The sequence below is a fragment of the Jaculus jaculus genome, chromosome X (genome assembly GCF_020740685.1).
Source record: "Jaculus jaculus isolate mJacJac1 chromosome X, mJacJac1.mat.Y.cur, whole genome shotgun sequence".
Lineage (NCBI taxonomy): Eukaryota > Metazoa > Chordata > Mammalia > Rodentia > Dipodidae > Jaculus > Jaculus jaculus.
The window spans coordinates 55563134-55836347 of NC_059125.1; the positions used below are offsets into that span (position 1 = coordinate 55563134).

At 41.1% G+C, this 273214-nt stretch overlaps 1 protein-coding gene, 1 non-coding gene and 4 pseudogenes across 14 annotated transcripts; 2 read left to right on the top strand and 4 right to left on the bottom strand.

Annotated features, from left to right (window-relative positions):
- Window positions 1-5396: 5396 nt before the first annotated feature.
- Window positions 5397-203708, top strand: Huwe1 (HECT, UBA and WWE domain containing E3 ubiquitin protein ligase 1). 13 transcript variants are annotated; one of them, XM_045140149.1, is made up of 87 exons: window positions 5761-5807; window positions 7367-7437; window positions 7696-8086; window positions 8562-8625; window positions 12246-12389; window positions 51611-51679; window positions 57346-57444; window positions 58279-58485; window positions 65262-65414; window positions 70168-70230; window positions 73246-73323; window positions 79005-79052; window positions 79133-79201; window positions 79736-79835; window positions 81470-81570; window positions 81822-81972; window positions 82089-82216; window positions 83274-83414; window positions 83609-83714; window positions 85698-85937; window positions 86415-86516; window positions 87048-87128; window positions 107301-107407; window positions 107857-108034; window positions 108926-109017; window positions 109825-110036; window positions 116293-116350; window positions 117336-117512; window positions 120357-120602; window positions 121441-121574; window positions 121978-122072; window positions 124275-124466; window positions 127775-127991; window positions 128954-129076; window positions 129518-129755; window positions 130123-130353; window positions 132779-132901; window positions 135230-135325; window positions 136212-136481; window positions 137234-137386; window positions 138911-139038; window positions 139241-139322; window positions 141740-141916; window positions 142329-142482; window positions 143027-143385; window positions 146471-146666; window positions 147888-148055; window positions 149304-149449; window positions 150029-150095; window positions 152381-152598; window positions 155344-155555; window positions 156183-156365; window positions 162054-162226; window positions 162577-162725; window positions 163470-163545; window positions 164424-164522; window positions 165109-165242; window positions 165430-165598; window positions 166923-167151; window positions 169685-169863; window positions 170147-170236; window positions 170366-170520; window positions 173431-173476; window positions 176168-176455; window positions 179341-179596; window positions 179809-179939; window positions 181960-182174; window positions 182250-182538; window positions 182666-182768; window positions 183458-184004; window positions 185516-186131; window positions 186709-186827; window positions 186932-187088; window positions 189202-189334; window positions 189905-190107; window positions 190709-190836; window positions 192079-192175; window positions 195631-195789; window positions 196183-196428; window positions 196777-196894; window positions 197939-198079; window positions 199384-199671; window positions 199785-199890; window positions 200722-200839; window positions 201313-201494; window positions 201722-201912; window positions 203095-203708. In XM_045140149.1, exons 6-87 carry the CDS (start codon window positions 51635-51637, stop codon window positions 203195-203197), a joined length of 13377 nt encoding a protein of 4458 aa, XP_044996084.1. In that variant the 5' UTR covers window positions 5761-5807; window positions 7367-7437; window positions 7696-8086; window positions 8562-8625; window positions 12246-12389; window positions 51611-51634; the 3' UTR covers window positions 203198-203708. The 13 variants fall into 13 exon arrangements, with proteins under 13 accessions (XP_044996083.1, XP_044996088.1, XP_044996087.1 ...); XM_045140147.1 differs by lacking the exon at window positions 8562-8625; XM_045140156.1 differs by lacking the exon at window positions 8562-8625 and having other exon boundaries at window positions 190709-190791.
- LOC123456917 lies at window positions 72858-72964 on the bottom strand. Its single transcript, XR_006634779.1, has one exon. It is a non-coding gene; the product is annotated as a U6 spliceosomal RNA (small nuclear RNA).
- LOC123456769 lies at window positions 141540-141651 on the top strand (annotated as a pseudogene).
- Window positions 203709-240588: 36880 nt separating the features above from the next.
- LOC101607024 lies at window positions 240589-241362 on the bottom strand (annotated as a pseudogene).
- An 11390-nt stretch (window positions 241363-252752) lies between these two features.
- On the bottom strand, window positions 252753-256495 carry LOC101606737 (annotated as a pseudogene).
- Window positions 256496-267030: 10535 nt separating this feature from the next.
- On the bottom strand, window positions 267031-267863 carry LOC101606438 (annotated as a pseudogene).
- Window positions 267864-273214: the final 5351 nt, after the last annotated feature.

Consider the following 273214-nt stretch of genomic DNA (forward strand, 5'->3'; position numbering starts at 1 on the left):
TGAATTTCCAGGTCAGCCTAGGCTAGAACTAGATCCTACCTTGAAAAACCAAAGCTAAATAAAATAAATAGCTTGCAGGCAGCTCAGTTGAGAGTGTCATCCCCCTCCCCAAGTTGTTTTCCCTTTATGTAGCCTTTAGGGAGGAATCTTGCAACTTTTTTCCAGACTTGTTGATTTCCTGAATCTTCTTTATTTCCTTGCTCCCCTCTCCCTAGGAGGGAATATTTGAATTTCTTAACCTCTAAGCCATTTCTCCAGCCCAGAATTCTTCAATTTCTAAGTTAACAGTGGTGAAAGTCTGCCCTTAATCATTCCTACCGCCTTGAGGAATTGTTGTGGGACCTTTTAAGCTTCAGGTCTCCCAGACTTTTTAAAGAATGTTGGTTTGGAGCAATCTGCTACCCAACACATGGCTGCCACACAATCATTGGCATAAATAAATAAAGGCATTTCTGTGGAAGGTTAAAAAGCAACTGGAAGGTTGGTCAAGGTGCTTGCCTGAGAAGCCTAAGGACACAGATTCGATTCCCCAGTATCCACGTAATACAGATGCACAAAGTGGCACATGCATCTGGAGTTCATTTGCAGTGCCTAGAGACACAGGTCTACCCATTCTCTCTCCACCTGCCTCTTTCCCTCTCAAATAAATAAAATATTTTTAAAAAGAAGAAAAAGCAACTAGAAAGTTTATAGACAAATATTCAATAATATGACAAATATTCACTCCTACTGTGTAATTTTTTTAATTGATGACTAAATAGTATACATATTGCATAGGCAAAAAGTTAAAAGCAGCCGTTGTGGTGGTGGTGGTACATGCCTTTAATCCCAGCACTTGGGAGGCAGAGCTAGTAAGACTGATGTGAGTTCAAGGCCACCCTGAGACTACACAGTGAATTCCAGGTCAGCCTGAGCTAGCGTGAGACCCTACCTTGAACCCCCCCCTCCAAAACAAAGCTAAAAGCACAAAATTGGAATTTTAATACTGGTCATTTCTGAGTGATGGGATTAAAAAATTTTTTTCTTTAGATATTTCTTTTATTCTTTCATATATTTTGTTAATATTCTCCAATAAGAAAAATTAAAATGTGTGTGTAGGGGATGGTATTGGTTGGAATTAGGACTGAAGGAATAGAGTAAGCAAATGACTTAGCAACTATTGAATATTTAAATGTAAACTAGAGCTGTGGGCATGTGGGATTTCAGAATTGGATGTGAGAAATTCAATTTAGAAGGTTAGGATTTAACATTAGAAATACAGAGTTGGTCTGGATAGATGGCTTAGCAGTTAAGGCACTTGCCTGCAAAGCCGAAGGACCTTGGTTCCCTAGGACCCATGTAAGCCAGATGCACAAGGTGGCATATGTATCTGGAGTTTGTTTGCAGTGGCTGGAGGCTATATATATATACATACATACATATAATAGGTTTTTGGGGTTTTTTGTGGTTTTTCAAGGTAGGGTCTCACTCTAGCTCAGGCTGACCTAGAATTCACTATGTAATCTCAGGGTGGCCTCGAACTCTGAGAGATCCTTCTACCTCTGCCTCCGGAGTTCTGGGATTAAAGGCGTGCACCACTACGTCTGGCTTATATTTACTTTTTTGAGGTAGGGTCTTCTTCTAGTCCAGGCTGACCTGGAATTCACTCAGGGTGGCCTCAGACTCACAGCGATCCTCCTACTCTTGCCTCCTAACCACTAGGATTAAAGGTGTGCACCACCATGCTTGCCTTAAAGATATTTTTATTATTTGCAAGGAGGGAGAGCAAGAGAGCACATACCAGGGTTTCTTGCCCCTGAAAATTAACTCCAAATGTATGCACCACTTTGTGCATCTGGCTTTATGTGGGTACTAGGGACTCAAACACAGGCAATCAGGTTTTGTAAGCAAGTGCCTTCACTGCGGAGCAATCTCTCCAGGCCCCCTTGTACCTCTTTTTGAGGGTATAGTGATCGATGGCACAGAATTATGGCTGCTGCTTTTCAGTGGCTGTTTGGCAAAAGCCATGTCTGTTTCTCATAATAAAAATGATCTTTAGGAGCCGGGTGTGATGGTGCAAGCCTTTAATCCCAGGACTCGGGAGGCAGAGGTAGGAGGATCTCCAAGAGTTTAAGGCCACCCTGAGATTACATAGTGAATTCCAGGTCAGCCTGGAGTAGAGTGTGACCCTACTTTGAAAAGTCAAAAAGAAAAAAGATCTTTGGGGGGGGTGGTGGAGAGATGGCTTAGAGGTTAAGATGTCTGCCTGCAAAGCCTAAGGACCCGGGTTCTATTCCACAGGACCCATGTAAGCCAGATGTACAAGATGACACATGCATCTGGAGTTCGTTTGCTGTGGCTAAATAGCCTGTGTGCCCATTCTCTCTCTCTATCTCTTTCTCTCAAATAAATTAAAAAACAAATGAACTTCAGGGCTGGGGAGATGTTGCCATGCAAGCTTCAGGACCTGAGTTCAAATTTCCAGCACCCATGGACAAGCCAGATGATGGTAAACACATATGATCCCAGAATTGGGTTTGCTGGCCAGCTAATTTAGCCAAACTATTGAGCTTCAGATTTAATGAAAGCTCCTGCCTCAAAAAATAAGGTGGTAGTCAGGTGTAATGGTGCACACCTTTAATACCAACACTCGGGAGGCAGAGGTAGGAGGATCACAGTGAGTTCAAGGGCACCCTGAGACTAGATAGTGAATTCCAGGTCAGCCTGGGCTACAGTGAGACCCTACCTCAAAAAAAAAAAAAAAAAAAAAAGAACCTGGCGAACTATTGAGGAAGATATTGACATGAACCTCTGGCTTACACACACACACACACACACACACACACACACACACACACTATAAAAAGACCTGAACATAGGTTTAGCTTAGAAATAACAATCAGCCCTTACACATAATATAGATAATATTTTAAAGGCCGGGCGTGGTGACACGTGCCTTTAATCCCAGCACTCAGGAGGCAGATGTAGGTAGGTAGAAGGCTCACCATAAATTCAAGGCCACCCTGAGACTACATAGTAAATTCTAGGTCATCCTGGGCTAGAGCGAGACCCTACCTCAAAAAACAAACAAAAAGAATTAAAGAATACAATGAAACAGTCTCAAAAAGTCCTCTGTAGGGCTGGAGAGATGGCTTAGCGGTTAAGCGCTTGCCTGTGAAGCCTAAGGACCCCGGTTCGAGGCTCGGTTCCCCAGGTCCCACGTTAGCCAGATGCACAAGGGGGCGCACGCGTCTGGAGTTCGTTTGCAGGGGCTGGAAGCCCTGGCGCGCCCATTCTCTCTCTCTCCCTCTCTCTGTCTTTCTCTCTGTGTCTATCACTCTTAAATAAATAAATTTAAAAAAAAAAAAGTCCTCTGTATTATCTTGTGAAATTTAATATAAAATTTACTATATATGGGAGAAGGGAGAGGATCTATTCATCAGATTCCCAATTCAAGACATGTATCACTGCTCTGTAATGTGGACACTGTCTCAAGAGTTTTTCCTAGTGCTTTTGCACATTTTTATTTTTTGGCTTTTCGAGGTAGGGTCTCACTCTAGCCCAGGCTGACCTGGAATTCACTATGGAGTCTCAGGGTGGCCTCGAACTCACAGGGATCCTTCTTCCTCTGCCTCCCGAGTGCTGGGATTAAAGGCGTGTGCCACCACGCCCGGCTGCTTTTGCACTTTTTGCTTTAAAAGTCAAATTAGGGCTGGAGAGATGGTTTAGCAATTAAGGTGCTTGTCTTTGAAGCCTAAGGATCCAGGTTTGATTCTCCAGGTCCCACATAAGCCAGATGCATAAGGTGGTACATGCATCTGGAGTTTGTTTGCAGTGTCTAGAGACCCTGGGCACCCATTCTCTCTCTGTGTCTCTAATAAATAAATAAAAATAAATATTAAAAAATCAAATTAATCCTTGTGTGGTGGTTAATGCCTTTAATTCCAGCACTCGGGAGGAAGAGGTAGGAGGGTTGCCAGGAGTTCAAGGCCAGTCTGGGACTACAGAGTAAATTACAAATCTGCCTGGTCTAGAGTGAGACTCTACCTTGAAAAATAACAACAACAACAAAAAAAACTTAAAAAAAAAACCAAACAATCAAATACATTTGTTAAAAATCAAACCAGGGGGCTGGAGAGATGGCTTAGCGGTTAAGCACTTGCCTGTGAAGCCTACGGACTCGGGTTTGAGGCTCGATTCCCCAGGACCCACGTTAGCCAGATGCACAAGGGGGCGCACGCGTCTGGAGTTGGTTAGCAGTGGCTGGAAGCTCTGGCGCGCCCATTCTCTCTCTCTCTCTCTCTCTCTTGCTCTCTCTCTCTCTCTCTCTCTCTGTCTCTTTCTCTCTCTGTCACACTCAAATAAATAAATAAAAATGAACAAAAAAAATTAGAAAAAAAATCAAACCAGGGCTGGAGAGATGGCTTAGCGGTTAAGCACTTGCCTGTGAAGCCTAATGACCCTGATTCGAGGCTAGATTCCCCAGGACCCACGTTAGCCAGATGCACAAGGGGGCGCATGCATCCGGAGTTCATTTGCAGTGGTTGGAGGCCCTGGCGTTCCCATTCTTTCTCTCTCTCTCTCTCTCTCTGCCTCTTTCTCTCTCTGTCGCTCTCAAATAAATAAGTAAAAATAAGCAAAAAAAATTTAAAAAAAAGAAGGAAAAAAAATCAAACCACATTGAAAAATCTAGAACTGTGAACCAGTACCCCTAATCCTCTCACCCCAATCTAATTCTGTACATCAAATGGATCAGCTAATAGTTCCTACCAGATTGTTTTTATTACTATGCTTTTACAAGTGCAGATTCTGTACACTATAGATTACTTGCCAATCGCATGGTCACCCTAGATAATAATACCAAGGAGAAAAAGTAGAAATGTTTGCATTTTAAGGGTTTGCTCTTAAACCCTGGTTCACCCCCCTATCTCAGGCCCTCCAAGATATGTCATCTTGCCCTCCTCCTCCTTGCCTCATTCTTCAAGTCAGCTGGAAAGGTCGTTTATTCTTTTATTTTTTAAAATATCTTTATTTATTCATTTGAGAGAAAGGGAGAGTATGGGCACGCTAGGACCTCCTAGCGCATGCTCCAATTTGTGCATCTGGTTTCACGTGGGCATTGGGGAATCGAACCTGGGTCATCAAGCTTTGCTAGCAAGCACTTAAACTGCTGAGCTGTCTCCCTAGTCCGGAGAGGTCGTTTATTTTAAAAATGTAAATCAAATAAAATATTGTCCTCATTAGAGGCTTCCACTATGCCCCAAATCCAATCCCACTTCCTTAGCGACCCTCTCTCCTCTATGGCTACCTTTATTGAGCTTTGAGTATCTCCCTTGAGGTCTCATATAGAGGACTAAGCTTCACCGGGTAGAAAGTGACTTCCCAAGGGGCGGAGGCGGGATTTCTTGTGAGGTGGGCGGAGCCTTCGACTGTGAGCAGAGACGCAGGGGGAGGCTTTAGACCACAGTCGAGCAAGGGGAGCAGGGCTGGAGCTACGCCGAGGACCTCGCACGCTCTTGCGGGCCCCGCGGAGCTACTGTGGCCGAGGTGAGCGTGTAACCCCTAGGCTGGGGGTGTGCTCTGTTCGCTCTGCAATCTTCGGCTCTTCAAGGTGGGGGCCGGTTCCCACGAGACCCTGCTCCTAGGCTAGGAGGTGGCGGCCTTGGGAAGCCTGCTGGAACGGCCTGCCCCAACCTTCCCTGATCCCCGCCTCCTCTCCCCTCCCCCAGGCCTCAGCCGCCTCCTGCAGCGAGCTAGCTGCATCTTTGGGCACAGCCGGGCAGCGGGCAACAGCGCGGCGAGAGAGCGGCCAACTGTGGGGATGCGAGGTACCGGCATTAGCCACGGTCAAGTGGCCCTAGAGGGGGAGTAGAGGCCGGGCCTTCAGCGATTCTCCTATATGTTAGAGGAAGGCGGCCTAAAGGAAAGGGAAGGTGAGGGGCGGGCGGGCGGGCAAGGCAGGCAGGCTTCGTGGTTAACTACTAGGCATAGATACGTTTTGTTATCTATGTGGTACTGTACACATATTCATTTTGTCTAATTGCTTTTTTAAAAACAATATGTCTTGTAGATCTTACTATATCAGGGAATCCAAGTTTACTCCATTTTAAACCACTGTATTGTATGATTGTACTACAGTTTATTCAACCATTTCCTGATTATTGTACATTAGCTTGTTTCCTTTTGCGGGATGGGGGCTGTTGCAAGTATTGCAGGAATGAATGGGGTTTGTGTATATAGTTCATGAACATGTACGAGTACATAGGGGAAATTCTTGATTAATTGTTGGATGCAATGTATGCATTTCGAAATTGGTAGATTTGTCTTAAATTCCCTTCCAAAAAGGCTATATTAATTTACACGCCCCAATGTTATGCCAACATGAATTGTTACAAATCTTTATAATGTTGCCATTTATAAAGGGTAAAGATCGAATGCCATTGTTTTCTTCGCATTTTCCTGAATAGTAAAATTGAGCTCATTTTTATTTTTTCTAATTACAGAAGTGAATAGGCACATATCAATAATCTTCCCATCTATAAGCAATAAGCTTTTTAAAAATTTTATACTAAAAGACCACCCACTCTCAATATCAAGAAAAACGATATAAAGATATCTGGAAGTAAACTATAAAACTTTATTGAGGAATACAATAGGAGAGCGTTTGCATAAATGAAGGGATATCATGCTTCTGCATAAGAGGACTCAGTTTTGTAGTGATGTTCATTTTCTTATATTGATTTATGCAGTTTATGCCATTTCAATAAATATACCAAGTTTTTGAAACTTAACGATTCTAAAGTTCATGATGGGGGATGGCTAAGAATAACCGAGAAAATCTTTTAAAGATAAGTAAAGATGGGGGTATTTCTACTACGGGCAATTAAACTGTACTCTAAAGGAATAGTGTTTAAATCAGAATGATCAGAACAATATATTAGAATGGAATAGCCCGCAAATAAGCCAGATTGGATTCCAAGATTTATTGGAGAAACATTGTTAGCTAAAGGTGGAAAAACTGCCATATTAAAAGCTTCAAGCACCTACTCCCCCACTCCAAGCTTGAATTTGCTTTTGAGGGAAGACTCCTTTGTTTGGAGAAAACCACTTTATTGGGTCTTTTGGGTTATGCCAAGGTAAAAGCTTCAGTACTTAAAATTGGTGGTTTTGGGGGTAGAACTAATGATATGAGTCTTTAGTTAAAGATGAATTCAGGTTATCCTGCAGTGCGACGAGAGGAGTCTGGATATTATAGGTCTTTAATTTTTTTTCCGATCTAATAGGCAAAAAATGTTATGTCATTGTTCTCATTTGCATTTGCGTGCTTATTGTAGATTGAATATCTTTTATGTATTAGTTAAGGATAGCATGTTATTCCTCGAGGCAGGTAACAATGGGGACCCATTGCTTAGCTTCCAGAATGGAGTTTGGCTAATTGGCACAGCCCTGCCGGGAAGCGTGAGTATAAACAGGTTGACTTTTTAAATTTTCCTCAAGCACTAGGCAGGCTCTAGACACCTAGATCGGGGGCGGAGGCAGTTTTCAAGACATGGCCGAGATTTGGCGCTGAGCTATGTCATCGCGAGGTTTGATACTCAGCTCCGCAGTGGGTCAGAAACCTCGTGGTAGGCGAGATCCCTGCAGGACGATAGCTTCCTCCCTTTCCCCGAAAAACTCCCAGTCATTTTCACGAAGCCCCGCCTTTCTCCTTTTTAGGAGCGTGCACCTGGTCTCGCGAGATCTCGTGTTTCCTAAAGGCGAGGCGCGGGCGGTATCCTGCGGTGAATTACGAAGGTCTCGCCGAAGCAAAACGTAATATCGCGATAATTTCTTCAGCGCATGCGGGAGCCGGCCGTGGCAGGTTGTCTCCGCCCCTTAGTGCTTCGCGAGGTTGTGCGTCATTTGCTTTTCGCTTCGCGTGGGGTGAGAGCGGAGCAGTAGCGATTTCGGCTTCGGTGCGCGGAGAGAGCTGGGAAGGGCTGGGCTTAGGCTTTCCCGGTCCGGTAGAGGTTCTCGCGGGATCACGCGGAGCAGCTGCGTTTCGGCTACCGACTGCAGGAGCCGCGGAGGCGCGGGTCGTGTCTTCTGGTGGTGCTGTTCTTAGCCGGTGAGTTCTCGCGGGAGCGGGTTTGCGTCCTCGTGGGATTCGCTGGCGGTAGCAGAGGTACCTTGGGGATGGGGGGGGGCAGTGACTAGGGTCGGTCCGCCTGCTGTTAAGATGGCGGCGGAGGATGATGTCTGTCCGGCTAGGACCCGAGAATAAGGGGTTAGCTATCCACGTTTGTGACGCCTCTGAAGTACCAGACGTTAAGGAGGTGACGAATGGCGAAACGCCGAGGTACTGGTAAATTGTACTCTGTCTCTTGGTTAAAAGCGACACCATTTCCCGGGCCTTAGCCGCGTGGGGACCTGCCTTGCCCGACCAATCGGTCTCCGCCTCTGTTGTAGTCGCAGTGGGCGGGTTGGCAAGTGTGGGAGGGGAGTCTGGAGTTCATTGGGTAGTGGGTTAGGGGTTACATTGAGTGGTGGGAGAGAGGGAACATGTCAACGACGATTGGTTCCTTCCCTACCATTTTTTGCAGACCTATCTCCGTTCTCAGCTCTTGTGACGGCCCACATGAATCCCCTAGTTTTTCTTGAGTTGAGGTGGGTTGTACCCCAACTCCCATGGTCGTTGTGCTAAGGTTGAAAGATCAAGTTGTACAAGACTCTGGAGTACTTCTTCCTAAATTCTATCACTCTGTCAAATCAAATCTCTCACTTAACGTGGATAGTTGGGGTTCATATTTAAGAAGGGAAGTAAAAGCTTTATCCTGTCAGTCTCTACCCCACCCGTAGTCTTTCTAATTTAGAGCTTAGCTCGAATCCTCTAACCTGTCCTGTCTTCTTCTTCTTTGATGCTCTTGGCGCAGGCGTTAATAGGGCCTATCTTCTCTATTCTCATTCCACCTTTGTGGATGGAGCCATAGTAACCTTCCATTATCTAGGGTCCTCCTTGTCTGGCTCTGATCCGGGGACAGGGTACTGATTTCTTCAACTTTGGAAGTTGATAGACCACTCTCCGCTGGAACAATGAATGGGTCGGTGGTGGGTAATTGTGGTCTTCGCTCCTTGTTTGTGGCTGTTTTCCTTCTCTTCCTCATAACTGCCCCCCCATACCACCACCAAAAATAGGTAGTACAAGATAAACCCTCCAGTAAGCTTTCTGTCCTTGGTCCCTTTCCCATCTACCATGCAGACCTTGGGAAACCTCCCCTTTTCCTGTCCTGCTTATTTGTATAGCATACAGTTGGTGGTCTTTTGATATATGTATTTTTTAATTGCTAACCATCTCTTAGATACTTCTTAGCTCTTCTACTTCCCTCAGATGCCTTTTTTTTTTTCCCCAGTAGCTGACTCCAGTGAAGGGTCAGGCTCCAGTGCATGCAGTTTTCTTCCCCCTGTATGTTAGACTATGCCTTGCGCTCTCAGCCATTGCCATGTTCTGCTTTATTTTTTCTCTTATGGCACCTGTATTAAAGGCGATTAATTCCTATCATGTGCTTCCTTTGTAGATGACATATTACACATCACTTTCTTTTAGACCCAATGTTTTCTTAGGTTGAGGAGCCACCAGTCTCTCATTCTGAGAGGAAACCTGGTATGGAAATATTGTTTGCTTTGGGTTCACATTGAACTTTGTGATCTTGAGCGAATTAATCTTAAGCTCAAATTTTTCATCTATATAGTGGAAGTAGTAGTGCTTACCTTAAAAGGTTGTCACTGAAACTAATGAGAAAATTTGTAAAGTGTTTGGCTCATGGGAACATAGTAAATTATGGTGACATTTTCTTGGTGTAAGAACAGATTGGTAAATGCACCTGTGTCATATTATGACCTGGAAAATATTTGAGTTTTTTTTTTTGTTGTTGTTGTTCCTTCAGTAAATTTTTGGTATATTTCTTACCATTTTTATAGTTATTTCCTCATGAGCCCACTGTATTGCCAGTGGTAATATTTGAGTAAAACTTTGGTGCAAAGTCACTGTCCTGCAATGACCAACACCCATGTTTCTTGTCAAAAATCACATTCAGGTGTTTGGGTGATCAGCCTCATCCCTTGCCTACACATTTCTGCCACTCCTTCAAAGGCAGTCTGTCCTGTCTTTCACCTCCCAGAAGTAATAAAAATTTAGATACTTTTCGTTTTCTCCCTACTCTTTTTTGGCCCCTCAGGTCAGTGTAGGGGCCTATGTTGCATATTCTTAGTTGAGCAAGAAAATTCTCTAAAATATTTTTTAAAAATTTTATTTGTTTGCACAGAGATAGAGAATAAGAATTGGCACACCAGGGCCTCTGGCCACTACAAATAAACTTGATATGCATGTGCCACTTGGTACATCAGAGCGGATAATTCTTATGTGTAAAACTTTAGGAAGGTTGATTGGAATACCAAACTTTTTTGAGGTAGGGTTTCACTCTATCTCAGGGTGTCTGAAGCTCATTCTGTATTCATAGTCTGGCCTCCACTCCAGCTCACATGTACCCTTCTATTTCCTCTGGATTAAAGGTGTGCGCCACCACATCCACCTCAGACTTCTTTTCCAAAGGTTCTTTGGTGCTCTGCTTTTTCTTATGCTGTTACTATTTTATGTTTTCTTCAGTTGTTTTCTTTTTTTTTTCCTCGAGGTAGGGTGTCACTCTAGCCCAGGTTGACCTGGAATTCACTGTCATTTCAGGGTGGCCTTGAACTCATGGGGATTCTCCTAACTCCAAAGTGCTGGGATTAAAGGCGCACCACCATGCCCTGCTGTTTCTTTAAAATTTTAAATAAAATAATAGTTTATTGATTTTTTTTGATTTTTTTTTTAATAAAAAGGTTGTACTGTTCAAAATTTTAAAAAGTTATTTGAGAGACAGGGATGGAGGGAGGAAGCAAGCAAGTAGTGTATGAGCATGTCAGGACTTCTTGCCTTACAGATGAACTCCAGATACATGTGCTACTTTGTGCATCTGGCCTTACATGGGTTCTGGGAAATTGAATCCAGGCTGGTAGACTTTGCAAGCAAGTACCTTTAATGGCTGAGCTATCTAGCTGGTTGTTTTCTAACACAGGTTTCTGACTTAGAGGTAGGTAGTAAAGAGAATGCTTTTTTCTAATTATGTTGGTTGGATGACTGGAATTCAAATAGTAATATGGTGTCAACGGTACATTACCTTTGGGCTGGAGAGATGGCTTAGCGGTTAAGGTGCTTGCCTTTGAAGTCTAAGGACCCAGATTTGATTCCCAAGTACCCATGTTAGTCAGAGGCACAAGGTGGCTTAGAGTTGTTTGCAGTGGCTAGAGGTTCTGGTGTACCCATTCTCTCTTTTTTTTCTCTCAAATTAATAAAAAAATTAAAAAAGTATACCACCTTTGAAAATTTTGCTGGGTGTGATGATGCACACTTTTAATCCCAGTACTTGGGAGGCAGAGGTAGAAGGATTGCTGTGAGGCCAGCCTGAGACTACCTGAGTAGTCCTGAGTTGCAGGTCAGCCTGTGCTAGAGTGAGACCCTACCTTGAAAAAAGCCTTAAAAAGACAATTTATAGTGAGTAAGTCTGATAACTTTGTAGATTTTACTTTGAGCTTCAGGGGTTTAGTTGAATGTACTTTGCAGGTAAATGGATTTTTCCATTGGGTCATTTTCTTTTGAACCTTTTTTTTTTTTTGCCTTGGTGCCTTTTACAAATGGGATACACAGTGGTCACCAATTATCTCACAATTTGACTTTTATTCTTCAGCATTATAATAGGCAAGATAAAAAGTTTAATTTATTCTAGGTAGATCTCTGAGAAGAGAGGAAGGAATGGCAATACCAAATAAAAACTTAAGTGACAAAGTTCAACTTGAATTTCCAGAATGTTTATTGTTTGTCTTCCAGTATGGCCAAAAAGCATATATAAAGGTGAAAAAGCATTTTTCTGTGCACAATTTTTTCCACAAATTTTTCCTTTTATCAGTTTATATGAAGGACATAACACTGTAAGATAAACAACTATGCTATAAGTTCATTTGAATTGAAAAGTTTTCAGGGAAGTTTTCTAAGTGTCATAGGAAATACTGAACAAATACTGGCTTCTGAATTTTTCGGTTACTGCTCAAGGCAGATCCTAAAGATGCAAATTGGTATGTAAGAGCTATTACTTTGGAAATAATGATTGTGATTATGTTTTAAAATTGATAGAATGGTTTACTCCCTCCCAATTCTAATAAATGTATTTCTTTCCCTCTGTCTTTTTCTTTAGGCCCTTTAATAACCTGACCTGAGTCGCTTGTTAGTGCTTCAGAAGAACCAACCAATAGACCCATTTGGTCAGGAAGGTTCACAAAGCTGTTGGAGCAGTGTTGGGATTTCCCACAAGGATGAGTATGATTGGCTGTGATTTTAGGTTCGTTTTTATAGATCTTTGTGATCTCCTGAAATGGAGATGGTGGGGGAATTTCCATTCTATGATTGGGCTACTTTAGCTTATTTCTTCTATTATGTGGATTAGATGTGGCACTGGTCCTTTTTTTCTTTACACTTTAGTGTGTGGAACGCATTACTGAATTAAGGGGAACAGCTTAAATGAATACAGTCTGTACATAATTTTAAAATTGTGATAAATTTGAAACATACAAAATTGAAAGGTATAAAGATCCTTATATACCTATTGCTACCTTCAACGCTTATCAGTTTAGCTATTCTAGTTCACCTGTACTTCTACCCACTGACCACCCCATGGGATTACTGTGAAATAAACCCTTGTTGTCACAATATTTTTATCTGTAAAATATTTGTTGGTATCTCTAAAGGAAAAAGGTTCTTTTGCATTTTTTTGGTTTTTGGAGCTTGGGTCTTGCTCTATCTGAGGCTGAGCTGGAATTCACTATGTAGTCTCAGGGTGGCTTTGAACTCATGGCGATCCTCCTACTTCTGTCTCCCAAGTTCCAGGATTAAAGGCATGAGCCACCAAGCCTGGCAGGACAAAGTTCTTGACAACATAAATTCAAAAATCTTGTCACAACTAAAAATTGAATTAAAATTTTTTTGTTCATTTTTATTTATTTATTTGAAAGCAAGAGAGAAAGAGGCAGATAGAGATAGATAGAGATAGAGAGTGGGTACGCCAGGGCCTCCAGCCACTGCAAATGAACTCCAAATGCATGCGCCCCCTTGTGCATCTGGCTAATCTGGGTCCTGGGGAATCGAGCCTCGAACTGGGTTCCTTAGGCTTCACAGGCAAGTGCTTAACTGCTAAGCCATCTCTCCAGCCCAAAAATTGAATTTTTAAAAGTAGAAAATAAACTAGTGTTTAAATTTTCCTAATACTCTTTGTTTTATTGACTCAGGATCCAGAGAAAATCCATTTATCAAAAGTTAGTATAGATCTTAATCTGTTTTAATCTGCAGGTTATGTCTCTTGTTTTTACCTTCCAATTTATTTGTTGAAATTGTCCTATAGAGTTTTCCCACATTTGAGAATTACAATCCATAATGGTGTCTAACCCATTCTTATTAAAGACCCTGTGGAAGACCTATTATAATGGAACAGTGGTAGTAATCTCTTATATCCTTGTTGGAGTTGATACTGCTGGCCTAGTCATTATACCAAAATAACTAGTCATGGATTCTTTTTTTGTGCAAAGTCTGATTTGATACCCGATTTCAGAACTGTATTTTGGCCCTGCTTACTAAAAATTCCACATGAAAGAAAAAAGCTAATGTATTTAAGATAATGACCTGATTGTGTCTGTGGGGTTCTTCATGTGTGATTGCAATATGCTTAGGTGAATTGGTTATTTTTTATACCATATTATGTTTCTTTTTATTCTTTTGATATCTGATTTGCTCTGCCCTAGAACTTCTAAGGTTCTAGTACATGAGTTCATACAGTTCTTGAAATTGGAACATTAAATAGTTTAAGAGCTTCTACTTAAATCCCTACTTTCAACTGTACTTTCCCTATTATTTAGGGTTTTAAAATTTATTACTTGTGTGAGAGTATGAATGAGTGTATGGGTGTGCTAAAGCTTCTTGCCGTGGCAAATGAACCGATGCTTGTGCCAGTTTGTGTGTCTGGCTTTATAAAGAATTGACCCATTAATAGGTTGGTATTGTATATATGTAAGTACAATGATTGTGATTGGGAGGTAATATGATGGGGAATGGAATTTCAAAGGGGAAAGTGTGTGGGGGGGAGGGAGGGAATTACCATGGGATATTTTTTGATAATCATGGAAAATGCTAATAAAAATTTAAAAAAATTAAAAAAAATATTAAGCACAAAAATAAAATAAAAAAAAAGAATTGGCCCAGACCAGAAGGCTTTGCAAGCAAGTGCCTTTAACTATTGCACCATCTTCCCTAGCCAAATGAATGCATACTGAACCCAGGCTGGTAGGCTATGCATGAAAGTTCGTTTAACCACTGAGCCATCTCCCCCAGCCCCAAGTTTTTTTTTTTTCCATCTGGAAATGATGCTTTCCCTAGCATAAAGTTCTTTAAATTGTTCGTTTCTTTTTTTGTATAACATGAGCCATTCTGGGATCTACCCTAGGTTCTTGCCAAGGTCAAAACCAGAGAATGGAAGTTGAAAACAGGCTCCAGCCAGCCTTTGACTTATTCACAAATATGGGCAGAGCAAGGCTTTCTTTTGCTTGTCTCTGAAGTAGGAGCAATTTAAGTTGAAGGAGCAGAAAGAAGAAAAGTCATTATGAATGAAATTTTTTGAAGTACTTAAATGAAATATGAATTACTAGTGCTGTGGTTCATGAGTTCAGGCCTCTTAATTCTATGTTCATTAATGGAGAAATAAGTTACTTTGAAAATTACCTATTAGGCCTGGTGTGGTGGCACACACCTTTAATCCCAGCACTCAGGAGACAGGGTTAGGAGGAACACCATGAGTGCAAGGCCACTCTTGAGACTACATAGTGAATTTCAGGTCAGCTTGGGCTAAAATGAGACCCTGCCTTGAGGAAAAATAAAAAGAGAGAGAGAGAAATTCTTTAGTTAGAAATTTTAAGCCAAATCACTTAAATTGAAACCTGAGTTAAGCTAAGTTAACTGTAAAGAATTGTACACAGGGGCTGGAGAGATGGCTTAGCGGTTAAGCGCTTGCCTGTGAAGCCTAAGGACCCCGGTTCGAGGCTCGGTTCCCCAGGTCCCACGTTAGCCAGATGCACAAGGGGGCGCACGTGTCTGGAGTTCGTTTGCAGAGGCTGGAAGCCCTGGCGCACCGATTCTCTCTCTCCCCCTCTATCTGTCTTTCTCTCTGTGTCTGTCACTCTCAAATAAATAAAAATTAAAATTAAAAAAAATTTAAAAAAAAAGAATTGTACACAGAGCAAGCATTCTAATATTTTTGAATTTTTCCCCAGTTCTTAACCCTACAGGTTTACAATGGAAGTGCTGTTGGTTTATTTTAAATTCCCTTTTTGTTTGTTTTCAACCACTAGTTCAAAGTATCATTGAAATACCAAACTTGCTTTGAAAATATTTGCCCTTCACATTCCATATTGCCTCCCCTGGATAAGATTAAGTTGTTGAAGTCTGTTGTGTAGCTATAACCATATTAGGCTGCTTTGCATTGACCTCACAAGTAGACACAAGGCAGTCACAAGCAATTGGGCTGTAAGGGCTTTCTTGTATTGTTTTTTCACTCCTTTACTCAGTGACTGGTTAGCAGATGTTTATATATGTTAATGTCAAGGATAATTCAGCTGTTAAGATTCTTTGGAAGCCTCTCATTTGATGTGTCATAGAGGTTGAGTTGGTAAAACTTGATGTACTTGTTAACTAGCTTGGTTTTCTGGTTATAGGAATACTTTCAGAGAGTGAAGGAGTGGTTCTCTATGAGTAAAACCAATGCATTTTTTTGATCTATTAAACTGATAATTTTCAATTTTTAAAGTTACAGTGGCAACAAAGATTGCCCCAGAATCTGATTTCACAGAGAGTTAGAATTTGATTTTGCTTTTATGAAGATACCATTAAATGGAAAATAGGTATCATAGATCTCATTCACTTTGTGTTGCTAATTGAACTATATAAATGTTAAAATTCTCTTCAAGCTGGAGATACTGGTTGTATAATCTTAGTGTTGGAACAAAGCATTTTTTCCTTTCCAGTAATGGTGAACAAAAGGGATTAAAGGTAGGGGAAGAGTCACTTTATAATTTAACATTAAAAATTGGTAAGTCCAGGTGACTGCTTTGAGTTTTTGTACCACCTTTAGCCCAACTTATCCTTATAATTAGATGCTGGAGATAATTGCTGTAGAGATGTTTTTTTTGCATTCAATGGATACTTGTGTTTTGGGACAATTTTCAGATTCCTTTGATTGTTATTTTTCTATTTGCTTGCCTTTTTTAGTGAGATGCATTCTGGTCTTTACTGATATTTTTTATTTCTCTCCCTCTCCCCCCTCCTCTTGAGAAAGGATGTCTTTATGTTGTCCCAAGCTGGCCTTGAACCCCCATGCTCAAGTGATCCTCCTGCTTTAGCTTCCCATATAGCTGACAGGCATGTGTCACTGCACATAACTCTTGCCACTATTATTTATTACTGTATTCTGCCAGTTGAGTTCTTAAGGGTGGAAAGATTTTGGCATAGTGATTAAGAAGATTCCCTGGGTTCAAGTTGACTCTGTTTCTTACCAGCTGTGTCATAGAAAATTAACTTCTTTATGCCCTAGTTATTCCACTATAAAGCAGTGCTTATTTATTTCACATAAGGTCTTGGATAAGTTGAGCTGAGTTAATACATGCAAGGTGCTTAGAATAGTGGTTCTCAGTAAACATCAGAATCACCTATAGGGCTTACATGGCTAGTCAGGCACCACCCTCAGTTTCTGAGTCCATAATTCTGAAAGGAGGCCCAGATTTTGCAATTGTAGGTTTTCCAGGTGGTGTTGATGTTCAGAAAACCACTAGCCTAGATGTTGGCACAAGTGTTAACTATTATTTCTTGACTCTTACTTTCTCAATCTGAAATGAAATACTTCATTCTTTAGCCTTCAGCTAAAGCAGTTTTGAAACCTTCTCTGTTGTGATTTTCTAGATGTAGTCCCCTGACCAGTGTTCTAGCTCCTCCACATTGACAGGTGGATCCAGAGGATTGATAAATTCAAGTTCATTCCCTTTGACATACATTGATAGGGGTGTGTTCATTCACAACATTATATTGTAATAGTGTTAATTTTCTTTGAATTCATTAAATCATTGGGGGATGTGCTTTCATGTAAACATCTGGGATAATTTCATATTGCCCCTCATCTTTTGTCATTGAATGGCATGGTTTATACAGAAGGGAGAGGATAAACAATAAAGTTTGTCTCTAGTCCAAGATGGCCTCAAACTCAAAGCAGTCCTCCTGCCTCAGCCTTCGGAATGCTGGAATTATAAGCTTGAGTCACCACACCAGACTTTTTTTTTTTCTTTCATGTTATTTTAAGTGTGTGTGTGTGTGTGTGTGTGTGTGTGTGTGTGTGTGTGTGTGTGTGTTGGGGCTCACATGCTTGCTTCAGGTGGTGTTCCTTGGGAATACTGTCCACCTTTTTTGAAACACGCTCTTTCATTGTAGCTTTCACTGTAGCTCACCAAATAGGTTACATTGGCTGGCCAGCAAGTCCCAGGGACTCATTTGTTTCCTCCCTGGCACTGGGATTATAAGCATGTGCCACCATTCCTGGCATTTTTGTATGGGTAGGTTCTGGGTATTGAACTTGGGTCCTTATGCTTGCTAAGTAAGCACTTTAGTGACTGAGCTATCTCCACACCTCTTTTTTTTTTCCTGTTTTTTTAAACATAGCTTTCAGTATAATGATTAGGTTCCCTGATATAACCTCAGGCTATCTAGATGTGTTTAACTATACAGTCATGGGTATAGACATTTGTGGATCTAATGCATTGAAGTTCAAAGAGTTCCCCTTCCCCCTAGGGGACTCTATAATTGGTTCCTGGCCCTTTTTTTTAAAAAAAAAATATTTACTTGACCTAGAGAAAGAAGGATAGGAAGGGAGGGAGAATGGATGTGCCAGGGTCTCCAGCCACTGCAAATGAACTTCAGACTGGAATCAGGTAATGAGATTAAGACAAAAGGTAAAGTTAGCATGCCTTTAATCGCAGCACTGGGAGGCCTAGAGAGGAGGAGGCAGAGATAGGATTGCTGTGAGTTCAAAGCCACCCTGAGACTACATAATGAATTAATTCTGTCAGCCTGGGCTTGAGAAGCAGAACCTTACCTGCAGAAACAACAAATAAAAGGTAAAGTTGAAGGAAATTCCCTCCTTGGTAGCTTTGAGCTTTCTGCCTCTTAACACCTCTCTAGGTTGATTGCTTTGTCATTGTCACTACCTCCCCCTTCCCCTATGTGAATAGGAAATTTTTTGTTGGAATTTAAATTGAAAAAGTTTGAAAATACTTGCTAGTAGTTGAAAGCATGGAGTCCAGGTGGTTCCAGATTTGGAGCTTGGTTACTTTGGTTAGGTTAACCTATTAGTTTTATATAGGGAAATACTTTTTTAATTAAAAAAAATTGAGATGGAGTGAGGGACTGAGAATGGATACACCAGGGCCTCTAGCTGCTACATATGAACTCCAGACACATGCACCACTTTGCATCCAACTTTACATGGGTGCTGGGGAATTGAACCTGGGCTAACAGGCTTTGGAAGCAAGTGCCTTTAACCACTGAGCAATGTAATATTTTAGTATCTAAAGAACAATGCGTGATCCATAGTAAGTGCTCAATAAATGGAGGCTTTTTTTTCTTTTGAAGATAGGGTATTACCATTCATGACAGGCTGGCTTAAGATTCTGCTTCATTCTCCTGAGTGCTGTATTTCTAGGCATGTACCACCACATCCAGCTGTACTACTCATTTTAAAGTTATAATTGTCATTCTCACACCCTACCTCTCCATTTAGTTAAATAAATACTGAGTGGCTGTTTCTAAGTACAGGAGTTAGGGACATTAAATGAATGAGACCTTGGTGTCTTTGGACTCATGTTCCAGTTAAGGATTATGAAGGAGATTATGTCTATAAAGTTCCTTAACCCCCTTTCATGATACATCTTTCCTCTGCTCTCTATGCATATTCCACCTTTTATTTGTCAAAAGGTTTCCTAATTCTGTGGCCTCTGAGCTATCAGGACATCTGATTTGTGAGTAAACATGCTTTTGTGTTCTGTGAGCATAGGGTAATATTAAGTCTTTCAGCCAAGATGAGACTTCAGAATGCCACATGCAGTTGATGCTACAGTACTAGTTTATAGGTTTTAGGTAGACCTAATCCTGGTATCCAGCCTCAGTTCTGTTTTACCTGCTTTCTTCTCCCTTCTACTCTTCCCTAAAAATGTTTGTACATACAGAGGCTCCTATACCAAATCAGTGATACTCAAGTATGTAAAGACACAGCTGTACTTCATAAGTTAGAATCTGAGTGTGCCTTTGATACTTCACTGTTTTTATATATAATTTAAACTTTCGTTGTTGTTTATTTATTTGAGTGTAACATAGAGAGAAAGAGGAGAGAGAGAATGGACACGCCAGGGCCTCCAGCCACTGCAAACAAACTCCAGATGCGTGTGCCCCTTGTGCATCTGGCTAACATGGGTCCTGGGGAATCGAGCCTTGAACCAGGGTTCTTAGGCTTTATAGGCAAGCGCTTAACCGCTAAGCCATCTCTCCAGCCATATATGTAATTATGTGTGTGTGTGTGTGTGTGTGTGTGTGTGTGTGTGTATTTTTTTTTTTTTGAAGTAGGGTCTTGCTCTGGTCCAGGCTGACCTGGAATTAACTATGTAGTCTCAGGGTGGCGTTGAACACATGGCAGTTCTCCTACCTCTGCCTCCCCTAGCACTGGCATTAAAGGTGTGAGCCACCATACCTGGGGGCTCACTGTTTATATTATCAACAAAATGATAGCCAAATGGACCATTTTACAGATTGTTTAGCATTTAGTACAATGTTATATTTTAAAATCCTGAAATTATAGAACACTGCAAAGAAAAGGCCATTATAATTTGTATAATGTAAATAGGTAATAGCTATGTCAGTTGGCGCAACATTAAGCCAATTCCCTCATCCTTTAAATGAAGGGAATAATCTTCATCCAGCATATATTTAATGATTAATGAGGATATACTCATTGTTGTCACAAATTAGAGATACAAAGATAACTTGGGAGTTATGGAAAACTGAGCAGTTTTCTAGGAAAGGAAGAGTTGTAAATCCCATGCAAAAGCAGTACATGAGCAGAATGTGCTATAGAAATTTACAGGAACACATTAGAGAATACCATACAGAATTTTGTTAGTATTAAGGAAGGCACATGAGAAAGATGATGAACTTAAAAAAGTTACTTTAGATGCATTTATTTCTTTCATCTAGATTTTACCACCTTAAGGATATTAGTATTTTATGTAAAATTGCCTGAATGTAATGCTTTTGTCTAATAGCAGTTTTTCTACTTCTGTAGTCATTTTCTAGGATTTATCACTGTGTCAACTTTGGAAGTCATAAAAATGTGTGAGAAAATCACAATACCTATACAATATTACTCATGACCATTTTGTTGTGTTCCCATCTTTCTTTCGGTTTTGTTTTTAACAGGTAAGGTCGGTAAGGTCTTTCTAGCCCAGACTGGCCTGGAATTCACTTTTTTTTTTTTTCCTGAGGTAGGGTCTCACTCTAGCTCAGGCTGACCTGGAATTCACTATGGAGTCTCAGGGTGGCCTCGAACTCGTGGCAATCCTCCTACCTCTGCCTCCCGAGTGCTGGGATTAAAGGCGTGCGCCAGCACGCCTGGCTGGAATTTACTTTTAAGTCTCAATTTGGCTTCAAACTCAACTTGATCCTCCTACCTCTGCTTCCCAAGTGCTGGATTAAAGGCATGCTATGTGTTCCCCTTTTGATGATAAGGTTTACAGTTAAATCATAAGAGAAATGGTACATTGCAAAATTAAAGATAGGGCCAGGTGTGGTGGCGCATGTCTTTAATCCCAGCACTCCGAAGGTAGAGGTGGGAGGATCACCATGAGTTTGAGGCCACCCTGAGACTCCATAGTGAATTCCAGGCCTGCCTGGGCTAGAGTGAAACCCTACCTTGAAAAACCAAAAAAAATTAAATGTAGGGCTTTTTTCAGAACTAGTAATGTCCATTAACAAGAAAAGATGATCAAAGTAAAAGAACCAGAATTGCCCATTACAGTTTTTAAAAATCATTAGGTTGACAAAATATTGATAATGTCAAGTCATAGAAAGAAATATAAAGAAGAGGGGCTGGAGAGGTAGCTTAGCTATTAAGACACTTGCCAGCAAAATAAAAGGATTCGATTCCCCAGTACCCATGCAAAGCTGGATGCACAAGGTGTCACATGCGTCTGGAGTTCCTTTGCAGTGGCTAGAGGCCCATTCTCTATCTGCCTCTTTCTCTCTCACCTTCAAATAAATAGAAGAAAAAAAGAAATATGGGCTGGAGAGATGGCTTAGCGGTTAGGCGCTTGCCTGTGAAGCCTAAGGACCCCGGTTTGAGGCTCGGTTCCCCAGGTCCCACGTTAGCCAGATGCATAAGGGGGCGCACTCGTCTGGAGTTCGTTTCCAGAGGCTGGAAGCCCTGGTGCGCCCATTCTCTCTCTCTCCTTCTATCTGTCTTTCTCTCTGTCTCTGTCGCTCTCAAATAAATAAATAAAAATTAAAAAAAAAGAAATATAAGGAAGAGTCTGATCTTAAAATACTGCCCACAAGTAGCATAAATTAGCACAACTGATTTGGAGGTAATTTTTGGCTAGTTGTAAGATGACATGCTGTAATTTTTTTTTTAAGTTACAGCTGGGATGTTTGGTGTTGCAGTATGGTAGGTGATAGAGGACTTGCAAAGTGCACGAGGGCCTTCATTTGATCCCAGCACACTGCCCCCCCCCAAGCAGTAAATTATACTTCAGGGACTGGTCAAGAGATGCTTTCCCTTTTTTTTTTTCGTAAAGTTTGTAATTTCACCACTAGGAAGTAAAAGTACAGGGCTAAAGAGATGGGTTAGTACTGAAGTTGCTTTCCTGCAAAGCCTAGGGACCTAGGTCTGACTCCCCAGAACCCACAACCCACGTAAGCCAGATGCACATGGTGGAGTATACGTCTGGAGCATTTGCAGTGGCTAGAGGCTCTGGCATGCTCATTCTCTCTCTGCCTCTTTGTATCTCCTTCTAAAATAAGAAAAAAGATAAATATATTTAAAATGGTCAGGTGTGGGCACATGCCTTAAACCCCAGCACTTGGGATGCAGAAATAGGATGTTCGCTCAGAGTTCGAGGTTACCCTGAGACGACATAGTGAATTCCAAGTCAGCCTGAGCTAGATTGAGACCCTACCTCAAAAAAACAACCAAACAACAACAAAAGAAGTAAAAGTACAGAAAGAGGGCTGGGGAAATGGCTTAGCATTTAAGGCATTGCGAAGCCTAACGACTCTGCTTTGATTCCCCAGGATCCACATAAGCCTGATGCACTAGGGGGCACATGCACCTGGAGTTCATTTGCAGTGGCTAGAGGCCCTGGCATGCCCATTCTTTCTATTTGCCTCTTTCCCTCACTCAAATAATTTTTTTTAAGTACAAAGAGCCAGGTGTGGTGGCACATACTTTTAATTCCAGCACTGGGGAGGCAGAGGTAGGAGAATCTGAGAATTCAAGGCCACCCTGAGACTACATAGTGAATTCCAGGTCAGCCTGGGCTAGAGCTGCCTTTAAAAAAAAAACACTACAGAGAGATAACAACAAAAGCTCATTGCCTCCTCCAGAAATTGATTCCCCGCCCCTCCCCCCCCAAGGTAGAGTATTACTTTAGCCCAGGCTGACCTGGAATTCACTATGTATTTTTAGGATGGCCTCCATCTCATGGCAGTCCTCCTACCTCTGTCTCCCTGGGATTAAAGGTGTGTGCCACCATGCCCTGCACAATTGATCACTGTAGCTCAGGCTGACCTGGAATTCAGTCTGTGGTTTCAGGGTGGCCTTGAACTCACAGCGATCCTCCTACCTCTGATTCCCTAGCGCTGGGATTAAAGGTGTGCAACACCATACCCAGCTGCAGAATTGAACATTTTTGGCATTTAATTTTGTCTGAAATCTTTGGGAGGAGAGAATATAGGTATATGGGGAATATTTTGTAATACCTACTATTCCCTTCTTAACCTGAATTCATTACCACGAATTGAAGTTTTATACTGTGAGAATGGTATAAATTATTTAAGTAACAAATGAAATCTGTGATATTCACACAAATCTATTATTAAATAATTATTAAATTCTATAGCACTTAGTGTTTCTAAAACCATTACTAAGAATGCTTTGTGATGAGCCTTTTTTAATTTTTATTTTATTTTTTTGAGGGAAGCCCTACAGGCTGGCCTATTTTTTTTGTTGTTGTTGTCTTTGGTTTTTCGAGGTAGGGTCTCACTGTAGCCCAGGCTGACCTGGAATTCACTATGAAGTCTCAGAGTAACCTTGAACTCACAGTGATCCTCCTACCTCTGCCTCCCAAATGCTGGAATTAAAGGTATGTCCCACCACGCCTGGCTAGGCTGGCCTATTTTTAATGCAAGTGGTGGGGGCAGAATTGGCCTAAGCCACTGCAATTGCACTCTAGACAAGTCTGCCCCCTTGTGTCCATGTGCAACATTGAATGATTGCATCACTATGCGTCTGGCTTACTTGCAACCTGGAGAGTCGAACATGAGTCCTTAGGCTAAGCCATCTCCCCAGCTCTGATGAGCCTTTTTTACACTTTTACTAGTATACAAAGAATTTAGGTTACTTTATGGCAGTTTTCCAAGAATATTTATTATTGTTATCCTTCCCTATGTCTTCTACCTTTCATCACCTGCTGTTACCTTCTCTTGGTCTCCTACCTAATTTTGTAGCCTATACCTATTCTCATATACCTTTATTCTCATACACACACACACACACACACACACACACACACACACACACTGCAAGTCAGGAGTTGCATGAGAGAACATGTTTATTTTCTCTCTCTGGGCCTGGGTTATTTTATTTAGTATAATTTTTTTTATTTTTGTTTTTGCAAATTTTATAACTTCAGTTTCATTATACTCAAATAAAATTACAATGTGTTTATGTACATTTTCATAACCTAGTCATCACTTTATTGACATAGATTGATTCAATTTCTTAGCTATTGTGAATAGAGTAGCAGCAGGCATGGACGTGCTACTATGTCTGTAATAGGGTATAGACGCCTAGATTTTAATGCTTAAGCATGTATATAGCTGGGTCATAGGATATTTATTTATATTTAATTATTTGCAAGCAGAAAGCGAGAAGTGAGACAGAGAATGGGCACCCCAAGACCTTTAGCCACTGCAAATAAATTCCAGATGTATGTACCACTCTTTGCATCTGAGCTTTATGTGGGTACTGGGGAATTGAATTCTGGTCTTTACGTTTTGCAAGAAAGCACATTAACTACTGAGCCATCTCTCCAGCCCTGTTTTTTTTTTTTTTTTTAAATGAGGTAGGATTTCGCTCTAGCTCAGGCTGATCTGCATTTACTATCACTATGTAGTCTCAGGGTGGCTGTGAACTCAGAGTGATCCTCCTATCTCTGCATCCTGAGTGCTGGGATTTAAGATGTGTGCCACCACGCCTGGCCAGCTCCTTTTTTAAAAAGAAATATATATTATTTATATTTTTTTGAGAGAGAAAGAGACAGAAAATGAGCATGCCAGGACCTCTAGACACTGCAAATGAACTCCAGATACCTTCACCACCTTGTGCATCTGGCTTACGTGGGTACTGGGGAATCAAACTTGGATTGTTAGACTTCATAAGCAAGTGCCTTAACTGCTAAACCATTTCTTCAGCCCCCTCCCTTTTTTCCTTAAAAAAAATCACATTTATTTCCATAGTGCCAGTTTACACTGCCTCCACTAGTGAATAATTTCTCTACATCCTCATTAACATTTGTTATATTAAAAAAAGTTGTGAGCAAAGAGAGAGAAGGAGAGAGGGTGAGGGAGGGGAGGGCACACCAAAGCCTCTTGCTACTGTAAACAAATTCCAGAAGCATTTGTCACTTTGTGTATCTGGCTTTACATGGGTACTGGGGAATTGAACCCAGGCCAGCAGGCTTTGCAAGCAAGCACATTTAGTTGCTGAGCCATTTCCCCAGCATAATAATAGCCATTCTGATTGAAGTGAAATGAAATCTCAAACTAGGTTTTATTTATTTATTTGTGAGCAACAGACGGCGGAGAGAAAAAGAGAATGGGCGCGCCAGGGTTTCCAGCCACTGCAAACATAACTCTGGATGTGAGCGCCCCCTTGTGCATCTGGCTAACGTGGGTCCTGGGGAATCAAGCCTCGAACTGGGCTCCTTAGACTTCATAGGCAAACGCTTAACCACTGAGCCATCTCTGCAGCCCAGGTTTTCTTTTAAAATTTATTATTTATTTATTTATTAGAGATAGGAGAGGAAGAGTTAGAGAGAATGGGTATGCCAGTACCTCTAGCCACTGCAAACTAACTCCAGATACAAGCGCCACCATGTGCATCGGGCTTATATGGGATCTGGAGAATGGAACCTGGGTCCTTATGATGGCTTTGCAGGCATGTGCCTTAACTGCTAAGCCATCTCTCCAGACTTCAAAGTAGGTTTTATATGCATTTCCTTGGTGGTTAAGGATGTTGAACATTTTAAATGTTGTTGTGTTTCGTCTTTTAAGAACCATTTATTTAGCCTATTTATATTGATTTACAAGTTGTTTTGTATGTTTAAATTTTTTTCTTTGTTTTTCTCCTTTTTTTTTTTTTTCAGTGTAGGCTGGGATTAAAGGCATGCCCCACCACACCTGGCTTTATTTTTAAATTTTTTTTTTTTTTCGAGGTAGGGTCTCACTCTGGCTCAGGCTGACCTGGAATTCACTATGTAGTCTCAGGGTGTCCTCGAACTCTCGGCGATCCTCCCACCTCTGCCTCCCGAGTGCTGGGATTAAAGGCATGCGCCACCACGCCCGGCTATTTTTAAATTTTTTATGTGCATGAGTGTGCCATGGCCTCTTGTCACTGAAAACAAACATCAGGAGCTTGTGCCATTTACTCTTTGTTTCCAGCATATGTTGGTAACTTGGGAATTATACCTGGACCTATAGATTTTACAAGCAAGCACCATTAACTGTTGAGCCATCTTCCCAAGCCACTGACTGATTTTAAAAGTTTTATTCATTTATTTGTGAGAGAGAGAGAGACAGACAGAATGGGTGTGCCAGGGCCTCCAGTCATAGCAAACAAACTCCAGATGTGTGTGCCCCTTGTGCATCTGGCTTACGTGGGTCCTGGGGAATAGAACCTAGGTCCTTTGGCTTTGCAGGCAAATGCCTTAACCACTAAGCCATCTTCGCCAGCCCAGCCACTGACTTTTGAAAGGTAATATTCTTCATGATTGTAAAAGTAAGCAGCTTATTGATGAAAAATACTGATAAGTACACAAATCTCCTAAAATCCCACCACTTATGCTGGAAGCTTTTAATATTATGGCATGCATTATATTTTTCCAGGGCTTTTCTTTGTGACTCTATAGCCTGCACATTTCATACATGTGCATTTTTAGAAATACATATATATAAATATATATATATTGTTTTTTGAGGTAGCGTCTTACTCTAGCCCAGACATTTACTATATATTCTCAGTCTGGCCTTGAACTCAAGGTAATCCTCCTACCTCTACGTCCCAAGTGCTGGGATTAAAAGTGTACACCACCACACCTGGCTTTTTGGTGTTTCTGAGGGTCTCTCTACAGTACAGCCTGACCTGGAATTTACTTTGTTGTCTCCATGATGCCCTTGAAGTGATGTTGATCCTCCTACTTCACCTTCCCAAATGCTTGGCTTAAAGCTGTGTGCCACAGTGCCGAGCTTGGTTTTACTTTTTTTTGAAGTAGGGTCTCTGGCCCAGGCTGGCCTGGAGTCTCAGGGTGGCCTCGAACTCACGGTGACCCTCCTACTTCTGCCTTCTGTGTGCTGGGGACGTGCGCCACCCCACCCGGCTTTGTTTTTACTTTTTAAGACAAGGTTGTTCTGTGTAGCCCCGGCTAGCCTCAAAGTCAAGGTTTTTCTTCTACCTCCTGAGAGTTTAAGATTACAAGTACACACCAGCAGATCTGGCTGACTCAAACACAGACTTTTTTTTTAAATTTTGAATATATGTTTTATTTATTTATTGTAGAGAAAGAGGAAGAGGAAGATGGGGAGGGAGAGAGAAAGAGAGTGCGAGAGCGAAAATGGGTTTGCCAGAGTCTCCAGCCGCTGGAAATTAACTCAAGAGGAATGTGCCCCTTCTGTTCTGGTCACAGATTTTAAAAATTATCTTAAAATTACTACATTTTATCTGTGTGTATACGTATACATGCGTTTCTGCACAGAAGTGTGCATGCCAGGGTTTCTTGCCACTAAACAATGCCAGATACCTGTGATTTGTGTCTGGGTCTACATAGGTGCTGGGGAAATGAACCTGCACTAGCATGCTTTGCACACTAGTACCTTTAACTACTGAGCCATCTCTCCAGTACAGTTTGATAAAAAAATCTTCTGCATCCATGGGTAATTTAATTCAAGAACGCTAAACCCAAAGATACAGAAGACTACATATGTTCAATTTTTCTGGGTCATGAAGTGAGGATGAATCTTCACTATTAAACCTCACTATTTCATCATGAAACTAACTCCTATAAACCCCCAGTATCATCACATCTGAGGCATGCGTTATATAGTAGCTTGTCCACATTCATATTTACTCAAGCATCATCTTAAGTATTTCTTTAGCTGCTTCCTCCAAATCAGTGTACAAATGAATTTTTTATATTTTTATTTATTTATTGGCAAGCAGAAGGGGAGAAAGAAGAGAGACTGAGAGAATGGACATTCCAGGGCCTCCAGCCACTGCAGATGAACTGCAGATGCATGCATCACTTTGTGCATTTGGCTTTATGTGGGTATTGGGGAATCGCACTAGAATCATCTGGTTTTGTAGACCGGCACCTCATTTGTTGAACCATGTTTCCAGCCCATACCTTGTAATTTTGGGGGGGGGGTGTTCAAGGTAGGGTCTCCCTCTGGCCCAGGCTGACCTGGAATTCACTATGGAGTCTCAGGGTGGCCTCGAACTCACGGCGATCCTCCTACTTCTGCCTCCTGTGTGCTGGGATTAAAGGCGTGTGCCACCACACAGAGTTTGAGGGTGCCCTCAAACTCATGGTGGTCCTCCTATCTCTGCATTCCAAGTGCTGGGATTAAAGGTGTGCGCCACCACACCCTGCTGCACATGGTATTTTTTGCTGCTTATTCCAACACTAGTCTCTTAATGACTTAGATCCTGTGTTCACTGGGACTTTATGATAACTCTTCAGATGGTGATCTGTATTAATTTCATTGCCAACTGTTTTTTTTATTTATTTTTATTTATTTATTTATTTGAGAGCGTCAGACACAGAGAGAAAGACAGATAGAGGGAGAGAGAGAAAATGGGCGCGCCAGGGCTTCCAGCCTCTGCAAACAAACTCCAGACGCGTGTGCCCCCTTGTGCATCTGGCTAACGTGGAACCTGGGGAACCAAGCCTCGAACTGGGGTTCTTAGGCTTCACAGGCAAGCGCTTAACCACTAAGCCATCTCTCCAGCCCAGCCAACTGTTTTTTTTTTTCCTAACTTTTTATTAACAATTTCCATGATTATAAAAAATATCCCATGGGGGCTGGAGAGATGGCTTAGTTAAGGTCCATGCTTGCAAAGCCTAAGGACCCAGGTTCAATTCTCCAGGCCCCACATAAGCCTGATGAACATGGTGCGTGCATCTGGAGTTCGTTTACAGTGGCTAGAGGCCCTGATGTGCCCATTTGCACCCTCTCTCTCCCTCTGTTTCTAATAAATGAATAAAATGCGTCTTTTAAAAAATGTCCCATGGTAATACCCCCCCACTTTCCCCTTTGAAATTCCATTCTCCATAATATCCCCTCCCCATCTCAATCAGTCTCTCTCTTATTTTAATGTCATGATCTATTCTTCCTCGTATGATGGTCTTGTGTAGGTAGTAGTGTCAAGCACTATGAGGTCATGGATGTCCAGGCCATTTTATGTCTGGAGGGAGCACGTTGTAAGGAGTCCTACCCTTCCTTTGGCTCTTAGATTCTCTCTGCCACCTCTTCTGCATTAGACCCTGAGCCTTGGAAGGTGTGATCGAGATGTTCTTCAGTACTCCAGTCACTTCTTTCCAGCACCATGATACCTTCTGAGTCATCCCAAGGTCACTGCCATCTGAAAAGAGAAGATTCTCTACCCAAAGTGAGAGTAGCATTAATATAAGGGTATGAATATTAAGAGAAGGGCTTACTGGGCACTTTGATAAGCATAGTATATACATTTTTCCAGACATCAGCAGATCTTACACCCCTAGGGCTCATGACTACCCCTTTTTAAAGTTTTCAGTATCAGGATGTGTTTCCCCCCATGAAGCTGGCCTCCAGTCCAGTTGGAGGGCAGTTGGTTTCCACCATGACAGATGTGCCACTATTGCACCTGTTGGCTCATTTGGGCTGGCTGGCCAATTATAAGGCTTGCAGTGTCCACTGTTGAGTATCTTCTGGTGGTATCTCTTTCTCCCATTGAACTACAGGTAGAATGGCTTCTTCCAGCTTTCTGTCAGCTGGTTTACATGGAGGAGGTTCTCAGCTCAGCTCCAGCAGGATTTCTCAGTGGCCTTCCAACTCAAGTATGTGGAGTCTTCAGCAATAGGATATTACCTTCTATTCTTGGTGGTAAGCCAAGGGCCTTGGCCATGGCCTATAATGTTTTGGGGACCTCCCTGGCTCCTTAGTTTTCCATTGTCCAGAACCTGAGGATTCCATATGAATTATTTGCATCCTCTTAGATTTTGATTCGCCTTCCCTCCACCTTTCCTTTACTCCATCTCTTCCCCTGACCTCACTTTGGGCCTTTTCACCCCCCCCCCCCCCCCCCCCCCCCCCCCCCCCGTTAATCTATTCTTCTACTTACATATATACAATACCTGCTGTTGTTTTTTCAAGGTAAGCTCTTATCCTAGTTCATGGTGACCTGGCATTCACTATGTAATCTCAGGCTGGCCTTGAACTTTCTGCAACCCTTCTACCTCTGCCTCCCAAGTGCTGGAATTAAAGGCGTGCGCCTCCACACCCAGCTTTCCTTTGGCTTTGCTATGGCATCTTACTAATTTAGACAAGTTCTTTCACTGAATCTGGAGTTCCTTTGTCTCCAGCAAGATTGGCTGACTGGTTAATTCCTGTAATTCTCTCTCATTCCTTCCTCCTCAGCATTAAGATTACAAGTATGACTAGCCATGCCCCACTTTTTACTTGGGTGCAGGAGATTGAACTCAGGTCCTCATGCTTACACTGTAATCACTCTTACCCATTGAGTCATCTTACTTAACCCCTTATGTAGTATTTGTTATTGTACAGGGCCTCCCACAGGTAAGGCAGGTCCTTGCCACTGAGTTATACCTTCAGGACAGAAAGTATTTTTTAAATTTACTTTTATTAGAGCCAGAGAGAGAAGGAGAGGGATAGTGAGAATGGGCACACCAGAGCTAGCTATTGCATATGAACTCCAGACTCATGCACTACCATGTGCATCTTGATTACATGGGACCTGGAGAATCAAACCTGGGTCCTTAGGCTTTGCAGGCATGCACCTTAAAAGCTTAGCCATCTCTCCACCCCCAGAAATAATTTTTTTTTTCCGAAGTAGGGTCTCACACTCTAGCCCAGGCTGACTTGGAATTCAATATGGAGCCTCAGGGTGGCCTCAAACTTACGGTGATCCTCCTACCTCTTCCTCCTGAAAACTGGGATTAAAGTGTGTACCACAGAAAGTTTGCAATGTCATAATAGCCTCTGTTTTAGGTTTGTGACATTATCTTTTTGTAGTATTTTGAAAAATATTTATTTGCAAGTAGAGGGGAGATAGGGAAAGAGGGAAGTCATGCCAGGGCCTCAAGATGTATAAGCCATGCCACTATGCAACTGACTTTGCCTGCATACTGGGAATCAAACCTGGGCCATCAGGCTCATCAGCTATCATCCTAGCCCTGTCTGTATCATTAAAAAAAATGTATTCATTTATTTTTTTTCTGGTTTTTGAGGTAGGATCTCACTGTATCTCAGGCTGACCTGGAGTTCACTATGTGGTCTCACGGTGGCCTTGAATTCACTAGGATCCTCCCACCTCTGCCTCCCAAGTGCTGGGATTGAAGGTGTGCACCACCACATCTGGCTACATTTCTATTTATTTTTAAAAAATAGTTTTAAAACATCTTATTTATTTATTTATGAGAGAAACCTAGAGAGAAAGAGAGAATTGGGCACACTAGGGCCTCTAGCCACTGCATACAAACTCCAGACACATGCGCCCCCTTGTGCATCTGGCTTACATGGGTCCTGGGGAATCAAACCTGGGTCCTTAGGCTTTGTAGGCAAATGCCATAACAGCTAAGCCAATTCCCTGGTCCCCTAATTTTTAATATATTTTAAAATTTATTTGAGAAAATGGGTACTCTAGGGCCTCCAGCCACTGCAAATGAACTCCAGATGCTTGTGCCACTGACTTACGTGAGCCTTGGGGAATCTAACCTAGGTCCTGTGGCTTCACAGACAAGCACCTTAAACACTGACCCATATTTGCATATTATTTTTTTATGAGAGAGAATATGAATAGACATGCCAGGCCCTCCAGCCACTGCAATTGATCTCCAGATGCTTGTGCATGTGCGAACTTGTGCATTTGTGTCACCTTGTGCGTCTGGCTTATGTGGGATCTGAAGAGTCGGAAATGGGCTTCACAGGCAAGCATCTTAACCACTATGCTCCACCTCTTTGTAGTATATTTAATGGCTACATTATATTCTGATGCTTTGGATGATTTCATAATTTTTTAAAATATGTTTTTATTTATTTGAGAGAGAGTGAGTGAGTTAGTATGGACACACCAGGACCTCCTGCCACTGCAAATGTACTCCAGATGCATGTGCCATTTTGTGCATATGGCCTTATGTGGGTACTGCAAGATCAAACTCAGGCTTTGAGACTCTGCAACAAGTTCTTTTAACTGCTGAGCCGTCCCTCCTTTCCTTGAGTCAAAATGTAACAGGTTTTTTACTTTCCTATATTCATATCTTTAAGTACTAGTTTTTTAAAAATCTTATGCTTCCTTGTACACAGTGGGCATTTGGTAAAATAATTGTTGATGAGGAAAAAAAAAGTAGAAACAACCTAATAAATAAATCATAGTGGCATTCATGTTTATTTTGGTAAACTTTCAGAACTGGGTTGAAAAAATTTAGGTGGTGTTACTTACTGGTTTATTGTCCTTTAGAAAGAAATTTTCTTCTGTAGTATGTTTAGTGTACGATCTGTGAAGATTTACAGTATTAAGGTACCTTGAAGTAAGCCTTGACAAACTAACTTTGAAGGAAAGCATAAGCCTGGATATAATTAGTATTTATATGGAAGGCGTTTCTTTCCATACTTTAACATTCTGCTATGTTTCTGTTTTTTTCATGAGAGAAAGTACACATGCATGAGCGAATTGGCACACCAGGGCCTCTAGCCACTGCAGTTGAACTCCAGACACGTCTGCCATCTTGTGCAGATGTGTCACCTTTTATATCTGCCTTACTTGAGTTTTGGGAAACCAAACCTGGGTCTTTAGGCTTCATAGGTCAGCGCTTTAACCACTAAGCAATCTCTCCAACCTTCTGCTATGTTTTATAAGAGCTAGCTTGACTTCTCCAGCGTGGAATTCCTTGTAACCTTTCACCAACCCTTGAGACCAGGTCTATGCTCCTCAAATTCTCTCATTAGAATTTTTAAATATTTACATTTATAAATATTTGAGAGAGAGAAAGTAAGTATGGGCATGTCAGGGCTTCCTACCACTGCAAATGAACTCTCTCTATATACATGGTGCCACTGTGCATCTGGTTTCAGGTGTGTACTGTGGAATTGAACGTAGCCCCTCAGGCTTTGCAGACAAGTGCCCTTAACTGCTGAGCCATATCTACAGCCCCCACCCTATTCTCTTAAATAGCTTTTGAAGCCTGCCTAAAAAGGAACAGTACAATCCAAATATGGTGGTACATGCCATTAATTCCAGCACTCAGTAGGCAAAGGTAAGAGAATTGCCGTGAGTTTAGTTGAATTTTATTGTGTTGCCTATCATGTAGTCTCAGGATTCTATTCCTGGCACTGTGTTAACAAAATAATTGTGCTGCCGGGTGTGGTGGTGCACGCCTTTAATTCCAGCACTCTGGAGGCAGAGGTAGGAGGATCACCATGAATTCGAGGTCACCCAGAGATTACATAGTAAATTACAGGTCACCCTGTGCTGGAGGGATACCCTACTTTGAAAAACCAAAAACAAAAAAAACAAAGTGCTGTTTGGAGAAATGCAGATACATTATGGACAAGAACCTTTTCATGTCAAGCATTTTACATTTTTTTGTTTTTAAAAAGTACAAGAAGGAAGGGTGGAGAGATGGTACTTGCCTGTGAAGCCTAGGGACCTCTATTAGGCTCTCCAGATCCTATGTAAGCCAGCTGCACAAAGGTGAGGAAGGCACAAGGTCACATATGCCCACTAGGTGGTGCAAGCATCTGGAGTTTGATTGCAGTGGCTGAGGCCCTGGCCTGTCAATTCTCTCTCTTTTGTTCTCTCTAAAATTAAAAAAAGTTACAAGGAGCCACCTTTAATCCCATCATATGGAATTCAGAGGTTGGTATTGGGTATCTTCCTCAATTGCGGTCCACTTTGCTGAGGCAGGGTCCCTCACTTGAACCCAGAGCTGGATGATTTGCCTAGTCTAGCCAACCAATTTGGCTTTGAGTGCTTGTCCCGTCTTGAGTTCTAAGTAACAGGTGGTCACCCCATCCACAGAGCATTTATATGAGTGTTGGGGACCCAGACCTCCCAGGTGTTTTATCCTCAACCTCTATTCTGATTCTTTGATGTAGGGTCTCATTGTAGCTCATGACTTGAACTCACTATGTAGTTGTACTTCTGATCTTCTACCTCCCAAGTGCTGGGATTATATGCATAAACCACCACAGGTATGCCCCAGCTTGCTTGACTGAAGCATATTTATATGGTATATGACTAATTCCTTTTTTTATAGGTAGAAATCAGTGATGGACTATATATACATAAGTGAAAAATCACATTGCCTGGTGAAAGTGAAAGATTGCTTACTGATCTAGCCATTTTAGTTTGTGTAAGTCTACTCTAGGATATTTGCACAAAACCAAAATCACCCTAATGTTGCATTTATTATATCCCTGTTTAGTGATGCTTGATTGTATGAGCAGCCTTAAAACTGTGTTCTCTGTGTCCAATAGAATAGTTCAATGAGATGGCTTGATACTGTCCTTACTTTATAGGCCCACATGTACAGGAAATAAATTGCCTAGGGTGTCTTGGCTGGATGGTGGTGGAGTTGGGCATTAAGCCCAGGTTATAGTCCAATATTGCTCCCACTGTGCTAGCTTTCTTTAGAACAAAACATAACAGTGCAGAATAAATGATACCATTCTTACAAGAAAAAAGTGGGGAAATTTGAATAGGAATAGAAACCCATGTAAGAAAAGCAAGAGTCCAAAGAAAGCTTAGCCTCTTCATGTCTTAGGTTCCAACATGGAAGTAATTGGAACTCTTATAGGGCAATTTGATTTGGCTATTTTTCAGGGTTTTTTTGATTGGCTGATTGATTTATTTTTATTTTGTTTTGAGACTGTCTCATTCTAGCCCAAACTAGCCTGGAATTCATGTACGTAGGCTAGCCTCAAACTTGGCAATCCTTGTACTTCAGGCTCTCACGTGTTGGGAATTATAAGTGGGAAGCCATGTCTAACTCTTGTCTGTTTTCATGCATATATGTGGTTGCTATGTATCAGTAGATGGGATTGAATTCCGTTTGTTGGGAATATAACTTATTAGTAGAGCACTTACCTCATGTCCAAGCCCTGAGTTTGATCTGAGCACTGGGGGGAAAAAGTGATAGTTTAAACCCTTTATTCCTCTTTCTTGTTTTTTTGAGGTAGGGTCTCACTCCAGCCCAGGTTGACCTGGAATTCATTATGTAGTCTCAGGCTGGCCTCGGATACAAGGTGATCTTCCTACCTTTGTCTCCTGGAGTGCTGGGATTAAAGGAGTGTGCCATCATGCCCATCTTAAATTCTTTTTAAAATTTTATCTATTTGAGAGGGAGAGAGAATGAGAATAGGAGCTTGGGCCCTCAGCCACTAATACAGATGCATGTGCCACCTTGTGCATCTGGTTTGTGTGGATCCTGGAGAATTGAACCTGGGTCCTTTGGCTTCACAGGCAAACACTAACCACTAAGCTATCTCTCCAGCCCAAGGAGAAAAAAAAATAAATTGAAGAATTTTTTTTGTTGTTTTGATTTTTCGAGGTAGGGTCATATTCTGGCTGACCTGGAATTAACTAACTATGTAGTCTCAGGGTGGCCTCAAACTCATGGCAATCCTCCTACCTCTGCCTCCCAAGTGCTGGGATTAAAGGTTTGCGTCACCAAGCCCACTTCAATTGAAGATCTTTTTTTATGTATGTTTTGACCATTGGCTTTCGTTTGAGAAACTTCTGTTCAGTTTGTTTGTCCCGTTTGTTGATTGGATTATTTCAGGTGCTGTTTAGTCCTTTCTATACTCTCTCAAATGAATAGCAAGCAAAGATTTTCTACCATTTTGTAGGTTTTTTTCTTTTTTTTAATATTTATATTTATTTATTTGACAGAGAAAGAGGGAGGGAGGGGGGGAGGGAATGAATGGGCGCACCAGGGTTTCCAGCTGCTGCAAATGAACTCCAGATGTGTGTGCTCCCTTGCACATCTGGCTAACGTGGGTCCTGGGGAATTGAACCTGGGTCCTTTTGCTTTGCAGGCAAATGCTGTAACTGTTAAGCCATCCCTCCAGCCCATGGTTTTTTCTTTATTCTGTTAATTGTTTCCTTTGCTGTACAGAAACTAATTTTATGAGTCTCATTTGTTAATTCTTAAAACTATGTTCTGACTTAGGATGGTTTTCTCTATCTTTTTTTTTTTTTTTCATGGTAGAATCTCACTCTAGCCCAGGCTGGCCTGAAAATTACAGTGATCCTCCTACCTTTACCTCCTGAGTGCTGGGATTAAAGGCGTATGCCACCACACCCAGCTGCATTTTTATGTTGACTGCATTACACTTCAAATTATTGAGCTACTATTATTTAGTCATTTCCTGTTGAGTCATATAAACAGTTGCTCTTGAGTCAGGGTAGTACCAGTTTAAATTTTTGACACATACTTGGAACACAGACACTTAAAAAAAGTTTTTGAATTGACATTTCCAGTAGCAATATTTGTATCTACTCTGTTCTTCACTTCTCCTTGGTAGGATATTTGGGATGGCAGGGCTGGGAGGTTGCAACTTCTAGGGATAGAACCATGCCTTGTGCATGCTAGGCAAATGCTCTCCCAATAAATTATATCACTGACCCTAGTCTTAACTTTAACCCACCTGCTGAATGAGATATTGCATATTTTGTTTGGATTAGCATTTATTTTATTTATTTATTTATTTTTGGTCTTTTGAGAGTTTCACTCTAGCCCAGGCTGACCTGGAATTCACTATGGAGTCTCAGAGTGGTCTCGAACTCACGGCGATCCTCCTACCTCTGCCTCCCGAGTGCTGGGATTAAAGGCATGAGCCACCACACCCAGCTAGGATTAGCATTTATATCTACAAATTGCAAACTCATGCCCTGTTTTTATTTGTTTTTTAGCCAAATTATTTGACTTGCTGAGTTTTGGGAATCATATATTAGAAGCATTCTTCTGTTGAAGTTATTTTTTGTTTATGATGGAGAATTTGTATAATTCTATTGTGGATTCATTGTTGTATGTTTTTTCTTGGAAATTTTTTGACTGTTTATGCTTAAGTACTGGGATGCACTAAGTGTGTAATTTTAGTTTTGTTCAAGTGGAATATGTTCTGCTTTAAAATGGAATTATGCAGTTACAACATTTGGGAGGTTGAAGCAGAAGGACAGAGTTCAAGTCAGGCCTGAGATGCATAGCAGGACCATGTCTAAAAAGTATATAATAAAGCTGAGTTATTTTTAACATTTGTAGGTCTTAAAATAAACGAGCATTGCTAGGCAGATACCCTAAAACTAAGCTGTATCACCAACCCCAGCTGTTTAGTTTGTGAGAAAATTTTAGATAGTGTGTAATATTTAAGAGTTGTTTTGGACTGAAGGCAAAGTATTTTCAGTGGTGCTTTAAGGGATTGTAGTTTACTGTATTTGTTTTTGCTTCAGGCCCAGATGATTCTAAAATCACAAAGCCAGTAGTGGCAGAGAACTAGACTAAGTTTGCATACTATAAGCATTTTTCCTTTATTAGCTAGAAAGGTTTTAGAGCTGCACATTTTTCACATTGTTTAGTTTATTGGGTAAACAGTGCCAGGCTATGTGTGGTGCTTTGAGATTTATTAGCAGTTTTGTTTCTACTGTATATATTAAGATGTATCTTTGGTTTTGCATCCCTTTAAGAAGCCAATGAAAGCTTTTGACTACCTTCTCAGTAAAATATTCATATGCACAAATATTTCCATAAAACTTCAGGAATTTGTGTTCCTACAGTCAAGAACAGTGGAATCTGAAGTTTTCTCTTTTTATTTAAATTTTTAAATCTATTTGAGAGAGAAAGAGAATGGGCATGCCAGGGCCCCCCAGCCACTGCAAATGAACTCCAGATGCTTGTGCCACCCTGTGAATCTAGCTTTCTTGGGTACTAGGGATTCAAAGGGTCCTTAGGCTTCCCAGCAAACACCTTAACTGGTAAGCCATCTCTCCAGGCCTGAAATATTTTTTATTAAGTATTTAATTTATTTGAAAGAGAATGAGGGAAGAAGGGAGGGAGAGAGTGTCAGTGCTGCTTGCCACCACAAATAATTCTAGACATGTGCCATATTGTACATTTTCATCCTGACCTGGAATTCACTCTGTAGCCTCAGGCTGGCTGAGAACTCATAGCAACCCATCTACTGTGGCCTCCCAAGTCCTAGGGTTAGAGGTGCGCCAACAAGCCTGGCTCTCTCCCTTTTTATTTTTTTTTAATTTGAGAGAGAAAGACATACACAGAGGAGGAAGGCTAGAGAATGAGCGTGCCAGGGCCCCTAGCCACTGCATATGAACTCCAGACACATGTGCCACCTTGTGCATCTGGCTAATATGGGTCCTGGGACCCTTGGCTTTGCAGGCAAGCACCTTAACAGCTAAGGCACCTTTCCAGCCCTCCTTTCCTTTTTTATAAAACATCTTTCTTCAACCCCTCCCTCCCTTCCATTTGTTTATTAAGAGAAAGAATGTACTAGAGGCATGTGCCACTTAGTGCATCTAGCTTTATATAGGTACTAGGGAACCAAACCTGCCAGGTATGCTTTTTGCAAGCAAATGCCTTTACCTGTCGAATGATTTCCTCAGTCTTCCCCTTTTGTTCTCTCTTGTCTACATTTTTGTACACCTAGTTATCTCATAGTACCCATCTCAGTGCCCTGCACAGAGTACTTTTGTAGCTATTTTGAGTGGAAAGATGAAAGTTAAATGAGTCTTAATCTTTCAGGTTACATTTCCCATGCTGGTGACAAGGATGCAAAGAGTTGTGACATAGAGGCCCACTCATGCAAATCTCAGTCTAGTGTAGAGTCTGGTAGAAGGTTGTAGATTGAAAGTATAAGTGGGGTACTATAAAAGAACCAGAGAGATGACTCAAACCCCATGGAGGAGGTAGCATTTAAGCTGAACTTTGGGGGGTGATATGTGGGGAGCAGCATTTTAAGATATTAGAAGTCTTGAGTGTTAGAGCATGAAAAGCTTGACATGGCTAAAGTATGAGGAGGTAAGGGGTTGTATACCAGAATATCATGTAGCTGGTAAGAGATGGGCATACCTTAGATACTCGGTGAGGAGTTTGTACTTGATGCAGTGTTCAATACTGAGTTTGCAGAAGGTTGCTCTTGTAACAGTGTCAAACATGGAATTGGAGTGATCTGACAGTATAAACTCACTCACTTTCTCTCTCTCTCTCTCTCTCTTTTTTTTTTTTTTTTGATTTTTTGAGGTAAGGTCTCACTGTAGCCCAGGCTGACCTGGAATTCACTAAGGAGTCTCAGGGTGGCCTCAAACTCACAGCAATCCTCCTACCTCTGCCTCCCGAGTGCTGGGATTAAAGTCCTGCGTCACCATGCCCGGCTTATAAACTCTTAATATAAGATATCTTTAATGTATGAGATTTCCAAACATATGAAAAGGAATAGTAGGGCTGTAGGGTTGCCTTAGTGATTAAGGCAAAGCCAAAGCCAAAGGACCCAGGTTTGATTCCCCAGGATCCACATTAGCCAGACGCACAAGGGTGCACAAGCGTCTGGAGTTCGTTGGCAGTGGATGAATGCCTTGGCATGCCCCTTCTCTCTCTCCCCCTTTCTCTGTCAAATAAATAAATAAAGGAAATACTATAATGAACACCCATATAAATTACATATATAGTATGTCTGTCATCCAGCAGTTACCTATTTCTTCTTTGCAATAATTTGGAGAAAATTCATAAGTAAGTCACAAATGAGCAAAGAAATATAATGGCTCTGAAGGCTCGACTTGTGCATCCAAGTCACTTACACAGCTTGAAAAAAAAAAGTCTCCACCTTAGAACTGAGTTATATATTTGTGTGACCAGGCGTTTTATTTGTTTGTTTATTCATTCATTAATTCCAGGATGACCTGGAATTCGCTATGTAATCTCAGGGTGGCCTTGAACTCATGGCAAGCCTCTACTTCTGCCTCCTGAGTGCTGGGATTAAAGATGTGTACCACCATGCCTAATGTGACTAAGTCTTAAGTAAAATAAATGAAGGTAGATTTAAAATGTCTTATGAGTGAAAGCTACTCATTGTTTCATCATTACATTTTATTGTCAATTCCTAATAATATTTAGGTTAGAAGTTCTCACAGTACGTGAAAATCATATTGTATATAGCTAAGGATAGAGCTACTGGTCTATTAGTGTCTGTGGGGATGGTAGGTTGGCCCTTTAAGTGGAGTTTATGTGCATTATCGAGTTGTGGCCACTTCTGACCTTGGTTACAGTCTTCATCTGTCAAGTTCTCATGAGGATAGAGATGAATGCAGAGGAAATGTTGGCTTGATACCTTAATTGGAAGCTAGATCAGATAGATTCTGCTTTTGACAGTGTTTTTTTTTTTTTCTTTTAAAGTTCAATCAGTGATACCTGTGCCTTTGTAATCTGATAGTGAATGCCAGGCTGGGTTCTAAGGTACAGCTTTTTGTTTCCTCACATGGCCAGGTCACCTCTCACCTGAGTTAACTAGTCAGAGACTGGCAAAGAGGCAAATGGAATTGCTGCAACGCCAAAAACTATCAAGTATTTTGCTTTGGGGTTCACTGGAGTTTAGTCTCTGTCGGGTTTTTTGTTTGTTTTGTTTTTGTTTTTTAACTGCTATAATGCTTTATCACAATTTCAGTAGGAATTTTTGGCTGATTTTGATTCAGCACCACTCACATACAAATGTATAGCACTTTTTACATACCAATAAAATGGAGTACTTTTTATGCAAAGGTATGAACATCATTTGTTTTAGTGATAATTGTCAATTTTGTGCATGTCATATGGCTAAAGGGTTACTGTTAAGGAAAATACTACAAATGAAAAATTTCTGATTATAAATGGATGCATGAGGGACTGGTGTGATGGTTCACAGATTAAAGCCACTTGCTTGTAAAGCCTGTCAGCCCAGGTTCAACTCCCAAGCACCCAGTTAAAGCCACATGCATGTCACATTTATTTGGGGCAGCTAAGAGGCCCTGTCACACCCATGCATGGCATGCATGCAAACAAATAATTTTTAAAAAATTAAATAATCCATTTAAGTGGATGGTTTCATGGCTTGTATAAAATTTGGAAGGATCTGAAAAATATGAAATATAAAGAATATATGCATATGGTATGTACATATCCATATATTATAGTATATTCTCTTCTCAGGGTTTTTCTTTGCCAACCCTTGGTGTGTATTATCTAATTAATAGTCATGGAAAGGGGTAGCTAGCTATAGGGCAATATGTAAGAATATAAGAAAAGATACCTAGTCAAGATTTAAGAGATTAGAGGAAAGAATGTCCTAATTCTGGATGGTATTTGTGGCATTCAAAGCCCACGTAAATACTCATTATGTTAGGGTAATATAGTGAAAAACTAAACTATTTTGTACTTTCATAGGGACTCTTTCAGTTATCTTTTTGTTTCTGTTTAGTTTTTTGGGATACTGGCCTTTGACATGTAGTGTAGATTTGCCTAAATTTGGGATCTTCCTGAATCTTGAGATTACAGTTGTGTGCATAACCTGGCAGTTATCTTATTAAAGATGTGTGCCACCACGCCCGGCTTTAGTTATCCCTTCTTTGTACGATAATTTACCTCCACTTAAGATGAAAGTGACAGAGAAAGAGGGAGAGAGAGAGAGAGAGAGAGAGAGAGAGAGAGAGAGAAAGAAAATATGAGAATGAGAATGAATGGGAGTGCCAGGGCTTCCAGCCACTGCAAATGAACTCCAGACACATGTGCCTCCTTGTGCATCTGGCTAACTTGGGTCCTGGGAAATCGAGCCTCGAACCTTAGTCCTTAGGCTTCACAGGCAAGCGCTTAACCTCGAAGCCATGTCTCCAGCCCAAGATTGCCCTTTAAAAGTGACGTCCTTTCTATTTTATTTTTACACACTCTTAGTTTTTCAAGGTAGGGTCTCGCTCTGGCCCAGACTGACCTGGAAATCACTATGTAGTCTCAGGCTGGCCTTGAACTCACAGAAGTCATCCTATCTCTGCCTCCCAAGTGCTAGGATTACAGGCGTGTGTCACCACACCTGACTTACATATTTATTCTTTTTAAAAAAATATTTTTATTTATTTATTTGAGAGAGAGATGCAGAAAGTAGAGAGTGAGAGAGTGGGTGTGCCAGGGCCTCTAATCACTGCAAATGAACTCCAGATGTGTGCACCCCCTTTTGCATCTGGCTTATGTGGGTCTTGGGGAATCAAACCTTGGTCCTTTGCCTTTGCAGGCACGTGCCTTAATTGCTAAGCCATCTCTCCAGCCCCACATTTACTCTTGATGTAAACTACAAAACTGAGATTCAGACCTCAAAACTAATTAAGGTTGGAAGAATAATGGAGTGCAAAAATACTTACATGATGTTAATAGTTTAAGCTGGGTGTGGTGGTGCACACCTTTAATCTTAGCACTCAAGAGGTAGAAGGATTGCTATGTGTTGGCTGTCAGCCTGAGACTACATAGTGATTTCCAGGTCAGCCTGGGCTAGAGTGAGACCCTACCTCAAAAAAAAAAACAAAGAAGAAAAGAAAATGGTTGAATTATCATTAATCTCACTACACATGACTCTTACCATTTTTTTTGTTTGTTTGTTTTTTCGAGGTAGGGTCTTACTGTAGCCAATGGTGACCTGAAGTTCACTATGTAGTTTCAGGGTGGCCTTGAACTCACAGTGATCCTCCTACCTCTGCATCCTTAGTGCTGTTATTACAGGTGTGTACCACCATGCCTAGCTCATCCAGTTTCATAGTAGTTTTTCTACCCTAAGTTTATAAATCTTTATTAAGGGCCAGGGATGTAGATAGTGGTAGAGTGTTCACCTATTAATTAATGTGAGTCTCCGGGTTCCCTCTCCAGCTGCACCACATAAATTAGGCATGGTAGTACTCAACTGTTATCCTAGAACTCTGGAGGATCATGGTCCTCCTCAGTTATTGGCTATATAGCCTAGACTGGGTTACATGAGACCCAATGCAACAACAAGCAATGCATTTATAGCTCATGGTAGAGCTTTTGACTACTTACATGCAATCCTTTAGGTTTACTTCCCATTGCTGGGTGAAAGAGGGCCTAAAGAGAAATATGTATTGTACATAGACATTACATTGTGCTTACAGTTTTGTTTTTGACTGAACTAAAACAGCAAGCCATTTCCATTTGTTTGAAAAACCTCTTTTTGTTAGAATTTTTGTGTACTGGGGATTTCATTTGTTTGACTTCTCAAAGTTAGGTAGAGTTCACTCTCCAGTTGTCTTACTTTTGCTGATGAGATTGACACCTTAGCTTTCCCCCTTGTGCCCCAACTTCTTCTCTTAGAATAATTTCTTTGTACAATATGATCCAACATTGTTCAAGGCAGATACAGATTTGTATTTTCTTCTATAAACATTGTCTTGGTATCAAGATAGTCTAATCAGGCAAGGTTCTAATTTTTTCCTCTGTATTTTAGTTTTCACCTTGTAAAATAGGTACAAATTTGGCTGAAAGGACATTATCGTGTGAAGTAATATACAATATCCCTGGGTAGCTTGACTCATTGTTTATTGTTTGGGATGCTTGAATTGATATAAATTTAGTAGATGCCGCTTGAAAACATATTCTGTGGCCTAATAATCCTTTTTACCCAATTTATTTATGTAGAGCGACAGACACAGAGACAGAGAGAATGGGTGCACCAGGGCCTCCAGCCACTGCAAAAGAACTTGAGATGCATGTGCCACCTTGTGCATCTGGCTTACATGGGTACTGGGGAATTCAGCCTCTAACTGGGGTCCTTAGACTTCACAGGCAAGCGCTTAACAGCTAAATCATCTCTCCAGCCCCCTTTATCCAATTAAAAAGTTTTTTTTTAAATTTATTTATTTAGAGCGACAGACACAGAAAGAGACAGAGAATGTGTGCACCAGGGCCTTCAGCCACTGCAAACGAACTCCAGATGCATGCACCCCTTTCTGCATCTGGCTAACGTGGGTCCTGGGAAATTGAGCCTCAAACCAGGGTCCTTAGGCTTCATAGGCAAGCGCTTAACTGCTAAGCCATCGCTCCAGCCCCCAATTTTTTAAAAGAATTTTTGTCAGCCAGGTGTTGGGGCACACACCTTTAATCCTAGCACTTGGGAGGCTGAGGTAGGAGGATCACTATGACTTTGAGGCCACCCTGCAACTACAGAGTTAGTTCCAGGTCAGCCTGAGCTAGAGTGAGACCCTACCTCAAGGGGAAAAAAAAGAAATATTAATGTCAGTCAACCTGGACATGAACTTCTACTTGTGACTTTTCTAAATATAGAGCAAGACGCTGAAGCTAGGGATATAATATGCTCAGTGGCACAGCATTTGCTCAGAACAAGGTGCTGTAACATTGGGTAAAACTAGTTTAATTCTTTTCTGGCTTGCAGTGGGTACTCAAAATATTGTCCCTACTGTAAATCTAACTAACTAGCTTAGAACCTGGGAATAGAACTTTAGAATTTTCAAATTGATGTCATATGGACACAGTTACCTGTTTGATCTGCAAATGTTACGTGCAATACAATTTTAAAAACTCAGCATTACACTGGTTATGGGGATTGTGTTTGTGTATGTATGTGTGTGTATGTATTTTGACATTTAAAAAAAATGGGTGCATATCATTCTCATGCTTGGGACTTAAGAGTGTAATGTCACATTCAACTACCTGAGATCATTTATAAACCATTCTGCCAACAGCAGTGCCTTCTATACTCCTTGGCAGCAGAATTATCCCCAACTAAGCTGCTTCTTTGAGAGGCCCTTGGCTGCTGTTCTAGTTCTACACTGTTAGAAAAAGCAGGAAGTGAGAGAAGACTTACAGCAGAGACAGGCTTTATTGAGGAAAGCCTGAGAAGGGCTTTGAGTAGGCATGCCAGAATATTCTGTCATTACAGATTAGGGAATACTTAGGGGAAAATGGGGTCATTGGAATTCTTTGGTTGTAAACTGACTTACTTCACACCAGGTCTTGGGCCACTTCAGGAAAATGATAGGTAGACAGGTGGTTTTGGGCCATTCTAGGAAACTGATAATGGGGATGAGTGGTTTGGGGTCTCTCTTGGGAAACAGTTAAAATAAAATGGCAATCAGAGTCCAAAATTAGAGACAAGTCTGGTTCTAACATGCTGACTGCCTTCCCTAATTCTTCCCAATTTTATGAATTTTTAAAATATTTTTTTCTGTTTCATAGGCTACCAGATATTTGTCGCATAATTATTTTTCTGAAATTAATCCGGGTTTCTGATATCTCAGACACTTAAGTGCTGCAGTATCTTTAGTCAAACAGCTTTAATTACAGCAAGATGCTTATTTGTGTGAGGCTTTACAAGTGACCTTGTGTGTGCATATGCGTGTGTGTGTTTTATTTATTTACTTGAGAGAGAAAATATGGGCATGCCAGGGCCTCTAGTCACTGCAAACAAATTGCAAATGAACTCCCATTGCATGTGCCACCTTGTGCATCTGACTTTACATGAGGGCTGAGGAATCAAACCTGAGTCTTTGTGTTTTGCTAGCCAATGCCTTAACCCCTAACCCCTAACCCATCTTTCCAGCCCATATATTTTATTTTTATTTTTACTTATTTATTTGAGAAAGAGAGAACAAGCGAGAGAGGGAGGGAGGGAGGGAGGGAGGTAGAGAATGGGTGTGCCAGGGCCTCCAGCCATTGAAAACGAACTCAAGTCACATGAACCACCTTATGCTTCTGGCTTAGGTGGGTCCTGGGGAGTTGAGTCAAGGTCCTTTGGCTTTGCAGGCAAAATATCTTATCACTCAAGTTCATAGTTGAGAGTTCATATTTTTCATTGAATTTTTAGGTACATTTGTAATATGTATTTAATACATACAGAATAATTTCACTGCCTTAAAAATCCTTCGTATTACATTTGCTAACTGGGCAACCATACCATTTATATATTATTTTTTCCCAAAATGACATGTAGTTAGTATTTATTTATTAGAGAGGGAATGAATGTGCCAGGGCCTTCAGCTGCTGTGAATGAACTCCAGACATGTATGCCCCCTTTGTGCACATGTGCAACATGGCACTCTGGTGTCACTGTGCGTCTGGCTTACATGGGACCTGAAAGATTCAAACATGAGTTCTTAGGTTTAGCAGGCAAGTGCCTTAATTGCTAAGCCAGCTCTCTAGCCCCGTTTTTAAAAATGTTTTGTTTATTCTTATTTATTTTTTTTTGAGAGCAACAGCTAGAGAGAGAGAGAGAGACAGACAGACAGAGAGAATGGGCATGCCAGGCCCTCAGCCACTGCAAACGAACTCCAGATGCATGCGCCCCCTTGTGTATCTGGCCAACGTGGGTCCTGGGGAATTTAGCCTCGAACCAGGGTCCTTAGACTTCACAGGCTTAACCACAGTACTAATCTGATTTACCAGTTTATTCACCTACCAGGGAATATCTCGTTTGCTTCTAATAGTTGTACGCAATAGTTCTTTTTAAAAATGGTTTTATTTATTTGCAAGCAGAGAGAGAGAGAGAGAGAGAGAGAGAGAGAGGAGAGAGAGAGAGAAGAGAGACAGGGAGAAATAGGTGTGCCCAGGCCTCCAGGCACTGCAAATGGACTCCAAATTCATGTGCCACTTTGTGCATCTGCTTTGTGTGGGTACTGGGTAATTAAACTCTGTTCATTAGGCTTTGAAGGCAAGTGACGTAACCCCTGAGCCATTTCTCCAGCCCATTAGTAGTTCTTAATGTCAATTTTATTGAAACACTGGGTGTTGAACCCAGGACCTTGTGTGTACTAGGCATCTGTGAGCTATGTCCCAGCCATCTTAACAACGCCCTTTTTTTTTAATTATTTATTTATTTATTTGAGAGCGACAGACACAGAGAGAAAGACAGATAGAGGGAGAGAGAGAGAGAATGGGCGCGCCAGGGCTTCCAGCCTCTGCAAACGAACTCCAGATGCGTGCGCCCTCTTGTGCATCTGGCTGACGTGGGACCTGGGGAACCGAGCCTCGAACCGGGGTCCTTAGGCTTCACAGACAAGCACTTAACCGCTAAGCCATCTCTCCAGCCCAATTTTATTGTTTTTTGAAGCTTTTAATCTCTGCTTTGGGGAGGCAGAGGTGGGAGGATCATGTACAGGCTAGCCTGAGTAAATTTAGTGAATTCCAGGTCAGCCTGGGCTAGAGTGAGACCCTAACTTGGGAGAGAGAGAAAAAAAAAAGATCCTTTCCTGTATATGTTACGTTGGCTACCCCCTGTTCTTTCTTCAGTATTACACACTCATTACTGCTCCTTTGTGATGTTTTGTTGTTGTTTGTCTTCCAGGTAAGGTCTCACTCTAGCCCAGGCTGACTGGGAATTCACTATGTAGTCTCTAGGTGGCCTTGAACTCATGGTGCTCCTTCTACCTCTGCCTACTGAGTGCTAGGATTAATGGCTATACCACCACGCAGGGCTGTGATAAGTTTTGAAGTTAGACAATGTCAGTCCTTCGACTGTTTTCCTTCTGTGTTGTGTTGGCTATTATGAATCTTCCCTTTCATAAAAACTTTTTAAAATCAGTTCATCAGTATGTATAAAATAACTTGTTGAGATTTTAGTTAGGGGTACATTGGAAAGAATTGACAGCTTGACAGTATTGACTCTTCCTACCCCTGGAAATGGAGACAGACATTTAATTAGTTTTTTTTTTTGTTTGTTTCTCATCAGTGATTCATAGTTTCCTTTACAGAATTTGAAATATTTTGATATGTTGATACCTGAGTACCAACCTGTTTTTTTGTTTGTTTTTTTTTTTTGTTTTTCTGGAGGCAGGGTCTGACTCTAGCTCAGGCTGACCCAGAATTCACTATATATTCTCAGGGTGGCCTTGAACATGCAGCAGTCCTCATACCTCTACCTCCTGAGTGCTGCCACCACGCTGGGTTTACAGCACTTTTTTAAGAAAGGGTTTTTTTCCCCCCTTAATCCATAATTTCATTCTCTATGTTTATGGTAGCATATATTGTGTCCTAGGAGATTATATCAGGGTTTAAAAAATACTTTGTTTGTTTGTTTGTTTATTTATTTATTTATTTGACAGAGAATGGAATTACAACTTGGCAAAAGGTAGGGAGCAACTGACAGTCTACCACCGGGCTCTAATGGCAGGTTTCCAGGGGGCTGCCCACCGCCCCACGTTGGGCACCACTTGCCCCGACCCGCGGGACCTAGTTATTCGTGAGGGCACCAGGAGGACCTTAGCCTGTGAAGAAAATGGGCGAGAGAGGGGAATGGACTCAGGCAAACCAATGCTTGTCGAGAGTCGTTTATTCAGCCAGAAGGCTCATCTTTTAAAGTCAGTTTTAGGTAGGGGAGGGGTAAGGGGAGTAGAGGGTGAGACAGTACAGAATGAACTCCAGATGCATGCGACCCCTTGTGTCTAACGTGGGTCCTGGGGAATAGAGCCTTGAACCAGGGTCCTTAGGCTTCACAGGCAAGCACTTAACTGCTAAGCCATCTCTCCAGCCCTTGTTCATTTCTTTTCTAAGTAAAAATATAAATACTACCCATTTTTTTTTAAACAGAACTCATTAGTAAAGGATACATGTAGCTGCAGTAATTATACATAATCCTTTTGGCTAATAATTAGCATTTTGGTGTATGTCCTTTCTAATCTATTTTCTTTATTTGTAGATCATATTTTATTACTGTTTGAATTTTTAGCCCTGGCTTGCCTTATATATATTTTTTAAATTTTTTAATTTTTATTAACATTTTCCATGATTATAAAAAAATATCCCATGGTAATTCCCCCCCCCAACACTTTCCCCTTTGAAACATTGTACTTTCATATATACAATATCAACCTATTAAGTACCCTCCTCCCTTCCTTCCTCTTCCCTTTATATCTCCTTTTTAACTTACTGGCCTCTGCTACTAAGTATTTTCCTTATCACACAGAAGCCCAGTCATCTGTAGCTAGGATCCACATGTGAGAGAACATGTTGCGCTTGGCTTTCTGGGCCTGGGTTACCTCACTTAGTATAATCCTTATATTTACTAGTGATCCTTCTGCCTTAGCCTACCCACCAAGGGCCACCATATTCAGCTTAATTGGGCATTCCGTGTTGTAACCTCCTTATTATAACTGTGTATAATGTTGCATAGTGCGTTTTAAAACAAATCCTATTTTGGACATTTGGGTTTAAAATTTTGTTTGTGAAAAAAGCTTTAAGAAGAGACTAGAAAGATGGCTCAGCAGTTAAGGCTCTTGCTTGAAAAGCCAAAGCCTGACAGCCCAGGTTTGATTCCCTAGGACCCATATAAAATCAGATGCACAAAGTGGCACATGCATCTGTTGTTCATTTGCACTGGCTGGAGACCCTAGTGTGCCCATTCCTTCCCCCTTCTCTCTCTCCCTCCCTCCCTCTCTCTCTCTCTCTCTCTCTCTCTCTCTCTCTCTCTCTCTCTCTCTCTCTCATTCTGTCTTTGCTTGCAAATAAATACATAAAATAGTTTTCTTTTAAAGAATATTATATTTATTTGAGAAAGGGGGAGAGTAAAAGGGAAAAGAGAGAGGGAGAGAGAATGGGTGTGCCAGGGTCTTTAGCCACTGCAAATAAAGTAGATGCATGTACCCTCTTGTACATCTGGGTTATGAGGATCCTGTCAAATTGAACATGGGTTCAATTTGGCTTCTCAGGCAAATGCCTTAACTGCTAAGTCATCTCTCCTGCCCCATAAAAATATTTTTAAAAAAGAGCTAAAAAAGACAGCCCTCTCTCCTCTAGCCAGTTGTGTGTTAATGGTGCCATGTTGAAAAACTATGCTACAGCGCCATAGTACCATAAAGAATATGAGCACACCAGGACCTCTTGCCGCTGCAAACAAAATCCAGATGAATGCACCATTTTGTGCATTTGGCTTTACAAAGGTTGTTAGTCTTTGCAAGCAAGTACCTTTAACCACTAAGCCATCTCTCTAGCCCTGCTTTTGTTGTTTTTTGAGACAGGGTCTTATGCAGCCAGGCATTGTGCAATAGTACCAGACACTGTTAGACACAAGTGAGATGCTGCATATTTTGTAAGCACAAGGAGCCTTCCATTGTTCTCTGAGTGCCATGTATACCATCTCTTGGTGTCTCCCACCCTTGGTCTTTGGCACCTCCATTTTCATCCTTTTGCCATTTTATAACTTTCTCCAGTAATCACTCCGTGTATCACCTTTCTTTGCCTTCTTCAGTAAGCATAATTCTCTGGAGACTTTCAGATGACTGTGAAATGGCTCTTCCATGTCAACAATGAGAGGCATTCCATGGTGTCAATGACCCAACTTTATTTAACCCTTCACGGGGGGGGGGGGTTAATTTCCAATTGTTAGCTATTACAAATAAAACTATTATTATTATTCATGTAAAAAAACTTTGTATGTGTTTGGGCATGTTTCCCATAGTGTTCTCAGAGGATAACTTTGTGCTCCACCTTTGAGACAGAATCTCTGGTGCTAAAAAATGAACTGCCAAACTGCAAAGAAACATCTGACTAGGTGTCTCCTCCCCCAAGTTTTAGATTCTCTTACTGTAACTCCAGTTTTATTGTAGGCATGATCACAGATGCTTGTGCCAGTTTGTCTCTGGCTTTGTTAGTGCTGAGCAATTGAACCTGTGGCAGTAGACTTTGCAAGCAAGTTGCCTTTAACACTAAGGCATATCCCTAGCCACATTTGGTTTTCTATGATTTCCCACTATTGTACACATTCATGCAATATGGATTGTTAAGGTTAAATACTTGTGTAACAAGAAATTTATGGAAGTAGAATTGTTAAATTTCCATGTAGAAATACAAGACTTTTGAGTCTTTTCATCCTGAGGTGCCACATTGCATATTACTACTTTCAATTAAAGGACCGAGAAGATAACTCATCAATTAAGAGTGATTGGCAAGGAAGCGTGTGAGGACCTGAGTTTGAGTTTCAGTACTCATGTCAAAAGCTGGCTTGGGTACTCATACCTGTATTCACAGTTCTGAAGGGGGGGGCAGAGAATCAATGGGGCTCACTGGTCAGCCAGATTGATTAAAAAAAAAAATTCGTGTCACCAGGTTCATTGGCCACTCTTTCTCAAGGAAATAAAGTGGAAGAGCAAGAGAATAGTGCACCTGATGGTCTACAGTGACTTCTACATGCATGCACCACACAAATGAATACAAAAATAAACATTTTTTTGGTCAGTTTAATTTGGTTTGAGCTTTATGTAACAGGGATCAGGGATAATGGGCCAGTTGTATCTGAAGACAGTCTTTATTAAAAAAAGAATTTTATTTATTTATTTGACAAAGAAAGAAGGGGGGAGAGAGAGAGAATGGACGCACCAGGCCCTCCAGCCACTGCCAGTGAACCCCAGATGTGTGCTCCCCCTTGTGCATCTGGCTTACGTGGGTCCTGGGGAATTGAACCTGGGTCTTTTGGCTTTGTAGGCAAACACCTGAACTGCTAAGCCATCCCTCCAGCCCAAGAATTTCTTTATTATTTCTGTGTCATAGCTGTGTCTTTGAGTTGGCATAACATCTCTGTTTTTATTTTAGGTTTTTTGCATTCTTCTATTTTCAGTGCTTCAGCATGCAGAGGTTATGATTAAGTTTTAAGTTCTTATAACTTTGGGGGTTTTCTTTTCAGATCTTGAAGCAGAAAATCGAAAACATGAAAGTAGACAGGACTAAACTGAAAAAGACACCTACTGAGGCCGTAAGTAACACAAGTTTGCTTTATTTCCTTCACCTTTAGGTCATTCTGATTTTCCAAACATCTCCAGTTTCTTTAAAGTATAGTTACATAGGGGGCTGGGGTGCATTCTAGTTGTAGAGCACTTGCGTAGCATACTTACACAGGACAGGGTTCAGTACTACCACAAAAGAACTGAAAAAAATACTAACTTGGTTTGAAATAGGTTTCGTTTTTAAACTTGATTTTAAAAAGCAGGTAGGGGCTGGAGAGATGGCTTAGGGGTTAAGACACTGTGAAGCCTGAGGACCCATGTTTTACTCTCCAGTTCCTATGTAAGCCATTGCAGAGGTAGTACACATGTCTGGAGTTTGAATACAGTAGCTGAAGGCCCTGGCATGCTAACCCCCCCCTTCTACCTCTACCTCTTATGAAAAGAAAAGTGAGGCATTCTGTTTGGCTTGCTTCAAAGAAAAAATTAAAAAGAGCAGGTGGGTAGCCAAGGCCTGTAGAAAAGGAAGTCTGAACAATACTTCAGCTATGGATACATGAAATGTGTTCTCAGGCTGCTATATTTTAATTTTTTATCAACAACTTCCATAATTGTAAACAATATCCCATGGTAATTTCCTCCTTCCTCCCACTCCACTCTCCATCATATCCCTTCCCCTTCTCAATGTCTCTTCTTTTGTTTTGATGTCATTGTCTTTTCTTCTTATTATGCTGGTCTTGTGTAGGTAATGTCAGGCACTGTGAGATCATTGATGGCCATTTGGTGTCTGCAGGAGCATGTTGTAAGGAATCCTACCCTCCCTTCTACTTTTACATTCTTTCTGCCACCTCCTCTGCATTAGACCCTGAACCTTGGAAGATGTGTAGAGATATTTCAGTGCTGAGCATTCCTCTGTCACTTCTTTTCAGCGCTATGGTACCTTCTTAGTCATCCCAAGGTCACTGCCATCTGAAAAGAAAAGGGTCTCTAACCAAAAGTGAGAGTAGCAATAATATATGGGTATGAACATTAAGAGAAATGCTTACTGGGCAGTTTGGTGAGCATAGCATACACACACACACACACACACACACACACACACATATATATATATATATATATATATATATATATATATATATATATATATATATATATACATACTATATACATTTGACCAGACAGCAGCAGATATTACACCCCTAGGGCTCCTGACTACCCCTGTGGTAGGTTTTCAGTATCAGGGATGTATTCCCTCTCATGAGGTGGGCCTCTAGTCGAAGCATGTGGAGTCTTCCACAGTTGGGTCTTACAATCTATTCCTAGTGGGAAACCAAGAGCCTCAGCAATGGCCTGTAATGTTTTGGGGGTATGATGGACTTTCCTGCCCAACAACTCACTGGAAGGTATCCCATCCCTGGCACTGAAAATTTTCTAGTAACAATGTATGTCTTCTGAGTGTTCCATTATCCAAAAAAGTAGATTTCCCTAGGACTTATTTATATCCTCTTAGATTTTGATTAGCCCTCCTTTCACCTTTCCTTTACTCAATCTCTTCGCTTGAACTTACTTAGGTCAGGCTGCTATTTTTAAGCATTAAAATGTAGTTTGGTGTTGCATTCAGGTTCACCTTGCTGGTAGAAATCATCTAACCAAGAGGAGCTTGTGGGGAAAAAACAAGGTTTATTTTGGCTTACAGGCTCAGGGGGAAGCTCCACAATGGTAGGGAAAACGACAGCTTGAGGAGAGGGTGTGTATCACCACCTGGCCAACATAAGGTGGATAATAGCAACAGGAGAGTGTGCCAAACACTGGCAAAGGGAAACTGACTATAACACCCATAAGCCCACTCCCAACAATTCACTCCCTCCAGAAGGCGTTAATTTGGAAATCTCCATCAGCTCGGAAGCTAGCATTCAGAACACCTATTTTTTTTTGTTTATTTTTAATTTATTTGTTTGAGAGCAACAGAGAGAGAAAGAGGCGATAGAGAGAGAGAATGGGCGCGCCAGGGCCTCCAGCCACTGCACACATACTCCAGACACATGTGCCCCCTTGTGCATCTGGCTAACGTGGGTCCTGGGGAATTGAGCCTTGAACCGAGGTCCTCAGGCTTCATAGGCAAGAGCTTAACCGCTAAGCCATCTCTCCAGCCCCCCAGAACACCTATGTTTATGGGGGCCACCTGAATCAAACCACCACATTGTGCCCTGGCCCCCATAAACTGATAAACATTCACGATTTCAAATGCAATGCATTCATTCAGTCCAACTTTTAAAAAGTCCCCATAGTTTTTATCAACCCCAATGATGTTCAAATGTCCCCATAGTCAAGGTCTTTTAACTTAGTCATAATACCAAAAAAAAAAAAAAAAACACCCCAAAACACATAATGGCACAGAATAAACATTCACAGTGCAAGAGATGGCATTGGGCATAGCAATAAAATATTCAAGCAATACATGATGTAAACAGGGAAAACACCAACCTCTGTAGCTCCAAGTCCAACAACTCTAGCCAGTGACAAATCTCCAAGTCTGATAATTCTAACCAGCAGCAAGTCTCTGGAATTCCAATTCTGCCCCTCCAGCTAGGCTACTCACAGTTCTGTAAAACATCTTTTTGGCCAGCAGCTTTCCTTAGCAGCCATCTCTTGTTCCTGTCATCTCCACTGGGTCTCCACTGCAGTCCACGGTTCAAATCCTCATGGCTTCATTGGGTCTCTATGCAGGCATCCAGCAGACCTGCTTCACGTTGCACATGGCCATTTCCAAAATACAAGACCTATTGCAAACACAATGACCCTCTCTTTCCTGCATTTCTTACACTCCACAATACCAGGTAGGGTGCCAATTTGTTAATTATGGGGGACACCTGAATCAAGCCACCATATTTTGCAATGGAAAACAAACAAACAAACAGGTGTAGTTTCCTTATTCTGACTATAGTTGTTGGATGTCAATATTTTTTGTCTTCTACTTTACATTTTGCATTTAATAATGGAATTTTAGCATGCTTATTACTAAATGCTATATATACTGAGTACATTATTAGTTGATCTTTTGTTTTTTATTTAATACTTATTAGATATAATTAGAGTGTGTGAGCATGCCAGGGATTCTTGCTGCTCTGCAATCAAACTCCAAGTGCATGTACCACCTTGTGCATATGGCTTCATGTTGGTACTGAACGAGGAATCAAACCTAGGACAGTAAGCTTTGCAATCAAGCACTTTGAACCAGAGTCATCTCCTCAATTCTTAAATTTTTTTTGATGTTTTGGCATCTTGTAATTTTTTTAATGCACTGTAAAATAATATAATGTCTTTGGCAAATGAAGAAAGAGACAATTTACCTTAAGAAATTACATTAAGACAGTGGCCTCAGCCTTAATCTGATAATTTTAGAGAACTGAAAATCAGGAAAACAATTCTAATGTCTCTAAGTATATTCCTGTAATAATAGAGGGATTGAGTATTGATTAGAACAGTATCAATAAAATATGCCAGGACATCTTATTTATTTATTTATTTATTTTTGACTTTGGGAAATGAGGACTGTTTTACTGAAGTAAACTGTAGATAAATCAAGTCAGTTATTGGGCTTGAGGGATGGCTTAGTGGTTAAGGCCTTTGCCTGCAAAGCCAAAGATTAGATTTCCCCAGGATTCATGTTACCCAGATGTATGGGGGGCCACATGCATCTGGAGTTCATTTGCAGTGGCTGGAGACCTTGGCTTGCCCATTCTCTGTCTCTCCCTCCCTCTTTCTCTGTAAAATGAGTAAATAAATAAATAGAAATAAAATTTTGAAATAGTTATTTATAAATTTTTTGTTTATTTATATTTTTATTTTGAAAGTGACAGAGAGAGAACAAGGCAGATAGAGAGATAATGGGCCCACCAGGGCCTCTAGCCACTGCACATGAACTCCAGTCGCTTGTGCCCCCTTGTGCATCTGGCTAACATGGATTCTGGGGAATCAAGCCTCAAACTGGGTCCTTAGGCTTCACGGGCAAGTGCTGTAACCACTAAGCCATCTCTCTAGCCCCCAAATCAGTTATTTTTAAAAGAAATACAGAGGTAGAATATATACTTCACCTTGTCTTACGTGGGGATTGCCCTCCAAGCATTAAAGCAGAGGATCAAAAACCAAAATGGAAATGTAAAATACTGTATCCAAAATAAAAGGATACATGACAATATCTATTCTAAAAGGTATGAAGTAATATCTCATTATGATTTTCATTTGCATTTCCCTGATGATTATTAATGTTGACCACCTGTACTTGTGCCCTTTTGGTCATTTACATATCTTTGAAGAAATGTCTATTCATCTTTGTCCACTTTCAAATTGTGTTAATTTTTTCATTGTTGGATTTGTAAGTTTCTAATATATTTTTTGAAATTTACCTATTCTAAGAAGAAGACATGAAAAGTGAAATAAGTCAGTCTCAGAGGGATAAATACTATATGATTCCTCTCATCTGGGGTATCTAAAATAGTCATATATTTGTAAGACAGTAATCCAATCTTTAACAGGGGAGAGACAAAAGGGGATTCGTTCTATTGGTATGTTTAGCTACAGTTACAAGAAGAATAAAAACTGCATGTGGCCGGGTGTGGTGGTGCACGCCTTTAATCCCAGCACTTGGGAGGCAGAGGTAGGAGGATCGCTGTGAGTTCGAGGCCACCCTGAGACTCCATAGTGAATTCCAGGTCAGCCTGGGCTAGAGTGAAACCCTACCTTGAAAAAAAAAAAACTGCATGTGGTGGCTCATCCCTATAAACCACTGCTGGTCTTTTTGACTGAAATCCCTAGGGGTTGTCTTTATTTTTTTTTTTTAACTTTATTTGCAAGTAGAGAGAAAGAGAGAGAGACAGACAGACAGGCAGGCTGGATGAGAGAATGGATGTGCCAAGGCCTCAAGACTCTGCAAATGAACTCCAAATTCATATGCTACTTTGTGCATGTGGCTTTATGTGTGTACTGGGAAATTGAACCCGTGTCATGAGGCTTTGTAGGCGAGCACCTTAACCACCATGCCTCCAATTTTTAATTGAACATAACCTTTCTAGACATCCTGGTTATCTGTCAGACCATGGCCCAGATTGTTTAATTCTGATTATATAGATGCTTTCTTTATGTCCTTAGTGTTTGTTGTCTGTATACTTCCAAGTAGTTTTATGCATCTTTAGGTTTAAATAAATGAAGTTGAATTGTTGGGAATAAAAAAGTATTGCCTGAGTTCGGGGACATTTCTCAGTAAGTAAATTCTTGCTATGCAAGAATGAGGACCTACGTTCTAATTCCCAGTACCCACGAAAAATGCCAGTAATAGTACTACAAGTATGGAAACCCAGGGTTGCTGGTTAGCTTATCCTGGCAAATTGGTAAGCTCAGTTCAGTGGGAGACTATGCTTCAAAATAAGTTGAAATAAGGTGGTGAGTGATAAATGACACCCCAATAGTGAGCTCTGGCATGCACATTTCCCAACACATGAAGAAACATGTGTATCCACATCATACATGCAAAAAAGTATTTACTCATGAGATTTCTATTTTAATGCCATGTCATAGTTTTACAAATATACGTTTATATAGGCAAAATTACTGTGAGTTTAAGAATCATGCTTATCATTCTTTTTTGTTGCTATCTTATTTCAAAACACTTTTGTGAATACTTGCTTGTTTTTATTAGCCTGCAGACTGCAGAGCCTTAATAGACAAACTAAAGGTTTGTAATGATGAGCAACTCCTCTTGGAACTGCAGCAAATCAAAACCTGGAACATTGGAAAGGTATGTGAATCTATGATCACAAAAGGCAGATACTATATTAGTGCATCATTTTGCATGCTGTGGTAGGACCAAAGAAGCCAACATGGAATACCCTGATTCAGCACTTACTTAATAAGAATTACATAAGCATATGTCTGGCACAGCTTTACACCTGTGGAATTTAGCCTGAAAGACTGCTGAGAAAATTCTGAAAGAAAAAATAAATGTAATAAAAAGTTTTAGCTGAGAATTAGGACAGTTCACACATGTTATGTTAAGTTTGAGATAAAATAGTCTCTGGAGTTTTAAATAATTTTTTTCCTCATTAGACAATTCAAAAGTGAACTAATATAATGGGATCTGGTGAGGACATTTCTTTATCACTTTAGAATGACAATATAGCCAGAATTCTAACACTGAAAACCTAGTTTTAGGAATTGTGTGGTGTCTCCTAGTAGCATAGCATAACACCTTTGTATAACAATGAGCTCAGGCCTCTTTATCCCAGAGTGTTATCTTTCTTATGGACAGAGGCAGGAAGTAAATTTGTCATGCCATGCAGCTTCTTATAATCAAGCTCAACTGCTGTGGAATTTGGCTGTGTATGATGCAATTCCAACCCTCTAGAGGCTGAGGCAGATGGATCAGAAGTTCAAGTCCAGTCTGGGTTACATTGCAAGGCCTCAATTTTAAACCAAATTAAAACAAAATTCAATAACTAAGTACTCATTCAGTGTTGTTACTACCTTGTCATGTATCTCAGGCTATCCCTCTAGTAATGTCGATATTATTTACAAGTATATGCTCCCATGCCCAACTGCTTTTATCATCCGTTTACATTTTACTTCTCTCTAGTGTGAGTTATATCACTGGGTGGACCTGTTGGATCGTTTTGATGGAATTCTTGCTGATGCTGGACAAACTGTGGAAAATATGTCATGGATGCTTGTATGTGATAGGCCAGAAAGAGAGCAGCTGAAAATGCTTCTTTTGGCTGTGTTGAACTTCACAGCCTTGCTCATTGAGTACAGCTTTTCTCGGCATCTGTACAGCTCCATTGAGGTAAGAGAAGTACAAAACCGATTCTTTTTTTTTTTTTTTTTTTGTTATTTTTTTTTCCCCGAGGTAGGGTCTCACTGTGGTTCAGGCTGACCTGGAATTCACTATGTAGTCTCAGGGTGGCCTCCAACTCACGGTGATCCTCCTACCTCTGCCTCCCGAGTGCTGGGATTAAAGGCGTGCGCCACCACGCCCGGCTCCGATTCTTAACTATAATTGTGCATATTTATAAATAAGGGAATTAATATTTCTTTCTTTCTGATGGTTGCTTTCTTCCTTTACATTGTGGAGTGTTGGGTTTTTCAGCACCAATGATAATAGAAAAGGCTGTGGTAGAGGCTTGTCTCACATGTGCAAGGAAGGCCTTAGGTTAAATTTTCATAACCATAAAGGGTAACAAAGGTAGCTGTTTCTTAGGCATATATATTACCTTTCTTAGCTTCATGTAAAGGTTCTCTATTTTACTTTTTCTGTTTTTTCAAAATGTACAAAATACAGTACTTGCATTGAAGTGTTTTAGCAGTCAGGAATTGATTCTTATTTATTACATCTGCCCTAAATTTTTATTGATTTCCATTACACATTAATGCATTTCATCACCTTTAGGGTTTAATTTTTTTTGGAGATGGGGGAGTTTAAGGTAGGGGCTCACTCTAACCTTGGCTGAACTATGTGCTCTCAAGGTGGCCTCAAATTTATGGTGATCCTCTTCACCTTCCAAGTGCTGAGATTAAAAGCATGTGTCACCACACCCAGCTTGGGTTTAATTGTTTTGGTAATTTCTGGTTTACATTGAGCATATTCACACTATATTCCTTTGCTCTTTTCTCTTTTTAAATTTTTTTTTGTTTATTTTTATTTATTTATTTGAAAGTGACAGAGAGAGAAGGAGGCAGATAGAAACAGAGAGAGAATGGGTGCGCCAGGGCTTCCAGCCACTGCAAACCAACTCCAGACACGTGTGTCCCCTTGTACATCTGGCTAATGTGGGTCTTGGGGAATCGAGCCTCAAACCGGGCTTCATAGGCAAGTGCTTAACTGCTAAGCCATCTCTCCAGCACTGCTCTTAGAAGAGGCACATAGAGAGGATGGTTGTGCCAGGGCCTCCAGTCTGTGTAAACGAGCTCCAGACACATGTGCCACCTTGTGCATCTGGCTTATATGTGTTCTGGAGAATTGAACCTGGGTCCTTTAGCTTTGCAAGCAAGTGTCTTAACCATTAAGTCATTTCTCCAGCCCTGCCTTCTTGTCTTGCTCCCTCCACATTGTCACTTTTGTTTCTCTATACAGTTTCACTTCTACATTGTTTGTTTATACATACATGATTTTATGTGACTATATATGCATCTAGGAACCACAAATAGAGAAAACAAGATAGTTGTCCTTTTGAGACAGAGTAATTCACTTAATTTGATTATCTCCAATTGTATCCTTGTTCTTTTTTTTTTTTTTCTTGTTGGTTTTTCGCGGTAGGGTCTCACTCTAGCCCAGGCTGACCTGGAATTCACTATGGAGTCTCAGGGTGGCCTTGAACTCACAGCAATCCTCCTACCTCTGCCTCCCGAGTGCTGGGATTAAAGGCGTGCTCCACCACGCCCGGCTCTGTATCCTTGTTCTTGAAGACAGCATAACTTCATTCTTTGTGGCTGAACAAATTCTATTGTGTGTTTTTCCTTTTTCATTCTTCTTGAATACCTAGGTTGGTTCTGTAACTTAGCTATTATGAATAGTGATATTATAATAAACACTGATGTGCAAGCTTTGAGTAAATAACCAGGTGCTAGTTCATATAATAGTCCTATTTTTAGATTGTTGAGGAATCTGTTTTTCATGTACACTAAATGAGTTTACATTCCCACCAACAGTGTATAATAGTTCCCCTTTATCCATATCCCTACCACCGTTTGTTGTGTGTTTTCTTTTTGTGTTTGTGGATGTATGTGTGTGCATGCATATGGAGGCCAGAGGTGTTCCTTGCAAATGCTAGTCACCTTTTTGTTTTTCCTTAGACAGGGTGTCTTAATGGCCTGTAGCTTGCCAAGTAGGCTACACTAGCTGGCCGGTGAGCCTTACACATCCACTTGTCTCTGTTTTCCTAGCATTGGGAATACAAGATTACATAACTACACTTGGCTCTTTTGTTGTTGTTTATTTTTATTTATTTATTTGAGAGCCACAAAGAGAGAAAGAGGCAGACCAGGGCCTACAGCCACTGCAAACAAACTCCAAATGCATGTGCCGCCTTGTGCATCTTGTGCATTGTTACATTATTTTTATTTTATTTGAACCCTCTGACTTTTTTTATTTTTATTTTTCAGAGAGAGAGTGAGACAGAGAGGACAGATAATTGGGCCTCAGATGCTTGCACCACCTAGTGGGCATGTGTGACCTTGTGCTTGCTTCACTTTTGTGCATCTGGTTAACATAGGATTTGGAGAATAGAACATGGGGGGCCTTAGGCTTTGCAAGCAAGCACCTTAACTGCTGAGCCATTGCTCCAGCCAAGCTCTTATGATCTTGTTTATCCTATCCTTTAGGTTTTGGTTATGTTATACTTTCATTTTCATTCAACTCTAGAGTTTTCTTTTTTCAAGGTAGGGTCTCACTCTAGCTTGGGTCGACCTGGAATTCACTGTAGTCTCAGGGTGGCCTGGAACTCACTGTGATCCTCCTATCTCTGTCTCCCAAGTACTGGGATTAATGGTGTGTGTCATCACATCATTAAGTTTTTAACCCTTTTTTAAAAAATCAATCTTTATTTTAAAAACTTAATTTTATTCAGTTTAGTTTATTTATTTGAGAGAGAGAGAGAAAGAAAGAAAATGAATGGGGTTCTAGAGACATAAAGATGTGTGTGTCACTGGAGTTTTTAGCAGTAGGTGGAGGCATTGGCAAGCCCAATTGACCTGTCTCTCTCCTCTTTATCTAGATTAGGGCTATACAAATGTCTTACTGGTTTAGGCACTGCAGACTGAATTCCCCAGGATCCATTTAAGCTAGATGTACAAAGTGATGTATGTGTCTGGACTATGTTTTCAGGGGCTGAAGGCCCTGGCCTTGTCCTCGCCCTCTCTCATTAGGCTTTGCAGGCAAATACACCTTAACCACTGAGACATCTCTCTAGCCCTGGAGTTTATTTATATATTTATTTTGAGGTAGGGTTTTTGCTATAATCCAGCCTAACCTGGAACTCACTTTGTAGTCCAAACTGACTTCAATGTCACAGCAGCAGTTCTCATACCTCAGCCTCATCAGTGCTGTGATTAAAGGCATGAGCCATCACATCCTGCTCAATCTTGGAATTTTTAATTTTCTTTTTGATTTCTTCTGTAAACTATTTGTTCAGTAGTATATAATCTCAGTAAGTTTGTGTAAGTTGTATTTTTCATGCTGTATTGTAGTTTTTACTTCACTGTGATCAAATATAGAAAAATTATTTCAACTTTTCTATAATTATTAAGATTTGTTTTGTGTCCTAGAATATGATCTATTTTAGATGAATTCCATGGGCTGCTTATAGGATTGAATTTTAGGCTGGGCATGTTTTTTGTCTGTTATTCTTGTTTGCCTGTCTTCATAGAGATCTCATATTCTCTTGTATCTTTTATTCCATTTAATACTTAAGTAGAACTATGATATTGATGTTTCCAGCCTTTCAAAAAAAAAAAAGATAAAATTTAGAATTGGAAAGATGTCTTAGCGGTTAAGGCTGCTACTGGCAAAGCCAAAGGACTCAGGTTCAGTTCACTAGGACCCATGTAAGCTAGATGTATAAGGTGGTGCATGTGTCTGGAGTTCGCAGTGGCTGGAGGCCCTGCCATGCTGCCACACTCTTTCTCTCTGCCTGTTTCATTATGTCTCTCTCCCTCTCTCAAATAAATGAAAATAATAAAAATAAATATTAAAAAAATAAGGTTTATTGGACTTGGTGACCCACACTATTAGTCCCAGAATTCAGGAAGCAGACATAGGAGGATCACTGAGTTTGAGGTCAGCCTTGGCTAAAGTGAGACCCTACCTCAAAAAGAACAAAGAAGAAGAAGGAAAATGGAAGAAGAAAGAAAGAAAAAGCAGAGGAAGAAAAGGGTGAATTGTGCTGCAGTTGTATGGGGTTTTCTGTAGTTAGATCCATTTGATTTATGATGTCTTTAATTCATGTGCATCTTTATTTACTTTTGGCTAGGATGACTTTGTTAGGTGGTGAGATTGGGATATTGAAGCTACTCTGCTTTTGTGTTTAGAAGTTGATCTGTGACTTTAGAAGCATTTGTTTCATGAAGTTGAGTGTATCTATTTGGTGTGTATGTGTTTACCTGATGGATTACTCCTCTAAGTAGTAAAAAATGGCTTTTTTTTTGTTTGGTCTTTTCTGCCTAAGTTCATTTGGTTTTTCGAGGTAGGGTCTCACTCTACCTCAGGCTGACCTGGAATTCACTGTAGGCTCAGGGTGGCCTTGAACTTTACAGCCATCATCCTACCTCTGCCTTCCAAGTGCTGGGATTAGAAGTGTGTGGCACCATGCCCAGCTTCTTCTGACTAGTTTTGAAGTCTGTTTTGTCACTTGTTAGAACAGTAGACTTTCTCTTCAGTTTAGTCTAAAATATCTTCTATAGAGCTTACTTAGTCAAGAATTACATTAGCCTGTTTTTGTCATGGGAAAGTTGTCTTTGTCCTTTTATGAAAGGTACCTTGCTGGATGTAGTATTCTGGGTTTTAACCTTTCAGAACTTGAAATACATAATTTAAAGTCATCCTGTTTTTAAGGTTTCTACTGTGATATTTGCTGTTACTTTGATGGGTATATAAAGCTTTGTATGTAACAGTATTTCTTTCTCTTGCCACTTGTAATTTTTTTTTTTATTCTGTATGTTTTCTCTTTCAGTTACAATGTGATATAGGTATTTTCTTTTCTGGGCTTAGTCCATTAGGTCTTTGGTGTTCCTTCATGTATCTCAATATCTTCTCTTAATTTTTGAAAATTTTCTGCCATGATTCTATTGAAAAAGATTTTATGAAAATGAATATTTTTTCCTCAATTTTTATTAGCATTTTCCATGATTATAAAAAATATCGCATGGTAATACCCTCTCTCCCCCCACTTTCCCCTTTGAAATTCCATTCTCCATCATATCCCCTCCCCACCTCAATCAGTCTCTCTTTTATTTTGATGTCATGATCTTTTCCTCCTCTTATGATGGTCTTTTGTAGGTAGTATCAGGCACTGTGAGGTCATTGATATCCAGGTCATTTTATGTGTGCAAGGAGCACGTTGTAAGGAGTCCTACCCTTCCTTTGGCTCTTATATTCTTTCCACCACTTCTTCCGCATTAGACCCTGAGCCTTGGAAGGAGTGATAGAAATGTTACTCAGTACTTCAGTCACTTCTTTCCAGAACTATGATACCTTCTGAGTAGTCCCAAGGTCACTTTCATCTGAAAAGAGAAGATTCTCTACCCAAAGTGAGAGTAGTGTTAATATAAGGGTATAAATATTAAGAGAAGTGCTTACTGGGCAGTTTGATAAGCATAGTATATACATTTATCCAGACATCAGCAGATGTTACACCCCTAGGGCTCATGACTACCCCTGTTTGAAGTTTTGAGTATCAGGGATGTATTCCCTCCCTTGGAGCGGGCCTCCAGTCCAGTTGGAGGGCAGCTGGCTTCCACCATGACAGACATGCCACTATTGTACCCATTGGCTCATTTGGCCTGGCTGGCCAAATATAAGGCTTGCTGGGCATGGTAGCTGAGGTAGGAGTATAACTGAGTTCAAGGCTACCATGAGAATACAGAGTGAATTCTGGTCAGCCTGGACTAGAGTGAAACCCTGCCTTTAAAAACCAAAAATAGAATGAAATAGAAATATTTAGTGTCAGCCACCTTTTATCCCACTTTCTCTAGTTTATACCGTGAAAATTTTGGCAGACTGTACTTAAGCATCTTCTGTCATCTTCCACAAGCCTCTGATAGATGTTGATGTAGTCATTTTCAGTTGCTAATTCACTGTCCTACCTGCTGATTAAAAATATAAGCCATTCTCTCCTGGTACCTACCTGTAGGGAGATTAGTTTTCAAGGACCTACTCACAGTACGAAGTTCTCGGTAGATAGAACCTTATCTTCCTTATACAAAATGGTATGGTATTTACATATAACTTACGTGTACTTTACAATTACTTCACATTCACTTGTCATACCTAAGACAAGAAGTTTCTTACTTAGTTTTCTTGTTACTATATCTAAGTACCTGAAGGGATAGGAGAAGTTTAGTTTGGGTCATGGTTTGTGGGGATATACTTTATCATAGGGAGAGAGATATAGTGAGTTGCTCTAAGGTTAGTTACTCTTGAGTTGAGGCTACATTGTAACAATTTTACTTTATGTATATGACATTAGCTGCTGTTGGTATCTTTAAATTTGTTATGAAGGATATAGGAATGCAGAATTATTTTGGTCCTAATATATTTGAATTTTAGTTGGAAATTATATGTTCTGGAGTTGTCCATACATATGAGATACTACATATATCTCTTGTAATTCGTCCTTCATGTTGGAAAGAGATGCAGTTTTGAATATTGCATTGTGAGCTGCTTGATTAAAAGCTTTTTGGACAAGGTTATATATTGTAGGATCTTGAATATTTATAGAATGTTTTTGTATTGAGGCTAAACAAGTTAATAGTTTTATGAATGTTGACAAATACACTATTATCTTGGCATTTTAGCTTTTTCGTGCCAAATAGCAATAACTAGAATGTGGTCTTTTTTTGTCCCTGTAGCATTTGACTACTTTATTGGCTTCCTCTGATATGCAAGTGGTGCTGGCAGTCCTTAACCTTCTATATGTATTTAGCAAAAGATCAAACTACATAACACGTCTTGGATCTGACAAGAGAACCCCACTGCTAACACGGCTACAGCATTTGGCAGAGGTAAGTCTTGGGCGAAGACTGAAAGAAGTTAAAAAATAAAATGAAAGAATCTATTGTTCATTTCCTGAGATGTTCTCATTTTCTCAAAGTGAATTAGAATCCCTGAGTTAACTTTATTGACTCAAATGCAAGCAATTGGAGCACTAAAGTAACTTCCAAAAATCCCTAAGCATTTTAGGGTTTTTTTTGTTTTGTTTTGGTTTTGGTTTTTCAAGGTAGGGTTTCAGTCTTAGCCCATGCTGACCTGGAATTCACTATGTAGTCTCAGGGTGGCTTCGAATTCACAGCCATCCTCCTACCTCTGCCTCTCCTACCTCTGCCTCCTGAGTGCTGGGATTCAAGGCATGCACCACCACACCCAACTCATTTTAGTTTTTAAAAAGGAATTTTAGGCCAGGCATAGTATGTAATCCCAGCACTGAAACAACAGGATCATTATGGCTATCCTGGTCTACAATGTGAGTTCTAGATCAGCCTGGCCTAAAGTGAGATCCTGCCTCAAAAAATAAAAGAAATTTCAAGCATTTCATGAATCTCTGCTTACAAAGCAGAATTTCCTTTGTTCAAAACTGGTAGCTTCCATTCTGGAAAGTTGAATCATAGATTCTGTGTTACAAGGTACCATAGGGCAATAAAAAGTTCTAAGTTTGAATCTGAGCTCTGGTGTCAGTTTTCTGAGTGGTAGTCTTCATATTTCTGTTAAACAATTAAATCCGTTAGAATGTAAAAATATCATAAGTTGAAACATTGTAACCATTTGCAATTTCATAAAAGTAGATACTGAGGATCCCTTATACTTGACAAGTTACTTTTCTGTACTGCTTTGAAGATTCCCTTACTGATTTTGGCTACCGACAGCTTTCTTTTTTTTTTTTTTTAAAAGATATATTATTTATTTATTTGAGAGAAAGAAGCAGAGGGAGAGAGAGAAAATGGGCACTCCAGCCACTGCAAACGAACACCAGATGCATGTGACCCCTTTGTCATCTAGCTTACGTGGGTCCTGGAGAATCAAACTAGGATCCTTTGGGTCTGCAGGCAAATGCTTTAACCACTAAGCCATCTCTCCAGCCCTACCGATAACTTTGTGACTGTAATGCATCTTTTTTTTTTTAAAAAAAATTTATTTATTTGAGAGCGACAGACACAGAGAGAAAGACAGATAGAGGGAGAGAGAGAGAATGGGTGCGCCAGGGCTTCCAGCCTGTGCAAACGAACTCCAGACGCGTGCGCCCCCTTGTGCATCTAGCTAACGTGGGACCTGGGGAACCGAGCCTCGAACCGGGGTCCTTAGGCTTCACAGGCAAGCGCTTAACCGCTAAGCCATCTCTCCAGCCCTGTAATGCATCTTGATCATGAATCTTCTTGTAGTTGTATACTGGCAGTATTAGGTTATTTTTCTATCTGTTTTAAGGTAGTGTCTCATATTCTTTATTGAAAAGTGCACATTTTAAATATTAAATGCGGCACTTCTGGAAATCAGATTCTCATTTTTTTCTTAGAATTTATTTTTTATTTTATTTTACTTTATTTATTATTATTTTTTGTGTTTTGTTTTTTAAGGTAGGGTCTCACTGTAGCATAGGCTAACCTGGAGTTTGTTGGGTAGTCTCAGAGTGGCCTCGAACTCATGACAGTCTACCTACCTCTGCCTGTCAAGTGCTGGAATTAAAGGCATGTGGTACCACACCTGGCTTTTTTTTTTAAGCATTTTATTTATTTATTATTTGTTTGTGTGAGTGAGAGTGAAGGGGCACACCAGGGCTCTAGCCACTTCACACAAACGCTAGGTGTATGTGGGACCTTGTGTATGTGGCTTTATGTGGGTACTGTGGAATGAAACCTAGGTCATTTGGCATTGCTAGTAAGCACCTTAATCACTAAGCCCTCTTTCCTAGAATTTATTGTTATTACTTTGAGTTAATTTTCTGAACTAAATGCAAAACAAATCAGAAAGTTAAAAGATCATAATTGAACCAGTGTGTCTATTCTTAACATCATAAAGGTAAATGTTAGGTGTGGCCATAGAATTTTGTCATTATAAAGTGATGAGCTAATAATTCCCCTGAAACACATTGAAATAAAAACAGAATTTCCCAGTCTTGACCGATGTGCTCTGTATGTTGGAGATAAATTCATCCAGAAAAAAAAGTTTATCCCTATTCTTTAGCTTTCACTTCTTTCTGATGCAGAGACTAATATTACAGGTGACTGCTTAGGACCTTCTCAGGTCCTAAGTATATGCTTGCATTGGCAATGTGTGTGGTCCCTTTAAATGTCCAGAATTATGAGAAATGCCCTATATCCCAAATTATTCATGTTGTAGCCCTTTTTCCCACAGTCTTTCTGTGTTTTGTTGCAAGTGTTACATGCCATGTTGCAAGAAATAATGCATTTACCATTTTATTAAGTTCCTGCCTATTTCCCTGTTTCTGATTGTTTCAAATTAAGCAAAAGTAAGTCCTTTCACTTCAGGAACCAAAATAACTAATGACAGTTATTTGACAGTAAAGTTTAATCACTTTTATCCTGGGATATGGATTGTTGTCTACAGTCCTTGCTGAATTGGGGAATAATAGGGGATAATAAAGGGTGGAGAATTCAAAATTTTAAAACTCCCTTATCAAAGCTTGACATGGCCAAGCTGGGTGTGGTAGCAAATGCCTTTAGTCCCAGCACCTGGGAGGCACAGGTAGGAGCATTGCCATGAGTTCAAGGCCACCCTGACACTACATAATGGATTCCAGGCCAGCCTGCGCTAAGAGCAAGACCCTACTTCCAAAAACAAACAAAAAAAACCAACAACAACAAAAAAAAACAAACACGGTTTTCCTCAATTATTTTCTTACTGCTATAAAGTTTTGATTTTTTTTTTTTTTTTTTAGAATTCTGATGAATTTGATTCTGAGCTGACATTTTTCCAGTATATTCACCACTTTTGTAATAGGATGGACTTTAGCGTTTCCTACTTTTCCATTTTACTGGTATCACTCCAAGTAAAATAGTTCATTGTTTGCCAATTCCAAGGTGGAGATTATACATGTTTGCAGATGCCCTTTCTTACTAGAAGTAGGCCTTTAAAGTATTCATTGTGAATAACAAATTTCTTCTATTTCACCTTTGGTACAAGTTATATACTATTATTTGGATAATTAATAAAGCAGTCCCCATTTTTCAGTGTTCGTTGTTTCATATATGATATCCTGATTTTGAAAGGCTATCAGATGCTAGCCATGGTAGCACATACCTTAAATGACAGGAATTGGCCTAGGCCTATAGAATGAGTTTTAGGTCAGCCTTGGCTAGAGTGAGACCCTGCCTTAAAAAAGGGTTGTGGTTGGAGAGATAACCTAGCTGTTAAGGCACTTGCCTGCAATGCCAGAGGACCCAGGATTGACTCCCGAGGACCCACATAAGCTGGATGCACAAGGAGGCACACACATCTGGAGTTTGTTTCTAGTGGCTGGAGTACCTGATGCAACCATTCTCTCTACCTCCCTATTTCTGTACCTCTCTCTCTACGAAATAAATGAATATTAAAATAAAAAGCCTACTAGGTACTGTGAGAAGGCTTACTTCTCAAGGACTAGGCAGAGCTGTTTTTTTTTTTTTTTAAAACCACTTGTATTCCAGGTTCATTAGTATCATTATATAATGGAGTTCTCTGTGAATGGCAACATCAATGATTATCACTGTTTAAAGTAAATATTTCGGGCTGGAGAGATGGCTTAGCGGTTAAGCGCTTGCCTGTGAAGCCTAAGGATCCCGGTTTGAGGCTCGGTTCCCCAGGTCCCACGTTAGCCAGATGCACAAGGGGGTGCACGCGTCTGGAGTTCATTTGCAGAGGCTGGAATCCCTGGTGCGCCCATTCTCTCTCACTCCTTCTATCTGTCTTTCTCTCTGTGTCTATCACTCTCAAACAAACAAACAAACAAACAAATAAATAAATAAATAAATAAATAAAGTAAATATTTCATTAGGAGATGGTGTTATGATTTTAGCCTTTCTCAAGGAGAAAATACTGAAATTATACAGAGAAACCATGCTTGAGCCCTTCCAGATCCATGGTGATTGGGGCCCACATTGGATTCATGAGAATAAATGAATTCATGGATAAGTGGCATTTGTACTTGAACCATACAGGCATGAATTACCTACTAAATTTAGGGGAGAGGTATAATCAGTTTACTGAACTTAATGATTATACCAAGGATAACTCAGATTTTTAAATTTAAGGGTAATGGGTGATAAAGATGCAGATTGATTTATCATAAGCAAGATTATGTAGTTGGAAATCAGAGATTAGAAGCTCTGTTCTGCATTATGGCACATGTGCTTTTTTAAGTATCTAAGTGTAGTATTAAATATTGCAGAATCTTTTGCCCTGTAACTTGACTGGTGTTAAACAAAGATACAAATGCATTTCCACCCTGGTGCATAAAATGATCTGTTAGGATGTCAAGCAAGGCCAAATGTGATACTACCAACCTGTTAGTAAATATGAATGATGTCATGTAGATTGTAGTATCTCGTTGTTTGTTACTTATATGTTATTTGAACATCTTCAAACAACCATACATACATCTTGCTTGAATCTCAAGTTCTTGGTTTTATTCCCTCTTTGACTTGACTGGATACCTTCACAGCAGCGTGCGTCTACAAGTGGCTGCATACTCTTAAAAATATTTTTTTTGTATGTGAGCTCGTAAGACAGATAAGTATTGTCTTAACATTGTCTTTTTCTTATACCAAGAGCTGGGGTGGAAAGGAGAATGGCTTTGGACTTGCAGAATGTTGCAGAGATTTACATATGTTGGTAAGTATTTAGGATGTAGTATCTTTTGGGAAGTTTCTAAGCCATGTTTTACAGTGAGGAAAAATGAGACATAGTCTCTCCTAGGAATCAGCCAAGGAGTGCTTCATCTCTGTGCATGCTGATTCCCACAAATAGGGTTAGGGTTAGTAAATAAGAGATTGGGAAATAGATTTTGTTTAATTTATTTGAAAGTAGTTATTAAAAAAAAGACACCCAGAAAGTAAAGTCAGGCATACTTGAGAGGGGAAGGATCAGGAAATTAATGTCAGTCTTGTATGTTACACCTTCTCTTACGCCCTCCCCACAACAAAAGGTGTATTTGCTTGTGTTGTTATACTGAACTAAGTCTCATTTTCAATTAGAAAGTTAGTTTTAAAACAGCTACTTGGAAACAGAACTCAATACTTTTTAATATCCTTTTGTATTTAGTCCCTATCTATAACCCATGCTCATATTATGCATTATCTCATCCTTCCCATTGCTTTTTTGGAGTACTGAGATATAGCGCACATGGAGCCTGATTTGTCTTGTCAGATAGATGTGATGAAATTTAGCAGTTTATCTTAGCAAACTTCCCCCTCCTCACATAAGTTCTTTTTGTAGTCAAAGAAATCTACACATTAAGAGCAGTTCATGGGCTGGAGAGATGGCTTAGTGGTGAAGTGCTTGCTTTTGAAGCCTAAGGACCCCAGGTCAAAGCTCAATTCTCCAGGACCCACATTAGCTAGATGCACAAGGGGGTGCTTGTGTGTGGAGTTCATTTGCAGTGGCTGGAGGCCCTGACGTGCCCATTCACTCTCTGTTGCTCTCAAATAAAAATTAAAAAGCAGGTTATTTTTCCACCTTAGCTTGTATACTTAGTGATTACTTTTTGAATGGATGTTGGTAATATGGGAAATAAATGTCTGTTTAGTTATTATTCTTATAAAGCAATTTTTCATTTTAATGTTTAGTGGATTAATTCTGAACCTTGTTTTGCATGTTAAGATTACTCTTTGCCCTTTGGAAGAACTATGATGTACTATGCTCAACTTGAGTGATGTCTGTGGCCTACTTTAGTCCTTGTCTATGTTAATAAAAACACATCAAATTTTGAAAGCTTTGTAATTTTTTTAAATATTTATTTGTTTTGTGAGAGAGATTTAGAGAAAGAGAATATGCACTCCAGGGCTCCCAACTGCTACAAACAAACTCCAGGTGCATGTGCCACCTTGTGCATCTGATTTACATGTGTCCTAGGAAGTGAAGCTTTGCAGACAAGTATCTTAACTGCTAAGCCATTTCTCCAACCCCAGATTTTGTAATGTATAAATGGGCTGGCATGATGATACACACCTTTAATCCCAACACGTGTGAGGCAGAGGTAGGAGGATCTCCATGAGTTGGAGGCCAACCTGAGACTACATAGTGAATTCTAGGTCAGCCTGTGCTAGAGCAAGACCTTACCTCTAATGAAAAAAAAAAAAAGTGTGCCAGGCTTGGTAGTGCATGCCTTTAATCACTGGAAAGGCAGAGGTAGAAGGCTTGTTGTGAGTTCTAGGTTGTCCTGCACTAGAGTGAGACTCTACCTCAAAAGAAGCCCAAAAAGAATAGAACAGTAATGCATGCACATTAAAGTGTTACCACATAAAGTGATACTTCTTCATTATCAGAAGAAACCATAGCTACTGTTTTGTTCAAGGAGACATTTTAATGGATGTACTGTTTTGTTCTTAATTTCATCTGCCAAAGATTATGTAAAAGAAAATTATTGACTACTTCCATAATATTGCAGTAAACCATGACCCTCACTTCCTTTTGCAACTCCACTCTCCATCATACCCCTCCCCCCCAATTAGTCTCTTTTGATGTCATTATCTTTTCCTCCTGTTATGAGGGTCTTGTGTAGGTAGTGCCACACACTGTGAGGTTAAAAGTTTTTAAAATATTTGCCGGGTGTGGTGGCGCACGCCTTTAATCCCAGCACTCAGGAGGCAGAGGTAGGAGGATCTCCGTGAGTTCAAGGCCACCCTGAGACTCCATAGTGAATTCCAGGTCAGTCTGGGCCAGAGTGAGACCCTACCTTGAAAAACCAAAAAAAAAAAAAAAAAAAAAAAATATATATATATATATATATATAAATATATATATATATATATAATTTATTTGTTTATTTGAAAAAGAACGAGCGAGAGAAAGAGCCAGATAGAGAATGGGTGTGCAAGGGCTTCTAGCAACCGTGAACAAACTCCACATACATGAGCCACTTTGTGTATCTGGCTTTTGTGGATATTGGGAATCAAACATGGGTCCTTAGGCATTGCATACCTGCCAGCACCTTAACAGCTAACCCATCTCTTCAGCCCCTGCTATGTTGCTTTTCTAAAGAGGTTGTGTAGTTTCCTGGTTTAGTGTGTTTGTTTTATTTGTAAGAATAAGAAGATGTACATATGAGTCTAAGTTAAATAAGCTACTTCCAAAGCTGATAATAAGGTTTTCACAAGATTGTCATTTTCCATTCCTTAGCTGGTACCTAAACCTTGACTTTGGTATTTGTCCTCCAATGTTGGATTCTTTTTCATTATTTCTTGGCATACGATCCTTCTATGAGAACAGTTACAGTCAAAATTAGTTTTTTTTTTTTTTTTTAAATAATGGAATGCTCCACGAATTTGTGTGTAATTCTTCGGCAGGGACCATGGTAATCTTCATTTGTATTGTTCCCATTTAGTACATGTGGTGCCACAGCAAGCACAAAATTGATGTTTTGAAAGGTAACTTAGAAGCAAAATGAAATATGCAAGCTTTTGGAGCTCTGAAGTTTATCCATCCTTCTATTCTATTGTGAACAAGTGTTTATCAGAGCACTAGTCCAAAGCAAGGAGCAAACTAAAACCAGTATTTGACACCAAATGTCTTACTCATTCTGCTTCCATAATGCATTGGGAAATTGACTAGGCCTTTGATGAAAGTGTTAGAAGATGTCTTTGTTAGCTAAAGTTCAGTGTCTGATTATTTGATTGTTTTTATATGCAGAAATATCCACCCAGTGCAACCACACTACATTTTGAATTTTATGCAGACCCTGGGGCTGAAGTAAAAATTGAGAAACGGGTGAGTCATTCAAACTTAATGTGGTAAAATCTAGTCTATGATTGGAATTGACTTTTATAGAATCCCCTAGTTTTAAATGAGGGAGTATTTTCACCAAGGTTGTTTCTTCTTTTCCAGTCTGCCAAAGGATATAATTCTGTGTATGGCACACTACTATATCTTGTATATTTTTCTCATCATCTCACTTAGGAATGCTAGCATAAAGTAATCATTCAAGTTTATGTACTTAAGCCAGCCTGTAAGATTATATACGTTTTATGCAAGTTTATACTTTAATTATGTGGTTTTTTTCATATTCATAGATGTAGTGAGATTCATTTTGGTTTATAAGTAGCCAAATGAATGAAATTTTCAACATGTGTTGCAGAAAACCTTTTCCCTGGGGTGATAGAAGCACATCTTCTTCTCCTAATAGGGCACAGATTACAGACTAAAGGACGATTACACCAAAATCAGTTTGGATCGATGGGTTTATTAGGGTTACTTACAGAGCAGGGTAAAGGGTTGCTTACAGGAGCAGTAGATGACTCAACTGCAGCTACACCATCAGAAGTGTGATGACAATCTCCCTATAGCTGCTTTAACTCAAAGGAAGTTGATTCATGAGAAATCCCATCCTAACATAAGTGATGACTTCCAGAAGCTTTATCTCTGAAGCACACTACATCACTGGCAGGCTGCTCCATCTGAAAGATTTTTTTTTTTCCTGAGGTAGTGTCTCACACTAGTCCAGGCTGACCTGGAATTGACTCTGTCATCTCAGAGTGGCCTCGAACTCTCGGTGATCCTCCTACCTCTGCCTTCTGAGTGCTGGGATTAAAGGCATGTGACACCATGCCCGGTTGAAAGATTTTTTTAATAAATAGATTTACGGCCTGGAGAAATGGCTTAGTGGTTAAGGCATTTGGCCTGCAAAGCCAAAGGACCGCGATTCGATTCCCCAAAACCCATGTAAGCCAGTTGCACAAAGTGGCCCATACATCTGGAGTTTCATTTGCAGTGGCTGGAGGCCTTGACGTCCCCATATTCTCTCTCTCTCTCATAGAATAAGTAAATAAATATTTTAAAATACATTCACTTATTTGCAAGTATAGAGGTGAACAAGGAATTTGGGGCCCTGGGCCTCACCCCCCCCCTTTCTCAGTGTTCCCCAAGCCATGAAGGAGAAGAGATAGATGTCCACCTAAGCATATGGACACTAAGTCACAGCAACATTCACTCTCAGGAGCTTGTCCAGATGAATCTGCCATCAGCAAACCAATGTCAACTGTAAGAAATTCTCCAGAATAACCTCAGAGAGCAGCAGTAATAGTAGCAATAGTCTATGGACACAGACATAGGTGCTCAGTAAACAGTTTCATAGGACCATCACAGCCATCTAAGAAAATAATACTGGTGTCTTCCTCACTATGGCCTATGAGTTTTTCAGCCACAGGCTTTTGACCAGGTTAACAGTATCAAACATAAACTTCCTCCTGTGGGTAGTCCTTGAATCCAATCAGACGAGTTGTTGACTACTGTACCCACAACAGTCATGCCAGTAGCATGAGCAGGCAAATCTTGTGTGGCATGTTTGTATCGTATTACTCATGGTCCACACCCGAATAGGAGTGTTGATTACATTTTTTTTTAGTTTTTTTTTTAGTAACCTACATAGCACCTTCTAGCACTGTGGAAGCTAGCCAGCAGGGAGGATGTTTCAAGCTCAATAAGCCTGATTTCTCCATGTGGTCTAACAAAAACAATAGGGTTTTACCATTTTGTTCTGGAATGCAACCAACAACAGTGTCAATAACCTTTTGTTATTAAGGCCACCTCATGAGCCTCTCAGGCCAATACCTCTTAGGTTTACAAGGTAGCTCATGCCTGACACTGCTCCTTTAACAATCTCATGGCCTTTTCATTTATGTAGATTGTTTTCTTTTAAACTCCTTTCCTCTGGTCTTACTGTCTTTTTAGATAGCTTTCTCTCTCTCTCTCTCTCTCTTTTTTTTTCCCAAATAGGATTTTGCTTTAACCCAGGCTGACTTGAATTGTCTCAAGATGGCTTTGAACTCCCGGTGATCCTCCTCCCTCTGCCTCCTGAATACCGGGATGAAAGGCATGAGCTGCCATGCCTGGGTTTTGAGATACCTTTCTTAACATGTAAGACAACCAGAAGTCAGCACTATAACATATGTTAAAAGTTAATATTTTTTTAACAGAGGGTAGGCAGGATCTTTGAAGGCCCATCACCACATATTCCATCTAGGACTAGTTGGTGAGGCCTCATTTGGTCTCATGTGTCAGCAGCTAAATCAATAGAACAGGAAAACATTAGCAAAGTCCAAAACAGCATGAAAAGAGTCAATGGCTTGTTCTCACCTGCTTCCTTAAAAGGGCAATATTGAGAAGAGCACCATGGATAATCTCCAGACTTCTCTGGCCCAGCATGACCTGGAATTCATTATGTAGTCTCAGAATGGACTTGAGTTCCATTCTCCTACCTGTGCAATCTGAGTGCTGGGATTAAAGGCTTGTGCCACCATGCTCAAATTTCCAGACATTTTTAATGGGTCATTTCAATTCCTTACCTTGTGGTACTTCCATGAGGCTGTCTTGTATCTCTCTACCCCTGATGAGCTCAGTGGGCCCCAATCAAGCTGCCTGCCATAACACTGGGTGAAGGAAGAGAGTGAAGCTATTCTTTAGCTTCTTGTTGTATTTGCCCTTCGTGTTGGATTCCCCCACCCCCTTGAGCCAACCCTAAGGCTGCAGTCTTGGCTTATTTTTTCCCCACAGCTGTACCTCCTTGTTGTTACATCCTAAGGCTAAGTGAGCCATTTCCACCCAAAGCATACCTGTTTGTCCCCCAGGTAGGGTTTCACTCTTACCTCGGTTCTCCTGGAATTAACTATGTAGTCTCAGGGTGGCCTTGAACTCACTGTGATTCCTCTAAACTATCTCCCTAGTGCTTGGATTAAAGGTGTGTGCCACCATACCTGGCAAAGGATACCTTTTTATAGGGGAGAAAGTTACATGACTCACTCTGGGGGGCATACTTGTCCACCCCTGGGATGAGCTTAGTTCTATTCACCTGTACCCTATCATTTATTTGTTTTGAGAACTGTTGTATAGGCTTTAAAGCTTTCCAGGGCTTCTTTAGCACTGCATTAGGCTTTTTGTCAATTTTCTTCTTAGGCATACTAGCTGTACACAAATGTTTTCCTGTCTCTTTTAGTTACCCTACTAGACCTCTTAGTCTATTGGCCCTGTCTCTGATCTTTTAAAATTTGTTTTTAGCACATTATGAACTTTACTTTTCACCTTCATCTTGTTCCTTACTATTTGACTTCTACCTCAGGGTTGTAACTTTTTTGATCCCATGAAGGCCTTTAAAAATTATTTTTTATTGAGCCGGGCGTTTTGGCGCACACCTTTAATCCCAGCACTTGCGAGGCAGAGGTCGGAGGATCACGGTGAGTTCAAGGTCACCCTGAGACTACATAGTGAATTCTAGGTCAGCCTGGGTTAGAGTGAGACCCTACCTCAAATACCAAAAAAAAAAAAATTATTTTATTTATTACAGGGGGGAGGGGGCCAGTTAGATACAGAGAGAATGGGCGCACCAGGGCTTCCAGCCACTGCAAATGTCCTCCAGACACGTGTCACTTTGGTCATTTGGCTTACGTGGCTACTGGAGAATCGAACCTGGGTCCTCCTTAGGCTTCACAGGCAAGCATCTTAACTGCTAAGCCATCTCTCCAGCCCCATGAAGGGCTTTTTAACACCAGTCTAACTTGTGTTTTGTTCACTTTGTATCAGCATCTCTATCTCACCTTCTCTTAGCTAATTTATCTTCTAAATCAGAGGCTAACAACACAGTAGCTTTTAGTTGCATGTCCCTCTCCCTTTGTAATACCTTCTTTACACAATTAAGCTCTCTCTGCTCTACCATCTCTGCCTCAGCTGTATACATCGTAACCCACAACAGTGGCCATTTAACCTCTTCAGTAGCTTGTTGAAACTCTAGCTCCCTATGTGCTACACTTAAAGATTTCAACACATTTTCTAATCCTTCAAAATTTTCAATGTAGTCCTGTGGTGGACCTCACTCATCAAGAATACATGCCACATGCAGGAAGATGGCCACCCTGGGATTCCTCCCACAGACACATTTCTTCTTGATGGTGCAGATTTAGTTTCGTGTCTAACTACTTACAGCAAGATCCATGCAACGACCCCTGTTTTCAAAAGGCACATCACCACAAATCAAATAAGGAGGGATGGCCATGTCAGGATTTTTCCAGTGCTCTAACCTCAGCCTCAGTTGTATGCCTTGCTAACTATAGCCAGGAACATGTAATTGTTCCTCCCAAACTCATCTTTGGTATTCTCATGCCCTATGTTGGGTGCCAATTGTTGCAGGATACCTTTTCCCGGGGTTGATACAAACACACATCTTCTCTCTGTTAGGGCACAGATGACACACCAAGGACAATTACACCAAAATCAGTTTATTGAACCAATAGGTTTATTGGGATTACTTACACAGCAGGCAAGGTAAGAGGTTGCTTACAGAAGCACTAGATGACTCAACTCAACTGCCGCTACACCATCAGAAGTGTCATCCCATCCTTGATGACAATCTCCCTATACCTGCTTTAACTCAAAGGCACCTGATTCATGAGAAATCCCACCCCAACATAGGTGATGACTTCCAGAAGCTTTATCTCTGGAGCACACTGTATCATTGGCAGGCTGCTCCCCTGTAGAGTCTCCAGAACACTGTACCATTTGTAGACAGCTCCATCTGAGAGTTGACTTTGAGTCTGTGGAAGTCCCCTCTCCCCTTGCAAGGGATGTTTTATTTCTTCCTAACATAACCTTGGTGATTAGTTGTGTGACCTTTTAAGATTTAGGTCTTCCAGACTTGACTTTCTGAATCACCAGAGCCTCTGTTATTAAATAAAATAATGTTATTAAATAAATAATAATAATAATGTATAATAATAAAATAATATAATAAAAATAATAAAAAATAAATAAATAAAATGTTATTACATAAAATAATGTTATTAAATAAAATAATGTTTCTAGTTTAATATAGCCTTGAAAACAACTGTAAGGCATGTTGAAAATTAGAGCATTCTTGTTACATGGATCTTAAGGTTGTAGAGATTGTTAGTTTAGGGTTAAAAGGAGACAGAGCAGCTGGGCAGATAGCCTGCCTATTGGAGTTCACATTTCAGGTACCCATTGTAAAGCTGAATGTTAAGTGGTATTTGCATCTGTGATTCTAACCTGCCCATGGCAAAGGGAGATAGAGTTAGTAAACAATGAAGGAAACTATCTCAAGTTGGAAGCCCCCCCCCCCAACTTTGACTTCCACACATGTGCTGCAGCACATAGCACTTCCCTCCAACCCTACACAGAAATAATAATAAAGTAACAAAGAACATGGATTGAACCTGGCTTATTAGCATTATAGTTTAATACTTGTGGTTTTGAAGACATGTTCTTGTCTTATATGTGTAAAGTGGATGCTTTTAGAAGATTCTGAAGTTACCTTAATTTTTAAAAGCATTCAGTTTGGCTTCAGCCTCTGGTCTTTTTAGGTGACTCTTGTATCCTATAACTGGGGAAACAAAGGTATTCTGTGATTCCTAATAGCTCTCTTAACTTTTTTTTTTTAATTTCAGACAACTAGTAATACACTACATTATATTCACATAGAACAACTTGACAAGGTAAGAAGACTGTTTGACAGTTGCCTAGTTACCTAATTTTTACTTGAAGTTTTATTCCTAACATTTTTTTTTTCTCACAGATTTCAGAAAGCCCTTCTGAAATTATGGAATCTCTCACCAAAATGTACAGCATCCCTAAAGATAAGCAGGTACAGTTTTTCTGAAAAATATCAAGTATGGTGGTTTTCCAAGTAAATGAGTGATACATGCTAGGCACAGGAGAATGTATAGCAAAAAACATGTCTTACCATTTTTGTAGTCAGACTATAAGAAAATTGTTTTCCCTATCCATTTGTTGCCTCATCGTTTTGTAAGGAAAATCCTTTATAAATTTCTAGGTCCTTACATGAATTTAGGAAACATAATCTGAATGACTTGCTGTTACTGTTTAATCAGATAGCATTTCTGTCAACATCGTGGGTACATTTAGGAGAAATTCTTTAACTGTGTTAAGTTTTCTTGGTTCATTTGTATTTATAAAGTATTTAGGATATTAGCATTCTGGGTGTCTGTTTTATAACTAATTTTTTTCAACTAATCTCGGTAAGTAACATTAGTTTATCTTAATACTCAAGCAAATAGCAACAGCAAATTATTTTAACATTTAAACTGATTGGTAAAGTAAGGGCTCCAGAAAAAGTCACCTTTTGTAATGATTTCATAATGCAAATCTTACCCTACAGATGCTGTTATTTACACACATACGGCTGGCCCATGGCTTTTCTAATCACAGGAAGCGATTACAGGCTGTTCAGGCCAGACTGCATGCAATATCTATATTAGGTAAGAACACAGATTAATTGGTAATAATGAGGTGGTTTGGGCCTCATTTCTTTTGAACTTTGTCTGTTTTTGTTGCTTTTTGGTAACAACCTAAATATTTCCAGTTTCACTATGTTTTCCTTGTTCTTAGTACATTAATTATCCCGAAAGAATATGATCTTTATTGTCATATGCTTACCATCACCTCCTACTGGACCCTATCCTTCCTCCTATTCTTTTTTTTTTTTTTTTTTTCCTTTTCTTTTTGGTGGTGTTTTTGAGTTAGGATCTCACTCTTATCTCAGGCTGACTTGAAATTCACTATGAAGTCTCAGGGTGGTCTCAAACTCCTACTTCTGCCTCCAGAGTGCTGGGATTAAAGGTATGCAGCACCACACCCAGCTTATTCTTATATCCTCTTTCAGTTATCCCATCTGGTGTATAATTCAAGTCTGAGAATATTAAATAGTTAATAATAATGGGAATTAGATTGACAAGCACATAGTTTAAGAAACCATTCTAGAATTTTTAAATTTTTATTTATTTATTTGGGAATGACAGAGAATGAGGCAGACAGATAGAGAGAAAATGGTTCACCAGAGCCTGCAGCCACTGCAAATGAACTCCAGATGTATGTACCACCTTGTGTATCTGGCTTACATGGGTACTGGGGAATTGAACCTGGGTCCTTAGGCATCACAGGGAAGTGCTTTAACTACTAAGCCATCTCTCCAGCCTCTAAATTTTCTTTATTGAGGCAATGTTTATAGGCTGTTCTAAGGATTGAATTGAATTAAAACCTTGAAACAAGCTAGGTGGTATACGCCTTTAATCTCTGCCCTTGGGAGTCAGAGGTGGGAGGATTGCCGTGAATTTCAGATCATCCTGGGCTAGAGTGACACCCTACCTCAAAAAAACAAAACAACAACAACCCCCCCCTCCAAAAAAAATCCTGGAAAGCAACCTGTTTTAGGCCAGGCACACTATAAGGTATACATAAAATAACTGTCTTTTATTAGCTTCCTTCATTATGTTAGTGTTTGTTGAGCTGCTTGCCATGAAATTCTTCCTCTGTGTTCTAACTTCTGGCATGCTAATGAGTACTTAGGAAACAATGAAGTTTCTCAAAACTTAGTCTTATTTATTTTAGAGTCATAGGTTCAGTATTAACCTCAATGTGGAATTCATTGAAAGTGGCATTAAATGCATTCTCCAATTTTACTATTGTAATACAAGTATCTGACTGAGTAAGCATTAGTCCATAAACTTTCTTTATAGTTTGTTATTAAAGTGCTTATAGTGAAAACATATAGGAACATGCTAATTTCAGTTTTTATCTAAGGCACAATATAGTTCTATCAAGTAGTATGATATTAATGAAACCTTAATTATTTTTTTTCTTCTCTTTTCCTAATGCTATCCCAGAAATCCTTGATTAAGTTCACTTATTTATTTTATTATAGGGGAATCTGAGAATTGCTTTGTATGTAGAACTTGTCACAATATTGGATCCAGTCCACTAGAATTAAGTGATTTCACCCCTTGATACTGATTTTAACAAACAGTCTTTTCCCAGAATGTATAAATGCTGAAAAGTTTATGGTACTGGCTTAACCACTGCCCTTTTGCCAAAGCCTTTCTTACTCCTTTTGCAGTGTATTCCAATGCCTTGCAGGAGTCAGCAAACAGTATCTTATATAATGGCTTGATAGAGGAGTTGGTAGATGTCCTTCAGATAACAGACAAGCAACTTATGGTAAGTACTAATACTTTATACCTATCTGTCCCCCCCCCCATAGAGTTAGGAAAGGTTCAAAAGAGAAGTTTACAGTTTTACTTCTTTTTTTGTGCATAAAGGTATAAGATTAATAAATGCCTAATTTTTAGCATCAACTTTCAGCAGACTTCCATGTTTTTAAGCCAATAAAAATTAAAGTCTAATTGGGATTATTAGCACCTTGTTTCTGCTATGGATAAGTGATATTCATTCATTTGATATTCTTACAGGAGATAAAAGCTGCTTCTTTACGGACCTTAACATCGATTGTCCATTTGGAGAGAACTCCCAAACTTAGCAGTATTATTGACTGCACTGGAACTGCCTCCTACCATGGTTTTTTGCCTGTACTCGTGCGGAATTGTATCCAGGCCATGATTGGTAAGTTTTGGTCATGATTATCCTAGACAAGAAGAGTATTCTGGCCTTAAGTGTTCGTTGCCATATTAGTACAAACTCAAGAGCTTTTTCTTTCCTTTTCCTGACTTTCTTTTTAGATCCTTCAATGGACCCATACCCTCACCAATTTGCTACTGCTCTTTTCTCCTTTTTATACCATTTGGCCAGCTATGATGCTGGTGGTGAAGCCTTGGTCTCCTGTGGAATGATGGAAGCCTTACTGAAGGTACTCTACATTAATTTTCTAATACATTTGTGAGGAAATCAAATGATTGTACAGTGTGTAAGTTTAGAATGTTTCACAGTGCTTATGGCATAGAACACTTATCCCAAAACAGTTACATTTAATTTTCAAGTTTGGCTTTCTAGTTACTACATTAACAACAATAAAAACCACTAGGTACCAATATTTAAAAATTTCTTGCCAGGCATGGTGGTTCTTGCTTTTAAACCCAGCACCTAATAGGAGGCTTGTTGTAAGTTTGAGGCCAGTTTGAAACTATATAGTGACTTAGAGGTCAGCCTTGGCTAGCCAAAAATAATTTCTTGTACTCGACACATGATATGAGGCCCTGTGAAGTCAAGGCATTGCCTCATGTAGCATGACATTAGGTAGTACGTTGAGGAAAGTATATGTAAATACAGTATAATATTTTTGCTGTGTTATAATGTTGGTTTTTCTTCAACCTTGCAGCAGTTCTCAGTCTCCTGAGTGCTGGAATTGCAGGCATGTACCATCATCTCAGCTAGTCATTATGTGTTGAGTACTGAGTACCAGCTTTTTACATCTTGAATATTTTACTTAATCCTGTGAGTTTATTGCTACTGATTTGGTTGAGCTGGTTGAAATTATGGAACCATTACATGGCAAGCAGAAAACATCACGGAGTTCTTTCTGTTCTGCCCCATTTGGGATCCATGCCTACATGTTTATAAAAGGATACAATTTTTGAGCTGGGTGTGTTGGATCACCAATTAAATCTCAGCACTAGGAGTCAGAGGTAGAGGATCACTATGAATTCAAGGTCAGCATGGGTGAGAGTCTACCTCAAAAAAAAAATTAATTTTTTTTGTTTTTCGAGGTAGGGTTTCACTCTAGCCCAGGTTGACCTGGAATTCACTATGGAGTTTCAGGGTGGCCTCGAACTCACAGCGATCCTCCTACCTCTGCCTCCCAAGTGCTGGGATTAAAGGCATGTGCCACCATGGCCGGCTTAAAAATGAAATTTTTATAAATGCTTTGTATCATTTTAGTAATTGCTTTTGCTGTCTTTCCCTGATAGGTCATAAAGTTTCTTGGTGATGAACAGGACCAGATAACATTTGTCACCCGAGCTGTCAGAGTGGTTGACCTCATCACTAACTTGGACATGGCAGCTTTTCAGTCCCATAGTGGTCTTTCTATATTCATCTATAGACTTGAGGTATTATCCATGAATTAATTTTTATAGGCTTTATATAAACCCAATGAAAACTATGCCTAGGAATGGTCCTAATTAACAAACATCTTGGGTTTCTAGAAACTGATGTTATAATTTAGCTTGCCTTCCATTATATTTGTTTTCAGTTCTTGATATATATATATAGTAGTTTCATACTGTTTTTCCCTTGATTGTAGCATGAAGTAGATTTGTGCCGGAAAGAATGTCCATTTGTGATCAAGCCAAAGATCCAGCGACCAAATACCACTCAAGAAGGAGAAGAAATGGAAACCGATATGGATGGTAATTAACAAGTTATCCTCTTCCTCCCTCTACCCCCTCTATATATAGTTTTTTTCAAAGTAGGGTCTCACTCTAGCCCAGGCTGACCTGGAATTCACTCTGTATACTTGAGTTGGCCTCAAACTCACAGGGATCCTCCTACCTCTGCCTCCCCAGTGCTGGGATTAAAGGTGTGCACCACCACAGCAGCTTTTATTTTTTATAGAGAGAAGAGAGATAGGCACAGATGGAGTGGGCATGTCAGGGCTTCCAGCCACTGCAAACAAACTCCAGACACGTGCCATTTGTTTATCTGGTTTATGTGGGTTCTGCGGAACCGAACCTTGGTCCTTTGACTTCATAGGCAAATGCCTTAACCACTAAGCATGAAAGCTTACTGTTTTCCCCACCCTGGTTTTATTTCTTGAGTGTCATAAATTATTAATTACAAGCTTAATTTTTAAGAATGCATATTTTCAGTAAGATTTTTTTTTTTTCATATGATTGATAGGAAAAATGTTTGATGGAGTGCTGAGAGGTGAAGCAGAGGGGGAGCCTTAGTAGACTCTGCAAATTTCTTTTATCTCATCACTTAGTAAATTATCTTTCCAAATGTATTGGTTTATTATCTGATTTCCTCTAAAACACAAGTTCTGTGGAATCAGGATATTTTCTCACTGATGCTGCTTCTGATAATTCTAGTCATTAAATATGCACTTCATAAATGCAGTGAGGTTATCAGCTCTTAAGTGAGTCCTTTATAAACTTGAAGAGAACAGGTGAAGATGTAACTGGGAGGGGACCTACTTTTACATCATAAAATCAAAAATTTAGCTCTGGAGTGATGGCTTAGTGGTTAAGGCAGTTGCCTGCAAAGGCTAATGACCCCCACTGATTCCCCAATGCCCACATCTTGCCAGATGCACAAAGTAGTGCATGCATCTGGAGTTTGTTTGCAGCAGCTAGAGGTCATGGCAGACCCTCTCTCCTCCCCTCCCCTCCCCTCCTCTCTATGCAAACAAATTAAATAAATACCTTGTATATCTAAATCAAAAAGTTAGACTCATTTTAACTCTTCTAATCCTTTCCTTATATATACTTCATAGACAAATTGTTCCTCAAAATAATTGTCTGAGAATTTGAAGTAGCTTTGTTTTAGTAATCCAGATTATTATTGCATCTGTCATGCCCATGATAAAAGTATTAGACATTATAATGCATTCTTTTGACAGTGCATATCAGTGTGTTGCTGTTCTTTTTTCTCATTTTATCTTTGGACACATCTGTACATTTTGCTGTCTCTAGAACTCCCTTTTCTCATTCTCTGCTTGTAGCTTATTGGAAACAAGCTTACATTTGAATTCACAGGTGAGATCCCAGGGTGTCCAGTGAAATTTGTTAGTCTCAGACTACTGGTATACAGCAGACCACTATAAATCAGTGGCTCAAAATTTAGTAAGTGCAATAATAAGTACTTGGAAAAATCCAGAACCTGTATATTATGCTTGATTCATTAAATGTTTCAACTTGAACTCAGGAAATCTGGATATTAAACTAATGCAAATATTTCTTTTGTAATGCTAATTGATGCAAAGTAGGTCTTTATGTACTTAGGTATATGTGTGTATATTTGTACATATAAAAGTATGGGAAGAAATTGTTACAAAACAAAACCAGTGGCTATAATCAATGTGGGTTTTATTATGACTTTTTATTATTATGTTGAGAATGAGTATGTAGTTTTTACTCTAGTAAATTTATTTTATCACAGTATGTAAAAGAAATGTTAATGCTGAATCTACTTAATAACATTGACTGTGACATTTTTACTGCTTTTTGTATTTGCTTATTAATATTTAAAAAGCTCTGTGTACTAGCTTCTTCCTGTCAGTAATCTATGAATGTGCATGTTTAACATCATTCATCTCACCTCAGTGGAAGAAATTTTCTCAGAAATTGAGTACTTTTTATTCTAATTAGTTTCTTTTATAACTTGTACTTTAGTTGCAGATGTAACTATGGAAAGCAGTCCAGGCTCATCCATATCTATGGAGCACCGGCTGGATATTGAATTAAGGGCATCAAGTTCCAACAGCAGCACTAGCATCTCTGGCACTGGCACTGGCACTGGCCCGGGCCCAGGCCCTGGCCCTGGCCCTGGCCCTGGTCCAGGCCCTGGTCCTGGTCCTGGCCCTGGCCCTGGCCCTGACCCTGGCCTTGGCCCTGGCCCTGGACCCCGTCCTGGTGCGTAGACACATAAATACATGGTCTTTCCCAGTGACTGACTTAATAAACCAGTGAATATGAGACCTTAGGTAGAAGTTAGTGATACATTTGAGGTTAAATTACATTAACTTAGCTTGTATAAGCCTTATATATTGGACTTTTAGGAGTTGTCACATTGATTATCAAAGCAGTCATTTTGGAGGGATATTATAGCTAAAACAGGAACTAAGTGAGGTTCACAGTTGATTCTGTTTACTGTATAACTTTTCCATTTTTACTTTAGGTGTCTAATTTTAGAACTTGTGCTATTCGTGGTGATTTATTTTTTTCCACTTTAAAAGTATTCTTCCCAATGTCCAGAAATCTCAATCTTAAATGTCTGGTAGTATTAATGATGTAGATACAGATGGTATTCTTAAAGCATACTTCGTATGCATTCTCATTGTGGTTTAATGTTGAATGTAGGATAATTCTATGGCCTTTCTCCCATGCTAGGAGTCCAGTGTATTCCACAAAGAGCAGCACTTCTCAAATCAATGTTGAATTTCCTGAAGAAGGCCATCCAAGACCCTGCTTTCTCAGATGGCATACGGCATGGTATTTGATTCTAGATACTTTTTTATGAGACTGGCTCAAAAAGTTTATTTTTCTAGACCTTACGTTGCCACTTTTCCCTATTTCTTTTTTTCAAAATTTTTAAATAAATTATTTGAGAGGTAGGTAGATAGTGAGAAGAATGGGTGCACCAGGGCTTCTGTAGCTGGAATTGCATTCCAGATGCATGCACCACTTTGTGCATCTGGCTTTATGTGAGTACTCGGGAATTGTACCTATTTCGTTTGGCTCTGCAGGCAACTTAACTGTTGAGCCATGTCTTAAGCCCACTTTTCTAGCTTTGTGACTTTATTCACTTCCTTCCAACTAGCCATCTCTCATGCTTTGTGTGTCTGTACTTATTTTGATATAATGTAAAAGCTTAATGGACAAAGAATAACAAAATAGGAAACAAATACAGACCTTTAGATGGAAGTCAAAACAGGCTTGCTTACTACTTTGTTACATACTGCTACCAATTATCCCTGCTCCTTACATTGATGTCATTCTGATCAGATTTCATTTTCTTCTTAGTGATGGATGGTTCTCTGCCTACCTCTTTGAAACACATCATTAGCAATGCAGAATACTATGGCCCATCACTCTTCCTCCTAGGTAAGTAGAACTGAATGTTTGTTCTACCAAAACAGATGACTTGGCAGAAATGTTTTCTATAATTGTGGGATTTTACACTTAACATTTCTTCACTAATTGGTATTCTACCTTTTATTCCCCACTTTTTGTCAATTTCATACATTAGATAATTTTTAGTCTTATCCCCATTGCGCTCTCTCTCTCTCTCTCTCTCTCTCATATCATCCTCCAACTCCTTCTAAACTCTTTTTTTCACAGTTAACACCCTGCCTTCTTTTATGCCTTTTTTTGTGTGTGACTCATTGAGTTAAATTATGGTTGCTTACACATAAGCATCATTGGGAAGTTATTTACTAGAATGTGGGCAATTTATTAGTGGTGAAAACCACAGAAAAACAAGACTATCTCCACCTAGCAACCACTAGCTATCAATAATTTCTCTGGTATGTGTGGTGTCTCATGAGCTCCTCTCTCATCCATGTGCAGGAAAATCTGCCATGAGTTCATGAGTCTAAGGGCCCTGTCTTGTCCAGGAGGCAACTAACTATCCACAACACACTTCCCTAACTACTAGCTATCACATTTTTCCCATGCCTTATTCTGCAATGTTTACTGAGCCTTTGGCTGATACAGATATTCTTTTTAGGGCTGAGTACATAATAGTAACAGTCTTACCAGCTATGCATCTGTGTATCACTGCAAGATGAAACTACTGTGATCAAGGCGCACAGCAGCACACAATAGTAGGTTTCTCCTAAGGCCTATAACGTAGCAGACTATTCATGGGCTTTTGTCACTTTTATTGTACTAGATATAAATTACTTCCTGTGTTTTAGATTTCAATCAGAAAGTGTTTCACTTAACCCTTATGATTACTAGTGCACCAATGGTCATACCTTCCCCTGGAAGGTCAGCTGGATAAGAGTATTGATGACTTTTCTCCTCCAGGAGCCTAAACAGCATCTTCTGGCATTATTAAAAGTATCTTGTAGAAATGAAGTCTTGCAAATGAAGTGTTTAGTCTCTTCTGGGAGACTTATCATCAAATATTGGTCAGCAAATTAACCTGTATTGTTTTAGTTACGTCTGGCCTTCTTGACCAATGTCTCACTGGGTGTTAGCCCCATCCATGACACTGATATTTTCCTATAATAACATGGCTTGTGAAAGTAGCTTTATCCATTTATATAGGTTATCTTTATTCAAGTTTTTGTTTGTTTGTTTTTTTGAGGTAGTATCTAACTCTAGCCCAGGCTGACATAGAATTCACTATGTAGTCTCAGGGTGGCCTAGAATGCATACCTTTGCCTCCTAAGTGCTGGGATTAAAGGCGTGTGCCACCACACCCAGCTTTGTTTTAAATTTTAATTAGTGTACAGGAAGTACATTTCTTTTTTTTTATTTTTGTTCATTTATTTAAGAGCTACAGACAGAAAGAGGCAGAGAGAGAGAGAATGGGCGCGCCAGGGCTTCAAGCCACTGCAAATGAACTCCAGGTGTGTGCGCCCCCTTGTGCATCTGGCTAACGCGTGTCCTGGGGAATCGAGCCTTGAACCAGGGTCCTTAAGCTTCACAGGCAAGCGCTTAACTGCTAAGCCATTTCTCCAGCCCACGAAGTACATTTCTTGATGGCCTTTTCATATACATACAGTTTTACTTAACACCTCCCTCCCCCCCATGTTCTTCTCTATGCCATCTATTCTATCACTGCTTAAACATTCTCCCACTACTTTCATATCACATGTGTTCTACTATGGCCTGCAAAACCTCTCCTGATGCCCCTTTCTAGCTTTCTGCCCTTTATAGGTACTCAAATTTAAGTACACCAGTTTTTCTTTAGCAGATTTAGAGTTTGTCTTACGTCCAGTTTAGGTCCTTAACTGATTGGCAAATAAACTGTTCTCTAGTGTTTATATCCAGAATCTTTGTGAAAAATCAGGTGGCTGTAGTTTCTCACTGATAATCTGGATACCCTATTCTGTTCCATTGATCTGCCCGTTTTCATATCAGTGCCAGGCTACTTGAAGCACTGTGACTCTGTAACATGCAGTGAAATCAGATATGCAAAACCTAGTTCTATAAATAGTGCTGCTAAAAAAAATTTGATTGGGATCATATTGAACGTATAGATTACTTGTGGTAGGATGATTTTTCACAGTATTATCATCTGATCTCATGGTGTCTTCCTGAATTTATTTTTAATAGTGTTATTTCCCTGATTTCTTTCTCAGTATGTTTGTCATTGTAATATAAAAAGTATACTGATATATATGCTGGGCATGGTGGCGCATGCCTTTAATCCCAGCACTTGGGAGGCCCGAGATAGGAGGATTGCCATGAGTTTGAGACCACCCTGAGACTACTTAGTGAATTCCAGGTCAGCCTAAGATAGAGATAGACCCTACCTCAAAAAAAAAAATAATATTGATACATGTATCCTCAACTTTGCTGAAAGTGTTTATCAGCTTCAACAGTTTCTTGTGTCTCTGGGGTCTTATACATAGAATTAGAACATCTGCAAATAAGGATAATTTGACTAAATCATTTTCTATTTGTATCCCATTTTTTTTTATTGCCATAGATAAAATACCAAAGCACTATGTTGAATAGAACTAGAGAGGGTGGGCACCCTTATCTTGTTCGTGATATTGGGATTGCTTCAGGTGATTTTCATTTATTATGGTATAGCTGAAGCTTTTATGTACACTTATTTTCCATGGTGAGTTATATTTCTTCCACCTGTAGTTGCCTCAGGACTTTTTTATCATAAAAGAATTGTTTTTGGAGTTTTTTCCAATGAATTTTCATATATTCAAATAATCATGTGGTTTCTCTCCTTGGGATTATTACTGCATTTGTCATACAACATTATTGATTGCATTTATTGAGGTACAAATGTTGAACTCTTCCTGTGTCTCTGGAAAACAACTCTCTCAATTAACTTGAATTATCTTTTTCTCTAGAATTTGGTCTGTAAATATTTTTTGTTTTGTTTTGTTTTGTTTTTCAAGAGGTAGGATCTTGCTAGCCTAAGTGGACCTTAAATTCACTATCTCGGGTGACCTCAAACTCATTGCAATCATCCTATCTCTGCCTCCCAAGTCCTGGGATTAAAGGCAGGCTTGGCTTATTTTGTTGAGTTTTTTTTTTTTTTGGCCCCAGTGTTCATCATGGAGTGATACATAACTTTTCTCTGTCACTGATTTATGTATCAGAGTCTTCCCATTGTGTCTTTAAAAAATAATCTGAGGGCTGGAGACATGTCTTAGTGTTTAAAGCACTCACCTACAAAGCCAAAGGACCCAGGTTCCATTTCTCAGAACCCACACAAAGCCACACAAGGTGGCAAAGTTTTTCATGGTCTGCTACAGTTCTGCAATGAATATATGGGCCTGAGGTTTTTACTTTTTTGAGGTAGTATTTCACTCTAGCCTAGGCTGACCTGGAAATCACTGTGGAGTCTCAGGGTGATCTCCATCTCATGGCAGTCGTCTTCTGCCTCCCGAGTGCTGGGACTAGCGGCATGTGCGACCATGCCTGGTTGGACCTGAGCTTTTTGTTGTTGTTGTTATTTTTATTTATTTATTTGAGAGTGACAGGCATAGAGAGAAAGAGAGAGAGATAATGGGCGCACCCAGGGCCTCTAGCCACTGCAAATGAACTCCAGATGTGTGTGCCCCTTTCTGCATCTGGCTAACATGGGTCCTGGGGAATTGAGCCTCAAACTGATGTCCTTAGACTTCACTTAAGCACTAAGCCATCTCTCCAGCCCTGGACCTGAACTTTTATTTTTTTAATTTTTTTGTTTACTTTTATTTATTTGAGAGCAACAGACAGAAAAATATGCAGAGAGAGAGAGAGAGCGCGCACCAGGGCTTCCAGCCACTGCAAATGAACTCTATACTCTTGGTCCCCCTTGTGCATCTGGCTAACGTGGGTCCTGGGAAATTGAGCCTGGAACCGGGGTCTTTAGGCTTTACAGCAAGCGCTTAACTGCTAAGCCATCTTTCAGCCCGACCTGACCTTTTTAATGGGGAGATTTTTTTTTATTACTGCAACAATATTGGAGTCATTACTCATAGTTTAAAGTAATTATCTAATTTTGATTTAATCTAATCAGTTATATATTATATATACTCCTAGAAATTCACCCAGTTCTTTCAGAGTCTCCATTTTAGTAGAATATCCTTTAAAAAAAAAAATCTTGTTGTTTTCTGAGGTAGGGTCTCACTGTAGCTCAGGCTGTTCTGGAATTCACTGTGTAGTCTCAGGGTAACCTCAACCCACAGTGATCCTCCTACTTCTGTCTCCCGAGTGCTGGGTTTAAAAGCATGCGCTGCCACCATGCCCAGCTGGAATACATGTTTTTATGGTACATTCTTACTAGCCTTTGCTACTGCATTTTCTTCCTCCTCACACAGAATTCCAATCATCTATACCTAGGATCCACATATGAGAGAGAACATATGATGCTTGGCTTTCTGGGCCTCACTTAGTATAATCCTTTCCAGATCGATCCATCTTCCTGCAAAATTCATAACTTCATTTTTCTTTACTGCTGAGTAGAACTCCATTTTATAAATGTGCCATATCTTCATTATTCACTCATCAGTTAAAGGACATCTAGGCTTGTTCCATTTCCCAGTATTGTGAATTGAGCGGCAATAAACATGGTTTAGCAAGAATCTCTAAGGTAATGAGATGAGTCCTTAGGAAAAATGTTTACACGTGCTATAGGTGGTTCAAATGGTAAATCTGTTTTTAGCTGTCTGAGGAACCTCCACACTGATCTCCACAATGGCTGGACCAGATTGCATTCCCACCAACAGTATAGAAAAGTTCCTCTTTTTCCACATCCTTGCCAGTATTTATGGTCATTTGTTTTTATGATGGTAGCCAATGGGACAGGAGTGAGATGGAATCTCAAAGTAGTTGTAATTTGCATTTTCCTGGTGACTAGGGATATAGAGCTTTTTTTTAGATGTTTATATACCATTCGTATTTTTTCTTTTAATAACTCTTATTTTGTTCCCTAGTGCCCCCCCCCTTTTTCTTCTTTTTCAAGGTAGGGTCTCACTCTAGCCCAGACTGACCTGGAATTTACTCTGTCATCTCAGGGTGGCCTTGAACTCATGGCGATCCTCCTACCTCTGCCTCCCGAGTGCTGGGATTAAAGGGGTGCGCCACCACGTCCGGCCCATAGCCCATTTTTTAATTGGCTTGTTTGATTTTTTTATTAGTTAATTTTTTGCGTTCTCTGTATATCCTAGATATAAATCCTCTATCAGATGTATAGCTGGCAAAGATTTTTTTCCCATTCAACAGGTTGCCTCTTTGCCTTATTCACAGTGCCTTTGCTGTACAAAATCTTTGTAATTTAATTTCATGAGGTCCCAGCAGTTAATCTGTGGTTTTATTGCCTGAGCAATTGGGGTTATATTCAGAAAGTTATTTTTCCCACGATTTAAAAAAATTTTTATTTATTTATTTTTAGTTTTAAATTTATTTTTATTTATTTAAGAGCTACAAACAGAGAGACAATGGGCACAACAGGGCCTCCAGCCACTGTAAATGAACTCCAGATGCTTACAACACCTTGTGTTTCTTGCTTACGTGGGTCCTGGGGAATGGACCCTTGAACTGGGGTCCTTAGGATTCACAGGCCAGCTTAAACTGCTAAGCCATCTCTCCAGCCCAAAAATACTTATTTATTTGAGAGAAGGAGAGAAAGAGGCAATGGAGAGAGAGAATGTGTGAGCACTCCACAGTTTCTAGCCAATGTAAATGATCTCCAGCTGCATGCACTACCTTGTGCATCTGGCTTAAGTGGGTCCTAGGGAATTGAACCTGGGTCCTTTGGCTTTGCAGCCATCTCTACAGCCCAAGGCCAGCATTTTCCCCCCCATGTCGGGTCTCAGGCTGACCTGGAGTTCACTATGTAATCTCAGGGTGATCTCCTGGCTCTGCCTACCAAGTGCTTGGATTAAAGGTGTGCATCACTTTGGCAAGATGGAATATACATTTTTAAGGTCCATTCTTTTGATATTGTGAATTTTCATTGTCTTGGTTTTTGTTGTTGTTGTTGTTGGTTTGGTTTTTTGAGGTAGGGTCTCACTCATACTGACCTTGAATTCACTATGGAGTCTCAGGGTGGACTCAAACTCAGTGATCCTCCTACCTCTACCTCCCGAGTGTGGGGATTAAAGGCATGCGCCACCATGCCTGGCTTCCTTTGGTATCTATTTTAATGTTTCCTTTTTCATCTCTAATAATTGAGTCTTCTTCTTTCATGTGTTTGATGTAGCCAAGAGTTTGTCAATCTTCTTTATTTTCAAATGACTGACTCTTTCTTCACTTTAATGATTCATTGATTTTTTTTTTTTTTGTTGCTTCACCATTCATTTCAGTTCTAATCTTAATTATTTCATTCCATCTACTATCTTGGCACATGATTTCTTTTTATTTTTCCAAGGCCTTAAAATAAATAACTGATTTAATTTTTGAGCTCTCTTTATTTGGGAAGGTGGGTTTGAGGTAAAGTCTTATTCCAGCCCAGGCTGACCTGGAATTTAGTCTCAGGCATTGAACGCACAGTGGCTCCTCCTAACTCAGTCTCCAGAGTGCTGGGATTAAAGGTATAACTATGGTTCCATTGTTACACTGCTGTGCATATCTTGCCTGTTTGGCCAGTTGTGTAGCTGACGGGGTCCACTACTGGTTAAAACTGTTAGGTTTTTCACATCCTGCATAGAAGTTTTCAGAATTGAAATAGTTATCCAACAGAGAGGAGACTTACAACTCAGTTTCAGCTTGATTTTCTTGGATGCCCTATATCCAACCCATGTGTTATCTTCAGCAGTAGGGTCTTACTGTCTATTGCTAGTGAGTAAGAATATTGGCATATGGCTATATTGCTTTTGGAGTCTCATTGCCCTTTGTGACCAACAACACACACTGTAAGGTATCCCATTTCTGGCACTTGGATTTTTCTGTAATAATCCATGGATTCTGGGCACGGTGTTCCCCACTTCCACGGGATATAATCTCTGGTTTTTTTTTTTTTGGTTTTTTTTTTTGTTTTTTTTTTGCTTTTTCGAGGTAGGGTCTCACTCTGGTCCAGGCTGACCTGGAATTAACTCTGTAGTCTCAGGGTGGCCTTGAACTCAAGGCGATCCTCCTACCTCTGCCTCCCGAGTGCTGGGATTAAAGGCGTGCGCCACCACGCCCGGCTAATCTCTTTATTTCTAAATTTGTAATTGGCTAACAGTAAACGAGAATTCTTCTTTGCCTACACCCTTACCACATTTTCTTGTTACTTGAATTTTTTTTGATGACCACCACTCTTACTCAATTTTAAAGTACTTTTAATTTGTATTTTCCTGATGGCTAAAGATGTCGACCTTTCTTAAAGATACTGGCTATTTCTGTTTCTTGTTTTGAGAACGCTCTTCAGGTCCATGTTGAATGGCTTGTTTGAGTCTGTGTTGCTTAATTTTTTGACTAGTACATATTCTAGATGATAATACTGTGTAGCTGCCAGAAATTTTCTCACATTCTAGACAGTTTCTTTAGCTGCACAATAAATTGCTTTTAAGTTTCCTATGTTCTCACTTACTGTTTGCCTTATTTCCTGTGCACCCTATTCTGAACGTTCTTCTGCATGCCTACATCTTGAAGTATTTTTTTCCTACTTTTTCCACTAATTGCTTCAGGGTTATGGGTCTAAATTGAGGTGCTTGAGCAATTCAGAGTTCTTTTTTGCGTTGTCAGGGATATATGGGTCTAGATTCATTCTTAAGCATATGGTATCCAGTGTTCCCAGTACCATTTGTTTTAAATGTGATCTTTCCTCCAATGTGTGTTTTTGTGCTCTGTCAAAATCAGGTGGTTCTAGTTACTTTCAATTTCACCTGGATCTTCTAATCCATTGATCTACATGCCTCGTTTTGTACCATTGTCCTCCTGCTTACACTTCTGTTGGTGATACCGCTGACTTTATTTTTGCTATGAATAGTTTATGTCTCCACAAACAACTTTGATATTTCCTCTGGTTTCAGAACTTTTATTGTCATATCAAAACTAATTTCTATGCTTTTGACATGGAACTCTTCTCTTTTTTTAAAATATACAAAATTTGTTCATTGGATCTTTTCACAGTTTTCCAAGGATCAATTTATATATGCAGTGTTTTTTAAGGTATGGTCTCCTCATTCTAGCCTAGGTTGACCTCAACCTCCTGTCTTAGCTGGGATTAATGTTGTATGCCACCATGCCAATTTTTGCTTGACGTTCATCATCGTGTCCCTCCCCCCCTCCCGAGGTAGAGTCTCAGGCCAACCTGGAATTCATTATGTAGTCTTAGGGTGGCCTCAATCTCACGAAGACCACCTCTCGAGTGCTTGGATTAAAGGTGCGTACCACTATGCCCGGCAAGTTCATCATTTTTAATTTTTTTTTATTTTTTGGTTTTTCGAGTTAGGGTCTCACTCTAGTTCAGGCTGACCTGGAATTGACTCTGCATTCACAGGGTGGCCTTGAACTCCAGGCAATTCTCATACCTCTGCCTCCTGAGTGCTGGGATTAAAGATGTGTGACACCAAGCCCAGCAGTTCATCATTCTTTTTTTTTTTTTGGTTTTTTGAGGTAGGGTCTCACTCTGGTCCAGGCTGACCTGGAATTAACTCTGTAGTCTCAGGGTAGCCTTGAACTCATGGCGATCCTCCTACCTCTGCCTCCCAAGTGCTAGGATTAAAGGCGTGCGCCACCACGCCCGGCCCGTTCATCATTCTTAAGTGAACCTTAACAAGTATTCCTGGGGTTCTGTTCTTCTTATAATCCATAATATTATGAGGCTTTCCACTTAGCTTCCGATTTTCTCCATTATTTCTTTGTACATTTTCTTAACCTTCATTGGCTTTCTTACTTGATTCAGCTGATTATCTATGTTCTTTTTGAATTCTTTTATTTATTTAAACTTATTAGTAATTGTTCCTTTTTATTGAGGCAGGCTCTCACTTTAGCCAAACTGACATGGATTTCCCTAGCTTCAGACTGGCCTTGAACTCATAGCAATCCTTCTACCTGTACCTCTCACGTGCTGACTTCCTAATGGTCCTTTTAATGCTTTGGAATTTCAGCTATGTCTCTTATCTGGGATAGGTAGATTTCGTAGGAGACATGTACTTTTGGGTTTTCATGTTATTTGTGATTTTGCACTTGTTCCTACACATCAGAAATTAGATTCTTGATTGAATGTTGGTGTTTTAATCATTCTTATATTTTGGTCACCTTCTTTTGGTGTTAATGTTTTCAACATTTGGGAGAGGCCAGATTGTTGCTCCCCCCCCCCCCCCAGCTCTGTTCAGACTGGTGTTCCGAAGACCAGGCAGTATCTCCACCCAGCCTTCCCCTTTAGGTAGAATAGTGTATTTAACAACAGCTACTTGCTAGGGATAGGCTCTCTAAGAAAAAAAGTAATGATCTACTGTTAAACAATCACTACTTGTACTAATCATTTTACGGAGGACAGTTATGCTATTGCCTGTACTGATACATTAAATATTTTAGGTATGAATTGAAAGGAAAATACAGTAAGACTAGTATGGTTAGCACAGGACTGATAGAGAGAAAAGTAGAGGAAGAAAATAAATCCAAGAGGGCCAGTGGAAGGGCTTAAGGGAGACTGAAGAGAGAAGGAAAGGTACACTATCACATAATTAAGAATAGCCTCAGCCCTCAGGGATCCTTCAAAAAAAACCAGACCATGTTTTGGAGAACCAAAAGAAAACTTTCGCTCACTCTCACTCAGTCTCTCTCTCTCTGTAGCTTGGTGAAATTATGTTATAGACAGAGTAAATGGAGAGATGACTACCAAGATGGCACTAGCTTTAGACAGGCTAGAAACACTACCAAAAATGTGAAGAGTAAGGCAGATGATGGAATAGGAAGCCAAGGAGGTTAATGGAGATACAGTAAGGGGGATAAGTGCAGACATAAAAGTGGAGAATAATAATTTGGAATTATATGCAAGGTATAATGTTAATAAACTTATTTGGTGGAGGTCAACTTGAAATTATTAAAGGTATTGTGACCTCACAATGTGCTGAATAAATTTACACTTTATGGACCCTATGCCTTTTCCAGTCACCCCAAGATCTGTAGGAGGCCAACAATCATATCCTGTATTTCCACAGAGCTAGGTATCTGTCATCTCTCCATTTGTTCTGTAAACCAGGCTGGAGAGATGACTCAGCTGTTAATGCACTTGCCTGCTAAAACCTAATGACCTAGTTTCGATTGCTTAGTACCTACACAGAGCCATATGCACAAAGTAGTGTGTGCATGTGAGAGTTTGTTTATCCTGGCTAGAGCCCCACCATGCTCGTTCTCCCCCATTCTTTCTCCTTGTAAAGAAATAAAATATTTAAATATTGTAAACCTCCAAGGCTACTAAACTTGTTTAAGTGGTTGTTTAATGTGGGGGACCTGTTTCCATTATTGATAGCTCATCACTTGGGGTGACATTCTTTGTTTCTATTCCATAGACACTGTATGTCAGGTTGAAAAAAGAAGATACGAGCTTTTTTGCGCCCCCCCCCCCCCCCCCCCCCCCCCGTCCCTGAGGTACAGTCTCACTCTAGCCCAGGCTTACCTGGAATTCACTACATAGTCTCAGGGTGGCCTCAAACTCACAGCCATCCTTCTTCTCCTGCCTCCCAAGTGTTGGGAATAAAGGCATGTACCACCAGGCCTGTTCTTATGCATAGTTATTATTAAGTAATTCAGAGTAATGTGTGGATTGGTTATCAAAGAAGGGGAAATCAGAACTGATGGGACTAGAATTATGGTGCATGCTTATGCACACTACGTATCTGAAGGTGTCAGCATATAGGTTGTGCAACCCTGATTTAGGCAGTACTAATGAATTTGTCTGTTGGGTTGATAGGCAACCTGAGCTAGTCCCAATATTTAATTTTTAAAGTGTTTTTGAAGAATTTTAAAGTAACAGAAGATCAGTATCCTTTTCCCCACAAGCGATGTAGAATAATTTTATTTTTTGAAACAAGGACTACTTCTGATCCTCCTCTATCCACCTCCCAATATTGGTATTACATGTATACGCCACCATGCCCAGTTTGTGTGGTGCTTGTAGTAAAGGCTTCACACATACTCGACTCTACCAACTAAACTACATCTCTAGCTCCTAAAATAACTTTTGTTTAATTTTATTTATTTGAGAGAGGGAGAGTGGGAGGGAAAAAGGCAGATAAAGAATGGGAGCGCCAAGGCCTTCTGCCTCTGTAAACAAACTCCAGACGCATGTACCACTTTGTGCATCTGGCTTATGTGAGTCCTGGGGAACTGAACCTGTGTCCTTTGGCTTCCCAGGCAAGTGCCTTAACTGCTAAGCCAGCTCTCTAGCCCCTTCTAGAATAATTTTTGTGTGTGTGTGTGGGGAAAGAATCTAAACAAATAAAGGTTACAGCTATGGTAAAACGGGATCCACTAATATTAGAATTCAGTATTAGAATCTCAGACCCTGGCCAGGAGCCAAATGATGCATAGCCTGGCCTCCCAAATCCAAAATACTGCATGGTAATATTTTCAGACTTGGGCTTCCTGGAAGTATGTACGTGTTGTATATATTATGAGTGTCAGCCACCTTACATACTGTTGTGACCCTTCAATAGTTCAGGAATATATATATGTAGAATGAGCATCATATATATTCAAGATTGCTCATTCTGGGGCATTTTTCTGTTTCTTTCTTAAACTGGCAATAACATTTTTCCAGTCTTCTGACAGTAAAATATCTCTCTCCCACTATGACTTCCATAAAAAGAGGCATTTTTATCTTTTATTACTGTCTTCACTTTTAATCTTTTTGGAAGTGAATATTTAAAAAATCCCTTTCTATGTTGTTTTTCTTTTTTCCCCCTGTAAAGTCCTTGTTCATTTATGTGGACTCATGGTCCGCTCATGGCAAACATAGGCTCGTGGAATCCACATGGTATATCTCTATTCTCTCTATTTTTTTAAAAATTATTTATTTATTTATTTATTTGAGAGCAACAGACACAGAGAGAAAGACAGATAGAGGGAGAGAGAGGGAATGGGCGCGCCAGGGCTTCCAGCCTCTGCAAACGAACTCCAGATGCGTGCGCCCCCTTGTGCATCTGGCTAACGTGGGACCTGGGGAACCGAGCCTCGAACCGGAGTCCTTAGGCTTCACAGGCAAGCGCTTAACCGCTAAGCCATCTCTCCAGCCCGTCTATTCTCTCTATTTTATCTTTCTTTACCTCCCAGCTTTCTCCCATTCCCACATGTTTGTAAGATCTGAATAAAATATATTAATAAAAAATAAACGAGTTTGATGCCTCCCTGAGACTACATAGTGAATTCCAGGTCAGCCTGAGCTAGAGTGAGACCCTACCCTTAAAAACAAAAACAAACAAACAAAAAGAATAGGCTTAATTGGGCTGGAGAGATGACTTAGTGGTTAAGCGCTTGCCTGTGAAGGACCACGGTTCCGGGCTTGATTGCCCTCAGACCCATGTTAGCCAGATGCACAAGTTGGCGCTTGCATCTGGAGTTCGTTTGCAGTGGCTGGAGGCCCTGGTGTGCCCATTCTCTCCCCGCTCTCTGTCAAATAAATAGTAAATAAAAGTAAAATATATTTAAAAGTTTTTTTTTTAAAGATAAAAAGAATAAGCTTAATGTATAGCTTCCAGGCATCTTTGAAGGCACTGCGATTTTTTTCAGCATGTTATAGTATTGACCATATATAATTCAAGTTCCCAATGTAAAGTGGATGCTTACTCTTTGGGAGATTGCTTTTGGCAGTTATACCAGTAATAAGAGACGGCACAAGGTTTCCATTTGAAAACTACAGTGTGGATAGGACCCATGACATACAGAAGCCAGTGGCATTTAACCCAGATATTAATGGCTCAAAACCTGATGACCAGAGATTTAAGTGTATGAATAGTGGTCATATAAGCTACAGCCTCTTAAGCTAAAAGTCTCATCCTTATGGGGTTACACAAGTAAATATGGGGATTACCCTAAACTTGCAATGAAAGGTTTCTGAATACATAACAACCAAAACTTCAAAATAAATTAGTAATGAATCCATGTTGTTTATGGCACCATATGCCTGTGTTGTATCACATAACTTTGGTTCTAAACACAACATGCATAGCTATTCACTATGGGTTCCATTACTCTACAGAACCCCAATAAACACTGCCCTACACATGTTGACTCCACTTCAAAACTGTTCTGTTATGAATTGCAGTTGTTCTTGTATGTGTTTAGATTGTATTGTTTTGGAATAATTTTTGTTTTAAAAATTGCTGTTTGAGGGCTGGAGAGATGGCTTAGCAGTTAAGGCACCTGCTTACAAAGCAAAGGACCCATGATTCCCTAGGACACATGCATCTTGAGTTCATGTGTTGTGGCTATATGCCCTGTCACCACCATTCCTCCCCCCTTCTATGCTTCTCTCTCTCATAAATAAATAAATATATTTTTTAAATTGCTGTTTGATAATGGCAAGATACCTCCATCAATAAAGTGCTTCCTCTGCAAGCATTAGGGGCTTGACCTTAATCCCCAGAACCCACAAAAAAAGAAAGAAGAAAGAAAGAAAAAATTCGACAGCATGGTACCCATACTTATAATTTCAGTGCTGGAGAGACAGAAATAGGTGAATCCCTGGGGCTTACTCACCAGCACAACAATGAAAGATTTCTCTCAAAATGTGGACAGAACCTGGAAAAAATGGCTCAGTAGCTAAAGGTCTTTCATTGCAAAGCCTTCCAGCCCAGGTTCAATTCAAATCACCCATATAAGCTGGATGCAAAAGAGGTACAGGTGTCTGGCCTTCAAGTGTGAAGAGCTGCCTAGACTCACAAACACAATACACACACAAATATTTTTTTAAAGAAGCCTGAGATGAACAACACTCAATTTTCTTCTTACTTCCATATACATACACACTAATTACTCTGGGCATGCTCTTTTATGCCTCTCAGTCCCAGTGCTTTGAATGCGAAGGCAAGGATGGAATTCAAAGAGATCCTTTGCCTATATAATGAATGGCAGACCAGTGTAGGCTACATGAGATCTTTTGTGTGAAAACAAACAAAATAGCTGTTTGAATTGCTGGCTTGAGTTAATCATTAAGTGACTTATGGCTTGGCAAAAATGATGCTTAACATTCCTTTGCCATTTTGTATTTATAAAAAGTGACATTATCAGTACCACTTATAAAATCCAAATACTGATCAATTCTGAAAAAGGTGGAAGATGTTTGTACGTCCTGTGGTATCAATTTTACAACCAAAATTTAATTTGTTATAAAAAATATTTATCAGTCGGGTGTGGTGGTGCACGCCTTTAATCCCAGCCCATGGGAGATAGGTGAATTGCTGTGAGCTTGAGGCCACCCTGAAAATACAGAGTGAATTCCAGGTCAGCCTGAGGTAGAGTGAGACCCTACCTCGAAAAATAATTTATATTATTATTATCTCTTTGATTAGTATGCAAATTTGGTCTTTTTAAATATGTGTTCTAGATAGTTACAGGTGTTGTAAAGAATTGGTTTTAATTGAAATTTGTTTATGATTTATTATCATAAATGTTTGATTTTTAAAATTTTTTTGTTATCTATTTGACAGTGACAGGGGGAAAGAGAGGGGGAGAGAGAGAGAGAGAGACAGACAGAATGGGCGCGCCAGGATCTCCAGCCACTGCAAATAAACTAGACGGGTGTGCCCCCTTGTGCATCTGGCTTACATGGGTCCTGGGGAATCGAGCCTTCAACTGGAGTCCTTAGGCTTAACAGGCAAAGGCTTAACCCCTAAGCCATCTCTCCAGCCCATATTTGAATTTTGTATATGTATTTTTGTATACTTGAAGAGCACACATAGAAAAATCATTAGAATGAACTTCCTCTGTATCAGTCTCAGGACATAGACTTGAATTGAGATACGTGATAACTGAGCAGCATTACAGTTTGAGCATGCAAGACCCCAATAAATATTGCTGAAAACAATAACTACTTTGAGATGACTGACAAGAAGGAATTAAAAATAGTGATGCCAAGCTGGGAGTGGTGGTGCACACCTTTAATCCCAATACTTAGGAGGCAGAGGCAGGAGGATTGCCATGAGTTCCAGACCATTTCATTTTTTTCTCTTATTAGTTTTTAAATCTATTGTTTTCTTTTTCTTTGTTATGATCAACCATAATGGACATTTAAACATTTTAACTGCTTTCTATTTGTTCTTCTGCCAAACAGGACAAAATAACACCTTTGGCCTGCTTTGAGTTTCACTCCTTTCTCAAGCCTTTTTGTTTGTTTGCTTGCTTGCTTAATAGCTTTTGACTTTCTTTGACTCATTTTTAATATTTTTGGATGTATTTATTTACAATAGTGAGCGTCTGAATTTGGGTGTACCAGGGCATCTAGCCACTCCAGTGGACACCAGATGCATGCCCCACCTTTTACGTGGGTTCTGGATAATAGAACTTTGGTCCTTAGACTTTGCAGACAAGCACCTTAACCAGTAAGCTATTGTCCAGCCCCTTTATTTTTATTTATTTAGGTTTTCAAGGTAGGGTCTCTCTCTAGCCTAGGCTAGCCTCAAACTCACACTGATCCTTCTACCTATGCCTCCTAAGGAGTGCTGGGATTAAAGGCATGAGCCACCACACCTGACTTTTTAAAAATTTGTTGAATTACATTCTCAGAGAATATTTCTATTTTTTTTTTCATTTTTTATTTATGTATTTTAGTGACTGGTGGGGGGGATAGAGAAAGAGAGAATGGGCGTGCCAGGGCTTCCAGCCACTGCAAACGAAATGCAGACGCGTGTGCCCTCTTGTGTATCTGGCTCACGTTGGTCCTTGAATCGGGGTCCTTTTGCTTTACAGGCAAGCACTTAACTACTAAGCCATCTCTCCAGCCCTCAGACAATTTTTAATTAGAAAATGAATTTTTTTGTTTTTAGTCAATGTTTCTCCATTGATTTCTGTTGCTACATAAGTAGGTAGCCATGTTATTGGACTGCTTCTTTTGGTTTGTATGGAACAATTTTCTCTGGAAAATTTATTATGTTTTCTCTTTGCACTTAGAACACAAAACTTTTCCAAAATATATGGTACTTTTTATTCATTGTTTTCATATAGTACTTGTTTTGGACCTTTGAAAAATCTGACTTTTCTATTTCTCAGATTTTTTTTCTTAATTTTCTTTGATTCCTTCTAACTTTACATCTTTTCTTCTAGAAACTGTAATGTGGGGCTAGAAAGATGACGGAGTAATGTGCTGGCCACGCATGCAGTAGAACCTGAATTCAGACCCCTAACACATATGTAAAAGTCAGTCCATTATTCCAGTGCTAGGGAAGTGGAGAGAGAGGAGTCTGGACCTTACTGAATAGTTTATATATCTGAATCTGAGTACCAGTTTTAATGAGAAACTCTGTATTAAAAACAAAAAATGTTGAGCTGTGTTTGGTGGCACACACCTTTAATCCCACCACTCGGGAGGCTGAGGTTAGGAGGATTGCTGAGTTTGTGGACTATATAGTGAATTCCAGGTCAGCCTTGGCTACCTCGGGGAGAAAAAATAGGTGTTAAGCTATTGAGGGAAACACCAGACATTGACCATGGGCCACCGTACATGTGCACATGTATACATGTTCACACAAACATAGGTTGAGGGAGAAAAGAGAGAGAAAAAGTATAATGCATACCTATTGTTGCCTTTTTTTGTGATAGATAGGGTCTCAACTCTAGCCTAAGCTGACTTCGTACTCCATAGTCTGACCTCAAATTTATAGTGATCCTCCTCCTGTCTCTCCCTGTGCTGGGATTAAAGGAACCACTATGCCTGGTATTTTTACCTCTTTCTTCCTGACATTTTTCCTTGTTTTCCCAGAGTTGATTATGGTGTATGTATGCTCATTCTGTTTTTCATCTTAATTTTCATATATTAATTTTTTTTTCTTGGTTTTTTGAGGTAGAGTCTCACTCTAGCCGAGGCTGACTTGGAATTCACTATGAAGTCTCAAGGTGGCCTCAATATCATGGCGATCCTCCTAATGCTGGGATTAAAGGCGTGCGTCACCATGCCTGGCGATTCATTTGTTAAATTTTTATAGTGCTTGAGGGTCACCCCCAGGGTCTTGTACATACCCAGTCTCTGCTAATGTTTTTTTAATTTTTTTTATTTATTTGTTTTCAGGTAGAGAAAGACAGAGAATGGGCACGCCAGGGCCTCCAGCCACTGCAAATGGGGTTCCAGACACATGCAACACTTTGTCCATCCGGCTCCTTGTGGGTACCGGGGAATCAAATTTGGGGTGCTAGGCTCTGTAGGCATGCCCCATAACCACTCAGCCATCTCTCCAGCCCCCTGCTAATATTTTTTTAAAAGAGCTTAGGTACTCTGTGTCATGTGACATTAGTCTCTGTTAACTGATTTGCTTCCTTCAGGCCACCTATTCCCAGTAAGCCAATTAAAAAGACAAGTGTAGCAGACAGCCTCAGGTCCCTGAGATGAACCTCTAGACCTGACACAGATTATAGGAGGAAGAAGGGATTTATTTGAAACTTATAAACTCAGGGGAAGTTTTGTAATGGCAGAAGAGGTTGGCCCACTTTTACAGGCCAGAGCAAAGAAAGTGAACACTGTCACCAGCACAAGCAAGCACAGGATAGAAACTCCAAGCTGAGATCAACCACTCTGCATATCCTTAGACTGGAATTACAGATCCACCCCTACACACGTTAGGGCTAGACCCTAGGTTCTACCCACAGTGATAACCTCCTCTCACCAGATGGCTGCAGATCTAAACTGCAATTATAATAAAATTCCAAATATATCGGAGGACATCCATTAAAACTATAACATATAGTGAAAAGTGGAGAAAGCAGATTCATTCAATGTGGCCACACTTGGAAGAGGAACAAATAAAGATATCCAGTGACCCCCCTCCCCCCTTCAGTCCATCTTTAGGGTACTAACATGAGGGTAATAGATAAGTATAACTATGAAATCTCTGTCAAGGTGTGGTCCTGCTCATCACACACACTGGCTGTGGTCCAGTTTCTCCTGTAAGTTGCTCTGACAAATTGCAAAGCCATATGAAATCTCTTCCTGGCATAGAAGTTCCTCTGCCTGGCATCTGGTTTCAACTTTCACTTCTCCTAGCACAAGATTCCTGGGAAATTTCTAATTCTTTCGTTACCATTGTTTTAATAATCTGATAGCCAAAGGGTGGACACAAATGTCTCTTAAGAATTTCTTTTCAGGCTGGAGAGGTGCTCAGTGGTCAAGGCACTTGCCTGCAAAGCCTACCGACATGGATTTGATTCCCTGGTACCCACATAAAGTCAGATGCCCAAAGTGGCACATGCATTTGGAATTGTTTGTACTAGTTAGAGGCCTTGGCATGCCCATTCCTTCTGTCTCTCTGTTTGCAAATAAGTATAATTTTTGGAAAAAAAAAGGATATTATTACTACTGTCAGGACATTTACAGTTCCCTGCCATTTGTTTTTAGACCTCAGTCTTGAGGGACTTGGTGTGGAAATTCCTGACCTATACCTGTGTCTGAAACTAATAGAATACAAACAAGTAGTAGCCAAGGTTAGAAGACATTGATTTAGTTTCAGTTAACCGTGCATGAGGATGATTTCTCTAGCCTCTCTTTACTTACTTTTAGATAGGCTGGGACAAGTGATTCTTAACTGTTATTGGCCAGACGACAGCATCTTGAGTAATCCCTAGAACACTAACTTTAGTTTATAAATAATAACTTATTTGGGGACAATTTCTACACAATGTAAGTAATTGAGAATGCATGTCATTTACCAGCAAGAACATCAAAAAGGACTTAATATTTTTCAAGAACACTATCCAATCAATCTCAAATGCCATTGGCAAGTGTTGATTCCATCTCTTCACCATCTTGAATTGAAATCTTCTGGGTGTTTAGATGCCACTATAAGTGTGTTTGTTTTTACAGAGTTATAGATGTGTGGTAGCACATGTTTCCAAATATTATGGTGTCACACTGGTCAGATTAATATGTATTCTAAGGGTTTTTACACAACTATTGATAACTTTAACTACTGGATAACATTTTTTGTATATTTACTATTATTATTATTAATTATTATTTGTTTTTCGAGGTAGGGTCTCCCTCTAGCCCAGGGTAACCTGGAATTCATTGTGTAATCTCAGGGTGGCCTCGAACTCTCAGCGTTCCTCCTTCCTTGGCCTCCTGAGTGCTGGGATTAAAGGTGTGCACCACCATGCCCAGCTGTTATTTTATTTCTGAAGTAGGGTCTCATTCTAACCCAGGCTGACCTAGCATTCACTCTTTGGTCTCAGAGTGGCCTCAAACTCACAGCGATCCTCCTACCTCTGACTCCTTAGTACTGCAATTCAAGGTGCACACTACCACACATGGCTTGGATAACCTTTTGTTGTTGGTGTTTTTTCGATTTTCTTTTTGTTTTTGAGGTAGGGTCTCTAGTCTAGGCTGACCTGGGTATGTTGTTATTTTTTGGGTTTTGTTTTTGTTATTCGAGCTACTCTAGCCCAGGCTGACCTGACAGTGTAGTCTCAGGCTGACCTCAAACTCAAGGCAATCCTCTTCACCTCCTGAGTGGTGTACGCCACCACACCCAGCTTGGGTAACGTTTTATAAAAAATATTTTATCTATATTCATCAGTTAAGCTTACATTTACGTTAACAGGGCAAACCTGCATCTTAGATATTTCTTTCTGCCTAAACAGACAAGTTTTATATTAAAATTATCCATCTTCACAGAGAATGGTTTATATACATACTGGTACTTATATTTAATGGAATGCTATGTAGCCATTCAAAATGAATGGTGAATAGTGATGGGAGGAACTAATTTGGGGAAAATTATATAGTAGTATAATCTTGTTAATGTCAAGGTATGTTGATAAAATACCTTTACAGATAATCACTAAATTCCTCAATTAGCAACTAATCCCTGATGGAGTAGAATTACAAGCTTTCTCTTCACAATCAGCACAAGAGACTAGATTTTTATACATTGAGTATTTAATATCTCTGGTATTTTGCTTTTAATGCTGACAGAAATCTCAGTTTCCCGTATTTTCCCCTCTTTTTCTTTTTTTTAGCTACTGAAGTGGTAACTGTGTTTGTATTTCAAGAGCCATCACTATTGTCCTCACTCCAGGACAATGGGTTGACAGATGTCATGCTGCATGCACTGCTCATCAAAGATGTAAGTCCTTTCTCTTCTGTAAAGAATATGCCCCTTGCAGTTTGAGAGATGGCTAAGTAGTAGCAGTTGCCTGCAAACCTGAAGGACCTCAGTTCAATTACCCAATATCCATGTAATTCCAGATGCCAAAGATTTTGTTCAGAATTTGTTTGCAGTTTCTAGGAGACTCTGGTGTGTTCCTTCTCTCTGTCTCAATCTGCCTGTACCTACCTCTCTTCTCAAACAAATAAATGAACTCTCCCTAAAACATACGTGTTAATTTGCTTGAAAAACAAGCTATCATATTCAAATGAAATTTCTATCTTTTGTGTATATTGTTAATCTAATTGGGACTTGGTTGTCAAAATCCATACTATTCCTCAGTGTAATAATTGTACTGGGCATATTTTCTTGTACTTATACCTGAACTCTTTAGAGATGCATTCAAGTCCACTTAAACTTCTTTTTAGGTTCCTGCCACACGTGAAGTCCTTGGTTCTCTACCAAATGTATTCAGTGCACTTTGCTTGAATGCCCGAGGTCTTCAATCTTTTGTACAATGTCAGCCATTTGAACGTCTCTTCAAAGTTCTTCTGTCTCCAGATTACCTCCCAGCCATGCGGAGGAGGAGGAGTTCTGATCCACTTGGTGAGTTGATAGGATTTGTTTTATAATTGAAAACTGATTTCTTTTGGCAAGGAAAGTTCTCCTGGAATATACTTTTCCTTGGCTAGGCATATTCAGCTTAAAGGGAATTATTACCATATATATATTCTATTATTATTCTTTCATCCTTACCCACTCTTCTCCTAATATTTCCCTGCTTCTGTCTTGGTGTTGCTGAGAAACTGGAAATAGGAAGCAGGTGTGGGTTTTTGCTTCTGCTATCCATTTTGCAACACTATATATATAATGTACAATCCTCAGATTTTTGTCTTTGTGGTTTAACATTTTGCTATGTAGAGTACTTAAGATATTCATAAATAAATAGATCCTTTTATGTTATATTTTAGTATAGATCAGTGAGTTGTAAGGATTGTACCAAGTTTATCATTTTCAAAAATGTGCTTTCTTACTTGGGAGGAAGAACACCATTTGAGTCCAAGAGTTTGAAGCCATGTTGGGCAACATTGTAAGACTCTCACCCCCTCATTTCATAAAAATTAAATGTGCTTTGTACATTCTAATACCACTGTAGTTTCTGGCCATTATTATTCTTCACTGAGGCAGCCAGAGAGTTTTGCTTATGTTTCATGTCTTTCTGCCTTCTCATCTCTCTTTTCCTACAGTATTAATTGAGACCTTGACAGGAAAGATTGCCAGGGTAATGTGTAACAAATGTAGTTTTAAATAAATTCACTACATTGATTTCCTGCCCCCTTCCCAGTGATTTGGAGTGTGGAGGCTTGATTCGAATTTATTCAGCAAAGTAAGCCTTCAGAAATTCACAGTTAGCAGCTCAGTTTCCATCTTTAGTTGGCACAATGAAGTTAAGGGATTTTTTTTTCTTCCTAACCATTCACTTGTTTCTGTTTTAAGGGGATACTGCATCAAACCTAGGTAGTGCTGTTGATGAGCTCATGAGACATCAGCCCACTCTCAAAACAGATGCAACAACTGCCATAATCAAGGTAGGGGAGGATAATGACTTTGACCATGGTCTTGAATGAATGAATTTTTTTTTTTTTTAAGAGAAAGATCTTGCCTACTGGAGGTCAGTATGTCTTCCTCATTTTATTCATTTTCTTGGGTTGGTCCGTTGCAAACAAGTTTAAAAGGTAAACCATTTATTCAAATTTTACTGCAAAGAATTTTATGTTCATTTCACCTTTTTTATATTAAGAAACAGTTTCTGTATACAAACAATTTAATGGAAACTTGTGTATTGCTATTAATAAGTAGGTAAGGCTTAGGTTCTGTTTGTAAAAGCATATTATTTTTTCTAGCCAATTCTTTACTTTTTGCCTCCCACGTTAGCCTTGCCGTTTGCCCTCTAGCATTAGTTGTAACTGTAATATATGAATTACCAGCACTTAATGAATTACAGTAGAGATAGGTCAGTCAACTTACAAAGACATATGACCATAAAAATTTCATAGACCGCCGGGTGTGGTGGCACACGCTTTTGATCCAACACTCAGGAGGCAGAAGCCGGAGTATTACCATGAGTTTAAGACCACCCGAAGATTACATAGTGAATTCTTGGTCAGCCTTGGTTAGAGACACTAAAAAAAAATTTCATAGGCCTTCTGTTCCTTGTTTGCAAATTGGAGTAATGTTTCCATTCCAGCAATGGTGCATGTGCTAGGTATATTGCTTTGACATGTGTGTGTGGGTGTAAGTAAATACACATATCACATAGACAATGTTCACAAAATGTTTCTCATGTTCCATAATCCTTAATAACAAATATGTTTTTTTTTCTCTATGCTTTTCAGTTACTTGAAGAAATCTGTAATCTTGGAAGAGATCCAAAATATATCTGCCAGAAGCCATCAATACAGAAAGCAGATGGTACTGCCACAGCTCCTCCTCCAAGGTCTAACCATGCAGCAGAAGAAGCCTCTAGTGAAGATGAGGAGGAAGAGGAAGTACAGGCCATGCAGAGCTTTAATTCTACCCAGCAGAGTGAAACTGAGCCTAGTCAGCAGTGAGTGTTGATAAGACTGATTCTCTATTCCTCAGAATATATTAGATCATTTTAAAAATTGTTTCTCAGTAATGTGTATTATATAATGGCATTGGCTGCCCTAGGAAGCTCTCTCCATACCATTCATGATATTGAACAGAATTCAGTATATCAAGTAGGTGGGTTTTTACATAGAGATCTTAGTTTTCACTTTACTATCTCAGTATTCTACATTACTGAGTGCTTGATTTAAGCACATACATCATACATGGTTTTGAAACTTGTCTTCTAACCAATTCTTGGGTTTGAGAATACATTGTTGATTGGTTGTTTCTTGGTTTTGTTTATTTGATTTCTATCTGTTCATCCCAGATAAATAAGACTTTTAGCATGTATGTGTGTGTATCATTATAACCAGCCACATTCATTTTTGTTTCCACATTCCTGCTCACTTTAGGTTTATTCTAAATAAGATTTGATTACCTTGATACTAGTGGAGACTAGGGCTTTAAGGTACTTGCTAGTTCTTACCCGTTTGTCTTTGAAGCCAATATATTGCACACTATAGCTGGTACTTATCTTTAGGTCAGAAGTGGAAATGATTCTTCTGGACAGTCATGTTGTTATTTTGATGTGTAGATATATCATTCTGAGTAAGGCAAGAATATGAATAATTTTGTTCTGATAGTGAACTGGAGCATTGGAGCACTGGGCTTTAAAGGTTCTAGTAGAATAGTCAAAGGTAAAGTTCTTTTGGAATTCTAGATAGCACTGAGCCTGCTGTTGTCAGAAATTTTGGAGGGAGGCATTAGCTACTAAGTTTTTTGGTTTGTTGAGTAGGTAAGCACTTAACCTTTGTTCTAGTAATCTTCTGTTTATTTTACTGCTTTTTCTGTGTAGAAGAGGATGGCATCCTACAAGAAGGCATAGCTCTTTGCCCCCAATTTATTCTCAATGAGCCTCTTGAATTGAGTTCCCTTTCCTGTCTATAAATAAAGGACGACTCCTTGAATGTGAGGGTGTTGGTTGTGGGTTTAAGTCAAGCTATATATTTCCACCTGTATACCTGAATGTCTCACCTGCCCAAAATTCAAGATATTTTCACAGTAACTTGATATTTTCTCAACTGTACTCATATTTCTTTATTTCCTTGCCTAGGATACCATGTATTACTATGTTCTCTTCATATTTGCTCCCCATTCTTATAGTTGCTCATTTCTTTATATACTTACTGATAATTTTGTGCATGTATATAATATATTTTGATCATATTCACCACTCATTAGCTTTTCTGACTCCCTTCCCATCAAGTTTTTTCTTTCCATCTAGTCCCCCTTCTATTTTTATGCCCCTTTTTAGTAACTCACTGAGTTTAATTAAGTCTGTATATCAGTTGCAACTATACCACTGAAGAAAATGGCTTCCTTCTCCCCCAGCAACCAGTAATTGCTAATAGCTCCTTAGGGCATGGTTGGGGCCTAATTAGTTCCTACCCATCTTCCAGCTCTCAATTCTTTTTTTTTTTTTTTTTTTGTCAGGAAGGGTCTCACTTCAGCTGAGACTGACCTGGAATTTACTATGTGGTCTCAGGGTGGCCTCGAATCTCTGTGATCCTCCTACTTCTGCTGAGATTAAAGGCGTGTGCCACTGCACCCAGCTTTTTTTTTTTTTTTTTTTTTCTTTTAAGAGAGAGAGAACATGGCATGCCAGGGCCTTAGCCACTGAAATCAAACTCCAGCTGCCTGCACCACCTAGTGGGTGTATGCAACCTTACACTTGTTTTGGCTAATGTGTTATCTGGGAAATTGAACATGGATCCTTAGGCTTCGTAGACAAGCGCCATAACTGCTAGGCCATCTTGTAGCCCTTAATTCTTTATTTAAGTTAATTTTAATTTATTTGGGCAGGAGGAAAATAGGCATACCAGGGCCTCTAGCCACTGTAAATGAACTCCAAACACATGTGCGTCCATGTGCATCTGACTTATGTGGGTACTGGATAATCTATTCTGGGTCCTTAGGCATCGCAGGGAATCACTTTAACTGCTAAGCCCGCTCTCAATTCTTTCTGTCCCCCTATTCTGTAGTATTTCCTGAACCTTGGAAATAGCGATGTAGATGCGCTATTTATAGTTGATTACTCAACAGTCCTGTATTTACATATCTTTGATTAGTTGTCTAAAAAACTATCACCTATAGCTTCTCTGAACATGGCTGAGAGGGGCACTAATCTATGGACATAAACATAAATATGTGAAAGTCATTTAAAATATATTTTTGTTATTTGCTTATGAGAGAGAGGGGCAGATAAGGAGAATGGCACACCAGGGCCTCTACCACTGCAAACAAAGTCAAAATGCCTGAGCTGCCTGTACATCTGGCTGTGCATGGGTACTGGGGAATCGAACCTGAGTCCCTAGGCTTTGGAGCCAAGCACCTTAACATTTCAGCCAAATCTCTTAACTCTGGAAGGCATTTTAATGAGCACATCACATTTAGAAAAACAGTAGTAGTAGTTTCTTCCCAAGGGCCTATGAACTTGTCAGCCATAGGCTTTTGACGAAATTTTCAGTACTATACGATTTCCTTCTTCTTTCCTCACTTGTTTGTCATCTTGAAATACGTAGAGATATGGAATAAAGAAACTAGACACTGTAGTCTGTCCTAAACACTGGGTTGCTGTTCTATATCCAGGAACGTATACTAAAAGCAATTCTTTTTATTTTAGATAGGGACTTGTAAATGTAGCACAGTCCTCTCCTTCATCCATTCTACTGGTGAGATTTTTTTACAGAGTTTTTTTTTTTTTTAATTTCATTAACTATGTTCTTCATTGCTAGTAATTCTGACTGGTTTTTCTTTATTATTTCTATTGCCTCATTTATGTCTTATATTGACCTCTTTATTTCATTAAATTGGTGTCCCGTGTCTTCTTTGATTCCATCTTAACTAGAAGTCTAGCACAGTCTTGAACTCAGTATGCTTCTCACAGTGAACTCAAACTCAGTCTTTCTGCCTCTCAGCCTCCACAATGCTGATGATTACAGCTCTATTCATTCATTACCATGTTTTCACTACAAGTAGTTGAAGTAGATCTTAATTCTTTGTTTTTTTTTTTCTCACTCTTAAATTATCTGACCTCAGAAAATAAGAACTTGTAGAGATTAATATGCTTATCTGGAAGGCATCAAAGACTGTAGCTGTGATACCAGTTTTCCATCCAAATCTGAGTAATTTGAAAGAAATTCTCCACTTAAGTCTGTGTAACTCTAGCAATGGTGTTCGAAGTCTCCTCAAACTATGTAACAAACACCTGATTTAAACCTGATTTAATAACACACACACCTCCCACCCACCACCACCACCAGAGGGAGCATTTCACATTGAACAGAATATAGTTGTTATGGGCAACACATTACAAGGCAAGAAGTTTCTAATTTGGTAAATTGTTTTACTAATGTCTGTGGTTTTTTATTGTTCAAAGATACTGAGGATGATTGTTTCAAATAAAGAGTAGAATGATTTTTCTTGACTTACCAGCTCTGGTAAGTTGATTTCTTTTGGAGAGAATTGATCATCCTTAGTGTTCTTATATAGGGCTACTTGGTCTAAGAGACCCAAGGTTAGAGTTGGGATAGGGAGAAAAGTACATACCAAAGTTTATTCCTTGAGTTGTGTGAAGAACCAATTGCTTTTTCCCTAGTTCTTTCCTCCAACTTCCTTTTAGTAATGTGCATCTATATCTCATTTCATCTTTCCATCTAGTTAAATGCCAGCATATGTAACTTTTGCAAGGAGGCAAGAATCATGCTGGACTGGAACTCCTTCTGAACTGGTTACAAAAGTGAATTGTTTTTGCTGGGTGTGGTGGCACATGCCTTTAGTTCCAGCACTGGGGAAGCAGAGGTATGAGAATTGCCATGATCTCAAGGCTACCCTCAGACTACATAGTGAATTCCAGGCCAGCTTGAGCTAAAGTGAGACCCTGCCTTGAAAAATTAAAAAAAAAAAAAAAAAAAAAAAAAAAACACAACGTGATTCTTTTTTTTGTCCTTGGAGATAAAACCTTGCTTGAATGGATAATTGGAATGAGTAATGGAATGCTACAGTTTTCTGATGGAATAACATATAGTCATGATAAAGCTTGTTACCACATCCTACCCCAAACTTAGCCCAGGATTTTCATCTCTAAAGCCATTCATGTTGCCTTTCCATTTTATCTACCTATTACTACATTTTGTTGCCAAATGTTCTATTGCTTGGCAACTCTCATTTTTAAATATTTTTTTTTTATTTATTTATTTGAGAGAGAGAAGGTGGGGGGCAGAGAAGGTCATGCCAGGGCCTTCAGCCACTACAAACGAACTCCAGAGGCATACGCCTCCTTGTGCCGCTGGATTATGTGGGTCCTGGATAATCGAACCTGGGTCCTTTGGCTTTGCAGGCAAATGCCTTAACTGCTAAGCCATCTCTCCAGCCCATCTTTTTTTTTTTTTTTAATTTTTGTGGGCGTGAATCATGGTTTCGTTGCTGCAAATGAAGTTCATATGCAAGCACTATTTTGTGTTTGGTTTTATGCAGATGCTGTGGAATTGAACCTGCCCAGCAAGTCCCTGGCAAATCTTCATTCACATTTTTATTAGCTCATAGATGAGAGGTTTAAGTACATTATTTTGACAGCTGTTTTTTCTTCTGTTTTCTCCTACCTCTCCCTTCTGTGTGGGTCCCTTTTCATCTGTATCTTGCTCAAATATCTTCCAACAGCCCATTGCCAAAATAGCCTTACTGGGTTTTTTGAGGTAGGGTTGCGCTCTAGACTAGGCTGACCTGGAGTTCACTATGTAGTCTCAGGGTGACCGTGAGCTCACAGCAATCCTCCTACCTGTCTGCCTCCAAAATTCTGGGTTTAATTTTCCACTTTTTTTCTTTCCTGGGGATGAAGATACTCAATATACTGTCGTGTGATTATTTTTCTCTGTCACTTTGTTGCAAAAGGCAACAGAAAAGACCTGATCAACTGTTGGGTCATCTTGGAAATACAGATTATTAGAGAAGTAACCATTGGGCATTGACTTCATCTTTGACCTGCTTTTACTGGATACAATGATTTGTTAGTCTAAATGTTTATTTGCCAGAGAAAGTGGAAGGGAGGGAGGGAGAGCAAGAATGGATGTTCCAGGGCCTCCAGTCACTGCAGACATGTGTCCCTTTGAGCATCTGGCTAATATGGGTCGTGAATAATCAAATCTGGGCCCTTTGGCTTTGTAGGCAACAGCCCTTAACCACTAAGCCATCCCTCTAGCCCTGAACATGTTCTTTTCTTTTCTTTTTTTTTTTTAAACAAAACTAGAATCTGTTTCCTAGTTACTAATTTTAAACTTGACATAAGAACAGTAATGTGTTTATGTTTGCTTTATTCTTACTTTTTATTTTGTGTGTATGTGACCATTGTTCAATTTTTAATGTATTTTATTTATTTTGAGAGAGAAAGAAGGTGGGAGGGGGTTACACACCAGGGCCTCCAAGCACTGCAAACAAACTCCAGACACCTACGCCCCCTTGTGTATCTGGCTTATTTGGGGAGCCGAACCCATATCAGTTCCTTTGGCTTTGCAGGTAAGTGTCTTCACTGCTAACCCATCTCTCTAGACCTGTTTGCCTTTTTGCCTAGCCAATTTTCTCAATAAAATATTTTGTCTGCTAATAAAAGGTTGAATGTTATATGATATATATAAATGCTGAGTGTTTTTTTTTCCCCCCCCGAGGTAGGGTCTCAGTCTAGCACAGGCTGACCTGGAATTCGCTGTGGTGTCTCAGGATGGCCTTGAACTCACAGCGATCCTCCTACCTCTGCCTCCCAAGTGCTGGGATTAAAGGCGTGCGCCACCACGCCCAGCAATGCTGATTTTTTGATAGCTTGATTTTTATTTTTAACTTTATACTCTCAATTCTAGCTACAGGCTGGAGAGATGGCTTAGTGGTTAAGGCACTTCCCTAAAGCCAAAGGACCGAGGGTCCTTGTAAGCTAGATGCAAAAGGTGGTGCATGTGTCCGGAGTTGGTTTGCAGCATCTGGAGCTGATCAATCCCCTCTCCCATTTCTTTCTCTCTCCCTTTCTCTCTATCCCAAATAAATAATTAGAAGAAAGGTTTGGAGTCTAAGCTTGGAAAATTGAGTATAATTTTACTGTAGTTATACTTTGGAAAGTGGAATTTTATTTTCTAATTTTCATCTCATTTACATATTGTGAATATATGTAACTCTTTTCTTCTTAACAGGGTTGTTGGTACAGAGGAACGCATTCCTATTCCCCTCATGGATTACATCCTTAATGTGGTAAGATTTGCTGTAGGAAAAATAAGTAAATGTACATGTTCTGGAAAATGTGTGGTGATTTCATAGTCTGATAATTTCTTTTTACTGTTGCCTTTAACGTGTTCCGGGGGGGGGGGGGGTTCAAATTTGAAAATGTTTTGTTTTTGTCCTTTTTAAGACTGGTTTGAAAAAGTAAGCCAGTGCCTTCAACCTTTTTGCATTGTCAATTTTATGTTATTTGTTCACATTGGAATCCAAACAGGAAGAGAATAGCCCTTTTTAAGCCAAAGCAGTATTCTGTTTTCTGAATTTACCCAACAAACGTTTTCTTTTTTTGTAACTAACTTCTATGTGTGTGTCCACAAATAAAGGTGGCCTTTTAACTTCTTGACTCTCACAGAAAAATTTAAATTTTCTCAATAAGGGGAAATCCATACACCATTTGTGTTAGAGTATTAATTTCTTCCATAGATGGTTTCCCTTACACTATGCCTATGTATTTAAATGTTGCCACATTTTACTTGTATACTCAGAAAAAAATTTGCTTAGCCTTGTGTGGTAGCCCATGCCTTTTATCCCAGTACCCAGGATGTAGAGGTTGGAAGATTGTTGTGAGTTTTGCGACAGCCTGAGACCCTACCTCGGGGGAGGGTGGGAATGGTCCAGTGCAGTCTAAGGGAAAATTTCTTTCATGTTTTCTATAGAGTCAAAGGGAGTACTACCTGAACAAGTTTAGAAATCAGATGTATCTATCAATAATTCACAGTGTGGTTTTATGAAAATAACTTAATTTCTCTTTGCTTTCAACTTGTCTGACTCCAAGTTGAAATTCTTTTATTTCATGAATGTGTTAGTGTATGTTCCATACATCTGTTTTCTTTTTACTTGAAGTTTTAGTATTGTATAAAGTAGTGATTTTTATTGCTATAAGACATTCCATATCCACCATATTGGCCTCTTAGTTACAAGTGTTGGATTCTAACTTTAATTGTTTTTCATTATCTAGATGAAATTTGTAGAATCTATTCTGAGCAACAATACAACAGATGACCACTGCCAAGAATTTGTGAATCAGAAAGGACTCTTGCCTTTGGTTACCATTTTGGGTCTTCCCAATCTGCCCATTGACTTTCCCACATCTGCTGCTTGTCAGGCTGTTGCAGGAGTCTGCAAATCCATATTGGTAAGCATTTAGCCAAATACTTACTTTTTGGAAACTAGTTTTAAAATACATCAGTACATATGTTTTTCCAGTTATCGTTTATCTATTGCCATAAAATAATAATTTTGTGGTATTTGTGACATCTGTAGTATGTCTTTTTATTTCTCATTGAAATGTACTTTTCTTTTGTTTCTGATCTTAGTATGTAGTTGTAATGTCAGCTCATGAGAATGCCTGTCAGAAATGTGCAGCTTTATTAGTTACTAATTCATCTGTATTTCTTTTCATTGCTCAAATTTTTTAAAAATCAAAGGTCGTTTTTTTTTTTTGTTTTTCATAATGTCAAACTACATATAATAATAAATTTACCATCTTAGCTATGTTAAAGTATACAGTTCAGTAGTGTTTAGGTATATATTCACTTTGTTGTACAACCAATTTCTAAAACACTTCGCATCTTACAGACTATATGCAAGAAACAACTTCTTCCCTAATCTCTTAACTTGGATTTCATCACCCCTTCCCCTTTTTTTAACCTAAGATATTGTAGGTACTTAGAACATTATCTGAAATTGTTTTGGTGATCTCAAGTATTTTGCTTTGTTACATATATCATTATTTACCTTTTAGTAGGTCAGGCTGAGCTAGAGTGAGACCCTATCTCAAGAAAAAAAGTTTTTGATTTTTTGAGGAAAATCACTAGGCCAAATAAATGGTACTTGGTGTTTTGTGTGTGTGTGTGTGTGTGTGTGTGTGTGTGTGTAAGTAACCTCCATATTGCTTTTCTACAGAAATATTATATATTCCTACAAAAATTTGCAAAGTTTGTAATTCCTTTATTTGGTTTTTGATAATCACCATTCTAGTAAATATAGAATGTTAGAATTTAATATCTAGTAAATACAGTATTTTCATTTTGATTTGCATTTCTCCAGTAATTCATGGTATATTTTCTATCTTTTCAGTGCTTGATTTATTTCCCATGGGTATATGTGTATTTTGAGAAATGATTTGTCCTTTGCTCTCTTTTGGAATTAGGATTTTTGCTATTGAGTTGTAAAAGACCTGTGTGTATTTGATATTAATCATTCATCAGATGATTGTTTTGTAAATATTCTCCTCTTGTGGGTTGCCTTTTCACTGTAGACATTGTCCTTTGACATACAAAAAGTTTTTGGTTGACAAAATCCATTTTACTCTTTTCTGCTTTCATTGCTTGTACTCTTTCATATCCAGTAAATCATTGCATTTTACTCCTATGGCTTCCTCCTAGGAGTTTTTAAAGCTTTAGTCGTTAGATCATCTGTGTGTGTGTGTGTGTGTGTGTGTGTGTGTGTGTGTTTGGAGTATTTTATATAATTTAAAGTTGTTTGTTTTTTTTTAAAGGCATGCGCCACCACGCCCGGCTTACTTATTTATTTGAGAGCCACAGACAGAGAGAAAGAGGCAGATAGCGAGAGTGGGCACACCAGGGCATACAGCCACTGCTAGCGAGCTCCAGATTCATGCACCCCCTTGTGCATCTGGTTAACGCAGGTCCTGGGGAATCGAGCCTTGAACTGGGGTCTTTAGGCACCACAGGAAACCACTTAACTGACAAGCCACTTCTCCAGCCCAAGTTCTTCTTCATTCATGTCACTGTGTGTTTGTCCCTTCCCCCCCCCACATCATTTATTGACATGAAAGTTCTTTTCTTATACATGCTGTTAGAAGGATAGATTTGTCATACCATAATTTCTCACATTGCATAGGAGATGGTGATATTTCATTGCCACCTTTTTCTTTTTAGTCTAATAAAATAAAAAGTTGATACCTTAGTGCTAATCCCAAAGTCAACTCCCTTGTTAAGAAAATAGCATTATAACTGCGGGGCTGGAGAGATGGCTTAGCCGTTAAGCACTTGTCTGTAAAGTCTAAGGGCCCCGGTTTGAGGCTTGATTCCTCAGGACCCACATTAGCCAGATGCACAAGGAGGTGCATGCATCTGGAGTTCATTTGCAGTGGATAGAGGCCCTGGTATGCCCAATCTCCCCCCCCCCCCACTCTCACATAAATAAAGTGAGTTAAAAATTTTTGAAAAAAATAAATTAGCATTGTAACTGTGAAAGTGCATCTTAAATTGGAAATAGAATTCAAGTTTTATTAGTTTGGCGTCTGTAATACGTATTTCTCCTTTATTTCACTGTGTACCATTTCTACTGACAGATGTGAGTACAACTATTTAAATCATATAACATTTTTATATCCTTTGCGTGTTTGAAGTTTTTATATTAGCCTCAAATCTCCTTACTTGATGTTAAGTTCTATTTTATTGAAATCTCAACGTATTCTCTTCTAAGAAAAGAAGAAAAAAGCATTGTAAATTTGATTAGCTTCCATGCTTTGCAACCTTGCATAACACCACTCCTTTCAAAGAAAAATTTATAGCTAATATTACAGCATATTGACACAATTGTATTGCAGTTTGGCCATCATAAGCTTTAATTATGATTGGCACATCAATTTGGGGGGGAGGGGTTTCTGAGGTAGGGTCTCACTCTAGCTCAGGCTGACCTAGAATTTACTGTGTAGCCTCAGGGTAGTCTTGAACTTACTGCGATGCTCCTACCTCTGCCTCCCAAGTGCTGGGGTTAAAGGTGTGCGCTAACTATGCCTTGCAAGCCCATCAGTTTTAAAAGTAGTATGCTATTTTTGAAAGAGTTGATGAGGTATGTCATACTTGTATTCCTACTTAATGTTCCACCAAGGTAATAAACATGTCTGTCCAAAATTTGGGATTCTTCATGCAATAATCACTTTGATTGTGACTAATAAAGCATGCATATTTAATGCTTTTCTATTAATACATTGATCTTCTTGTTGCAGACACTGTCACATGAGCCCAAAGTCCTTCAGGAAGGTCTTCTTCAGTTGGACTCAATTCTTTCCTCCTTGGAGCCTTTACACCGGCCCATTGAATCCCCTGGGGGCTCAGTATTATTGCGAGAATTGGCATGTGCAGGCAATGTTGCTGATGCTACTCTCTCAGCTCAGGCTACACCTCTGCTGCATGCACTCACTGCTGCCCATGCCTACATCATGATGTTTGTTCATACATGCAGAGTTGGACAGGTGAGGATAATATTAGGAACAATTAAGTTAATTAAAAAGTTAATAAGATGCTTAGGGCATATCTCTGGCTGATTGCTATGCTTAGAAGCAGACTGCCATGAGCTTGTAGGTGAAACACCGTTCTGATCTAACATAAGACTTTTAACGTCTGTGGTGTGTGTTTTGGGTTTATATTTCAAGCTGTTGTATAATGTACTCTCCCTCCCCCCCCCCCCGTTTTTATTAGTAGTTTTTATTTGAACACATAACTTGCATGAGTAGGACCAACCTCCTTGAGACTGAAGAGAGGATATAATTACCAGACATTAATTGATCTGTACCATCTATAGAGGCTTTCTGGGATGTTTTTGAATCAGGCAAAACTAGCGTCTTACTACTTTATGGTCTTTCTGTCAGTGCATATATTAGACCTAACTGTGAGGTAACAAAGACCATTTCTACAAAACATTTAAATTAAAATTTAACATATTTCTGAAATGCAAAATATTATTTGTAAGAAACGCAGAATTAAAGGGAAATAAACCTTAACCACCACTAAAAAAAATTAGAAATGTATAGAAAACTTTTATTTGATTGTACAAAACAGTTGCCTACGATTTCCCCAATCTTTTATTTTACAAAAAGCAGTGAGGAAGTTTTTTAGGATAGTTTATAAACACTGTAAAAGTTGTCTTTTCTAGCCATGATCATAAGTTGACATTTTGTTGAAGTGGACAGTGTTGTAAGAACAGCAATGAAAATAACATTCTTGCTTTTTCTATGACATCTGAAGGTTGACTTCATCTATAATTGTTTAGAGTACATCTGTGAGGTGAAATTATTTTTCGTTTGGTTGCAGAGTGAAATTCGTTCAATTTCCGTAAACCAGTGGGGCTCTCAGTTGGGTTTGAGTGTTCTGAGCAAGCTGAGCCAGTTATACTGTTCTTTGGTGTGGGAAAGCACTGTCCTCCTCTCTTTGTGTACCCCAAACAGGTAAGAGAGTCATTACTTCCCTTAATATTTCCATTAACTTTTTCTGATAGACCAATACCAATAAGAGTACAAGATTGCTTTGTGGATGGGAGGGTTTATAGCAGAGTTCTTTGTCCTTCCCTTTAGGCTAGAGACTTTCTGACAAATGATAATCACCTAAATGTTTGATTTGATAACCTAGCTAGCATGTTTTTAGCATGATAGAAATCTTGTTTAGTGTTCACTCAGGAATTGTGGGTATTTTTACTTCATTTTTCATAAGTTGCCTGCTATAGGGCGGGGATAATATTTGCCAACGAATTTCTAATTTCTCTGGTGTGGATCATATACAGTATAAGAACTGAACTATCCAGAGTTGACTTGAAGTTTATTTTTGTTTTGTTTACTATTTCTCTTATTGTAGCCTACCATCTGGGTGTGAATTTGGCCAGGCAGACATGCAAAAACTGGTTCCAAAGGATGAGAAGGCAGGTACGGCCCAGTGTGGAAAAAAATCAGGTAACTCTAAGAAATTAAAATCTTAGTCATTATTTTTAAATGATGTCTTTGTGACTTTGTAGGCTTACCTGTTGAATTAGACTCGCTTTTATCACTTCGGCTATATAAAACATATATAATACAATAATAGAACTCATTTTTAAAATTTTTATTTATTTATTTATTTGAGAGCGACAGACACACAGAGGAAGACAGATAGAGGGAGAGAGAGGGAATGGGCGCGCCAGGGCTTCCAGCCTCTGCAAACGAACTCCAGACGTGCGCACCCCCTCGTTCATCTGGCTAACGTGGGACCTGGGGAACCGAGCCTCGAACCGGGGTCCTTAGGCTTCACAGGCAAGCGCTTAACTGCTAAGCCATCTCTCCAGCCCAGAACTCATTTTTTAATTTTCAAAATATTTAATTGCAAGCACAGCAAGAGAGACAGAGAGAAAGGGCAAACCAAGGCCTCTAGCCACTACAAATTAATTCCAGAAACATGCACCACTTTGTGCATTAGGCTTTTCGTGGGTATTAGGGAATTGAACCTGTTTACTTAGGTTTTATCGGCAAATGCCTTTAGCACTGACCTGTCTTTCCAGCCTTTAATGTTTTTGTTTGAAATTTTCCTACACACACACACACACACACACACACACACACGTGCTATGTTGTGTTTCTCGATTTATGTGGGCACAGGGGAATTGGACCCTGGTTGGCAAGTAAGCACTTATAACTGCTCAGCCCTTTCTCCATCAGTTCTCCCATATAGAAAATTTCTTTTATTGTATTTTCATATAAGTTTCTCTTTGTAATAAGCAGAGATTACATATTATTAAGGAAGGCAAATCTATGAAGAAAATACATCACACAGGCTGAAAAAGTACCTAAATTAAGAGAATGAAATGTCTTTATGAGATGGTTTAAATGGCCAAATACAAAAGGTTTTTTCCCCTCCTTGTTTTGCCAGTGAAGTTGCTGTTTATTTTTTGTTGTTGTTGTTGTTTGTTTGTTTGATGTATGTGTGAAACAATGTCCAGCAATAAACTGGAATTTTATTTTGCTGAGTTGTTCTACAAAAAAAAAGAAGACGAGTGCTGTGAGCAAGTTGCTTCTTCCAATTGCTTATAGCCATATTTTAAAAATATTTTAAAAAAAATAATTATTTGTGAAAAAGAGGGAGAGAAAAACAATGGATGTACCAGGGTCTCTCTAGAGTCATATGCATGTGCCACCTTGTACATCTAACTTACATGGGTCCTGGGTAATTGAACCTGGTTCCTTCAGCTTTACAGGCAGGTGCCTTATCTGCTAAGCCATCCCTCTAGCCCTAAATATTTCTTTATATTTTATTTATTTATTTACTTATTAGAGAGAGAAAAACAGTAAGAGAGAATGGATGCACAAGGTCCTCTAGCCATTGTAAGTGAACTCCCCATGAATGTGCTACCTTGTGTATCTGGCTTTTCATGGCAACTGGGAAAATGAACCTGGGTGTTTAGTCTTTGCAGACAAGCACCTTAACCTTTAAGCATTTTTTAATTTTATCTTTTTCAGTCTTCATATGCACTTCAACACCTTGGTTCTGGCTATTTAACAAACAAAACTACAGTTTCTAATAAATTTTATATACACTGAAACTAAAATTTAATGACTTGTATTATAAAATTTTCATAAAGTTAATTTTTAGACCTTAGAACACACAGAGCCAAGCATGGTTATTGCTGTTGAGTCCCTGCACTCAGCAGAAACATTATATATACATTAGGATAATCTGCTATATCACAGTGTTTGAGGTTAGGTTGTTCCCTAGGTAAAATGTACCTCAAAAAATGTAATAAGAATACAATATCCATTCGTACTAGAAATTCTTAAATATTGGGGAAAACAATTCTCCATTGGTATTCTCTGATGTCCAGTTTGAGTATGAACAAGCCATAAAATTGTATCAAGCACAAACTGTATGTAGTCTTTGTGAATGTAGAATTTAATTTGATGATAATCAACTAGTTATTACTTAACAGAACTTCAAACAGAAGATCAGATCAGCAGAGTTTTTTGTTGTTGTTTTTGCTAGCCTTTTTTTCCCTAACTTAGTAAGTTGTTGAAATTTAGATAGGAACAAGCATCATGGGAAGGGACTCTTTCTTAGGGTTTTCAAGACAAGGAACCAGGTAAGTATTGGCACTGCACACTCTTATTACTTCCCTCTCATGTGTGTAGATGGGGAACCTGATGGACCAGCTGGAAGTATGGATGCTTCTACCCAGGGATTGTTGGAAGGAATTGGGCTAGATGGTGACACATTGGCTCCCATGGAGACAGATGAACCTTCTGCTTCAGACTCTAAGGGCAAATCTAAAATCACGCCAGCCATGGCTGCCAGAATTAAGCAAATCAAGCCTTTGTTGTCAGGTTAGTGATTCTTCATACTTTTTTTCCCCTTGAGTTCAGTAGTAGAACATTTCTCAGAGAAACTGAATTGAAAAGAACATAGGAAAAACGTTTTGAATTTTTGTGACTCACCTTTACATGTGCTTTCTTGAATTCCTACTATATAACAGTCATTATACTAATTAAATAGAAATTCTGAAAGGAGAATATTCTTCTTGAGAGCCATATCTATCTACCCTTCCTTTATTTCCATCCTTTTCACTATTTTGCTTTTTTAAATTTTATTTATTACTTAATTATTTATTTTTGGTTTAGTCAAGGTATGGTCTTGCTCTAACCCAGGCTGACCTGGAGGAATTCACTATGTAGTCTCAGGGTGGCCTCAAACTCACAGCATTCCTCCTACCTCTGCCTCCCAGGCATTGGGATTAAAGGTGTGTCCTATCATGCTCTGCTCATTTATTTGATTTAGGCAGATAGAGAGAATGGGCATGCCAGAGTCTTCAGAGAATGGAAAGGAACTCCAGATGCATGCTCCACCTTGTGCCTCTAGCTTATGTGAGTACTGGGTAATGAAACCTGAGTCCTTTGTCTTTGCAGATAGGCAACCACTAAGCCATCCTTCCAGCCCTTCTTCCCATAATTTTTTTGTACCTAAACTTTTATGACTATGCATTTAGTTAATTCACCAGTCTTTCTTGTATGGCTTATTTATTTATTTGTTTGTTTTTTTGAGATAGGGTTTTTCTCTAGCCCAGGGTGACCTGGAATTTACTATGTAGCTTCAGGTTGACCTTGAACTCACAGTTGTACTTGGAATGATGTTATTAATGGCATGTACCTCCAAACCCAGCTTGTGTGATTTTTATTTATTTAGGGAGAGAGAGATAATTGGTATGCCAGAGCCTCAGCCACTGAAATTGCTTGCTAGGCGCCTGCCTCACATTTGTGCATCTTGCTTACATGGCACCTGGAGAGTTATCATGGGTCCTTAGGCTTCCCGGGCAAGCACCTTAACTACTAAGCCATCTCATCAGCCCGTGTTTCATTTATTTACATCACTCTGTTTGCCTATTGGAGAGTACATGGCAGGGTCCAGAACTATATTAAATATGTGAATTCTGTCTTTGCAGTCCTTTGCCACTTAACATAGTACCACTGTTTCTACCACTTATTGTGTATATTCCTCAATAGTTCCCTTTTTCTAACACCTTAATATAGAAGAAAGGTAAGATTCCCAGGAGTCTAGGGCTTTCACTAAAACCAAGTAGAAAATGACCTTTAGTGTTTTACTTTTAAACTGGGACATTCAAGAGGTTCATATTTCTTGCTCCTTGTTTTATTACTTTCTTGACTGAGCACTTGCGTACCTACTTCATTGTGGACCCAATCCATGTTTTCCATATTTTCCTGTGGTTAAGCCTTTTATTTTCTTTAAACTACCTTTGATATACTTTTCTGTCTATTTGAGAGCATTGTTGACTAAGTATAAACCTAGTATTTTATATGCATTTTCTTGTTGACTTAAATTTACCACATTTTCATCTGAATATATGCAACATGTAGCCTGGCAGTTCATATAACTTCAGCCTGTTACCTATTAAGAAAAGGACTGTTTTCTTTATTCCTATGTTGTACACCTTAGCATGCTAAGTTTTTTGTTTGTTTGTATTTTTTGTTTTCAAGGTAGGGTCTTACTCTAGCCAAGGCTGAATGTAAACTCATTCTGTAATTTCAGGCTGTCCTTGAACGCACAGCCATCCTCCTACCTCGGCCTCCCGAGTGCTGGGATTAAAGGTGTGTGCTGCCATGCGGGCCACAGGCTAAGTTTTGAGCATGATATATAACACAAACTTTAATAGAACCTGTGTTTACACATTGAGTTCATAGGTATATGTACATTCTTATAAGACTTGAGTTTTAGGCTTATCCCTTTCTATTTTCCGGGTCATAATGGAAAAAAAAGTTTATTTAAAAAATGCCTTGGTGGCGCACGCCTTTAATCCCAGCACTCGGGAGGCAGAGGTAGGAGGATCGCCACGAGTTCAAGGCTATCCTGAGACTACAGAGTTAATTCCAGGTCAGCCTGGACCAGAGTGAGACCCTACCTCAAAAAAAAAAAAAAAAAAAAGCCCTGGCAGAATTTTCATTTATGGTGTAAAGTGCAATACTCATTGTAGAAATAGAAAACTGTCTGAGACAACATTTTCTAGTATTTTCTTTTAATTGACGTTTTGATGAAAAGCATCTGCAAAGATGTGAATTGGTGTGGGGGGGTCATATGCACATGGGTATACAGAACATAGGGGTTCCTCCTCTATCACTCTTATGCTTTATCTCCTGTATCACTTACCAATAAGACCCCATGATTCTCCTTTTTCCATCCCCCTCCGCACTGAGGTTACAAATGAGCATGCCCATATCTCAAATTCAGATCCTTAACTATGCACAGCAAGCAGTCTTACCTACTGAACCCAATCTGTAGTTTGCAACAATGAGAATTTGAAATGCTTTAAATCTATATAGTCTTATAAGAATCTATTTGGGGGGGGGGATCTTTAGAAGTTCAAGCACTGTTCATTAGAGAAAGTGGAAACAAAGTCATACCCTTCACCTGCCAATCTTTTTTATTCTTTAGGACTATATATTTGATATTGTAATGATAATATATAGTATATATGATATTTATTTTCTGGCTAAACATTTTTGCCATTTTAAAGTTCTTTGAAGGCATTTTATGCCCCCATACATATTCCAACCATTGTATCGTTTACTTAATTATATTGTATCAGCAAACGTGGTCTCAATTTATACTTCCTGTAACAATGGAAGTGCTTACATTATTTTTCTTTCCCTTCTTGTATTTTTTTATTTTTTTAAATTATTCATTTATTTATTTATTTGAGAGCGACAGACACAGAGAGAAAGACAGATAGAGGGAGAGAGAGAGAATGGGCGCACCAGAGCTTCCAGCCTCTGCAAATGAACTCCAGACACGTGTGCCCCCTTGTGCATCTGGCTAACGTGGGACCTGGGGAACCGGGCCTCGAATCGGGGTCCTTAGGCTTCACAGGCAAGCGCTTAACCGCTAAGCCATCTCTCCAGCCCCCTTCTTGTATTTTTAATGCCAATCTATGTCTGTCTCATAACTTAAAAGGGGGTATTTGTTCCTTGGGGAACGTCCTGTTTGTTTCCCACATGGGGAGAAGACAAACCCAAGAATTTCTTAGGTGTTGTTCAGATGATGTGGTCAGTAATAAAAATATGTGTGTTGCAATAAAATCATTCTGTATGTACTGTACAGCCTTACACTGTATTTTGGGTTTCAGCTTCTTCAAGATTAGGCAGAGCACTTGCTGAATTATTTGGACTCCTTGTTAAACTTTGTGTGGGATCTCCTGTACGCCAAAGAAGAAGCCATCATGCTGCCAGTACCACTACAGCACCAACACCTGCCGCTCGATCAACAGCTTCAGCTCTCACTAAGCTTCTCACAAAGGGCTTATCTTGGCAGCCCCCACCATATACACCTACACCTCGTTTCAGGTGAGTCTCACTTTGAGATGCAAGGACACAAAAGGCAATAAAAATAATTTTACTTGTTCTGTAATACTGAGCGAAGTAGGCCTTGTCTTTTTTAGGGATGTACCACATTTAAAATATATGACATACATGTTTACCAAATAGAGACATAAAAAATTCAGCTAAGCTATGTTTCAATAGCCTTTTTTGAGGCAAGGTGTCACTCTAGCACAGGGTATCCTTGAAGACATAGTAATCCTACTACCTTAGTCTCTTGAGTACTGTGTTTAATGGCATGCACCATTATGCCTGAATTTCAGTATTTTCAGTAGCCTTTAAAAATAATGTTTTGGGCCGGGTGTGGTTGTGTACGCCTTTAATCCCAGCATTTGGGAGGCAGAGGTAGGAGGACAGCCGAGAGTTTGAGGCCACCCTGAGACTTCAGAGTGAATTCCAGGTCAGCCTGAGCTTTAGTGAGACCCTACCTCGAAAAACAAAAACAAAACAAAAAAAATAATATTTTAAATTTTTTAAATACTTTTTTGCTAGCAGAGAGGGGGGGGTAGGAAGAGAATAGGCGCATCAGAACCTCTAGCTCCTGCAAATCAACCACAGATGTATGTGCTGCTTTGTGTATCTATCTTTTAATGGTTAATGGGGAATCATCAAACCTGGGTCATTAGCCTTTTTAGGCAAGCACCTTAATTGCTGAGCCATTTCTCCAACTCTTCCCTCCTCCCCTCCGTTTTAAAGATTTTGTTTTTATTCATTTATTTATTAGAGACAGAGTGGGAGAGTGAGTGAAAATGGTTGTGCCTTCTTCAATTCTATATAGGATAATAAGTATCACTCAAGTATCTGTGATCAATCTCAGTAAGGTGCATTGTTAAATTTTACTTTGTGCTTTTCCATGAATATTTCATTGCTGTTGTGTCTGTCTCAGAAATGGTCAATTTATTTATATGTTGCTTTTTCACCTCTTTCAGGTTGACATTCTTCATCTGTTCAGTTGGTTTCACATCACCAATGTTGTTTGATGAGAGGAAGTACCCCTACCACCTTATGCTGCAGAAATTTTTGTGCTCTGGAGGTCACAATGCTCTGTTTGAGTAAGGATCATTTGCTTCATAGGGTTCTTTAAGCTCACAGCTGTCACTTATTCTGACAGGGGAATGTATAGAGATAGCAATTGGTTGTTTCCTTTCATAATATGGAAATCAGCCATGATGTATGCCTCCCATTTTCCTCAAGGCATTTTTACTTAGCCTCCCTAGTATATATTTTTCTAATAGATCTGTCTTTTTCTGTTTCTCTGAAAGCAGTATGTTTTGTTTGTTTTTGGTCAAAATTTTCAAACAGCTTTATCAGTTTGAGTGGGTATTTTCTAACTTCTTTATAAAGAAGAACTAAAAAATGTTGGCTATATTGGAAATAACACCAAGAGGGCGGGATGTACAGTGTTGATACAGAACTTGGGAACCCTTTTTATGTAAATCCTCCCTTACCTAAAATCCAAATTAATTAATGTTCTTTGTCTTACATCATTTTAGAACTTTCAATTGGGCTCTTTCCATGGGAGGAAAAGTTCCTGTTTCTGAGGGTTTGGAACATTCGGACTTACCAGATGGCACAGGGGAATTTCTAGATGCCTGGCTTATGCTTGTGGAAAAGATGGTGAATCCCACCACGGTGCTTGAATCTCCACACTCACTGCCTGCCAAATTGCCTGGGGGAGTCCAGAACTTCCCACAATTCAGTGCCCTCCGCTTCCTTGTAGTGACTCAAAAAGTGAGTATTCTACATTCTAAAACTATGACAGATAGACTTGTTAGGCTAACTGAATAGTTCCCTCTGTTTTCTTCTCCTTAATGAAATATGATTATTGAACAATTGAATCTGTTTCCAAGATAGGTTGCTTGCAGTAAGGAGAAGAGACCATAAGAGTTGTCTATGGTGTTAACTATAAACTTCAAATTAGTACATTTGGAACAAATGAAATGCCCCCCTCTCACTATGGTTTCCTAAGCTTCCTTAGTGATAACCTAGAATTTTATTGTTGACACTTATTTGGATAGACTTTCCCATAAGTCTTACTCCTTTCAGGGGTTTGAAGTGAGGCAAAACCATCTCAATACATTTTACATGTGTCTTACAGGCAGCCTTTACTTGTATCAAGAACCTGTGGAACCGGAAACCTCTGAAGGTATATGGCGGGCGAATGGCTGAGTCAATGTTGGCTATTCTGTGCCACATCCTCCGAGGAGAACCTGTGATTCGTGAAAGACTTAGCAAAGAGAAGGAAGGCTCTCGAGGAGAAGAGGATACAAGCCAAGAGGAAGGTGGCTCCCGTCGGGAACCACAAGTTAACCAGCAGCAATTGCAACAGGTAGGGTACTATCCAATCCATGAAACACAATACATACCTCACTGTTTGGTTAAGGCTACCCTGAAACTCAATCAATCCTCCTATCACCCAGTCATCTTGAAGTTTCTATCTTTACATACTACACTGGTTCTATCAGCCAGGAGATTCATTTATCTTTAGGCATTTATTTTTTTTCCACTATGGATAGATTCATATGGCATAGTCTCTGAGGCTCTTCTCAGGTAATATATGTGTTCTTTTAAGGTTGTTAATTACATTATTCGCAATATTTTCCTAAGAATATTCTTTGGAAGCAAACTATCCTCAACTACTTTACTCTGTATAACTAAAGAAATTGTGGTTCAGATTTATTTACCAACAAGAGTGTTTGTTAGATTTTAGCTATCTATAAAGTTATATTACTTTCAAATAAATGTTTAAGCCACATTTTAAAATTTTGAGACAAAAAAAGGATATATGTTCCTGCCACTTAGAGTCTGAAAGAGCAGTTTAAATTTGTCTTTCTTGAATTTTCATGTGTGCATATTTTCTTTATATCTAGAATATTATTCAAGTTTATCTTCTGCATGTATGTGTCTTAATTTTATCATTAAAATGGTAAGCACTTATTAGAAAGATTGGGAGATATGGAAACTTAAAAACCTTTCATAATTTCACTATTTAAAGATAGTAGTTCTTTGACTTGAGAGATTGCACAGCAGTTAGGAACACTTCCTTTGCAAGCATGAGAGTCTGCAAATCCCTGAGAGACTGCTTGAGTTTGATAACAGGACTCAGATAACACATGAACAGCTAGATCTGGCTTTTCATATCTGTATGCCTGTAACCTTATTCTCATTTTATAATAGAAAAGCATAGCTCCTTAAAAAAGAGGGCTGGAGAGATGGCTTAGCAGTTAAGCGCTTACCTGAGAAGCCTAAGGACCCCGGTTCGAGGCTCAATTCCCCAGGACCCACGTTAGCCAGATGCACAAGGGGGCGCACACATCTGGAGTTCATTTGCAGTGGCTGGAAGCCCTGGCACGCCCATTCTCTCTCTCTCCCTCTATCTGCCTCTTTCTCTCTCTCTCTGTCACTCTCAAATAAATAAAAATATTTTAAAAAGAAAAAAAAAAAGGATGCACCAGGATCAATAAGAGACTCTGCCTCAAATAAGAAAAGCAGAGCAGCAATGGAGCAGGACACCTGACATTCCTCTATGGCTGCTGCACAGGATTGCAATGGAATACCACATGAACACGTATACATGCACACACCAAACATACCACATTACACCCACAAAAGTTAAAAAAAAATAGTTACCTCCTTTTAGTTAGTTTTATGTCTACTTTTTATATTGTTAGCATCAAGTAATATTTATAATTACAATTTTCTCATCAAGAGGGTTTTTTAATTAAGATTTTTTCTTCCAGAAAATTGAGGAGTTTAAACTCATGAATATCAAGTCTTTTTTAAAATATTTATTTTATTTGGAGATAGTGAATTGGGCAAACCTGGGCCTCTTGCCTGCATAAAATGAACTCCAGATGCATTAGCAATTGTATTTTGCAAACAAGCAACTGTAACTGTTGGGGCATCTCTCTAGCCCTTCAAGTCATTTAATTATAATAACCATTTGCTCTGCTTCTCATTTTATTAGAGGATGAAATTGAGATATTATTTGGTTTCCATGCCTTAATATATTTATTTGTATGTATGTATGTATGTATGTATGTATGTATGTATGTTACATAAGCACCAAAAACAAAAGTATGTTCTGTAACTCCCTGGATTGTGAATACTCATTGATACAAACTTAGGAAGCTTAAGTTGTTCCTTTGTTTTTTTTTTGGTGGGGGGTTGGGTTGCTGTCCGTCTCCCCCCCCCCCCCCCAAGGTATAGTCTCACTCTGGCACGGGCTGACCTGGAATTCACTATGTAGTTTCAGGGTGGCCTTGAACTCACAGCCATTCTCCTACCTCTGCGTCCTGAGTGCTGGTATTAAAGGCATATGCCAGCACACCCGGCTTTCTTTCTGAAATTGAGTTTGATATTTCCCTCCCTATGCACTGTGTCTGTCTTTCAGCAGGGTTTTGCACCAGCCCCAGTGTGGCCTGGAATACACACTAGCCCAGGCTGGCCTCAAACTCATAGTGATACCCCTTCCTCAGCCTCCAGAGTGCTTGGATTATAGGCATGCTTCACCATTCCCGTATCACTTGATAAAATTTATTTTGTGTTGGGTGAGGATGAGATGCCAGTTCCATTGGCTGCTGAAAACAAACACTTTTTGCTACTTTCTGAGTCTGTCTTACATGGGTGGCTTGGGAAATTAACCCAGGTTAGCAGGCTTTGCCAGCAAGAACCATCAGTTGTTGAGCTATCAGCTTAGCCCTTGATTTCTCTTTTGATGTAGTACTTATTGAGCTCTTGTAATCTTTTTGTAGCTTATGGACATGGGTTTCACAAGAGAGCATGCCATGGAGGCCCTGATGAATACCAGCACAATGGAGCAGGCCACGGAATACCTTTTAACCCACCCTCCTCCAATCATGGGAGGGGTTGTTCGGGTGAGTTGGCTCAGGAGTTCTATTCTAGGACATTATTATAGCAGTTTATATATATATATATATATATATATATATATATATATATATATATATATATATATATTGTTTTTACTCTCATCTTTCCTTTACTGATCATTCTATAAATGGCTTCTTATTTTCATATTTCTTTATGTCCTGTGTAAGTACTTTCTTTAATTAAATTTTTAAATATTTTATTTATTTATTTGAGAGACAGAGACAATAGGCACACCAGGGCCTCTAGGCACTGCAAACAAACTCCAGATGTATGTGCCACCTTGTGCATCTGGCTTTATGTGGGTATTGGGAAATCGAACCTGGGTCCTTTGGCTTTGAAAGCCAGCACCTTAACCACTAAGCCATCTATCTAAACCTCTTTAATTAATTTTTACTATGCATTTGTTGTCTGTGCTTATGTGCACCAGAACCTGGTGTTGCTGTGTATGAACAGACGCATCACTTTTTGCATCCATCTTTCATAAATGGCCTGTTATTGCTCCTGGAATGGTGGGCTTTATAAGCAAGTATATTGAACGGTTGAGCCATGTTCACTGGTTCTGCCAGTGTTTTCTTTCTACAATAACTCTCAAAGCTTCAGAATTAAAATGCCAGAAGCTTCACATCTCCTAGCCATACAAATTAGACATTGCAGAACACCCCCACAGGCATAGAAAAATTATGCTTTTCAGACTTGCAAATGCAGAATAAGTAGGAGGTCACAATGAAGAACCCTTTATATGGTTAGTTTTACTTGTAATTTATCTTCATTTTTCATAAAATGGCCAACTAAGCATACTTTGGTTTGAGTGCAGAGAGTAGCATTTTGAATTCCTTTCCCTGAATTCTTTATTCTGATTCCTTGTGAGTTGGGGGTTGCCCATTTTGTTTTCTTTGTTTCAAGTGTGTGTGTGTGTATAAATAATTTTTTTTGGGGGGGGAGTTCAAGGTTGAGTCTCATTGTAGTCCAGGCTATCCTGGAATTCACTGTGTGGTCTCAGGGTGGCCTCAAACTCACAGCGATCCTCCTATCTCTGCCTCCCGATTGTGGGGACTAAAGGAGTGTGCCACCATGCTCAGCCTGTTTTATTTTTTTCTTTTAAAGTTTTGTGTCTGTTTGTGTATGGGTACACGTATGTGGAGTTGGTACAGAATAATCTCATAATGTTTCTCTTCTCCTTGGACTTTCTTTTGAGCCAGGGTCTTTCTGATTGTTTTGCTGGTGCTGTGGCTGCTTGTAAACTTTCAGATTCTTCTGGTTCTGCCTCCCATTACTGTAACACTCTTTGCCCAGCTTTTTCTAGGAAAAAATAATAATAAAACTATATTTCTACTTAAGTGAGAGTGAGAAAGAGGTAGATAGAATGGTCACACCAGGGCCTCTATCCACTGCAAACAATCTCTAGACACGTGCATTTCCCTTAGCATGCCTACTGGGGAATTGAACTCAGGTCCTTACGCTTTGCAGGCAGATTCTTTAATTTTTATTTTTTTATTTATTTGAGAGCAACAGACACAGAGAGAAAGACAGATAGAGGGAGAGAGAGAATGGGCGCGCCAGGGCTTCCAGCCTCTGCAAACGAACTCCAGACGCGTGCGCCCCCTTGTGCATCTGGCTAACGTGGGACCTGGGGAACCGAGCCTCGAACCGGGGTCCTTAGGCTTCACAGGCAAGCGCTTAACCACTAAGCCATCTCTCCAGCCCTGCAGGCAGATTCTTTAAACACTGAGACATCTCGCCCATTAGTGTCCAGTCTTCTTTTTAAAAATATTTTTTTAGGGCTGGAGAGATGGCTTAGCACATGGCTGTGAAGCCTAAGGACCCCACTTCGAGGCTCGATTTCCCAGAACCCACGTTAGCCAGATGCACGAGGGGGTGCACACGTCTGGAGTTCCTTTGCAGTGCCTGGAAGCCCTGTCACGCCCATTTCCTCTCTCTGCCTCTTTCACTCTCAATCTCTCTCATATAAATAAATAAAAATTATTTTTAAATTTTTTTAAAATATATATTTATTTCAGAGAGAGAGAATGAATATGAGCACACCAAGGTCTCTAGCCACCACAAACTCCAGATGCCTTTGCCACCTTGTGCTTCTAGCTTATGTGTGTACTGGTGAATCAAATGTGGGTCCTTAGGCTTTGCAGGCAAGCACCTTAGCCACTAATCCATACCTCCATCCGTGTGCCCAGCTTTTATGTGGGCACCAAGGAGTTTAAGGAATTGGGTCATCGGGCTTGAATGCTGCAAGTACCTTTAACCTCCGATTCATCTGCCCATCCCCAATTGTTATATTTTCTGTTGTCACTCTGTAGGATCTCAGCATGTCTGAAGAGGACCAGATGATAAGAGCAATTGCCATGTCTCTGGGACAGGATATTCCTATGGATCAAAGGGCAGAGTCACCTGAGGTAACTGGAGAAGTACATCCAAAAATCTTAGTGGTTGCTTTGTTTTGTTTTTCCAGGTAGGGTCTCACTCTAGCCCATGCTGACCTGGAATTCACTATGGAGTTTCAGGGCACCCTCGAACTCAACAGTGACCTTCCTACCTCTGCCTCCTGAGTACTGGGATTAAAGGTGTGCGTCACCACACCTGGCTAAATCTTAGCTTTTGTTTGTTTGTTTGTTTTTTGTTTTTTCGAGGTAGGGTCTCATTCTATCCCGTGCTGACCTGGAATCCACTATGTTGTCTCACGGTGGCCTTGAACTCAGGGTAATCCTCCTACCTGTGCCTCCAGAGTGCTGGGATTAAAAGCATGTGCCACCAAGCCCGGGAATCTTAGCATTTTTGTGAGCTCTCATGGTACTGCAAAGTGCTAGCTCTTAAGAATGATATGGGAGTACTCCTTCTCAACTTTCTGATCCATCATCGATCTATGTTATTGACACTGTTAGATGAGGCAGGTGACACAGTAGTCTACATTGTCAAGTAAGAAACCCAAAATATAATTGATAGTACCTGAGTACAGACATAGATACATGTTCTTTCTTGAATTTACCACATTGTCAGAAATTGTAAGACAGTAACTAACAATTATTTTTTGGAGATAGTGTAGGATATTGCATATAAGTGACAATGCTTTTAGGTATTGGAGTCCTCCTTCTCTTCTGTCTTCCCTATCTTGCCTTAACCCATGTGGCTGCTAGTATATTCATTACTATGTCCTTTTGAATGTTTTAGTTGTTTGAGAAGGTAGATTTTTTTTTTTTCATATTGTGAGGCAATACATTCTTATGATCTCTTTCATTCTATACCTGTGCTATATGTTGTTATTTTTTTCTTCCCTGCCTCCAGGAAGTTGCTTGCAGGAAGGAGGAAGAGGAAAGGAAAGCTCGGGAAAAACAAGAAGAGGAAGAAGCTAAATGTCTAGAGAAGTTCCAAGATGCTGACCCACTGGAGCAAGATGAGCTCCATACTTTCACTGATACAATGTTACCAGGCTGCTTCCACCTTCTTGATGAACTGCCAGATACCGTGTACCGTGTGTGTGATCTGATCATGACAGCCATCAAACGTAATGGAGCAGACTACCGTGATATGATTCTGAAGCAAGTTGTCAATCAGGTATATACACTCCAAGAGGAGTGTATATAAAGTTATGGTATATTTTTCTCATGAAAGTAGGATAAGAAAAAAAATTGTCCTAACTCTACATTCAAAGATAGCTGGGCAACATTTACTTTCACAATGCATGCAAAACTGAATACTAGGTCTTTTCACAGGAAGGTATAGTATCTTTATTTGTTTTTGAGCTCCTAAAAAAGATTCTATGAGGCCGGCTGTGGTAGCGCTCACCTTTAATCCCAGCACTTAGGAAGCAGAGGTAGGGGATCACTATGAGTTTGAGGTCACCCTGAGGCTTCATAGTGAATTCCATGTCAGCCTGAGCTAGAGAGAGACCCTACCTCAGGGGCAGGGGGAGATTTTAAGGAATTAAAACCATAATTGAGAATGGTGATATCAAATTAATTTTAATTTAGCATTTGCAAACCAAAATCAAACTAAGGTTTCTGACCTTCTAATATTTTGGTTTTGATTTTCTAATAATTTCAGGGAATATATGAGTAAATATTGTGATGTATAAGTTCATAGAACCTTTTTGCTATTGACTTTGTGCACCAAAAATTCCTATAATTACCCAAGAATAATTGTTAGTGAAGATACCTTTATTTGACTCAAACATTAAGTCCCTATGGTAAATTCACATTCCTACTGTATGTATTGTGGGTGGTGGAAGTATTTGTAAAGATAGAATATTTTCCAACCTTTATCTTACTCTGTAGTTTCTTGCCTTGGCTGCTTTTTTGCTTTTCTAGGTATGGGAAGCTGCTGATGTATTGATCAAAGCTGCTCTTCCTCTGACAACTAGTGATACAAAAACTGTTTCAGAATGGATCAGTCAGATGGCCACCCTCCCCCAGGCCTCCAATTTGGCTACTAGAATCTTACTTTTAACACTACTTTTTGAGGTAAGTTTTCGAACTTTTGGGCCTTGTAAATCCTTTGTCAAATTCATTTACACCTGTTACAAAGAATGTCAAAGAAAGCAAAGCAGGAGGCATGATTATTGTATTTTTCATGTGTGATTTGTAGTAGGCTAAAGTGTGCAAAATATAATACAAAATATAGTATTTTAGTTTACATGGATGCTATCCATAGTTTTATCTAAATTCAGGCTGGTCATATATAAGCATAGCTGCTGGGTAATGACCATAGGATGTCATATCAGAACAAATAGTCAGAAGATTATGGGGTAGCAATTTAATAGGATATCATATTGGTCATGAAATGCTATTTTCTCTCTGGGGAAACTAACTGGTAGATGGCATAGAGCCAGGCGTGGTGGTGATGCACACCTTTAATCCCTGCACTCAGGAGACAGAGGTAGGAGTTCGAGGCCATCCTGAGACTACTTACTGAATTCCAGGTCAACGAGGGCTACAGTATGACCCTACCTTGGAAAATGGTAGAGGGAAAAATCAGTTAGTACATGCATAATAGAGTAGCCTGTGGTAATTAGATGTGGTCATTGTTGAGATGACCAGATAAAATACTGCTACTCTCTACTTTCTCTACCTGATCTATTAGTAAACTGTTTTAGTCAAGAGGGTGGTTTGGACAAGACATGTTATTTCACTAACCAACATAAGAACTAAAATAGTGTTGACTTGAGAAGTGTTTCTTCATTTGTAGCTCATCCTGTTAAATAAATTTTATTAATTATTAGATTTTACAGTAATTCAGGAGGTGAATCCAATATACATGTGAGACTGTCATGGACCTTTCCTTTAGGATAGCAGTGATTACTGTTACATTTCTATTAGAACAGATACTTATTGGAAAGGGGTCAATGAATTGAATAGTTGAGGCCCTCAATAACATTATATAAAGAGAAGTCACTCAAAGACTGTCCTTTCTTCTGGTCCTTTTTGTTTCAATTCAAACACTGATTCATTTAAGATTGCAGTATGATTGTCTAAATAATCACCTATTGTTGAACATTCACACCTAATCCTTTTCTGTTAACATCAGCACTTACAGTACAGAATCATTAAGAACCATTACTATTTTAATTATCCCTCCTGCTTGAAATATTATAAAGCTCTGTAAAATGTAAGTTTTACTGTTTCAACATACTTAAGACTATACAAGTTTCATAATAGTCCCTAATGATATTAAAAGCCATTTGCCAGGCAAACTTTATTAATATGCCAGACAATGTATGGAAAATTTTATAAAATCCGTTTAATCATTACAATTAACACCTAAAAAATAATTTCCTATTACTCTATGAAACTGCAAAGTATAAAACTGAAATAACTTATTTCACAAAATTGAAATATCTAAGAGCCCATAGCTAATCCGTAGTAAAAAGTAGAATTTTCATTCAACCAATTCAGTAACATTAATGCCAATCTTCTCCTATATGAGGCTATTTCTTGTTACTGAGAAGAAACTTATGTCTCTCTTTTTGTTTACTTTGAATTAATCAGGAGTTGAAGCTACCTTGTGCTTGGGTAGTAGAATCAAGTGGCATTCTGAATGTCCTAATCAAGCTTTTAGAAGTGGTTCAGCCCTGCCTACAGGCTGCCAAGGAGCAAAAGGAGGTCCAGACCCCAAAGTGAGTGCTTCTGTATTTATACTGGTTTCTATTCTATTTTCCTTAAAGAGCCCTTTAGCTTACAACCTGAATCATACACATTTTTCTGGGGCATGTATTGAACAGACCTTGAATATTTTATGGTTAGATAACTGCTTAGTATCTGACATTTTCCAAATTTGTGCAAATTTTTGCTTACCCTAAATATATCATTTCATTTTAGGTGGATCACCCCAGTTTTGCTTCTTATTGACTTCTATGAAAAGACAGCTATCTCATCAAAAAGAAGATCCCAAATGACAAAGGTATATGAAGTATATTATCTGTGGTTTGTAGGATGATTTGATAAGATAAAATTTAAACCGGAAGACAACGTCTGACCAGAAAATAAATCTCTTGGGATTATTTTTTTCATGTGGTGTAATGTTTGCACATGTATGTAAATGTGTGTACTCCATATGCATATGGAGGCCAGAGGAGAATATCCAATGATCATCTATCACTCTTTTTGTCCTTGAGATAGAAGTCTCACTGAACCTTGAGCTGTCTTTATGGTCAGAGTAGGGTTATAAGCATATGTGGTCAAGCCCAGCTTTTCACATGGGTGCTTGGGATCAAACTTCTGACATCTCAAGCCCTTCAAGGGATCTTATTTGCTAGGTATCTCTTCTCAATGATAGATTCATATTATTATTATTATTGCTATTTTTATTTTTCAAGGTAGGGGTCACACTTTAGTCCAGGCTGATACAGAATTTACTCTGTAGTCTCAGGGTGCCCCTATATTCACAGTGATCCTCTTACTTAGGCCTTGAAAGTGCTGGGATTAAAAGCATGTGCCACCATGCCCAGCTCAAGTTATTATTTTCTTATTCTTTTTTTGGTGGTAGGATATCTGTCTAGTCTAGGCTGACCTGGGATTCACTATGTACTCTCAAGGCAGCTTCGAAATCAACATGATCTGCCTCTTATTCTCTCTCTGTCTTTTGCTTTCAGATAAATAAATAAATAAATAAATAAATGAATGAATGAATGAATGAATGAATGAATGAAATTTAAAAAATTATCGTCTTATGGAGCTACTTGCCAAAGGCCTCATGAATTTACCTTGGAAGTCAGTGTTATAGTATTATGCTCTTCTGCTACATGATTGACAAGAGTATGCATTAGCCTTTCTTAAAAAAAAAAAAAGTTTACCTTAGGCTCAGAAGATGGATCAGCCATTAAAAGTGCTTGCTTCAAAGCCTTCTGGCCCAGGATCAAGTCCCATTCTGAAGTCCCATGTAAAGTTAGATGGGCAATTGTTTGCAACAGCAAGATAACCTGGCACATGCATCCAAATACATCAGTAAAAGAAAAGTTCATAGAACTATTACCAATAAAATATTTATAAATATAAAAATAGAGACTGGAGAATTGTCTCAGTGGTTAAAGACATTTTCAATGTCCGATGGCCCAGGTTCAATTCCCAAGCACCCTTGTAAAGCCAGATATACATGCATGTTTCTCGAGTTCATTTGCTGCTTCAAGAGGCCCTGGGGCTGTACCTGTTCTCTCTCCTCTCTCCTTCCCTCTGTCCTCTTTCTCTCTCAAATAAATAAATTTTAAATAAAAATAAGCTTTCCAGTAAGTTTTTTTTTTCTTAATTTTTTTTTTATTTTTTGAGAGCGACAGACACAGAGAGAAAGACAGATAGAGGGAGAGAGAGAGAATGGGTGCGCCAGGGCCTCCAGCCACTGCAAACGAACTCCAGAAGTGTGCGCCCGCTTGTGCATCTGGCTAACGTGGGACCTGGGGAACCGAGCCTCGAACCGGGGTCCTTAGGCTTCACAGGCAAGCGCTTAACCGCTAAGCCATCTCTCCAGCCCGAGTTTTTTTTTTAATTATTATTATTTGGTTTTTCAAGGTAGGGTCTTGCTCTAGCTCAGGCTGACTAATCACTTCTCATACTTTTGGCTCAGATTAAATGTAGTATCAGCAACTTTATTGGGATTATTATTATTACCTTATTCATTTGCATGGGAGAGACATAGACTGACTTTTGGCACTTCAGTGCCCCTTGCCATGGCAAATTAAGTCTTTACATGGGTAATGGGGAAATCAAACATAAGCAAGCAAGTGCCTGCTGAGCCTTCCCCCAGCCCCTTAATAAGTTTTTTGTAATGTTTATTTGTTTAAGAGTGAGGATAGAACTGGAAGTGAACTTCAGACATATCGTCCCTGTTCTGCATGTGGCTTTTTACTGTGTACTGGAGAATTGAACCCTGAATCTGCAGGTTTTGCCAGCAAGCACCTTTTACCACTGAGCCATCTCCTTAGTTCCTCAGTATATTCTTAAAAGCAGACTTTTTATTTCAGTACATATTAAATGATCCAGCTTGTTTTGGACAAAAGGAAGCAAACAAACAAACAAAAAAACATTTGTGAACAGAACATGGAAGGACTAGGAAATTTAAAGTTGTGGGGTTTTTTTTTTTTTTGGCGTATAAAGATTCTGAGGAATAGATTATAAATAAGTATGAATCGCTTCTGGGCCTTTTGGCAAAGATCAAATGCAGTATCAGTTATTAATACTTTAATAAATGTAAATGAAAATCTTTCTGTGAAACGTATTAAATGTCCAGTATATTTATTTTTCCCAGATTAGATTTATCATGAATACTGATGGTTTCTATTTCTCAACCTTAATGGAAATATAAAGAAACTTTGCTTTTATATTTAGTACCTACAGTCCAACAGCAACAACTGGCGCTGGTTTGATGACCGTTCTGGCCGTTGGTGTAGTTACAGTGCTAGCAACAACAGCACTATTGATTCTGCTTGGAAGTCTGGAGAAACAAGTGTGCGATTCACTGCAGGTAGAAGAAGATACACTGTCCAGTTCACTACAATGGTGCAGGTACATGTTCAGCTAATACTGTAAACTTTGTTGAAAAAAATGGAATTGTATTAAATGTACCTTTGTCCTTTGTTCCTTTTTAAAATGTAATTTTGGCATGTTAAAAAGCAGAATTTGCACTTTTAAATTGGTTGGACCATTGGTCTGTGGTTATTTGATACTGTCCTTCCTTGACATATTTAAGTGTTCAGTCAAAGGTTAGAAACTGGTTAGAGATTATATCTGCTCTGTTGAAGAGTTTAGAATTCATTTTAAGAGTAGATAGTGCTATGCTCCCTCCAGATACCTTTGATTTTTCTTCCTGTAAATTTTACAAAATAAAATGTCGGAGTTCTTTCCTGTTAGAAGGCCTACCTTTATGAATTTATTTTTTTTTGGTGCGAATTTTATTTCTGTCTTTTCCAATTCCTAGGTTAATGAAGAAACAGGGAACCGACGTCCTGTGATGCTAACTCTTCTCAGGGTACCACGACTGAATAAAAATTCAAAAAGTAGCAATGGACAAGAACTAGAGAAAACACTGGAAGAAAGTAAAGAAATGGATATTAAACGTAAAGAAAATAAAGGCAATGATTAGTCATTTTCATTTTGTATCTTTTTTTTGCGATGGTTTGCTGTGTACTCCTGGCCAACTTTAAACTTAAAATTCTCCTCCCTTAGCCTCCTGAATAATTGGCATTAAAGTTGTGCACCACTGTGCTAAACTTTGATTTTTAATCTATTTTGGTTTCTGAGGTAGAGTCTTGGCTCTGTATGCCAGCTGACTTGTACTATGTAGTCTCAGGCTGGACTTGAACTCATTCTTAATTCTACTTCTGCCTCTCAAGTGCTGGGATTAAAGGCATGTGCCACCACACCCAGCTTTGTAAAAGTTTTACCTAAACCTATTGTGTGTTTATGGCTCAAAGTCTAGCTAATATATTTGCAAGTGACTTCCTTTCCTCCAACAAAAGTAAAAGACACATATAGTCCTACCTTATATATACCTTTCACCTGACCTTAGAAATGGTGTGTTTCTCATAACAGTGCTCAAGTTCTTGGCTAGTTACTTTGTAAGGAGAGGTATGGGAGGAAATGTCAAGCTGTTTAAACTATTTTTCCCTTTTGTAGATATCCCTTTGACCCTAGAGATTACAAACACTGAAAAGGAAACTAGCCTTGAAGAAACAAAAATTGGAGAGATCCTGATTCAAGGCCTGACGGAAGATATGGTGACTGTCCTAATCCGGGCTTGTGTGAGCATGCTAGGAGTCCCTGTGGACCCAGATACTTTGCATGCCACCCTTCGTCTCTGCCTGAGGCTCACCCGGGACCACAAATATGCCATGATGTTTGCAGAGCTAAAGAGTACCCGCATGATCTTGAATTTGACCCAGAGCTCAGGCTTCAATGGGTTTACTCCCCTGGTCACTCTTCTCTTAAGACACATCATTGAGGATCCCTGCACTCTTCGTCATACCATGGAAAAGGTCAGCATTTATGGGGTCACATTCTGGTTTTTACCCCATACCTTTGTTCTCCTAGGTCTCTATATTTTAGAGGGTATATAGCTGCATTAGTATACCGCATAATCTGTCCATCAAATTTGCCAACTTTATTCTGGAAAACTTTCTTGGGTATGGTAAATTATTCTATTGAGTGACTTTAAAAAAATAGGAATGGGCTAGAAAGATTCCTCAGTAGTGAAGGTGATTGCAAAGCCTAACAACACAGATCCCAATACCCATGCAAAGTCAAATGCACAGTGCACGAGAGTCTAAAGTGTGTCCTGGGGTCCTTAGACTTCACATGTAAGCTCTGAACTGCTAAGCCATCTCTCCAGCCCATATTTAAAACTTTAAAATGCTATGATTGGGCTGGAGAGATGGCTTAGCAGTTAAGGCGCTTGCCTGCAAAGCCAAAGGACCCAGATTTGACTCCCCAGGTCCCACGTAAGCCAGATGTACGAGGGGGCGCACACATCTGGAGTTCATTTGCAATGGCTGGAGGCCCTGGCACACCTATTTTCTCTTTCTCTCTACCTGCCTATTTCTGTATCTGTCTCTCTCAAGTAGATAAAAGAAATAAATATAGTTTCTTTTTAAATCCTATGATTATAAGCTGGAGAGATTGCTCAGTATATAAAGAAAGGCACTTGATGCAACTGATGGCTTGTGTTCAATTCTGCATTACACACCTACTGCCAGATGCACAAAGTGGCAGATGTATCTGGGGTTCATTTACAGTGGCAGAAGACCCTGTCACTCTATGTGTTGTTGTTTTTGAGGTAGGATCTCATTTGAGTTCAGGCTGACCTAGATTTTACTATGTAGTCTCAGGTTGGCCTCGAACTCATGGGGATCCTGTACTTTTGCCTTCCAAGTGCTAGAATTAAAGGTGTGCCCCACCATGCCTGGCTCTTTTCTTTCTGTCTCATAAAGATAGCTGGGCATAGTGATGCTTGCTGTTAATTTCAACACTTGGGAGCCAGTGGTAGGAGGAGCTCTGTGAATTTGACAACAGCTTGGCACTACATAGTGAATTCTACTCATCCTGGGTTAGAATGAGGTCCTGTCTCAAAAAAATAAAATAACCAGATTAGATATGGAGAGTTGGTTTTGCAGTTAAGCGTGTCTCCTCCTCAAGCAGGAGGGCCTTCCTGAAGGGGCCCAAGACTACCTGAATTTGAATCTCCCAGAGCACATGTAAATAGATGGGCACGGCCACACACATCTGTAAATCTAGTCCTACAGGGAGCAAAGACCAGAGAATATCTAGGAGTCTCAAACAGCAAGTTCCAGAATCAGTAAGAGATTTCATCACAAGGAAAAACACTTGAGTGATAGAAAAGGAATCCTGACGTTCTAAAGTGGCTGCTAATGAACACATGAGATGCCACATTGGCACATTCATGTTCATTCATTACACATAGGCCATACATGCCCCCCCCCCCAAAAGCTAAAGTTAACACAGACCTTCATTGGAGAAACTTTCAAGTACAAATTGGGAATGGTTTGTTTAGCAAAGGAAAATCAGTGGCAATTTTAGGTCATCATGTTTGCAAAGTGTAAGTGTTTACTAATAACCCCTGCAGGTATGCATATGGAAAACCCGGTGTAGTTCTTTGGGTTTTCGCATTAGGGTTTCACTGTAGCCCAGGTTGATCTGGGATTCACCTACCTGTCTTAGGGTGTCCTTGAACTCATGGCCATCCTCCTATCCCTGCCTCCCAAGTGCTGGGATTAAATGCAAGCACCACCACGCCCAGCTTAACTTTTTTTTTAATGTTTGGTAGAAGTGGAAATTTTTGTCTCCATAATACATTGTATGGCAATTTGGTACTATCAACTTAAGATAGCCTTTTACTTAGAAATTCTGTGCCAACATGCATAGACAGAATTTGGCAGCAGGCAAAGAATATTCTATAGCAAACGGCCATCTAGGGTGGTAAAGCATTGAACACCAAAAGGTATTAATCTTATTGAGTATTTTATTGATGAAGTCTGTGAATAGTTTATTTCATTGGGCCATCATTATGATGAACACTGGAACATAAAATGTTTAGCTGGGTATAGGGGTGCATGCCTTTAATCCCAGTACTCAGGAGGCAGCATGGGAGCATCAGCAAGAGTTCAAGGCCACCTTGGGACTACATGGTGAATTCCAGGTCAGCCTGAGCTAAAGTGAGACCCTACCTCCAAAAACAAACAATTTTCTTTTAATTTTTGGTCTTATACATTACTTGAATATTACTGTTAACATATTTTTATCATTATGGTTTTAAAATTACATTTAAGGAAGCTGGGCTTGTCATCAAAATGTGGTAGCCATGTGGTATCTATGATTTAGAGGTATATCTCAGTTTCTATAATTATCATACACAGTCTATGGTAAAAATTATTAGTTTTTCTGGGGCATGATGGCGCATGCCTTTTATCCCAGCACTTGGGAGGCTAAGGGAAGGGGACTGCTGTGAGTTGGATGCCAACCTACTACATAATGAATGCCAGGTCAGCCTGGGCTAGAGCATGACCTTATCTCAAAAGGTTCCCCCCCCAAAAAAAAAATAGTGGTATATTTATTTAAGAGAGATACAGAAGGGGGTGGGGGGAGAGAGAAAGAGAGAGAGAGAATGGCTATGCTAAGGCCTCCAGCCACTGCAAATAAACTGCAGATGTGTGCGCCCCCTTGTGCATCTGGCTTACGTGGGTCCTGGAGAATCAAACCGGGGTCCTTTGCCTTTGCAGGCAAGCGCCTTAACAACTAAGCAATCTCTCCAGCCCCACCCACTGTTTTAAAGCATAGTTTGCTTAGTATGATAATTCTAATAATCCTTTGTTTGTTTGCCTTGCTTTTTTGAGGTAGGTTCTCACTCTAGCCCAGGCTGACCTGAAATTCGCTATGTAGTCTCAGGGTGACATTGAGTTCACAGAGATGCTCCTACCTCTGCCTCCCAAGTTTTGGGATTAAAGGTGTGCACTACCACACCTGGATTGTGTTAATTCCTCTTTGACTGCATTTTTGATTTGGGGGCTTTTAGAAAGTATCGTTTAATCAGTAATGTTTTTTTACTAGGTTGTTCGCTCAGCAGCTACAAGTGGAGCTGGAAGCACTACCTCTGGTGTTGTATCTGGCAGCCTAGGCTCTCGGGAGATCAACTACATCCTTCGCGTCCTTGGGCCAGCTGCATGTCGCAATCCAGATATATTCACAGAAGTGGCCAACTGCTGTATCCGCATTGCCCTTCCAGCTCCTCGAGGCTCAGGAACTGGTAAATTTCTTTTGTTATTCTTTGGGACATTGATACCTGGTTTTTCTGAGATCTATAACTTGGAGAGCCTCATTAGACAAATGTTGAGACCTTGGTGGCTGACCATTTGAGTTATTCAGTTCCATAGGTACTTCTGTATCTAGGCTTCATCCTATTGAGATAGATTCCACAGTTTCCAAGGACTCATTCGGTCAATCTTTTTTTTTTAAATGTTCATGTTGATATGGCAGTAGGATAAATGGATACAAGAGTCATTAGGCATTTATAGTGTTATCTGTACTCTTGCCATATATTTAAGCAAAATAGTTAGATAAACTGGGAATATTTTTCAATTTGACTAATAGGCACGCATGCCCATGGTCTCTTGCCAATGTGAACAAACATTGGGAACATGCACCACATAAGCATTTACCTTGACATAGATGCTAGATGCTGAGAAACCATCACAGTACTCTAGAAAGTACATGTAGTATTTAACAGTAGTCAAATGCTAATTCTAAATCAAAGGTGTGGATTTTTATGCACCTTTCAGCTTTCTGTGGGTTTCTGAGATTGTCTTAAAGAGAAAGTTGAGAAGGGGGTGCAGTTTGGTGAGCCCCAGCTTTATACCTGGCTATCCATTGGGCATTTCTCATGTATGCTCCCTCATTTTTTTCTAAGAAAATAAGGAATGGGGAAAAAATGAGGTTGAAATCATAGAACTAGATATCAAAACAAAAATTTTCAGAAGGTATAAACCAGATTTACTAGCATAAGACTTGAACTTGGGCTAGAGAGATAACTTAGTGGTCAAGCGCTTGCCTACAAAGCCAAAGAACCCAGGTTTGATTCTCCAGGACCCACATAAGCCAGACCTACTAGGTGGTGCTTGCATCTGGAGTTTGTCTCCAATATTTGAAAGCCCTGGTTTTACCCCCCCATCAAATAAATAAAAATAAATTCATTATAAAATGTCTTTAAGGCCAGGCATGGTGGCATGCACCTTTAATCCCAGCACTCGAGAGACAGTGGTAGGATTGCCGTGAGTTTGAGGCCACCCTGAAACTACCAGGTCAGCCTGAGCTAGGGGGAAGAAAAAAAGTCTTGAACCTATTTTGAAAATTGCCTCATTTTCCAGCCTTTTATACTTTGCCAGCCCCTGTCTTGGTCTTTGGTGTTTGGTAACTAAGTTTAGGTACCAGATCACTATTAACTGATTTTTCTCTGTTTCATTTTACCCAGCTTCAGATGATGAATTTGAGAATCTTAGAATTAAAGGCCCTAATGCTGTGCAGCTGGTTAAGACGACTCCTGTGAAGCCTTCATCTCTGCCTGTAATTCCTGATACTATCAAAGAAGTGATCTATGATATGCTGAATGCTTTGGCTGCATACCATGCTCCAGAGGAAGGTATATGGAGAACTCATTTCATTTAGCTGCAGTTATTTTAACCAACATATGCTTTAGTAAGCATTATGCCCACATTCTTGACAAGGCACTTCTTTCGAGATCACATGTGCCAAGGTTATGGTGAGTCAGTCCTTAGGCAAGACATAAGTCTGTTCTGAAATGAATCTTGAACATTGTGAATGAAGAAATTGTGACACGAGTGCTTTATGAGCGTATATGCCAGGCAGAAGAATGAACAAAAAGGGGAATAATAACATGATGTGAGCAGATTGAAAGTAAAATACCCAAAATTTTCTGATACTTGTGTACTCAAAAGCAAAATTTTTTTTCTTGCCCAAAGAGCTAAGGGCATTATTATACATTGAGACATGACTTCCTCACTTAAGACCACCATCCCAATCCACTTTTATTCCTAGTTATGAGGTTGCCATTTGAATTGCTTAAAGCCCAATGTTCTATTCCAGTCAAGTCCTCCTGGATTTTATTCATAACATACTTACATGGTAAGTCTGCATAATTACAAAAATTAATGACTACTGATTTTTAAAAAAAAAAATGAGTCTTTGTTTTGGTGATTTTCATCCATATAACAATATGATCCATTTAGAGTTGCTTGCTTTTCTTACCACCACAGAATCTTTACCTAATTTCATATCTCCCCTTCCCAATGTGATATAACTATACTATTCAAACTTTTTCTTTCTTTTTGACCTCCCATTGCACATTCCTTAGTACTAGGTATGTTCATTTTAACTTAGTGGTGACAGCTTAGGCATAGCCTATGGTCACACAAATAGTTAGTGTTAGGATAAAGCTATCAATCACTATTGTAGTCCTAGGAGAGAGAAGGAGACAGAAAGTAAAAGAGAAGATTATGTGTATTTATGTATGTGTCAGGGACATTGTTAGGCAGCATAACTATTACATTAATGCCATTTCTAAATACATACCCAGTAATGTCAGTAAGTGATAACTTTAAGTGAAACTGAGCCAACTAAATTGGCATTAATATTGTACAGTTAAAGAATTGTGTATTTTGGCCAGGCGTGGCGGGCACATGCCTTTAATCTCAGCGCTTGGGAGGCAGAGGTAGAAGGATTTAATTTTTTTATTGTTTGTGTTCGAGGTAGAGATCCCAGTGGTATTTTATGAACTTGCATGGTTGGCTAGAGAATTGCAAGCAAGCACCTGTAATTGCTGAGCAATCTCCTTGACCCTATGTTTCTTTTTCGATGTTTCTTTTTCTAGCAGACAAATCTGATCCTAAACCTGGAGGTATGACCCAAGAGGTTGGCCAGCTCCTGCAAGACATGGGTGATGATGTGTACCAGCAATACCGATCACTTACTCGTCAAAGCAGTGATTTTGATTCACAGTCAAGTTTTTCCTTAAATGTAAGTTAATTCCAAAAGCATTCTATTTTCTTTTTCTCCTGTGTTCAGTATTTCGGGTTTTGCTGCAAGAATTTTGATACATATGTAAAGCAATTGTTGCCTAAAAGTAAAGACATATTTGAAGGATCCCTTCCATTTTTCTATCCCTTTGTTTGGTAGTGTTTCCCAAGTGATTTTCCTCTTTCCTTCCCCATTCTTTTTTTAATATTTATTTATTCATTCATTTATTTGAGAGATGGGGCAGATAGAGTGGGCTTGCTGAGGCCTCTAGTCACTGCAAACATGTGCATCTCGCTTTATGTGGGTGCTCGAAATTCGAACCTGTATCCTTTGGTTTTGCAGGCTAGAACAATTGCAGGCTAAGCCATCTATCCAGCTTCCCATTTTCTACTGTTTATAATAGTAACATCCCCACTGTTTATGAAAATTGATCACAAATGATAGTGTAAGAAGTAGAATGTGGTAAAAGTCCACCAAGGAGAACTGGAAATACTCCCATCCAGTACGCTCAGAAATAATTTTACCTACTTGGAACAGTTGTCTGAAATTCATCATTGCTCAGAAGTGTTCTTCTTCCAGAGTCAAGTCTTTGCTGCAGATGGTTCCTCTACTGAGACTTCCACTCCTGTAGCCTCCCAAGGAGAGGGTAATGATTTGCCTTTTTTCCTTCTAATTTTTTGGTTAGGAAAGTAGTTTGGAGAAACTGGTTTTCCTTGGCAGAGAAATTACAAGAATTAAGTTTCGCATTCATTTGTCTAAGTGCACTTTATGAAGGGTGAACAAAGTATTCTACAAATTCAGGGTCTCTCTACCCTGAAGTTAATAGAACTGTAATTTCCATTACCTTTTTAACGGTTGCTATAATAACCCTATGTTGTAATCTTTAACAAACCCGTACTTTTTATTGTGTCCTCCATAAGCTCTGGGTTACAGAGCTTTGGTGTCATTAGTACTATTCTAGTTATATGCTTTTTGTGGTATATTCCTGTCCCTGGCAATATCAACAGAGCCTGTTGGTTACTTGCCTTAAGTCAAAGTAATGTCATGTGGAAGCAAGTCAAATGGGATTTTTTAAGAGTTGCTTATCCTTGGATCATAAAAAGATTTGAATCTCTCTTTTAGGAGATCCTTGGTTTTAATGTCTTCCTAGTCCCTATAGATGAATTTTAAATTTGAAAGTAATTAGTAATTGACCTTACTGTCCAAATGAAATACGGGTGCTGGCAATAGTAGTCAAAGGAAACATAAATATACTCATATCTGGTAGACTACATTGGATTCCAAGTGAATTCCTACAGTTACAGAACCTTGTTTAGTGAAGGAGACTGCAACATTTCTAACACAATGTAACTAGGTGACACAGGAGAGCACATTACTAGGAGATCAGCACTTGTGCTAAGCAAGATAAAGTTTGTGCTAAGAAAGGTATGTGGGGAGGAAGAAGAGAAGGTGTAGACCTTGTTTACAAAATTATCATGCATCCAGTATTTCTGGAGTAAAAAGCTTACAGTTTTTTGGTGATACAGATAGTATCCATTTAGACAACAAAAATCAAGAGGTATAAATCTTAGTCTTAAGCCGGTCATGGCGCCTCATGACGCAGGAGGATCACTGTGTGTTTGCGGCCACCCTGAGACTACATACTGAATTTAGGTCAGCCTACCTCGACAAACAAGCAAACAAAAAAATCTTAGTCTTAACATTTGATATGCCTTATAGTTTTCTTATTTCATAATCTGCTTTCTTATTGCCATCCTTATTAGAACAGAGGCTTATGAGTCAAAAACCATTTAGTCTTAACATCCATACCTATTTGATATATCTCACCATAATCCTTTAGAGTTACTACCTTATTTATTTATTTATTTATTTATCTATTTATTTTGGTTTTTCGAGGTAGGGTCTCACTCTGGCTCAGGGTGGCCTCAAACTCTCAGCGATCCTCCTACCTCTGCCTCCCCCCAAGTGCTGGGATTAAAGGCGTGCGCCACCACGCCCGGCTCCTATTTTATTTTTAAGCTTGACTTAGACATCTGTATCTTAGTGTAGTCCAGGTGTTCATTAACAGAAGCATAATCTCCCAAATTAACAGGTGATCCTCTGCAGGGGACGGCGACACACACACACACACACACACACACACACACACACACACACACACACACACACGGAAAGTATCCTTTATACAGGAGAGAGAGCTAAGACCATTCCAAGGTTTTTATTTTTTTTTTTGTTTGTTTGTTTGTTTTGGGTTTTTCGAGGTAGGGTCTCACTCTGGCTTAGGCTGACCTGGAATTCACTATGTAGTCTCAGGGTGGCCTCGAACTCTTGGAGATCCTCCTACCTCTGCCTCCCGAGTGCTGGGATTAAAGGTGTGCGCCACCATGCCCGGCTTGGGTTTTACGTTTTTAATGGGCAGTTTTCTCATTTAACAGAGTCTCCATCTGTGCCACTGGTAGCTGCCATTTATTTGTTGTGGTTGTTTATAGTGATATACGTCCCATATTTTCTGTTTCCTGTATACAAAAGTGGATAACATTTCTGAGCATTTGTGTTAATTCTTGCTAATATTCAGATTGGCTTGGTTTATATAATTCTGGATGTTGAGTCTAAATCTTCCATTTAAATCTTAGTCTTTTTTCTAGTAAAATCTGTGTATTGTTTAATGAAGACTAAATAAAAATGGCATATAAAGGCAAAAAATGTATAACCCTAGGGAAATAGTGGGATGGGCAATTGAACATTTGGACTAAGTGTCCATGCTATGCCTTGATATATATACTATATCTGAGACTTGGGTCATACTTGTTCCTTGTCTTTTATTCACAGTAATGAGGAGAGTTATCTTTTTTATACATATGGCTTAAAGTGGAGAAAATAAACCAAGCCATTGTTCTAATGTGGGAATGAACCCCTCTTTGGCTTTCTCAGGAGCCTCAAGTCCAGAGGAGTCTCGAGATGGGAAGAAAGATAAAGAAGGAGACCGAGCCTCTGAGGAAGGCAAGCAGAAAGGCAAGGGCAGCAAACCTTTAATGCCTACCTCCACTATCCTTCGTCTTCTGGCAGAGTTGGTGAGGTCCTATGTTGGTATTGCTACCCTGATTGCCAACTACAGCTATACTGTGGGCCAGTCTGAGCTGATCAAAGAGGTAATATTTCCAGTTTTTGCTTAAGGTGTTATACTCTCATCATTTGGGTAACTACTATTTGTTAGACTCTTTGCTGGGAATCCATGAATGCCAGGTGCTCACTTAATGATGAGAGATATGAAAGGCCCTTTTGGATACATTAAAAAGCTAGGCCATAGCCAGATATGGTGGCTCCTGCCTATAATCAAAGCACTCAACAGGTGGAGGGTGGGATCTCTGTGAGTTCAAAGCTAGCAGTGAATTTCATTTCAGCTTGTGGTAGATTATAGTCTCACCTCTGAAAACAGGACAGGGGCAGTTCAAAGATTGATTGTTCATCAGTTTAAAGCACTTGCTTGCAATGCTTGCCAGCCTAAGTTTAATTCTCTAGCCACCGCCTGAAGCTGGGTGGGAAAAGTGATACAAGAATCTGATATTTAAATATATGCTTAATTTTTTTTTAAAAGAATAGACTAGGGTATTTCCTCATTGAACTGCAGCAGTTAGAAATCACTGCAGGAATGTGTTGATGCAATTTGTGACCCTGATCTGTTCTGTTGAAAATCTCACGGTCCTGCAATTGTGGCATTTGCAAAAGTCATTTCTAAAACCTGACCAGTTGGGAATCTGATATTAGCAATGTAGGCCAATAAATGATTTGAACGGAAAGTGTGAGTGGGTTGAAGAGAGGTTTTATAGGATGAAATAATCAACAGTTGAATTTGGAACACAAAGAAAGACATCAAGGATTCAGGATTTTTTCACGCATTCATCAACGTGAACATGTGCATGTGTGTTTCCTAAAAACAACTAGGCATCTAAGGAGCATCAAGGGAAAAGGTTTGAGGAGAAAATGTGGGATTTTCCTATAGAACATGTAAATAATATCTCTAAAGAATAACAAGATATGAGTGTTTGTCACACATGTGCAGACACCAGAAATGAGAGAGAGAGAGATTGGCACGATGGCTCACATCTATAATCCCAGCACTGGGGAAGGTGACAAAGGAAGATAAGTCATTTGTGACATACATGCATTAAATATATATACTAGCTTTTGCTCATTAATTACTGATTTCTGTTCGTAACTTAGCATCGTATTACTTGCAGTATAAGATTTTAACTACATTTATTAAGTACCTTGTCTGATGTATATTTGGCCCACCTTACTGGTGCTGGCTACTAGTTAACATACTTTACAAATACTCTTTGAGGGCTGGAGAAATGGCTTAGCGGTTAAGCGCTTGCCTGTGAAGCCTAAGGACCCTGGTTCGAGGCTTGGTTCCCCAGGTCCCACGTTAGCCAGATGCACAAGGGGGCGCACGCGTCTGGAGTTCGTTTGCAGTGGCTGGAAGCCCTGGCACGCCCATTCTCTCTCTCTCCCTCTATCTGTCTTTCTCTCTGTGTCTGTCGCTCTCAAATAAATAAATAAAAAATGAACAAATACTCTTTGATAACCCTTGCTTCCACACTGCAAGGTTATTGGTATTAGATCTTAAGCATTGAAGAAAATGCCTGTGGCCTTTGTAGTTGGTCACATTGCTTACCCAAATTGTAGATCTTTGCCCATTTTATGCTAATAATATGACATTTTGCCAATATATTATTTATTTTTAACCTAAAGTGTGAACTTGAGTGCCATTTAAGACATCTGCAGTATTGTGCAGCCATTACCACTGTATATTTTCAAAATCTTTCTGGATGACAACCAAAGCCAAGTTTTTCTAAAATTAGCAATTAATCAGGACAGAATTCATGGAGGGAAAAAAAAGAACAGAAACCATTACTTCCTTTGATGTTGAGCCTTTTTTTCTATTTTAAAAGAACCCTGCATTAAATATTTTTGTATATCTATGTCTGACTGTTTTCATTTAGTTGTAACCAGTTTCTAGCAAGGTATCCCAGTCATGTTACAGGTGTCAATAAATACTACAGTTTAATTGAATTCTTAAAGAATTGTAGCACACAAGAATAGATATTTGAAGAGCTGGGTGCATGGTGGTGAATGTCTTTAGTCCCAGCACTCAGAAGACAGAGGTAGGATCACCATTAGTTCAGGGCTACCCTGAGACTACATAGTGAGTTCCAGGTCAGCCTGGACTAGTGCAAAACCCTACCTCACAAGGGGGGAAAAAAAGAATAGATACTTGAGCCAGCCATAGTAGTGCGGGTCTTTAATCCCAGCACTCAGGAGGTAGAGGTAGGAGAAATCGCTGTGAGTTTGAGGTCAGCCTGGGCTAAACCAACAATACCCTACCTCAAAAAAAAAAAAAAAAGAAAGAAAGAAAGAAAGAAAGAAAGGAAGGAAGAAAAAGAAAAGAAAATAGATACTTGAATCATAGACCCATGAATAAATTCTTACAACCAACTACTTTTCTTTAGGCTACAGATCACCCTATCTTTCAGATTGGGAAAGTACTTGATTTGCCTCCATCTATTTCATTGGTTTTATGTGAATAGCTCCATTGAGTATCATTCAGAAGTATTTTAAGAAGCTGGTGTGGTAGCCCACACCTGTAATCTCAGCAGTCTCTGGAGATAGAGGTAGAAGGATCACATGTTCCAGCAGAACTTGTCTCGGAAAAGACATCTACATGACAATCTATGAACTGTGTAGCAGAAATAAATGAAAAAACAAATTCTTAGTTTGCTAGCTTGTTTGTGTGAGCCTTGTTTTCTTCATCTATAAAGTAAGCCTGATTACTCACTGGATGACTTCAAAGAAAAACTGCTTGTGAGCGAATGTCACAATTAATCTCTTTTCAGGACTGCAGTGTGCTAGCTTTTGTTCTGGACCATCTCCTCCCACACACCCAGAATGCAGAAGACAAGGATACACCTGCCCTGGCCCGTCTCTTCCTTGCCAGCCTAGCTGCTGCAGGGAGTGGCACAGATGCCCAAGTGGCCCTAGTGAATGAAGTAAAAGCAGCTCTGGGACGGGCACTTGCTATGGCTGAGAGTACAGAGAAACATGCCAGGTAAAACCTATGCCTCACCTAGTGCTAATAACTAAAGAGTATCCTCTTAATCCATTCTTGGTCCAAGGGTTCCCTTGTACTTGAACAAGACATAGTTTATGTACACTCAAGCCCTCAAAATTCTGGTTCCCAAATTTACCCAGAGAGCTGATTTCCTTTGGCTAGCCGTTAAAGGTACTTTATTGCAATGTCTGCCAGCCTGAGTTTAATTCTGTAGCCACCCACCTAAAGCTGGGCAGAAGAAGTGACACAAGCATCTGATATTCAAAAATATGCTTTTTTTAAAAAAAGAAAGTAAAGGCTAGGGTGTCTCCTCATTGATATATCGCAATCAGAAATCACTGCAGGAGGTGGGTTGATAGTTTGTGACTCTCATCTGTTCTGTTGACCAAAGGGATGTTTTCATTGGATTTTTGACATCTCCAAGCAAGAAGTTGAGCGAGTTATTTTTTGTTACTTTCTATAATATATATTCACATAAAATTTTAAAAATATGCCTAAGAAGTGAGTAATGTTATTTCCAGGATGAAATACAAAAGGCCTAAAAACATTACCTGAAACAAGTTAGTGGTGGCATTTTAAATGAGATTATGTTCACTTGACAGAGCTGTCAAACTTCCTTCCTAGGCTTCAGGCAGTGATGTGCATCATCAGTACTATCATGGAGTCCTGCCCCTCTACCTCCAGCTTCTACAGCAGCGCTACAGCTAAGACTCAACACAATGGCATGAACAACATTATTCGACTCTTCCTAAAGAAGGGACTGGTTAATGACCTGGCCAGAGTGCCTCACAGCCTAGACCTGTCCAGGTAAAATCATGCCCCAGCCCTAGGCTTTAGCCTGTTTTGTTTTTTTCCCCATCCTCATAGATTGATTAGTGAAGAAGTAGCTGCTACACTTGGAAAAGTTTGGATGTAGATGGGAGTTCTTTATATTTTGGTTTTAAGCAAGGTACTTGCCTGCCTTCCATTCTTAGTTTTCTCATTTGGTATAAACTCAAGAGTTGATATGCCAGTGCTTTTTTTTTTTAATCACCTCCACTTTAATTAAGAGTAACCTTGTAAAACTGGAGAGATTGCTTAGTGGTTAAGGTACCTGCCTATGAAACCTAAGGACCCAGGTTCAATTCTCCAGTACCCACTTAAGCCAGATGGACAATGTGGTGCATGCACCTGGAGTTCATTTGCAGTAGTTGGAGGCTCTGGCATGCCCATATTCATAATCTCTCTTCCTCTCTGTCTTTAATAAAAAGTAATAAAATATTTTAAAACAGTAACCTGTTATAAGAATATATATAAGAGTAGGAATACCATATTCCTACTACCCAGCTATCACTATTACTTTGTTGTTTTCCCTTGTTTTAATCTAAATTTTGTTGGTATTTCTGATACTTCCTTTTTAAAAACATTTTTATGTATTCGTTTCAGAGAGAGCATATAGTTATGCCAGGGCCTCTTGCTACTGCAAACAAACTCACAATACATGTGCCTGTTTGTGCATTTGGCTTTGCATGGGTAATGGGGAATCAAACCCAGGAGGTCAGGGTTTGCATGCAAGTGTCTTTAACCACCGCACAATTCCCCAGTCCTTTGGTAACTTCCCAAAGTGACAGGGCTTGCCATCCTCAAGATTTTGACTTCTAAATTTGGCCCATTTGTTTTTTTGCAGTATAGTTTTTGTATTTCTTAAAATAATTTTTTTTCAAGGCAGGATCTTATTTTTTTATTTTTTATTTATTTATTGAATTTATTTGAGAGAGAATGGGTGCACCAGGGCCTCTAGCCATTGCAAATGAACTCTAGGCATGTGCGCCACCTTGTGCTTCTGGTTTACATGGGACCTGGAAAATCAAACCTGGGTCCTTAGGCTTCACAAGCAAGTGCTTTAAACACTAAGCCATCTCTCCAGCCCTGTTCTTTTTTAACTTTACTATTTATTTATTTATTTATTTATTTATTTATTTATTTATTTATTTATTTGAGAGAGTGAAAGATGCAGGTAGAGAATGAGCACGACAGGGCCTCCAGCTGCTGCAATGGAACTCTAGATGCATGTGCCACCTTGTACATCTGGCTTACATGGGTCCTGGGGAATTGAACCTGAATCCTTTCACTTTTCAGGCAAGTGCCTTAACCACTTAGCCATCTCTCCAGTCCACAGTATAGTTTTACTTCTACCTTTACTCTCCTGTTCTTCTCTATAAACTTAAAATTATATCTAGAGGTTTATTGAAACTGTTTAAATATTTCTGCCTGGAATGTCTATATCAGGTGACATATATCTCATCCTATCACAGATCATCTCTTTGAACTTAACCATTAGTAGTCCTATTAAGATTGACCACCCAGCACTTGTGAGACAGAAGGAGGAGAATCACTGTGAGTTCAAGGCCACCTTGAATTCCTGGTCAGCCTGGGCTACAGAGTGAGACCTTACCTCCAAAATCCAAAAGAACAAACACATGCACACACACAAAAAAAGATTGACTACTGAAGGGCTGGAGGGGTTTGCCTTCGATCCATAAGTACTCAGGTTTGATTCTCCAGTACCCACATAAGCTAGATGTACAAGGTGGCACATGTGTCTGGAGTTCATTTGCAGTGACCAGGGTCATGACTTGTACCTGCATCTTTGTCTCTCTCAAATAAATAAAACATTTTTTAAAAGATTGACCACTGAATTTGAGTGATAATTATCATGCCGCTAAAAAGTTATTGGTGCTGGTATTATGGCACTAGACAAAGGTCTGCTTCCCTTTCAATTACGCATACTTAATAGTCTCATAATCAGTTGATGTAAGTATTTTGTTTGTGGATTATGGATGATAGCTTTCTCATTTCTCACTTTTATTTGTTCATTTGTCATATGCTGTGAACAAGCCCAAAAGGAAAGTCTGGTCAGCCTACAATACAGTTCATGCTGGAAAGGAAGAACAAAATACTATTTTTACGGCTGGAGAGATGGCTCAGCAGTCAAGGCACTTGACCTTTAAGTCTTATGACCTGAGTTTGATTCTCTAGTGCCCACATAAAGCCAGATACACAAAGAGGTACATGCATCTGGAGTTTCTTTGCAAAGGCTAAAAGCCCTGGTACACCCATTCTCCCTTCCTTTTTCTCCCTTTCTCCCCACCCCACTGGTCATGGTGTCATATGCATTTATTCTCAACACTCGGGAGGCCAAGGCAGGAGGATCACTGTGAGTTCAAGGCCACTTTGAACCCAGTAATTCTGAGTGAGCCTGCTCTTGGGCAACACCATACCTCAAAAGGGGGCGGGAGGTGTGGGGAGGCTTTGTTTGCCTCTTTAAAGTAAAAAAATGTACTGGGCTGGAGAGATGGCTTAGCGGTTAAGCGCTTGCCTGTGAAGCCTAAGGACCCCGGTTCGAGGCTCGGTTCCCCAGGTTCCACGTTAGCCAGATGCACAAGGGGGCGCACGCGTCTGGAGTTTGTTTGCAGAGGCTGGAAGCCCTGGCGCGCCCATTCTCTCTCTCTCCCTCTGTCTGTCTTTCTCTCTCTGTCTGTTGCTCTCAAATAAATAAATAAATAAATAAAAATTAAAAAAAAATGTACTTACTCCTCACATCAAATGTAAGGTTTTCTTTCTTGCTTTGGAATTCCTAAATAGAATTAAGAACTAACTTTCAAACCAGTGACTGAATTATTTGGATCAGTGCTATCACATTTTTATCTGTGACAGAAATGGATGGAGAGTGAGTATGGGCACACCATCATAACAACTGAATTCTAGACAACGACTCCACTTTGTGCATCTGGCTTTACACGCGTGCCTACTGGGTAGTTGAAACCAAACTGGCTTTGTAAGGAAGCTCCTGCAATCACCATGCCATCTTCCTAGCCTTCCATTACTATTTCACGTGCTTCAAAATTACTTATAAAGTAGGCTAGAGATGTTGCTCAGTGGTTAAGGTGCTTGCCTACAAAGCCTAATGACCCACACAAAGAAAGATGCACAGTGGCACGTGCATATGGAGTTCATTTGCAATGGCTGTAGGCCCCAGCGCAGCCATTATTTTTCCCTCTATCTCTGTTTGGAAATAATAAAAAAATTAAAATATATTTTAGAAAAATGTTTGCTTGGGTGGTGCATGCCTTCAATCTCAGCACTGGGGAGGCAGAGGTATCAGGTTCGCCCTGTCTTCTAGGTCAGCCTGAGACTACATACTGAATTCCAGACTAGCCTAGGCTAGAGTGAGACCATATATTAAAAAACAAAAATCTTTTTTTCTTTCAGACTCAGCTAGAGATGTAACTCAGTGATAATAGCACTTGCCCAACATACATGGGTAAGGCACTGGGTTCACTCTCAGTACTGCATAAAAAGAAAATCAAACTCAGTAGTGCTATGATATGCTCTGCATATCTCCTTATAATAAGAGCTCGTAAACATTTTGCTCTGGTTGCATGTTCTCCCTCTCCCTCCCGGATCCTTAATAGATGAAAATCATAAAAATCATGTTTCTTTCCTGGGTGGGTATATGCTTTTAAGCCCAACACTTGGGAGGCAGAGGTAAGAGGGTCTTCTTGAGTTCGAGGCTACCGTGAGACTGCTTAGTGAATTCCAGGTCAGCCTGAGCTAGAGCAAGACTCTGCCTCCAAAATAATAATAATACATGGTACTTAATATCCAAATATTTAAGAAAATGAAAGAGTCATACCCAATAAATTGATCACTAATATAATAGTCATTTTATATTCTATATATTTTTTAATTTCACATTTGTCCTCTTATATCCTGGGAGAGAATGTTTTAGTTTTTGTTTTCTTTGAGGCACGTCTCATTCTAGCCCAATCTGACCTAGAACTCATTCTTTATCTCCTGAGAATGTTTTGATCTAAGACTCAATGAAGGTTATAGATAACATTTGTTCATCAAAAGTATTTTGTTAGCTGGGCGTTGTAGTGCCTGCCTGTAATCAGAGGTAGGAGGTTCACTGTGAGTTCGAGTCCACCCTGAGACTACATAGTGACAGGTCAGCCCAAGCTAGAGTGAAAACCGTACCTCAAAAAACCAAAAAAAGTATTATCTTAGTTGGTGGGGGAGAATGGGAATGGAAGGAGGGAATTGTCATGGTTTTATTGTCTGTGTTTATGGAAGTTGTCAATAAAAAGCTTTCTAAAAATATTGCTGCAGGGTGGGGTGGCATACACATTTGATCCCAGAATTTGGGAGGCAGAGGTAGGATTGCTATGAATCCCAGGCCAACCTGGGACTGACTTCAGGAGTGAGTGAGTTCCAGGTCCACTTGGGCTAGAGTGAGACCCTACCTGGGGGGGGGGGGTCACTGGGGCTGGAGAGATGGATGGCACTTGACTGCAAAGCCTAAGGACCAATGTTCATCTCTCTAGATCACATGTAAACCAGACACAAAAAGGTGGTGCAAGCATCTGGAGTTCAGTTGCAATGGCTCAGACCCTGACATGCCAGTTCTCTGTCTCTCGCTTGGTCTTTCTAAAATGAAAAAAATAAAATCTGCTGAGCATTATGGCATGTCTTTAATCCCAGCACTCAGGAGGCAGAGGTCGGAAGATTGTTGTGAGTTCAAGGCCACCCTGAGATTACATAGTGAATTCTAGGTCAGCCTGGTTAAAGCGAGACTACCTCAAAAAAAAACAACAACAACAACAAAAAATTTATTGCTTTTCATGACTTTTGACTGCTGAAGAATCCATGCCAGAAGTATTACTGCATACCCCCTCGATTTGTTTCCTCTGTGTGGTTAGATTCCAGTTAAACTTTTGGCAAAAATACTATAAACAGGAGATGTACTGTCACATTTTATGCAGAGACATGTAATAGCACTTTTTTCCACTGTTGGTGTTGCTCAGTTTGATCACATACTTAAATGTTGTACTTGCTAGTGTTCTGCTTTGTATTTCAGTTGTATGTATATATAAATTTGAGGTAGGGTCTCACTCTGGCTCAGGCTGACGTGGAATTCACTATGTAGTCTCAGGGTGGGCCTCAGACTCATGGTGGAGATCCTCCTACTTCTGCCTCCCGAGTGCTGGGATTAAAATTATATGCCACCATGCCTGACTGACCCCTAAATATTTTTTTTTAGCTCCATGATTTTTCTGTATTGATAATGTGGATCATGATGGTATTCCTTGATCTATGTGAAACCCAGTCTCAAAAACATATTTATGGGCTAAATATTCTTAATTTTAGGGTGGTATGGGGCTTGTTTAATTACAGCCCAGTATGTCAGAGAAGTAATTTACTGTTTTCATATGGTCCTCCAGAATACATTCTGGCTTCTAGTGAAAATCTTACTCTTCTTCTTACCATCACTCCATGAAATATAGAATTGTTATTTAACCCTTGCTTTTGGGAGTGGGTTCTTTGAAAGTCTTTAAATGAAATACTGATATCTTCTAAATACCAAGTTGAATGTTAGCTCTGGATTTGGGACACCTTCTAATAACCTTAGCCACACTTAGAGGACTCAGTCCATCTCTATCTTCTATAACTCAGTCCCAACATGGCCAACACAGTCAATGCTGCTCTAAAGCCTTTGGAAACACTTTCCCGGATTGTCAACCAGCCTAGTAGCCTTTTTGGCAGCAAGAGTGCTTCTAGCAAGAGCAAGTCTGAGCAGGATGTCCAAGGAGCCTCTCAGGATTCCAATAACCACCAGCAAGATCCAGGTAGGGAATCAGCCAATAGACTGGAGAACTGTATGGGAGGGAGTAGTTTTTCTGCACGTGGGACTAAAACTGATCTGACTTGGTTTGGTTTCCCTGGGAACTTTCTGGCCTTCCAGAGGTTGTCACAGTGGTGTGGGAATCTGCCCCACAAATAATTCCTTCAAATTGCAGCCTTATTTGGCTATCCTCACACGTAGCCTTGTCTTTTCCTTTGTCGTCCATTCGTTCAAATTCTGAGAATGTGTAAACTTGCCCAAGAATGGGGCCTTATATTGTCTTCATGATTGCCTCTTGGTGCCTAGAACATAGGCACTCCTTTGATTATTTTGCTGGTTGGTTGATTGTTTCAGGCGAGCCTGGGGAAGCAGAAGTGCAGGAGGAGGATCATGATGTCACTCAGACAGAGGTGGCAGATGGGGATATCATGGATGGGGAGGCTGAAACCGACTCAGTGGTGATTGCTGGGCAGCCTGAGGTGCTCAGTTCACAAGAGATGCAGGTAGGGAGGCAGATCATCCAGTACTCCCCTGTTGCGATGCTGAACAAAATTCCCAGGTGGTGTGGGTGGGCGAGTATTTCAGGTCTTTGCCTCAATCCTGTTCACAAAGGAGCACAGATGATATGTTTAGCAGATGCTCAGCAAATGTGTTTGAATTGCTTTTAGAGGAGGGATGGGAACAGCTCCAAGGTGTAATATATTATGAAATGAAACAGATTCCAACTAGAAACTTTAGCATAGGTGAAATGTTGAAGTAGAAAGCTGTTATGGGGTCTTTGGGCCCAGGGCCTTTGATTTACTTGGCTCTGGTCATTAATGGAAGCTACTTAATACCACCTTATGCCATAGCATCAGCTCTCTCTGGGGCATATAAGCATAAATCTTCTAAAGACCCTCAAGTAAGCTTTGTAATTTCTGGAGCTGGTAGCAGTGGATAAGAAATTGGGCCTCTGGTCTTTAGCTGCTGACTCTAAGGAGATCTGCATGTATTCCGGGACAGTCTAAAGACTAACCTGGGAAGCTAACCAGGATGGACTCATTTGAATGACAGCCTGAGTGTGGATTTATTGGCATCATGTGGTAGTTTCTGTGCTATTAGCACCAAGTGTTTGGTTTTTATATAACATTCTCTGTCACATATCATCATAGAAATGTATGCTCCCTTGCTGGCTTTTTTTTAGGGTTTTAGTGCTAGCACAATGATAGACTTGTGTGCATCCATATGTATGTTCTATTTCTCTCCAGGTTGAGAATGAGCTGGAGGACCTGATAGATGAGTTGCTTGAGAGGGATGGCGGATCTGGGAACAGTACAATTATAGGTGAGAGCCCCAGAACTGAGTATAGCCTCTTCCTTTGCCTCAGTCTCTCTTGGGAAGACCCTGTTTTTTCATCATCTGCTTGCTCAGCTCTGCCTAAGGGCTCATAGCCGACCTTGATTGCTGCTTTTCTTGATGTTGATGGTCTTACAGAAGAGAAATTCACAAGCTGCCTATAGGCCTGTGGCAGGTCTGAAACATTGCTTGCATGGGGTGGTGGTGGGGAAATGCATCAAAAGAGTGTTTATTCATGGAGGAAGCTGTTGGGTGAGAAATTGCTTTCCTTTCAGTTCTTCAGTGAAGTCCAGGGGCTTTTGGCCTCTGTTTCTTAGCAGTGTAAAAAATTCCCTAAGGGGGGGGGCCCTTTTAAAATCTCATAGGGAAAGTGACAAAAGTACCCAACTATCACCTCTCTTTGAAGATTTACATGTTGCTTTTATGTTACTGATCAAGGAAATCAAAGGATAAATGGAAGTAAACATGTATTCTTAAAGTTTACAAATCTTTTCCACACCCACTTATACTCTGTGGTTTCACAATTAGTGGGATTGGCAAGACAGATGTGATCATTCCATTTTACAGATGAGGAAACTGAGACTCAGACAGGTAAAGTGACTGGCCAAGCTCACCTAGGTAGTTGACAGCAAAAAATCCGGGTCTTCTCATCAAAAAATAATAAATAAACAAATAAATAAATAAATAAAATAAAAAGAAATAAAATAAAAAATTAAAAAAGAAAGAAAGAAAAAAGAAAGAAAAAGAAAAGAAAGCAAAGAAAAAAGCCGTGGATATCTGTTAGGCATACATAGCTACTTAGACCACCCAATCTGGAAAGGGAAGTCCTCTGTTGTTCAGTGAAGGCTCTGCTCTGTAACCTTCAGTGAGTAGAAGTGGAGAGGATGAATCACAAGAGGACGTGCTGATGGATGAAGCTCCTTCCAACCTCAGCCAAGCTTCCACCTTGCAGGCCAACCGAGAAGGTGAGAGTGCCGAGGCCAGAAAGGCCTCCCTTCTTGCCCTGCACGTCTGACAGATACTAGACTAGGGTTTTCCTGGAGGCAGCTGCCCACATGTGCAGAATAAGGAAGCATCTGTCTGCATGCGCTGACATATACCATCCACTTTATCCTCAGCCAGTTTTTCAAATAACGTGTTACTACTGCTTGCCCAAAGTTTGTCACTTCTTACTTGGTTCGCTTTCTTCTCACCCACCTGCTGTCATCGCTGCAGATTCCCTCTTACCAACAGGATGCAGTCAATAGAAAACTAGGACTGGAAAGGCAAGGGGGCACCAACAGACTTGGCCAAGTCCTACACCATGGCTCCTCAAGCACCAACCCTGGAGCCAGCCTCCACATTCAGCTGCCCTGCTCAGCGTGTCAATGCATTGATTGGCACTCTTAGGAAATCAGGGCTGGCTACTAAGTCTATACCTCACCCTAGATCTGATTCTTCCTCTCCTAGAGTCAGATTCCCCATCGCCTTCCCACTCAGTCTGCCGGCCTGCACACTAGCCTGTTTTCTAGCTACTCAGTATAGTCCTCCAATGTGCTCCCTTTGTTTTAGATTCCATGAATATCCTGGACCCTGAGGATGAGGAGGAGCACACTCAGGAAGAGGACAGCAGTGGCAGTAACGAGGATGAGGATGATAGTCAGGATGAAGAGGAGGAGGAGGAGGAAGATGAGGAAGATGATCAGGTGAGGGGGGACTGTGTTTGGGTTGGTTCAGATGACTTCTTCCATGGGAACACAGAGCTGCAGAAAAACAACAGTCTGGGTTGCTAGCTTGCCTCAGCACCTCCCCTCATGTGCTCATGTGGCCATGACACCAGGCTTCAGAAAACTCTTACCTCCTGCAATTCTCCATCTCCTATTTTCCCTTAAGGAGGATGATGAAGGTGAAGAAGGAGATGAAGATGATGACGACGATGGCTCTGAGATGGAATTGGATGAGGATTACCCTGATATGAACGCTTCTCCCTTGGTCCGATTTGAGCGCTTTGACCGGGAGGATGATCTCATCATTGAGTTTGACAACATGTTCTCCAGTGCTAGTAAGATACAGGGGCTCAGCTGGGTTTTATTTCTTGATTCTTACACCCTTCTTTAGGGTAAGCTAATCAGTGAACCAAAGCAGCCATCCATCTGATACAGACAGCTCGTCTTTTACTGCCCTGACTTCTGAGGCAAGGGATGTCTGAATCCATCTCTCAATAGCATATTCTTAAAAGACGGAATCGGAAGAGGCTTACATTTGTTCTCCACCTCAGTAAACAGGCAGCTGTTTTAGAGCCTGGACAACTTGACGTGTTGTTTCATTGAAAAACGAAACCAAAGCTGACTACATCAGGCAACCAAGTGCACGTCATTGACAGGGCAATCAATAAACCCTATTTCTATAACGCTGGATCTTGAGGGTTTGGATGAGCACCTTTAAGCCTGGCAATAGGGAGTGGATTGGAATATATTCACAGTTCATCAAGGATGCACCTTTTCAGAGGAGAGAATGAATGTCTTCCCTCCTTCCCCATCAACATCAAAATCAAAGTTCCCTTGTAGCATTGGCGAGTCAAGTTCTTAGATTCAAGCTGTCTTCATAGGACAGGTCTTGACTTCAAATCACAACATGATACAGCCGAAATCACTTAACTATTCTGGTCTATTGCCTTGGCCAATAATCTCTTACCTCTGAGCCTCAGTTTATCACCTGTAAATGAAAAGTGTGAAAAAAATTTAATACATATAGTTGTAGATAATTTTCAAGATACCTTCTATGATTCTCTTTGTATTGTTGTGGTTTTCATCAGTCTTACATTTGGGCCTCTGTCCACTCAGCAAATTGGATGGTTATTTGAGATATGTCTACTGTATATCCTAGGTATGTGGGATAAGGTAGTAAAGAAGAATGTAGCTTTCATCCCTCATAAGAGATAATGGTGTATTAGGAATTGTAAGCAAGCAGGAGTCACATTGTAAGAAAGCATAGTGTAAGGTGGTATCTAACATAGTCTATCAAAGTTAGACTTTACTAAGGAAGTAGCATCGTGGACTAAGGAACAAAAGAATAGGTGAGGAAAGAGGGAAAGGAATCTTCGAGATGTATGGACCAACATGTGTCTAAGAGGCCTAGAAGCATCACTGGTGGCTGTACTGTTGAAACTGGAATGAGAGAAAGTACCATTTAAGAAGCAGTTGCAATATCTAGGATGAAAGATGGTGGCATAAGCTATTGGTAGATTAGGTGTGGGAATGAGGGAGAAAGGACAAAACTCAGGTTTCCGTGTGAGGAAGTAAGACCCAGGAGACATGGTTGTACTTGAAAGACCATGAAATAAATTTATTTTTAGCACTGACCCCCTTTGCATATTGTCCTTGCAGCAGACATCCCCCCATCCCCAGGAAATATCCCTACCACCCACCCATTGATGGTACGCCATGCAGATCACAGTTCCCTGACACTGGGCAGTGGCTCTTCTACAACTCGTCTTACCCAGGGCATTGGTCGCAGTCAGAGGACACTAAGACAGCTGACAGCCAATACTGGCCACACCATTCATGTTCACTACCCTGGAAATCGCCAGCCCAACCCTCCTCTTATACTTCAGAGGTGAGTTAGAAACAAAATCTGTTGGAGGCACTGGACCACTTAGAAGAATCTTCACTGAGCTTCAGTGTTGCCTTGACCATGAGGGGAAATAGTCCCTTACTTAATGCTATTGTCATACAAATGAGGTATGTGTCCTATTTCTTTGTATAAATGTGTAACCTTTAGGGTAGTACCAAATTACATGACTTTTTTTTAACTTGAAAGTCTCATGCAGCCTAGTGTGGTAGTACACAACAGCAATCCCAACACTCAGGGAGCTGAGGCAGGAAACAAGTTTCAGGCCATTCTGGGCTATTGCATAGTAAAACCTTGTTTCATAAAATTGTATGCATAATTATTAGGCATTTATTATTAGTAATTATTAAGCATCTCATTTGCCAAGCCCTGAATAGTTTCAGGTAATCAGTAAAAAGGTCCTTGCCCTTTGGTTAGAATTTAGTAGGAAAGATATCTTTTTTTTTTTTTTGTGGTTTTTCAAGGTGGGATCTCTGGTCCAGCCTGGCCTGGAATTCACTATGTAGTCTCAGGGTGGCCTCGAACTCATGGAGATCCTCCTATCTCTGCTTCCCAAGTGCTGGGATTAAAGGTGTGCACCACCATTCCTGGCAAATCTTTCCCATCTTAAAATTGCTTTTCCTCCAGCACCTGGGAGGCAGTGCTAGGTGGATCACTGTGAGTTCAAGGCCACCCTGAGACTACATAGTAAATTCCAGGTCAGCCTGAGCTAGGGTGAGACCCTGCCTTAAAAAATAAATAAATAAATAAATCTATTGTGATAGTCTGATAATTAAGCTTATGTAGTATGATAAGGTTGTTGATCATATTACAAGTTTAGTAGAGGATCCAGGTGGAGGATCTCTTGATAACATTGCTGTGGACTTAACAGTATCATGTTGGCTGGGGAGATGGCTTAAGCTTTTTAAAGGTATTTTAAGAATAACTTCATTTATTCATTTGCAAGCAGAGAGAGAGAGAGAAATGCCATACCAGGGCCTATATAAACACTGCAAATTAACTCCAGATGTTTGCTGTATTTATGCATCTGGTTTTACATGGGGTTCGTTAGGCTTTGCAGGCAAGTGCCTTAACTGCTGAGTCATCACTCAGGCTTTGATGACTCAGCTTTTAAAGGTGCTTGCTTGTAAAGCATGTGAGCTTGAACTCAATTTCCCAACAACCACATAAATCTACATATTAAAAAGAAAAAGAAAAAAAGGCACTCAAGCCAGTCGCGGTGGTGCATGCATTTAATCCCAGCACTTGGGAGGCAGAGGTAGGAGGATGGCACTGAATTTAAGGCTACTCTGAGGTGACATAGTGAATTCCAGCTTAGACTGGCCTTAGATAAGCAAGACCCTACCTCCAAAAAAAAAAAAAAGCAAAACATCCAACCATGGTAGCACCTGCCTGAAGTAGGAGGATCACCTGATTTCAAGACCTGCCTGGGACCTCAGAGTGAGTTCCAAGTCAGCCTGGGCTAGAGACCCTACCTTAAAACAAATAAATTATTTTTATATTTTATTTTTATTGACTTACGTGAGAGAAAAAAGGGGCATGCTAGGGCCTCCAGCCACTGTACGTGAACTCCAGGCGCATGCGTCACCTTGTGCATCTGGCTTACATGGTAATGGGGAATCGAACCTGGGTCCTTAGGCTTTGCAGGCAAGCGCCTTAACCGCACTAAGCCATTTTTCCAGCCTCCAAACATATTTGTAAAGTGACAAGCTGGGGAAATGGCTCAGCAGATACAGGATCTTGCTTGCAAAGCCTTTAGGCCCAAGTGCAAGTCCCAAAGCACCCACTTAAGCCAGATGTAAAAAGTTGTATGGAACACCCCTTGCCCCCGACACAAAATAGCCTGGATATCCATGACCTCACAGTGCCTGACACCACCTACACAAGACCATCATAAGAGGAGGTAAAAGATCATAACATCAAAATAAAAGAGAGACTGATTGAGAGGGTCAGGGGATATAATGGAAAGTGTAATTTCAAAGGGGCAAGTTGGGGGAGGGAGGGCATTACCATGGGATATTGTCTACAAACATGGAAGTTGTTAAAAAAATTAAATTATCAGCCGGGCATGGTGGCGCACGCCTTTAATCCCAGCACTCGGGAGGCAGAGGTAGGAGGATCGCCATGAGTTCAAGGCCACCCTGAGACTACAGAGTTAATTCCAGGTCAGCCTGGACCAGAGTGAGACCCTACCTCAAAAAACAAAAAAAAAAAAAATATATCGAGAGGCAGAGGTAGGATTGCCGTGAGTTCTAGGCCACCCTGAGACTCCATAATGAATTCCAGGTCAGCCTGGGCTAGAGTGAGACCCTACCTCGGAAAACCAAAAAAAAAAAAAAAAAATTAATTTAAAAAAATAGGTCAAAAGCTAAAAACAAAAGTTGTATGAGTGTGGTATTTGTTTGCAGCAGAAGAGGCCCTGGCATGTCCATATATTCATGTGCAAATAGGATTTTGTTTTTAATTTAAAGGATTTTTAAACTAAAAGTAACAATGGTACCTCACTATCACCCTACAGGTTGCTTGGTCCCTCAGCTGCTGCTGACATTCTTCAGTTGAGCAGCAGCCTTCCTTTACAAAGCCGGGGCCGGGCCCGCCTCCTAGTGGGAAATGATGATGTCCACATCATTGCTCGGTCTGATGATGAGCTGCTGGATGACTTTTTCCATGATCAGAGCACAGCTACTAGTCAAGCAGGCAAGTTTGTGTAGTAAGAGGGAGTGGGTAGAGCTGGTTGGGTTATTTTACCTTGCTGATGAAAAGCATAACAGCATGTTCCATGGAGAGACCCCATTTTATAGGAGTTAGACCACTTAGTGGTTTAGCTGAAGGCAACAAAAACTTAATTGCCTCTAGGTACCTGTTATGTGCCAGTCCTTGTGATAGACCATGAGTCCTGTTAGGAAAATACTGTGATTTTTTTTTTTTTCTTTTATACCAGTTTGAGAAAGTCAAGAATTTCACTTTTATTCTCCTACAGGAACCCTGTCCAGCATACCCACTGCTCTAACCCGCTGGACAGAGGAATGCAAAGTTCTTGATGCTGAGAGCATGCATGACTGTGTTTCAGGTGTGTGACTACTATCTGGGAAGGAGTATGCCCTCCAGGGCTGGGATGAGTGCAGACAATTGTTTAATTGTTCTCTAACCACAATCTCCTCTTGGACTTCCTCCTGTGATCTTTGCCTCTTTATTATAGTGGTTAAAGTGCCCATTGTCAATCACCTTGAATTCTTGAGGGATGAGGAATTGGAAGAAAGGAGGGAGAAACGAAGGAAACAGCTGGCTGAGGAAGAAACCAAGATAATGGACAAAGGCAAAGAAGATAAGGAAAACAGAGATCAGAGTGCACAGGTAATTTCCAAGGGCTGGCAAGACTGATCTTTGGTTTGACATTACTATGGTTTTGTCATATGCATAGTACTAGATTACTGATGTTTACATTAACCCTGAAAATTGCTCATTCCAAATTGATAATTTATCTAGTTTTTAGGGGTAAAAAACAAATTATCTCTCCGGTATCTTAAGCTGGCACCTGAGCCAGAATTGTTCCTCACTCAATAGTCATAGTCTCTGTCTCCAAGGGCTGCAGGTTGACAAGAAGGAGACTTAATTTTTCAGTGGATTTCCAGTGTGAACAAACCAGACGATCACATTCCACTATTTGAATTAAGCTTTGCTAGGTTTTACCTTGCTGATGAAAAGCATAACAGCATGTTCCATGGAGAGACCACATTTTATAGGAGTTAGACCACTTAGTGGTTTAGCTGAAGGCAACAAAACTTAATTGCCTCTAGGTACCTGTTATATGCCAGACCTTGTGATAGACCATGAGTCATGAAGTAAGGTACCATTGTTACTTTTAGTTTAAAAACCCTTTAAATTAAATTTGCAAGGTTTGCAGGTTAGAGAAAATGTTCATGCTTTGAAACCTGTCAACACATAACATTTTCTAGGGTTCAAATTTAGGAGTTGTCTGGTAGGATTACTTTTTCTGGATAGAGGGTTTGCTCTAGCCCAGGCTGACCTGAAACTGACTATGTACTCTCACAGTGCTCTTAAATGCTTAGTACCAGTCTTGCCTCAGCCACCTGAGTGCTAGGATTAAAGGCATGCACCACCACACCCAGCTGGTTTTAGGTTTGAAGGAAGTTATCTTTTTCTGAAGCTTCTGGGACCTTAGAAAGTATAGCTTTAGAGTATGAGTATAGCTAGTAGAATTAAAAAGAAATTAAGAATAGAGCAAAAGACTATGGTATTCTTCACTCAGCAGTAAAGTATATCAGTAAAAGTAAAGGCATTAATCACAGCACCTTTAATCACAGCAGAGATAGGAGGATCGCCACCCTGAGACTACATAGTGAATTCCAGGTCAGCCTATACTAGAGTGACCTACCTCAAAAAAAAATCCAAAAAAAAAATTAAGTGTTGCTTTAGAATAACAAACTTCAACAACTACATTTGTATATAACATTGCCTAATAAACAATTATATTGTATGTGTATGGAAAAGTTAGAATAGAACTGTTGGTGTCAACCAGTGGTAGAACACTTCCCTAGCAACCCTCAGGAGGTTGAGGTAGTTGGTAAATAGTTTATTTTGGAGCTGGGTGTGGTGGCACACACCTTTAATCCCAGCACTTGGGCTTAGGAGGATTGCCCTGAGCTCGAGGCCACCTTGAGACTCCATAGTGAATTCCAGGTTAGCCTGGGCTAGAGTGAGACCCTACTTTGAAAAACAAGTTTATTTTGTGGGCTAGAGAGATGGCTTGGTGGTTAAAGGTACTTTCAAAACATGAAAGCCCAGGTTTGATTCTCTAGTATCCACATAAATCCACATGCGTAGAGTGGCACACACATCTTGAGTTCATTTGCAGCAGCTAGAGGGTTTCCAGTGTAAGGAACCCATATTCTGCCCCCCCCCACCGCCATACACACATAAATATTTTTCCATTGGATGGAGATATATATTTGAAAAAGAAAGAGGCAGATAGAATATGGGCACACCAGGGCCTCCAGCTTCTGCAAATGAATTCCAGACACATGGGCCTTGTGCATCTGGCTTACATGGGCCCTGGGGAATCAAACCTGGGTCCTTTGGCTTTGAAGGCAAATGCCTTAACCACTAAGCCATCTCTCCAGCCCTGGGTTATGTATTTTTTAAATAAGTTAATACTTTTAAAGGTACCCAAGAAGCCGGGTGTGGTGGCGCATGCCTTTAATCCCAGCACTTGGGAGGCAGAGGTAGGAGGATTGCCATGAGTTCAAGGCCACCCTGAGATGACAGAGTTAATTCCAGGTCAGCCTGGACCAGAGTGAGACCCTACCTCGAAAAACCAAAAAAAAGGTACCCAAGGAGTCAGCTATGGTGTGGTACATGTCTTTAATCCCTGCACTCAGAATGCAGAGGTCGGAGGATCACAGTGAGTTCAAGGCCAGCCTGAGACTACATAGTAAATTACAGGTCTACCTGGGCTAGAGCAAGAGCCTGCCTGGGGGCGGGAGGGAATCCAAGCAAGGAAAGTAGAGAGACAGAAGTAAGAACTGTTTGCTAGTCTCAAAATTGTGGCCATACCTAATGGTGTTTTTTTGTTTTTTTGTTTTTTCTGTTTTGTTTATTTCTTTGAGAGGATCAGACAGAGAGAGAGAATGGGCGTGCCAGGGCCTCCAGCCACTGCAAACAAACTCCAGATGTGTGCATCTGGCTAACGTGGGTACTGGGTAATCGAGCCTGGAACGGGGGTCCTTAGGCTTCACAGGCAAGCACTTAACTGCTATGCCATCTCTCCAGCCCCTAATGAGGTTTTTAATTATCCTTTCCACTTGTTCATTTTACTGCCCCCAACCACTACATCTTCCCTTTTTTGTATGTTACTGGAGATTAAAACCAGACTGTCACAAATGCCAAACATGAACTTGTGCTGAGTTGCATCCTCAAGTACTTTCCAAACTATTCTTTTTGTTTGTTTGTTTGGTTTTGTTTTTTTGAGGTAGGGTCTCACTCTGGTCCAGGCTGACCTGGAGTTCACTATGTAGTCTCAGGGTGGCCTCGAACTCATAGCGATCCTCCTACCTCTGCCTCCTGAATGCTGGGATTAAAGGAGTGCACCACCACGCCCAGCTTTCCAAACTATTCTAGAACATGACTATGTATATTAAGAAACTTAGTTTATATGCTGGTCTAACTGAGGAATGGTGGCTCTCACAGTTGCTCTGTATTTCGTGCTTGTAAACGTCCCCATTTATCTGTCTCTTCTCTTGGCAGTGTATTGCATCCAAGACAAATGACTCCACTGAACATAACATCTCAGGTAACTCTCTTCCTTTCCCTTCTTGCTGATTGATCCGTACATTCTTTTTCCTCCTCTATCTAAATAGCTGGCCTGTATGAGCCGAAGATGAACACTGGTGCTCTGTGGGATGAGGTAGTAGATTGTATAGTTTTAGGGTCATAACCCATCTTGGAGATAACTATACAGTCTACTGTCTTTCTCACGGTGGTACACTTCCCCTCCAACTGGCTCTGTTCAGATTACTGTTAAGATTATGCTGCGATTATTCTGACCTGTGTATAGAAGTCATGTGTTTTGTTCCTTTTCCTCCAAAACTGGGTGTGTACATCTTTTGAGTTGATGGGTCCTATGGTGATCACCATTTATGGAACTTCATGAGAATACCTGATTACAGTGTTTCTCGATGCCAGTCCTCAGTGAAAACACAATCAGGGAAACTATTTTTTGCACTGCATATTTGGAAATTTTCTTGAGGCTGGAGAGATGCCTCAAGGGTGCTTGCCGCATAAGCATGAGGACCTGAGAATGCCTGCGTTCAATTCCCCAGCACCCAAATAAAAAGCTTGGTGTGGCCACACATGCATGTAAACCCAGTATTTATTGTATTGGGGCTCAGTCCACCAGTCTGACTGAAAATGGTAGCTCTGGGATCAGAGACACTCCATCTCAAGGAAACACACAGATGAGTGATGGAGGAAGACACCTATCTAGTGTTTTCCTCTGGCCTCCACACTTTCTCTGCTTGCCTGTATATCTGCATGCACATGTTTATACACCATACTACACACACAAACATAAGGAAAGAGACGAGCTGGGAAGATGGTTCAGCAATTAAAGGCACTTATCTGCAAAATTTGCCAGCCTAGATTCATTTCTAAAACCACCCACATAAGCCAGATGCAAAATACAGTGAAAGCATCTGTTCATTTGCAGAGGCCTTGGCACACCCATGCATGCACACACACGCACACACGCACGCACACACGCACACAGACACACACACACAAAAAACAATTTTATAAAGGAAGGAAAGAGAAATTATCTTCCTGATTCTTTGGTATTACAGTAATTGTTTTATTTTTTTGTTTTGTTTTCTTTTTTAATTTTCAATTTTTTTATTTTGTTTTTTAAAATTTTTATTAGCATTTTCCATGATTATAAAAGAAATCCCATGTTAATTCCATCCCTCCGTTTTTTATTCTTAATTTAACCTTAATGGTCCGTGGACTCTAAAAGTTGGACCTTGGTCAATGGATCAACAGTTAAAGGCACTTGCTTGGTAAACCTGCTGGCCCCAAGTTCAATTCCTCAGACACCCATGTAAATCTGGACCTTCCCTGCCCAAAATAAATAAATAAATAAAACAAGTGGCACAAGGCCTGGTGTTCAATTTGCAGTGGCAAGAGCCCCTGGCACTTCCATACATGCACAAAAGTGAATGGATGAAAGAAATCTAAATGTTTAAGAACATTGTCTTAATGTGCTTTGGGGAAAGGTAGCTTTTTTTTTTTTCTATTCCTTCTAATCTTTTTTTGGGTGGGGGGATCGAGGTAGTGTCTCACTCGAGCTCAGGCTGACCTGGAATTGACTATGTAGTCTCGGAATTCAACATGTAGTCGCAGGTGGCCTTGAACTCATGGTGATCCTCCTACTTCTGCCTCCCCAGTGCTAGGATTAAAGGTGTGCACCACCACGCCCACCACCTTCTAATCTTTTTCACAGTGCTCAAGTAGACATTTTTGTTATCTAGCAACTGGTCCTTGTGGTATCATGTTTCTCCATTCCTAATTCCTCTGAACTTTGTTTTTTGAGTAGTACCAAAACCTTGACTGTATTTTTTTTAAGCAATGGAAGATAGTAGGTATATGGGTGCCCCTTACTTGCAAAAATATAGCTGAAAGGATCTGCTACCAGGTTAAAATGGCGTTTTGCCTACTGCCCTTACTCAAGGATTCTGCCCATGCCAGGGTGAGGTAGTAAGTTGTATTGTTGTGGGGTTGCGATTTTAGGCCCCAATAAGAAGATAACTATACAACTTACTACTTTCCTTGGTGTGTGGCATATTCACATTGTCTTGGCAATGCTGCTTTCATCAGAGTAATGTTGTGGGTGTTCCTTGGATAATCAAGACTGTAAAGAAAGGGAAAATAACAGTATAAAATGGCTTGTCCTTCACAGATTGTAGTGGGTAGGTGTTTATTTTACCTTAGGGCATAAACTCAACACTTTACTACTCTGACTCTGATAATTTCATTTGCTCAGTTATAGAACAAGAATATGCAAAAGGGAAAGAAAATTATGCTTTGGAAAATTTTGGATGAAATTCTGACCCTTGCCTCAATTAGATTAGAAATGTGAGGATATGTAGGCTATTTGTAGACAGATTTCTTTGTAGATATAGAGACACATAGCATCACTGTATCTATATGGTATGAAGTCTTTCTAACTGGAGTGTTGAAACTATCTCATTCTTAAGATCCATGGAATCAGATCTCTACTTTTTGAGATAAGAGATAGCACTGTTAGAGTCTGGTTCCCCAGTGCTTCAGACTGGTTAAGAGATGTTTGTGGGAATGGATTGTTACAGAGGGGTTCCCAAGTCACTTGCTGGGTAGGGAACTTAACAATCTACATGTGCTAATTTGATTGGTTCTCCTGATCATTGGCAGCTTTTTCCCTTAACCGCCACTATCATTCTTTCCGAGAAAGATGGGACTCCTATGCCTGACAGCTACCCAACAACCCCTTCTTCAAGTGATGCAGCTACATCTGAGTCCAAGGAGACACTTGGCACTCTACAACCCTCCCAGCAGCAACCAGTGCTCCCAATTACACCAGCCTTAGGAGAGATTCCTCAGGAACTACAGTCCCCAGCTGAAGAAGGGGGGAGCTCTACACAGCTACTGATGCCTGTTGAGTCAGTGGAATTGGGTCCCACAAGACCAAGTGGAGAAGCAGAAACAACCCAAATGGAGTTATCGCCAGCTCCCACCATAAGTGAGTAGAATTTCAACCTTGAAGGGGAATAAAATGAAGAGTGGCTGTCTTTGGAGCTTTTCTTTGCTCTCTCACTTGAAAGTAAGTGGAAGTAGAATCCTTAGATCGCAAGATCTCAGCTTGCCAGGTTAGCTTTGCTGAGTGAAATTGAGATTTCTTCTTTGTCAAGTAATGTGATCATTGTTGACTATCTCATAATACTGATAAAAAACACCACCATTTATAGAGATAGTCTCTCTGTTTCTGGGCTGTCATGTGTGCCATGCTTATTTCTCCATAAAACCTGCTGGCTAGGTTCACTTTCCCAGTACTCATGTGGAGCCAGATGCACAAAGTGGTGCATGCATCAAAAGTAGGTGGATGATATTATCTCCATGAATAAATTGAAATTTAGGAGGTAAATAATTAGAGGTAGGTAGATAGCTCCAGGGATAAAGTGCTTGCCATGCAAGTTAATGCCTAAGTTGAGATCCCCAGAACCCACTTAAGATTGAGACATTTTTACTGGTGTCTGTTATTCTAGTGCATCTACAGTGATAAAAGGGGCAGAGACAGGGCAGTTTCCTAGAAGCTCACAGGCCAGCTACTCTTCACACAGTGTTAAAATACAGTGCCTCATACAGGGTGGACACTATTCTCTGATTACACACACACAAACACATCTATGAACACATGTACACATGTGTCGAAAAGAAAATGGTGAGCCAGGTGTGGTGGCACATGCCTTTAATCACAGCACTTGGGAGGCAGAGGTAGTAGGATTGCCCTGAGTTCAAGGCCACCCTGAGACTACATAGTGAATTCTAGGTTAGCCTGAGCTAAAGAGAAGCCCTACCTCAAAAGGAAAGAAAAACGCGGGGGCTAGAGAGATGTCTTATCAGTTAATGTGTTTGCCTGCGAATCCTAAGAACCCAGGTTCATTTCTACATATCCCATGTAAGCTAGATGCATATGGTGGCATATACATCTAGATTTCATTTGTAGTGCCTACAGGCCCTGGCATGCCCATTCCCCCCCCCCCGCTACCCTCTTTCTCTCTCTCCCCCTGTCTCCCTCCCTCTGACTCATTTGTTTTTAATAAAAAGGCGAAATAGCCCCAAACTACCTGGTTAGTTCTTGACCTAGGATTATATTTCATACATGTCTGGCTTCAATAATTCCGCAGATTGACAGGAGGGTATGTGACCTCATTCATTGTTCTCCCATGCTCCTGGCCAAAGCCATTATCTTTTGCACTATTTCCTACTTATTTAAAATAGGACCTTGGGGGTCTGGGGAGAAAGCTCAGTAGTTAAGGCGCTTGCCTGCAATGCCTAACAACCTGGATTCAATTCCCCAGTATGTCCAGGTGTGGTAGTACACACCTTTAATTCCAGCACTTAGTAGGCAGAGGTAGGAGGATTGCCATGAGTTCAAGGCCACCCTGAGACTTACATAGTGAATTCCAGGTCAGCCTATACTAGAGCAAGACTCAATGTGAAGGGGGAAAAGAAAATGCAGTTGCCCAGTACCCACGTAAAGCCAGATGCACAAATTCCTGCATGCATCTGGAGTTCATTTGCAGTGGCTAAAGGCCCTGGTGTACACTCCCTGTCTCACTTTCCTTTCTCTTTCCTTCTTTCCTCTTCTCTTTGCTTGGCAAATAAATGAATTTATAAAAATTAAAATAGGCTTTTAAAAGTCTAAGCACAATATTTAACAGTTTAAGTTGAAATTGTTGTCTGTACTATATACCATCCTGCCTGTGATAAACCCTGAAGAGTTTAAAGTGCTAGGGTTTTTTCCCCTATTTAGGAACTTGGTTTATTTAGATAATTGGAACCAATAATATGCATGTATAAATGGTGCCTGTAGGAAATCTAAGAGTGACAGGATTCCTTCCTCTGGAATGTGTAGGTATAATGTTTCACAGACATGCCTAGAACACACTAAATGTTCACAAAAAGATAGAAAAAGGTTCAAATAGGATATTTTTTGTTTTGTATTGTTCTTGGATTTTTGTTTTTTGTTTTGGTTTTTTGAGGTAGGGTTTCACTCTAGTCTAGCCTGGCCTTGAATTCACTCTGAATTCTCAGGGTGGCCTCAAGCTCACGGTCTTCCTACCTCTGCCTCCCAAGTGCTGGTATTAAAGGCGTGCACCACCAACCCAGCTTTTTCTTTTCTTTTCTTTTTTTTTTTTTTCTTTAGGTAGGGCCTTACTTTGGCCCAGGCTGACCAAAAAAAAAAAAAAAAAAAAAAAAAGAGAGAGCGAGAGAGAGAGAAGGAAAGAGAAGAAAGTACAGAGAATTCCTGCCCATGAGAAGGCAGGAGGGGGCAAAGCAGCAAGAGCGTATTTTTGGTATATAACAAAATTCTAGACTTAAGTTGCAGGTGCCATTTTTAGTGGACACCTTTTTTTTTTTTTTTTCTTGTTTTTTCAAGGTAGGGTCACTCTAGCCTAGGTTGACCTGGAATTCACTCAGTAGTGTCAGGGTAGTCTCAAACTCACAGTGATCCTCCTACCTCTGTCTCCCAAGTGCTGAGATTAAAGGCGTGAGCCACCACCCCCAGGTTTTGAGTAGGATATTAAAGGCAGATAAGATGAAGGTGAGCAAAATACCAGCAGGAGGAGAAACTCCACACTAATTGTTCCGAAGTAGATACCTTTACCAATAAGCTTTTCTTTTCTTTTGGTTTTTCAAGGTAGGGTTTGTCTCTAACTCGGGCTGACCTGGAATTCACTATGTAGTCTCTGGGTGGCCTCAGACTCCTGATGATCCTCCTACCTCTGCCTCCCTAGTGCTGAGATTAAAGGTATGCGCCACCATGCCCGGCTCCAGTAAGATTTTCTATCTGGGCTTTGATTTCAAGCAGATATCTAATGTCTCCCTCTGAATTCCTTCTAGCCTCTCTTTCCCCAGAACGAGCTGAAGATTCTGATGCCTTAACAGCTGTCAGCAGTCAACTGGAAGGCTCTCCCATGGACACAAGCAGCCTGGCTTCCTGTACACTAGAAGAGGCTGTGGGTGACACCTCAGCAGCTTGCAGTTCTGAGCAGCCCACAGCAGGCAGCTCCACACCTGGTGATGCCCCATCAGCTGTAACAGAAGCCCAGGGCAGGCCTGACGGGGCAGGAGAACCTACCCAACAACCTGAGGACAGGTAAGCAATTTATAGCCAAGAGGACAGTAGTAGTGTGTTGAAGGGTATTTTCAAGCTGCACTCATAATTGTAAACTAATGGGCATGTTTGTTGCATTGTTTGACCTGGTTTCCTTAGAAAGGGATATTGCTAGGAGTGTTCTGTTGTTGATGTTTTAATGGAAAAAAAAATACATTACAGAGAGCAATCTAAAAATTATATCTGATTGTCAGGTCTCCCCCTGCATCTTCTGAGAGTTCTTCCACCAGGGATTCTGCTGTAGCCATTTCTGGAGCAGACTCCCGAGGAATCCTAGAAGAGCCACTGCCTTCAACAAGCAGTGAAGAAGAAGATCCCCTTGCAGGTGAGTTCCATGTGTGTTCAGGCTATGCTGGGATTGTTTCTGCTTCCAGTAGCCCTTTGCATGGAAATAAATACCCATCAAACCCTTCCATCCACATAGGAAGGCATGTGTGAAAGAAGGATTGGCAATAAGGGGATGCTGATTTTTACATAGACAGGTTTGGAAGTCAAGTAGAACTCAAATTCACATTCTCCAGCTGTGCTGCTTCCTACCTTTACAACCATTTATTTATTTATTCTTCTTTCAAGTTAGGGTCTTTCTCTATCTCAGGCTAACCTGGAATTCACTATGTAGTCTCAGGGTGGCCTCAAACTCACAAAGATCCTCCTACCTCTACCTTCAGAATGCTGGGATTAAAGGTGTGTGCCACCATGCCTGGCACAGCCAATAATTTGATATCTCTGATCCTTACTACTAACCATTAAGCAAAATCCTTTGGATAATTAATTTTAAAAGAGGAAAGGTTTTATTTTGGATCATAGTTGTGGAGGTAATGGTCCATTCACAATTGGCTCCTGTTGCTTTTGGGCTTCAGTGATAATGGTAAGTACACACAGCAGAGCAAACTTCTCATCGTAAGGCAGCCTGAGAACAAAGAACAAAGAGGGACCATGGTTTCTGTATTCACTTCAGGAGCAAAGACTTCTAGCTAGGTCTTGCCTTTAAGAACTTCCACCAGGAGCTGAGGACCAAGCTTTTTTTTTTTAATTTTTTTATTGACAACTTTTATACTTACAGACAATAAAGCATAATATTTCCCTCCCCTATTTTCACCTTCACAACTCCGCTCTCCATCATATCCCTTCCCTCTCTGTTAGTCTCTTTTTTGATGTCATTGTCTTTTCCACCTATTATGAGGGTCCTGTGAAAGTATTGCTAGACACTGTGAGATCATGGCTATTTCTATCTGGACAGTTGCATTATAAGGCACCTCTTCCGCAATGGACCCTGAGCCTTGGAGGGTGTGATAGAGATGTTTCAGTGCTGAACACTCCTTTGTCACTTCTTCTTGGCACTATGTTGCCTTTTGGGTCAAGAACTAGGCTTTTTTTGTTGTTGTTTCTTTGTTTGAGGTAGATTCTCTAGCCCAGGCTGACCTGGAATTCTGTGTAATCTCAGTGTGGACTTGAAATCATGGTGATCCTCTTACCTCTGCCTTCTGAGTGCTGGGATTAAAGGCGTGCCCCACCACGCCCAGCAGCAGTCCAGGCCTTTTAAACAAAGGCCTTTCTTGTACACCCACACTGTAACAGCCATTAAGAGGTAATAATATCTGCACATATTTTTAAAATATTTATTGATTGATGGGCGTGGCACATGGGGCCCTACCTCCAAAAAGAAAGAAAATATTTTCAAGGAGGATTGGTGCAGGTGGGAGAGATCAAGGGTCATTTGTACTACAAATGAACTCCAGATGCATTACTACTTTGAGCATCTGGCTTTACATGGGTTCCTAGGAATTCAATCTAGGCCAGTAGGCTTTGCAAGCAAGTGTCTTTAACCACTGAGGTGTGTCCCCAGCCCCTACAAATCTTTGTAAAGGATAAATGGCAATGTACATACTGACATATAAGAACTATCTTGAACTTAGAACGTGGGTGAGTATAAGTTGAAAACGCAAAAGCCTGTGGGGGAGGTGTTTTGTTTTTGTTTTTGAGGCAGTCCACTCTACTCAGGCTGACCTGGAACTCACTCTTTAGCCTCAGGCTAGCCTCAGCCCAAGTGAAAATGCTAATTTTCACTTACTTGGTTTGTTTGTTCATTTGAGAAAGGGCCAGTATGGGCTTGCCAGGGCCTCCTTACCCTGCAAACAAACACCAAACACAAATACCATTTCATGTGTCTAGCTTTACATGGGTACTTGAAATTGAACCCAGCTTGTCAGGCTTTGCAAACATGCGCCTTTAGCCATTGAGCCCCCAAAAGACTTATTTCCTTAAGGCATGATAGGGGTTTGTTTTCTATTAAGAACAACTTTGAGTATCAGTGAAGAAGTAAATATCTTTATATCTCCCTTCAGGTATCAGTCTCCCTGAAGGTGTGGATCCTTCTTTTCTGGCTGCTCTGCCTGATGATATCCGTCGGGAAGTCCTACAGAATCAGTTGGGCATCCGTCCACCAACCCGAAGTACCCCTTCCACAAATAGCTCAGCTCCTGCAGTGGTGGGAAATCCTGGTGTGACTGAAGTGAGCCCTGAGTTCCTGGCCGCCCTGCCTCCAGCCATTCAGGAGGAAGTATGTGAGCGGGAAGATGGTGGGGCCAGGCTACCTGGCAAAAGCTATGCCCTATTAACTTCTTTTGCCCCATAGGTGCTAGCACAACAGAGAGCTGAGCAGCAGCGACGAGAACTGGCCCAGAATGCCAGTTCAGATACCCCCATGGACCCTGTGACCTTCATCCAGACTCTGCCCTCAGATTTACGCCGTAGTGTTCTAGAGGACATGGAAGACAGTGTGTTGGCTGTGATGCCACCTGATATAGCAGCTGAGGCTCAAGCCCTAAGACGAGAGCAAGAAGCTCGGCAACGGCAGCTTATGCACGAGCGTCTTTTTGGGCATAGCAGCACTTCAGCACTCTCAGCCATTCTCCGAAGCCCAGGTACAGTGGGAGGTCTTTGTAATGCCTTACATTTGTTCTACTGAGGCTTCTTTAAAAAAAAAATGTTAACCTGAACCCAGCTTGCTACCTCCTGCTTCACTGACCTCAGCTTCCTTCTTCTCTTCAGCTTTCACCAGTCGCCTGAGTGGCAACCGGGGGGTCCAGTATACTCGCCTTGCTGTGCAAAGAGGTGGTACCTTTCAGATGGGAAGTAGCAGCAGCCATAATAGGTACCTTGTTTCGTCTTTTTTTTGTAACCATGCCATACCACCTCCTATGGTCTTATTAGTCTGGGTCTCTTAATTTTATAGATGGAGAAGCTAAAATCCTGTGGAGCAGGCTTATGACCTTTCAGTTAGCCTAGCTACCAGGACTAGAACCACAAAGGCAGGATGACAACAAACACTAGCTATAGTTAAGAAAAAGGAAAGCTACCTGCCTCCCATGCATATAGGAAAGCATGGAACTGCTCGTCTTGAAACAGAGGTGAAGTAATTTGGACCTAACATGCCAAAATGTGAAAAGAGATATGTTCCTAAAAAGTGGTAGCTCTTTAATGGTTTAGAGAAAGCAAAGACTAGCATTGTCTCATAAACTTCAATGCAGTCACATTTTCTTCAATTAGTTGATAACAGATGTGGATCTTCTCTCAGCATCATGTGATGGGGAGCAAGTTATTTAATCTGTTTGAGCTATGGTCCATCATCTTAAAAAATGGATAACTCCATGCTGTATATCAGCCCTGTGGGGAAGACATTGTAAAAAGCCTGGTATACAGTAGGTTCACAAAAGGGCAGTTGTGAACACTCCCTTTTGTAACCCCTCCCCCCCAAGGTACCTGGCTCATTCTCCTTTCACAGGCATGTCTCTTTCCACAGCTTTAGTTTCAACATTACCTAGAAATCATGTTTTTTTCTAGGCCTTCTGGTAGTAATGTGGACACTCTCCTTCGCCTACGAGGACGACTCCTCCTAGACCACGAAGCCCTGTCTTGTCTCTTGGTCCTACTTTTCGTGGATGAGCCAAAACTGAATACTAGCCGTCTACATCGAGTACTAAGAAATCTCTGCTATCATTCCCAGACCCGCCACTGGGTCATCCGCAGCCTCCTGTCCATCTTGCAGCGCAGCAGTGAGAGTGAGTTATGCATTGAAACACCCAAGCTGTCTACAAGTGAGGAAAAGGGCAAAAAGTCAAGCAAGAGCTGTGGGTCCAGCAGCCATGAGAACCGTCCCCTGGACCTGCTCCACAAGATGGAGTCTAAAAATTCCAACCAGCTTTCCTGGCTTTCAGTATCCATGGATGCTGCTTTAGGCTGCAGGACTAACATATTCCAGATTCAGCGTTCAGGGGGGCGAAAACATACGGAGAAGCATGCCAACAGTGGCTCCACTGTCCACATCCATCCCCAGGCTGCTCCTGTTGTCTGCAGACACGTCTTGGACACACTCATTCAGTTGGCCAAGGTGAGGAACTAAAGGAAACCTTAACTCCCAGGAATGGATTATGGGTAGCAGCAACAGCCTAGGTGTGATCTGGACACTAAAGAAGCTAACAACTCTTTTTGTTATGTTAGAGCCTATGGTTTTTTTGTTGTTTGTTTTGGAGGTAGGTTCTCACTCTAGTCCAGGCTCACCTGGAATTCACTATATAGCCTCAGGATGGCCTTGAACTCATGGTGATCCACCTACCTCTGCCTCCCGAGTGCTGGTATTAAAGGCATGCATTATCACACCCAGCTCCTATGCTATTTTTTGAACATTATTCAATAAACAACTTTGAGGGGTTTTTTAAATATTTATTTATTTGATAGAATGGGCACGCCACGGCCTCCAGCCACTGCAAACCAACTCCAGATGCATGCGCCCCCTTGTGCATCTGGCTAACGTGGGTCCTGGGGAATCAAACCTAGGTTCTTTGGCTTTGCAGGCAAATGCCTTAACCACCAGACCATCCCTCCAGCCCTTTTTTTTTTTTTAATTATTTGTTTGTTTGATAGAGAAAGAGAGGGTTGTGGGTTTTTTGTTTTTTTTTTTGTTGTTTTTGGTTTTTGGTTTTTCGAGGTAGAGTCTCAGTCTGGTCCAGGCTGACCTGGAATTAACTCTGTCATCTCAGGGTGGCTTTGAACTCATGGCAATCCTCCTACCTCTGCCTCCCGAGTGCTGGGATTAAAGGCGTGCACCACCATGCCCAGCTCATGAGAGGGGTTTTTTATGTTCATAATTTTTAATGTTTCATCCAACTATCAGAATAACTGCACTCAATACAACATTCATTTTACAAATGAAGAAGCTAGGATTCAGAACATTTTAGTGTCTTTATCATGTGAGTAAAAAAGGAGAGAGCTGGACTTAGAAATTAGTGTCATTGTCCTGTGTATTCTTTGAATAATACACATTGCTTCTCTGTATTGTGGGCTGACTGTGTGCTACCCACTATGCACAATACATGATTTCATTTAATCCCAACAGCTTTGCAAGAGAATGTTGTCTGCTTTGTAAGTTCAGATACCAAGTAAGGCTCAAGAAAAGATAATCTTTTTTATATTTAATTTTTATTTATTTCAAAGAGAAAGAGGCAGGCAGAAAGAGAGTGAGTATGGGCACACCAGGGTCTCCTGACAGTACAAATGAACTCTAGACACATGTGCCACTTTGTGTAGCTGGCTTTCTGTGGGTACTGGGGAATCGAAACAAGGTTGTTGGGCTTTCTGGCTTGGCAAGCAAGCACCTTTAACCACTTAGCCATCTCTTGAGCCCTCAGAAATTATTTCTAATCACACTCTTACTACAAAGCTCTTGCTCATTCCTCTACATTTCTTCACCATCTGCTGGATAAAACTCCTGTGTGCAGTCTGCTCTATATTACCACAGCTGTCCAAAGAAGAGGATTGTTTGAAAATGAATTGTCTTCCTTGTCAGGAAGGTTTATCCTTGGGGGACCACTTAGATCAAGCCTGTCTTTCTTTTCCTGCCAGGTGTTTCCCAGCCACTTCACACAACAGCGGACCAAAGAAACAAACTGTGAGAGTGATCGGGAGAGGGGCAGTAAGCAGGCCTGTAGCCCATGTTCCTCACAGAGTTCTAGCAGTGGCATTTGCACAGACTTTTGGGACTTATTGGTAAAACTGGACAACATGAATGTCAGCCGGAAAGGCAAGAACTCCGTGAAGTCAGTGCCAGTGAGCGCTGGTAGTGAGGGAGAAACCTCCCTACACAGCCTTGAAGCCTCTCCTCTAGGGCAGCTCATGAACATGTTGTCACACCCAGTCATCCGCCGGAGCTCTCTCTTAACTGAGAAACTCCTCAGACTCCTTTCTCTCATCTCAATTGCTCTTCCCGAAAACAAAGTATCAGAAGCACAGACTAACTCTGGCAACAGTGCTTCTTCTACCACTGCTGCCACCTCAACCACATCTACCACCAGCACCACCACCACCACCACTACTGCAGCCCCCACATCTACACTTTCTGCTACAACCATCCCTGTCACTTCTGCTCCAGCTCTGGTTGCTGCCACAGCCATTTCCACCATTGCTGTAGCTGCTTCGACCACAGTGACTACCCCCACAACTGCTACTACTACTGTTTCAAGTAAGTGTTGATATAGACTGGGAGCTGTGGGGTATGTACAGTAGATTTCACCTCTCTCCCACTTCCCTATTCGGGCAGTCCTCCCTAAGTGATTGTGATCAGCTGGCTTGATTTGTGTTTATGAGAGCAGTTTATGTTCATTCTTACCCTAATCTACCAGTTTCCTCTTTCATCCACTTCCTTCCTCCATTCCCCTTCCCCTCTTGTCTGTGCATGCACACACCTGTGAAGACCAGGCTTTCACAAGATGTGTCTTTCCTAGGCTAGACATCAAAAGGAGAAAGTCCCACACTTCAAGAAATTCTCACCCTTTGAACATGTTTGAGGGGAGCTGGTTCTTGCAGTGTGAATTAGAATTACCGATCATTCCAAGAAGTAAAAGGAATAAAAACTATCTAGTAGAAGTAGATTTTAAAGAATAATGGGGGCTGTGGTAGCAGGGGAACAACTGGGGGAAATACGTGAGGTTCTCTGTCACTTTAGAATGAAGTCATGAGCCCTCATCCCAAGTCATTGAGATTTGACTCTGATGGATAGGTTGTCATTTAATTACTTTCCCATTTCCCCCCCCTCAAAGCTTCTACTACTAAGGGGAGCAAATCTCCAGCAAAGGTGGGTGAAGGAGGCAGCAACGGTACAGACTTCAAAATGGTATCCTCTGGCCTTACTGAAAACCAGCTACAGCTTTCTGTAGAGGTAAGTTCAAACTCTTCTGACCTGCCAGTTTGAAGAGAAGGGGTAGACATGGTGGACATGATTTTAGTTCTCAGCTTGGGCCTTATCTCTTGCCTTTTCCCTAGGTGTTGACATCCCACTCTTGTTCTGAAGAAGGCCTAGAAGATGCAGCCAATGTGTTATTACAGCTCTCTCGAGGGGACCCTGGGACCCGGGACACAGTTCTCAAGCTGCTACTGAATGGAGCCCGACATCTGGGTTATACCCTTTGTAAACAGATAGGTAGTAACATGAATAAAGTACTGTTGTCTTATTGAAAGCCTACCCTAAGCCCTCTAGATTCTATTATGCTCCTAGGATGCATAGCTCCTATTTTTCTCTCAGTTATTTGAGAGCAAGATTGGGCTTCTTGGACTTGAGGGATGGCTTAGTAGTTAAGGTGCTTGCCTGCAAAACCAAAGTATCCAGGTTCAATTCCTCAAGACCTGGGGTTTGTTTACAGCAGCTGGAGGCCCTGGCGTACCCATACTCTCCCTTCCTCCCTCCCTTTCTCAAATTAATTAATTAAATTAAAAACCCTAATCCTGTTGTGGCACCACATGTCTTTAATCCCAGCACTCAGGAGGCAGAGGTAGGTGGATCACTGTGAGTTCAAGGCCATCCTGAGGCTATATAGTGAATTCCAGGTCAGCCTGGATTAAAGCAAGACCCTGCCTCCAACAACAACAACAACAAAAAAAAAGGCTTATTCACATCTTTCTGACATACAGCTAAGGCACCCATGCTTAATGAAGGGATAAAAGAATGCCTAGTAACAAGGCCTCTGTTTTCTCTGATAAGCACCTGCAAGTGCCTCATGCAGTTTTACCAACTTAGAAGATGTACCTATACTGTGTTCAGACTCAATAATTGAGTCAAAATGATATTCTGCTATTGTGTAGTTTTGAGGATACAAAAGGTTAGAACAACAACAAAAAAAAAAAAGCCAGGTGTGGTGGCACACACTTTAATCCCAGCACTTGAGAGTCAGAGGTAGGAGGATTGTCATGAGTTCAAGGCTACCCTGAGAAAACAGAGTGAATTCTAGGTCAACCTGGACTAGAGTGAGACCCTACCTGGGGGGGAGAAAAAAAACAGAACATTCTTAAGTAAGTTAGTTTCCTTTAAGTTTTTTTTTTCCCCTTCCTATTTTACCCTAGAAGAAAGCTAAAACACAGGGTAATGAGCTGATTGGACTAAGGAGTAGAACCACATTTTCTTTCAGTGTCAAGTGGCTGTGTTCTCTGTTCCCTACTTATCTGTTGTCTTCCCATAAATGTCCTTGAAGCTGAGAGTATAAGAATTGGTTGGCCTGTATAAATCAGCACTATTTTCTACATAAGAATTACAATGTTTAACCTTTCCAAAGGGAAAACTATAATCCTTTTATATAAAGGGTTAAAAATGTTGATGTCAGCATGGACATTATTGTATATTCCATTCAAGTTGACTACCCAAGAGAGAAGAGTAAGACAAGACAGGGGCTGGGGAGTTGGTTCAGTGATTAAAGGCACTTGCCTACAAAGCCTGCTGTCCTGGGTTTAATTTCCAAACCGTACATATAAAGCCAATAGGTATTTATTTGTAGCCGGAAGAGACCTTGGCACGTACATGTATATAAATATTATTTTTTAAGTACAGAGTTGAGCTGGCCGTGGTGGTGCACACCTTTAATCCCAGCACTTGTGAGACAAAGGTAGGAGGATTGCCATGAGTTTGAGACCACCCTGAGACTGCATAGTGAATTCTAGGTCAGCCTGGGCTAGAGTAACAGCCTGCCTCAAACCCCCCCCTCCCTCCCCCCAAAAAGTACAGCATAAGTGGAAGTAAATGGAGAATTGAAATTAGCAAGAAAATTGGGGTCCAGCATTTTGCTGAAAAAGGCTCAACTTTGGATGTGTACTTTCTGCTTCCTTAATCACTCAACTAAAACACTGTAGCCATGTTGCCTTAGACATTGGCCTGACACATTATAATGCCCATGGGCTGATCATTGAGCATTCTATTACATACTATCTCATTTCTCACAACAACCTTGGGAGATTAGACAATCTTTTTCTCATAGTTAAGATGTATAAACAGACTAGAAGTGAGGTCAAGAAACTTAACTGAGATCACCAAAATAATCTGAGTTTAAGAGATACACAGAATATAGATTATGGCCTGTCTGGCTACAGAAGAGATTCTTCTTGTCTACAATAGACTGTTTTGTATAAGGTAAACATATTGCTAAGGCCATTGATCACCAACTGATTGATCCATAATCACATAGGGCAAGTTTCCTGCTAGCATTTGACTTTCAGGTACTATAGGAGAACAGTTTCCTAAACACCTAATTATTATTATGCCCACCCAGGTACCCTATTGGCTGAATTACGGGAATACAATCTGGAACAGCAGCGACGAGCCCAGTGTGAGACACTGTCTCCTGATGGTCTACCTGAGGAGCAACCACAAACCACCAAGCTGAAAGGCAAAATGCAGAGCAGGTACGTGGTGGCTGTCCTGTTGGCTGTAGGCTAGAATCTGGGCTTTCTGAAATGTACCTCTTGCTGGTTTTCTTTCTTTTTCTGGGTGATTTTTCTTTTTTGTCAAATTCACAAGTGACCTGATTTTTTTCTAGTTTTCCCCACTCATAATATTACCCTGTACAGTTCCTTGGCTCTGCAGAAAATCCTGCATTTATACTTTGATGTTTTCTTTGGGGTGGGACAGAATATGTGGTACATTAACGTGCAGATTGTGTGCCCTGTGTACACATGTGCAGAGGCTCCATTTTATTTCTTTGAGACAGAGTCTCTCTCTGAACCCAGAACTGCCATTTTTCAGTCATACTGGCTGACAAGTGAGCCCTGGAAACTCCTGTCTTCCCCCATCAATACTGTAGTTACAGACATGCATGGTCACACCTGGCTTTTTATGTAGGTGGTGGGGATCAACCTCAGCTCCTCATGCTTATGCAGCAAGAGCTCTTAGTGCTGGACTTTGCCCAGCCCCTACTTTGATGATTTCCTGTTTTGATGTTTTCAATATATGCAAGCCACCTCTACATTACTCAGGTTTGACATGGCTGAGAATGTGGTAATTGTGGCATCTCAGAAGCGACCATTGGGTGGCCGGGAGCTCCAACTGCCTTCTATGTCCATGTTGACATCCAAGACATCTACCCAGAAGTTCTTCTTGAGGGTACTGCAGGTCATCATCCAGCTTCGGGACGACACACGCCGTGCTAACAAGAAAGCCAAGCAGACAGGCAGGCTAGGTATGGAACTAGAGTGTCCAATTGAGGGGTAGGGTTGGTAGTAGTGAACTCAAAAGTCCCTATAGGAGCAGGACTTAGTCTTGTTTGACCTTTCCAAAGGGAAAGCTATGATCCTTTTTTATAAGGTTCAAAATGTTGATGGCTTCATTGTATATCCCATTCAAGTTGTCCACCTAAGAGATTATATGGGGCAAGTGGCAGTTTAAGTGGGGAAGGGAATAGAAATCTAGCAAGAAGATTGGTGGGATGGCATTTTGCTGAAAAAGACTTAACTCTGGGTGTGCACTTTCTGTTTCCTCAATCACTCCTAGCTAAAATACTGTAGCCATGTTGCCTCAGACATTGGCCTGCAAAATCATTTTCCCTCCACTTTTCTCCTATCCATAGAACCCTTTCATGTGTCACCATCCATTTGCCTACCACCATACCCCTTGTCCTTAACTCAGTTCTGATTATGAGTACTCAGAAACTGCCTGAACTAAAGCTCGAAAGAACACAGCAAGATGCCCTGTGGCGACCCTGGAGATAGGCAAGAAAGTGTATTGGGCACTCCCTCTTCCTACTTTTATATTGTGCCTTCCTTTTTTCCTCTTTCTCCCAGGTTCCTCCGGTTTAGGCTCAGCTAGCAGCATCCAGGCAGCTGTTCGGCAGCTGGAGGCTGAGGCTGATGCCATTATACAAATGGTACGTGAGGGTCAAAGGGCGCGGAGACAGCAACAAGCAGCAACGGTTAGCATGATGCCTGTGGCCCCTCATTCATTTGTCTCTCCCCTCTTTCCTGCAACATGTCATCAGTGGGGTTTCATTGCCCTTACCTTGTATGCTTTTGCATTAAATTTGCTAAATGAATGCTTCTAGGCAGCAGGGTTACTTTCTGTTGGTGTCTTTCTTACTTACTTACTTACTTACTTACTTACTTAGTTTATTGGTTTGTATTGAAGATTGGTTTGGTTTAAAGCTTGGCCATCATACCCCCACTCCCAGCTATTCAGTCCGTTATGGCGCTTTTGCAAATTGCCTAATGCTATGTGTCCGGGTTCTGAAGGGGGTATGGGGTAAGATTTTTTTCATTGTCATGGGACAATACAGAGGCATCTCAGGAATCCTATACTTAAAGGTCCCCCGGGCTTGGTACACATCCCATGCAGCCCCTTCTCTCTGACCTCTGCCTCTTTCCTATAATCCCTTGGCACATTGGTAATCAGACATTGTAAGAAAAAGCTTTTAGGTACTTAAGTAGCCAGATCGATATTGGAGTCCTAATGTGGCTGCAACAAAAGCTGTGGCACTTACTGCCTTTTGGGTTTTTTTGTTTTTGTTGTTGTTGTTGCTTTTGTGTTTGGTCCTTGCAACATGCAGGTGACTTCCCCAAAATCCAGGAAATGGAGGTATCCTAAAGCCTGTTTTTTTATGTAAAAGTATTGCTACTTAAAGTATGGTTCCATACATTGTTCTTTTCAGACATAACCCAGAATTTGGGGAAAGTGACTCCAGGCAGATAGAAAGGGAAAATAGTAAGCTCTAGTAAATATTTTTTCTGCCTAGTCTCTTTCTGTAAGACAGGTGGCTTTTTGTAATTCATCTACGTAGGTTGCACTAATTTCCCTATTTGAACAAACAAACAGCCAACAAAGCCTTCCTTCTGCCCATCTAAGTTTACATGTACACACAAGCACCTGTTCAGAAGACTTTGAATTCTCTCTTCAGGAGGCATGTGTCTAACTGGGCATAGGGCTGGAATAGAATGTAGAGAATTCAGGCATCTAGGGAGCTCTGAAAAACTTGGAAGTTCTGAGTGTAAAGGAAGTAGGAAAGCTATTCTTTCGTCCTAGTAAGCTGTAGACTTGGCTAACCATATATAGAAGCATCTTTCTAAGCTCAATGTGTGAGAATGACAAGGACCAACCTCTAGCATGTCCCAGAGGAAAGCAGAGTTGCACCTTTTATGTGACTTTGTGCCTTTTTATCCAGTCGGAGTCTAGCCAGTCAGAAGCAACTGTCCGGAGGGAGGAGTCACCCATGGATGTGGACCAGCCATCTCCCAGTGCACAAGATACTCAGTCCATTGGTCAGTACTACTTTCTGTTTTTAGCCAGCAAGAGGATAAGCCAATCTTAAAAATACTGGCTGAGCCGGGCATGGTGGCGCACACCTTTAATCCTAGCACTCGGGAGGCAGAGGTAGGAGGATCAATGTGAATTCCAGGTCAGCCTAGGCTAGAGTGAGACCCTACCTTGAAAAACCGAAAAAAAGTTTGCTGAATCCCGTTACACACTTAGCTCCTATAAATCTTAACCCCATGACAGAGGTCAGAGAGAAGGGGCTGCATGGGATGTGTACCAAGCCCGGGGGACCTTTAAGTATATGATTCCTGTAGTACAGGAACACACATAGTACAGTAGCATGCACCTGTGATCTCAGTATTAAGAGGCTGAAACTAGTGGGTCATGAGTTTGAGGACAGCCCCGACTACAGAGACACTGGTTTTTGTTGTTGTTGTTTTTGTTAAAGAAAGAAAGAAAGCTGGGCGTGGTGGCGCACGCCTTTAATCCCAGCACTTGGGAGGCAGAGATAGGAGGATCACCGTAAGTTCGAGGCCACCCTGAGACTCTAGTGAATTCCAGGTCAGCCTGAGCTAGAGTGAGACCCTACCTCGAAAAACCAAAAAGAAAGAAACAGATTTTGAGCTAGGTGTGGTGGTTCATGCCTTTACTCCTAGCACTTGGGAGGCTGAAGTAGGAGGGTTTTTGTGAGTTTAAGGCTACAGAGAAAGTTCCAGGTCAGCTTGGGCTACAGTTAGACTCTGCCGTGGGGGGGAATCCCATTTTAGCCAGATGCTGTGGCTCTTGCCTATAATCTCAGCACTCTACAGGCTAAGGATTGCTCTCATGATCATTTTCAAGGCCAACCAGGGGTGTCAATTTGGGCTAGAGTAAGGCCTTGCCTCAAAAAGAGAGAGAGAGAGGGAGGGAGAGAAAAGAAAATAAACTAGTGCAAAGAAATGCAAGGAGAGTGTCACAAGTTCAGGGTTAGCCAGGGCTATATGATAGACCCTGTCTTGGGAGGTGGTAAAAAAAAAAAGAACAAAATAGGATATTACAAGTGGTTTCAAGAAGTAAAGGTAACATTTATTAGCTCTGCTACCTAAAACATTCTTCATTTAAAATAGGGGCATCCCTAATTATTAGGATTAAATAATTTACATGTATAAGGATAGCAGTGTGTATGGGCTGGAGAGATGGCTTAGTTAAATGCTCACCTGTGAAGCCTAAGGACCCTGGTTCAAGGCTTGATTCCAGGACCAAGGGGGCACATGGGTCTGGATTTTGTTTGCAGTGGCTGGAGGCCCTGGCGTGCCCATTCATATTCTCTCATTCTCCCTTCCCCCCCTTCTCTCTCAAGTCTCTTATATAGAATACTTTTTGGCATCCTTTAAACACGTTACTATAGAATAGTTCATTTTAAAAGTGCAGTACTCGGTCATTTGCTATTCATCTGACTTCTGAGGAGGTATGATGATATTCCCATGTTCTCTGTCCATCTTCTTTATCCCAGGGTCACAAGGTCTGTGCCATAGCCAAGATTCAAACCTAAGGCTGTTAGAGCCTTGAAAATAGTCAGGATTTAGGTAGAGGATAAAAGCAAAGGTCAGGAAGAAGTCCAAACAAGGCCAGGAGTGTGATGGGAGAGTATGGGGGTGGGGGGCAGGCTGGTAAAGAAACAGTTGCTGCTCTCCTGCCCTTAAGATGCAAATAGACTTGTTGCTTGGAAACTGCTATTTAAAGTAAGCTCCCAAAAGGATATCTATCAGTACCAACCATGGGGAGTGGCCATCTTTTGCACTGTGACTTCTTGGGGCATTATACTGTGCTAAGACAAGATGATTAATTTAAAAGGAATAAGACATAACAAGTCCCAAAGATCTGGTTTTTAGGGGCTGGAAAGATGGCTTAATTAGGAAAATGTTTGCTATACAAACACAAGACCCTGGGGCTTCTGGTAGCTAATCTAGCCAAATCAGTGAACTCTTGAGTTCAATGAGAGACCCTATCTCAAAAAGGTAGATACTAGCTGGAGAGGTAGCTTGGCAGGTGCTTGCCTATGAATCTTAAGGAACGAGGTTCAATTCCCCAGGACCCACATAAGCCAGATGCACAAGGTGGCACATGTGTCTGTAGTTCCTTTGTAGTGGCTTAAAAGCCCTAATAAGTTCATTCTCTCTCCTTCCCTCCTTTCCTCCCTCCCTCCCTTCTCTCTCAAATAAATATAAATATTTTAAAAACTAGGTGTATAGCAATCTTTAGTCCCTGCACTTGGAAGGCAGAGGTAGGAGGATCACCTTGAGTTCAAGGCCACCCTGAGAATATACAGTGAATTCTAGTGCATCCTGGGCTAAAGTGAGACCCTACCTAGAAAAAACTAAAACTAAAAATAAATAAGAGCTGGGGCTGGAGAGAAGAGATGCCTTAGCTGTTAAAGCACTTGCCTAGGAAGGTTAAGGACCCAAGTTTGATTCCCCAGTACCCATGTAGGCCAGATGTGCACAGGGTGATGCATGCCTCTGGAGCTTGTTCATAGTGGCAACAGGCCCTGGCATGCCCATTCAGTCTTTCTATCTGCCTCTTTCTCAAATAAATAAGAAAATATAAAAATAAATAAATGCCAGGACTAGATTATTGGCTTAGCAGTTAAGGCACTTGCCTGCCTAGTCTAAGGACCCAGGTTCAATTTCCTAGAGTCCACATAAGACCAATGCACATGGTGGCACATATATCTGGAGTTTGTTTGCAGTGGCTAGAGGCCTTGGCATACCCATTCTCTCTCTCATAAATAAATAAATGTGTAATATTTTCAAAATAAAATGAAAGCTGGTTTTATGTCCTGGCCTTGTCCTTTGGAAAAGAAAATAGTGTGAAAGGTACCTGATTCTAAGGGCTGCTGTCCATATTTCATAAGAAAAAAATAACCCTAAATCACTTATAAATTGGGAGGTAATTGTCCAAAGTTTCATCATTGATACATTGTCCTTAAGTAGTTTAATCCACAAAGTCTATGGAAGTTTCTGAGCCAATGACTAGACTGGCCTAGACTAGACAACATGTATGTGGCTTTTGAGCACTGAAAATGTGGCTAATGCAATTGAGAGAAACTAAATTTGTTACTGTGCCATTCAGTGTAATACTAGACCTCCTAGACTTTTTTTATTTTTTGGTAAAACTTTGTGGCCAGTAGATCACTGTATCTAGGGTCTTGTACTTTCTTTCTTTATTTTAATTTCAGAATGGGCAAGAGAATGGGTGTACTAGGGCCTCTAGAACCTGCAAAGGATGCATGCACCACCTTGTGCATTTGGCTTATGTGGGTCCTGGTGAATCAAACCTAACCTCCAGCTTTCACAGGACCATGCCTTAACCAATAATCTATTTCTCTAGCCCTGACTTGTGCTTTTGATCTGGGGGGGGATAACTATTTAAAGAGTGATAGATACTTTGAAGGTGTTGTGACTGTCTTCGGTGTACCCAGTTGCCTCAGGTGGAACGCCACAGGGGGAGAAGGAGAAAGAAGAAAGACCACCAGAGTTACCCCTGCTCAGTGAGCAGCTAAGCCTGGATGAGCTGTGGGACATGCTGGGAGAATGTTTGAAGGAACTAGAGGAATCCCATGACCAGCATGCAGTGTTAGGTGAGTTCTACTCTGATCTCCTTGGTCTGCTCTGGGGCTTTTTCTGCCAGTTTTTCTTCAGTCCAAGTTCTTTTCCTCTCTATATCTTTAACAAGAATTTTTTTGTCTCTGGCCACAGTATCATGAAAGATTTTTCTTAGTGGTTCTAATGTAGTTTACGTTTTACTTAGGCTAGGATTATCTTCATAACAGGTTGCTTATCCCACATTTCTAACCTTGAGGTAGTTTTGACTTACTCTCTAGCTTTGTCTACCATTTTATTATTTTATATTTTGATTTTGTAATTTAATTATTATTCCATGTTGTATTTTTGTGATTTGGTTATGAAGGGGTAATGATGTTTGTAGGTTAAAGTTTATAAATAACCATTTTCTTGTCATTGCTATCCATTAGTGCTACAGCCTGCTGTTGAGGCCTTCTTTCTGGTCCATGCCACAGAGCGAGAGAGCAAGCCTCCTGTCCGAGATACCCGTGAGAGCCAACTGGCACACATCAAGGATGAGCCTCCTCCACTCTCCCCTGCACCCTTAACCCCAGCCACTCCTTCCTCCCTTGACCCATTCTTCTCCAGGGAGCCCTCATCTATGCATATCTCCTCAAGCCTGCCTCCTGACACTCAGAAGTTCCTTCGTTTTGCAGGTACAGGGAACTCTTAGGAACACTCCCCAACATGAAGAAGGTTCATTTTATGCAGATTCATTTCACAAATATTATCCTTAGCTGATTCATCAGACTGAGAAAAAGTAAAAGTACATGCAAGATAGGCCTAGTAGAGGCCTGCTGTAGAAACCCTTATATGCCACTCCAAAGGATTTGGACTTTAGGCATGGGAAGCCAGGCAGGGGTAGAAAAGATTTCAAAGCTGGTCCTTGGCTTTAGCTGGCTCCTATTGTAGTCCTCTGAAGTAAGAGGGAGTTGGTAGCTAGTAGTCTTGCTGCTTTATAGGATCAGTGTTGTGCTAATTACTACTGTCATTTCTCCCCTCAGAGACTCACCGCACTGTGTTAAACCAGATACTAAGACAGTCTACGACGCATCTTGCTGATGGGCCTTTTGCTGTCCTGGTAGATTACATTCGTGTCCTCGACTTTGATGTCAAGCGCAAGTATGTGCCTTGGGTGTTGTAAGGGTTATTGGGGACAGTCAGGAACTTCCTAAATGGTATCTCCCCACCTGGCTCCAGTGTTTGCTCCTTCCTTGCTGGGGAGATAACATTGTTTTTTTAAATTTTTATTTATTTAGTTGAGAACAACAGAGAAAAAGAGAGAGGGAGGGAGGGAGATAATGGGCGCACTAGGGCCTTCAGCCACTGTAAACGAACTCCAGATGTGTGCCACCCCCCCTTGTGCATCTGGCTCACATGGGTCCTGGGGAATCAAGCCTCGACCCGGGGTCCTTATGCTTCACAGGCAAGCACTTAACCACTAAGCCATCTCTTCAGCCCGGGAGATATCATTTTTGATCCAAGGGTCTCTTGGTGGCAACACACAGAATGGTACTTGGTAGAAAGTGAGACTTATCTCTGCCACTTCATTGATAGTCATTGTCCCTAAATATTTGCTGGCCTTCTTTCCCTCCCCTCAAACTCTGCATCAGCTAAGTGAGCATCACATGATTTTTTAATGAGAGAGAGAGAGAATTAGCATTCCAGGGTCTCCAGCCACTATAATTGTATTCCAGATGTGTGCACCATCTGGTGTACATATGCAACCTTGTGTCACCTTTTGCATCTGGCTTACATGGGACCGGGAGAGTAGAACATGAGTCCTTAGGCTTCACAGGCAAGCAGCTTAACTGCTAAGCTTTTTTTTTTTTTTTTCCCCCCCTAAGGCTCACCTAAAATTGGAACTCACTATGTAGTCTCAGGGTAGCCTTAAACTCACAATGATCCTCCTACCTGCCTCCCAAGTGCTGGGAATAGAAGGCATGCACCACCATACCTGGCAAATTACATGGTTTTTTGTTTGTTTTTGTCATCTGTAAAGATCTCTCTCTCTCTCTCTCTCAACTCTGAGGCATTTCCCAAGTGGGTAGGGAAAGCAGAGATGAGTGTTCGGGAGATAAAGGAAGTATCATTATGAGTCTTCATCATAATCAGATAGGTGGAAATTGTGCCTCTGTAACTTTCCTTCCTTTACTACACCCCAAGATATTTTCGCCAAGAGTTGGAACGTTTGGATGAAGGCCTCCGGAAAGAAGATATGGCTGTGCATGTCCGCCGTGATCATGTGTTTGAAGACTCCTATCGTGAGCTACACCGCAAATCTCCTGAAGAAATGAAGAATCGATTGTAAGAACCCAGGACAGAGAATAGACAAGACAGACTAGGACAGATGGTTCTTTACTTGTGGTAGCAGTAGCTTAATCTGGTCCCAAATTTTAGGCAGTTGTTTTCTCTTCTGAATAACAATCTGATTAAGATGATCTCATTGAACTGTCCTTCCACTTTTGGACCTGTCCTGCTTGTTGGCCCTTTGGCTAGCTACCCAACCAATCCCAAACAGGAAAGTCCTTTTAGTATTTATGAAGATATACCTGGAAGCTTCATAGTGAGACCTTTCACCATTGTTACAGTAGGAACAAGAAACCTGTCTTAGAGGAGACTATATGTGCATGAATGCCCCTACCAAATGGTGACTGATGATTATGAAGCCATCTGGAGATTGGCATTTTACAACACCAAGTATCATAGGTGCTAATGAGACCTCTGGTAGTCATGTGATGATTTCTTTCCTCATGGGCCTATCCCTATAGTCACACAAAATGAATATCTTTTCAGAGCTGTTCAATATTTTTCACCTCATCTGACACTGCACCCTTCTTTTTAATTGACAGCTTCCATACGTACAATAAACCATCATAATTCCCTCCCCTACCTCACTTCCCATCATATCCCCTCCCTCTCTCCATTAGTCTCTTTTATTTTGAGGGTCTTGTGAAGGTAGTGCTAGGCACTGTGAGGTCATAGAAATTGAGGCCAATTTCTCTCTGGTCTGTTGCATTGTAAGCAGTCCTCCCTTTCCTTTGGCTTTTATGTCCTTTCTGCCACCTCTTCTGCAATGGACCCCGAGCCTTGGAAGGTGTGATAGAGATGTTTCAGTGCTAAACACTCCTGTCACATCTTCTCAGCACCATGGTACATTTGGGGTCATCCTACTGGTCACCACCATCTGAAAAGAAAAGCTTCTATAACCAAAAGTGAGAGTAGCATTAATACATGGGTATGAATGTTAAGTAAAGTGCTTACAGGGCAGTTTGGTGAGCATAATATATGCATTTAGTTAGGCTCAAGTAGGTGTTACCAACTCCTAAAGCTCATGACCTCCCCGACCATGTGCTTTTGATTAGGTTTTCAGTACCAGGCATGTATTCCCTCCCATGGAGCAGGCCTCCAGTCCAATTAGAGAGCAGTTGGTTTACCCCCTTAACAGACATGCCACTGTTGCACCCATTGGTTCATTTGGCCTGACTGGCCAAACTTGAGGCTTGCAGTGACACTTTCACAGACTCTTCTTTGCTCATATGATGCTATATGAATGGTCAGATATGTCCTAGACTTTCTACACAGCTCTCTTTGTTTCCTCTCTTGTGCAGGTATATAGTGTTTGAAGGAGAAGAAGGGCAAGATGCTGGAGGGCTCCTGCGGGAGTGGTATATGATCATCTCTCGAGAGATGTTTAACCCTATGTATGCCTTGTTCCGTACCTCACCTGGTGACCGAGTCACCTACACCATCAATCCATCCTCCCACTGTAACCCCAACCACCTTAGCTACTTCAAGTTTGTTGGACGCATTGTGGCCAAAGCTGTATATGATAACCGCCTCCTTGAGTGCTACTTTACTCGGTCCTTTTACAAACACATCTTGGGCAAGTCTGTCAGGTAAGGATGTGATAAGTTTTTTAGAGTGCCCTCAGTCTTGGGAGTCATGCCCTTCTATCCATACTGCCTGTCCCCCTACCAAGCCATGGCCCTGTCTACTTGTGTTTTTATAGATATACAGATATGGAGAGTGAAGATTATCACTTCTACCAGGGTCTAGTCTACCTGCTGGAAAATGATGTCTCCACATTAGGCTACGACCTCACATTCAGCACTGAGGTAGGTCAGGAAACACTGCGCCCCATATCATATCAACTAGCAATGAGTATTTTTATGAGAGGCGTCATGAACAGAATTCGTGAAAAATCCAAGCATTTTCTTAGCTAGCTTCTCATTTTAAAAATGTTCCAGGAAAGCCAGGCGTGGTGGCGCACGCCTTTAATCCCAGCACTCGGGAGGCAGAGGTAGGAGCATCACCGTGAGTTCGAGGCCACCCTGAGAATAGAGTGAGTTGCAGGTCAGCCTGGGCTAGAATGAGACCGTACCTCGGAAAAAAAAAATGTTCCAGATACTAGGGAGATGACTCAGCAGTTAAAGGTGCTTGCTTGCAAACCTGCCTATCAACCCATGGAAACCATGGATAGCCAGACAGGTGTTCCTTTGACAGTGGCAAGAGTGGTATAAACACACATGGAGGGCAAATAAATAATTTTTAAAACAAACAAAAACGTTCTAGTATATAATTTATTCCTGGAGGCAATTAATTGTAGAAAACTTGTGCAAATAGAGGTAGTGTAAAACATTTGAGGAGCCTTCCCCCAAATTGTTTTACTGTAAGATTGTGTTATATAAAGATTAGCCATGCTTTACTTCCTTTTATCGTTGACAGTTACTTCCTCTCTTTCCTTATGTTTTTTAGGTCCAACGATTAATTTCCTTCATTCCTTCCTTCAGCCTTTCTCCATCCAGGGGAGCTATGAGCTAATGAGCAGTAAAGAAAGTCACTGTTTATTATTGATTTACAAGGCACTTAGCATGTGTTCACAGATTTTCTGTTAGTTGCTGCCTCCTAGACCATATCGATGTATGGTTGTATTTTGGATGTTCTAGGTCCAAGAGTTTGGAGTTTGTGAAGTTCGTGACCTCAAACCCAATGGGGCCAACATCTTGGTCACAGAGGAGAATAAGAAGGAGTATGTGCACCTGGTGTGTCAAATGAGGATGACAGGTAAGAGAAATGTCCTTTAGACCTTTTTGCTCAATAGAGGTCACCCATCACTCATTTCACATTTGGGTTGGGGCACATGAGGAGGAGGTTCTCTGTCTAGCCCAGGCTGACCTTGAATTTAGGGCAATCTTCCTACTTCAACCTCCTGATTGCTGAGATTATAGGCATGATCTACCATGCAGGGTTCTTTTTTAATTTCACACATTTTGTTGTTGCTATTTCCTGTAACAAAGTCACATATGGCCTTGTACAAAAGGAATGAGAACATCTAACCAAAAATATTTAACTTAATTCCCTGCCTTATGGAGGGTCTACCAGAAATATGTTGCCACACCTAGGGACCCAGACATAGTAGTAGGTAAGGCAGGTAGTTTCATCAGCATCTGTGCCATATTGGGGCTCTCTGACCTCTAGCAATTTGGCAGATTCCAAAGCCATGTGATTTTTGGGTTTTGTTTGTTTTCATTAACCAGGAGCCATCCGCAAACAACTAGCAGCTTTTTTGGAAGGCTTCTATGAGATCATTCCAAAGCGCCTCATTTCCATCTTTACTGAGCAGGAATTAGAGCTGCTCATATCAGGGCTGCCCACCATTGACATTGATGATCTGAAGTCTAACACTGAGTACCACAAGTACCAATCCAACTCTATTCAGGTGAGCTACTGCTGTCATACTTCCTCATACACCTTTACAATAAGCAGTACTAATTTGTGGATGACAATATGCCTATGCCTGAGTCTTTGTTCTTCTGAACTATATTTTCAGCAGGTGTTCTTACCCATCCTATGAATGAAGGAACTGAAGCCTATCCCACATAAGAAGTTTCCTGCTCTTTTACAAGCTCTCTTCCTAACATTGGCTTTTTGTTTCTCTTCGTATAGATCCAGTGGTTCTGGAGAGCATTGCGTTCTTTTGACCAAGCTGACCGTGCCAAGTTCCTCCAGTTTGTAACGGGTACTTCCAAGGTACCTTTGCAAGGGTTTGCCGCTCTTGAAGGCATGAATGGCATCCAGAAGTTTCAGATCCATCGAGACGACAGGTCCACAGATCGCTTGCCTTCAGCTCACACATGGTAAATTAAAAAAAAAAAAGTTTATAATTTTCAATATGCATATTGAGCTTTAGACTTGATGCTTCTATATCTCTACCCAAACTTGGGAACATAGATCTGACCCCATCCTTGACCTTAGGAAACTCACAGTTAGATTCTATGGAGGAAGTTGATTGGAGTAGAGTCAGGTTCTTACAAGGCTGACCTGGAACTTACTCTGTAGCCCAGACTGGCCTCCAACTCAGTCATCCTCCTATCTCAGACTCCCACTCAGCTTAAAGGTAATAATTATCTTGATGTAAACAAATGGGCTAAACAAAGTGTGGTGGCTAATAAGGGGGAACGTCACAACAGAAAGTTACAGTGTATTCCAGAGCTCATCCTATCTAGAACAAAAAAGAATGTCAGGGAGCAGAAAATTATAAATCTCAGCAAAGAGTCAAATCACCTGTGACCCTGAATGCTACCTTTGAGGTATTCATTGTTTACAAAAATAAAATGTTAGCTAGGCGTAGTGGCACATGCCTTTAATCATAGCATTCAGGAGGTGGGAGGATCACCGTGTGTTTGAGGCCACCCTGAGACTACATAGTGAATTCCAGGTCAGCCAGGCTTGGTGGTACTAGGTCAGCATGGGCTAGAGTAAAACCCTACCTTGAAAAACCAGAAAGAAAAAAGAAAAGGAAAATGTTGGAGCTGGAAATGTAGCTCAGTTGGTAGAGTGCTTGCCTAGTGTGTGGAAAGCCCTGGATTTGATCCCTCTGCATAAACTAGAGGTAGTGGCACATAGCTGTAATCTTAGGGCTTGAGTGGTGAAGGACAGAGGATCAGAAGTTTTAGGCCAGCCTCTGGGTGTGGGGGGACATGAAACCCTTGCACATGAAAGGAAATTACATAGTTATCAAAACTAATAGTTGAATCTACCAACAGACTATGTATGTGTGTGCCAGCTGTCGATCTTCTCTAATGTATCCATACCGTATTCTATAGGTAAGGCCATGATGTAAAGTAAGTAACACAGTCAGATTTACATTCCTAGTGGCAGTAGCCAATAATGAAGCTAGGTTAGATTAGACTAAGCTGAAATAAAATAGAGTCAGCATAAAGCAAAGTGTAGTCTCCAGGCAAGATATGGCCAGTGGTACTATAGGAACACAGATTCAGTTACCACTCATCATGGACTATTTTTTCTTCGTTTTCTAGTTTTAATCAGCTGGACCTGCCTGCCTATGAGAGCTTTGAGAAACTCCGCCACATGCTACTATTGGCCATCCAGGAGTGCTCTGAAGGCTTTGGGCTGGCCTAAAAAGGCCCTGCTCACCTCTGTGGGGTTTTTCTACCATTGTTGGACATGGGGGGGATTTAAAAAGATCCAGAAAGAAAACTTCAAAAACCAATAAAAGAGATCCACCAACTCACCATGTGTGTTTCCCAGCTGCCCATCTTCCCTAGCGCATACCTCTTCCCTTCTGCTCATTCTCTTTCCCCATCTCCCTTTTCCTCACCACCTCTCCCTTTCCATGCCGTCCATGATTCCCACCCCATGTGTAAAAAAGGCAGTAGCCTTTGCAGGGACGTGTTTGTCCCAACTGTTTGAACAGTGTGCTCCTCAGATTCTGTGTTCAGAAGGATTTGCTGCATTGAGACTTGAAACCTTTGGATAGGGGAAAAATTATATATATATATATATTTTTTTGTTCTGTTTGCATTTCTTAATTTGTGCTTGGAATGTGTTGATGTGCCCAGCTAATGATTCAATGCGAGACAAGATTGGCGTCTGTGTTGTGGAGGTTTCAAATAAAGAGCACTCTTCATAACTCATTTTTCACAACGGGATTTTTTTTCAAAGTGGGGAGAGTACATACTAAAAATCTAAACAAAATATCCTAATGATCTCTACAGAAAGCCATCTCTGCCTGTCTACTCAACCACCACTGTTCAACTTCCTCCTTCAAAGTTATTTTCTTCATAGGAGACATTAGCAGCCACTAGGAATTAAGGGCAAGTTTGTTTTGAAAAAATTATGCCAGCAGTGGTGGTGCACTCCTTTAATCCTAATCCCAGCACTCAGGATGCAAAGGTAGAAGGATTGCTGTGAGTTCCAGGTTAGCCTGGGATAGAGACCCTACCTCAGTTTAAAAAAAAAAAAAATGAGATCTGTGCTTGGGGCCTCTGACCTTCATCAAGGGGGAACAGACTACAGCAGAAATTTCAGAGAGTTAATTTGACCCATGTAAGTATTTTTTTTTCCTCTGTCTTTTTTAGTGTTGGCAACTTACATAATTATAGACAATAAACCATAATAGTTCCCTCCTGCCCCCAATTTCCCCTTCACAACTCCACTCTCTGTTATATCCCCTCCCCCTCTCAATCAGTCTTTTATTTTGACATCATCATTGTTTCCTTCCATTATGATGGTCTTCTGTAGGTAGTGCCAGGCACTACAAGGTCATGGATTTTCAGGCCATTTTGTGTCTGGAAGAGTGCATTGTAAGCAATCCTACCCTTCCTTGGCTCTTACATTTTTTTTCCTCCACCTCTTCTACAATGGACCTTGAGCCTTGGAAGGTGTGATAGAGATATTTCAGTGCTGAGCACTCCTCTGTCACTTCTTCTCAGCACCACAGTGCCTTCTGAGTCATCCCAAGGTCACTGCCATCTGAAAAGAGAAGCTTCTCTAGCCAAAAGTGAGAGTAGCATTAATATATGGGTATGAATGTTAAGAGAAATGCTGCTTATCAGTCAGTTTCATGTCCATGATATATTCATTTAGCCCGACGCCAGCAGGCATTGCACCCCTAAAACTCATGACTTCCCCCGTCATAGGTTTTCAGTATCAGGCAAGTATTCCCTCCCATGGAACAGACCTCCAGTCCAATTAGAGAGTGGTTGGTTTCTACCATAAGAGATATACCACTGTTGCACCCATTAGTTCATTTGGCTTGACTGGTGGCCCAACTTAAGGCTTGCAGTGTCCACTGTTATTTATTTCCACTAATGACTTCTCTCTCTCCCATGAAGCTGCATGCAGTGTAGCTTTTTCCAGCCATCAGCTGGTCTACACAGAGGAGGTTTTCCACTCAGTTCCAGCAATATTTCTCAGTGACTTTACAGCCCAAGTGTGTGGAGTCTTCAGCAATAGGGTCTTACCGTCTATTCCTCATGGGAAACCAAGGGCCTTTACAATGGCTTGTAATGTTTTGGGGGCATTCAGGACCTCCCTAGCCAACAACTCACTGGAAGGTATCCCATCCCTGGCACTGAAAGTTGGCTAGTAATAATCTATGGCTTGTGGGTAGGTCGTTGTCCAAAAAAGTAGGTTTCCCTATGACTTATTCATACTCTCTTAGATTTTGATCCACCCTTCCTTTATGCAATCTCTTTGGCTGACCTCCCCTGACTTAGGCCTTTCCATCCCCAGTAATCTGTTCTTCTATTTACATACCTTTCCCTTATAGACCCTTTCTAGCTTACTGGCCTCTGGCACCAAGTTTTATTCCAACTCACAAATCCAAACATTTGTAGCTAGGGTCCACATATGAGAGAGAACATGCAGAGCTTGACTATCTGGGCCTGGGTCACCTTTCTTAGTATAATCCTTTCCAGGTCCATCCATTTCCCTGCAAATTCCATAATTCCATTTTTCTTTACCACTGACTAGAACTCCAATGTTTAGATACACCACGTCTTCATTCATCAGTTAAGGGACATCCAGACTCCCATTTCCTAGCTATTGTGACTAGATCAACAAGAAACATGGATGTGATGTGTAATTATCTCTTAAGGTAGTACAATGAGCCTTTACCACCTAAGTTTTTGGTTGGTGAATATTTATGGAAGTCTTAAGTTTAATTTCCTTTATTAATGTTTTAATTCATTTCTAGTAACTTATAATTAGCAAAGAATTTGTCTAGTTGTCCAGGAGACGATTCTTTTTTTCTTTTGTCTGTCTGCCTCTTTTTATAGACATTTAGAAGTCTCATCTCTTACTCCACTTAACATGTAAACAGAATTATGACATTGATGTTTACACCCCTCAAAAGAAAATAAGGTGTGCCGAGCATGGTGGCACACCTCTTCAATCCCAGCACTCAGGAGGCAGAGGTAAGAGTACTAGGAATATGAGACCAGCCTGGGACTGCAGAGTGTGTGCCAGGTCAGCCTGGGCTAGAGTGAGAAGACCCTACCCCGAAAAACCAAAAAAAAGAAAAAATTACTTGTGTCTATGTGTTTCTATTTATGTGGTCTCTGCGTAGGTGTGGTTTTCTATAGGTGGGTCTACATGCTTGCATGACAATCACTTTACGCTGGGAGTCATCTCAGCCCCCACATTGACTGATTTTTGAGTGTTGATATGTTCTGGAGTAAATTCTTCTTCATTATGAGCTATTATCCTTGATATATATTATGTGGGATTTGATTGGCTCACTTATCTGTATTTATGAGGAACTATACTTTTCTTGTCCCTGGTTTTGATATCAGAGTAATCTTAAACCAACAGAAGATGTTGGGGAACATTTCCTTCTTGTGATAAGCAGAATTCTAAGATGACTATCCAGATTCCTGGGCCCAGCTGAAAAGATGGGTCAGTGGTTCAAGTGCTTGCCTATAAAGGCTAACAACACAGGTTTGAATCCCTAGTGCCCATGTAAAGCCAGATGCACAGAATGGCACATGCATCTAGAGTTAATTTGCAGTGACTGGAGGCAGGCCCTGGTACATCCATTCTCCCCCAGCCTTGAAAATAAATATTTTTTTAGATAGGTATGGTAGTGCACACCTATAATTACAGTATTTAGGTGGCTGAGGAAGATCACAAGTTCAAGGCCAGTCTAGACTACATAGGGAGACCTTGCCTCCAAAAAGTGGGGAAAGCTGGACATGGTGGTGCATGCTGTTAGGCTGAGGTAGAAAGATAAGTGAATTCAAGGACAGCCTGGGCTACAGAGTGAGTTCCAGGTCAGTCTGGGCTAGATTGAGACCCTGTTTAAAACCAAAATATTTGTAGCTCCTGGTATACACACCAGCTGCTTTATTAAACACAAATCTTGGCCTGGAGAGTTTGCTCAATGGTTAATGGAGCTTGCTTGCAAAGCTGGAAATCCTTGGTTTGATTCCCCAGTACCCACATAAATCCAGATTCACAGGGTGGTGGTGCATGCGTGTGTAGCCCAGTTTGCAGTGGTAGGAGGTTCTAGTGCACCTAGTCTCTCAAAATGAAAAAATCTACAGAAGCAGGAGGATTATTTTGAGTTAGAGGCTAGCCTGGGCTACAAAGTGATACCCTATCTCAAAAATCCCACAAATTAGTTGGGCGTGGTGGTGCACGCCTTTAATCCCAGCACTCTGGAGGCAGAGGTAGGAGGCTTACCTTGAGTTCGAAGCCACCCTGATACTACAGAGTTAATTCTAGGTCAGCTTGGACCAGAGTGAGACCCTACCTCAAAAACAACAACAAAAAAAAAAAACCCACAAATTAACTTTCTATGATTGGTTTTGCAGGTGTAATCAAAGTCCCAAATCAGTTTGTCTTAAAATAGGGCGATTAGTCAAGTCGGTCTGACCTAATCTCATGAGACCTTTATTTCTCTGGAAATTAGAAAGAAAAATAAGATGTATTTGACATATTCTTGCTGGCTTGAAAGCAAAGGAGGCCACATTAACAAAGTGGGTGGGATCTAGGATGTGAGAGCAGACCTGGATAACATCCGGGAAGGAAATGGATTTCCCAGTGCTATAACTACAAAGAGCTGGACTGTGACAAGAATGAGTTTAGAAGCTTATTTTCTTCCAGAATGCAGACCAGAACACCTGGGGACTTCTGGGTAAGATAGTAAAAGCTCTTCCTCCTAAAACTGAGCTATAATGAAATCTTTCTGAACCTTATCCTCTGGACTGTGGGTTTCATTCCTTGAAATTCATGTTTCAACATGAATCCAGAGGCCACTGACTTGGTGAGAAATTTAGCTATTGAGTTATTGCCCACCTAAGAGCCAAAGGCTCCAATACTCTCAAAGACCTTCCAGTATCACCATGAGAAGAGTCTAGAAATTTACAAAGGTAGAACAGCTGAAGAAAGAAAAAATGCAGAGAAAAAAAGCAGTGACAGTCCAGCCAAGTGGCTTCCTTGTTAGTAGGGAGAGTACGCTAGAAGCCTCATTCTAAAGGTAAACCAATCAGCCCTGGTTAAAAGAGACTGGCATTAGCTGGGCGTGGTGGCACACACCTTTAATCCCAGTACTCGGAGGGAGGGGTAGGAGGATTGAGACTGGCAGTCCAATCCACAGGGCAAACAAGTCATGAAGCTTGAGTTTTAACCTGCCAAGCATATATATCCAATGGGCTTAATATCTACAATGTATTTTTTAAAAACTCCAGAAATCAGATACTGAAAAATCAGATGATAAAAAAATTTCAAATTATTCATTACAGTTCTCAAAGGAAATACAAATGTTCAATGTATATCTGAAAAAGTATTCCAAAAACTTAGCAAGTTAAATGCAAATTAAAACTGCTTGGGTTGAGCACTTGCCTGTGAATCCTAAAATCTCAAGTTCAAATCTCCAGATCCCACATAAGCCAGATGCCCCAAGGTGAGGCAAGTGCAAGGTTGCGCATGCCCAGTAGGTGGTACAAGTGTCTGGAGTTCAATTGTAGTGGCTGAGGCCCTAGCACAGCAATTTTCGCTCACTTGCTCTTAAAAAAAAAACTGCTTGGAGATTTCATCTCTAGTCAAAATTTAATCTCATCAAGAAAACACTATAATGCTGGGTGTGGTGGCACATGCCTTTAATCTGGCACTTGGGAAACAGAGGTAGGGGGATCACTGAGGTCAAGGCAACCTGGAGCTACAGAGTGAATTCCAAATTAGGCAGGGATACTGAAACTCTATCTCAAAAAATATATATATAATATATACTGTTGGAGTTGTACAAAAAACACATTTGTGCACTACTGACAAAGTATCATACTTACTGAGGTAACCCAGGCTCACAAAGTCAAATGTCACATGTTCTTATGAGGATCATAGCTTCAAATGATTGAACTTCTCTTTGAGTAGGATGAAAACTCAGTAGCAGAGGCCAGTAAACTAGAAAGGAGATAAAAGGGAATAGAAAAGAAGGGAGGGGGTACTTAATAGGATGGTATTGTATATATCTAAGTAGAAGAACAGATTAACTGGGGTGAAAAGGCCTAATTGAGGTCAGGGGAAGAGAATGAGTAAAGGAAAGGTGGAGGGAGGACTAATGAAAATCTGACAGGGTATAAATAAATCATATGGAAACCTACTTTTTTGGACAACGAAACACTCAGAAGCCATAGATTGTTACTAGAAAATTTTCAGTGCCAGGGATGGGATACCTTACAGTGAGTTGTTGGCCAGGGAGATCCCTGATACCCCTAAAACATTACAGGCCATTGCCAAGGATCTTGGTTTCCCACCAGGAATAGATGGTGAGACCCTATTGCTGAAGATTCCACATACTTGGGCTGTGAGGCCACTGAGAACTCCTGCTGGAACTGAGCCGATACCATCCTCCATGTAGACGAGCTGATAGAAAGCTGGAAGAAGCCATTCTGCATGCAGTTCAATGGGAGAGAGAAACCACCAGTGAAGATACTCAACAGTGGACACTGCAAGTCTTATATTTGGCCAGCCAGGCCAAATGAGCCAACGGGTGCAAAAGTGGAATGTGTGTTATGGGGGTTACCAACTGCTCTCTAATTTGACTGGAGGCCTGCTCCATGGGAGGGAATACATCCCTGATACTGAAAACCTAAAATGGGTAGTCATGAGCCCTAGGGGTATAATGTCTGCTGCTATCTGGCTAAATGTATATACTATGCTTATCAAACTGCCCAGTAAGTACTTCTCTTTATGTTCACACTCATATATTAATGCTACTCTCAGTTTTGGCTAGGGAACCTTTTCTCTTCAGATGGCAGTGACCTTGGGATGACTCAGAAGGCACCATGGTGCTGAGAAGAACTGACAGAGGAGTGCTCAGCACTGAAATATCTCACACCGTCCAAGGCTCAGGGTCCATTGTGGAAGAGGTGGCGGAAAGAATGTAAGAGCCAAAGGAAAGGTTGGACTCCTTATAACGTGCTCCTCCAGACACAAAATGGCCTGGCCTGGATATCCATGACCTCACAGTTCCTGACACTACCTACACATGACCATCATAATAGGAGGAAAAGATGATTACATGAAAATAAAATTGAGAGGGAGTGGGAATCTGATGGAGAATGGAGTTTCAAAGGGGAAAGTGGAGGCAGAGAGGGAATTACCATGGGATATCGTTTACAATTATGGAATTTGAGTAAAAAAATAAAATTGAAAAGAAAATAATATATACTGATGGGGTTGTAGGGAAAACATTTATGCATTTGTTTTTGGTTTTTCAAGGTAGGGTTTCACTCTAGCCCAGGCTGACCTGGAATTCACTATGTATTCTCAGGCTGGCCTCAAACTCACAGTGATCTTCCTACCTCTGTCTCCCAAGTGCTGGGATTAATGACATGTGCTACCGCGTCCAGCATCATATCCATATTTATTTCTGTGAATCACAATAGCCAAGATAGAGAATCAGCCTATATGTCTATCAACAGATAAATGGATAATGAAAATGTTCATATACACACACAATATAATGTTATATAGCTATAAAAATAGAGCCGGGCATGGTGGTGCATGCCTTTTATTCCAGCACTTTGGGAGGCAGTGTGGTAGGAGGATTGCCATGATTTTGAGGCTACCCTGAGACTACATAGTTAATTCCAGGTCTGCCTGGGCTAAAGTGAGACCCTATCTCAATAAAACAAAAGAAAAAAACTGTAGTAAAGTGAATGGAATTGAAAATCACTATGTTAAAATGAACTTAGAGCTGGAAAGTTAAGGCACTTGCCTGCAAAGCCTAAAGACCCAGGTTTGATTTTCCAGTAACCATATAAGCCGATGCATGTGGTGGCACATGTGTCTGGAGTTTGTTGGCAGTGGCTGGAGGCCCTAGTATACTCATCCTCTCTCTCAAAGAATTTTTTTTAAATGAACTCAGAAAGACATTGGGTATTTTCTCTTATATGTGGAACCTAGATTTGTGTGTGTATGTGCGCACATACACACACATGCCCATCGTGAAACTAGAAAGAGGACCATGAGAGAGGAGGAAGAGATCTTAAGAGAGAAGGGGGTTAAGGCAAGATAATGGCCTCAAATTTACTAGGTAGCCAAACATAACCCTTGAAGCTTTGGGGGACAAACCACCACAGATCTCAAATAACTTAATGATATACCTTATGGCCTTAGAAAAGGAAGAAGAAGCCAAAGTCAGTTCACAGAAATAAAGAAATAGAGGATCTGTTCAAGGTTCTTTGTTTCTTTGTTTTTGTTTTTGTTTTTTAATATTACAGTTATTTGAGTCACAAACAGGCAGATAGAGGGCTTAGAGGTTAAGCGCTTGCCTATGGACCCCAGTTCGAGGCTCGATTCCCCAAGGACCCACGTTAGCCAGATGCACAAGGGGCTCACACGTCTGGAGTTCCTTTGCAGTGGCTAGAGGCCCTGGTGTGCCCATTCTCTATCTATCTGCCTCTTTTTCTTTCTGTCTGTCGCTCTCAAATAAATAAAATATGAAAATTAAAAGAGGCAGATAGAGAGACCCTACCTCGAAATCCAAACATATGTGCCACCTTGTGCATCTGGCTTACGTGGGTCCTGGGGAATCAAACCTGGGTACTTAGGGTTCACAGGCAAGCACCTTAATCACTAAGCCTTTCTCCAGCCCAAGGTCTTTATTCTTTAAAAATAAGGGACTTCTGGCCAAGATGGTGACCACCTAGCTGCACCACAGGTCCCCAGGAAAGAAAGGCAAGCCATTAGGGTTTCACTGGGTCTTTTTGGGGAGAGCAAGCTCCAATAGATTGCCAGTGGGAGGGCACAGAGGGGGATAAACAGGGAATCACTGATTCCCTTAAGGGAGCATAGCCCACCCCTCCCCCCAAGCAGCCACCATAGCCATACACCCAACTTCAGGAAACTCCCACACTTACTGTACGAAAAGGGTCCTGGGCCAACATAGTTCCACTTGCCTCACTGCACAAGGGCAATCGTCCTGCTACCTCTGCCCACGAGTTACCTTGGCCAGGCTACGCCTGCTGGTCCAGTGGAGCTCAGGCTCCTTTGATCAATTTGCCCGCCAAATGGCTACTGCTTGTGGAAACTTAGACTGCTCCGCCTACTCGCTTACTGCTCTCATATGACCTCAGGCCCATAGCAACTGCCACACAAACTCAGACTGTGTCAGTCACTTGTGCCAGCTCAGGTGCCATCTCCTACCTGTCTGTCTGTCACGCTGGCCAGCTGCCATTGTCCTGTTGCGGGGGAGTGCAGACTGCTTCCGGGCCCCAGTGTTCCCCAGCCAGAGTTTGGGCTGCTTCAGTGCTTGGTGCCTCAGTGTCCCTCCTAGCGCAAGTGCAGGCAGCTTTGGCACATTACCATGTGAGAGCCCAGGCAACTTTGGCGCCCCAGCCAGGCACGAGCTCAGGTGGCTTTGGCAATTGAAAGCCAAAGCCCAGGCTACTTGGCAACTGCCTCAGACTGCCTCAGATTCCCCTTGTGCTTGAGCCCAGGCTGGTCCACCCACCTATGTGCCCATACACTGTGATGGGCAGACCACAGTGCAAAAGAAATAACATGAAAAATCAAATGCAAGAGAATCCAGATAGATCACCCAATCCTACAATGAACATCCCTAATCAAAACATAGAAGAGTCATTAGGATCAGAACACCAAAATAAAGCTATGAGCAATGCAACCCTTACCAAGCTACTGGTAGAACTTGCAGAAAAGCAACAAAGGATCGATAATCGTGTGGATGCTGCCATCACTAGACTAGACCTAATAGATAAGAAAATGGAAAGAGTTCAAAGACAGTTAAGAGATTTGAAGAAGAGTGAAAAAAAAAAGACCTCAAAAACCAGCTGGCCATGCTAAATGAAGACATAAAGAAATGCAATGGTGAATTCCAAGAAGCTGCAAGAAAATCAGAAAATGATGTGAAAAGGGAGTTTGACAGAGGGATGGAAATTGTACATAGAAAAGTAGTAGAAAAAGCAAACCTAACTGAATAAGTCCAAAAGTCTCCAGTAGCTCTCAAGAATATAGTCAGCCATGTGGAAGATAGAAACTCTGATCTGGGGCTGGAGAGATGACTAAGCAGTTAAGCGCTTGCCTGTGAAGCCTAAGGACTCTGGTTCGAGGCTCAATTCCCCAGGACCCACATTCGCCAGATGCACAAGGGGGCATACACATCTGGAGTTCGTTTTCAGTGGCTGGAAGCCCTGGCGTGCCCATTCTCTCTCTCTCTCTGTCTCTCCCTCTCCCTGGGCTAGAGTGAGACCCTAACTTGAAAAACCAAAAAAAAAAAAAATTGTTAAGTTAAACAAAACAAAAAGGATATTATCAGAACTGGACTACAGGCAGTTCATGTAATATTCTGAGGTTAGCTATGTTCTTCCCACATCCTGAGAAATTGAGCCAAGTTGACTTTTTTTTTGTTTGTTTTGTTTTTTCGAGGTAGGGTCTCATTCTAGCCCAGGCTGACCTGGAATTCATTATGGAGTCTCAGGGTGGCCTCGAACTCACGGTGATCCTCCTACCTCTGCCTCCCAAGTGCTGGGATTAAAGGCGTGCGCCACCATACCTCGCCAAGTTGACTTTAAAAGTAATGGATTTATGGGCTGGAGAGATGGCTTAGCAGTTAAGGTGCTTGCCTGCAAAGCCTAAGGACCCAGGTTTGATTCCCTAGTACTCACATAAGCCAGATGCACAAGGTGACACCTGTGTCTGGAGTTTGTTTGCAGTGGCTAGAGGCCCCGGTGTGCTTGCTCTTTCTCTCTCTCTCTCTCTCTCCTCTCTCTTATCTGCCTCTTTCTCTCAAGTAAGTAAATGTATTTTTAAAGTAATGGATTGAGGCAGGTGTGGTGGTGCACACCTTTGGTCCCAGCACTCAGAAGGCTGCTGTGGGAAGATCTCTTGTGAGTTCAAAGCCAGCCTGGGACTACAGAATGACTTTCAGGTCAGCCTGGGCTAGAATGAGACCCTGCCTTGAAAATAAAATTTTGAAGTAATGGACTGTTGTGTTTGCTGAAGGAATATACAAAGCAGAGGGGTTTGAGAAAGGTATAATTTGGCACAGACAAAAATATGAACAAGTTTCAGGTCCCAGACCCAGAGATTGCAGCCACTTCAGCTGCAATTATTATTATTATTTTTTTAATATTTTTGTTTATTTTAATTTATTTAGTTGAGAGTGACAGATAGAGAGAGAAAAAGGCAGATAGAGAGTAAGAGAGAGAATGAGCGTGCCAGGGCCTCCAGCCACTGCGAACGAACTCCAGATGCGTGTGCCCCCTTGTGCATCTGGCTAACGTGGGTCCTGGGGAAATTGAGCCTCAAACCGGGTCCTTAGGCTTCACAGGCAAGCACTTAACCGCTAAGCCATTTCTCCAGCCCTTCAGCTGCAATTATTAAAGAAACTAGCACTATTGAGGTTGGGCCAGCAGTTCTTCACTGGGACAATAGGAAAGATCCCTGAGGGTGAGGCCCAACCCATTGGAGGCTCAGGATGGTAGGAATGTTAATTACTTTTGAAAAGAGGGAACCTGAAAGAAGACTGAACAGGTTCCTTGCTCCTCAAGGTCAGTCTTCATCCCATGTTGCAGAAAAATTTGGCCATGTTGCCTGCGTGGGACTTGTTTTGGAAGTATTAAAAATGCAGGAAAAAATCGCCGGGCGTGGTGGCACACGCCTTTAATCCCAGCACTTGGGAGGCAGAGGTAGGAGGATTGCCGTGAGTTCAAGGCCACCTGAGACTACAGGGTTAATTCCAGGTCATCCTGGACCAGAGTGAGACCCTACCTCAAAAAACCAAAAAAAAAAAAAAAAAAAAATGCAGGAAAATGATGCTCATGTATTGCATCACAGTTCAAGATAGCCACTGAGGCTGGGCAGTGTGAGGAGGTCCATGCAAGGAGACCCTCTGAGACCATTGTTGAAGCTGTGAAGATGGACCATGATTTGGGGTAGAGATCCCAGGATTTTGGAGATGCCAGAATTATGGCATGACTGTCTGAAAAGCTGCTGGCTCAGGGTGGATTCTTTCTGGTAGAGAGCCTCGAAACAGCACAGCTGGAGAGGTGGAGCTGCTTAAGCCTTTTGATTCCCAGATGATTTTATCACAAGTCCAAGGTGCTGACATGGAGTGGCAGGATTTGATGTTTGCCCTGTTGGTTTTTGATCTTTCATTGATCCAATCTTCCCTTGCTATGCCCTCATTCTTCTCTGTTGGAGTGGAAATGTTTACCCTGTGTCTATATTAGAGTTCTCTAGAGATACCAAACCAATAGATGGGCAGAATTGTATTAAAAAGAGGATTTGGTGGACATGGTGGCTCACGCCTTTACTCAAAGCACTTGGGGGACAGAGAGAGGAGGATCGCCATGAGTTCAAGGCCACCCTGAGATTACACAGTGAGATCTAGGTAAGCCTGAGCTAGAATGAGACCCTACCTCAAAAAATCAAAGATTTATTGGATTATTTTATGGCAGTCCAACAAGAACAATTTGCAGGCCAGAGAGTCAAAGAACCTGGTGGCTGATCAGCCCATGTGGCTGGAAGCCTCAGCAGTCTCAATCCAGCACTAAAGGCCTGAAGGCTTCCTGGAGAGATGCTGGTCCTCAGTCCACACTGAAAGGCTGAGGAAATTTGGTTCCAATACTGAAGGAGGAAAGGAGAAAACTAGTTTTAGGCTGTTTCAGTTAGGGATTGACGCTCATGGAGAACCTGGAGGTACCTACCACCTTGCCCTGGCACAAGAATGAAGCTCTTGGCAAAAATGGAAGTTGTGGGGCTGGAGAGATAGCTTAGCAGTTAAGTGCTTGCCTGTGAAGCTTAAGGACCCCGGTTCGAGGCTCGATTTCCCAGGACCCACATAAGCCATATGCACAAGGGGGTGCATGCATCTGGAGTTCGTTTGCAGCGGCTGGAGGCCCTGGCACACCCATTCTCTATCTATCTGCCTCTTTGTCGCTCTCAAATAAATATTTTTTTTTTGTTTTTTCGAGGTAGGGTCTCACTCTGGTCCAGGCTGACCTGGAATTAACTCTGTAGTCTCAGGGTGGCCTTAAACTCACGGCGATCCTCTTACCTCTGCCTCCCGAGTGCTGGGATTAAAGGCGTGCGCCACCACACCCGGCTTAATAAATTTTTTACAAAGGAAGTCGTTTCTGATTGAGACAGATCCGCATCACCCCCTGCTGCCCATTTGCAGTGGCTAGAGCCCTGGCACACCCATTCTATCTGCCTCTCCCCCCCCCAAATAAATAAAATATATTTTAAAATAATAAATAAATAAATAAAACGGTTCAGGTGGGCTAGCTCTGAAATCCACCAACCAAACTTACTAGCCAATCAGGTCTGCCCCTTACTTACCTGAATCTGATGCTATAAAGGCTGTGGCCTTCCAGCCCCTCCCTCTGTTCTCTTCTGACCTGACCTCAGGTGTGTATGGGTGTCTTTAGATCTTCCTCTGTTCTACTTGGACACACATGAGTCTGGCCTCTACTCCCTCTGGGGGTAGGAGAGCATTGCATTTTGTTTGTTTGTTTGTTTTTTGAGGTAGGGTCTTGGTCTAGCCCAGGCTGACCTGGAATTCACTATGTAGTCTCAGGCTGGCCTCGAACTCATGGTGATCCTCTTACCTCTGCCTCCCAAGTGCTGGGATTAAAGGTATGCACCATGCCCAGCTGCAATGTTTCTTGACCTAAACTTTTTCACTTGTCTCTGCTTTATAGTTTGGGGTAACTTCTCACTTTAATTACATGTATGATTTTTCTCTGATCTCCGAATCTACCACATGAGTCCTCTCAGGAACTCTAGACTTGCTATCAGTGTGCTTTAAACTCAGAGTAACCAGGAGTGTAACCCTTCTCATCTCTCATTTCTCCTCTGAATTTCAGATGCCATGTGTATGCTGAGTCTTACTCCATACACATCTAAGTTCCATCAACATACTTGTGGCTTTTACTCGTTTTTCCCTAAAACCTCTCAATTTCCCTTCTGCTTTGATACTTTCCTTCTTCAGGAAGGCATGTGGCAAATGTCATGTGTGTTCTTTCTAAGTCTCTTAGTTCTACTTTCCACATTCTTACAACTCTGTTCCAGGTTTGTTTGTTTTTTTTTTTACGGTTTCTTGGGGTAGGGTCTCACTGTAGTCCAGGCTGACCTAGAATTCACTATGTAGTCTCAGAGTGGCCATGAACTCATGGCGATCCTCCTACCTCTGGCTTCCAAATGCTGGCATTAAAGGTGTGTGCCACCACACCTGGCTGTCCCAGTATTTTTCTTAAGACCTCAATTTCTCTTTTTTTAAAATTTTTATTAGCATTTTCCATGATTATAAAAAAAATCCCATGGTAATTCCCTCCCCCCCCCACTTTCCCCTTTGAAATTCCATTCTCCATCATATTACCTCCCCATCTCAATCATTGTACTTACATATATACAATATCAACCTATTAAGTACCCTCCTCCCTTCCTCAATTTCTCTTAAATGACCCTTATAAGCTACACGGCATTTCCACATGAGAGCATGTTTCCTATTTCCCACGTGTTAAGCCTCCCTTCCTAGACCCCAATCTCCCTTAAATTAACACCACAATTTGTGGTCTCCCTAAATATACTCAATTATTCATAATTTACCCTTCTTGACTCTATCTTTATTAATTCTTTATTAAAGGTAGGACAGAACCCAAAACTTGGAGTCTGTAAATTTTGGAAGACCCCTCCTGAACCCCCAAATCCTGCATCAATACCAAGGAAGGACAGCTGAACAGGAAAGATGCACGTGCCCGGGAAGCACTCAGCAGCAAGCAGCACAGGCTGCCAGTTGGGATGAAGGGGCTGTTTTCCTATATAAAATCCCACGCCCTCTGAGGGAAGGGCTAACTCTGGAGGAAGGACTTCCTCCAACAGTTAATCCTTCCTGAAAGCAACCAGAGAGACCCAACCAAAAGGAATATCTGTAGATTCCTGATTTCACCAAGTTGACAACAGAATTTAACCATCACAGTGCCATTATGTGTTGAAATTATGTAACTTGTATTTTGATTTTATATGGCTCATAGTTAAGAGGTTGCATTAGGAATCAGATGATGCCTTAAACTTTTGAACAATGTTGGGACATGTAGTGGGGAATTTTGAGGTTGAACTGAATGCATTGTACATCATGTGATGGCCATAAATCTATAGAGGATAGGGGATGCCAACTTGATTAAAGTGAATAATCCTTTTGATATGTTCTTTTTAAAAATATTTTTAAAAATATTTTATTTCTCTTTATTTATTTCAAAGAGAGAGAAATAGGCAGGGAGAGAGAGAACAGGCATGCCAGAGCCTCCAGCCACTGCAAACGAACTCCAGATGCGTGTGCCCCCTTGTGTAGCTGGCTTTTATGGGTCCTGGGGAATTGAACCTGGGTCCTTTAGCTTTGCAGGCAAGTGCCTTAACCACTAACCATCTCTCCAGCTCTTGATATGTTCTTGAATTCACTTTGCAAGCATTTTATTGAAAATATTGGCATCTATGTACATTAGAGATAGTGGCCCATATTTTTCTTTTGTTATTATGTCTTTACATGTTTTCACTATTAATGTCATGTTGACTTTTTGTTTTGTTTCTTGTTTTATGAGGTAGGGTTGGTATTCTAGCCCAGGCTGACCTGGAAGTCACTCTGTAGTCTCAGGGCAGCCTTGAACTTGCATTGACTTGCCTATCTCTGCCTCCCAAGTGCTGGGATTAAAGGCATGCGCCACCACACCCAGCCTAATGCTGGCTTTTTGAAAGGAGTTAGGACACTGGGTGTGGTGGTGCACACCTTTAATAACAGCATGTAGGAGGCAGAGGTAGGAGGACTGCTATGGGTTTGAAGCCAGCCTGGGACTACAGAGTGAGTTCCAGGTCATCCTAGGCTGGAACAATACTCCACCTCAAAACAAACAAACAAACAAAAAAGGAGTTAGGGAAAAAATAAAAAAAAAGTTAGTGAATGGCATGTCCATTCTCTCTCCCCCTCTCTCTCTCAAATAAATACATATAATATATATATATATATATATATATATATATATATATATATATATATATATATATATATATATATTAGAGCTGGATGTGGTGACACACACCTTTAATCCCCATGCTTGGGAGGCAGAGGTAGAGGTAGGAGGACTGCTGAGAGTTCAAGGCCACCCTGAGACTGCATAGTAACTTCCAGATCAGCCTGGGGTAGGATGAGACCTTATCTCAAAAAAAACCAATGATAATAATAGTGGTAGTAGAAAAAATAACAATATTAGAAATCATGTGTGGTCTGTCATGCCTTCAATCCTAATACGCAGGAGGTAAGTGTATCACCATGAGTTCAAGGCCAACCTTTGCACTGCCTCAAAAACATAAATAGATAAATAAATAAATGAACCTGGGTCGGAGAGATGGCTTAGCAGTTAAGTTGCTTGCCTGCAAAATCTAAGGGCCCAGGCTTGATTTCTCAGAACCAATGTAAGCCAGATCCACAAGCTGGCACATGCATCTGGATTTCATTTGCAGTGGCTAGTGTGTGTCCATTCTCTCATTTTCTCTCTTTCTCTCTCTGTCTAATGAATAAATAAAAATAAAATATTTGAAAATAAACCAGTACAGAGAATTCATACTCTTGGAAGTGTGAAGTGTTGTATATTGGGAAGTAGAACCCCCAAAAGGTTCAGAATGGTCATTTTCTGGGACACAGATCAAAAATATGGTGGTCTTGGCAGGTGTGGTAGCGCAGCCTTTAATCCAAGCACTTGGTAGGCAGAGGTAGGAGGATTGCCATGAGTTCAAGGCCACCCTGAGACTACATATGAATTCCAGATCAGCCTGAGCTAGAGTGAGACCCTACTTCAAAAAGTAAACAAAAAACAAAAACAACAAAAAATATGGTGGTCTAAACTAGGTATCCTCCATAAACTCATGTGTTCTAAATGCTTAGTCCCCAGCTGGTAGCAATTTGGGAATTGGAGCCTTACTGGAAGAGACGTCTTGCTAGGGGCAGGTTTATGGATGTTATAGCCATCGCCCCCTTACCAGTGTTTATTACACTCTCTTACTGCTATTGTCCACTTGATGTTGGATAGGAAGTGATGTCCACCCTCCTCTTAAGCCACATTTTCCCTTGACATCATGGAATTTCCCCTGAAGTCTGTAAGCCAAAATAAACCCTTTCCTCCCTTAAGCTGCTTTGGTTGGGTGTTTTGTGTTAGCAATATGAAGGTAACTGCAATAGGAAATTGGTACCAGTGGATTGGGGTTGTTACTACTAGAAACCTGAGTGTGTGTCTTTTGGCCTTTAGGAACTAATTTGTGGGAGGAATGTGGAAGAATTTGAAATAATTTGCTGCAAGTACATCTTAATGAACTTTGGTTAGAGTAAAAAGACCTAAATGCAGTGAGAATTGTGGACTGTGGGGTGTGGGTTATGAGAAGAAGAAATAGCTTTGTCTGGACTGGGCTAAAGGGAGCTTGTGTGAGAGACTTGCTGTTTTGCCCATGGGAGCTTGTGCAGGGTTATATTGTGTAGCAATTGACTAGTGTGAGCAGATAGATGTGGCTGAAATAAAATGAAATCTAGGTCTAAAAAGATTGCTCAGTGGTTAAGGCACATGCCTGCAAAGTCTAAGGACCCGAGTTTGATTCCCCAGTACCCACATTACACCAGATGTACAAGGTGGCTCATGAATCTGGAGTTCATTTGCAGTGGTTAGAAACCCTTGTGCTCCCATTCTCTCTCTTTCTACCTACTCCTTTCTCTGTCTCTCTCAAATAAATAAATTAATTAAAATATTTTGGGGGCTAGAGAGATTTCTTAGTGGTTAAGGCACTTGCCTATGAGACCTAATGACCTGGGTTTGATTCCCCAGTACCCACATAAAGCCAGATACACAGGGTGGTATGTATGCATCTGGAGTTCATTAGCAGTGGCTGGAAGCCCTGGCACAATCTCTCTCTCTCTCTCTCTCTGTCTCTCTCTTTCTCTCTCTCTCTCAAATGAATAAATATTTTTTTAAAAAGAAAATGAAAGGCCGGGCGTGGTGGTGCACGCCTTTAATCCCAGCACTCGGGAGGCAGAGGTAGGAGGATCACTGTGAGTTCAAGGCCACCCTGAGACTAAAGAGTGAATTCCAGGTCAGCCTGGACCAGAGTGAGACCCTACCTCAAAAAACCAAAAAAAAAAAAAAAAGAAAGAAAGAAAGAAAGAAAGAAAGAAAGAAAGAAAGAAAGAAAGAAAGAAAGAAAGAAAGAAAGAAAGAAAGAAAGGGAGAAAGGAAGGAAGGAAGGAAGGAAGGAAGGAAGGAAGGAAGGAAGGAAGGAAGGAAGGAAGGAAGGAAGGAAGGAAGAAAAGCAAGCAAGCAAGCAAGCAGAAAAGGAGGAGGAGGAGTTGGAGGAGGAGAAGAAATGAAATCTTTGGGCTAAAACTGCTGCCTATTGAGTGGGTTGCAGTACAGACCCAGTGAGTATGTCAGGACTACGGGACAGCTGCCGAACAGAACTGTTGGATTGGAATGAAGTTTTCCCTGGGCTGTGATCAGCCCAGCTGAAGGGGTGGAATTGAAACTCCAGACTTCCTCACTAGCTAGAGATGCTGAACTTGATGTTTGTCCTGTTTGTCTTAAATCTTGTGCTGGTTCGGTCTTTCTTTGCTGGGCCTAATGTTACCTTTTGCAGTGTGAATGTTTATTCTGTGTCATTATTTATTTTAGGTTTAACAGTGAATAGTTAAGAGACCTTGTAGTATGGAGAAGTTTGAACATCATTGGGATTGATAAAAACTATGGGGACTTTTCTTTTCTTTCTTTTTTTTTTTTTTCAAGGTAAGGTCTCATTCTAGCTCAGGCTGACCTGGATTTCACTATGTATTCTCAGGGTGACCTCGAAGTCATGGTGATCCTCCTACCGCTGCCTCCGAAGTGCTAGGATAAAAGGTGAATGCCACCACGCCTGGCTATGGGGACTTTAAAGTTGGGCTAAATGGGGAAAAAAAGGTTGGGCTAAATGGATTACATTTTACATTATGGATGGTCATCAGTTTATGGGGGGCAGGGGTGGACTTTAGTGGTTTGAATTATGTGTCTCCATAAACTCATGTATTCTATATTCTTGGTCCTCCGCTGATGGCAATTTGGGAATTGGAGCATTGCTGGAGGACATATGTTGCTGGGGGTGGGCCTATGGATGTCATAGACAGTTTCCCCTTGCCAGTGTTTGGCACACTCTCCTGCCACTGTTGTCCACTTGATGTTGGCCAGGGAGTGATGTTCAACCTCTGTTCATGCCACTTTTTCCTCTGCCATCATGGAGTTTTCCCTTGAGTCTACAAGCCAAAATACACCCTTTCCGCCTATAAGTTGTTTTGGTTGGGTGCTTTGTGCCAGCAACATAAAGGTAACTGCAACACTCTGAAACTCAGAGGCCCCCAACACTCCAAGGAAATCATAGCCTGGGGCAGAAGAAAGCAAATCTTTTTTTTTTTTTTTTTTTTTGTTCAAGGCAGGGTCTCACTCTAGCCCAGGTTGACCTGGAATTCACTATGGAGTCTCAGGGTGTCCTTGAATTCTTGGCGATCCTCCTACCTCTGCCTCCACAGTGCTGGGACGAAAGGCGTGCGCCACTACACCTGGCCAGGAAAGCAAATCTTTTTTTTTTTTTTAATTTTTTTATTTATTTATTTTAGAGCGACAGACAGAGAAAGACATAGAGGGAGAGAGAGAGAATGGGCACGCCAGGGCTTCCAGCCTCTGCAAACGAACTCCAGAGGCATGCGTCCCCTTGTGCATCTGGCTAACGTGGGACCTGGGGAACCGAGCCTCGAACCAGGGTCCTTAGGCTTCACAGGCAAGCGCTTAACCGCTAAGCCATCTCTCCAGCCCGAAAGCAAATCTTAATGACCTCACATCCTCTGACAGTCTCCGAAACACCTCAGGACCTTATCCCATGGGTTAAAGACTCTCAAATAGCTCAGAGTTCATACCTGGGGAACATAAATCCAAAATGCTCAAGAGCCTTATACTACTAGGAGGCAAAATCCCAAAGTAATCACAGACCCTCAAGTCCTAGGACACATCTCATAGCTAGAACAGAGGCCCTACTAGGGAGGCAGAGGTAAGTAGGATGCCTTGAGCCAGGACTTCAAGCCCAGCCTGGGTAACAGCAAAAACCCGTCTCTTGACAACAATTACCATGGGATATTGTTTATAATCATGGAAGTTGTTAATAACAAAATAATAAAAAAAACTAGTGCTGTACCCAGAAGCCTTTCACTTCATCCTGCAGACCCAGTCTTTTGTTCTATAAAGTCTAGGTAGTCTGTGATTTAGCTGCCATTTCCCTCCTTCAGCCAGGGGGAGCTCTTTCTCCAGATTTCCTCTAGCCTCATGAGAGACTGGTGGAATTCATAGAATAAAAATCCTGCAAAACCGTAGGAACGTCGATGTGATAGCAGTCCCTCAAAGCACCCCTCCGTCCTAGCCTGAACTTACCCTCCAGCAATTTGTTAATAAGTCTTAGTTCCAAGGCTGGAGAGATGGCTTAGCGGTTAAGCGCTTGCCTGTGAAGCTTAAGGACCCAGGTTCAAGGCTCGATTCTCCAGGTCCCACATTAGCCAGATGCACAAGGGGGCGCATGCATCTGGAGTTCATTTGCAGTGGCTGGAAGCCCTGGTGCGCCCATTCTCTCTCTCCCCATCTATCTGCCTCTTTCTCTCTCTGTCACTCTCAAATAAATAAATAAAAATGAACAACAAAAAAAAGTCTTAGTTCCAGCCAGATGTGGTGGCACATGCCTTTAATCCCAGCACTCGGGAGGCAGAGGTAGGAGGATTGCTGTGAGTTCAAGGCCACCCTGAGACTTTATAGGGAATTCCAGGTCAGCATGGGCTAGAGCGAGACCCTACCTCAAAAAAAAAGTCTAGTTCCCAGACTGGAGAGATGGCTCAGCTGTTAAAGGTGCCTGCTTGCAAAGTTTGATGGCCTGTGTTAGATTCCCCAGTACCCATATGCATCTGGAGTTTCTCTGCAGTGGCAAGAAGCCTTGGTGTGCCCATTCTCTCTCTCTCTCCCAAATAATAAATAAATAAATAAAATTTAGTTCTCGCGATATGGCTCAACAGTTAAGGTGCTTGCCCTCAGAGCCTAATAACCTGAGTTCAATTCTCCAGTACCCAAGGAGTTGTTGAATAAGGAGGCCCGTAGCCCCCCCACAAACAATCACAGACAACACAGGCTATTGCCAAGTGTCTTGGTTGCCCACAAGAACTCAATAATAGGACCCTAGTGCTGAAGACACCTTATGAGTCAGTTGCTAGACCTTCAGAAATCAAGCTAGTACAGTGCTGTAAAATGTTGTATAAACTGTTGGGGGAGAAAATGTATCAGTGTTCACCAGTGCAGAATCCTGTGAATCATATAACCAGCCACTCAGGCAAGATGAGCCCACTGATGCAAGTGTCAAGACTGTGAGGGAAATCATGGAAAATGCTAATAAAAATTTTAAAAAAAAGAAAAAAAAAGACTGTGAGGGGAGTAACCAATTGTTCTCTGGATTTGAGGCCTGCTCTATGGGAGGGAATTCATATCTTGTAATGAAAACCTAGTCTATGGTTTGGAAGGTCAAAGGCACTAGAGAGACTACTACTACTGTGTTTGGCTAGATGGATCTGTTGTGCCCAGCAACATGCCCTCTAAATACTCATGTTTATGCTCATATAGCAGTACTGCTCTCACTTTTGATCAGAGAAGCTTCTATTCACAGATGGCAGTGACTAAGAGAGACTCAGACTCATCAAACTGCTGAAAAGAAGCACCAGTTTTCTGGACATGGTGGCGCAAGCATCACTTGGGAGGCAGAGGTAGGAGGATCACCATGAGTTTGAAGCCACCCTGAGGCTACATAGTGAATTTCAGGTCAGTGTGGGTTAGAGTGAGACCCTACCATGTACCCCTCCCCCCACCAAAAAAAGGAGAAGCTCAGCATTAAGTGAGACCACTCTATCAGATTTGCCAAGGCTTAGAAAATATTGCCGAAAAGGCAGCAGAAAGAATGTAAGGGGGCCAGGCATGGTGGCACACACTTTTAATTTGAACACTTGGGAAGTAGAAGTAGGAGGCTCTCCGTGAGTTCAAGGCCATGCTAAGACTACATAGTGAGTTCCAAATCAGCATGCACTAGTGTGAAACCCTACCTTGAAAAAAATAAAAAAGATGTAAGAGGGGGCTGGAGAGATGGCTTAGTAGTTAAGGCACTTGCCTGTGAAGCCTAAGGACACATGCTTGACTCTCCAGATCCCATGTAAGCCAGACACACAAAGGTAAGGCAAGTGCAAAGTCACTCATGCCCACTAGGTGGCGCAAGTGTCTGGAGTTTGATTGCAATGGCTGAGGCCCTGGTGTGCCAATTCTCTTTTTCTCTCTCTTTAAAATAAAAAAAAAAAATTTAAAAGAATATAAGAGGGACCAGAGCGATGGTTCAGTTGTTAAAGGCACTTGTTTGCAAGGTCTGACAGCCTGGGTTTGATTCCCCAGTAACCAGGTAAAGCCAGATGCATAAAGTGGCACATGCATCTGGAGTTGGCTTGCAGTGGTAAGAGACCCAAGCACAGCCATAATCTCTCTTCTCTGAATCCTTGCAGATATATAAATAAAAATATATTTAAAAAAGAAAGTAGGGCTTGGAGAGATTGCCTAGTGGTTAAGGTGCTTGCCTGCAAAGCCAAAAGACCCGGGCTTGATTTCCCAGTACCCATGCAAGCCAGATACACAAGTGGCACATGCACCTGGAGTTTACAGTGGTTAAAGGCCCTGGTGCATCCATTTTCTCTCTCTCCTGTTCTCTAATAAATAAATAAATAAATAAATAAATATATTTTTATTTTTCAAGGTAGGGTCTCATGCTAGCCCAAGCTGACCTGGAATTCACTAGGTAGTCTCAGGGTGGCCTTGAACTCACAGTGATCCTCCTACCTCTACCTCCCAAGTGCTGGTATTTAAGGTGTGTGCCACCAAGACTGGCACAAATAAAACATTTAAAAAATAATAAAGTATGTTTAAAAATAAAAATTAAAGTAAAATAAAAAAGTATGTAATTGGAGAGATGGTTTAGTGGTGAAGGCGCTTGCCTGTGAAGCCTAAAGACCTAGGTTCAATTCCCCTGAAGCTTGGTGGTGCATGTGTCTGGAGTTTTTTTGCAGTGACTAGAGACCCTGGCATACCCATTCCCTCTCCCTCCCTCTCTCTAATAAATAAATAAATAAGGAAAGGAAGAGAAAAAGGCAGGTGTGGGGAGGAACTTTTTACTCTGGACACATGATACCTGTTACATTCATAACCTCACAGCAGCTATTATTACCTGCATAATACTGAGTCCATCAACATGCCATCATGAATGATGAAGGTGGCAAAAATAATATGAAGATGCTGGAACTAATGTCCCCAGAGACTAGCAATCTTTAAATCCACCAATCCCCTTAGGGTCCTTTTCCCACCCTCAGATGTTGTAAATCCATTTTCCCTGACAATAAGCCAAGAATTGTTCACCGAAAAAAAAAAATAATATGAAGAAAGGCAGCAAATAGTAGAGGAGGGCTGGATGTGGTGGTGCACGCCTTTAATCCCAGCACTCAGGAGGCTGAGGTAGGAGGATCACCTTGAGTTCAAGGCCAACCTCAGACTACATAGTGAATTCAGGTCAGACTGGGCTATAGAAAGACCCTACCTTGAAAAATAAACAAAAAGAAAGAAGAGAAAACCGAAAAGAAAAAAAAATAGTAGAGGGACTGGTTGGAGAAAGGAAGGGGTTCAGTGGAAGGGGGGTGGGAGAGCTAAATAAAAATGTTTTTACAGCTGGACGTGGTGGCACACGCCTTTAATTCCAGCACTCAGGATGCAGAGGTAGGAGGGTCTCCATGAGTTCAAGGCCACCCTGTGATTACATAGTAAATTCCAGGTCAGCCTGAGCTAGAGTGAGACCCTACCTCGAAAAACCAAAAAAAAAAAAAAAAAAAAAAAAAAAAAACTAGTTCTAGGGCTGGAGAGATTGCTTAGTGATTAAGACACTTGCCTGCAAAGCCTTAAGGACCCAGATTCAATTTCCCAGTACCCACATAAAGAAGTAAAAAAAATAAAATAAATAAAATAAGGCAGGTATGGTGGCACAGGCCTTTAATCCCAGCAGTGGTAGGAGGATCACTGTGAGTTCAAGTCCAGCCTGGGCTAGAGTGAGACACTACCTCAAAAATACCAAATAATAAAATAAAATGACATACTAGTTCTGAGTTGGAGAGATGGTTCAGTGGTTAAGGAGCTTGCCTGAAAAGCCTAACAACTCAGGTTCAATTCCCCAGTACACAGATACACAAAGTGGCGCATGCATCTGAAGTTTGTTTGCAGTGCCTGGAGGCCCTGGTGCACCTATCCTCCCCCATCCATCCCTCTCTCTCTCTCTCCTTGCAAATACATCAATAAAAATACTTTTAATATATTTATTTGAGAGGGAGAGAGAGAGAGAATGGACACACCAGGGCCTCCAGCCACTGCAAACTCCAGATGCATGTGCCCCCTTGTGCATCTGGCTTATGTGGGCATCCTTTGGCTTTGTAGGTAAACGTCTTAATTGCTAAGCCATCTCTCCAGCCCCTTAAAAAAAATATATATATATATATATAATCTTGTTTATTTTTATTTATTTATTTGAGAGTGACAGAGAAAGAGGCAGAGAGAGAGAGAGAGAGAGAGGAGAGTGGGCGCGCCAGGGCTTCCAGCCACTGCAAATAAACTCCAGATGCGTGTGCCCCTTGTGCATCTGGCTAACATGGGTCCTGGGGAATGGAGCCTAGAACCTGGGTCCTTAAGCTTCACAGGCAAGCGCTTAACCGTTAAGCCATCTCTTCAGCCCTATTTTTTTTTAATTATTAAAGAAAAACTAATCCTGGGCCAGGCTTGGTTGTCTTGGTTGTCTCCAGCCCTCTGGAGGTAGAGGTAGGAGAATCACTATGAGTTAGAGGTCAGCCCAGGACTATAGAGTGACACCCGAGGCTAGATTGAGACCTTACCTCAAAACAATAAAAACAAAAATAAATTCTAGTTCCTATGAGTTTGTGTAGCATCCAATAGCTTTGGCTTTCGTCCTGTGTCTCCCGTAGGCTTTTGTGTCTTGAAATTTCAGGATTACTATCTGTTCTATGAGCTCTTGATTATTTGGTCCTTACCAGCTTCTTTTTCTTATTGTGAATATGAAAGTTCTTTTAATTCTTTACATGTCCATTTAGAAACTAGAAGAGTTTTCATGTCTTTCTGATCTTAAAATACTATCCTCCTCTTTTTTCATCTTTTTCGTTTAAGAAAAATTTAAGCCGGGGGTGGTGGCGCACGCCTTTAATCCCAGCACTCGGGAGGCAGAAGTAGGAGGATCGCTGAGGTTCAAGGCCACCCTGAGACTACAGAGTGAATTTCAGGTCAGCCTGAGCCAGAGTGAGACCCTACCTTGAAAAACCAAAAAAAAAAAAAAGCTGGGCCTGGTGACACAAGCCTTTAATCCCAGCACTCAGGAGGCAGAGGTAGGAGGATCACTGAGTTTGAGGCCACCCTGAGACTATATAGTGAATTCCAGGTCAGCCTGGGCTACAGTAAGAGTTTTTTGAGTTCTTTATATATCCTGGGTATTAGTCCTCTATCAGATATATAGATGGCAAATACATCTGGATTTATAAAAAGAATTTTTGCTTTGTTTCTAGTTCTTTCTGGAATCCTACTGTCCAACTTCCTAGTTTTTCTCATTTAAGTTATGTTGTCCTTTCATACCTTGTATCATTTGCTTTAAATAAGATTCTTTTTAAAAATTATTAATTGAAAGAGAAAGAGGCAAATAGAGAGAGGGTGGGGGGGGGGAGAGAGAGACTGGATACACCAGGGCCTTCAGCCACTGCAAACAAATGCCAGATGCATGTGCCAACATGTGCATCTGGATTATGTGAGTACTGGGGAATCAAACTTGGGTACTTAACCATTAAGCCATCTCTCCAGCCCTCTTGTATCAATTCTTCTTTTTTTAAAAAAAAGTTTTTATTTTTATTTATTGAGAGCGACAGAGAGAAAAAGAGGCAGATGGAGAGAGAGAGAGAATGGGTGCGCCAGGGCCTCCAGCTCAATTGGAAATATTAGTATAGAGTTTTCATTTTATCTATAGGCATGCTTTTCTGTCATTTCCTCATTATCTGTAAGGATGTAACTATTTTTTAATTTTTTGTGGTAACGTTTATAGAATTTTTGGGGGTGGGGGTTAAGGTAAGGTCTCAGTGTAGTTATCATCTGTAATTCCAGTCTGGCCATGAACTCAGTGATCCTTCTGCCTCTGACTCCTTAATCACTGTTCTTGTAGAAAATTGTTTTTCTGGTATGTTCATAAAGGAAGAACTGCTCAGGGTAGATTTTCTGGCTTCATGGTTCCATAACTCCTTTTACTGTTTCTGTGAAACGCTCAAAACCATGGAGCTACTCTGGGCTCTGTTTCCTATTTATATCTGTGATGCTACAGAGGAACCCAGGGCCTCACCAAAGCTATGCACATGATCTACCTACTACTGAACTATACCTATAGCCCTAACACGGGACTCTATTCCACTTGCCCAGTGTGCCTCTTGATAGTTCACAAGACCCAGACTGTTGCAGCTCATCGGGCTGGTCTTGAGCTTGCTATGTGGTCATGGCTGTTCTGGAATTTGCAGTTTGCCAAACTCAACAGCCTCTTGAGCCTGTGGTGAAAGGGATGCACCACCATACCCAGCTTCCCAAGTATCCTTTATATCTTTTGGAAAAAGAAAAAACATTTTATTTTTATTTATTTATTTGAGAGCCATATATTTGAGAGACAGAGAAAGAGAATGGGCACGCCAGGGTCTCGAGCCACTGCAAAGAACTACAGATACATGTGCTCCCTTGTGCATCTGGCTTTATGTGGGTCCTGGGGAATTGAATCTGGGTCCTTTGGCTTTGCAGGGAAGCACCTTAACCACTAAGCCATCTCTCCAGCCCTCCTTTATATCTTTTTGTCTGTTTGCATTGAGACTGTCTCAAACCTAGCTGAAGCTGGCCTGAAACTTTATATCCTCCAGCCTTAGCATCCCAAGTGATAGGAATACGGGGTGTGCCGCTATGTTCTGCCAGCATATACATACATACATACATACATATATATATATGTGTGTGTGTGTGTGTGTATATATATATATGTGTGTGTGTGTGTATATATATATATATATATATTTACGTTTGTGTTTGAAAATACAAACTATTTGAAAATTCTGTTAATAATCTTTACAAAAAAGTTGATGCCATGCTTTGGTTGCAGGTTATTGAGAAATCAAGCTGGAACTGAGCTGGAAACCTCCTTCCTGTTGACTAGCTTTCAGAATACTGGGAAGAGTTATGTAGCCTGCTTTGTTTTGTTTTGTTTTTGTTTTCTTGAGGTAGGGTCTCACTCTAGGCCAGGCTGACCTGGAATCCACTATGTATTCTCAGGGTGGCCACAAACTCACAGTGATCCTCCTACCTCTGCTTCCTGAGTGCTGGGATTAAAGAAAGGCATGTGCCACCACGCCCGGCTCAGCAAGCAGCCTTTTGGGGGAGAGAGGTCATCAACAATGGTAAATATCATGGGAGGGAATATATGCCTGGTACTCAAAACCTAGTCAAAAGCCTATGGCAAGCCAGGCGTGATGGCACATGCCTTTAATCCCAGCACTCTGGGAGGCAGAGGTAGGAGGATCACTGTGGGTTCAAGGCCACCCTGAGACTACATAGTGAATTCCAGGTTAGCCTGGGCTAGAGTGAAACCCTACCTTGAAAAAACAAAAACAAACAAACAAAAAAGTGTTCTGGGGCTGGAAATGGCTTAGCGGTTAAGGCACTTGCCTGGGAAGGAAGCAAAAGGACCCAGGTTTGATTCCCGAGTTCCCACGTAAACCCAGATGCACAAGATGGCACATGTATCTGGAGTTTGTTTGCAGTGGCTGGAGGCCCTGGCATGCCTAGTTTCTCCCTCTCTGTATCTGCCTCTCTCTCTCTTGAAGGCATAAATAAGAAAGAAAAAGTGCCTGGCATGGTGGCACACACCTTTAATCCCAGCACTCAGGAGGCAGAGGCAGGAGGATCGCTGTGAGTTCAAGGCCACCCTGAGACTACATAGTGAATTCCAGGTCAGCCTGGGCTCGAGCAAGACCCTACCTAGAAAAACCAAAAATAAATAAATAAATACAAGAAAGAAAAAGTGTCCTGGATGACTGTGATCACTCCTACCAGATGATCAGGGACCTCACTGCACTCAATCCTCAGCCCGTTCCTACCTCCATACCTTTGCTAGCATCATTTTCATCCTCCTTTGCCTTCCCACATTACTGTTGAATTTCTATTCAACTTCCAAGCCCTAAGTTAGATGCCTTCCCCTACAAGGCTATTATTCTCTCTCAGTCTTCCCTTTGTGGACGTTTTGCTGCCTGCAGGGTTTAGCAGGACTCCTGGTCTTTTTTTTTTTTTTTCCCTGATATAGTGGGTAGTGGATCACACTATGTTGCCCAGACTCATCTTAAACTCTTTAGCTAAAACAATCTTGCTTTAGCCTCCTGAGTAGCTGGGACTACAGATATATGCCACTGATTATCCCCAGCCTTGCCACTTGCTTCTCCTCAACACGTATGTATTCCCTATGTTCTGCCACACCAAACAATTTGCTCTTGGCATCCACACTTAAGCTTGAGCCTTTGCACACGTGCCTCCTAGCCCCTAGCCACAATGAGACCCTTCACCAATGCTTAAGTAAGTTATCTTTAGAATTATTTGTGTGGGGCTGGAGAGATGGCTTAGCAGTTAAGGGGTTTGCCTTCGAAGCCTAAGTACCAAGGTTCGATTTCCCAGGACGCTTGTAAGCCAGATGCACAAGGTGACGCATACATCTGGAGCTGATTTGCAGTGGCTGGAGGGCCTGGTGCGCCCATTCTCTCAAATAAATCAATTTAAAAATATATTTGTGTGTGTGTGTGTGTGTGTGTGTGTGTGTGTGTGTGTGTGTGTGTAAGTGCAGGCGTGAGCATGCCACAGTGTGCATGTGTTGGTCAGAGGACAACTTTCAGGTCAGTCTTTACTTGACCACCTCATTTGAGGCAGGGTTTCTCACTTTAGATTCTCGCTCTGTTGTTCTTTGCTGGGCTTATCTTGAGCTTCTGGTGTCTTCTCCTGTCTCTGCCTCCCAACTCACCATCAGCATTCCGGGATCACAGAAGCTTGCCATGGCTTCCAGCCTTTACATGGGGTCTGGGGACCAACCTCAGGTGCTCTAGATTGAGTGGCCAGCACTTTATCTACTGACATATCTTTAATCACCCCTCATCTTTCAAGATTCTGTGGTTTGGGGCAGTGTTTCTCAGTGAGAGTACCTTCCTGACATGTGTGAGGCCCTGGGTTTGATCCTACATTAAAAAAAAAAAACAATAGGGCTGGAGAGATGGCTTAGCGGTTGAGCGCTTGCCTGTGAAGCCTAAGGACCCCGGTTCAAGGCTCGATTCCCCAGGACCCACGTTAGCCAGATGCACAAGGGGGTGCATGCGTCTGGAGTTCGTTTACAGTGGCTAGAAGCCCTGGCGTGCCCACTCTCCTCTCTCTCTGCCTCTTTCTCTCTCTGTCACTCTCAAATAAATAAATAAAAATTAAAAAAAAAAACACCTACTAGGGCAGGAAAGATGGTTTAGCAGTTAAGTGCTTGCCTGTGAAGCTTAAGGACCCTGATTCGAGGCTTGATTCCCTAGGACCCACGTTAGCCAGATGCACAAGGGGGTGCACGCATCTGGAGTTTGTTTGCAGTGGCTGGAGGCTTTGGTGTGCCCATTCTCTCTCCCTCTCTCTCTCTCTCTCTCTGTCTCTGTCTCTCTGTCTCTGTCTCTTTCTCTGTTTGTCGCTCTCAAATAAATAAATAAATGAAAAACACCTACTGGCTTATGTAGCCCCACTGCTAGTCTCCCTAATGTTCAGGTGGTGTTCTCTGCTCTCTGTTCTGTTTCCTTGTATCTTGGATTTAGCTTCTGGGTAGACTTCCTTTTTTTTAATTTTTAGGTTTGGATTTTCGAGGTAGGGGGCTCACTCTAGCTCAGGCTGACCTGTAATTCACTCTGTAGTCTAAAGGTGGCCTCAAACTCATGGCGATCCTCCTACCTCTGCCTCCCAAAAGCTGGGATTAGACTGCATATTTTCTATCTCTGTTTTCTTTCTCAGCTGCACAGGCCCTGGATAAAGGAAGTACTTAGAATGGTGGCCGAATTCTATTACTCTGTGGGGATTTACTGTCATTCATCATGAAAGCTGCTGGTCTCTGCTTCAAGTCACAGCCCTGATAACTGAAAACCAGAGCTCAAGACTAGTATGAACAGCTCTAAGGAAACTACATTATCACTTCCTTCATTTGAGTCCATTTCTATAGATAGAATCCAGGCCTAAGATCTTAATACCTTATTTATATCACGATATCAAGCCCGCCTTCAGGGACTAAGATCTTATTAATGTTAACAAGCCAACCTTTAAGTACTACCCCCTCAGCCAATTCACTACCTGACAAATTGCCTTGCTTACTCAATGCTTTGTAGCTCCGACTACGCATTCAACCCAGCTGGAAAGCTTTTAAACCACCTGCTGCTCCCGCCTCCCTACAGACCAATCACATGACAATTTCTGGGCTGAATGAGTCCCCAGGCATCAGTTGTTTTTGAAGTTTCCTTGGTGATCCCAAAGGCGGCTAGGGATGGGAATGAGAGCCACTGATAGATTTAAAACCACACAACGCCCTCAGCTGACTTTGTCCTTTTGGTTTCCCTTCTCTTGTTTACTCTTTGTACCATCATCTCCAGGCCCCATTCCTCTGCTTTGTCACTTGCTTGCCTTCTGAGTGACCATCCCTCCTGTCCCATAGCATGGACAATAAGTAAGCCTGGTGCTCGGCCACTTTCTGCACTCGGGGCATGTCACATCTTCCTCTGAATCTTGGTTTCTTCTTGAATCCAGTGAAAATATACATACATACATACATACACACATATAAAAAGACGTAAACAAAACTGTAGCCTATTTACAAAACACTAAAAACATTTCTGGTTGTATTCATACAAAGTCAAAGAACAAAACATCCACAGTGTTGATAAACTCGAGATTCAAGACTAGGGTAACTGTGGGAGGAAACTGGTGCATCTAGGATGGGAAACCAAGGGGAAAAGAGCTGTGGGTTGGTTTGTTTTTGTTTTTCAAGGTAGGGTCTCACTCTAGCCCAGGCTGACCTGGAATTCACTATGGAGTCTCAGGGTGGCCTCAAACTCACAGTGATCCTCCTATCTCTGCCTCCCAAGTGCTGGGATTAAAGTAGTTTGCCACGACGCCCGGCTAGAACTATGTTTTTTAATTCTTTTTTCTTTTAATTATTTGAGAGAGAGTGAGAAAGAGGCAGAGAGAGAGAGAGAGAGGGAACACAGCCATGCCAGGGCCTTCAGCCTCTGCTAATGATCTCCAGACAGGGGCGCCCCCTTATGCGCATGTGCAACATTGAGCACTTGCATCACTGTGTGTCTGACTTACCTGGGACCTGGAGATTCAAACATAAATTCGTAGGTTTTGCAGGCAAGCACCCTAACTACTAAGCCATCTCTCCAGCCCTTAATTCTTTTTTTTTTTTTTTTTTTTGAGGTAGGGTCTCACTCTGGCCCAGGCTGACCTGGAATTAACTATGGAGTCTCAGGGTGGCCTTAAACTTATGACAATCCCCCTACCTCTGCCTCCCAAGTGCTGGAATTAAAAGCGTGCGCCACCACGCCCTGCTCCAGCTCTTAATTCTTTAAAAATAGTTTTGGGGCCTGGCATGGTGGCGCACGCCTTTAATCCCAGCACTAGGGAGGCAGAGGTTGGAGGATCACTGTGAGCTCAAGGCCAGCCTGAGACTACAGGGTAAGTTCCAGGTCAGCCTATGTTAGAATGAGACCCTATCTCCAAAACAAATAATAAATAAAATAGTTTGGGGGACTGGAGAGATGGCTCTGCAGTTATGGTGCTTGCCTGTAAAGCCTAACCACCTGGGTTTGATTCCCCAGTACCCACATAAGCCAGATACACAAAGTAGTGCATGAATCTAGGGCCAGATACACAAAGTGGTGCATGAATCTAGAGGTCGTTTGGGTGGCTAGAGGTCCTGGTATGCCCATACTCACTCTCTCCCCTATCTCTCTGCATGCAAATAAATAAAATAAAATATTAAAAAGAAAATGGAGCCAGGCGAGATGGTGCATGCCTTTTAATCCCAGCACTTGGGAGACAGAGGTAGGAGGATCACCATGAGTTCGAGGCCACCCTGAGACTACATAGTGAATTCCAGGTCAACCTGGGCTAGAGTGAGAACCTACCTCAAAAAAAAAATAAAAAAAGAAAAGAAAAGAAGAAAAAGAAAAAGAAAATGATTTTTGGCTGGAGAGATGACTCAGCAGTTAAAGGCTCCTGTTTGCTTGCCAAGCATGAAAGTCCAGTGACATGGGTTTGATTCCCTAGTACCCACATAAAGCTAGGTGCACAAATTGGTACATGTGTCTGGAGTTCATTTGCAGAGGTATGAGGACCTGGTGTGCCCGTACTCACTCTCTTTCTGTTTGCCTCTTTATCTCTGTCTGTCTCCCTATCTTTCTTAAATAAATCAAATTAAATTAAAAACTGCAAAAATAAAGCTGGACGTGATGGCACACACCTTTAGTCCCAGCATTCAGGAGGCTGAGGTAGGAGGATCACCATGAATTTGAGGCTACCCTGGGAATACATAGTGAATTCCAGGTCAGCAAGACCCTACCTCAAAAAAAAAAAAACTAAAAAAATAATGTTGGAGAGATGGCTTAGTGGTTGAGCGCTTGCCTGTGAAGCCTAAGGACTCTGGTTTGAGACTTGATTCCTTGGTACCCACATAAGCCAGATGCACAAGGTGGTGCATGTGTCTGGAGTTCGTTTGCAGTGGCTGGAGGCCCGGGTGCACCCATTCTCTCTCTCTTTATCTGCCTCTTTCTCTGTCTCTCTTTTTCAAATAAATTAATTAATTAAAAAAAAAAAAACACCTATGAGCTGGAGAGATGTTTTAGCAGTTAAGGTGTTTGCTTGTGAAGCCTAAGGACCCAGGTTTTATTCCCCAATACCCACATAAGCCAGATACACATGGTGTCACATACATCTGGAGTTCATTTGCAGTGGCTGGAGGTGTGTCCATTCTCTCTCTCTCTCTCTCTCAAATAAATACTACAAAAATAGTTTTATTTATCTATTTGAGAGAGAGAGAGAGAGAGAGAGAGCAAGCACGTGTATATAGGTATGTCAGGTCCTCTTGCTGCAAACAAACTCCAGATGCATGTACCACTCTGTACATCTGGCTTTATGTGGTACTGGGAAAATGAACCTGAGCTAGCAGGGTTTGGAAGCAAATGCCTTTAGCCGCTGAGCCATTTCCCAAGTCCAACTATGTTTAATAAAAACAAAATGTTTTTTGAGATAGGTTCTCATTCTAGCCCAGGCTGACTTGGATTCACTCTGTAGCTCCAGGCTGGGTACAAACTCACAAAGATCCTCCTCTTACCTCTGCCTCCAGAGTGCTGAGATTAAAAGTGTGTACCACCATGTTTGGTTAAAAAAGTATTTAAAAAATTTTTTTGTTTATTCTTATTTATTTGAGAACAACAGAGAGAAAGAGGCATATAGAGAGAAAGAGAGAGAGAATGGGCACGCCAGGGCCTCCAGCCACTGAAAATGAACAAACTCCAGATGCGTGTGCCCCCCTGTACATCTGGCTAACGTGGGACCTGGGGAATCGAGCCTCGAACTGGGGTCCTTAGGCTTCACAGGCAAGCGCTTAACCAGTAAGCCATCTCTCCAGCCCTAAAAAAAAAAATATATATATATTCATCATTTTCATGCATGTACATAATGTATTTTGATTCTAATCCCCTCCCCAAACCTGTTTTTCTCCCCTCCCCCGACCCCTTTCACTAAAGTCCCCTCTTCTTTTCAACAAATCCCTCTTTGATTTTCTTTAAAGATGTTTATTTATTTATTTATTAGAGACAGAGGGAAACAGAGTGTGTGAGAATGGGCACACCAGGGCCTGTAGCCACTGCAAACAAATTCCAGATGCATGTGCCATCATAAACATCTAGCTTACATGGGACCTGGAGAATCAAACCTGGGTCCTTAGGCTTCACAGTCATGTGCCTTAACCACTAAGCCATCTCTCCAGACGCCCTCTTTGATTTTGATTTATTTTCTTTTTTGTTGTTGTTGTTCTAACATCATCCAAGACAGAGTGCTGATGAGAACAATATTGTGCACAGCTTGTGCAGGTAACAGCAGCTGCTGTGAGGTCATGAATGCAATGGGCATGCCATGTCCAGAAGACAGGACTCCACAACACTTCTCCCCATTCCCTGGCTCTTACATTTTTTTTCCATCCTCTTCCACAGTGTTCCCTGAGCTTTGGAGGGCATAATAGATATTTCTCATTTAGTTCTGATCACTCAACAGTCACTTATTCTTAGCATTTTGATGAGTCTTGAGTCTTCCCAGTAGTCCCCATTAACTGCAAAAACAAGCTTCTCTAATTGATGGTGACAGCAAGCAGTCTTCTATGGGCATAGACATAAACATCTAGGTGGTAACTGAAGCATGTGCTGTCTTTACCAAGATGGTTGTACTGTTGACTTCTAGTGGGTAACCAAGAGCATAGATTATATTATTTTGGGGACCCCTGGCACTGGGATTTTTGCACTATAGTTTAATTTATTTGCTTTCTTTTTTTTTTTTTTTCAAGGTAGGGTTTCACTCTAGTCCAGGCTGACCTGGAATGCACGATGCAGTCTCAGGGTAGCCTTAAACTCACGGTGATCCACCTATCTCTGCCTCCCAAGGGTTGGAATTAAAGATGTGTGACACCACGCCTGACTCTAGTTTAATTTTTGTTGTCCACATAGTATAATGTCAGGAAAAGAGAAATCTTAGAATTGATAACTACTTCAAATCATTTTGTAAGGGAGATGTATAAATCAATAACAATAAAAATGTTTAAAACTTGGGCTGGGTGTGGTGGCGCACACCTTTAGTCCCAGCACTCAGGAGGCAGATGTAGGAGGATCACTGTGAGTTTGAGGCCACCCTGAGACTACATAGTGAATTCCAGGTCAGCCTGAGCTAGAGTGGGACCCTACCTTGGAAAACAAAACACAAAACAAAACAAAAAAAGTTTAAAACTTGGGCTAAAGAGTTGGCTCAGCTGTTAAAGGGTACTTCCATACAAAGCTTGATGGCCCAGGTTTAATTCCCCAGTATCCACATAAAACCAGACACACAAAGTGGCACGTGTCTGGAGTTTGTTTGCAGCAGCTAGAGATGCTTGAGTGCCCAATTCTGTCTCTTTCAAATAAATAAATACATAAATAAAATAAATATTTAGAATTTGTTTCTTCTACCCAATTTTTAAAAATATTTATATTGGGCTGGAGAGATGGTTTAGCGATTAAGCACTTGCCTGTGAAGCCTAAGGACCCTGGTTAGAGGCTCGATTCCCCAGGGCCCACGTTAGTCAGATGCACAAGGGGGTGTACGCGTCTGGAGTTCGTTTGCAGTGGCTGGAGGCCCTGGCATGCCCATTCTCTCCCTCTCTCTCTCTCTCTCTCTCTCTCTCTCTCTCTCTCTGTTGCTCTCAAATAAATAAAAAAAAATTTAAAAATATTTATTTTTATTTATTTATTTGACAGAAGGAGAGAGAGAAAATGGGTGTGTCAGGGCCTCCAGCCACTGCAAACGAACTCCAGTCACGTGCGCCCCCTTGTGCATCTGGCTAACGTGGGTCCTGGAGAATCGAACCTGGTTGCTTTGGCTTTGCAGGCAAAAGTCTTAACTGCTGAGCCATTCCTCCAGCCCTTCTACCCGATTTTTGAAGCATTTTTGTTTTTTATATTTGTTTTGGTGTGTGTATAGTATGTTTGAACATGTGCATGGGGCATGCATGTGTGCATGTGTAAAGACCAGAGTAAGATGTTGAGTGACTTCCTATTGATCTACTTTTCTTCCCCCAAAAATCATATCTTCTCTCTCTCTCTCTCCCCCTCCCTCCCTGGACCTCCCTTTTGGTGCCTGGACACCTGATGTGGAGACTGGATTGACCAACCCAGACCCCACCCAGTAAGTTCTCATACAAGACCCCAGAGACACCAAGCAGGCTTTTCCATTTCTGGGCACTCCCTCCTGTGCAGATGTTCTGCCTTCTTTACTTTGCTTAAGCTTTATAATAAAATCTTTCTAAACTGCACCCTCTATGAATGAATTTGTTGAATTCGTAAGACAATAACCTGAAGGCCACTGGCTCTGTGGAAGTTGTGTGGGGTCATGAGTGTCTGGCACCCTAACTCCTTGGTTACAACCCAACCAAGAGCTGAGAAAAGCTCCATTGCTTTCAAAGACACCCCAAATTCCTGTATCATTGCCCTTCTTTTTATATTTTAGTTTTTAAAGATGTAATATGTATTTATTATACAGTATCACAGCATCATTACACTTTCATTACATAGCTGCTCCTTAAGGACACATGGGGAAGGCACATCAGTCATCTGGCCAGGCTGCCTTCAAACCTACTTCTAGAAAGCCTATTAAATGCCTTCGATGGAATTATCTTTGACCTTATCTTAACATTTCTTTCCCAGTATTACATCTATACCCATATCACTGAGGTCTGCAGCACTGTCCACTACACACAAAACTAGACGTGAGTTCTATTCCATGCCAGCATGTACCCTTTATATGGCAGATGCTTAAGTGTCAGGTAAAAAGCAAAGGAGCTTTTAAAATTGATTTTAAGTAAGTACACAAGCAACGGGTTTCATTATTGCATTTGGATAGTCATTACATTTTGTTCTAATTTGTCCCTCTCTCATTGCCCTCCCCCTTTTGGCTGGCTCCCAAACAATCCCCTCTTCTGTTTCCTGGCACATGTCCATTACCCTCTTTCCCTCCTTCCTTAAGACCTCTTCCCTCTTGAGGCTCTTTCTACTTCCACATACACACACACACACACACACACACACACACACACACACACACGTAACTTCAAATCTAGGCTCTGCATATGAGAAAATATGCAATATTTGTCTGTCTTATTTTGCTTAACATAATGGTTCCATTCCCATCTATTTTCCTAAAGGCCGTAAATTTTGAAAATGTATGTGCTTTATCCAAAAGAGGTTTTTTTAATTTTATTATTATTATTATTATTTTTTTTTTTTGGTTTTCTGACGTAGGGTCTCACTCTGGCTCAGGCTGACCTGGAATTCACTATGTAGTCTCAGGGTGGCCTTGAACTCTTGGAGATCCTCCTACCTCTGCCTCCCAAGTGCTGGGATTAAAGGTGTGCGCCACCACGCCCGGCCAAAAGAGGTTTTATTTCTATAAGAAACAAGACCAGGGAATTATATATAATAAATGATAAGACTAGCCTCTGCACACTATTTCCAGTCAGTTCCAATGCTCACAAAGGCCTCCTCCTTGGGCCTCTGACAACCTTCGGCAATGTCACAAAATATTCAGGATGACTTGAAACCTCTTGTCAACTGTCAAAGTCGTGAACTCCTTTATGTCAGCTTCCACTATGAAATAATGACCTTTAGTGCCCTTCGTTTCTTCATTAATAAATCTGTGGTCGAGATTTCTATTTACAGAATTCACAGATGTTTTTGGTTGGTGCATAATCTTGTATTTACTAGCTACTGCCTTGGTGATTTCTTTAATAACATCATTAATTTGACAATAGGTTAAATTAGATTTCATGTATGCAGGCAGACCATTGAACTCACCAGTAGTTACAAATGGCATTTCTTTAATAATTCTTTGCTGTTTTAAGGGTTTCTTTGCTGGTACAGGTTCCTCAACTTTGACTGGTTCTTGAAGGTTAAGTTCTGATCCATTAACCAAGCTCTGGGTTGCTGCTACTTGAGGCAAATGGGAAGGCATGTTGTCTTTGAGATGGTCCACATCTTTGAAATCTTCTTTAAGAGATTCACAGAGCTCCTTCAGTGAAGCGTTGGTTTGTTCTTGATACTGGATTTCCAATTCAAATTCATTTAAAAGTTCATTTACTATAATGATTTCAGCTCCTACTTTACTTAATATATTCTTCAAGGCAGATTTCTGGCCTGCTGAGTGATGCTCAGCTACACGAGGCCGCAAAACCAACACCAGACCCCTAAACTGCCAGACTGGGAGCAAAAATCCTATTTGCTCATATTTCATTTATTTATTTACTTGAGAGAAAGAGACAGACAGAGAAAAAGGGAGGGAGGGAGAGAATGGGTGCACTGGGGCCTCTAACCACTGCAAATAAACTCCAGATGCATACACTGCCTTGTGCTTATGCATCTGGCTTTACGTAGGTACTGGTGAATCAAACCTGGGTCCTTAGACTTAGGTAGCAAATGGTTGGCTAATCCATCTCTCCCTCCTTCCCTCCCTTCTTTCCTTCCCCCCTTCTCCCCTTCCCATCTTTGCCCCTTCCTTCCTTCCTCCCTTATTTCTTTGGCTTCACAGGCAAGTGCCTTAACCACTAAGCAACCTCTCCAGCCCAGTGAAAGGTAGTTTGTGAATGAAAGGTCTCCCATAGGCTTGTGTATTTTGAATACTTGGTCCCCAGCCGGTGGCCATTGGGAGATGGAGTCTTTTTGGATGAGGTGTGTTGCTGGGGGTAGACTTTGAGGTGTAATAGCCCAGCTACCCCTTGCCAAAATTCACTTGCTTTTGCTGCTACCTCCCAGCTGCTGTAATAAGATGTGATGCTCTGCTCTGGCATGCTTTCTACGCCATGATGAATCTTCCCCTCAAGACTGTAAGCTGGTTGTCATATTAATAATAATTATTATTATTATTTTGGTTCTTTGAAGCAGGGCATCACTCTAGTCTAGGCTGACCTGGGACTTACTATAGAGTATATACTGGCCTCATACTCACAGTGATCCTCCTAATTCACCCTTCCAACTGCTAGGATTAAAGGCATGCACCACCCCACTGGGCAAGACTGTAAACTGAAATAAACCCTTTCCTCCTAACAAAAAAACCAATATAGGGACTTCCGGTTAAGATGGCGGCTTAGGCACCACACCAAAGCAGCCTAGGGGGAAAAAAGACCAAAAAAACTCAGCAAAATACACACTTTTACTAAAAAGTGAGGTGTATAGGAAATTGAAGCAGCAGCAGAGAAGTAGGAGAGATCCAGAGCATCCAGAGCCCGCACAGGCCGGCAAAAGCGCCCCGGCAGCTCTGGCCAACCGCCGCGGCCGCGGCACACCAGAAAGCCGCCAGACTCGGCTCGAGCCGCAGGAAAAGCCAGGTGCAGGAGCTTCCCCTCACACCACGCTCTCCGCAACTCGGGAAACGTGAAGGGAGAGCGGCAGTGAGCAACGGAGGAGCAGACCGCGAGGTAGAAGAACATGTGGAGCAGCGAGACAACCAGAGCAGCTGCGGCTCCCTCCCCTCCCCCACTGCCTGAGCCCAGCTCCAGTGAACAGAGCAGCATCCCAGGACCCGGCCACGCCAACTTGAGCTGACAGCGGGACCCAAGCAGGAGCAGAGTCCAGCAGCAACATCAGCGGCTCCGGCACCAGCAGCAGTGGCCCCAGCAATGGCAGATCCAGCAGCAGCAGCTTCAGAGGCAGCAGTTGGAGATCCAACAGCAGCAGCGGAGGATCCAGCAGTGGCAGCTAAAGCAGCAGCAGCAGTGGCAGCAATGACAGTGGACCCAGCAGAGGTGACAGACCCAGCACCGGCAGCTTTAGCAGCAGCAGCAGCAGCTTCAGGAGCAGCAGTGGCGGTTCCAGCAGCGGGGGTGCTGATCTGCAGGGTCACAGTTGCCAGGCTCAGTTTGCCCCACAGGAAGCACCAGTGCCCAGCTCCAGAAATCAGAACAGCAGCCCAAGGACCCAGCCAGCAACTTGACTGAGACCAAAATCATCCAAAAAGGTAACTGGGATTGCACCAGGGAAGGTTCTTACTTGGTCACAAACTGACTTGAATTCTACAACAGACCAGAAATCTTAACCTCTTTGTTGATAGAGGATCTGGTTGTTATAATAACTACTCTTGCATAAATACTCAGTGCTGTTTTTGATTGAATGTGTACAGTGTTTAGTTAAATTTTAGAATCTACCTGTATTTTGTTCCACTCAGCCTACTTGAATACTCCTATAGCAGGGAAACTCAACCCCTAGGAACACCTTTGTAGATACTCTGAGAGTCTTAAGAGCCACACCTAACATCTTAAGCTCCTACCCTGAAGATATATAACATCAGATCAATTGATACAGCTAAGAATACCCAGTTAACTAGAAAATCCAAGCATTAACTTAATCCAAAATGCAAAAATATATACATTATAACACAAGAAACACTAAAAAGCAAGACAATATAAATCCACCTAAAAGTATTAATGCATCAGAAATGACCTCCAGTGAGAACGAGTTAGAGGAAATGCTGGAGAAAGATTTCAAAAGAATGATTGTAAACATGTTCAAAGAAGTCAAAGAACAAATCAAAGGAATCAAAGAAGAAATCAAAGAGGAAATCAAAGAAGATGCAGGACACCAATTTAATGAAATAAAGAAGGCAATACAAGACATAAATAAGGAAATAGAAATAATAAAGAAAAACAAGTCAGAATTACTAGCAATGAAGAACACAGTTAATGAAATAAAAAAACTCTGTAGAAAATCTCACCAGTAGAATGGATGAAGAGAGGACAGAATATCTAAGCTAGAAGACTAGGTGTCAGATCTAATACAGTCCAACAAAGAGAAAGACAAACTTATAGAAAAGTATGAGTAGGAATTTCAAGATATTCGGGACACTATGAAAAGATCCAATATAAGAATTCAGGGCATAGTAGAAGGAGAAGAATTCCACTTCAAAGGCATAGTAGGCGTCTTCAATAAAATCATAGTAGAAAATTTTCCCAATTTGGGAAAAAGGTGCCAATGCAGATACAGGAAGCCTTTAGAACCCCAGCCAGACAAAACGTGGAAAGAACCTCTCCTTATCATATTATAATCAAACTACCAAACACACAAACCAAAGAAAAAATATTCAAAGCACTTAGAGAGAAAAATCAAGTTACCTACAAAGGCAAGCCCATCAGGATTACAGCAGATTATTCAACACAAACTTTAAAAGCCAGAGGGCTTGGAGTGATGTATTCCAAGTTCTGAAAGATAACAACTGTCAACCAAGGTTACTTTGTCCTGCAAAGCTATCCATTCCAACAGACGGAGAAATAAGGACATTCCATGACAAAAGCAGGTTAAAGGAGTATTTGAAGACAAAACCAGCTCTACAGAAAATACTTGATAGGATCCTCCATGCTGAAGAAAAGGAAAAGCACACATATAAGGAACCTGGAAAAAACAAGCAATACTCAAATACTAGTTAACACAAGAAAGCAAAGGTAGAACCGGAACTACACACACAAAAAAATGGCAAACATAAATACACACCTTTCAATAATATCTCTTAATATTAATGGCCTCAATGCCCCAACCAAAAGACATAGGTTTGCAGACTGGGTTAAAAAGCAGGATCTATAATTTGTTGTCTCCAAGAAATCCACCTTTCCACAAAGGATAGACATTATCTTAGGGTGAAAGGTTAGAAAATGTTGTTTCAAGCAAATGGGCCTAGAAAACAAGCAAGGGTTGCTATCCTAATATCTGACAAGGTAGACTTCACAGTCCAACATTGGTAAAGAAAGATAAGGAAGGTCACTTTATATTGATTAAGGACACACTCCAACAGGAGGACATTACAATCCTAAACATATATGCACCTAACATGGGGGCTCTCAAATTCATCAAACAAACACTATTAGAACTAAGGTCACAGATAACACCAAACACAGTGGTGGTGGGTGACTTTAACACCCCATTCTCATCAATTGACAGGTCATCCCAGGAAAAATTAAAGAGAGGCATTTGAACTAAATGAGATCATAGAAGGAATGTACCTAACAGATATATATATATAGGACATTTCATCCAAATGCTGCAGAATATACATTCTCTTCAGCAGCACATGAAACATTCTCTAAAAAATAAATTATATATTAGGACACAAAGCAAATCCTAATAAACTCAGGAAAATTGAAATAATTCCTTGCATTCTATCTGACCACAATGGAATTAAACTACAAATCAGTCGCAAGAAAGGCTATAGAGCATACACAAAATCATGGAAACTAAACAATACACTACTAAATGATGAATGGATTAATAAAGAAATCAAGAAGGAAATCAAAAATTTTATAGAGTCAAATGATAATGAGAACACAGCATACCAAAATCTCTGGGACACAATGAAGGCAGTTCTAAGAGGTAAATTTATAGAATTTATAGCCATAAGTGCCTGTATTAAGAAATTAGAAAGAGCCGGGCGTGGTGGCGCACGCCTTTAATCCCAGCACTTGGGAGGCAGAGGTAGGAGGATTGCCATTAGTTCAAGGCCACCCTGAGATGACAGTTAATTCCAGGTCAGCCTGGACTACAGTGAGACCCTACCTCGAAAAACCAAAAAAATAAAAATAAATAAAAAAAATAAAAAAGAAAAGAAAAGAAATTAGAAAGGTTGCAGGTAAACGACCTAATGCTTCACCTTAAAGCCTTGGAAAAAGAAGAACAAGGCAAGCCAAAAATCAGTAGATGGGAAGAAATAATAAAGATTAGGGCAGAAATTAATGAAATAGAAACAAAAAAAGCAATCCAAAGAATTAATGAAACAAAGAGTTGGTTCTTTGAAAGGATAAACAAGATTGATAAACCCTTAGCAAATCTGACCAAAAGAAAGAGAGAAGAGACACAAATTAATAAAATCAGAGATGAAAAAGGTAACATCACAACAGATTCCAGAGAAATTAAAAAAATCATAGGGACATTACTATAAAAGCATATACTCCACAAAGTATGAAAATCTGAAAGAAATGGATGATTTTCCTTGATTTATATGACCTACCTAAATTAAATCAAAATGAGGTTAATCACTTAAATAGACCTATAACAAACATGGAGATCTGAACAGTTATCAATAATCTCCCAACTAAACAAAGCCCAGGCCCAGATGGATTCACTGCTGAATTTTACCAGACATTTAAGGAAGAGCTAACACCATTGCTTCTTAAGCTTTTCCAGGAAATAGAAAAAGAAGGGATTCTACCAAACTCCTTCTATGAGGCCAGCATCACCCTGATACCAAAATCAGGCAAAGATAGAACAAAAAAAGAAAATTACAGACCAATCTCCCTCATGAACATAGATGCAAAAATTCTCAACAAAATATTGGCAAACATGATACAAGAATATATCAAAAAGATCATTCACCCTGACCAAGTAGGCTTTATCCCAGAGATGCAGGGATGGTTCAATATATGCAAATCTATAAATCTAATACATTATATAAATGGGTGGAAGGACAACAATCACATGATTATCTCATTAGACGCAGAGAAAGCATTTGACAAAATCCAACATCCCTTCATGATAAAAGTCCTACAGAGACTGGGAATAGAAGGAACATATCTCAATATAATAAAACCTATTTATGACAAGTCTACAGCCAACATATTACTAAATGGGGAAAAACTGGAAGCTTTTCCACTAAAATCAGGAACAAGACAAGGGTGTCCACTGTCCCCACTTTTATTTAATATAGTTTTGGAAGTCTTAGCCATAGCAATAAGGCAAGAGACACACATAAAAGGGATACAAATTGGAAAGGAAGAAATCAAGTTATCATTATTTGCAGATGACATGATGCTATACATAAAGGACCCTAAAGACTCTACTAGCAAACTGTTATAGCTGATCAAAACCTACAGCCAGGTAGCAGGATACAAAATAAATACACAGAAATCAGTAACCTTCATATATGCTAACAACAAACACACAGAGGATGAAATCAGAGAATCACTCCCATTCACAATTGCATCAAATAAATAAATAAATAAATAAATAAAGTACCTTGGAATAAACCTAACCAAGGAAGTAAAGTATCTCTACAATGAGAACTTTTACAGAAGACACTAGAAAGTGGAGAAACATCCCTTGTTCCTGGATTGGAAGAATCAATATTGTGAAAATGGCAATCTTACCAAAAGCAATCTACACATTTAATGCAATCCCCATCAAAATTCCAAAGGCATTTTTTCATGGAAATAGAAAAAACAATCCAAAAATTCATTTGGATTCACAAAAAACCTCGAATATCTAAAATAATACTGAGCAACAAAAATAAGGCTGGTAGTATCACCATACCTGATTTTAACCTATACTACAGAGCCATAGTAACAAAAACAGCATGGTACTGGCACAAAAACAGACATGTAGATCAGTGGAACAGAATAGAGGACCCAGATGTAAGCCCAGGTAGCTATAGCTACCTGATATTCGATAAAAATGCCAAAAATACTCAATGGAGAAAAGACAGCCACTTCAGCAAATGGTGTTGGGAAAACTGGATATATATCTGCAGAAGAATGAAAATAGATTCTTCTCTCTCCCCATACACAAGAATTAAGTCCAAATGGATTAAAGACCTTAACATCAGACTTGAAACTCTGAAACTGCTAGAGGAAAAGTAGGGGAAACCCTTCAACATATTGGTCTTGGCAAAGACTTTCTGAATACAACCCCAATTGCTCGGGCAATAAAACCACAGATTAATCACTGGGACCTCATGAAATTACAGAGATTTTGCACTGCAAAGGACACAGTGAAAAAAGCAAAGAGGCAACCTACAGAATGGGAAAAAAAATCTTCGCCAACTATATATCTGATAGAGGATTAATATCTAGGATATACAAAGAACTCAAAAAGTTAAATAATAACAAATCAAACAAGCCAATCAAAAAATGGGCTATGGAGCTAAATAGAGCATTCTCAAAGAAAGAAATATGAATGGCATATAAGCATCTAAAAAATGTTCTACGTCACAAGTCATCAGGGAAATGCAGATTAAAACTACATTGAGATTCCATCTCACTCCTGTCAGTTTGGCCACAATTATGAAAACAAATGACCATAAATGTTGGCAGGGATGTGGAAAAAGTAGAACCCTTCTATACTGTTGGTGGTAATGCAATCTGGTCTAGCCATTGTGGAAAACAGTGTGGAGGTTCCTAAAACAGCTAGAGATTGATCTACCATATGACCCAGCTATAGCGCTCCTAGGCATATATCCAAAGGACTCATCTCATTTCCTTAGAAGTACATGCTCAACCATGCTTATTGCTGCTCAATTTATAATAGCTGGGAAATGGAACCAGCCTAGATGTCCCTCAACTGATGAGTGGATAATGAAGATGTGGCACATTTATACAATGGAGTTCTACTCAGCGGTAAAGAAAAATGAAGTTATGAAATTTGCAATAAAATGGATGGATCTAGAAAGGATTATACTAAGTGAGGTAACCCAGGCCCAGAAAGCCAAGCGCCACATGTTCTCCCTCATATGTGGATCCTAGCAACAGATGATTGGGCTTCTGTGTGAAAAGGAAAATACTTAGTAGCAGAGGCCAGTAAGTTAAAAAGGAGACATAAAGGGAAGAGAAATGAAGGGAGGAGAGTACTTAATAGGTTGGTATTGTATATATTTAAATACAATGATTGAGATGGGGAGGTAATATGATGGAGAATGGAATTTCAAAGGGGAAAGTGTGGGGGGGGAGGGAGGGTATTACCATGGGATTTTTTTTATAATCATGGAAAATGTTAATAAAAATTAAAAAAAATAAAAAATAAAAAATCTATCTATCTATCTATCTACCTATCTATCTATCTATCTATCTATAAAAATCAACTAGTTCTCCTTCTCCTTTCATGTCTTTTTATTTTGGGTGACCCAATGAGTTCCATTAAGTTTGTTTTTAGAAGCATGCAAGAGGGGTTATTTATAGGAGCATGGGCAATTTGCCAGTGACTATACCGCTAAAGAAAATGTTGCTGGGTATGGCCGCGCACACCTTTAATCTCAGCATTCTGGAGGCAGAGATAGGAGGATCACCATAGGTTCAAGGCCACCGTGAGACTACATAATGAATTCCAAGTCTGCCTGGGCCACAGCAAGACCCCACCTCGAAAAACTAAAAAGAAAAAGAAAACGAAAATGTTTCAGTAGGGAGATTGCTCAGTGGTTAAAAGCACTTCTTTGCAAAGCCTGCTCGCTCAGGTTCAATTTCCCAGCCACTCACTTAAAGCAAGACAGACATTTTTTTGCAGCAAGAGACCCTGGCATGCATATGCATATGTGCATGCATGAACACATACAAACACATGTGCAAATAAAAAAATTAAAAAGGGCTGGAGAGATAGCTTAGCAGTTAAGTTGCTTGCCTGCAAAGCCAAAGGACCCAGGTTCAATTCCCCAGGACCCACATAAGCCAGATGCACAAGGTGACGCATACATCTGGAGTTTGTTTGCAGCAGCTGGAGTCCCTAACACCCCCATTCTCTTTCTCTGTCTCTGTCAAATAAATAAATAATAGAAAATTAAATTTAATTAAAAAAGGGCTGGAGAGATTTCTCAAAGGCACTTGCTTGCAAAACTAAGGACCTAGGTTCGATTCTCCAGCCCTTCCATTCCTTCCATCCCATCTTCCATGCTGATGACTATTTTCTTAACAATACCTAACTTCTTTTTGTTTGGGTTTCCTCAGCTAGCGATTCCACCCTCACAGGACCACTGGCAAGACTGAAGTAGTGTGAAAGAAACAATGATCTGACAGCAACACTCAGGAAATGAAGTCTAATCTTGACCATTTTTTTTTTTAGTTACAAAATAGTTTTTATTGTAAAACCAGTCAAGAGAGGTTGACAAAGCAGTGTTCTGTGAGAACATTTTTCTTGGCTCCTGAATTTACTAGGATCCTATGTACCAGCAAGTTTCCATTAGTATTTCTCTCATTTTATGGTCCTTTTAGCTATGTTGACTGACTATATGTATCGATTGCTTATAAGCAAAAAAAAAAAAAAAAATCCACCTGATATAAAACATCAAACAAAACAACAGAATGAAACAAAACTCCAAACCCTAGTTCTCTTGTGCTTTTCTCTCACATTCCCTTCAGGGAGACATAAATATCTCAGCTACTTAAATCCTCAGTCCACACATCATGAACAAACCTCTTAGGGTATAGAGAATGTTATCTAGATTTAAAGAGTATTTTTAACTTAAAACTTGTAGACAGATGATTTAGTTCCTGTAGCATACAAGTAAGTGGCGAGACAGTACAAGCCCATCCGGGTGTATGTGGTAAACATACCGTCAAACTCATGCCTGTCCCCAACATCAGAGGAAAAACAACCACTTCTCAAAAACAATCTAGACTAGGCCCACTTAATCTTCACAATTTAGAAATATCAATGGCTACTCTATTTCCATGGATTCTAAAATGATTTCAGAAAGAGATAAGAGATTAAGCATGGGCTGGAGAGATGGCTTAGCGGTTAAGCGCTTGCCTGTGAAGCCTAAGGACCCCGGTTCGAGGCTCGGTTCCCCAGGTCCCACGTTAGCCAGATGCACAAGGGGGCGCACGCGTCTGGAGTTCGTTTGCAGAGGCTGGAAGCCCTGGCGCGCCCATTCTCTCTCTCTCTCTCTCCCTCTATCTGTCTTTCTCTCTGTGTCTGTCACTCTCAAATAAATAAATAAAAAAATAAAAAATTTTAAAAAAAGAGATTAAGCATATAATTGGTTTACAAAAATAGAAATTGTTTGCGGCTTTACAAAACTTTACAAAATATAACTCGTATAAATTCAAGGTCATTTCACAATGCAATAGACAATACTTCCACAGATATGCAAGCTAGTGAAACTTACAAGTGGCCTGCCTTGACCATTCTTTTTTTTTTTTTTTTTTTTTTTGAGGTAGGGTCTTGCTCTAGCCCAGGCTAACCTGGAATTCACCATGTAGTCTCAGGGTGGCCTCCAACTCACAGTGAACCTCGATCCTCCTATCTCTGCCTCCCCAGTGCTGGGCTTGAAGTCATGCACCACCACGCCTGGCTCTGCCTTGACCATTCTTTTTTGTTGTTGTTGTTCATTTTTTATTTATTTAATTGAGAGCAACAGACACAGAGAGAAAGGCAGAGAGAGAGAGAGGGAGGGAGGGAGGGAGGGAGGGAGGAAGAGAGAGAGAGAGAGAGAGAGAGAGAGAGAGAGAGAGAGAGAGAGAGAGAATGGGTGCACCAGGGCTTCCAGCTACTGCAGATGAACTCCAGACATGTGCTCTCCCTTGTGCATCTGGCTAATGTGGGTCCTGGGGAATCGAGCCTTGAACCGGGGTCCTTAGGCTTCACAGGCAAGTGCTTAACCGCTAAGCCATCTCTCCAGCCCTGCCTTGACCATTCTTACACACATATTTCTTTTTCCAAATCTTCAAGTTTTGGGAGATATTTGCTCCACTGTGGGATATTTTTTTATAAAGACTGTTTATTTCCAAAGGTTTTATAAGACATTTTCATTCTAAAATAATGTGAAAGCAGATGAATCTGCATCTAAAAAATGTCTTACTGAAAGTAAAATCTAATGCAATATGCCATTTTTAAACTAGTGATAAATAGCAAACCAAACTCTTCAAAATGGCAACCTATTAATTTAAACATATATGTGACCATTGTTATCTAGTGCCTGTAAGATGCAAAAATATAACCAGAGCTTTTTTTTTTTTTTTTTCCGAGGCAGGGTCTCGCTCTGGCCCAGGCTGACCTGGAATTCACTGTGTAGTTTCAGGGTGGCATTGAACTCACAACAATCCTCCTACCTCTGCCTCCCAAGTGCTGGGATTAAAGGTATGTGCCACCATGCCTGGCTAACCAGAACTATTTTAAGAAAAGTATGTATCCATATAGAATGGAGAGACATCTAAATTTAGTTCTTTGAATTACACTCATTCATAAACATTCATTTTATCATCACCAAGACCACCGGTGTCTTCTTTTTTTTTTTTTTGTTTGTTTGTTTTTGTTTTTCAAGGTAGGGTCTCACTCTAGCCCAGGCTGACCTGGAATTCACTATGGAGTCTCAGGGTGGCCTCGAACTCACGGCAATCCTCCTACCTCTGCCTCCCGAGTGCTGGGATTAAAGGCGTACGCCACCACGTCCGGCACCGGTGTCTTCTTTAACTCATTCAAAAACTGAGAAGGTCTGCGCTTGTTTCATATAACAGTGTTATTACCATAAGGCACCACTTGGTAGTTCCAAACCATATTGTCACTGGTGTCTTAACCATTACACAGAAGGGCAGAAATATGCTAACATTATTAACTAGTTACATTATACTCTTGTTCCCATTATTCTGTGCTTATATTTTTTCCATGTAACAGGAAAAAAAAATTGTACAAGATCTGTTAAATAAACATCTCTCCCCAGTTTTCCAGAAAATAATCTAGAAATAAGCAAGAAACCAAAACTTTATCCCAACAACAACAATGTATTCCTGTAGGGGCCTAGGAAGGAGCAGAAGGCAGGGAGCTTACTTTCTATTAGAGACAGAGGCACATAGGCTCAAAGTTTCTCGGGCAAATTTGCGGAAATTTGACATTTCCCCCACAGCTGATTTCTCAGATAGTCAGCCCAATTAAATATTTCAAAACATGTTCTTAGTTGCTGCTGTCATCATCATCATCATCATCAGATACATCATTTAAAGGAGACTTCAGGGCTGGAGAGATGGCTTAGTGGTTAAGGAGTTTGCCTGCAAAGCCGCAGGATCCCAGGACCCACATAAGCCAGATGCACAAGCAGGCGCATGCATCTTGGAGTTCGTTCACAGTGGCTGGAGGCCCTGGCGTGCTCATTCTCTCTCTCTCTCTCTCTTGCCTTTTTCTGTCTCTCAAATAAATAAATAAATAAAATATAAATATCTGCTGATTTTTATATAAAAAAGGGTTTAAAGGAGACTTCAGCGACTGACTGTAAGAGTCTGATCTAGTGGGCTGGCACGTGGCCATGTCCTGGATGGAAAGCAGGTCATAGCAGAAGTCACAAATCCGTACAGGCTTAGAAGACTGAAGGACAAGAAGAAATCTCCTTTCAGAGCAGGGCCCACAAACAACAAAACCACATTTTCAGCAATGGTGACAATGATTAACAGGTGTAAAGTTTGCTTTCTGACAGCGCATATATACAGTGGCTTCAGAGTCAGGAACCCAGACAGCAGCATGTTCATTACTGGGTGTCTTTCCACTTTTGGAGAATAAATCAGTGACACATTTATTTATGTGAGTCACCCATTCTAACTTCTCGGTGGCGGTGGTAGCATACACTGCAAACGATTTAGTGGGTGTCTTGATAGGCCACCCATTCCTTAATTCTCCTTCACCTTTGATGGGATCAATGGTGACATTCTCTAAGGGGATTTGTTGTACTTTTTCTTCTGCATGGCCATGTTGCCATATACAAGAATATCATTAACTAAGAAAAACGGCCTTGCCTTAGGCTTCTTTCTGCACAACTTAAGTCAATACTCCTCCAATTAGCACCCGTCCAGGTATAGTTAGGGGTTGACCAGCTGCTCCAAAGCGGGGGGAGGGCGGCTTGGCTAACCCCGCCCCTCCTCCCACAAAGACGGGCTGGCTTCCTTCCAGCACACCCTAATCTTGACCTTTTATTGGGTCTACCTTATCTGGTCTCTTACACGGGACAATGTAGCTCGTGGGCATAAGAGTATAAACTCTGAGGTCAGGTGCCTGAGTATGAAGTCTCTTTGTTCCTAACTAGTTAGGTGACCTTGGAAAGTGGCTTAACTTTTCAGTGCCCACTTTCTTCACTTGTAATGTCCATTTTACATGATTGCTCTCAGTCAGTGCATTCACATGAGAACCATGTATGTTAACTAGTATGGCTAGGTCTTGAGATCCTAGTTCATTAGAAGCACCAGGCTAGAGCCAGGGTAGCAGTGCTGTTACCAGAGACTGAGCCTTAACAACTCCCCCAAACCAGGCTCAAGCACTGATGCTCAGTAAGCCAATTAAAAGAGACACATTCAGGGGCTGGAGAGATGGCTTAGCCTTAACCACTAAGCAATCCCTCCAGGCCTTATTACTTTATTTTTGAGAAAGAGACAGAGAGAGAACGAGCACACCAGGGCCTTTCAACCACTGTGAATGAACTCCAGACGTGTGTGTCCCTTTGTGTGCATGTGTGACATTGCACGCTTGCATCACTTTGTATCTGGCTACATGGGACCTGGAGATTCAAACATGCGTTCTTAGGCTTCACAGGCAAGCACCTTAACCACTAAGCCATCTCTCCAGCCCTAATTTTTTTTTTAAAGAGCCACATTGGCTGGGCAATGGTGGCACACACCTTTAATCCCAGCACTTGGGAGGCAGAGGTAGGAGGATTGCCATGAGATCAAGGCCACCCTGAGACTACATAGTGAATTCCAGGTCAGCTTGGGCTAGAAAGAGACCTTACCTTGAAAAACCAAAAAAAAAAAAAAAATAATAATAATAATAATAATAATAAAAGAACCACATTAGCTGGGCATGGTGGTACATACATTTAATATTTGTGAGTTCGAGGTCAGCCTATGACTATATAGTGAATTCCAGGTCAGCCTGGGCTAGAGTGAGACTGTACCTCAGAAAAAAAAAAACAAGGGCTGGAGAGATGACTTAGTGATTAAGGTGCTTGCTTGCAAAGTCTGCTAGTCTGAGTTTGATTCCCAAATACCTGTGTGAAGTGATACTTATGAAGTGGCACATGCATCTGAAACTCTGGAATTTGTTTGCAGCAGCAAGATGCCCTGATGTACCCAGTCTCACTCTCTCTCTTTAAATGAAACATCATTCGGTTTCATGTTCCCTGAAGCATCTTGAGGCAGGAAACAGGGGTGGAAGGAAAGATCTGAAGAGCCTTTTAAAGGCTGCAAAATTAGTATACGTACAGAACAAGCTGGCAAAAAAGAAGGCTGGAAACAATTCCCTCCCCCAGAAAACAACTAAATATTGCTACTGGTCCAGACCCAGAGGCACTCCAGAGGGTCTGAAGGTGACCGATGGGTTCTCATAATATTAAAATACCCATCCCTAGGGTGTGCTTGAGCTACTAACGCTGTCTCCTTTCTTGTTCCAAAACACAAGAACTTGGAACCCCTCCAGAGGTGCCTATTGAATGCTGATATGTGCCAACTGCAGCAGAGATTGGCAGGTGGTTAATGAATTCACCCTTTAGACCAGAATAGAAAAAAAAAAAGTTTACTGAATGCACTGTAAGAGAGTGGCAAGCTGCACAGTACCTAGAGTACAGCCTACAACATCGGAAAGTGGGCTGCGTGAGGGGGCGGGCTCCATTTGGAGAAGTACTAGTTGGGGTGAGTTTCTTTGTGTGCCTTTTTCCTGCATGTAATTTGCACCATGTGAAGGAATACAATTCTAATTGGGCAGGGTGCATTTCTAGAAGGTTAGCACAAGCCACTGTGAACATAATTTCCAGTTGTGCAAATCTCTACCCATGCAGATCAAGGTCACGCAAATAAAAGCGGTCCCAGTCAAAAGGTTGGGTGCCAGGCTACAGCTTTTTGCAATTAGGTTATGGCATTCCAAGACTAGAACTTTGGGATTCCTGAGCCAAACTTGTAATGGGGTCTGGCTCTATTTTCTGGGCTCTTTATTAATAATTTTCATGCTATAGACTTCACACTTGCAACAGGATTAGGCCATAGCTCCTGTTAGGAAAAAGACAGGAATAAGGAGGATATGAAACAACAGGGAAGACTCAGCTCACTCAATAGCAGAAAAAATAATATGGCTAGGTATGGTGGCACATGCCTTTAATCCCAGCACTTGGGAGGCAGAGGTAGGAGAATTGCCATAAATTCGAGGCGATCCTGAGATGAGTACATAATGAATTACAGGTCAGCCTGGGCTAGAGTGAGACCCTTCCTCAAAAAAAAAAAAAATCCAAACAAAGGGATAGAAAGATGGCTTAGCCATTAAGGTCCTTGCCTGTGAAGCCTAAGGGCCTAGGTTCAACTACCCAGAATCCACGTAAACCAGATACACATGGTGGCACATGTGTCTGGAGCATTTGCAGTGGCTAGAGTTCCTGGCATGCCCATTCTCTCTCTCTCCTTCTCAAATAAATATTAAAACAAAACAAAAAGACACAGGTAATACAGGAATGCTGGGATTCCTTGTCAATGCACCAATATGATATATCAACACATTGATAATTCTGTGGTACTTCTGTATACTTGTCTTATGAATTCAAAGAATGAAATCCACAGGTCATAGGATAAGGTTCAGAAAGATTTTATTATAGTTTAGCGCTTTAGGGACGGAAAACTTTAAGAGAAGTGGAGCTTGAGGGAAGGAAGGAAGACATAGCCCTTACCCATGGACGTAAGGGGGAGGCTGAGAAGCCCACCTCAAGACTCAGGTTGAGGCTGAGCAAGGTGCTGCACACCTTTAATCCCAGCACTCGGGAGGCAGACTCCTCCAGGGCTCTATCCACTTGTAGGAAATTCGGTTCACGCAGATAAGAAGTTTCTTTTATTTATTTATTTGAGAGCGACAGACACAGAGAGAAAGACAGATAGAGGGAGAGGGAGAGAATGGGCGCGCCAGGGTCTCCAGCCTCTGCAAACGAACTCCAGACGCGTGCGCCCCCTTGTGCATCTGGCTAACGTGGGACCTGGGGAACCGAGCCTCGAACCGGGGTCCTTAGGCTTCACAGGCAAGCGCTTAACCGCTAAGCCATCTCTCCAGCCCTCTGCACAGTTCTTTAACAGTGCTCACGTGAATGATTCTATAATGAAGATGTTTCATGACCTGGAGCATGTATTCGTCAAGAAACTTCTTATGGGCTGGAGAGATGGCTTAGTGGTTAAGCACTTGCTTGTAAAGCCTAAGGACCCCAGTTAGAGGCTCGATTCCCCAGGACCCACATAAGCCAGATGCACAAGGGGGCGCACCTGTCTGGAGTTTGTTTGCAGTGGCTGGAAGCCCTGGAGCACCCATTCTTTCTCTCTCTCTGCCTCTTTCTCTCTCTGTCTGTCACTGTCAAAATAAGTAAATAAAAATAAACAGATTTAAAAAAGAAGAAAGAGCAAAACTCAAGGGGAAGGGAGCATGGATCTTTAGGGTTTCTATTTTTGTAGACTTTCAGGCCTTGGAGGGCAATGAAGGAACCTGGGGAGATGGAGTTAACTTGTCACAGGACCATCTGAGTGTGAACTAACGGCTGCAGGACTCTGTAAGTGTCCCGTCATCTCCTGGGCTTCTCTGACCTGGGGTATGCTCTTTTAGCCTTGATGTTCTCATTGGTTTGGGCTGCTAAGTCTGGTTGTTGAAGATCCAGAAGAAAAATGGGACTATAGAGAATATCTATACCTTCTGCCTTTAACAAAGTAGATCTAGTTAAAGGATTGTATAAAATCTTAACATTGGGCTGGAGAGATGGCTTAGCGGTTAAGCGCTTGCCTGTGAAGCCTAAGGACCCCGGTTCGAGGCTCGGTTCCCCAGGACCCACGTTAGCCAGATGCACAAGGGGGCGCACGCGTCTGGAGTTTGTTTGCAGAGGCTGGAAGCCTGGCGCACCCATTCTCTCTCTCTCCCTCTATCTGTCTTTCTCTCTGTGTCTGTCGCTCTCAAATAAATAAATAATTTTAAAATCTTAACATCAAGCCAGGTGTGGTGGTGCATGCCTTTAATCTCAGCACTTGGAAGGCAGAGGTTGGTATGAGTTCAAGGGCAGCCTGCAACTACAAAGGGAGTTCCAGGTCAGCCTGAGCTAGTGAAATCTTGCCTTAAAAACAAACAAAAAGAAAAAGAAAAATAAACCCATAATATCTAACTTCTCTTGTGACATGGTAAGCCATATCTACAAAATAAAAGACTTACTTAACAATTGAAAATATAGGCAAAACATGTTAAAAGCCCTTTTATTTATTTATTTATTTTGGTTTTTTGAGGTAGGGTCTCACTCTGGCTCAGGCTGACCTGGAATTCACTATGTAGTCTCAGGGTGACCTCGAACTCATGGCACTCCTTCTACCTCTGCCTCCCTAGTGCTGAGATGGAAGGTGTGCACCTGGTATATAGCCTTGGTTATTTATTTATTTTTTTGGTTTTTTGAGGTAGGGTCTCACTCTGGTCCAGGCTGACCTGGAATTCACTCTGTAGTCTCAGGGTGGCCTTGAACTCACGGCGATCCTCCTACCTCTGCCTACCGAGTGCTGGGATTAAAGGTGTGCGCCACCATGCCCGGCGCCTTGTTTTTGTTTTTTTTTTTTCCAACAAAAATATAAACACTGGTTGGGCATGGTGGTGCATGGAGGTGCTTGCTTGCACAGCCTAACAGCCTGGATTTGATTCCCTAGTGTCCACATAAAGCCAGATACACAAAGTGGTGCACACATCACAGCCCTGCTGACCCATTCTCTATTTCTCTGTCTCTGTATGTGTATATTCTGACTTTTGTTTAGTTCTAGTGTCCTGATGATAACCACCATTTTTGCTAGCTGAGCATTACTACTTCAGGGAGTACATATCTAATCTTAAAGGAATTTCTAAGAGTGCAATCTGTTATCTCAGGGGACAATTATCAGTTAGCCAGAAATCTCCCTTGGAGAATAACAGGCCTAACACATCATGAGTGTGCACACAATCAGATTATTCTCCAGAGTTAATTTGGTAACCTCAGAAATGGGCCATTGTTGTCAGTGCCTAAGGCAGGCTGTCCTGGAACTCTTGATTTTTCTTGCCTCCACTTTTTTTATGTTTATTTATTTATTTGAAAGTGACAGGCAGAGAAAGAGGCAGAGAGAGAGAGAGAGAGAGAGAAAGAGAGAGAGAGAGAGAGAGAGAGAGAGAGAGAGAGGGAGAGAATGGGCACATCAGGGCCTCCAGCCACTGCAAACGAACACCAGACGCGTTTGTGCATCTGGCTAACGTGGGACCTGGGGAACCGAGCCTCGAACCGGGATCCTTAGGCTTCACTGGCAAGTGCTTAACCGCTAAGCCATCTCTCCAGCCCTGCCTCCCACTTCTTGAACAATTGTTTCCTGACTGTTCCACCACAACTGGCAGAACCTTATGAGTCTCAAGAATTTCCTAAATTGGGGCTGGAGAGATGGTTTAGCAGTTAAGGTGCTTGACTGACTGCAAAGCTGAAGAACCCAGGTTCATATTCCCCAGTACCCATGTAAAGCCAGGTACACAAGGTGGTGCTTAAATCTGGAGTTTGTTTGCAATGGCTGGAGGCCCTGGTGTGCCCATTCTCTCTCTCTGCCCTCTACCTCTTTTTTTCTCTCAGATATATATAACTTTTTTTTAAAGAAGATCACTGAGAAATCCTGCTGGAACTGAGCTGCAAACCTCCTCCATGTAGACCAGCTAACAGAAAGCTGGGAAAAGCCATGCTGCATGCAGTTCAATGGGAGAGAGAGAAATCACCAGTGCAGATACTCAAAAGTGAACACTGCAAGCCTTATATTTGGCCAGCCAGACCAAATGAGCCAATGGGTGCATGTCTGTTATGGGGGAATTTCAACTGCCCTCTAATTTGACTGGAGGCCCGCTCCATGGGAGGGAAATATCCCTGATACTGAAAGCCTACAACAGGGGTAATCATGAGCCTTAGGGGTATAATGTCTGCTGCTGTCTGGCTAAATGTATATACTATGCCCACCAAACTGCCCAGTAAGCACTTCTCTTAATGTTCATACCCATATATTAATGCTATTCTCACTTTTGGTTACAGACCCTTCCCTTTTCAGATGGCAGTGACCTTGGGATGACTCAGAAGGCATCACGGTGTTGAGAAGAAGTGACAGAGGAGTGCTCAGCACTGCAATATCTCTATCACACCTTCCAAGGTTCAGGGTACATTGCAGAAGAGGTGGCAAAAAGAATGTAAGAGCCAAAGGAATGGTAGGACTCCTTACAACGTGCTCCCCCGAGACACAATATGGCCTGGATACCCATGACCTCACAGTGCCTGACACTACCTACACAAGACCATCACAGTAGGAGGAAAAGATCATGACAACAAATTAGAGCTGATTGAGAGGGGGAGGGGATATGATGGAGAATGGAGTTTCAAAGGAGAAAGTGGGGGGAGGGAGGGAATTACCATGGGGTATTGTTTACAATCATGGAAGTTGTCAATAAAAATACTTTAAAAAAGAATTTCCTAAATTGCTTGGCAGTTCTAGGGAATAGGCAGGAGATAATAGACCTCATCTCCTCTCCACTTAATACCAGTCTTTCTTACAAAACCAATCTCAAATACTTGTCTTGTGAAGCCCTGGAACTTAAAGCCTTATTTTGTCTCTATCCTCCAGGAAATTGAGAAGCCTGGGGGGTCTAACCTATGGCTTTGAATTAATGGTTTCACAGACAGAAAAAGAGGGCCTGGAGAAATGGCTTAGTGGTTAAAGTGTTTACATGCAAAGCCAAAGGACCCAGGTTCAAGTCCCCAGAACCCACATAAGCCAGATGCACAAGGGGGCACACAAATCTGGAGTTCATTTGCAGTGGCTGGAGGCCCTGACACACCCATTCTCTTTCTTGCTTGCTTGCTTTCTTTCTTTCTCTCTCTCTCAAATAAATAAAATAAAATAAAAAGAAAAAGTTGAACATAGAAGAACTCAGTCTATTTATTTTCTTTTAACACAGGACTAGCTCAATGATGCTATCATCCTATTAGGGGCCAGGTTTCCTTATATTCTAGAAAGTCTGTTGCCTGGGATAAGGAAAATCAGGGTGATGGTCACCCCTCATATAGGAGGGAGTGGGTCCCTGTTGTAGACAGCTTCAGGTTGCTGGGATGAACATCCAAACCCGACATACTTTATGAGAGGAAAGGATTTATTTGAAGCTTATAGATCCAGGGGAGGGTCCACAGATGGCTGAAAAAGCTATCTCCCTTTCATAAATCCAAGCCGAGAGAGCAAGAAACCAAAATATCCAGCAAACAGCAAGGACCCAGCCAAAGCTCAGACTGCTCTGCGTACCTTTGAGCAGGAAGTCAGATCTGCTCCCCAAACACACCTTAGGGCTGGACCCCAGGATCTACCCCAAGCGATTTCTCTTCTAGCCTTACTGGTAGAAATCAAAATAGCAAGCTTAGTAAGGACTGGAGAAGATGGCTTAGTAGTTAAGGCATTTGCCTGCAAGGCCAAAGGACCCCGGTTCAATTCCCCAGGACCCACGTTAGACAGATGCACAAGATGCATACATTTGGAGTTCGTTTGCTGTGGCTGGAGGCCTTGAAGTGTATGTTCTCTCTCTCTGTCTCCCCCCTTCAAATAAATAAAAAATATATTTTTAAAAGCTTAATAAAGCACCTGAGTCTATGAGGGACATACATTCAATCTACCACAATCCCCACGGAGCTCGAATTGAAATCTCAAAAGATGACTACCTAATGTAAAAGCAATTGACTCATGATAATCATTATTCTCTTGTGAAGCCTCCTGTCTGTCTGGAGGCTTGGAGAAGGATATGATCTATATACTAGAGGACCCAAAGTTGAATATTAGTAAATTTTCATTAGTTTAACTTTTTTTTTTTTTTTTCGAGGCAGGGTCTCACTCTAGCCCAGGCTGACCTGGAACCTAGAATTTACTCGGTAGTCTCAGGGTGGCCTTGAACTTTCAGTGATGTTCCTACCTCTGCCTTCCGAGTACTGGGATTAAAGGCATGCGCCACCATGCCTGGTTTAAGTAGGAATTTTATATGGACACATCATGTGTTGATATCATCACTTCCTTTCTCCTTGGCCCCATTCTATGGAGGGTCCTCCTTAGTGGGACTGCTGGTAGTCACCATGGCATTGTGAGTTATGAGTCGTGAGAGCAGCAGTCAGTCATTGTAGGGGTGGCAATGCTTCTGGAAATTCCCTCCCACCCCGTGGCTCTTACATTCTTTCTGGTCCCTCTTCCATAAAATTCCCTGGGCTGGAGAGATGGCTTAGCAGTTAAGCGCTTGCCTGTGAAGCCTAAGGACTCCGGTTCGAGGCTCGGTTCCCCAGGTCCCACATTAGCCAGATGCACAAGGGGGCGCACGTGTCTGGAGTTCGTTTGCAGAGGCTGGAAGCCCTGGCGCACCCATTCTCTCTCTCTCCCTCTATCTGTCTTTCTCTCTGTGTCTGTCGCTCTCTAATAAATAAATAATTTAAAAAAAAATTCCCTGAACCTTGGTGAATGTGCTTTAAGGCTACTTTAGTGTTGAGTTCTCAGAAGCTTCTGAATTTCTGCTTTGGTGCATTTTGAGTATCCTCAGTGTCTGTCTCCATCACTCTGGCGTAGGTTGCCAGGCTAATCATGGAAGCAGCTCTCTTCCCTATCTCACCAATTCCTCTGTGATTTGACCTGGGCCCTCGCTGCTGTGCTAGGAGTGGTTCATCTCCTGCCAAGGAGTCAGCTATCTATTTTTGTCTTGTTGACAGATTTTGGTTGTCCTTGGTTCAAGCTGCTTTCTAGAGCACACGGACCCCAAACACGCCACACCCTTCACCAGTCCAGAGAGTCTCAACTCTCTCTTTTCTTTTTTTTTTCTTTCTTTCTTCTTTCTTTCTCTCTTTCTCTTTCTTTCTTTCTCTTTCCCTTTCTTTCTTTTCTTTCCTCCCTCCCTCCCTCCCTCCCTCCCTCCCTCCCTCCCTCCCTTCCTTCTCTCTCTCTCTCTCTTTCTTTCTCTCCCTCTCTCTCTCTCTCTCTCTCTCTCTCTCTCTCTCTCTCTCTTTCTTTCTTTCTTTCTTTCTTGAGGTAGTGTCTCACTTTAGCCCAGGCTTAGACCTGGAATTCACTATGTAGTCTCAGCGTGGTCTCAAACTCATGGCAATCTTCCTACTTCTGCCTCTCAAGTGCTGGGATTAAACTCCCACACCTGGCTTCAACTCTAATTTTTATTTTTTCGAGGTAGGGTCTCACTCTAGCCCAGGCTAACCTAGAATTCACTATGTAGTCTTAGGATGGCCTCAAACTCAGGGCAATTCTCCTATCTCTGCCTCCAAAGTGCTGAAATTAAAGGTGTGTGCCACCACGCCCAGCTTGATAGAGCAGTTTTAATGCTAGGAATTATGGAATGCAGGACCTTTATGTATGACAGATAAGCACTCTACCACTGAGCAACACCCCAGCTCAAGCTTGTTTTTTTTTTTTTTTTTTTGCTTTTTCGAGGTAGGCTCTCAGTCTAGCCCAGGCTGACCTGGAATTCACTATGGTGTCTCAGGGTAGCCTCGAACTCACAGTGATCCTCGTACCTCTGCCTCCCAAGTGCTGGGATTAAAGGCGTGTGCCACCACGCCCGGCACAAGCTTGGTATTTAATGTGCTAATAAAGAAGAACACACATTAAGGGGCCGGGGAAATGGCTCAGCAATTAAAAGCACTTGCTTGCAAATCCTGTCAGCCACCTGGAGTGGTCAGATCCCAGCCACCCTGTAAAGCCAAATGGGCATTTATCTGCATCAGCAACAGATCCTGGTGTGCATGTGCACACATGGGTGAGTACATACACACATGCAAATAAATGAAATAAAATTAATAAAAAAGTTAAAAAGAAGTGCATTATTACTTTACAGATGTGATTTTTTTTTGGTTATGTTAGTAAATGAATTTTAATATAATCGCTCTTTCATTGCCAGGAATGATACTACCCTGAGACTACATAGTGAATTTCATGTCAGCTTGGGCTAGAGTGAGACCCTACCTTGAAAAACCACCACCAACAAAAACTTCAAATAGTTCTTGGCCTGAAGAAAGAATTATGTGATATTAGCTACTGTTACTCTTTTTAAAATATTTTATTTTTATCTATTTATTTGAGAGAGAAAGAGATACAGAAATAGGCAGGTAGAGAGAGAGAGAATGGGCATGTCAAAGCTTCCATGCACTGCAAATGATTTCCAGATGCATGTACCCCCTTGTGCATCTGGCTTATGTGGGTCCTGGGGAGTAGAACCCAGGTCCTTTGGTTTTGCAGGCAAATGCCTTCACTGCTAAGCCATCTCTCCAGCCCCTGTTATCCTTTTATTTATTTATTTTTAATCTCATTTCATTTATGGGGGGGAAGAGAGAGAATTGGTGTACCAGGGTCTGTTTTTTCTTCAGAGCAACATTTCTTAGTATTTTTTATACTGTGAACACCTCTGGAAGCCTGGCAAAGTATAAAGAACATCTCCTCAGAGTAATGCCTGCATTGTATAAAACAATTAGGATTATGAAAGAGACCAGTTATTATTACTACTATTATTTGTTTTTAGAGGCAGAGTCTCACTTTAGCCCAGGTTGACATGAAATAAACTATGTAGTCTCAGGGTGGCCTTGAACTCATCCTGATCCTCCTACCTCTGCCTCTTGAGGTGGTAAATCCTTTCTTTGTTGTTGTTTTTTGAGGTAGGGTCTCACTCTGGTTCAGACTGACCTGGAATTAACTAACTATGTAGTTTCAGGGTGGTCTCAAACTCTCAGTGATCCTCCAACCTCTGCCTCCCAAGTACTGGGATTAAAGGCATGTGCCACCACACTCAGCCTCCTCTTTAAAAAAAAAACAAAAACACAGTTGTTAATTCATTTATTCCTAGTAATCCTACAGGGTAACCTCTTTGATTATACCTATTTTATGGAAGAGGAAACTGAGACAAAGCGGTTAAGTAACTTGTCCAGCGTCCATTAAGCTAGTAAAGAATGGAGCCCAATTCAAACCTAGGCCTTCTCATTCCAGTACTTGTGCTGAGAAGTAAAGGAATTGAAATGGTAGCATGTCCAGGGGCAAATGGGTTGAAGGTGCTCATAGAATGGGTAAAGGGAGAAAAGGAATGGAAGAGGGATTACACTAACCAGAAGAAAACTAGTCAGCTGCTAATCTAAAAGAAAATGGAAAGGCCTATAAAACAACAGGACTTAAGATAAAAGAAATGGTGGATAAAAGGATACTTGAGACTCAGATGAAATGGTCAGAGGGACAGAAGTTGGTGTGGTGTGTAAATCCCTGAGAGGGTAGAGAGTCATTCCGTAGAATGGCAAAAGTAAGAAATGACCTGGACAAGTGGTTAAAGTAGAGAGGTGAAGGCCTGGAATTGAACAAGTGAAAGAATCACGAAGCTAGGCCTACAAATTTTCATGAGACTCATTATCTATCTATTCATTAATTCAATTCAACATGTTCATTTCATGTATTTGTAAACCTAAATTAAAAACAACAGATAAATAGCCAGGCATGGTGGTGCATGTTTAATCTTAGTTCTCAGGAGGCTAACGCACGAGGATCACCATAAGTTCAAGGCCTGCCTGGGCTATAGAGTATAGAAGGATTGCCATGAGTTCGAGGCCACCCTGAGGCTACGGAGTGAATTCCAGGTCAGCCTGAGCTAGAGTGAAACCCTATCTTGAAAAACCACAAAAAAATAATAACAAATAAAAATAAGGCATCATTTTATTTGAAGCTTTTATCCTATATAATTATTCTAAAAATATTTATTTAGAGGCAGGCAGAGAGAGAGAATGGGCCTTTAGCCACTGCAAATGAACTCCAGATGCATGTGCCATTTTGTGCATCTGGCTTATGTGGGTTCTGGGGAATTGAACCTTGGTCCTTCAATTTTGCATGCCAGCACCTTAACTGATAAGCCATCTCTCCAGCTCTCTGTATAATTCTTTTTTTTTTCTTTTAAAAATTTTTATTTAGCCAGGCATGATGGCGCATGCCTTTAATCCCAGCAGTCAGAGGCAGAGGTAGGAGGATCACCATGAGTTTGAGGCCACCTTGAGACTCCATACTGAATTTCAGGTCAGCCAGGGTTAGAGTGAGACCCTACCTCGAAAAACAACAACAACAAAATATTTATTTAGTATTATTATTTTATGGGGTTTTCTTTCAAGGTAGGGTTGACCTGGAATGCACTATGGAGTCTCATTGTGGCCCTGAACTCATGGCAATCCTCCTATCTCTGCCTCCCAAATGCTGGGATTAAAGGCATGCACCACCATGCCTGGCTTATTTTTTTATTTGTATTTATTTACTACAGAGAGAGAGAATGGACATGCCAGGGCTTCTAGCCACTGCAAATGAACTCAATTCTAGACGCATGTGCCACTTTGTGCATCTGGCTTACGTGGGACCTGGAGAATTGAACCTGGTCCTTAGGCTTCACAAGCATGCACCTTAACCACTAAGCCACCTCTCCAACCCCCCTTTTCTTTGTTTTAGAGAGAATGAGAGAGAGAGAGAGAATTGGCACACCAGGGCCTCAGCCACTACAATCGAACTTCAGATGATTGTGCTACCTAGTGGGCATGTGTGATCTTGCACTTGCCTCACCTTTGTGCATCTGGCTTATGTGAGATCTGGAGAGTTGAACATGGATCCTTAGGCTTTGTAGGCAAGTGCCTTAACCAGTAAGCCATCTCTCCAGTCCCCTGTATGATTATTTTTCTTCAATACTTCTCTTTCAGAATATTTATTTTATACCTGTACCTTACAGCATGTCTCAAGCACTGTACATATAACTTCCTAATAAGATCATGCAAAGGGGCTGGAGAGATGCCTTAGCGGTTAAGGCGGATGCCTGCAAAGCCAAAGGATCCTGGCTTGACTCTCCAGGACCCGTGTAAGCCAGATGCACAAGGGGGCACATGCGTCTGGAGTTCGTTTGCAGTGGCTGGAGGCCCTGGCGCGCCCATTCTCTCTCTCCTTCTCTCTGCCTCTTTCTCTCTCTCTTTCTCTCTCTCGCTCTCTCCTGTCTTTCTCTCTCTCAAATAAATAAATAAAAATAAAGTTAAAAAAGATAAGCAAAAACAAATTTATCTTATTAGAAACAAGATACATCATCACTTATAGTCTTCAAACATTATTGTACTTTGGCAGTGTCACAAAGCATTCAGGAAATGAACTACAGACTAGTTTTAACAGATAAATAACAAACACTGTTAAACAGATGTAACTGTCCTAAATTGTTCATTAGGTATGGATTTTACAAACATCTCTTCCATTAGGGGTGATGGTTAGGCTGGAGGGTATTGCGCCTTCTCCAAGCTGCACAGAAAGAACCACCAATAGTGTGGTGGAACTTGTGGCCCTTTCCAAGGCCACGACTCTTGTGGCCTGCAGAAGTCAGCCCATGAATCTCCCTGTGCTTGTGGACTGGCTTGGTGATCCACTGGGTGTCAGGATTTCTTTTTCTCTCTCTCTCTTTTTTTTTTTTTTCATAGTAGGGTCTTGTAGCCCAGGCTTACCTGAAGTTCACTTGGTAGTCTCAGGATAGCCCTGAACTCATGGTGATCCTCCTACCTCTGCCTCCCAAGTGCTGGGATTAAAGAAAGGCCTGTACCACCATGCCCAGCTCAGGTGTCAGGATTTCTTCTGATAGCTTTATGGACTGGATCAATGAGGATAACCTCAAAGAATGTATATGTGGAATCTTCACCAACCCAGGAAGAATTCAGGATTCTTAGAGCCCCACAGTGACGTCCACCTCTCTCCTCAGCGACAGACTGAAGACTTCGGGCAAACTGCAGCTGGTTAACATGGTGGTGTACAGGCTTGGCATAATTTGAACCCTTGGGGACTGGGCGTTTCTGACCACCATGGCGCACGAGAATCCTAGGTGACATAACCTTGCTTGGCCTTGTCAGCCCAGCCTGTGTGCCTTGTCAGGGTGCATGGGGCGCAAGACCTGGTGCAGTGCAGAGAGAGAGCTGGTGGTATTGCACTGTAGCAGGAAGCACAGCACATCCGACTGGATGTTCTTGTACACGCCCATGCCAGCTCACGTCTGATGGCTGCCACTAGACAGAAAGGCCCCCTGTATAATTGTTAATAAGAGACACTTTGTGTGTTAAAAAATTAGGGATATTACAGTAAGCACTTCTCTTAATGTTCAGACTCTTATATTAATGCTATTCTCACTTTTGGTAGAGCATCGTCTCCTTTCAGATGGCAGTGGCCTTGGGATGACTCAGAAGGCATCATGGTGCTGGGAAGAAGTGACAGGAGTGCTCAGCACTGCAATATCTCAATCACACCTTCCAAGGCTCAGGGTCTATTGTGGAAGAGGTGGAGGAAAGAATGTAAGAGCCAAAGGAAGGGTAGGACTCCTTACAACATGCTCCTCCAGACACAAAATGGCCTGGATATCCATGACCTCACAGTGCCTGACACTACCTACACAAGACCATCATAAGAGGAGGAAAAGATCATGACATCAAAATAAAAGAGAGACTGATTGAGGGGGGGGATATGATGGAGAATGGAGTTTCAAAGGGAAAAGTGGAGGGATAGAGGGTATCACCATGGGATATTTTTTATAATCATGGAAGTTGTTAATAAAAGAATTTGAAAAGGAAAAAAGATAGGGCTATTATATCAGATATTTTAAAACAATAATCCTTGGCTATGACGATTAGTATATCTGGCTTTATGTGGTTACTGGGGAATTAAACTGAGGCCATTGGGTTTTACAAACAAGTGTCTTTAACCACTGGGAAATCTCTTTAGCCCTTATGAAGATTAGTAACAAGACATTAGTCCAAGGGTGAACACAGTTCCTAGGCAGAAGCCCTTATGGAATAATTTTTCATTTCCTTTATTTTTTTTAAATGGCAAGGCTTGATGGCACATACCTTTATTTTCAGCAATTGGGAAACAGGAGGATCAGAAGTTCAAGGCCAGCCTTAGCTACAAAGCAAGTTGCTGATCAGCCTAGGCTACCTGAGGTCTCAATTTGTTGTTCAAGCTGGACTTGAACTTGATCGTCCTCCCTCAGCCTCCTGAGTAGCAGGGATTATAGTTGTGCACCATCCCTGCTTAGAAGTACTTTAAATTTATATATATACACATACATACATATATATATATTTACATATATATAGATATATAATTTTTATTTATTAATCTGAGAGAGACAGAAATAGACAGGGTGAGAGAGAGACAGAGAGAGAATGGGTATACCCGGGCCTCCAGCTACTGCAAACAAACTCCAGATATATATGCCACCTTGTGCATCTGGTTTACATACATCCTGAGGAATCAAACCTGAGTCCTTTGGCTTCACAGGCTAGCACCTTAACTGCTGAGCCATCTCTTCAGCCCTGCTTTTTTTGTTTTTTTCTATTTTTGATTTTTTGAGGTAGGGTCTCACTCTAGTGAGACTGGCCTTGAACTCATAGCGATATTCCTACCTAAGCTTTGCAGGCAAGTGTTTTAACCACTAAGCCATCTCTCCAGTCCTATTTACTTATTTGTGGGTGTGTGTGTGATAGTTACTATCAGTAACAATCCTCCCAGGCTTATTTGCTTTTTCTTTTGGTCAGGGTTGATCCAATTGAGTCCATTTTTATTTTGACAGCTTTCACATTTATTTCATATAAGTCAGACTATGTTGTTGGCATTAGGTAAGCAATAGGTAAGCTACTAGAAGATTCTGGGGATTGCCTTTCAAAAGTGGAAGATCTGTAAGTTAGACCAGAATATAGGCTCACAAGCCTTTAGGAACAATTTTTTTTTTTCGAGGTAGGGTCTCACTCTAGTCCAGGCTGACCTGGAATTTACTATGGAGTCTCAGGGTGGCCTCGAACTCACTGTGATCCTCCTACCTCTGCCTCCCAAGTGCTGGGATCAAAGGCATGCACCACCATGCCCGGCTTAGGAACAATTTATAATGTCAAAAGTTTTAAAAAACATGGGTTGCTTTTTGAAATTTGGAGCCCAAACTCATTAGGTGATTAGAAACCTGACACTGCTTCAAGTCTTTAAAGACCTTAGTCTTCTACAGTTTCTCTTTATTCACACAATCTGAAATTTCATTGTTTTCACTTTAGGTGTCTTTAAAAATATATTTTAGGGGCTGGAGAGATGGCTTAGTGGTTAAGGCACTTGCCTGCAAAGCCAAAGGACCCAGGTTCAATTCCTTAGGACGCATGTAAGCCAGATGCACAAGGGGGCTCATACATCTGGAGTACGTTTGCAGTGGCTAGAAGCCCTGGCATGTCCATATTCATTCTCTTTCGCCCTCTGCCTATTTGTCTCTCTCTCTCAAATAAAGAAAAAAAAAAATTAAGGCTGGAGAGATTGCTTAGTGGTTAAGGCATTTGTCTGCAAAGCCTAAGGACCCAGGTTCAATTCCTCAGGACCCACATAAGCCAGATGCACAGGGCACATGTGTGTGGATCTCATTTGTAGTGGCTAGAAGCCCTGGCATGCCCCCATTCTCTTTCTCTCTCTAATAAATAAATAAAATAAAATAAAATTTAAAAGTGTTTCTTGGGCTGGAGAGATGGCTTAGTGGTTAAGTGCTTGCCTGTGAAGCCAAAGGACCCTGGTTTGAGGCTTTGTTCCCCAGGACCCACGTTAGCCAGATGCACAAGGGGCACACGCGTCTGGAGTTTGTTTGCAGTGGCTGGAATTCCTGGCATGCTCATTCTCTTTCTTTCTCTCTCTGCCTCTTTCTTTGTCACTCTCAAACAAATAAAAATAAACAAAAAATTAAAACTGCTTCTTTAATCTGTGCATGTATTAGGGTGTGTGTGTGTGTGTGTGTGTGTGTGTGTGTGTGTGTGTGCAGTGCACTTAGGTGCTATCTTCAAGAATGCCATCCTTGGCTACTATGGCCTGCATTTTCTTATATGGGTACTGGGCATTGAATTTGGGCCCTCAGGTTGGTGACACAGGCACTTTCTCCACTGAGCTATCTCCCCAGCCCCACATTAGATGTTTTAATGTTTAATTATCATGCACCAGCTTCTTCTCAGTATATGCAGCCGGGCATGGTGGCACACGTCTGTAATCTCAGCACTCAGGAGGCAGAGTTAGGAGGATTGCCATGAGTTCAAGGCCACCCTGAGACTACATAGTGAATTCCAGATCAGTCTGAGCTAGAGTGAGACCCTACCACAGAAAACAAACAAACAGAAAAAAAGAGAGTATATGTAAGCAGGCGTGGTGGCACACACCTTTAATTCTAGCACTCAGGAAGCAGAGGTAGGAGGATTGCTGTGTGTTTGAGGCCAGCCTGAGAGTACAGAGTGAAGTCCTGGTCAGCCTGGGCTAGAGTGAGAACCTACCTTGAAAAACCAAAGAGGAAAAAAAAAAAAAGGAAAGAAAGAAAGAAAAAGAAAGAAAATATAGGGTAAGATTTATAGCTTGAAGACTTTGGGTTGAGGAAAAGTATAAATGCAAAACAGATATTTTTAAAGGATTGTTTTATTTTTTAATTTAATTTATTTATTTGAGATAAAGAGGCAGACACACACAGAGAGAGACAGAGACAGAGAGATAGAGAAAGAAAGAGAAAGAGACAGAGATAATGGACACGCCAGGGCCTCCTGCCACTGCAAATGAACTCCAGATGCATGTGCCCCCTTGTGCATCTGGCTTATGTGGGTCCCATCTCTCCAGCCCAAAACAGATTTGATGTATGGTCTCAAGATACTCTAATTGATATCTGGCTGAAAGCTATTTTAGGATGACCAAAGACCTGAATCTTGTTAAAAATATTTTATTTGGGCTGGGGGTATGGCAAAGCCAAAGGACCCAGGTTCAATTACTCAGGACCCATGTTAGCCAGATACACAAGGGGGCGCATGTATCTGGAGTTCGTTTGCAGTGGCTGGAGGCCCTGGCGTGCCCATTCTCTCTCTCTCACCCTCTTTCTCTGTCAAATAAGTAAATAAATTAAAAAAAAATATTTTTTTAAAAAATTATTTATTTCAAAGTAGAGAGGGAGTTAAGTAAGGGAGGGAGGGAGGAAGGAAAGAAAGAAGGAAGGAAGGAGTGAAAGAAGGAAGGAAGGAGCCCTCCAGAACATCTCACTGCTGTACACAGATGCCAGATACACAGGCCACTTTGAACATTTCATTTTACATGGGTACTGGGGAATCCAACCTGGGTTGGCAAGTTTTGCAAGCAAGCACCTTTAACCACTGAACCATCTTCCCAACTCATACCTGAATCTTTTGTTGTTGTTGTTTTTTGAGGTAGGGTTTTGCTCTACCCCAGGCTGATCTGGAATTCACTATGTAGTCTCAGGGTGGCCTTGAATTCATGGCAATTCTCTTACCTCTGCCTCCCAAGTGTTGGGATTAAAGGCGTGCGACAGCATGCCTGGCTCACACCTGAATCTTTATTAAAAGTCTGTGTATGTGCTGGAGAGATGGCTTAGCAGTTAAGCGCTTGCCTGTGAAGCCTAAGGACCCTGGTTCAAGGCTCGGTTCCCCAGGTCCCACGTTAGCCACATGCACAAGGGGGCGCACGCGTCTGGAGTTCGTTTGCAGAGGCTGGAAGCCCTGGCGCTCCCATTCTCTCTCTCTCCCTCTGTCTTTCTCTCTGTGTCTGTTGCTCTCAAATAAATAATAAATTAAAAAATATATATTTAAAAGTCTGTGTATGATGGCCAATATACAATATGTGATTTGGGTTTTTGAACTTAAAATACATTGAGTATAGAATACAAAAGGCTGAACTGATGAAATTTTTCAAATATATTTTTATTTATTTATTTGAGAGAGAGAATGGGTGTGCCAGGGCCTCCGGCTACTGCAAATGAACTCCAGATGTTTGTGCCACTTTGTGCATCTGGCTAATGTGGGACCTGGGGAATCGAACCTGGGTCCTTAGGTTTTGCAGGCAAACACTGTAACTGCTAAGCCATCTCTCCCGCTCTTCTTTTTTCTTCCCCCTTTTCAGGTAGGGTGTAACTCTATCCCAGACTGATCTAGAAGTCATGCTTTAGCCTCTCAAACTCATGATGATACTGTCATTTCAGCCTCCCAAGTGCTGGGATTAAAGACGTGTGCCACCATACCCAGCTTTGAGTTTGCTTCTTAGACACATGTCTAAACATGTCTGTCTCCTAATGTCTCTGCTTCTTACTGGCTCTCCACATACTGTCTTGCAACTCTGTGTCTGCCTCAACATATTTCTTTCTTTGATCGCTCTCTGCATTTCAGAAAAAAAAAAAATTGGGGGGAGGGAGGGTCTCGGTAGTATGTTCTAGAGTCTGGTAGTTGGGTAAAACTTGAAGCTCAAGGCCCTGGGTTTGATGCCATTACCAAAAGAAATTGGGGTCTGGAGAGGTTGCTCAGTGGTTAAAAGAGCTTGTTTATAAAGCTCGACATC

What these genes read in the sequence shown, in the direction of transcription:
- Huwe1 (XM_045140148.1), top strand. Translation starts at nt 51,635, where the DNA reads ATGAAAGTAGACAGGACTAAACTGAAAAAGACACCTACTGAGGCC. An exon ending in ACACCTACACCTCGTTTCAG is followed by an intron (nt 127,992 to 128,953) that starts GTGAGTCTCACT and finishes CACCTCTTTCAG; the next exon opens with GTTGACATTCTTCATCTGTT. An exon ending in ACAGAGATCAGAGTGCACAG is followed by an intron (nt 170,521 to 173,430) that starts GTAATTTCCAAG and finishes TTCTCTTGGCAG; the next exon opens with TGTATTGCATCCAAGACAAA.